At 36.5% G+C, this 288358-nt stretch overlaps 5 protein-coding genes across 6 annotated transcripts; 2 read left to right on the top strand and 3 right to left on the bottom strand.

Moving 5' to 3' along the window:
• Positions 1-67719: 67719 nt before the first annotated feature.
• On the top strand, positions 67720-182718 carry col27a1b (collagen, type XXVII, alpha 1b). 2 transcript variants are annotated; one of them, XM_030143547.1, is made up of 61 exons: positions 67720-67985; positions 73091-73155; positions 77890-79199; positions 84294-84347; positions 92156-92209; positions 96535-96588; positions 96674-96727; positions 110550-110594; positions 114164-114217; positions 120065-120109; positions 120947-121000; positions 123903-123947; positions 126425-126478; positions 128222-128266; positions 133899-133952; positions 134142-134186; positions 134387-134440; positions 134586-134639; positions 137364-137417; positions 137577-137630; positions 138501-138554; positions 138676-138720; positions 140818-140871; positions 141100-141144; positions 141311-141364; positions 141594-141647; positions 141893-141946; positions 143516-143569; positions 145429-145482; positions 145922-145966; positions 146964-147008; positions 147204-147257; positions 150103-150156; positions 150246-150299; positions 152532-152585; positions 152811-152864; positions 156768-156875; positions 156974-157027; positions 157293-157400; positions 157492-157545; positions 159493-159546; positions 160533-160589; positions 160685-160738; positions 162079-162132; positions 164015-164068; positions 164199-164252; positions 166075-166182; positions 166272-166379; positions 167802-167909; positions 167986-168039; positions 170931-170993; positions 171148-171201; positions 171303-171338; positions 171882-171899; positions 172043-172078; positions 174351-174377; positions 174471-174536; positions 177930-178101; positions 178179-178288; positions 179473-179691; positions 181204-182718. In XM_030143547.1, the coding sequence occupies exons 1-61, from the start codon at positions 67933-67935 to the stop codon at positions 181351-181353; spliced, it is 5109 nt and encodes a 1702-aa protein (XP_029999407.1). In that variant the 5' UTR covers positions 67720-67932; the 3' UTR covers positions 181354-182718. The 2 variants fall into 2 exon arrangements, with proteins under 2 accessions (XP_029999407.1, XP_029999408.1); XM_030143548.1 differs by having other exon boundaries at positions 177933-178101.
• LOC115425793 (3-oxoacyl-[acyl-carrier-protein] reductase FabG) lies at positions 182455-197607 on the bottom strand. Its single transcript, XM_030143549.1, has 8 exons — positions 197515-197607; positions 197221-197391; positions 194635-194813; positions 187832-187925; positions 186833-186902; positions 186707-186743; positions 186482-186545; positions 182455-183190 (listed from the first exon to the last, which is right to left on the bottom strand). The coding sequence occupies exons 1-8, from the start codon at positions 197536-197538 to the stop codon at positions 183032-183034; spliced, it is 798 nt and encodes a 265-aa protein (XP_029999409.1). The 5' UTR covers positions 197539-197607; the 3' UTR covers positions 182455-183031.
• A 2588-nt stretch (positions 197608-200195) lies between these two features.
• Positions 200196-204768, bottom strand: ppil3 (peptidylprolyl isomerase (cyclophilin)-like 3). Its single transcript, XM_030143550.1, has 6 exons — positions 204669-204768; positions 204351-204425; positions 203813-203906; positions 201629-201696; positions 201421-201539; positions 200196-200605 (listed from the first exon to the last, which is right to left on the bottom strand). Exons 1-6 carry the CDS (start codon positions 204669-204671, stop codon positions 200479-200481), a joined length of 486 nt encoding a protein of 161 aa, XP_029999410.1. The 5' UTR covers positions 204672-204768; the 3' UTR covers positions 200196-200478.
• A 10511-nt stretch (positions 204769-215279) lies between these two features.
• lrrc8ab (leucine rich repeat containing 8 VRAC subunit Ab) lies at positions 215280-222666 on the bottom strand. Its single transcript, XM_030143773.1, has 4 exons — positions 222547-222666; positions 221831-221956; positions 217832-219950; positions 215280-215936 (listed from the first exon to the last, which is right to left on the bottom strand). Exons 3-4 carry the CDS (start codon positions 219941-219943, stop codon positions 215661-215663), a joined length of 2388 nt encoding a protein of 795 aa, XP_029999633.1. The 5' UTR covers positions 219944-219950; positions 221831-221956; positions 222547-222666; the 3' UTR covers positions 215280-215660.
• A 74-nt stretch (positions 222667-222740) lies between these two features.
• Positions 222741-239292, top strand: hscb (HscB mitochondrial iron-sulfur cluster cochaperone). Its single transcript, XM_030143775.1, has 6 exons — positions 222741-223204; positions 223299-223395; positions 229739-229828; positions 230015-230159; positions 238625-238672; positions 238815-239292. Exons 1-6 carry the CDS (start codon positions 222858-222860, stop codon positions 238907-238909), a joined length of 822 nt encoding a protein of 273 aa, XP_029999635.1. The 5' UTR covers positions 222741-222857; the 3' UTR covers positions 238910-239292.
• Positions 239293-288358: the final 49066 nt, after the last annotated feature.

Below are 288358 nucleotides of genomic sequence, written 5' to 3' on the forward strand. Positions count from 1 at the left end.
CATAATTTATTAGGGGTTTTTTTTGCACTAAAACCAAACACCAAAATTTTTCAGTTGTCATTTTATAAGTTATATGTTATTATTTTACTTGGTCCGGCCCACTGGAGATCAAATCGGACTGAATGTGGAACCTGAAGTAAAATGAGTTTGAGACCCCTGCTTTAAGGTTTATATTTATATGTCTACAGTATAAGTATAAAAGCTACATCTATTTGTTTATGGATGACAAAACACATAAAAAGACAATCCATAATGATACTAATTCACAGCAAGATAAAAAAAACAAAAAAACTAACCTAAAACAGACAAGAAAGCATATTAGACTGTAGAGAGAAAATTAAGCTGTCTGCTTCTCTGATTGACTTCAAAAATGATTTGCACACTAGAGCAAAGTAATATTCGTATTTCTGTATTACTTTTATTTATTTGAAGTTATAACGGTTTTTGATAGTCCTCCCATTACTTAATTTCATGTGTGGCTCAGTTTCCTTCAACGGTCTACTTTTATACTTTGAATATATTTCTGAGCCTGCACCCTTTCCTTCTTTACCAGACTACAGAAGATAAATCAATACTTTTGCTTTTTACCCATGGTCTTTTCTTTTCTTCTTCTTATTCTTCCTTTTTTTTTTTTTTTTTTTTACAAGAATCTGTACGCTGCTAGTAGGCAAAAAAAATCAGTGCACTTTCACCCATCCGTACATCTTCCTGCTTTAACCTCAGTGTGTGCATTATCATTGCAGGCACGTTAGCCCTTGGAAGCATTTAGCGCATGGCACTGGTGGAGAATTAGTCTTGTGGCAGCTTTTGTGTCTGACTTTATTCATGGAGCAGCAGAAACACTGTGACCTTACAAGTTCAATAAAAAAGAAAATCAATTTCCGCCTGTATATTCCCATCTCATGCTTTATATCACCATTGTCAGGCTGATTTATATCTCGCATCCTCTACTCACTCTAACCTGTATTTTATCTTCTTCTCATACAAGTTTTTATTTAATTTTCTTTACAATTTCTCTTATAAATTGCTGCATAATAATTAACACAGCAGGTCAGTTAGAGGGTATTAACAGAGAAATAAAAGCCACTTTTATTCCTACTCATCATTAAGATAATGTCATGGTATATTTCATTAACCTATAAAGACCCAAAACAGCCCAAAGCATCCATGATCCAAAGTTTTAACATCTGTTGATCCTTTAATTCTATCAATACATGTAACTAACGGTGTCAATGCAGGTCAAAAAGTCACTTTTTCTCATTTTTTCTCTGTTTGATATAATTAACCTTTGAATTTAACTCTGGAGTTTTCATGTATGTCTACATGATATGTGAATTAAATACAGGAAAATACATGATTTACACCAAAAAATGCAAAATACAGAGGATAAAATTATTAAAAAAAAAAAAAAAGGTAATAAATTATAAGACCCAAACAACCAAAGCATCCTCTGATCTAAAGTTTTAAATCTGTTGATCCTTTAATCCTAGCAATACATGTAAATAACTGGTGTTAAATGCAGTTCAAAAAGTCCCCTTTTTTCTTCATTTTTTTTCTGTTTTGATATAATTAACCTTTTGAATATACTCTGAGTTTTCATGTAGTCTACATGATGTGAATTAACTACAGGAAAATACATGATTTACACCAAAAAATGCAAAATACAGAGGATATTAAAATTATTTAAAATAAAAAAAAAAAGGTAAATAAATCATAAAGACCCAAACATCCACTCAGCCACAGAATTATCTACTGATTTAAATGTTTAACACGATACTACTCCTATCAATACATGTACAACTAATTGGTGTAAAATACAGTTCGTCATCTTTCATGGGTCATCAGATATGACCCCATTTCAGAGGCTCTGTAGTTTACCGTGGAACACAGTCATCTTCTACAACACTGCTCACCCAGTAAAACCCATGGCGTTGGATCAATGACAGTGATGGAGACACTTAGTTTATATTCAGTTATGAGAGATTTTGTTGAAAAACGACACTTTTCTTCTTTTTTCTCTGTTTTGATTTAATTAACTTGAATTTCCTGTGAGTTTTTATGGACATCTACATGATCAGTGAATTAAATATAGGAAAATACATGATTTACACCAAAAAATGCAAAATACAGAGGATAATATTATATAAACCAATTATGTGATAAACAATAACAGTGGATGGAGAAACCGTGTTTTTATGATCAGTAAATGATATATTTTACTGAAAAAAGTCATTTTATCTCCATTTTCTCAGTTTTTGATATAATAACCCTGAACTTAATTTGAGCTTTATGGCCATCAATCGTGATCAGTCAATTAAATTGTAGGAAAATACCAGATTTTCACTTAAGAATGCCAAATACTGAGCATAATTTTAGAATAAATGATGATACATCAAACATAGAAAAAAAAATGTTGAGGGGGTGGGGGGGACTGACACAAATGTAGCACCGGGTCTTTATGGGTTAACTCATAAAGTGGAGGATCATTAATGATGTTTTACGTTAAACAAATAGCTAAAAAGAAATGAACTGTACATTGACACCATTGATTCACCAGTAAAACCCATGAAGTTTGATCAATGACAGTGGATGGAGACACTTGGTTTATATTCAGTTAATGTGAGATTTTTCCTTGATAAGTTACTTTTTTCTTAAGCTTTCTCTGTTTTTTATATAAAAACCCTCAATCAGCAAAGTACATAATTAATAAATTAACCCATAAAGACCCAAACATCCATCACAGACCAAACCATCTACTGATCTAAACTGTTTACCTGTAGACCCATTAATCCTATTAATGTAAGTAAATAATTGGTGTGTAAAATGCAGTTTGTTATCTTTTCATGGTCATCAGATATGACCCATTTGGACGTTCAGAGGCTCTGTAGTTACTACGGAAACACTGTCATCTTCTAGGACCATTGATTCACCAGTAAAACCATGGAGTTGGTATCAATGACCGTGGATGGAATTGCTTGGTTTGTGTTCAGTTAGTGATATATTTTGTTGAAAAAGTCAGTTTTTATATAATAACCCTCACTTTAATCTGAGCTTTTATGCACATCTACAGGGGTTGGCCAAAATAATGGAAACACCTTTCACCTCAAGATGATAATGCCCCAATCCATACAGCTAGAATTGTTAAAGAATGGCATGAGGAACATTCTAATGAAGTTGAGCATCTCGTTATGGCCGGCACAGTCCCCAGACCTCAACATTATGAGCATTTATGGTCAGTTTTAGAGATTCAAGTAAGACGTCGATTTCCCACCGCCATCGTCTCTAAAAGAGTTGGAGGGTATTCTAACTGAAGAATGGCTTAAAATTCCTTTGGAAACAATTCACAAAGTTGTATGAATCAATAACTCGGAGAATAGGCTGTAATTGCCGCAAAAGGCGGACCGACACCATATTAAATTATATTTTGTTGATTTTTTAAGGTGTTTCCATTATTTTGTCCAACCCTGTACATGATCAGTTAATTAATATCAGAAAATACCTGATTATACTGATAAAATACAAAATACAGAGGATAGTATTATAACTAGAAGCATTCAGAGAGAGCAGACCTCGTCAAGGCAGATCAGTGGGCCCCCACCCGTGCCCCCCCCCATCACCACCAAAATTTAATCATTTGTTCCTTGTGCCAGTATCAACATTTCCTGAAATTTTCATCCAAATCCTTCCATAACTTTTTGAGTTATCTTACACACGGACAGACAGGACAGATAAACAAAACCAACACCGGCAAAAAATATAACTCCTTGGTAGAGTATAAATGGTGATAAATCACCTAAGATTTAGATATAGAGAAAATGTAATTTGGAAAATGATATAAAAGTAGCGCTGGGTCTTTATGGGTTAAATATACGAAAATACCTGATTTTTGCTGATAAAATGCTAAACTACAGAGGATAATATATGATAAATGGTGATAAATCACTTAGGAAAGGTTAACTCATGAGAAAAATTAAGTTGGGAACTGCCACAAAAGTAGCACTGGTCTTTATGATTCATTATTGGAAAATACCAGATTTTCACTTCAAAAATTGCAAAATACAGAAGACAATATTATGATAAATGGTGATAAGTCACTTTGGAAAGGTTAAATAGAGAGAAAAATTAAGTTGGGAACTGCTACAAAAGTAGCACTGGGTCTTTATGGGTTAAGATGTTGTAAACTGAGACTGTTGCCCTGTAATACTTTTCATTGTTCATACAGTACAAATATATGTCTGTTGTTGTTCGGTTTGTTCTGACAGACAGATCACAAGGGCTTCAGACTAGATGAGATGGAGTCGAATCAGAAGGAATCGATAAAAAAAATCAGGAGAAATAGCAAAACTCTCCTTCAGGATCTCATCTACAGGGGAGTTCACGGAGGAGACAGAGATACTCCTGTAAGTGCTTTGATCCATAACAGTTACTTTTCCACAGTAAAAATCATTTAAAAAAGCAGCTCTGTTGTGTTCTGGATATTATTGGGTGTGCTTTTAACCACTATCATCCTCTGTGCTATTTTTTATTTTATTTTTTTTTATCAGGTTCCTGCTCAGACCGGCAGAGATGCGAAAATGATTCATTCCATTGCAAGTCTGATCAGAGCGAAGAGTAGACTACTCCTGTTAGAGAGTCCTGACACTGTGGAGATCTTACAAGGTCTGCAACGTCCTTGCCCAACATTACTGCTAATGTGACACTTCAGAAATAGACTAGGTTTATGATTAAATAAGACCTGCACAATTTTAAGATAATATTTTAAAATACTATGTCCTATTGTGAGAAATCATTGTTTGAGAAGCAAAGTCATATTTTGAAAAAATAACTCATTATTGTTCACACCCTGTTCTGAAACTGATGATATTATTTTTGAGAAATTGAGTCTTATTTGAGAATTTTTTTTTTATTATGACAATATTTTGTGAAACTAAGTCATTGTTTATAGAAGCACATTCGCTGATTTGAAACTATGATTTTATTTTTGAGACACTACAGAGAAGCTCAATTCATATATTTTGAAATTATGGATTTGTTTTAAGAATTTTTTTTTTTTTTTTGAGAAACTACATCACTGTTTTGAACAAATGAGTCATTATTTTTGAGAAATTAAGCCATCTTGTTTTAACAATAATTATTTTGAACAATACATTATTTACAGGAAATTAAGTCAAGTTTTAAGAAACTAATTCATTATTTAGAAAAACAATGGGATTATTTAACACTAAGGCATTATTTAAGAAACTATTTCATTGTTTTGAAACTATGACTTTATTTTGAAGAAACCAGACATAACTTTCTTGGAGAAACAAAGTTCCGATTTTGACAAACATCATTGTTTTGAGATGCTATTCATATTTTGAAAACTATGGATTGTTTTAAGAAACTTTTTTTTTTCCTTTGAGAAGCTACAAAACATGAAAAAGTTAAATTTTGAGAAACTAATTCCTTATTTTGATAAATTAAGCCATTATCTTGAAAAATAATGACATTTTTTGAGGAAACTAAGTTATCTGTTTTGAGAACTATTAAGTTATTTGAGAGATTATGAAACTGCGCAAAACTGAGTTATTATTTTGAAATACTAAGTCTTCTATGTTTTCATCCCACTGGCAGAATGGGCCTCCATACAACAAACACATTAAGTATTCCAGTAGCTAACTGGAAGAAGTTAAATTAGTTCGTCCTTTTAACTCTTTGCTTCTGTCACAGTTGGACGAACCGACAGCCCGTTCTATCCGAACCGGTAAAAGATGACATGTACCTGCCTCCATCCCGACCAAGGCCTCTAGTCTGAACTCAATCAAACGGGCTCGAGTCAGTCCTGCCCTTACCTGTAATGACAAACGGAGAGGATCCTGTCTTCAGTCGCATCTCAGAGATCGGAAATCAAACTAAAAAACAAGTAACGTCTACTTAACTGTCACAATGCGCTTTCCAGTGGACATCTGCGCAAAACTTTACCGATATTTACTAAATGTCGAAAAACAGGAGTGATGTCAATTTTTTCCATTAAATCACAAATGCGATGATTTGTTTTTATATTATTGCGAGATGACATGAGAAGTCATTTCCATAAACATGGCGACGAATGTAAATATCGTGTTGATTTGCAGATACACTACAAACAAAAAGTTAAGGATATTTATAATTTTGGGCTATTTTTTTCAGTTGGAATTCTTGCACAGCACTTTTTTACTTTTTTGGTGTGTGAATTGAATTGAAACACATTTTTTAATGACCACACATAGTTTATTTACAATGGCAAAAATGACCAAAAAAAAAAAAAAAAAAAAAAAAAAAAAAAAAAAGAAATACACTTAACTTTTGGTTTGTAGTGTATATTCATTATTATTATTATATATTACCCCTCTATCCTGTTCTAAATTTTAAAAAGATTCGGTTTCCTGGGGTTTCTCTTCTTCTCTTCGCTTGTTGTAGCATACATCAACATCCTTTTTTTTTCATTCACATTTTATTTCACTTTATTTCACTTTTCCCATACACCAGAACATTTTGGACAGCATTTCAAGACTGGACATCTGAGAAGGACACTCAATCGCCCAAACTGAAGTATAAAGACATTAAATTCGGAGTTCTAATGAAAAACAAAAAACGAGAAATTATGTATAACATTTTAATTATTATGTCTAAACAATTCATACACACATGTAGATTATGAAACCCCCCCAAGCACGCACACTGTTCTTAATTTACATAAATGAAATAACAAACTTCAAAAAAACACTGAAACATGTAAAAACCAATTAAGCCTTGATTGTGAAAATTGAATGTATGATTGCTGATTAGACTTCTGCCTTTATTTGTTCTTTGTTTGTTTTATTTTTTAATTTGTATAATGTTCTCTACAAATACTGTTCAGAGAAGTTTGATGTTGTTGCTCAGTCTGAAAAAAAAACTATTTTTTCCATGGAAATTTGTTTGAATCTATCGACCAGGAGTTTGATTAATAAAGTTTGGGGGGAAAAAAAACTTTATTTCACTTAAAAAAATTTTTTTTTTAATTGACTCTACTTGCAGAAAAAGGTCTTCTATTGCAGTTTTGCGTGATATACCAATTGTGCTACACCAAAAAACCCCCCTCTTGCCAGCGTAAAAACTTTTAATCGAAAAAACGAGTTTTGGCGAATTGTCATTTTTTTCCATTTGGTAAAGTTTTATAACGTAAGTTTATTATTCACGCCATTTGAGGGTCAGTGGAAAAGCGACTACTATAAATGACATTCCACCTCATTCTATCTACCATCTCCTCACCTTTCTTCTCTTCTTCTTCATGTCAGAGTAACCTCCAAGGCACAAAGAGAGGCAAAGAAAATCCAACGTCGCTGTGACAATGACCTACTTAGGACAAGGTCACCGAGGGTCACGTTTGGAGTCGACTCAGGACGAGCTCAAAGTGCGTCAACAAGTCAACGGAGGGGAAAATATCTGTGTCTTTAAGGGCTTAGTTTCTCCAGGAGGTAGGAGCTGTGAAATTGATGCTTTGCGCTAGAAATGTGCACAAGACAAAAAAAAGAAAAAAAAAAGCACTCAGCTCTTTAGAAGCAATATCTTTAATATTCAGTCTCTGTCGTAAATATAATTTAAAATTGCCTATAGGGAAATTAGGCTTTGACATAGTGTGTTGTCCCCACATTAGAGCTATTAAAGGTATTGCAACTTCTCCCTGTTTTCACGCTTAATTACTCATCTGCCCTCAAAGCAGCATTATAATGAGGATGAGGAGGACTTTAGCCTGATGCGGTCTCAAACCAGAATCAAAGCGTCTGTGTGTCCTGACAGACTCGCATCACATAGAAAAGTCCAGTAGACGCGTTGTTGATTTGTGCAGCCAGTTCATGTTTATACACACTGTACACGCTTTCACTCCAGGGATGGAAATCACACAGTCAGACAGATGTACAAGAAAGAGGTATGGATTTTTGATGTGTGGTGATCTGTTATAAATCCTATGCAGCACATAAGTCGACAGAATAAAGCAAAGAACACACCACACACAGAAGCAAATTTCAGAAAAAGATTCAGGACTTTTATGTATGTGTTTTTGTAATAAAGCTTTATGTAAAACCACTGCATTATGTAACTAGAACGTGCACAGAGAGCGCATACGCTCTACCGAGACCAGAACTTGGGCTTTCTTCTCTTCCTCGCTCCACAATATTAATATACCAACAGACAAACCACAAATTACAACCAATGTTTTCCTCTTTTCTTCATTGGTGCCTCTGGTTAGCGTCTGTGTCCGACATCACTCGCTACTTCTATGTCAATGGTTTCCCAAACTTTTTTTTTTTTTTTCCAGGGACCCACTTCTGAAAATATCAAACTGTCCCGAGGCAAATCACAAAACAAACTGATAAATTCTGAATCATTCTGTTTGTGAATGACCATTCCTGATTCTTCAGAGACATTTCCACATCACCTAAAATATTATGTTTTTTATTATATTATTAAGTAAAACAGCTACTTGAACATCTTTACTCTCTAGACTGAAATGGAAGAGGGGTGTGCGTGTTTTGTTTTGTTTTTACCATTTATCGTAGCTCTTTTAAACCCTTTCATGCATGACGTCCACATTTGTGGACACATACTTTAATTCACTTTCCAAAGGGTTCTAAAGGCAATATTCTCCAAACCACATGGGGGCAGTCTGTACCAGACCCTCAGACATACAATGAACAAAATGGATCATCTTAATTTTAGAATCTGGACTGATCTGTGATCTCATAAAGTTAACCTCTTAAGAACCAGCTGGTGGGTTTCTGTCCATGTTTGCGGACAAGAGTTTCACAGCTTTATAAAAGAAAAAAAAAAAACAAAAACGGTCCACCGCAAAGGACATTCCATAAAATAATAGTTTAAAAAAGCATCTGAAAAACTGTTTGCATCATGATGTTTCCAATATAGGCATATTTAATTTAAAAAAGCCCAACTGGTACTTCCCTGGGTCTCAGGAGGTTAATGTTTTAATAAAAACCAGATTAAAAAAAAAAAAAAAATCAAAAAGCATTTTAACTTAGCCTAATTTGAGTAATGAAATCAATCTAAAAAAAAATGTAATACTTTTTCATAATTCATGCATGAAGTTAATTTTGTATAAATATTTAGTATTTTTACATTGAGTTTTTTTTTTTTTTACCCAAGCACCATCTTCATAAGCACATCCAGATTCCCGTTGTGTATGCTCTGTGTATACAATGACAATAAATGAATCTTTAATCTTATAAATTATAGCTTTGGTTTACGCATATATTATTGAAAATGTAAACATGTTAAATATTTCATAAATGAGGCCAAATAAATGCAATTAAGGAGAGTTAAAAGGACTGTGTTGTGTTCTCTCCCATCATAAATATAAACATGATGTAAAAAAAAAAAAAAAAAAAAAAAGTTATTATATCAAATTGCAAAGATGATGTAGGTACAGACAGTATAATCAAAGAATACATCTTTTTGGAGCTTTTGTGAAATGTATTGATGATCTAAATAAAATTGTCTCCAATTGCCTTGGAGCCTTATCCATTATCTTTGCGAATGGATGCAGTATAAAGAGAATGTCCCTTTCTTTCCCTGCCAGCCTCCACCCCTTCTCATGGATCTGTTCCAAACTTAAAGGGCTTCATCCTTGACCTGTGGCCTACTCCTCAACTCAGTTTCATGAAAATTGGATGCCACTTTCCAATAGGCAGGTAGTAAATCAAACAAATTTTCAGCTCATAATTAAAAAACAAAACAAAACAAAAAAAGCAAATTTATTTTTTATCACATATATCCCTGTATAGACTATAAACTACAAAGGGAAGAGGAGAAGTTGTGGACACACTCACTATTACCCAGCCCCTCACAGATTATATCACTCACAGACTAAAATGTAAAGCTTATTGTTCATACACATCTTCTTCAAACAACAAAGCTTGGTTGGTAAAATAACACTGTCCTCTCAATATCTTTGTAGGCTGTGTCAGCTGATAGTTTACATTATAGTTCTGTTAGCTTTTAGACTGAAAGCAGCCACAGTAAAAAAAAAAAAAAAAAAAAAAAAAAAGGTCAGGATTGTCCACAGTTTAGTCTGAACCATGGATCAGTAACTGGTAAACTAAACATGATAACATCGGACACTACATTTCAAGCATCAAAATCAAGTCCACGGTGAAAACAACGTTTTGCTTCCATTTTTGTTTTTTAAATAATTGTTTTATCAATTTCTTTAACTCTGAAAGTTGTTTCTTACCTGTTCTCACCCTTACTTGGACTTGGTGCTAGTTTGCACCACTATGGAAGACCCAGCCTGAGTGACCCACTACTTCCCTCTAACGGTCACTGACATTCCAGTAATGGCTCCTGTCTGTGAATTCCACCTCATATCACTGCAATAAATTAACATATTAAAATTATGTCAGAACTTTCTTCTAAACACTTCAATCATACTTTCAGGTCATTTTGGGAAAATTTAAAAGCATAAATAGTATATTAATTAAACTTTCTGGATTTTAAAGTAGAATGGCACTGTTTGACTCTGATCTTAGTCTTAAAGGGTGGGGTCTGAGATCTTGGAAAAACGGTCTGAGCTAGCTACATTTTGAAAATACTCAATTCAAAAGTCCAAACCCCTTTCTTCAGACGTCCCTTCGAAGCCATGCCTCCATAGCAGTGGCACGCGCAATGCTTGTTCCTGAGGGTTCACAAGCGCTGCACAGCAACAATTCGCCGGCTGAGGCTCTGCTCCGGCCCCGGCCCCCGGCCCCGGCCCCGGCCCCGGCTTTACTCCGACACAGGCTACGGTCCGGCCTGGCCCCGGCCACAGCTCCATCTCCTACACGGGCTGAAGCTCCCTCGCGCCGGCTACAGCCCCGGGCTGAGCCTCCGTCTCGCGTATCCATGCATACCTCATTCAGTTTCCTCTAACACCCCCCACTCTTCCAGAACAGCCCCAGTGTCAGACCTATGTGACTAACTTACATTTCCTAGTGATTATGTTGTGACAACAGTTTGCCTGTGAACTTTCCATCTTAATATAATTAATATAGCCAGGTTCTGGCTTCACTTCCTATACAGTGTTTCAGCCTCTGGGAACGCGCGATTCATGCTCGACGAGGGGTATCCGCAGAGAGGGGAGGGGGGCGGGGGGGAGGGGTGAATGGCAGTTAAGTTTGATAGACATATCACCGTTCAATCATTTGCCGTGGGGCGCTCAAATGATTGGATGGTGTTTTTTCAGTCCTGTCCATTCCACAGGTGACTATTTTTTTAAAATTTTTGTGTTAGAGCATTTAATAATGAGTTGTAATTGGGTGTGAAGGGAATTTTAAGCAATATAGTAACAAATGCTCCAGAAAAACATCTCAGACCCGACCTTTAAAAACAGCACATAAAGCAGTAACAAAACTTTCATTTTTCAATCTTACAAATACGGCCAGACTCAAAGATTTCAAAAGTTACCTCTCATAATTTAAATAACACCACATGTGATCACTTACCATATGATATGAGAACATTATCATTCAGACTGATTTTCATTATTAAAATGTGAGCGTTATAATCCATGCTATAGTGAAACTACATGATATGTTGTTGAGTATTACAGACATGTGTTATTCCATACTGTCTAGATGTATCGGAAAACACTGGTTGATTTATTCAGATACTTCTTTTATTTTTGGCCCTTTTGGTTGAACTGAATTGTCCAAGAGGCTTACTTGTATCCAAGGGTCAAAGGTCTAAAAGGTGGAGAAACTTGCTGTACGATATTTGCTTCCCCACGTTGTTGAAGCACGATGAGAATAGATCTCAATGAAAATCCACTTCTGGCCCAGTGAAAACTTCTGAGACTAATTTGTAATTCAGGGCTGTATCCTGTAAATAACACTGACTTGACTTGACCTTTTGTTGAACGAAAATTCACACAACCATCAGAACGCTCAACACTTTGCAACCTTCATAGTATTTCACGTTGTGTCTTGCAGAGCAGTTCCAGTTTGTTTCCAGAGACACAGAGGGTACCCCTTCAGCGCTACCATGTACGTTACAGGTATGATGGCGGCCAGAATCAGCTCCTGCTGTGAATATCGCTACGCTCCCGGCTTCCAACAGGGCAGGAAAAGTTGCTTTAGATTGACGTGGCTGGCTGGTGGTGTACCCTGTTACAGGTCAGGTTTCATCCTCGGGGGAAGGAACATCAAGTCATTGGCAGAAAATTAGATATTAGTTCTAGTCAAAAACAGATTCATGACAGCGGTGGGAGGGTAAAGCATTGCCTTTGCAGATATGTTGTTGGGGAAAAAAGCTGCATATTGTATGACATGGGGGAATGATTGTTGGTGGTGTAAGCTGTCTGGTGGATGGAATATGATTCACAATGAAAGCACATTTTTCATCTTTTTCAGATGTACGAGTCTTCGAAACAAATACAGCTCCTGCCAGCAACTGAACAACGGCACAAAGGAGGACTTCATTTTCCTCTAGAGCAGAGCCCTGGCCGTGGTACAAAGCCTGGCAATGAGTGTTTCAATTTTCCATTACTTCCGAAAGCTTATTCATCATCTTTTGGACGTTAGGCACATTAATTTCAGTGGATTAATTTAGAGACAAAATTCCCCACAAGGTTTTTTAATTCTTTTTTTTTTTTTTTGTAATTTTGCCTCTCATGTCTCCACCACAGGCACCACTGAGTCATGTCCATCATCCCCTCTGTTTTTCCCAGCAAAACCAGAAAATAAATCAGTCAGAAGGACACGAAAAACAAATACAAACCGGGGCAGTGTTGGAGGTGCATCTACAGACAGTGGACGAACCCAACGTAGCTGAGATTAAAGACACCGCAAAGAAGAAGAAGCGACGCAAAGGTCAATCTAATCAGAGAGAGAGTAAAAGCAAGACAACTGGAAGTAATAAAGGAGAACAGGGGCCAGACAGCAAAGGCTCGGAGGTGTCGCAGAGGTCAGATAAATGTGACGACCAAGAGATGTCTACCAGGCATGAGACGAAACCTTCAGCAGACAACCGGCAATGTTCCAGTTCCACAGGTGGAGCAGCAACACCAGCAGCAACTACAACAGCAACAGCCACAACAGCAGCAACAGCATCAGCAACCCCAGCAACAACGACAACACCCACCAACAGCAGCAGGAACAACAGCAACAGGAACAACAGCAGCAAGGACAACAGCAGCAACAGCATCAGCACGCCAGCAACAACAACAACAACACCCACAACAGCAGCAGCAACAACACCAACACAGCATCAGCAACACCAGCCGCAGCAACAACAGCAGCAGCAGCAACGACAACACCAGCAACAACAACAACAACAGGAGAACGCCGCATCAACCGCAAAAGCCAACAAAGCAAAAGCACAACAGCAGCAACTAAACAAGACAAGAAAGTCCTGGTACAGTTCTACAGTTCATTTTCACTGTCCCTGATGTTCTAGTTTGTTCATTCCTGCAAGAGACAATGGATAAAAGAGGAGAATACATTCTTTCCACCTTTTAAAGTGGCGATACGAGGACCTTCAATCCATCTGCATGTGGGTTTTCCATTAGTATTTCTGGTTTTAAAAAAAATAATAAAAGGGAAAGAACAAGAGTGTTTCTCTTTAAAGATTCATTGCAGGATGAGGAAGCACTGACTAAGCAGAATGGAGGAGAAACAGAAGGGACCTGGGATCAAATGGGAAAATCAGAGATGGGGAAAGACCTGAAAGCCTTCCATAAAGAATGTGGGAAATGGAGCACGGTGTTGGAGCAGAGCCCAAACAAACACAAGTGGTTCAAGGCAACCAGTGAGTAAAGAAACCGCAGAACAGTAGGAACGGCCTGTTAACTGATTTACATAATACACTTTAGCAGAAAAAGGTTGAATCTACAAGAAAGTGATATATTGAATAATGTCTGCTTGAAGGAAGATGGATTACACAGGCATTATTCACACAGATACTGCAAGAGATCTGCATTCTATATGGAGCATGAATACTAAAACCAAGTATAATCCAAAAGACCTGAACCTCCACTGGTGACCAAGAGCATCTGCTGATCTACAATGATTAATACCTGTTGATCCATTAATCCTATCAATGCATGTAAATAATTGGTGTCAAATACAGTTAGTCATATTTTCATGGTCATCAGATATGACCCATTTAGACGTTTCAGAGGCTCTGTAGTTACCATGGAAACACTGTCATCTTCTGCAACACAGGTATCAAACATGCAGCCCGGGGGCCAAATCTGGCCCGCCAAACAATCCAATCTGGTCCGCGGGATGAAAGTGCAAAAATTAACCTGAACAGTCCAGGTTATCCAAATCCTTTTGGTTCAGGTTCCACATACAGATCAATGTGATCTACAGTAAAAACAACACACTATAAACACATAAATAATGACAACCACAAATTTTATTTGTGAAAAATTATGTGGAAAAAATTTCAGTGAAAAAAATAGATTACACTGTGAAAATATTTACATTTACAAAACTATTCTTTCACAAAAATGCAAAAAAACATAAATAAAACAAAGGTGAACAACCTGAAATGTGCAATTTGAACAATATTCTGCCTGTTACTAAATGTTTTGTGCATTTATGGATCCGCTGTGATCTGGAGTTGTGTTAATAATAAGAGATGGAATATTGTAGAAATTCTTCACATTTTAGTTCCAAACTCCAAAATTTTTAACAATATTCTGCCTGTTACCGAATGTTTATGTAACACTGTGTGTAATGTACATGTATAACATAATAAGTTGAGGCATAATATTGTTAAAAGTGCACAAATTTTCAACATGAAATTTCTGTTTTTTTCAGGTTATTCACATCTTTTTGTAAAATGTAATATTTTCATAATTTAATTAGGGGGGGTTTGTACTAAAACGAAAAGAAAAAAACTTGGATTTGTCATTTTAGTTATAGGTTATTAAGCCATTACTTTACTGGTCTGGCCTGCTTGACATCAAATTGGGCTAAATATGGCCCCTGAACCAAAATGAGTTTGACACCCCTGTTCTACAACATTGATTCAACAGTAAAACCCATGGAGTTGGGTCAATGACAGTGGATGGACACACTTGTTCTATTTTCAGTCATTGATATATTTTGCTGAAAAACTCACTTTTTTTTGTTTCCCTCTGTTTTGATATAGTATCCTTGAATTAACACTGAGTTTTCATCAGTATCTAAATTAAATGGCATAGCTGCTGCCACAGTGGCACGAAATATGGGTTTGTCTATTGCCACAGAGCCAATCAAATGTTAGCATTTGCACTAGAGCCAGTCATGGATACTGTTCCATGAACTCATTATCCTCTTTTTGCCACAGTATTGTGCTGTTATATGGCGTACACTTCAGTGCATTCTCTTGTGCATTTAGTTCCCACAGTACTGTGGCAACTGATGGAAGAAATGTCAAATTAGTGATAGTATATAGTATAGAATAGGGATTAGTGTTGTGAATACTCTATGTGTTGTTTTATGGTGTTCTTTGCTCTGTGCAGAGTCAGTGACATAGAGGCTGGACAAGGTGGGCGGAGCTACAATGTTAGATGTGGCAGTGTGCCGTGTGACTTCTCAGTTCAGTGTCATCTCAGTGTATTGAGTGCTGTGGTCCGAATTCTGCACTCTGAACGTTGTCCCAGTGGCTGATTTATATCCATGTTGGATTTACCTACCAGCACCCTTGCACTGTTGCCCCTACTTTGACCAGGAATTGAACCGAAGTCTTCCACATTGCAGTCCAAAACATTACCAACTGAGCTAAATATCCACTGTATGTGAAACTGACCTATTTGCTATCTGATTGCCTTGGTACTTTTTGGGATGTAACAAGTTACCAATCTACACATGCTATAAGGAGGGCGCTGATTGGCTTCGTGGTAATAGACAAACCAATACTTCGTGCCAAAGTACCGTATCAGTAGCCACTTTGAAATTAAAGTAGAAGCCCTAGGAGAGCGCAGACCTCCGCCAAGGCAGATCAGTCCCCCAGATTTGGATGAAAATTTCAGGAAATGTTGATACTGGCACAAGGAACAAATGATTGGCACGGAGGCCCACTGATCTGCCTTGGTGGAGGTCTGCGCTCTCCGAGTGCTTTCTAGAAAGCCAGCCCAGACCTCCGCCAAGGCGGATCAAGTTATCAGATTATCTTGAACACAAACAGACAACCAATGCCGACAAAACATAACCTCCTTGGCAGAGGTAATAAAGGAAATCAAACATATGAAAATACATGATTTACAGTAAAAAATGCTAAATATAGAGGATAAAGATTAGAAGATTAAATAGAGAGAAAAAAAATCGTAACTGCCATAAAGTAGCACTGGGTGCTTATGGGTCAAACTTTATTGTTTACATCCTCATAACAGTGTGTATCAGCGGTATTGTATGCTTGGCTTTTGTAGAGAGTTGTATTACACCATATTTTTTTCTTGCCAAGTGTTGGAGAGGTACCGACTCCAAAAGACATTGTCATCATGCCCCAAAACCCCAGGCTCAGATGTGGAGCTCAGTACAGAAAGTGACACCGTTGTGCAGCCTGATGAAGAACCAGAGAAAGAAGAGGACACAGCCAGTGAGGATCCTGGCAAAGAGGAGCCTGACAAAGAACAAGACCTGCAGGCGCAGGTGTGTGTACAACACAAATTACTCTGGAGAATCTGTATCCTGGCATTAATTCACTGGCAAAAAGCACTGGAATAACACTCCTACTGCAGTGCGCATTCATTAGTGTTAAACTGGTCATTACTGTCAGGAACAAAATAATTGAATGTGACACATTTATGGTATATAACTACCCTCTTAAAGTTATTATTTCATTTATAATTCCAATATTAACCCATAAACCCAAACATCCACTAGCACCAAAACCATTTACTGAACAAAAGTCTATTGCCTATTGATCCACTAATCCTATTAATCCATGTGAATAATTTGTAAAAGCAGTTTGTCATCTTTTCATGGTCATCAGATATGACCCATTTGGACATCCAGAGGCTTCGTAGTTACCATGGAAACACTGCCATCTTCTACAACATGGATTCACCAGTAAAACCCATGGAGTTGGATCAATGACAGTGGATGGACACACTTGTTTTTATATTCAGTTTACTGAAAAAGTCATTTTTATCTCCATTTTCTCAGTTTTTGATATAATTACCTTCAACTTTAATTTGAGCTTTATGGACATCAGTCATGATCAGTAAATTAAATGTAGGACAAGTGGTGCCAGGCACAACAAACCCCGCTCCTCACATGTATTGTAGCTTATTTTAGCATGGATTCAGCTGATGTCACCATGTCTATCTGTGTGGTGATGTCAGCATATTAATTGCCCCTATATATGTGCCAAATTTGAAGTAAATTGAAACAAAAATCAATGTTTTTATAGATATTTGAACTGTCACCCGGGAGAAGAAAAAGATTTAAAGAATTTCTAAAAAATTTGAATTTTGACCTACTTTTCCCAAATGTAACCTCATCTATTCTGGGTCACTGGCAATCGATAAACCAAATTTGGTATGAATTCAACCAATAGTTTGCATCTACAGACATGTGAATTTTGCCCATTATAAGTGAATGGGACAAAAAAGATTAATAAAAATTCAAAAAAATCTAAACTTTGACCTACATTTCCAAAATATAAGGACATCTTTTCTGGGTCATTGTCAATCTATAAACCCAATTTGGTATGAATTCAACCAATAGTTTTGCTGCTACAGACATGTGAAATTTCGCCCATTATAAGTGAATAGAAAAAAAAAAAAAAAAAAAATTTTAATTCCTAAACAATTTTATCTTTGACCTACTTTTCCCAAAATGTAATCAGATCTTTTCTGTGTTACTGGCAATCTATAAACCCAATTGGTATGAATTCAATCAAAACAGTTTTGTTGCTAGTGTTAACAAACAAACAAACCAAACCAAAAACGATACCCCTTGCTTCGCCTTCAGGGGTGGGGTAAAAATATCTGATTTTCACTTACGAATGCTAAAATACTGAGCATAATATTAGAATAAATGGTGATAAATCACTTAAGAAAAGTTAAAAATGGAAAAAAAAACTAACAAAAAATTATATATATATATATATATATATATATATATATACATATATATATATATATATATATATATATATATATATAATATATATATATATATATATACATATATATATAATATATAATATATATATATATATATATATATATCTATATTGGGAACTGACACAAAAGTGGCACTGGGTCTTTATGGGTTAACTCATAAAGTGGATAATCATGATGTTTTAAGCTTTAGAAATAGCTAAAAAGAAAAGAATGCACATTCTAAACTCATTTAGCTTCATAATGGACCTCTGTAAGAACAAGGGAATCATAAATATTAGGTTCATAACAAGGAGGTAATAAACTATGCAGGAGTTGTGTCTGCTGGTGTGTTAGATGAGTTTAAGCTGTAGTCTGTTTAGTGTTTGGAGCTCTTTGTTCTGTTTCTGTTGATGTTCTCGTTGCCCACATCCATGACGACAGACAGAATGCAGGCTAATGAGGTCTATGTAAAGGATTTGAGTTGGATTTTCCTCAAAAAATCCTAATGTTTGCTCTCAAGTTCTTCACTGTCTCTTCTGCTTCTTAATGACTGGAAACGAATGCAACATTAGCTGCCAAGAACCTAGAAAAGATGGCAGGCTCCCAGCACAACACAGATACCCGCATCACATAAACAAATGAGTATGTGTGACTTGCTGAGAATGTTTAGGTAATACCCTGTAAATAACAAAGTAACCAAGTAAGAGCTTGGGTATACTAACAATGGGTATATCTGTGTAGTAATATGGATATTTTTCTAAAAGGGTATCCACATAACCAACAGTAAAACAACTACAAACCTACAAGCACTTGAATAAACTGCTGTTTCTGCTATATTTGAAACTGTGGACGTCACAGAGGATTTGGCAGATGTAGAAGCTTTAATCTGTCCTGAAGTTGAGCAGTAATGATAAAGTACAAACTCCAGTTACCTAAATAGTGTTGCAGTGTATTCTTTATATCCTCCTGAGACCCAGTAAGTCAACATGTTTGCCATTCTCATTAAATAATTGCCTTAATTGGAAACCGCACGATGCAACATTTTTTTCAGATGCATTTTTTATTTAGTTTTTATATAATATCCTTTTCAGTGAACTTTTTTTTTTCAGTAAAGCTGTGAGACTCTTGTCCACTACAGAAGACAAAGATACATTTTTTATTAAATTAGTTTTTTATATAATATCCTTTTCAGTGGACTTTTTTTTTTTTTTTTTTTTTTAAGTAAAGCTGTGAAACTCTTGTCCACTACAGAGGACAAAAATGCATTGCTGGGTCTCAGGAGGATATGATGTAGATTTTACCACCACACCAGGACACGTTTGGCCCAATCCGTCTTAAATGTGTCTGGGCTGAACATGATCTACTGTAGATAATTCCCAGGCTTATACACCTATATGACCAATATCACTGGTGTACAATTTCTTTTTTTTGAAATTCTGCTTCAGAGATTAAATGTGCTAAAGTTACATATTTTAATAAGAGTAATTTGAAAACAGATGACGAAAGTGCTTGTTTGCTGGTTTTAACGTAGATGATAAAGTGTTTTACACATATATATGGTTTATGTACATTTATACAATAGATTTATACATCTTCCACTAGATAGAACCTGTAAAGTGAATGTATTGTAATGTGCAGCCAATGTTTTGAAGTAGATCTGGTAGCTCTGAGACAAATATTCTGAGTAAAACAAATTCTCTCATTAAATTCTCAAATTTCACATTTTGACCGAAGACTGTATCTTGGAAACTTCAGCCAACCAGCATTTATGACTTGATTTTCTTTATCAGTGACTCACACATGGTAAAAATGTCACAACTTTTATTCTGGAAGCATTTCACTTGTAGATTTCAGATTCATGTGATGACACAAAGCAACAATATTATATATTATATATATTTATATATATATATATATATATATATATATATATATAGATATATATATATATATATACAATTCAGGTGTTATACCATTGTTTTCTAGTCTCTTTATTTTACATGTCTCCATGGATACACATAGCCTGTGTTTGATGTTTATGTGAGGAATAGAATAGAATAGAATAGAATAGAATAGAATAGAATAGGATAGAATAGAATAGAATAAGCTTTATTTTCATTGGAAAATACTACTGTACAGTGTGCAATTTTGTTTTTATGCTCCATAAAGTGCTCAGAATAAATAAAGAAAGCAATTATAAAAATGACAAGAATACAAATACAAAATCAGTTAAGTTAAAAAACACACAAAAAAGAGTCCAATAAAGTAGAAAATGTGCAGGATGTACAGGTGTTCAGATTCAGAGGCCCAAACTCAAAGAAAAAAATACCCATTTTGCAATAAATTCCATTTGTGTGAATGTAGCATTGGATTTATATAGATTTTATGCTTGGGTTTGGTCATTTCTTGAGGATATCTAATTCTGTTTCTTAGCTAATACATCTTAGGTGCCTCCATCAATGATCACAGCCTGTAATCTGATGTCTACATGGAGGACAGGGGTTGCTTTTTCAGCAAAAGGGCTACACTTGCTTCTTTTCTACAGTAGAAAACTAGCTATTGTTAGGTTAGAGCACATGTCACCCAACAGCTGTCTCACATCACAACACGGACGCGTTCACAGGTGCAAATCTTTTATATTAAATTTTTGGTACAAACAAGTAGTTTAGTTTATCATTTATCATTTTGTAGCCCTGACGTTGGGCACTTAGAACAGACAGCACCGCAGCTGTATCCAGGTAACATGTAACAGCATTAGTTTCATGGTTATAGTAGCCTTCAATACTGTGAAAACATTAGCCTATATTACATTTAGTACGGTTTTATCTGTCCAGTAACGTCACTGTTTTACCATTCTAAAACCTCATTTGTCACACTGCTGTATTTGTAACAAACATTACAACTAAATAGTTTATGTTCAATTATTATCTTTAAATTAATTAATTAATTCATCTTCAGAACTGCTTTATCCTCAAGAGGGTTGTGGGGGTAGAGCCTATCCCAACTACCTATGGGCGAGGGTGGGGTACACCCTGGACAAGTAGCCAGTTCATCTCTGACATACAGAGACGAACAACCAATCACTCACATTCACACCTATGGGCAATTTAGATGAACTTACCCTACTAAACTTACCCAACTACTAATTTAGATGAACTTACCCTACTAGTGCATGTCTTTGGATGGTGGGAGGAAGTTGGAGTATCCGGAGAGAACCTACGCAAACGGGGAGAACATGCAAACTCCACACAGAAAGGTCGGGGGGTCAAAACCAGGACATTCTTGCTGTGAGGTGACAGTGCTTTCCACTGCACCACCATGTCACCTATCTTTAAATTAGTTTTTCTTATTATTACCCTTTGTTTTTTTTGCTCTATAATTGCCCTATAAATTTAAGTGTAACTCAAATACAGCCACTGATAATACCATTAACATGGATAACAATAATATACTGCATAAATTGTCATTATCGCCTAATTATTTCTTTTTTATCATCAAACCTTTACTGCAGTGTTACCATGTTATCAAGCTGTAATATGAAGTGCTACCAAATTACAATTCAAAATCTATTACAATGCAAGGAAAAGGGCACAATGCCATTGGTTTGTAACATTAATTGCCTTGATAAAAAATTAATTCCCTACAAAATCAATTTAAGCCAAAAGATGATTCCATTATCTTGAGGTTAATACGCGAACGGTGGTAACAAATGGTCACTGAGTGTTATCTAGGACAGGCAGCCGTTTGGCTGGGCTGTACTCATCATGATGAAAAAGCTTCCCGGTGCCTGAAAAATTCCTCAAGGTCTAGCAAAGTGGCACAGTGGACGTGGCTGGCAGCCAGACCATATGTCTCCCTGGACTCTCACGCCCGTCTCTGTGTTTAGAAAACCTCCAGCACCTGTCCCACTCAGATCTCATTTTTGGCCAACATTCAGGAGTCATGCTGCCGTTGCACACAAAGAGTAAATCTGTACATTTTGCAGTAGGCTATTTTCTCAGTTCGGATGCAAATGTATTTCTGAATGAAGGAGGGAAATAATCTGTCAGTGCAACAAATGGCATTGCTGTATTTGACGACAGCATGATGGAAAAGCTGCAGTCTGGTGATTGAGGTGAACTAAAAGTTAGATGAGATATTTTGGGTTTTATCACTTTTACGCAGTCTTTCATCCTCATGTGAAAGACTATTTTCTACACAGAACATGGCATTAAAAAACATTAAAAATAGACCAAATAATTGGTGATGGTAATGGACAGTATCTGTCTTCAGTGACAATTCTCCATATTTTTCACTTCTCCGACCTTATGAAATCCTTCTGAGGCCCGGAGGATAAACTCTAAAATGCACAGCCATCATTTTTGCAGTCACCAGACGTCCTTTTGGAGATATGTCTTGTACTTCTTCCAAGTGAAAAAAATTTCTGAAGTCTTTCTCTGATCTAAACCACATCCAAAAATAACATCAGCACACAAACTCCTCTGTGATATTCTTTTGGTTTTTGCTGTAGTTGGATGCGATGATAATGGTGCTGAAGACATGATGAGGTGGAGCAACTAGTTCTGAGGAACACAGACCTTACAGATGACCATCTGCTGAACCTGGCCAAGCCCTGAAGAGCAGCCCCTCTGAAGTCACAATGCTCAACCTCAATCTGAACCTCATCGGTCCATATGGGTCTCACATATTGCTGGATGTTCTCAAAGTGAAGCCTCAGGTCAAAGCTTACAGTAAGTGCAAGCGTCTGTAATGTCCGTATGTAAGCATCTGACTCAGAATAACAGCAACGCATCGACTGCAAAGTTTGTAGATAACATATAAAACAACAGAAAAGACAGTAAAAAGACAGACTCAATCCAAGGACAAGACATTATCACAGTGTAAAATCTTCACATTCCGCTGTTGAATTACAGAATCCATCTTATTTATGTGAAGGCGAAAGCCCTCTAGTGCCTTACGTCTCAGAGTTATTTCCTTTTCCCCCCATCAAATACAATAAATGTGTGAGAGTTTGTCTCTGTGACATTGGTTCATAGACATAATGACAGACTTAGTCATTTATAGGAGGATATATAAGAAATAGAATGAAGCAACCTCATGTGGGTGTCATATAGAAGACAGATGACTTGTGCACAGTACACTCAGATATTCCACTTAACAACAACACCCGCATGTATAGATCCCACCAATACAATTTTAGTACTCAACTTAACTAAATTATTGAAAAAAGGTATTAAAATCATCTAATAGAGTGAGGATTTTTTGTATTATATGAGCTCTGCTGTAACATTGTAACACACTGTGGAAAAAGTACACTCACGTCAATGAAAACTTTGAGACCATATTTTTTGACATAATTTTATTTTGAAACCCTAAACCCCCTGGACGTGGTCTATGGTCAACAGAGCCTGTGGTGTTGTGGCATTCAACCAGGTTTTGATTGTGGGTTGGGAACAGCCCGTACGCCTGGCTATACCACTGTAGCTCAAACCGGCCTCCACCATACCCAGTGCCCGGAGACGCTATTCACATGATAGACATGGCATGATGCCGTTCACTGGCCTAACAATGGTGGCCTTTTTTGGGCTTTTATATAGGCCTTCAAAACCAATCCTCAAATTGTGCAGATACTTACTGAGTATTGCTCAATGTGTATTTGGTCCACTTTTGCAAAGAGACCAATCCCTGTGCAATGAACCGTGACAACATGACAACTCATCATTATCTCAACTACCCAAGCACTAAGTCATCAATAAACCCACAGTGAATAATTACAACCCCCCTACAAGTCGAAATATGCAGACTTTCTACCTCAAAGTTTCTATTGACTGTCAGTATATTAGCTGCATGAAGGGAAATATCAGTGCGCATGTGGTTTTATGGTGGATCCAAAATAAATCTCTATGGTTACCACATTTTTTTCATTGATTTGTTTTTTCTTCAGCTTGTTCGGAAACAAACTGCGTGACCATGGACTGGTGACGCTGCTCAATGGAATAGCTGAGCTGCAAGAGCAAACAGCAACAACTGCTGCCGCCATCCAGCAGGCGATGCTTTTCCCGTCTGAGCAGAACATGTTCCTGCAGCAAGCACTGGCCAACCTCCCCTGTGGTGGAGCTCTTTCAGGGTGTTTGCACTAGTGGAACTGGATATAGGAGGAAATGGCCTGGGTAGTGAAGGGGTGAAGTTATTAGCGTCATACATGAGGCATCACTCGTACCTGCAGTACTTAGGGCTGGCTCAGACTAGTGGCGCAGATCTACCAGCGTGGAAGGAACTTTTTGAGAGCCTCAAAGAAAATAGGTCACTGAATCAAATAATTCTAGATGAGAATAACCTGGGAGACCCTGGAGTCAGACTGCTGGCTGATGTGCTGAATGTGAACATGATGTTGCAGCAGGTGGATTTGGACAGGAATGACATCAGTGATGTAGGGGGAAATGACATTATGGGTGCGTTGCTCTGCAGAACACAGTTTCCACTAAGACATCTGAGCCTCAAGGAGAACAACATCAGCACAGGCCGAACAGGATACAGGAGGAGGTCAAACCTAACTGAATTGTGCTGAAGCGGAAAATGAGACACACAGCTAAAGTGACGTGATGATGAGCATTTGTACTGTCGCTATTTTGTATTTTAAGCCACAAACAACCATATTTTGGGTAGTGCTTGTGAAGAGTAATGAGTGATATTTGCCAAGCTAAAGCTACTAACTAACTTATTGAAAAGAGAACATTATTAATATGAATATTAATGTTATTAATGTTGAATGCCACTATGTACAATGTATACTGTTGCCCATAAAATTGGAATAACTGTGTTTTCCGACACACAACTGCATTAACGCACAATCAGCATGCTACGCCAAGTACATAAACAAATTTCAGAATGCTAACACTAGCTGAAGTAGATGCTAAATTATTGTAACGAGCTGCACTAATAGTGTTATGGGGACAGTTTGTGCTGAGTCACATGACTTGTTTTGTTTAAAGTGTCACTGAGTCATGTCACTGAGTCATGTGACTGTGTGCTACCTTGCAAGTTGTAAATATGCATTAAAAGCAAGTTGTTGTTATGTAGCTGAGTTAACTGGGTGGAGGGAATATTTCAGCTTGACACCATGACTGAAGGGTCTGTGTTGCTGCCATAGAGTCTGTGCTGTTTTACACGTATCTGATAAAGACAGTAAATAAATCTGCCTTCTCATAGTTGTGTGGTGTGTTTGGGCCTGAGAAGTTCAACCAAAGTTACCTCTCCTGAGACCTTACTTTACCAAATGTCACATGATGCTATATTATGCTAACTGCCTTTATTTATAACTCCAGAGGTGATTCTCATAGCCTGCAAGGGAAGCTCAGCTTCCCCATAAAATTACGAAAATTAAATGGTTAAATATGTTCGGTTGTGTTGACATTTCATGACAACAAATGTATTAGAACACGTTCATCTCACAGACGAGTTCGTCAGAATCGCTTTATTTCACACAAATCATCAGACTCGATGTTGTTCACTTCTCATACATTTCCCATTGCACTGTTTTCTCATTCGATCTTCTGCTCAGTGCATTTGCCCGGTAGACACTCAGCATCCATGCACTTCAATGGACTGAGTGGAACAGTTTTTTTCATTGCCTCAAACCTGGACGGTAAATTGGATAAATGCCATGATGTTGTCCCGCCCCCGAACGCTCAGCGTCTCTGGGGGTGAATGGAGCTGTGGGCGGAGCTCGGCTGGGCTGGACACTGAGCTTCCACGTGCTGATTGGAGGATCAGTCGAAAGGCTGAATCCCATTTGATTGACAGCTATTTTGAGATCTACTCCTTCACTTGACAGACTTCAGTTTAGTACTGTCGCGCATTCTGCTGTGAAACTGAGAGAGAAACCACTACAAAATTACTTGTCATGTTCTTACACTGTAAATACACAGGTCACAAGGAACGGAGGGTCGAATGAATTATGTTTAAATAACTTGACAATTTTTTTGATGTAAGCCGACAGTGAGCTTCCCCTCTCTGAAAGATGAGCAGCTGCCACTGTATAACTCAATCCAAATTTTATGAAACATTTGCATGACAACATCCTTTGGCAACTGTGTGAATGTAACCTCTTAATCACTACACTAGATCTGTCAGGAGAAAAAAAAAAAGGTTTTGTTCAATAAACAGAAGTCCAACTTAACATAGGCTACATATTCACATCAGACATCCCTCCTTACCAACCCACCTGTCATTAGCATGTGGCTACATCGTTATTTAAATCTTAAAAGATGGAGAAAAAAAAAAAAAAAAATCACCCCCTGTACAGTTGTCATAATAAGGAATTTTGCTATAGAGCCCGAAACTATGATTTGAACCAGGCTGTAAACATTTATTCTGAGGGAACTGACTTGGTTTTAAGAGCCAGCCATTAATGTGGATATTGGAAAGAACGGCAAGTTTTGGCACTAATATCTTGGCTTGGCTTAATTTTCAGCCTCAAAGGTTGCTGCTTAGGAAAAAGCACTTGCAACCCATCCAAACCTACATAATAAAAAAAACTGTGAGACAGAACTCATAAGATCTTCTATTTACATTTTGAGGTCAGAGAGGAAAACAACATGACTCTTTGATGTTTGACCCTCAAACATACACACACAACGATCTCTCCTTCCATAACTGGGTGGCCCTGGGTAACAAATGCTGCATCTTAGTTTAGCCCAGGCAGGTAGTGTAGGAGTCATGTTTGCTTTAGTGCTGTGCTGTGGTCTGGATGCATTTTCAAAGAGATTGTGGATGAATTGAGCTTTCTTCTTTGTGGCAGGGTTACATCTTTCACCTGACTCTTTTTGTTTTTCTCCTTCCCCCCAGTGTTACCTCTCTTGATTCCCACACCCTCTACCTTTGCTAAAAACTAACTCAGTGAGAACTACTCACCAATCCTTCATTTTATTGAGTAATTTGCTGCCTCATGACAAAAAAGAAACCAGTGTGATCATTCCACCCACAGTATTTACAGGTCCCAACGACTTACCCGTGGCTTTTCTCCCCCTCAGTAGCCATCATCACATCTCCTTCACTTCTACAATCAAAGAGATTTATGGACAGCTAAACCATGCAGTGTCAATTACCCTCATTTTGTCAGCCTGTCTCAATGTGCAAAGACAGTGCATCTATTCAGATTTAAGCAAAATGGAAAGAAAGGGAAAAACTAGAGTATATTTATCAGAATTTCAGGGCCGTCATCTCATTGTTCTATCAACACCAACATTCTGAAAATAACTGTTACCTGTGATCAAAGCTTGTCAAGTGGTAATTATCTCCCCCCTCTCAGAGCTGCCCAGTAGTGATTCTGCTGAACCAATCTGTCCATATTTCATCTGCAGACTTTCGAATTCCTTTCTGTAGAACACTGATAAAGACGTTCTCCAAAGCCCGGGGAGAATGACAGATAAATGAGTCTGGCGCACCTGAAGATTACATCTGCAGAAGTTATCCCACTCCACTGTATCACACTCAATAAGCTTATGTTTGTAGTATTGTGTGGGTCTGCAGTACGCAAATAATTTGCACAGGAAAGTAAAGATATCTTGTCTAGAGTGCCTGTACGGTCAGTTCTGATTTATCTTGCAGCTGTGAGAGGACGTTTTTAGATATCAGCAATTTTTTTTCCCCCTCTTTTTTTGCTGTTCATCTTTTTAAGATTTCAACAGCCAAATTTGTGGTAGATTGAATACAGAGCTAAGTGGTACACCATCATGCTTGGCTGAACATAAGCTGGCAAACAAGAGCTGCACTGTAGTTCACTGGGTCTTTTGATAAGGCCTCCGTGCTTCTCTGTTACAAGTAAACTCAGATCAGTGACCCATTGTCCATCTGTTAATGTTATCTTTATCTGGACCGAAACAAATCCTACAGTGTTACAAGCCTCTTTCAACTGCTTTTCTAAAAACAAGGCCTTCAATCATAGAAGCTCAATCTGTAAGGAATTTAAAGGTTCGCTCCAGGAACAGTTTCCTCTTTCAGATGTTTCCAGGTAACTGTATCATGTCTTTGTCACTTGATGCTGAGGTGGAACATTTACTATTGTACAGTATCCAGGTTCAAGACATAATTTATTAACAATGCTGTGATAAGAGCGGATGTTTATATATACCTGAATCTGTGTAAATCAAAGAATTATTCCTTTAGACAGTCGTTTAGCAATTACACAATCGAGTCAATGACATTTGGGGGTTAAATTTCAGACAACTGATGGTGCACTGTAGGGAAAATGGAAACCAGAAAATCTTGGGAATTGAGTTTCTTGACTCTGACCTCGAGCAAAAACAAATGAAAGCGAACAATGGTTACTTACCCTCTAAGGGAGTTCAATGATTCAGACTTCCTTTAAGTTTCCTGGGCAGGGTGATGCAATTTATTTCCACTTACAACGTTCTGTATAAAGTGTCAGTGTCTGTGTGCAGGGCTATTAACTTTTGATGTTTGGTCTGGTTACTCATAGATAGGTTTTCAACTTTCACCTGTGCATTCAGTTGGAGAGACCGAATTCTTGCATCTGTACAACAGTGGAAGAAGAATTCAGACTGTTTACTTATTTTCAGTGCACTAAAAATCTAAAAAACGTGCATGCATCCAAACACTTAAAGGGGTCATATTTTGCCAAACCCACTTTATTAGTCTTTGGTACATTTATTTGTGTATTTGGACCCTAATAGTTCAAAAAGTTTGAATTTGAACCCTCCAGGTGCTGCAAAGCTATCTTTATATTCATTTTGGCAAAAATCGAGTGGATTTCTACAACCTGTTTTAATTCCTGCTTAATTTGTTACATCTATAACTAGTTACGTCACGACTTTTACACATATAAGGTCAAGACTTCCGACAATATTTTCTCCAAGTACGTCATAATTGTTTATCAGCAGCAGCGGTTGTTGTCCCATACTGAAAATATGTCCAAACTTCGAGCCGGACCAGCACTCAAAATGACCTTTCTGGTGTCATTACTCAGAAATAGGGCTGAAGATGGACCTGTGGAGTTGAATTAATGAAGAATTCAGACCCAAGGATTTACAGTTTATGTAGACGACAGGGAAATGTTTTAAAATGCATGATTCCATTTAAATAAAGTTAAATATCACTCCTTTAAGTAGAGGCATGCAAGCATTTATTTATTAGTTGTAACCCCTTAACATTCAACAGGTCACCAGAGACACATTTTACAGTTAGCATAAAGGTCACATCAGACCAAGATGTTCCCTTCAGAGATGCAAGTTGGACTGAGAGTTTTAGATTGGAGTTTGCAGACAATGGTGGATATTACATGGTTAAAATAACTGTTGAACCTCAAATTAATGTGTGTTGTAAAGTCAGTTAGAGTGGAGTTTATCTTCTGTATCTTCAGACACTCCATAGTGGATGTGTTTAATTTATCAACATAGATTTTTGTCAGTGTTTGCATTTGTTCAGTTGATAATATGAATCTTTTGGGGCATGTACGCATGGTCGGTTAATGAATATAAATAAACACCCAGAAAAACAACTGCAATATGAGAATAAAAGGTTTTAAATTGCTTATATGGACAATTTGGAAGCTGACTACATTAACTTTCTGAATAAAAAACACAGACTTCTCGAGGCTCTGTCAGAGTTCACAATGACAACATCTTAGTTTGTTTAGAAATGTCCCTTAAACTATCCAATCTCAGACAGAAAATTATGCAAAATTATAGAAAAACTAAATAAATATATGAGAGGCAGAGGTCCAGAATGCTGCAGCAGACCTTTGAGGGTTAATATACAGCAGTAGTCATCGTATGTGTGCAGTGTGGCTGTCCTGGCAGATTATTTGCCAAGCGTCGGGTTCAGGTTGGGTTGTGACAATTTGGGAGTGTCGATTTTTCCAAAGAATCCAATCAACCTGGTAATGAAGACTTCTTTTATTTTATCAAAATCATTTAAAATCATTTGGAAATGCATGGTTGGGGCTGAAAAGTAACTGCAAGCTGGTTGTCAACATGGTGGAGTATGTCATTTAGTCATTTATATGAGATGTTTTTCTTAATTTTATTATTTATTTATTTATCAATCCTTTTTTATGTTAGCAGAACCAATAGGGTCTTTAGTCTGCATTGGTATTTATTGATTATTTATTGTTGACTATTTAAATGCATTAATTGTAGTTGCTTTTATTGACCTTGTATTTATTTATGGTTGTCACATTGCACTTTGGATGTGGGCTGATGTCTGTGGTAAGCTGCAAATGAATTGTCCGTATGGGATAAATAAAGTTTTTCTGAATCTGTATATACTTCAAAACATGCCACTGTGTGTGTAAAAATACTCAAAGTATCTAAAGTACCTGCACTTGAGTTCATCTTAGAAGATACATTTGTTAGTTACAATTCAATAAAATAAAAGTTACAATTGCGTCTTTATGAAATACGAAATATACGAAAGGCAACAGAAGTGTGTCTCTGACAAATCTATTCTGGAGACTCAACTGGACGTGTTTGTTGTTTTAAATGCCGTTCCAATCTTAACACCAGTTAACCGAGGCCCCGTAATGCGTCATTCTCACTTCCAACGAAACGAACAGCTAAGCATTCTGGGACAACTGCATCCACTTGAGAAGCTGTGGCGTGAGGAACACTCTGAGTCAGTGTATGACATGCAGAAAACGGATTGGCAGGGGTGTATGTTTGTGTACAGAGGAGCTGCTGTCAGCCCACATTAGGAACCAAGGTGGTGTGTTGTGTTTATGTAAACCTGGGGGTGGTGGACCTCTTGAAAAAAACAGCAAATCTTACGCTGCGTCTGTAAAGTTCCGCTGCGTACTGACCACCAGATACACTCATTTGTTTTTGTTTTTCCCTAGATTTTGAAAGCTTGAGTAATAAAGCCTTTGCGGTTTTTATTCAAAAATACTGTTTCACTTGCAGACTTGAGTGGCAAGGAAGAGCTAATCAGTCCATGAGCTTTGGGTCACATCAGCACTAACATCCACTGCCCTCATCTTTTGAGAGTTGCAGTAAACAGAACAAGCAGGAGTTGATGTTGGCTCCTATTTGTTGCATGAAGCGTAGAAGAGGATGAATGTGGAAAAACCTGGATCAGGATCAGAGTGAAGGTATCTTGGTTTGTGAGATATCTTTGTGGGCCTCTCTAAGGCAGATCCTCTTGTTTTGTCCAAAATAGGAGAGCAATTTCTGGACAGGATACAGCTGAGATGATGCATGTGAAGCTACAATTCTGGGAAGGCAAACAGCTCTGATTGCTGAGTGAGTAGTTCATAAAATGACTTAGGAGTGATGTTTTGCTTTTTAAATGGAATTATGCATTATAAAACATTTCCCTGTGGTCTTCATGAACTGTAAATGCTGTGCTTGGGTCTGAATTCTTCATTAATTCAACTCCACGGGTCCATCTTCAACCCTTTTTCTGAGTAATGACACCAGAAAGGTCATTTTGAGTGTTGGCCCTTTAAATGCACATGAGCCACTTAACACCCCACCTCCTTCAGGTTGCTTCTCTGTCCCGTTCAGCCACTTGTGTTCGTTAATACAACCAACAACTGAACATTTGAGGTAGTTGGCTCAAAGTTTGGACATATTTTCAGTCAGTCAGTCAGGCATCTGTTACGGGTCCCAGGTATGGTACCGTAGTAACAAAGTACAAGTCTGTAAAATACAGATAAAGTTCAGCAGCAATGAAGACAAGGAGCTTTTGGTTCTTCACTCAGATTGCATCTCTATTCAAAATCACAATAAAACATACAATACAAAATCTATCTTTCAATGTCAGTCTCTGCCTCAGTCCATAACAACTGTTAAATAAGTGCAATAAATGTCCGTGAGTCCTTTCAGTCCATCTCTTTCCACAGAACACATTCACATTTATAACCATCACATTTTCACTATACTGTGCATGGTATCTAGGGATGTAACGATATGAAAATTTCATAAGAAGGTTATTGTGACCGAATTTATCATGGTTATCATTATTATCACAGTATTGTTGAAATTGTGCTCAAAATGTTCAAAAATACTAATACACACACTGAAATAATTTAACCAACTGAAAACAACAAAAACAAATAAAACAATAGGCACAATGTACCTTCTGTTGCAGAAACATTCAAATATTAACCCTTAGTGGTCTGAGTCTATTTTGGGCGTTTTTCAGTGCTTTTGATTTTGCCTTTATATACTATATGAACAAATGTTTACTATACCCATGTTCGGGATCTTTTTTTTTTTCAGCACAACTTCATTTCTATCATCTGTCTATTATTTTTTCACTTTAACCTACTATAAAAACATAAAAGGACAGAAAACACAAAAAAAATATATATAAATCATATTTGAAAAATGTATATACTTTATTGCATAAATAACACAAAAATGCTTAACAAACCTTTTCAAAGACTTTAAAAGTGAATATTGGTTCCAAATATTAGGTAAATAAAATTAAAATTGTAATAAATTAAAACTATACTCAAATATTTGACACAAAAGCATAGCTTTACATAGGCGGTTTTTCCCCTAAAAGTGCGGTAATCAAACACGTTTATCATGATAATTAGAATTTAAACGGTAATACTAACCATCTGCAACTTTACCGTGGTTTATCGTAATACCAGTAATCATTACATCCCTAATGGTATCACATTTTTACCTCCGCCAAGGAGGTTATGTTTTTGCCAGGGTTTGTTTGTTTGTTTGTCTGTCCGTTAGTGTGCAACATAACTCAAAAAGTTATAGACAGATTTGGATGAAATTTTCAGGGTTTGTTGGAAATGGGATAAGGAAGAAATGATTAAATTTTGGTGGTGATCGGGGGGGGGGCACTGATCGTTAGTGTGCAACATAACTCAAAAAGTTATGGACAGATTTGGATGAAATTTTCAGGGTTTGTTGGAAATGGGATAAGGAAGAAATGATTAAATTTTGGTGGTGATCGGGGGTGGGGGGGCCCACGGGGGGGGCCACTGATCAGCCTTGGCGGAGGTCTGCGCTCTCCGAGTGCTTCTAGTTTTATTATCTGTAACACACTTAACCACTTACCTGTCTGCTGTAAGATGTATTACACATGAGAAATAATAATAAGTACAACGTACATAAACATTAGCGACATGCCTGCGAGGCCTGATGGAGGGAAAAATAGGAAAAATAGCCCACACACCTGCGATGCAGTGTGTTCCCGGCGCTACTTTTAAGTTTTTAAAGTTCACAGACATACTTAAATCAACACCGAAACACCTTCACAACTTTTGTCCACATGCAGTAAGGCTTTAAGAGGTCACGACTGATTATTTTTACCAAGTACTAACCTGTAAAATACAGATAAAGCTAAGCAGCAATGAAGGCACGGAACTTCCGGTTCTTCATCCAGATTGCGTCCGATGCGTGGGCGGAAGTTCCCACCTGAAACCACCTGGAGTGCAGCCGCTCCCGTAACAAAGGTTCCACCTGGATGCTGCTTACATTTATCATGTTTTTTCATAATATACATGAAATATAAAATAACGTGGCTGTCAATTAATTTTTCAGAGCAAAATTAAACCCTGTCAAACAAAGAAAATTATTTTCCAGCTGCCTAAATTAAATACTATACAAAAATGGTCACACTATTTTTGGCATGTCACACATCGTCAGCGACTTGTTGCCTGTTTTCCAGCACCGGTAGTGACGCCGACCCATTGGTTTGTCCGATTAACTGGGCTACGATGAACTGGTCACTGACACCGTGCAGCAGACACCAGTCTAAGATGACACATTAGGGGTCAGTGCTGGGTCGCGTCTCTAGGACAACGGCGGAGTGCAAAGCTTACAGCTGCACAAACAACAAGCGCAAGCATGTGCTATCCACTCAGTCTCACTCACTGACTGCTGCTTGTTTACTCACACTTGATCACAATGAAACAACGATGATACGTCACTTCTGGCCGGCAATGGCTGCTCCCCATAGGTTCTGCCTCCACCACATAATTCACGTAATAAAAAGGTCCAGTGTGGTGCATTTATGACGATTATTACCTCCGCCAAAGATGGTTATGTTTTTGCCAGCATTGGTTTGTTTGTCTGTCCGTCTGTTCGTGTGCAAGATAACTCAAAATGTTATGGACGGATTTGGATGAAAATTTCAGGAAATGTTGATACTGGCACAAGGAACAAATGATTAAATTTTGGTGGTGATGGGGGGGGCAACGACACTGATCTAACTTGGCGGAGGTCTGCGCTCTCAGAGTGCTTTTCTAGTTTTTATACTGAATTTGCTTATAAGTAGAATTGAAGAATAGACTTTATTTGCCATTTGCACAGATACATCGCAGTATAGGTACCTTGGAATTCTTGTGCGTTTCCCTGAGTTACAGAATCCAAAGAAAAAAAAAAGACATGAACAAAAACAGAAACGAAACAGAAACACAGCATAGCAGAGTACTGTATCAAAAAATAATAATACTAATAAAAGTACTGGAAGGTAAAAACAAGTTCTTGCACATTTGAATTAAAGTACTGGGAGGTAGAACAGGTAATACACAAAGCACAATTAATATCATAGGCATGACCAGCACAGGTCCATATTAAAGTAGAAGTAAAAGTTTGCAGCCTCATATTTGGCTTCATATAAACTACCCCACATTTGAAAATCAGTGAATAAATGTCACTAAATCTTGAAGACCACTCCCCGTCCAGTGGGGTTTATCTGTTATTGCACGGAATACTAAAAGTAATAAATGGAAATGTATCTCTAAAGCTGACTTTTAGTATTCAACATTCCCTCTGGGTATTCAGTCAGCATAAGTTAAATCATATCATGCCAAAAAGTTCACCTAATACAGGATGATGAAAATTTAATTTTAAAAAGAGCAAAAAACAATTAAATTATTTAAAACCCCAAGTGATTCATTCTGGAAATCCATGAAAGTGGATTCACAGAGTTGAATTAGCGGAATGAATGCACTTCTAATATTTATAGTCTACACCAGAGTCAAAAGGTGTGTTTTTCTCTGCTTTCCTCTTGATAGATTTATTTTGTGTCATATTCAATGATGCATTTTGTTGTAGAGTTTGTGCTTTCCAGAAAACTGAAAATAGAAAATATATAGCCTCCTCCAGTACTAAAGAGTGTATACAAATGTTATGTCCAATGGAGGCCTTTAATGTTCCCTGTGGAGTACCTTCATACTAGCTGGTAGTCATGGGTCATCACAGGGTCGTTTTAGGTTGTTACACCGCAGATGGACTTGACCAGTGGGAGCACATTGGGAGGGGTCTACTTAGATTTCTGTTTTTACACTGTAAAAAAGAATTTTCACTGTTTATTTTACAGATTTTTCCTGTATTTTAAAGATACAGGAAAATATCAACGAAATGACAAAAATAGACTGTGATTATACACGTCAAATGTAAAATAGCACGAAAAAACTGTAACTGTAAGTAACCCAAAATGTTTTTTTCTTTTTTCACAGAATAATACAGTTAAAATATGTTTGCAAATGTATCATAATTTCACAAATATTTCTTTTCTATTTATGAGATTAAACTGTTAATTTAAAGTTTAATACTGTAATATATATATATATATATATATATATATATATATATATATATATATATATATATATATATACATATATATAATAAAACCAGATAAAATTACTGACAACTGTAAAATAAGTATTTGTTCTGTAAGTTTAACAAGACTTGTTTGTTAATTGACAAATATCTTGTGTAATTATGGGAGGTTTCACAACAAAAATGTTGAATAAATGTATTTTTGTGAATGTATAACATGTATAAGCACTGACTGAACTGTCAAAACACAGATTTTATCAGTGGATTGTACAACTTAGTCTCATTGAAAATTATAGATATATATAGATATATAGATATATATGTAATTTGATTGTTTTAATACATGTATATATTCTTTATTAAACATTTAGAAGTAAAAAAAAATATGTAAAATCTCGTGTGAAGTTAGGGCAAAAAATTATATTTTAATTTTGGAAAATTACCGTATTTTTATGAGATGGTTATTTTCCGTTATTTAACTGTATTTTTTCGGGACCCCTGCTGCCAGAATAATAGTGTTTTTTCACTTTTTTTTTTTTTTTTTTTACAGTGTAGAGAAAACACATAAATATGTAAAAAAAAATCAAGCACTCTACTCCCTGTGTTCATGGGGACTGGATTACGTATCTGACACATTTTGACGACGAAGGACCTAAATTGGTTTAATTTGATGTAACAGTCCCTAAACTGTGTCAGATTATGCACAGCTTTATGTTCCGAGCTTCCTGCTGTGCTACATTTACTACAGCATGTGACACAGCATTGTGATGATGGTGAATAAAAACTTTTGAGAGTTTGCTCCTTGAACAATAGCTCCTGCTGCTGTTTGACATTTGGCAGAAAGAGCAGCTTTTCAATATGGATTATTCATCAGTGGTTTGATCCTCCGCTCAAATGTCACCACAACAATGCCTCGGAGTTGGCAGCAGCGTCTGTCTTTCTGCAACTCTGCGGGGTAAGGAATTGGCAATAATTACCACATCTAATGTGGCCTTCAGAAAGATTCAGACTTTGTTTTCGTCCAATTTGCCTCTCATATTATTATTATTACCATTTTATTGACTTTGCAAAGAAAGACACAGGAATCTCGGATTACCACATCACAGCAGCAGTATGTGCCCTGAGTTGCGATACCTTCTAAATAGGTTCAAACAGGCGTAATTCAGGAAGCATATAAACCTCTGCAGCATAACTCAAGGCCGCAGATGACTGATGGATGTAATGGACCTGCAGCCACAAAATAAATATTACATATATTTACTTAACATCAGCTGAACCCCCAGCGTGTCGGTATGCAACAACATCACAGACTTGCCATTCACTAAAAAGCCAGGGTCTCTTAAAATGTTATCATTCATTATTTGTTTTGGCAATTTATGCGGTCAAGATACCCCAAAATGGATATTTAGGTAGTATTTCTTTTTCAGCAAATTATACATAATCACTGGATCAACAGTTTATAGAAACTTATCAACTAAAGTGGCATTAAACTACATTGAGGTTGTTATTTTTAAATTCATTATGTTATGGAAAGAGCTGACATGTAGCGTGCTTATATGATTACATTGAATTTGAATCATTTAATGCTGCAGTACTTGTTAACTGTTGGGTAAAAAAGTCCATAAGCATAAAAAGTCCATTACATTTGAGCATATTGTAATTCTGCATCTGGGCACTTCTACAAAACTGGGTTCATTTTGGTACCTGGCACTTTGCCAGCTTTTTAAACCCAATAATAAAAGAGAAATTTAGACATATTTCCCCCCAGGATGTACCTAATGATAACCTCAGATAAATGCAAAAAAAATTATTCTCCTGCTCTGAGCCATCCCAAAATTAATGACTTTTTCATAAAATATTGGGGCCAAAAATAGGACCAAACTAGGGACAGGAAAAACTACCTAGGTGTCAGTGTATTTTATCTTGAAAACATCACTTAAAATGGTCTTATATACCACTGTAAAAAAGACGCTGTGTTAAATTTGTCAATCCTAATTGTTTTTCTAATCCAGACGTGAGTTTTTCATGAATCTCAGTCTCATTCCAGGTTTCCTATCATGTCCACTTGTGTTACATGTGGAACCTGCCCATTTAAACACAAATAAATTGCGAGTGATTTTGCAGCAGTGGTCATTTTTGTGAAACACTCTGCCTTGCATATTTACTTTGATTACCAAAATGTACCTGTGAGAGAATAAAAAGATATTCGAAAAAAATCATGGCACATAATTTTCGTGTCCATTTTACCGTGTTATGTGCGGAATCTTGTATATAAATAATATAAAAATAGTATAAAAACGCGTTTTATCTGAAAAATGCTTTCTCTTTTATCCCAGTAAATGTTTATTTTTAAAATAGACCCAAACTTGCTTCATAACATTAGTCTACATCTGGTTTGAATTTTTAGCCCCCATGTCCTGTTTTTGGGGACCACTTTCATAGAAGCACCCAACTACCTTCTACCTGTGTTTTCAGGTTGTAGAAAATCTGTTCGCATGTCACAATCACATGTGTTTTCAGACAGGTAGACTGGTTGAATATATGACTGACAGCTGTACTTGCTCATCAGATTCCATCAGATTTTAACCTGGACATGACACCACTGCTTTGCTCCTTTTAAAGTGGACCAAACAGCTCTGGTATGAAAATGACCTTACTACCAACTTCTAACTCACCTTGTGTAGATGCCTGCACTTTGCCCTTGATCGTTTTGCCCAGTAGAACATTTATGCTAATCACTTGATTTGAATTAAAACAATTTATCCCCTTCTGAACCCTAATTCAATAAATACAAAAAGTTGTTGTAAACAAGTTTAGAGTTTGGCCCCAGAGGTGACTTTCAGAACATGATGATAGCAGACTTTCAGAGAGAAAATCAGGAAATTATCTCTTTTTTTCTTTTTAATCTTTATGCTATGCTGCTTGTTCTCTCCATTCAGCAGAGAGGAGGGGCCAAACCTTCTGTTCACAAACACAAGCCAGAGATCTTACATAATTTTCCTACAAATGTTAATTAACTATTAGTGGACACTTATTGCTACATTTACTAATGCTAACTAATGCAACCCTCCCTAAGCAAAGAGGTCAAACTAGTTTCTTATTAATTACTGTGGTGGAATTATTTTAACCCTGTAAAGCCTGAACCATTAGATCATTGAAAGAAAATTCCAGTTCTTTGAAACTGGAGCCTTTATTGGTCCTTCTGAACAAACCCCATTTTTTTAAATTTTTTATTTTTTTTTTTTCAAATATCAATTTTCATCTATAACTTTCAATTTTGTATCATATTTGATACATCAAGTCTCAGTGCTCAAATATTATTTTTAAACAAACAAAAACATAATATAACACAAACATGTCTAACAAATTGGTAATCCATCCATCCATCCATCCATCCATTATCTTCCGCTTATCCGGGACCGGGTCGCGGGGGTAACAGTCTAAGCAGGGATGCCCAGACTTCCCTCTCCCCAGACACCTCCTCCAGCTCTTCCAGGGGGACCCCGAGGCGTTCCCAGGCCAGCCGAGAGACATAGTCTCTCCAACGTGTCCTGGGTCTTCCCCGAGGTCTCCTCCCGGTGGGACATGCCCGGAACACCTCCCCAGGGAAGCGTCCAGGAGGCATCCGAAACAGATGCCCGAGCCACCTCAGCTGGCCCCTCTCGACGCGGAGGAGCAGCGGCTCTACTCCGAGCTCCTCCCTGGTGACTGAGCTCCTCACCCTATCCCTAAGGGTGCGCCCAGCCACCCTGCGGAGGAAACTCATTTCGACTGCTTGTATCCGGGATCTTGTCCTTTTGGTCATGACCCAAACCTCATGACCATAGGTGAGGGTAGGAACGTAGATTGAAACGTAAATTGGTAATTCCTTTTCAAAATTGGCAAAGTTCTGCCTCCTTCCTCATTAATGACAATCAAGTAGTGTCGCTGGAAAGGCCTCTGGTGAATGAATTCCTCCCCCCTGGTGGATTATCTGTGTATTGCATGTAACTAATTGTATACATCGGGTTTTTTAAGAACAAAAAATATCACACTGATCATGTAGAGGGCTTCAAAACTCATGTATCAAATATGATACATGTGGCATTAAAGGGTTAAAAACAAGATTGATAAATTCATTCTAATATGTCTGTTTTCCATTAATCATAACCTGGTTATGCAGCAGCTCTCAGTTACTATCAGTTATGGCCAAAAATGTGTTTTGTGAGGTTACTCTGACCTTGGCCTTTGACCACCAAAATCTGTTTAGCTCATCCATGCACACAGTTGAATATTAGAGCCAAGTTTTACAACATTCTGCCAAACCTTCCCAGATGTATCTTGACAGGCAACATCTTCTTCTTGGATGCAACTAAACACAGAAACAAGAACTGAAAGTTTAGTCAAATCAAAATCAGCCCACTGTCCTTGCATAAAACAGAAGACATTAGACACAAAAATGTTCTCTCTCTCTTCTGCCCAGTTTACTCAGTTCTGGTTGTAGTTCTTGTTACCATTACAATTATCACCATGGTTGTTACTGTTTGTATTGTTGGTACTTTCTTGTGAGGGTCTTCACAACCTTCTTCTTTTTTGCCCCCCCCCCCCTCCCCCATGTCAGATCCGGCATCAAAATGTGATTCAACAAAACTCATAATAAACACAATAGAATATCAAGGGGAGCTTCATATACTTTATGAAGTTTCCCTTGGCAAAGCAAATTTGTTCAGCACCAAAAGGCAGCCAGACTACCATTCTGCTGTTAGGATGCTGGACAAGACAACTTAAAAAAAAAAAAAAAAGACACAAAAATTCCATATTATCATTATGCAGACATATAATGAAATTTTAGTTGGTGACGCATAAAGCACAATGTAACAAACTATCAAAAAATAAAAAAACAAAACAAAACAAAAAACAAATAATAAAACAAACAAATAACAAAATAACAAATAATAAGAACAAAAATAAGATCTTAAAAACACAAACAAAACAATTAAAACAGCCCAATAAATATATGCAATATAAAATTTTAAAGCCCCATTGCATCTCTTGAGTTATGGCCCAAAATGTGTTTTGTAAGATCCTAGTAACCATGACATTTATGAAACCACCTTATAAAGCCTTCATCTAACCAAGTGGAATTTGGTGCCAAATTAGCTGAAATTCTGTCAAACTTGAGATCTTACCTTTAAACCGCATTAGGACACATTTAAAAAGTGCCCTGCAATAGTCTAACTTTCAGAGCATGCGAACAATCCTTTCCAATCATCAGAGCCCCCGCAGTATTTAACAAGTGTTCAGAGAACGCAAACCTCCACCAAGCACCCCGAACAGTGTGCATGTGTGGATCGACTATTTCTTTTTAAATTAAACAGTTTCAAGGTTGTTCTAAAGAACAGAAAAATTTGAAGCTTGGTACCAGTCATGTGTATGTCAAATTATATTAAATTCCAATCAATATTTGCTGAGATATAATTAAAAATGTGTCGTAAATGGGATTTTCAATGTTAAATTGAAATGTCCACAGAGTCCACATTCCACAGTGGATGTGAACAATTTTGTGCCAGATACAAGATATTGTTATAAGCTACGGGTGGATCAAATTGGAGGCTAATCGGAGTCGTTTTGAATTTTTTTTTATGAATTTTCAAAAATTGCTCAAAGATAAGAGATAAGAAAATTTGAGATTTTGTGACCTTGCTGTGACCTTGAACTTTGGCCTACTTGGCCCAAAATTTAATGGGATAGTCCCAGGGCCCAGGCCTATCTGTGGGTACAATTTGGTAAAGATGGTTGTAATAGTTTTCACATAAAGTTGCTAACAAACAAACGAATATGCAAACAAACAAGAAAAGCACTCAGAGAGCGCAGACCTCCACCAAGACAGATCTGCACCCCCCCTCTGATCACCACCAAAATTTAATCATTTGTTCCTTGTGCCAGTATCAACATTTCCTGAAAATTTCATGAAAATCCGTCCATAACTTTTTGAGTTCTTTTGCTAACAAACAAACACTCACACATGCACGCAAACACACAAAGCAAAGTGATCACAATACCTCCTGGTGGAGGTAATAATTATAAAGGACAGAAACGGCAGAAAAGCAGCAAACCTTCCACTCTGCACCGTATCAGTGTTTAACACCACTCTTTATCAGAATACAACAGACATTTAAACTACTGATTGTTTTAGTCTACCAAATTGTGTGTTTACTTATTCGTTCATTCAACTCAGTTTAGCTGTTATGTAATTATTCCAAACATTCTTCCCATTAGAAACAATGCAGTTCGACCCAGAGGCAGCAAACAAAATCAAAAGCAGAGATACTATTACATCACTTTAAATTGGGACTAACATGAATGAATAGACTTTTCTCTTTTCTCTAAATTTCCGATTGTAATGTATGGAATGGGTAAACAGAGCACCGGGGCACGCTCTTATTAAATCCAGCTGTGCCTGGACAGAGACTACCACATTCAGCTGGGCCCAATTCCCCAAGACAAGGGAGGAAAACAAAAGACCCTGTGTTTATCAGACAAGAGTTTCCATCACCAGATCATGACAAGAAAGGATACGTGCACTGTTTTCAGTTCATTCTAGTTCATATTTTTGAGATCTGTTGTAAAAATAGAGAAGGAGTTCAACCTAAATCGATCACAACGCCCCCAGGGCCGTTGATGGTTTTAATACGTTTAGAAATCACAGCTGGAGGGAGTGGAGTAAAATCCCTATAATCTTTGGACTAAAAATGACTGATGAAGATTCATTCATGTGGTATAGGCATGCTAGTTATACTGACACCGTCTGCAGGAAAAGCCCCCAATTTCCTGCAGACACTGGACTTCTAATACCCATCGTAATGTCAGGGTATTCAGGCCAGCTGACTTCGATTACCCACCGCTGGTCTGGAGTGAAAACAGTCACACTGTCGCTCCACACCTGTCAATAGTTATAGGAAAGGGGCTAAAGGTAGCAGTCATATGTGATGAGTGAGAGAAAATAATAAGATCATGCAACACTAATAGACAGACTTCGAACCACATTTTAAAAACATCTACTCTGTATAATTTCTCTTTCCATCAACCTCATACCTCATTTCCATGAAACAGACTCTTGGCCTTCATAGTGGACCAAATGAAGAGTGTTTGCTTGAGTTGGACCAAGTCTTGTTGAACCGCTGTCAGGTAGGAAATCGGTGATAAAACTGAGCTGCTTTTTCCTTCAGGCGCAGCTCCCGACATGAAAAGGGTGCTCAAGTCTTATTCATGTTAAAGGACCACCACGATGATAATATGCATCAGACCACAAAAGGAACCTGTATCTTACATAACAATTACATAACTGCCTACAGCGCAGGTGTCAAACATGCGGCCCGGGGGCTAAATCCAGCCCGCCAAAGGGTCCAGTCTGGCCCCTGGGATGAATATGTGAAATGCAAAAATTACACTTAAGATATGAATCATTTTAGTTCAGGTTCCACATACACACCAATTTAATCTCAAGTGGGTCGGATCAGTAAAATACAATCATAATAACCCATAAATACTCACAACTCCAAATTTTTCTCTTTGTAAATGTAAACATTTTCATGTCATTTTACTGGATTTACAGGAAAACAAACTAAACTGTAAAAAAAAAAATCTGTAATTTAACAGAATTTTCACTGTTTATTTTACCAGATTTTTCCTGTGTTTTTAAGATACAGGAAAATATCAATGAAATGACAAAAATAGACTGTGATTTTTTTTTTTTTTTTTGTAAAATAACACGAAAAAACTTTACCTGTGAATAACCATAAAATTTCCATTTTTTAAAAGAATTATTTTCTTTTTTCACAGAAAAATACAGTTAAAATACATTTGCAAATGTATCATAATTTCACAAACATTTCTTGTCTATTTATGAGATTAAACTGTTAATTTAAAGTTTAATACTGTAAAAAAAAAAAAAAATTAAAAATTAAAACCAGATAAAATTACTTACAGTTAACCATTAAAGAAGCATTTGTTCTGTAAATTTAACAAGACTTGTTTGTTAATTGACAAATTTCTTGTGTAATTACAGGAGGTTTCACAACAAAAATGTTGAATACATGTATTTTTGTGAATGTATAACATGTATAAGCACTGATAAACTGTGCAAATACAGTTTTTATCAGTGGATTGTACAACTTAGTCTCGTTGAAAATTATTTATATATTTATATTTATAGGTAATTTGATTGTTTTAATACATGAAAATATTCTTTATTAAACATTAAAAAGTTTTTTAAAAAAAAGTTAAAAAAAAAAAAGCAAAATCTCATGTAAAGCTAGGGCAAAAAACTACGTTTTAATTATGGAAAATTAACATATTTTTATGAGATGGTTATGTTATGTTATTTTACTGTATTTTTTCGGCACCCCTGCTGCCGGCATAACAGTTTTTTTTACTGTTTTTTTTTATACAGTGTAACATTTCACAACAACACGAATAACCTTAACAAATATAAACATTTTTGAAATGTCTGAAGTGTAATTTTAACAATATTCTGCCTGTTATTAAATGTTTTGTGTATTTGTTGATCCACTGTGATCTGTAAGTTGTAATTTACATGTTTAAATGATAAACTGAGAAATAATATTGTTAAAATTGTTCTTAGTTTTCTGAAGAAATTTCAGTTTGTTCATGTTATTCACATTGTTTTAAAGGATAGTTGGTTGATGTAAACATTTTCATCACATAGTTCTACTTTTTTTTTTTTTGCTCTAAAACATAAAAGAAAGTTTGGAGTTGACATTATTTATATATTATTATGTTATTATTTTACTGGTCCGGCCCACTTCAGATCAAATTTGGCCTAATGTGGCCCCTGAACGAAAATGAGTTTGACACCAACAGGAATTATCTGACGTCTTTTTTTTGGGGGGTTGTCCGCAGCACACTTGGTCTTTTGTTGTCCTTTAAAGCGACGTCAGCAGGGCTAAGAATGTTGCATTTTCATTGACATACTACAAGCTGCCAGCGAGGCTAAAAGTGAACCTTCTCTTCTTACTGTGGCCACTTTGGAATCTCTTCAAGACCACTTGACAGTCCCTGTGCCACAGTTGGAGGCCAGTTTCTTTACACTCCTCCACCACTCTACCAGTTTAGAATAATACTGCACAGTGAAAGGATTTAGAAGTGACATACTTAGAACCAAAAAAAAACCCAACCCATAACTTCAGTAAATTGGATGATGAAAAGATTCAAACTAACCATGACCAGAGAAAACACTTGATTTAACAACAGAAGAAAAAACTACTGTGGAGAAACAAAAGAGTAGCTTCCACAGTAGAAATTTAACTGCCAAATTTCTGCTAGGGGAAACATTTGCACCATTTCACATGTTGTCATTTTGCCCAACACTAGTCCAAGCAGTAAAAACATATTGCAGTAAAATCTGATTTGTGATACAACTGACAATGCACAATATGAAACCAAAGACATTCATCATCTATTATCACATGAAATTTATTGTCATATTGCAGCCTAAAATTATGGCAGCATTACCTTAAAGCTGCAGGAGCCGAAATCAGAGGGAAAAACAAAAGATCTTTCTTCTGCGGCTGTCGTCCCCTAGTCTAAATCATAAGAAAAATGCATAAAAACAATAGAATATGATTCTGTTTAACTGTGGAAAACAGGCATTTGATTTTCTACAACAGGCAATTTTGGAACTTTTGCCCAGTGATGCTAAAAACCAAACCAAAAAAAAAAAAAAAACAAAAAACAAAAACAAAACATAAAACAAAAAGATGCCATACTTTATATATATATATATATATATATATTTATATATATATATATATATATATATATATTTAAAGTATGGGATCTTTTTCAGCATTTTCATTTTCATCATACTGGGTCATTCCATATAATTTCATTAAGTGGTCCCCACTTAATCATATATATTGTTCTATAAGTATGTAAAAAATTTGAAAAATCTGAGAAGGTCAGGTGGGAAATTTTCTTAAAATCTGTTGATTTCAGATGGAATGACCCTACTATTAGCCACTGTATTCATTTTTATTGTTAGGTTATGTTTCCATTGGGGTTTGTCTGTTAGTTAGTTAGTTAGTTAGTTAGTTAGTTAGTCTGTTAGCAAGATAACTCAAAAAGTTATGGACAGACTTTTATCAAATTTTCAGGAAACATTGATACTGGTACAAGGAACGAATGATTAAATTTTAGTGGTGATTGGGGGGGGGGGGGGATCTGCCTTGGAGGAGGTCTGTGCCCTCCGAGTTGTATTTTCTGAGATTTTTTTGTCAAGCTGGACATGACAGTGGTATGTCCTGACACTTGTTGGCTGATATCGTATATGTTTGTTACTCATTAGTAGGTGGTGATATATTTTACAATGTGTTTTCCTTTTGCCAGTTCCAATTCGTGGCATTGCACTTGACAATAAATAATAATGATAATAATAATAATAGCTTTACTTATATAGCACCTTTTAAAAACAAATTTTACAAAGTGCTTTTGACAGACAAAGCAGAAGGCACAACAGCAGGATACAAAATAATAATAAAGTGGCCCTTTTCTGGTAATAAATGCTATTAACCCATACAGACTCAAACATCCAGGGGCGACCAAAACCATATACTGATCTAAAATGATTAATAATGTCTGATCCACTAATCCTATCCATACATGTAAATAACTGATGTAAATGCAGTTTGTCATCTTTTCATGGTCATCAGATATGACTCATTTGGACGTTCAGTGGCTCCATAGTTACCATGGAAACAAAACACCTAAACTTCTTTAACATTGATTCACCAGTAAAGCCCATGGAGTTGGATCAATGACAGTGGATGGACACACTTGATTTTATGTTCAGTTATTGATATCTTAGCAGAAAAAGTTACTTTTTCTTGAGTTTTCTCTGTTTTTGATATAATAACCATCAACTTTACCATGATCTTTAACGAACATCTACATGATCAGTAAGTTAAATATCAGAAAATACATGATTTACACTGAAGAAATGCAAAATAAGGAAGATAATATTACAATCAATGATAGTAAATCACTTAAGAAAGGCTAAATATATTGAAAAATTCATTTAAGAACTGCCACAAAAGTAGCACTGGGTCTTTATGGGTTAATTAATAAATTATGTAACACACTGACTGAAGCAAATGGCAAGATTTAGAGGTCCAGTGTGTAATATTTAGTGACATCTAGTGGTGAAGGTGCAGATTACTAATAAGTGAAGTCTCCTATTGGCCTGCAAAATATACTGCATAATATTCACTTATGAAATGGAACGAAGAGAAAGTTTGTTGCAGTAGAAACACACTCAAGTTTGCATGTTCTTTTTGTATCATGTGTGCTTCCTCCAGGTCCTTTATGCTAGGTTAACTCTCCTTTCGGTGCCCTTGACCAAGTACTGGTGTGGATCTGGATTTGGTCCTGGGGCGCTTACAGTGGCAGCCCTCTGCTTCTTCTGTGAGTACTAGGAGGGCTGAAATGCAGAGTTCGAATTTTCCCTTTGGGGATAATAAAAGTGAACTTTACCAACACGTCAGACTCTATGAACAGCGCTCCACTCACTGCACATTCAAGGTAACAAAAACACAATGATCCTCATTTTCAGGTGATAATAAAGTAATAAAAACATAACTATGACTATTATGTTCCAGTATTATATTCCAGAAGTATTGTATCATGTTAAACACTGGGTTTTATTTCTAATTTCCTCACTTTAAAATGCAGAAAGGGTCAGAATTAATGTGAAACTGCACTTTGGTCTGCTCCAATTTATGATGCTAAAAAGCAACAACACATCCTTAACCCATAAAGACCCATTGCTATTTTGGTGTCAGTTCCCATTTAACCTTTCCTAAGTGATTTATCACCGTTCATTACAATATTATCATCTGTAATTTGAATTTTTTTTTCAATGAACATCAGGTATTTTCCTCATTTTAATTTACTGATCATGTAGATGTTCATAAAAGCTCTGATTAAAGCAGAGAAAACTGAAGAAAAAGTGAGTTTTCAGTCAAATATATCATAAACTGAACATAAACCAAGCATCTCCATCCACTGCCAGTAATTAAACTCCATGGGTTTTACTGGTGAATCAATGTTGTAGAAGATGGCAGTGTTTACACATTCAATACGGAGCCTCTGAACGTCCAAATGGGTCATATCTGATGACCATGAAAAGATGACAAACTGCATTTTACACCAATTATTTACATGTATTGATAGGATTAGTTGATCAACAGTTTAGATCAGTAGATGGTTTTGGTCAACAGTAGATGTTTGAGTCTTTATGGGTTAAACTTGGATTGCATTGCTCTTCATACAGCTATACGAAATAACACTTGGACACTGTGAGATGGTAAAGAAAAGTCAACATTTGTCTTAAATGTGCAAAAACTCTGCCCAAAGTTACATTTTGGCAGTGTGAGGTTCATAGGAATATTAAAGAGAAATTGTTAATCATAAATCAGGGTTCCTACAGGTTTCTACAGGTTAAATTTCGGACTTTTTCAGACAACTTAGAACAAAATTTAATGCCCATTTCACTGCCTATTTCACAGCCATACCGGCAAAAAATTTTGACTCCTAGAATTTAGGAAAATGTATTTATTTACTCTGTCTTAATTCCCATCGTTCCAAGTCATTTGCAAATTTAGCGATGACTGGTTCCTAATTTCAATATAAATTGTCAGATTGGAATTGGAGTAGACTAACATTACTTCCTTTGATGACAAACTGCATTTCACACCAATTATTTACACGTTTTGATAGAAACCGCTATTAAACACATTAGATCAGTAGATGGTTTTGTTTGCCAGTGGATGTTTGGGTCTTTATGGGTTAACTGTTTCAAAATTAATACTAGCGTTTCCGTGAACAGACTCCAACTCTTGCTTAACAGAGCTTTTGATATGCAAATATCAGTCATCCTATCCAGGTTTGTGATTTTCTAAAAATGGGAGACACACACCTGCAGTGACTGAAACTGGTCAATGACACTTCACATGAAATCCTAAATTATATTTCCGTCTGCATTTGCATCAACCTACCGTATATCCTCTGAATCATGCACATTCTGCCTTTAAATGTTTGAAATTAATTGATAAACAGTCTGGCATTTTACACTGTACAATGAGGCTCCATCTTCCATTTCATTATATAAATGATTGTTACTCATCATTTAGTTGTCTAATGTGCTCGTGACTGATAAAATGGTAGAAAAATAAGCCTAGCAGCTGTCACATTCAACAGAATGATGCAAAGTGCAGCAGTAATAGCAGTTATAGGGCATGAAGAGATGAAGGAAAACTATTTTAACCCATCAAGACCCAAGCATCCACCATCAACCAAAAACATCTACTGATGTAAACTGTTTAATCCCTGTTGATCCATTAGTCCTATCAATACATGTAAATACTTGCTGTAAAAAGCAGTTTGTTATTTTTCCATGGTCATCAGATATGACCCATTTGGACGTTCAGAGGCTCAGTAGCAAACGAGGAAACACTGTCATCTCCTACAACATTGATTCACCAGTAAAACTCAAATGACAAATGACAGTGGATGGACACACTTGGTTCATATTCAGTTATTGATATCTTTGCTGAAAAAGTCACTTTTTCTTCAGTTTTCTCTGTTTTTTATATAATAACCATTAGCTTTACTCTGAGCTTTTATGAACATCAGTACGTGAAATATAGGAAAATACCTGATTTTCACTGAAAAACCGCAAAATACAGAGGAGAATATTACAATACGTTATGATAAATCACGTAAGGAATGTTAAATACACTGTAAAAAAAATCTGTAATTTAACAGAATTTTTACTGTTTATTTTACAGATTTTTTTTTGTATTTTTAAGATACAAAAAATATCAATGAAATTACAAAAATAGACTGTGATTTTACATGTCAAATGGAAAATAACATGAAAAAACTGTAACTGTGAATAACCATAAAATTTCCAATTTTTTTATAGAAATTTTTTCTTTTTTTACAGAAAAATACAGTTAAAACACATTTGCAAATGTATCATAATTTCACAAATATTTCTTTTCTATTTATGAGATTAAACTGTTAATTTAAAGTTTAATACTGTAAAAAATAATAATAATAATAATAATAAAACAAGATAAAATTACTGACAGTTAACCGTTAAATTTGTTTAACAAGACTTCTTTGTTAATTGACAAATATCTTGTGTAATTACGGGAGGTTTCACAACAAAAATGTTGAATAAATGTATTTTTGTGAATGTATAACATGTATAAGCACTAATAAACTGTCCAAATACAGTTTTTATCAATGGATTGTACAACTTAGTCTCAATGACAATTATTTATTATGTATTTTTATAGGTAATTTGATTGTTTTATTACATGAAAATATTCTTTATTAAACATTAAAAAGTCCAAACAGAAGAAGCAAAATCTCCTGTAAAGTTAGGGCAAAAACTGTATTTTAATTATGGAAAATTACCGTATTTTTATGAGATGGTTATTTATGTTATTTTACAGTATCTTTTGGCACCCCTGCTGCTGGAATAATACCATGTTCTTTACAGGTTTTTTTTTTTTTTTTTAGAGTGTATAGAGAAAAATCAACTGGGAACTGCCATAAAAGTAACACTGGGTCCTTATGGGTTAACTTCTTTGTAACTCTTTATTAATGACTTACACAGCATTAGCCACCTGATTAGAAATCTAATTTTATTCACGTAATCTTATTATGAATTGGTTTCGGCTGAAATAATGATTATGTTGTGCATGAAGTTGAAACCTAACATTCCGCAGAGATCATTGAGGACATTGGCCTTCTTGTCCATGAACTAACAGTTGCAGTAACAAAAGCTCACATCCGACGTCGCTCGGACAGGTACATGGGAAGTGCTCTTTCAAGGTGGTGAGCTGCCTTCCTTCCTGGCCCTGAGAGGACGGACTGTGAGGGGGCTCTGTGTGAGGAGGAGGGATCCAGTTGCAGGCAGCTGAATCACTGCTCTGTTGGGTCTCCCCTGGACACTGTCATAGCGTGTTTGCTGAAGGCGGGTCAATGAGGACTTTCTTTGGCAGAGGAATTTCACAGCACACGACAGCACGTACACACACATACTCACACTAGAACCGGTGCAGTCCTGAAACCCAGATTCCTGCTACTCTGGTGAGAACGGAAGTGGATGTTGTGTTGGTGAAGCAGGAGGTGAAGGAGCGCTGCCACTAAAAGCTGCACTATTGGTTTGAGTTTCACTGGATTTAATGAATTGGCCACTTGTTACATGCTTTATCATATTGTTCAATGGACCCAGACAGAGCAGCTACAAACAGTAGGAGTGTTTACACTGCAAATTTTCATCTGTCAAACAGATTTTACTCTAAATGTTAACTCTTTCAAGCATGAATTATGAGAACCTTAGCTGAGATTTTTTTCCTGAGTGTTTTTATTCCTCTTTAGGCAAAAAAAAAAAAAAGCCAATTAGATTGTTTTTATTAACCTATTTTTCATGGAATTATAAAAATGAGCTGGACACAATGCGTTTAATTTTTGAAGCAAAGAAATATGTATTTAAAACCTATCATCAGAAAATGATATACTGTGTGAAAACAACAACAACAACAATAATGATAATAATAATAATAATAATAATAATAATAATAATAATAATACAGTTTATTTGTATAGCGCTTTTCATAGAACTCAGACACTTTACATGCAGCAGATAAAAACAGAAACCAGACAAATTAAAAACAGATTAAAGGAGGTGCAAAAGGCAGGTATACAAATATAAAACAGTTAAACACTAAACATTAAGATTAACCCTTTCATGCATCCTGGTCACTACAAGGGACAGCTATTCTATAGCTGTTCTCTTGTATATTCATGGGTTTGGTTGTTTTAGTTGCATATCAGCCAACACAGTGGACACTCATGCACCATCCCATACATTGACATTCATACCGTTACTGTAACTTTATGTTCATGATAAACCTGATCTGCAGTAACAGGATTGAGTGTAAATCAATTGCTAATTTAAATTAGACTGTAATTACCAGTTTTCTTCAACAAAAAGGTGTTTTTTTTTATATTATCTCCATGAAGTGAGTAAGAACTAGTATAAGAGTATGATAAAAGGTAAGGAAAACATCAGATTAGCTGCATCAAAAATGCTTTTTTTCTCATAGCTTTCAGTATATCACTTTCTGATGAGTTTTAAATACATGTTTCTTTGCTTCAAAAATTAAACACATGGTGTCCAAATGAGCGGACATTTTTGTAACTCCATGAAAAATAGGTTAATTTAAAATAATAATAATAATAATAATAATAATAATAATAATAATAATAATAATAATAATAATAATAATAATCAATGTCATTGTTTTTTCATGCCAAAAGAAATTCAAGAAACTCAAGGGAAAAAAATCTTGACTAAGGTTCTCATAATTCATGCGTCAAAGGGTTAAACATTAAAAGCAATCTTAAATAAATGAGTTTTCAAAAGGGATTTAAAGGTGTCGGGGTCGGAGCAGTGTCGGATGAAAGGTGGAAGGGAGTTCCAGAGGGTTGGAGCTGCAATGGAGAAAGCTCTGTCCCCCCAGGTTTTTCATGCTGCTAATCTGATGTTTTGTTTTGTTTTGTTTTGTTTTTCACATTTTCCTTTTCAAATGGTTTACTTTCTTTTTTACATAATTATTTTGTTGTTTGATTTTATTGCAATATTCGAAATAAACAAACAAACAAACAAACAAACATTTTAACATGTTTATGTTTATGTTTACGCATTTGGCAGACGCTTTTTTCCAAAGCGACTTACAGGGGAAAACCAATTAAATCACTCAATCAATCAAATTTTATTTATATAGCGCCAGATCACAAAAAAGTTATCTCTTGACATTTTATATATAGAGTTGGTCAAAACCAGACTCTGAGTCAATTTACAGAAACCCAACAGAATCCTCCAGGAGCAAACACTCCTAACATACTCTAATACTAGTTATTACTCAAATTATGGAGATAAAACGCCAAAAAAAAAAACTTTTTGAATAAGAAAACTGTTAATTACAGTCTAATAACAACTAGCAATTGATTTACACTCAAACATGTCACTGCAGATCAGCTTTAACAGTAAAGTTACAGTAATGGTATGATTGCCAGTGTATGTGATGATGCATAAGTTTCCACTGTGTTGGCTGATATGGAACTAGAACAACCAAACCCATGAATATACAAGAGAACAGTTGGAGAATAACTGTCCACTGGAGTGACCAGTATGCATGAAAGGGTTAATCTACATCTCTTGGTGGGCTGATTATACAAAGGTACTTTTATGTCTTTGGGTTTCATTTATGAGACAAAATGCTGCTGAAAATCTATTACGAAGGATCTTGTTTGACTTTTGCTTTTAAGTAAATTGGCATAGAGTGATTAAGCACTTAAATTCTGATCTAAATTGACATCTAGTTCAATAAAGCAGTTTTTTTTTTTTTTTTTTCTTGTTTGTTTGTTTGTTTTTTTCTAACTGCCGAAATGATTTTGGATCTCGATGGGACGTGTCTTGTTAAATAAAAGATAAAACAGAGAGATTTCATTAAAATGTGAGGCTGTTCTTTTCCAAATAATTTACTTTGTCATAGTCTTTTGAGGCCTGATAATCCAAACTTTGTAGATTAATAATTAAAATGTTAGTGTTTTGAGTCCAAGAGAAATGAATGAGTAAATTCCAACCCACCATCCTGTCCCTTCCCTATAGTTTTATAGTTTCCTTCACTGGTTAGTGGAGGTGGTTGCAGTCTTTACTTACACTACATGTGGGATATCACTCATTAAAATATTACAACTTGATTATAACATTGTAGTTCTTTTAGTTCTGAGTACTGCTGGACATTAATTAATTGTGTGGAATCCTGAATGTTGTCCAGAGTATATGATGATGTTTTATGTGTCTTTTACACTTCTAGTAACACTTTTTTATGCTTTTTTTTTTTTTTTTAGATATTTATACCGTTTATGGGTTTTTCTTTTCTATTTTAATTTTTATACTCTTTTATATACATTATATATACTTTTTTATGGCACCTAGGACAATTGCACGTTTTTAATTTCATTGTAACTGTACAATGACAATAAAGACATTCTATTCTATTCTATTCTATTCTATTCTATTCTATTCTATTCTATTCTATTCTATTCTTTTAAAGAATGAATGAATGAATGAATGAATTTATTTTGGTTTGTACATTAATCATTGCACTTTGTATCAAATTAAATGTGTACAGCATCGAGCATTCACACCATAAACAGAAAAAAAAAATCAACAACAACAAAAACATAACGACCACCTCAATTCAATATTCCTAAATAATTTTAAACTTAAGGTTTTGTTTTTTTGTTTTTTGTTTTTTTTTTTTTACTTTGTCAAAGGGGTGAATAACTTAAATTCATCATCAGGTCCTTTCCATACCTTCACACCTACAACCTCAGTCCATCTAGACTTCACATTTGTCCTCACTTTAGTCCATTCACAAATATAAAGATCTCTGAAATTATAATTACTATTATAATACAATATAATATAATTACAACTATAATTATAATTTGTCTCTTAATTCCAAGAAACTATGAATGGTATGGTTCTTTTACATTAAATTACTTAGTGTACTACATCACAGTTACACTTGGGATTTTACCATTATTATGTCCAGGTTTGCAAGACAGAACCAGACTGATTAATCTCTCAACAATATCCAAAAAACACACATATACATGGACTTTTTCAGTCACATCCTGCTTACAGAAACTGAGGGGGAAAAAAATCTTAATACACTAATGACTAATATCTCATACAAATTGTCATTTACAATTTTTTTTTAAAATAATCTCCCATCCTATTTAATAATGGGTTTTTTATACTTATTTTAACAATCCAAATGCAAAACCCTTTCTGTCTACATTAAACTAAAATATTCAATGCATCTTAAAATGTTTGCATGATTATTTACAAAGATATGGGCTTCATTCCCTAAACTGCCAGCCATATTCCAAGTTGCCTTTCTGTGTTTCACCACAGAGCCTGTGAATTTTCTATTTTATCTTCAAATGTTCTATTTGGAGGGCCATTTTGAGCACAAGATCCAAAAGAAACAAGCCATCCTACACTATGTGAAAGGGTGAAATACACCTCAGGAGTTTGATAAAAATGTGGGAACATACTAAGGGTTGAAAAGATGCTTTAGTATTACATTGTTGAGCTTTGTTTATGTACATAAATCATGATCTAACCACAACTGAAAAAGAAAAGAAAATATGATGTACAAACATTTTTCAGAGGGGCCCAATAAAAGCTGCACACTGTTAAAAACAAACAAACAAACAAACAAACATAAAAAAACAGTTTTATTCTGGCAGCAGGGGTGCCGAAAAAATACTGTTAAATAACGGAAAATAACCATCTCATAAAAATATGGTAATTTTCCATAATTAAAATATAGTTTTTTGCCCTAACTTTGCAGGAGATTTTGCATATTTTTTGCCTTTTTAATGTGTAATAAAGAATATTTACATGTATTAAAACAATCAAATTACCTAAAAATATATATAGAAATAATTTTCAATCAGACTAAGTCGTACAGTCCACTGATAAAAACTGTATTTGGACAGTTTATCAGTGCTTATACATGTTATACATTCACAAAAATACATTTATTCAACATTTTTGTTGTGAAACCTCCCGTAATTACACAAGATATTTGTCAATTAACAAACAAGTCTTGTTAAACTTACAAAACAAATACTTCTTTTACGGTTAATTGTCAGTAATTTTATCTCATTTTATTATTTTTTTACAGTATGAAACTTTAAATTAACAGTTTAAACTCATAAATAGAAAAAAAATATTTACGAAATTATGATACACTTGCAAATGTATTTTAACTGTATTTTTCTGTGAAAAAAAGAAAAAATTTCATTTAAAAAATTGAAATTTTTTGGTTATTCAGAGTTATAATTTTTTCGTGTTATTTTACATTTGACGTGTAAAATCACAGTCTATTTTTGTAATTTCACTGATATTTTCCTGTATCTTGAAAATACAGGAAAAATCTGTAAAATAAACAGTGAAAATTCTGTTAAATTACAGATTTTTATTTTTTTTTACAGTGTAGACCTAACCCTCAGGGCCTTAAGAAAGAAGTAAAAACACTATTACTGTTAAATGGGTTGAATGTGTTATTAATACTTCAAAATATCAATAGCAGGAGGATGTTATGTACCAGAATGCACTCAAATCCACCAAACCCACCAACATGTTAATCCTATGTCACCACAGGTTGTAGAGGGTTTGAAAAACAAGGTCAGAATTGTCACAGTTTAGTCTGAACTATGAATCAAGAAACTATAAACTTAGCAAAGATAATGACATAACAGTGAATTTCCTAGTGGGGATTTATAAAGGTCATGTGTATCTGTAACTTTTTACATAAACTTCATAATCAAACTCACCAGTACTGCGATTTCAGCTCAAAACATTCATGCTTGTACTGTAGAGCTGTTCCCAGTGGTGAAAATAATGTCAACGCTTCTATTTTCACATGAATTCACAGTGTCCATGAATGTTATTTTTCCTCAATTAGAGCCTGGCCTTTATCTCTTTCAGCTGCAGGAGGTACCAGACCTCTATTTGAAGTACTGTATTGTATCAAACACAGGTCTTTATTTCTAATTTACTCAGTTTAACCCATAAAGACCCAAACATCCATCACCGACTAAAAGCATCTACTGATCTAAACTGTTTAATACCTTTTGATCCACTAATCCTATCAATCCATGTAAATAAGGGGTGTAAAAAGCAGTTTGTCATCTTTTCATGGTCATCAGATTTGACCCATTTGGACGTTCAGAGGCTCTGTAGTGAACGTGGAAACACCGTCATCTTCTACAACATTGATTCATCAGTAAAACCTATGGAGTTGGATCAATGACCGTGGATGGAGACACTTAGTTTATATTCAGTTAATGAGTGATTTACCTGAAAAAGTCACATTTTCTTTCAGTTTTCTCTGTTTTTTATGCCATAACCTTCAACTTTAATCTGAGCTTTTATGAACATCTACATGATCAGTAAATTAAATATAGGAAAATACCTGATTTATATTGATAAAATGCAAAATACAAAAAGGATAATATTATAATAAATGGTGATAAATCACTTAAGAAAGTTTAGATATAGAGAAAATTTCATTTGGGAATTGATATAAAAGTGGCGCCCTTTGTCACTGGTTCTCTTTATATTTTTTATGGACAGAATTTCTAGGTGCAGCCAGGGGCCGGAGGGGGTCTGGTTTGAGGACCACAGGATTTCATCTCTGCTTTTTGCAGATGATGTTGTCCTGTTGGCCTCCTTGAACCTGGACCTTCAGTGTGCCCTGGGGCGGTTTGCAGCCGAGCGTGAAGCAAGTGGGTTGAGGATCAGCACCTCCAAATCCGAGGCCATGGTTCTTGACCGGAAAAAGGTGGTTTGCCCTCTCCGGGTCGGTGGAGAGTCTTTGCCTCCAGTGGAGGAGGTCAAGTATCTTAGGGTCTTGTTCACAAGTGAGGGAAGGATGGAGCATGAGATTGACAGATGGATCGGTGCAGCGTCTGCAGTGATGCAGTCGCTGTATCGGTCAGTTGTGGTAAAGAAGGATCCATTTACCGGTCAACCTACCTTCCTACCCTTACCTATGGTCATGAGCTTTGGGTCATGACCAAAAGGATAAGATCCCGAATACAAATGGTCGAAATGAGTTTCCTCCGCAGGGTGGCTGGGTGCACCTTTAGGGATAGGGTGAGGAGCTCAGTCACCAGGGAGGAGCTCGGAGTAGAGCCGCTGCTCCTCCACATCGAGAGGTGTTCCGGGCATGTCCCACCGGGAGGAGACCTCGGGGAAGACCTGGGACATGTTGGAGAGACTATGTCTCTCGGCTGGCCTGGGAACGCCTCTGGGTCCCCCTGGAAGAGCTGGAGGAGGTGTCTGGGGAGTGGGAAGTCTGGGCGTCCCCGCGACCTGGCTCCGGATGAAGCGGAAGATAATGGATGGATGAATGGATGGATAGATGGATGGATGGATGGATAAAAGTGGCACTGGGTCTTCATGGGTTAAAATGTAAAAATGGTCATAATTAATGTGAAACCTCACTTCGATCTGCGCCAGTTTGTGATGCTAAAAATCAGCAACACTTCCTTAACTGTTTCAAAATAAATACTAGCGTTTCAATGAAGAGAATCTAACTCTTGCTTTACAGAGCTTTTAATATGTAAATATTTCTCATCTTGTTAGGTTTGTGATTCTTTAAAAATGGGAGACACACACCTGCAGTGACTGAAACTGGACGACAATACTTCATATGAAATCCTAAAATCCTTGTATTATATTGTTTAATGTATTAAATGAAACCTGTTGTGTTTAACTGGCAGCACATTAAGTATGTGCGCATATGTATATACATATATACGTATTATTGTATTATGTGTTTATGTAAATTATATTATATTCATAATAATATAAAGCCGGAAACAAAATTATTTAACAGTAAGTATCAGGCATTAGAGTATAGATCTGTTTAGGTTAGGAAGCTTATTTTTGTTATTAATTATTTAAGAAGAAGGGATTGGAGTTTATAAGTTATACTTCTTCTCACTCCTTTTTGAATATGCATTGTATGTCTTATGTTTAAATGGTGTGTTTGTTTGTTGATTTTTCTTGTTTTTTTTTAAATTCCTATTCAAAATCCATTCATCCGTCTGTCCATCCATGCATCCATCCATCCATCCATCCATCATTCAAAGTAAAGTCCACTTTTCTTTTCCCCATTGGAAAATTCAGCCTTTTCATCTCACCCATCCAACTACACCCAAAAGGAGTATAATGCTGCCACTGTAAGCACCTCAGGATCAACTCCAGATATAGTCCAATACCCTGGTCAAGTAGACTGACAGGAGAGTTCGAGTGGCATACATGTTTTTGTTTTGATGGAACCTGGAGGACCCAAAGGAAAGGAAACCAGCATAACACAAGGAGAACATACTGTCACTGACAACATTATCTGCCCCATTGGCTCAGTCTGGGAGAATTTTTACAAGATACTAAGTGGACCTGGGTTCAAGTCTCATCCTCCACAAAGTATTTTAAGATGTACTTTATTGTCCCCGGGGGGAAATTCGTTGTAGGCAATAGTGCACGGGGGCTGTAACGCCATACATAGTACAAACAAGAAGACATCTCAGAGCAGACACATAATAATAAATAACACTGCAGACACGTGACAGCAATACTATGACGTGGCAAACTGAAACATGGGACAGGATACAGCACCAGTAGATAAATAAATAAAACTATTGTACAACCCTAAATCCATACCAAAATATATAACAACATCACAAGAATTAAAGCCGAAGTGATAAAAAATATTACCAATAAAGGATGAGACATCACCATTAATAAAAAGAGATAAAATGTGATAGATAAATAAATAAATAGTAACCAACCATTTTCCTCAATTTCCTGAGGACTCTGCCCAAAGGATCAATAAATTCCTATATAATCTAGCAGACTATTTAGATCAGGAGTCTCAAATATGCGTCCATGCAGCCTGCCAAAGGTTCCAATCCGGATGAATTAGTAAAAATTCCACAGTCAAGGCTGTGGAACTCATTTTAGTTCAGGTTCCACATACAGACCAATATGATCTAAAGTAAAATAATAATAGCGTAATAACCTACAAAAAATGACTCCATATTTTCTTCTCACTTTGATGTGAGAAAAATAATCTTACATTATGCCTATAAATAATACAAACTTTAATTTTTTTTTTTGTTTTTGTGGAAAAAATAACATTAAATTATGGAAGTGTTTACATTTACAAACTATCCTGTAACAATAAAATGCAAATAACCTGAACAAATATGAACAACCTGAAATGTCTAAAGAAAATTAAGCACAATCTTAACAATTTTTCTGCCTGTCACTAAGTGTTAAGTGTCTTTGTAGATCCGATCCATAATGCACATGTAGAAATAATACGTTGAGGCATAATATTGTTAAAATTGCACAAAATTTTCTTAAGTTTTGTTTTCATTTAAATTTCATTTTTTTCAGATTATTCACTTTTTTTTTGATAGTTTATAAAAGTAAGTATTTTCATAATTTAATTGGGGCTTTTTGCACTAAAACAAAGACAACAATTTGGAGTTGTCATTATTTATAGCTTATTATGCTATTATTTGACTCGTTCGGCCCACTGCAGATGAAATTGGGCTGAATGTGGCCCCTGAAAGAAAATGAGTTTGAGAGCCCTGATTTCGATGTCGGTAAACAGTGATGACATATTTTGTGGGCGGGGCCTAACTGGTGGCAGAAAGTGACAGTTGTGGTGTCAACAGTACATGGAGGCCGATGTCAGGAGTGCAAAAATCCGGACAGAGTAATGGAAGATAAAGAGGCCTTCTCCGATTATTTTAATGGTCTGTCAACGAGAGACAAGCTGTCTTACAAAGATAAGTTGACCATTAGCAGTGGGGTGAAGTTCCCTGACCCATACTCACTGTCGGCTCAGTGGGTCACGGAGCTGACGAAATAGCAGAAGCTACAGCGGCCCGAAATCTGTTTATATCTTGTTGAAAAACCCAGCGTTTACACAAAAGAAAAGCTCAAGGCAGACAAACCCCTCCATTCCTATAACGTTGTACTTTGCGGTCATGTATAAGATTTAATATAGAGTTAAAGCAATGTCCAAGCATAAAAGAATTTAAAAAGAGGTACAAAGACACAATTTTTCAGAGGTACAGGGATGAGGGAGGGCTTGGGGATCACTGGGTGTGATAAAGATGTACAAGTATGTGGTAAGTGTGTGTAAATGTATGTATAAGTGTGTATGTGTGTGTGTATACAAGGTGGGGAAGCAAAATTTACAACGAACATTTAGTTGTTTTTTCTCAGCAGGCACTACGTCAACTGTTTTGAAACCAAACATATATTGATGTCATAATCATACCTAACACTATTATCCATACCTTTTCAGAAACTTTTGCCCATATGAGTAATCAGGAAAGCAAACGTCAAAGCGTGTGTGATTTGCTGAATGCACTCGTCACACCAAAGGAGATTTCAAAAATAGTTGGAGTGTCCATAAAGACTGTTTATAATGGAAAGAAGAGAATGACTATGAGCAAAACTATTACCAGAAAGTCTGGAAGATACTATTAAGGAAGAATGGGAGAAGTTGTCACCCGAATATTTGAGGAACACTTGCGCAAGTTTCAGGAAGCGTGTGAAGGCAGTTATTGAGAAAGAAGGAGGACACATAGAATAAAAACATTTTCTATTATGTCAATTTTCTTGTGGCAAATAAATTCTCATGACTTTCAATAAACTAATTGGTCGTACACTGTCTTTCAATCCCTGTCTCAAAATATTGTAAATTTTGCTTCTCCACCCTGTATATGTAAGTGTATATGTGTGTACAGATCTGTGTATGAATATGTATTTACATATATGTGTTATTGTATTATGTGTTTATGTAAATCATATTATATTTGTTCATAATAATATAAAGCCAGAAACCTAATTATTTACTAGTAAGTATCAGTCATATTATGGCATAGTGTATAGATATGATTAGACTAGGAAGGTTATTATTGTTATTAATTATATAAGGAGAAGGGGTGGGAGTTTATAAGTTGTACTTCTTCTCACTCCTTTTCGAATATGTATTATATGTCTTATGTTTAAGTGTTTTGTTTATTTATTTTCTTCTGTTTGACATTCATGTTCAAATAAATACATCAATCAATCAATCAATCAATCAAAGATTTTGAATACCGTGTGTTGCACTGGACATTTTAATGGTATGAATACTTTGGTAACTTGCACAATTCACGGGAGAAAAATCACATACGCAGCCATCAGTAACGTTGAGCCTGTGTCACTTTTTTTTAGTCAACATCCTGTTTGAATCTTCAGTTTAACCCTTTCATGCATGAATTATGAGAACCTTAATCCATTTTTTTTTCCTGAGTGTTTTTATTCCTCTTTAGGCATGACAAAACCAATGTGACTAAAAATTTTCTTATGAACCTTTTTTTCTTGGAGTTGCAAAATTATCCACTCAGCTGGACACCATGCGTTTAATTTTTGAAGCAAAGAAACATATATTTAATGATATATTGTGTGAAAACTATGAAATAAAAACATTTTGAATGCTGCTAATCTGATGTTTTCTCACATTTTTAACATACTCTAATAGTAGTCATTACTCACTTTATGGAGACAGTGTGCAAAAATAATATCAATAATAAGCAATTAATTTACACTCAAACATGTTAGTGCAGATCAGGTTTATCAAGAACAGCAAAGTTACAGTAATGGTGTGAATTGTAGTGTTTGTGATGATGCATAAGTGGCCACTGTGTTGGCTGATATGGAACTAAAACAACAAAATCCATGAATATATAATAGCTGTCCACTGTAGTGACCACTATGCATGAAAGGGTTAAGAGCACAAAGAAAACATACAATTGCGGAAAAAATTATACGAACATCAAAAGTCATCAGAAACAGTGGTTATGCAATTGAGTACTATCTCCTGTGTGTATCATGTAACTAAAACGGACAGAGAAGGAAACATGGAATGCCTAAAAGCACTGTTTTTGTCAGTACAATTCCATAGCTATTGATGTAAGAACTGAAGTGATTTTGGTTATTATCAATAAAAAATGGAAAATAGCTAGATATCAGCTCTGAAATTAAAATCTTATGAGCTATTTTTGTTATCATTATATTTGTCCAAACAAATGTACCTTTAGTTGTACCAGGCATTAAAATGAACAAGAAATTGAAGAAAACAAGGGGTGGTCTAATAATTTTTTCCGCAACTCTAACAGGTTGTAATACATATCACCCAGATTTGTGTGATGGTTTTTGTGTGTTGACGACTGATGTGCTGCCTAGTCAGCGACAAGGACATAAACGCAGTTTTACAAGACGTGGGCGATCATCGACAAGTGGACCAACTCTATACTGACAGCCAACTGCACTTGCATGGCTGAGTACGTGTTGTTTAATGTACATTAGAACAATGTAAATCACTGCTGATTCAGTCAGTTCCATCAGTCCAGACTGTCCGTTTAATGGCTTCAACCATAAGTGTCTACAGTTTGGCTCAAAGGGTGTCTTCAACAACGGTATTCGGTAAAAGTGAAGGGTGTTTTTTTAGCATTTCTATTCTGACAACCTACAGCACGACAAGACGTTTTTCCTCCTCTTTTCTCTCTATTCTCTCTGATCTCTCAATTTACCTCCGTTGATATACACTGAAAAAAAAAATCTGTAATTTAACAGAATTTTTACTGTTTATTTTACAGATTTTTCCTGTATTTTTAAGATACAGGAAAATATCAATGAAATTACAACAATAAACTGTGATTTTACACATCAAATGTAAAATAACATGAAAAAATTAACTGTGAATAACCATAAAATTTCCACTTTTTAAAAGAAAATTTTTCTTTTTCCACAGAAAAATACAGTTATAATATATTTGCAAATGTATCGTAATTTCACAAATATTTCTTGTCTATTTATGAGATTAAACTGTTAATTTAAATTTTAATACTGTAAAAAAAAATAGTAAAACCAGATAAAATTACTGACAATTAACCATAAAAAAAGTATTTTTTCTGCAAGTTAACAAGACTTATTTCTTAATTGACAAGTATCTTGTGTAATTATGGGAGGTTTCACAACAAAAATGTTGAATAAATGTATTTTTTTGGATGTATAACATGTATAAGCACTGATAAACTGTCAAAATACAGTTTTTATCAGTGGATTGTACTACTTAGTCTCACTGAAAATTATATATATATAAATATATATATATATATATATATATATATATATATATATATATATATATATATACATATATGTATATGAAAGTAATTTGATTGTTTTAATACATGTAAATATTCTTTATTAAACATTAAAAAGTCAAAAAAAAGAGCAAAATTTTATGTAAAGTTAGGGCAAAAAACTGTATTTTAATTATGGAAAATTACTGTATTTTTATGAGATGGTTATTTTCCGTTATTTTACAGTATTTTTTCGGCACCCCTGCTGCCGGAATAATACTGTTGTTTTTTTTTAAAGGTTTTTTTTTTGTTTTTTTACAGTGTATAGTGTTCTTCTGCCACCAGATTGCATCCACAACTGTGGTGATGTAGACCGTGACATCGACTCCGAAGTGGTCTATTGAATAGAATAGAACAGAATGGAACATATTGTTGCATATTTGAAATAAACTGACCTGAACATAAAAACTCCACATATATGACACATACATGACAGGCACCAGAACTTCATCCACACGTTCATGTTTTTTTTTTTTTACCTGGCCTATATTTGAGACCAGCTTTTATTTGTTCATGGTAACCCTGACCCCTGCCATTATTAGAGGTTTCAGGAAGTAGGCCAAATTTAGTGCACATCTCTGCAATACAATACAACAACAGTGTTTATTTTGTATTTTGTTGGACATGTTTGAATACTTTTGTGTAATGCTTAATGTACATAACAGGTGGTGGTGTTGTCACAGTAAAAGAGCCTTGTCTACACTGATGCAGATATTTTGCAAAATTTATATTTTTTTTCTTCTTTAGTCCTACTTAACACACTTGACTGGTGTTTTAGCAAAAATGGAGATTTTTAAAAATGCTTTTGAGAGTGAAGATTTGTAAAATAGCCAGTTTGTTTTTATCTGCGTTGACGGGGGAAACTGAGAGAAAACGATGGCATCACACCCTCATGTCTATTATTGCTTTGTGTACTCAAGCTGCACATGAAACGTCAAATCCAACCGTATATATCAGTGTATGACCTAAAGGAGATTGAGGTCAGATCAATTCATATGGGAGATGGACGGGACTGGTGTTATGGTCAAATCCACATCATGCAAAGAATATATTTTGAGCAACAAAAGAAAAACTAAGAAAAAAGAAGAAATATACATGGACAGAGTGTGACTCAAGTGAATTATTAAGTGAAATATGCTTGCAAGTAATAATGTGTATTGCTACAACACGACATGAAATCTGCATGTGTAAGTAAATTTAAGTCTGTGTCGTTTGTATGGACAGGATACATGACCAATCAAACTTTAGCTATATTGGTCATCTGCCTCAGTAATGTGGAGTTTAATGTTGGAATAGGGAAAGTCATGATAGTCATCTTTGGCATAACATCAGTTCAAGGGATGCACCGAATGCAAAAGTCTTGGCTGATATGATACTTAAAATGACATTTTGACTGATATCGGATGCCGATACTGATATTATGTTCGGTTTCTTTATTTTTTGTTGCCATTCATGTCCCCCTCAATCCTTTTTTTGGGTTTTTATCAGGTTCTATTTTAAGAAATCTTCATTATAAACAAAAAAGGATACTACTTTATCATCTTTCAGTCCTTCATCACATTACCTTTGAATGAACACAGACTCAAACATACAAATTTAGGGGAAAATCTTTAATCTGACATGATGTGCTAAGGTACGTATCCCCTGCCTAATTTAGACTTTTTTATTTCAGAATAATGACTTTCTTTATCTCATAACTATGACTTTTTATCTCATAATTTCAACTTTTTATCTCATAATTTTGACTTCCTTATCTCATAATAATAACTTTCTATCTCATAATTATGACTTTTTATCTCACAATTTTGGCTTTGTATCTCATAATTTCGACTTTCTATCTCATAATTATGACATCCGAATTATGAACACCGTCATCTTCTACAACATTGATTCACCGGTAAAACACATGGAGTTTAATAAATGACAGTGGATGGACACACTTGTTTAATGTTCAAGTAAATGGTATCTTTGCTGGAAAAAGTCACTTTTTCTTCAGTTTTCTCTGTTTCTGATATAACAATCAGTGAATCAGCGAATTAAATATAGTAAAATGCATGATTTTCCCTGAAAAAAACCCCCCAACAAAATACAGAGGAAAATATTTTAGTAAATGGAGATAAATCACTTAAAAAAGGCTAAATAGAGAGAATAATTAACCCTTTCATGCATGAATTATGAGAACCTTAGTCAATATTTTTTTCTTGAGTGTTTTTGCTCCTCTTTAGGCATGAAAAAAACAATGCAATTGATTTTTTAAATTATTTTTTTATGAACGTATTTTTCGTGGAGTTACAAAAATGTCCACTCAGCTGGACACCATGCATTTAACTTTTGAAGCAAAGAAACATTTATTATAAAATCATCACCAGAAAGTGATATACTGTGTGAAAACTATGAAATAAATACATTTTTAACGCCGCTAATTACTAAATTGCTACTGTTTTCTCACATTTTATCATTCTCTAATATTAGTTATTGCTCATTTCATGGAGATAATATCTTCCTGAGACCCAGGAAATTGACAGTTTTAGCTTTTTTACATAAGAAAAATTGGAAACTGCATAATGCAACAGTTTTTTCAGATGCATTTTTAAAATTATTTTAATTTATTTATTAATTTTTTTTTTCATGGAATGTCCTTTGCAATGGACAGCATTTAAGTTTAACTGTCAAACTTTTGTCCCCTATAGAGGACAAAATGCATTGCTGGGTTTCAGGAGGATATGCACAAAAAAAAAAAAAAAAAAAAAAACTGTTCCAGAAAACTCTTAACCCTTTCATGCATAGTGGTCACTACAGTGGACAGCTATTCTCCAGCTGTTCTCTTGTATATTCGTGGGTTTTGTTGTTTTAGTTCCATATCAGCCAACACAGTGGACACTTATGCATCATCCCATACACTGTAATTCATACCATTACTGTAACTTTGCTGCTCTTGATAAACTTGATCTGCACTAACATGTTTGAGTGTAAATCAACTCTTATTTGTTAGGGGGAAAAAAAGCTGTTTATTTATTTATTTTTTTGCATATTATCTCCATGAAAAGAGTAATAATTAGCATTAGAATATGTTAAAATGTGAGATTAAAATGTGAGATGTCAGATTTTATTTCATTGTTTTAATATCAATTTCTGATATTGGGTTTTAAACACGTTTCTTTACTTCAAAAATTAAATGCATGGACATTTTTGTAACTCCATGAAAAAAAAAAACCAACTTGATCGCACTATTTTTTTCATGCCTATGGAGGAATAAAAACACTTGAGAAAAATCTTAACTAAGGTTCTCATGATTAGTGCATGAAAGGGTTAATTACAGTCTGATAAAAATTAGCAACTGATTTACACTAAACATGTTACTGCAGATCAGGTTTATCAAGAGCAGAAAAGTTAAAAGTAATTGTATGAATTGCAGTGTATGGGATGATGCATAAGAGTCCACTGTGTTGGCTGATATGGAACTAAAACAACAAAACCCATGAATATACAATAGAACAGCTGTAGAATAGCTGTCCACTGTATTGACCACTATGCATGAAAGGGTTAATTTGGGAACTAACACAAACTTAGCACTGGGTCTTTATGGGTTAAATCAGTTGATGCAAAAACTTTTTTTTGTTTTTCCTGTGGCTATGATAGACTCCCACACAATCTAGCACATGCACATTTAAGTCTTCCATTATCTCATTCATTTACATAAACCAAAATGAACACAGTCTGTCTGCCACCCACTGACTGTCCAAAAGCTGAAACTGTTTTTTTTTCCTTTTTTTTTTATTTTTTTTTTTAACATTAAAGCTGCATGGTTTTCCTTACGGATTTTTCTGGATGTCAGCTGAGGGCGACAGAGGGAGGTGTTCCCCATTCCCGCTTCTTAAGATTTCCCTCAGTCCACAATAAACTTTCATTTTGGGAAGTCGACACACATACACACATCCACATTCACACACACACACATCCACACACACACACAGCGTCATGTCGTCCTGCAGCGGTTCCCGGGGAAAGCCATACTATTCGACTTGACGTTTATTGCAGCGTACTTTACAAGAAGAGGTGGAAATACAGGAAGCGCACAGGTGGAGCTCTCCGGAGCGTCTTTTTTTTTTTTTTTTTTTTTTTTTTTTAAATAATTTGCTGTCATCCTCGTGGAAGGAGAGGAGATGTCAGAGGGAGACCTTTTCACCGGTTTATCCCGCGGTTAATTCTGTTTTTGCTTCCGGCTTGGACAGTGTTTACTCCTCGCGCGACCCTCAAAGGAACACCTGGGAATGGAAAAAGTTTGCACGCGGATCTGCCTCGTCTGGACTGTAGTAAAAACTCCCAAGAAAGAATGAAGTAACCGCTATGGAGCCGGACAATGCCCCGTACTCCAAACTCAAGAGCACTGGAGTCGGGGGGTGAGTCAGTTTAATCCAAATCCAGGATAAAACAGATTTATTTCCTCCTTTTTTTTTTTTTTTTTTTTTGTTTCATTACTTAACTAGTTCGCTCGCGCTCGTCAGCATCACCTGTGTTTGTATTAGTGCGCGTGGGGCTAGCATTTTTTTTTTTCATTTTTTATTATTATTACCATTGTTAATAATATGTGTAAGAAGTCTAAAATGCTTGTAGTACACACTGAATTGGTTACAAATATTTAAAGGCCAGTTTATAAAAATTAGGCAGCTACAATTGTGAACAGGTGGGACGCTTTAATAGGCTGCAGGGAAGGACTTATGGAAACAATTTTCCCTGCTCTTCAGACAGTTCAGGGAAAGCCTGAGTAGTCAGCTGTACTGCTCTTGAAGTTGTGTCTTTGCAGCTTGTATCAGAAAGCTGCCAATTGATCTGGGACTGATTTGAAGGGTATGTATGAGAGGAGGAGACATCCTCATACTCATCCTCCCTCTCCTCCCACTCTTTTTTTTTTGTTGTCTTTTCCTCCTCCCTGCTGTGCATCTCACTCAGCTGGTTGGCCGGATGTCCCATTGGGAGGGGGGAATAAAAGTCACAAATGTTGCATCATATGACCCTGCTGTATATCCGAAAGACAAATTGAACCCCCCTCTCAGTCATCTTCAAAGTACTAAAACTAAAACTATGCAAAATAATCTACCACAAGTAATAGTTCTGCTTCCAAAACTATGTAAACAGTGTCACAGTTGTACACAAAGTAGTCATTTTGCAGTAAAGTGGTCCCTGCCAGTGTTTTACTGTCATATGTAATGTTTTTGGATTCTTATTAATACTGTGTTTATGTGTGTGTCACGTTTTACTGCTCTATATGTATATACTGTCAGATAATTTCTGCATTGTATCATTATATGCATCTTGTGTCACTGTCCCATGAGGACCTTGTATCAACTTTTAACAAGCTCAGAAAAACAGTTGTGGTTTTGCATGTAGTAGTTTAGGGGTGTCATTTTAGTTCAGGAGCCACATTCATCACAATCTCATATAAAGCGGGCCAGACTGGTAAAATAATAACATTATAACCTTTAAATAATGTCAACTCCAAAAATTTCTCTATGTTTTAGTGTGGAAAAAAAGTCAAATTACATGATGAAAATGTTTACATCTACAAACTATCTTTTAAAAACATTTGGAATAACAGCAACAACCCTTAACAACTTGAAAATTCTTAAGAAGAATAAGTGCAATTTTAACAGTGTGTTTAACATGTCTCAACTTCTCTTTTACACATGTTCAATACAATTAACAGATCACAGTGGATGTACAAATACACAAAACATCTTGTAACAGGCATAGTATTGTTAAAATTCCACTTATCTTTCTTAAGAAATTTCAGTTTGTTCATGGTTGTTCATAGTTCAATTCAACTTTATTTATGAAATGCATTTCATGCACAAGGCAGACTCAATGTGCTTCTCAGGTATGTAACATAAAAAACAATCATAAAAAAGAGAGTGCAAGTGCAAGTAAACAATCATATGTACGCACTTAATCTCGCACATTCACACCCACACAACCACCCATGCACACACACAACTCAACAGAACGCTGTCGAAAAAAGATAAGTTTTTAAACTGTTTTTAAAAATGGCTACCGATGTGGCATTTCTGACAGTATCAGGCAGGGTGTTCCATTTGTGTAGGGCACATACACTAAAAGCTGCCTCCCCTTTCTTGGATCTGGTGTGAGGGACGAGTAAGTTGGCACTGCCTGTTGACTGGAGTGATCTGGCTGGGGTGTAAATGATGAGCATATCTGTGATGTACTCAGGTGCAAGGCCATGTAGTGCTTTGTAAACCAGGAGCAGGATTTTGAAATAGGTTAACTAGTGTTACCAGTGGTTGTTTTGATCACTCACATTGTTTATGAAAGGATAGTTTATAAATGTAATTATTTTCATCATAATTTTTTCACTCTTAAACAAACAAACAAACAAAAAAACTGTCAAAAATTTGGAGTTGTCCTCGTTTATATGTTATCACTTTGGGCTTTTTGTGGCTCCGGAACTAAAATGAATTTTACATCCTTGACTGTTAATGTTATCAGTATGTTGGCATTTCACAAATCCATCCTGTCTGCTGGATTGGACCCTCTGGCGGGCCGGTTTTGGCCCACAGGCCATGTGTTTTACACCCCTGTTCTAGCTAATCCACAAGGATTTATCTATTTTAAGAAAGAACCATCCACCACTCATAATTGAATACTTAATCTAGCATCTTATCCGATAGAAATATGTAGTTTTGACTCTAAATGGTATGAAAAATCATGAACTGGAAGGAAACTAAAGCTGTCAGACAAATGGAGTGGAGAAGAAGGTAGAATATTCTACCTCTGGGATGTTGTGGGGTTCCACTCAAGTAAAGAGCAAATACCCTTAGATTTATACTTGTGCTTGAGTAGTTACATTCCACTGCTACCGCTTTCTTTTCTATGTTAATGTTAGTATTGTGGGAGAGCTTTGAATGTGGCGTAACGAGTGGGGAAGAAAAGTTTAATAGCTTCAGCTTTCAGACACTGTGCCAGTGGTTGACCAGTACTTTTCACCAGCTCTCTGGAAAACCACACATTTAAAAGGTTTCCTGAAACTGCCCTGAGTATGGAAGTTGTAACCAAACCCATGCCAATGAAAAAATTCTTGAACAGGCATCCGGTTTCAGCAACTGTGTATACATAATCAGCACTGAGATTGTGACAACTAACATTAACATGGAAATGATGATTTAATCCTTTTCTGAGAAAATTCTTCACATTTAGAGACATGCCTGTCTACATTACTACTGCTAATATTTGTCTTGAGATATAAAACACCCAGACATCAGTAGTGCAAAATTTACTGCACATCACTTGAAGTTAAATTATTGTCACCATTATTATATGTACAGTGACTTTGTAAGTTTACAGTCTTTCATAGAGATTTCTGCCCCTTTTCAAAGCCTACTGTCAGAACATTGATAGATAGTACAATGTGTAGTATGTTGTTTATCCACTCTAATCCAACCCAAATCCTGATATCATCATAGCATTGGTCTAGAAGTATTATTTCCACTGTTATATATCATGATGTTTTTCTTCTGAAGTGGTAGGATGTATATTTTGATAAGACGAGGGACTGTTTTGTGGGATTGTCAAAGGTGGCCCAGTGGGAGCAGTCGCCTCAGTCCTGCTGAATGCTTGCTTATCTGGTCTTCAGTGAGATAAGACAAAGCTTGTTGTCTAGAAACAGATGTTAGACTTTTTAAGCCAAGCAGAGCTGTTGCAGATTCTCTCCTGCCGCAGGTCTGATCATTGTGGTGGGTTGAAAAGCAGGAAGTTCGACATTTATGCCAAATGAGTGGAAAGTGTGTGCTTTGGTTTTACGTGGTTTTGCCTAGAGCCTGCACATTCTGTTCTTTTTCAGTGTTGTTTGCAACTTTTCATTGATACCAGGGATTTATTGTGGTTAGACCACAAGTTCAGTAATGAGATAATCAAACAGTTAATCTGCATGTGCTGGATTAATAGACTGCTTTGATCTTTGTTCACGCAATCATGGAGGTTTAAATTGAAGACTAAGGTGCTTATTTCTTTTTTAATTTTTTTGGGTGCATTTTATTAGACATAAAATGTGAGATTCTGGATGGTTATAAACACACAGTGCACCATCTGTTCCTTTCTGGTGAAACAAGCTAGAGTAAAGAAAATCCGCAAGAACAAAGCTATGACAAGGAAAAAAATAAGATGTTAATTTTTGATTGTTTTGCAGGTTATAGTCTAAAGCAGTGGTTTTCAACCTTTTCAAGCCTGAAATTTCTAGTAATTGATAAAAAAAAAAAACTACTAACAAGAATATTTTTTTATGATTTCATATATATTTCATTATAATTAGAACACCACACAGTTTTGCTAATAAAAATCAAGTTCTAATAAATTGCAGGATATAATATCTGAGAGGGCATATCTTGATTGACCTGATCATATGACCGCATGTGTTACTACGCTTCAACCTGCCCGCACACTGAAAACCAGACCAAACGAGAATGGAAAGATTTCTTCACCTGCCTGGCCCCGCTAAGACATCTCCAAGAGAAAAATGTCTCGGTTTTGAATGTCTGGGGTCACCAGAAATTTGAGATGTTAAAATGGGGTCACGAGTCAAATAAGGTTGGGAACCACTGGTCGAAAACATAGATGCACCCACGTTTGCACAACTATATGAGAAGGTTCTGAGTGAATGTAGGTGGAGCCTACACTCCAGTTCTGTAGCTCAGCTTTGTGCTTCGTCTTAACCCTTTCATGCATGAATTATGGAAAAAAGTATCTAGATTATTTTAAATGTTATTTTGTTACTCAAAATTAGGCTAAAGTTAAAACACATTTTGAATTTTTTTTTTCCTTAAATATGGTTTTATTAAGAAGATATTTAACTGACAGCCAGGAAAGTACAGGTTTTGGCTTTTTTAAATTAAATAATTGCCTGCACTGGAAACTTCATGATGCAACAGTTTTTTCAGATGCATGTTTTTTTTTTTTTTTTTTTTTTTATGGAATGTGCTTTGTGGTGGACTTTTTTTTCTTTTTAAATAAAGCTGTGAAACTCTTGTCCACAAACATGGACAGAAAACCCATAGGTGGGTCTTAGGAGGTTAACTTTATGAGATCATAGAGCAGCCCATATTCTAAAACTAAGATGATACTTTTTTCATTGTATACCTTAGGGTCTATAGAGACTGCCCCCATGTGGTTTGGAGAATATTGCCTTTATAACCCTTTGGAAAGTGAGCTTTAACTATGTGTCCACAAATGTGGACATCATGTATGAAAGGGTTAAAGACGCACACCTGCAGTAGACAAGCAGCACAGTAGAAAAAAATCAGTTCTACCCACATATCCTGTGCAACACTGTTATTGGCTGAAGGTATACAGAACATAGAAAAGATGAAAATATGGGCAGAGAACAGTCAGTCCTACATATTATACTTTTAAAAACTATTATCAATAAGAAAGAGTAGTCCATTAGTTCAGAATTACTCCTGCTTCAATTGCTATGTTAACCTTTTCTCTTTCTCTTTAGGAAAGTTCTGATTCTTCGGACTATACTCTGTTGTGTCTGCTCTCTAAGACTGGCACAAGCACAAGGTGAGTAACTTCAGGGCAAGAATCAGTGGTTTTTCTTATTTAATTATTTACTGTGTGTAAACTCATTTCAAATGGGCTTTGTCACAAACTGGAACGAGAAAGTTAGCAGTGTTTTTCTCTGAAGACACAATGATGCTTTCAGTTGCACCACAGATCAGTATTGATAGTCTGGGTGTCTGTTATCCTTGATTAAAAACTGCTGTCGGGGTTGGTAAGTGCAGTTGGCTGAATGGAGTGATCAGCTGTCCTTCCTTCAACTGAACATCTGTCTCCATTATAGGCTGATCAATCAGAGCCAGAACCTTACTTTAAATAAGTCCAGTATTTTTTGGGAATATTTTTTGAGATGGGCTGCTCTTTCAGTATTCTGTCTTTGAAGATGTATGAGAATAACCAGAAAGGAGAATATTTTAGCAATTTTCCTTGAAGCTGTGCAGCTGAATATTCAGTACACACCCCAAAAATTTGCAACATAAGAGGAGCTTTCACAAATTCAGGAGGTGTGTTTCCACATTTTTTTGTCACAATTAGACTTGAATGGAAATTACCTAATGACCCATTAAGTATTTTCCTTTTTGACTTCTTTGAGTTCTTTAGTCTCTTTGGCCCTAACAAGCCTTATATTCCTGTCTGATGTCTTAATACCAGGCCTGAGGTATTTCACCACCTGTCAGCACTGACTCCCTCAGGTCTTTACTTCATAGTTCAGATTTGCTCATTCTTATAGTGTTTCATATTTAGCTGTGCCTTGATAACACGTGCAGGCAGCATACTGTCACATAAAGTAAAAACCTTAATGAGTGTGTGGTCTGATTTTACTGTTAAACCGGGTTTTTCCCTAGATGCCTTTTTAAAAGTAGAAGCCACAGATCTCAATGATGTCCGTGTCTGTTTCTCTGAAATTCTGCTTTTGTCTGTTTATGTTTTCCTTTCATGATGATGCTTTTTATCTTGGAGTGTTTCAGATTTTTATATGTTAATTAGCAAGAAGTCAGATCCTAATTGAACTAAAAATATTTCCCCTACCGAAGTTGAAAAAACTGCAGAACACACAGACAGCATCTCATATCCTTTCTGCACCAAATATGAGAGGAGACAGTTTTTAAGATAATTATAGAAGATGATTGCTCCGTCACAATTATATTAATTAGGTTGTCTGATAAAGGACAGTCTTTCACCATTACGCATTATGTTATGATACACTGCAGTCTTTTCTCTGTTTGCGTCACAGTTTGCTTCATTAGACACTTCCACCAGAACTTCACCTGTGACAGATAAAGAAAATTTGAGCATAGGCTGTCTGATTTATTTTTTTCATTAATTACACATCCTGTACAAACATAACATACTGCTTTAGAAGGGGCAGAGCACAACATAAGCCTGCATTTTTGGAAGATCACTGTGAAAGTATTTATGTGTTGCTATCTTCCAGATGGTGGCTCACCCGTCAGTGTTGGGAATCAAACCGTCAACACTGTATTACTACTTGGACCTATTTTCTACTAACTTCAGATCCATCCCCTCTTATCTTGCACATAGAAAGCACAAATAAAAACATGAGGATAGATTTACCTTATGGATGTCAGGGATGGTGAAATCCCCCACTGCTTACTTAGAGCTTTTAAAGATGTCATCCATTTTAGTGTGGCATTGGCTGTATCTGAGTCATCTTTTGACTGAGTTTCAGGCCTTGGTAACATTTGCTCACCAGTCAGACATATTCATGCGCTGAGTAAGAGGCCAACAATTCACTCCCTATTCCTGTAAAACTTCAAAAAACATTTTTAAATGCACAGTCCCTGGAAGAGCTCCTTCATTTTCCTGTGAGCACAGCTGGTTGGGTTTATCTTCTTATATTAGGTGTTAAAAGAGGTCATGTAATCTCATGATGAAACTTTTTCTTGGTGTATGAAGAGATTCATATTTCCTCTAAATTGAACACTTTGCTGGTGGACTTGAACTTTAAAGCAGCTGCAGGAAGTGCGGAGTTTACCATGACTGCATACTAATAATTGTAAACGCTGGAGTCGGTAAGGATGAAAAAAAACCCCCAACATTCTATTGTCTTTTACTGCTGTTCATTAGCAGTGCTTTGACTCCTAAAGTGTGTTATTCTCAGTTCACTCTTTTTTTTGGCTCATCAGCAGGTCAGAGAACGCCGTAGGCATCCTGCCTACCGGCTTGGATTTGCAAAGGATAACAGTGCCGAGCAGATAACAATTTACAAAATGAGAGAACAATTTTGCTTTCCTTATACCATATTAACAATTCAAATCTGTGATATATGGGCAATTCAGCTGAAGAAGACTTTGTTCTTTGTTTGCTTTCTTTTTGATGTTTCTTTCATTATGTGTATTTTTTCACTTGAGCTGACCTCCCTCTGTCTGCGCGCACTGAGCAGGCTTTCCCTCCTTTGAAAAAGGCTAGTGTCTATACTTTTTTTCTGCTTGACTAAACTTTAATTCATCATTCAGTCATTTAGTTCAGTGTTGCAATCATTTGTTTTGTATTAGTCTAGGAGAGCACAGATATTTGAGACGTGTATTTAAGTCTTCAGCTTCCACACTGCACAAACTGAGAGGATTATTATATAGTATTCACAATATGTTGATTAGCCTAAGATAATCAATTCCTCTCAGCTTATTTTCCAACTAAACAAAAAGCCTTTTGTTTGACATTACTCATGACTTGCACCGGTGCCTAACAATAGACAATAGTACGATAATGGGAACGTTTCCAGTTTGTTTTGATGCTTGAATCGAAAGCACATTTGATTTTCAAAGTGCGGAATGCTGTGTTTGTGAAAATAATATCCTAGGATTATAGTAACCTGGGTGTTGTTCAATCTGCATGTGGGTGAGATTTATTTTTTCTTGTTAGAGGCTTAATCGTATCTTACTTAACATTTAACTCATCATCCTCTATACATGCTCTAATGAGTGACCAACTGGCATTAACATGTTTTATGAGGGTCGCACTAGAGCACTGCCTAAGAATGTGAATTTATGGCAAAGAGTGCACAAGATGGGCTGTTTCTTGCTACGCAGCAATGTGGATTTAATTAAAGTCATACACAAAAGTGTGGATCCAATTAGGAGCAATATACCAAGCACTGTAATGTGTGAAAATTACCCACATTTTCCTCCCATGAGATGCAAGTAGCAATTAAAACTTGGAGACAACCCTCTGCAGTTTATTTTCATGAGTGCAGGTCCCTTACTGTCAAGCCTATCATCTTTAATCAGCAGATATTGCAAGATAAAGTGAGATGGCTTTTCTGTCCCTGTACTAATACACTTCTTTAAAAAAAAACAAAAAAAAAAAAACACCATTGTCCTCTCCAGAGACCGGTTCAGCCTCCACTTCCTAAGATTGCTCTGATTAAGACTGATGTAACAATTACACAATTTGCGGCAATCACCTAACTGGATGTTGATGTGTGGCCCTATTGGAAAGGACTTTTTACCCTATTAGTCTAGCTTTAAACTTGTGAACTCCCACAGCAGCTTGGCATCAGATATTTTAACACCACACACATTACAGCAGTTATGTTTTCTGTAGTTTATGCTTATTATGCAGATAAGTGTTGCTGTGTGGAGAATATAGACAGTAAAATTTGTGATCCTATTCACATTTTTCTTTTCAAGTTTGAATCATATGTTGTATTAAGTCGTGGGGCTTTTTCACAGGTTAACATCCAAACCAAAGTGTGAACCTAGTGTAGTGTTTGTCGTACATGATATTCATGGGCAGGTGGGGGTATAAAATATAGCAATACCAGGATTCTGTCTAACCGATTTCTCGAAGACTGTTATTCGGAAGACGACCGATTCTTTTCAAATTTGGTACACATTTTCTTTAGTGCAGTGCACAGTTTAATGGCTGAATTAAAAATATTTTTTTTATGAATATTTGAAAATCTGATCTCAGAAAATTTGTCCAACCAATTTCTCGAAAACCATTCACCCAATTTAGCAAAGTGCGATCAGTTTGAGCTGAGCTGCACTTGTCATTCTCATCAGAACCTTGCATTACATAAGTACATCCTGGTATCACTCGCTTCATGGGCTTTTTTTCTCTATACTTGACAGTGATTAGATTGTTTATAGCCAGACATACATATGACATGGTCTGTTCATTTCAGCAGGTAGGTTTTTCCATTTAAATGGAGAAATATTAATGACCAGATTGATTTTGCTGCCAATAAATTCTTGTCAAGAGTTTACTACTTGCAGCAATAATAGATATGCTGTGATATTTTTTGTAGAATGAATGTTGCAGCTGCATTGAATTGTTAACTTTTTATTACTTCATCAGGGCATATTATCTCTAGTAAAAACTTCCTCTTCTCCCCTTGGACTGTCATGGCTCATTTTTCCTTCTTCCTCTTCCTTTTCTTCTTTTGTTTAGTCCTGTGGTAGCCTCCTGTAATTGTATATCTGAACCATACAAAAAATGTTTTCGTACTAGAAATGAACTGGACCTTGGTCCAGTTTGGTGTGGACTGAGACAACCTCTTTGTACTGGACCAAGGTTCAATTGTTTGGTTTGGCCATGTTTCACACCTGTGATTTTGGTTTGGATAGAAGTGAAATATGAGAAAGTCAAGACCAAATGAGTTTTGTGTTAAAACTGCCTGAAGCTGATTAATAGACCCTTTTCTACTCATAGTTTACACAATAATGGAAATATAGAAATCTGTTACTCATTTCTTTCTCTTTTGTTTCTTTGAAGATGTGGATGTTCTTCAGCAGCTAGGGCTTTCTGGCCGAAGGACAGAAGGGTCGTCATTGTCAGGCACCCGATCCGTCCCTAATGGCATCATCCCCTTCAAGTCTGGAGTTATCCTCACCCCGAGGGCACGTATCCAGGTGCCGCTGCACACTGTTATCCCTGCTTCCTTAAGATCCAACAATCTCTCCCTGATCCTCAGCCTGTCTGTTCATCGAATCAACAGTGCCTTTCTTTTCTCAGTTCTGTCTAAGAAAAGGAAAGTACAACTTGGAGTTCAGTTCATACCTGGGAAGGTTCTGGTTCATGTGGGGCAAAGGAGCTCTGTGAGTTTTGACTATGATGTCCATGATGGACAGTGGCACAATCTGGCTCTGGATATCCAGGGTCAGCAGGTGTCCTTACACACTTCTTGTGGAAAGAGAAGCGTACATGCAGACTTACCTTCTAAAAAGGAGGAGGCCCTGGATCCAGAGGGCTCTTTCCTACTGGGCAAAATGAACCACAACTCGGTGCCGTTTGAAGGTGCCATTTGCCAGCTTGACATCTATCCCTCTGCTGAGGCAGCTCATAACTATTGTGATTACATTAAGAAACATTGCAGAGAAGCTGATACATATCGGCCTGTGTTTCCAGCCCTGCTACCTCTATTTTCCACAGATCCAAACATTACTGTCACTCATATAACTCCATTGTCTTTGACAGAGCTTTCCAAAAAGGCCCAGAGACTAACTTTGGCTTTCACAGAGGAAAACACCAGGACTACGGTTCATGTTCCAACTGACCGCTCTGTGATGCTGAACAAAACATCTGTGTATCAGACTTTAAGCCCTCTAAAACCTGGTGCTGTGTCTGTTTCTCCACCAGTTCATCAAGGGTTGGAAAGCCCGCTTAAATTTCCAACTCAGACTGTTACGTCGTCTCTAAGGATCAGCATGACGCAAGAAAACCTGAAACTGACTTCACAAGGCAGTCCCGGAAAGGACACAAATCAAGGATATAGTTCTTATCAAAATATGGATTTACCCGCATCCAGAGTATCATCAGCGATAAAGTCAAACCTCCAGACTGTAGCAGCTTTAGCACAGGGGTCATCCTCTCCAAACACCTATCCTCCTCATAAAATACAGTTGACCACACCAGCTCCAAAGAAACCTGAGCCAAAAGTGACCAGTGTGCAGGATGCCAGACCCACCTCTCTAATTCTAGTCACTCCAGCTGCAGCAGATGACTTCCAAACATTTGACCTGGAACCAACCCGGTTTTCATTGCTAGCTGGACCACCTGGACTAAAGGGAGAACCAGGACCGCCGGTGAGTGTGTGCACAACAAATGCCTGATTTTTATGTATCCTCTTCACTTTGATTGTGAATAATTGCATCTGCAGCTATTTTGTTTTATTTCATTGGCATACACACGACATAAATAAGTTAATTTGATTATGATAAATAGACTACATATTTTACCCCTGGCTGTCATATTTCAATGCTTTTGGCCAGTGTCTTAATGTCGGTTTGCTCATCTTTGATGTGTGGAACTGTTACTGATTTGGACGCTGACGTGTCTTTTGTTGGTGTCCACATCAGCATTTTGTCAATCTGGAAGTCACCAAGCACTGAAGTCTCCAAAAACATTTGTGTATTTGACAGATGTGTTACTGGCAAACAGGGATTTCATGTTGCTCCATCCCCCCTCGCTAACATGAAATGTTTGCATGTGGTGTTAAAGCTTTCCTAGCCTGTTCAAATTAGTGATGATGAATGTGTGATTTCCTCCATAGCAGTGGGTTAGCCTTTGCCAGCCAGAGTATGTCTGAATGAATGGGCTGGCAGTGAGGTGTTAGATTCCTCTAAGAGGGAGTGTGGCTGATCAGAGAACTGATACTTTTAAAGTGGAGTCAAAGGTTGACAAGGAAAAGGCACATGTACACAGTTAACCATTCAAACTAAAAATACAGAGCTGCATACAGTATAGATTTAGTGTGTTATTGCTTTTATTGAGAGCAGTTGCTGTTCATTTTTTATTGCCGTCGTGTACATCTTGAATTAAGAAAGCTGTGGTTCTGGTAAAACCTCCAATTATAGACAGTGATTCACAGTAAAATCTAATTACATGTTGATTCATTAAAAGTATAAATGCCTGGTAACATGCTCATTTGGTATTGCAGGCCTGCCATTTACCATCAGACTTTACCATATTGATGTCTTTTTCACATTTTTCATCGCATTTTTTATAGATTAAATTCAAACTGTGTCTTGTGTAAAAATGCTGAAACTGAAAAATAACTTAAAGTAGCAGGTGTGTGAAAATCTATCTGTGATAAAGTTAAATATATGGCTGAATACAGTGGTTAGAGCGCAGGTGTCAAACATGTGGCCCAGGGGCCAAATTTGGCCCGCCAAAGGATACAATCCGGCCCGTGGGATGAATTTGTGAAAAAATTGCAAAAATTACACTGAAGATATTAACAATCAAAGGTGTCAAAATCATTTTAATTCAGGTTACAGACACATACAGTCTAATTAGATTTCACGTGGGTCAGACCAGTAAAATACTATCATAATAACCTATAAATAATGACAACCCCAAATTCTCTCTGTTTGTTTGGTGTAAAAAAGTAAAATTACATGAAAATGTTTACATTACCAAACTATACTTTTACAAAAAACGTGAATAACCGGAACAAATATGATCAAACGGAAATGTCCTAAGAAAAGTAAATGCAATTTTACCAATATTCTGCCTTTTACTAAATGTTTTGTGTGATTGTAATGCACATGTGTAAATGATAAACTGATAAAATGAGGCAGAATATTGTTAAAATTGCACTTGTTTTTCTTAAGACAATTCAAGTTGTTCATGTTATTCAGATTTTAAAGGAAACTTTGTAGATGTAAACCTGTTCATAATATAATTTTACTTTTTTCACTGTTATTATTTTACTGGTCCGGTCCACTGGAGATCAAATTGGGCTGAATGTGGCCCCTGAACTAAAATGAGTTTGACACCCCTGGGTTCGAGGTTAATCAAGTATTTGACATTCCTCAACCAGTGCTGATGTAGATTTGTGTTGACCATGTGGTTCTGCCAAGCTGTGTCCCTCAACTGAGGAACAAAGTGGTTACTCACATTTTCCATTGTTAAAGCCTGTGTTGGTCTTGTATTAGCTCATACTGGACAAAAAAGAATGTTTTAAGTAAAACTTTCCTGCTTTGGCAGTGAGTGAAACCGCAGCTCAATTTCTCAGAACATTTGTATGAGAATGCACAAAATTATGATGACCATTCGCATTGTTGCTGATGTTTGATGTTATCTAAAATTAACATCAGACAATTTCAAACATGTGGTTGAGTTATTTTATTGATGACTGGACTTGAGTTTGAGTCAAGCACGACTTTGAGCTTGCTCACAAGATTGGAAATGTCAGAAAATACTATGACAGACTGCTACAGCTTTTAAAAACATACTATTAAAGCTGTGACAGATTAAAAGAATACTTACAAATTCTTAATCAAGCTTGAACCCTGAGGGAGGAGTGATTTCTCAAATATTGCATTTTTACTCCACCGCCTAACATTGTCTGGAGCCAAAGCATATTAAGACACTAATTATATGCAGATGTATCTGATAAACATATATTTAATTACTGTGTGTTGAAATATAAATGATAAACCCTGGGGTTCCTGGAAGAAACACTATGGTATGGTCATTATTAGTTTGGACTTTATTGAAGTGCCATAAATGTAGTAAAGTTTATTTGAACTGTTTTGGAGTTACTATGTTGAAAACAATGCTCTGGATCAGCAGTAAAACAAACAAACCTGCTTATTACTAAAGAGATGATCAGCAATTGAGTGTTTAAACAAACCAACCAAAGCAAACATGTTCATCGTTTGTTCTTAATGACTAAAGCAGGTAATAAAAGCCTGCCATTGTACAAGGGGTGTTTATTCACTTCCAAATAGTAAATAGTTTTGTGGATATGCTAACATTTCTAAACGTGTAGTAGGTGGATGCTAAATACCCATGGTCTGATTTGCCTTTTTACCCCTCGGCCAGCTTCAGGCCAGAGGGGCAGCTAGATGGCCTGAGAGATAGCTGGAGAGTCAGCTTGTGACTGAGGGGTTTGATTCCCTGGACTGGTGGAGAGTTATTTCCTGATGTGCCCTTGAGCAAGGCACTTAACCCTCCCATTTGCTCCCCAGGTGCCTGACATGGCGAGGCCACTGCTCCTAGCATGCAGTGTGTGTGATACATGATCTAGTAATGGCAGAAGGCAAATTTCAGTGTGTGATGCATGTTTATGTGTATGACAAACTACTACTGGCAAAATAAACATTCTATTCTGATTGTTTTGTTATCTGTCCATCTGTGTGTTCGTTCATCTGTCCATCCATCTGTCTGTCCATTCAACAATGTAATCGCATTATCTGAAGAATGCATTGAGATATCGGCACCAAATTTATACTGTCAATGCATCTTGGCTTGGAGCAGAAGCCTATTGAACATAGATCACCATAACCTACTTTTTCAAGGTCAAATGTCTTTGTGTAGTTATAATATCTGAGTACTTTCAAATATAAATATGTATGTAATAAGTTTTATGCAAAGACAATCTAATCTAAATTATACAGCAGTAACTTTCAAACGAATCTTACACTATATTTGGCCGAGGGGTATTAAACGTGTGCAGCAAGTTATGTTATTATAGGCAATATGCCGTTTCCTGAGGAAAGCTTCATCTTTAACCCTGTTGGTCACCTTTGCCTTTAAAAATACCCTTGTTGCCACTTGTCTGGATTCATTTCTTCGTATGAACATTAATCCTTTTCTTAATCCACTAGGTTAAAGTTGTCCTTGCACAACTCAGATCATCATTTTGCTGAGAATTTGTATCTAAGTAAAATTAGCATTGCAGCTAAAATATCTGCAAATGTGATTGTATTGGAAATTGAATCAACTTTAAACCTTGTAGATTGATTCAGAAATTCAGCAGGAATACCAAACCACACTATATACTAATGAAAACATAATTATTATATTCCACTTCTGTCAGTGCATCCTTCGCATTGGATCTTTTAAGTAATGCCCTTATAAATTCAATAAAGCTGTATGTGTGCTGAGTTTAAGCACGGACTTGGCTCCCACCCAAGTGTAGTATGTAACTTGGAATATATATCATGTGTTGACAGCCTGATTTTTGCAGTCTAAAGAATCCCAATGTTGCTTAAAACGCCTTTGGCTTTTTATATTGTATAGTGGCTGAAAGAGTATAATTGCAGCTATTGGTCCTGACCGAGTCAGACAAAAGTGCTCTATACATCAGAGATTATTACAGTAGTCCAGTTTCAGCTGGCCTCCCTGAGTGGTTTGTAGGCCCATTTTCCTTTTCTTCTTAATTTAAACTTTGAGGCATGGGAAAATCAAGTAATCCCAACATCTCAACCAAACCCAGGTTCCTCAGATTGACCCCTCATTAGATTTGACCTTTCAGAGCTTTGCTAACCCATGTATGAAATTGTTTTAAAGCTTGCCGATGCTCATAATTAATGTGATTGGCTGAGGCTGGATCCAGTGCTGACCTCCCTGCCAGTGCTGTGAGTCAGACTTACATGTGCTGTAGCGGTTTTAGGCTGAAATAATACTGGCTGCAGAGGGACAGAGCTGCGCTAACCTCTAACAAGACATTCTCATGTCTGCCAGCGGCTTACTGACTGACTGGGTGCTTTGCAACTTTGCTTGTGAGAAAAAGTGCCACAAATTAGGATTTGCTGTTGAAATATCTAAGGCCTTGTTCAGACTGCCAGCTCAAATCTGTTTTTTGGCTTCAAATTGCTCAAATCAGATTTCAGTGTGTCTTTTCTGTCACTTGCAACACAGCATATCCAGTGAGGAAAGTGCTGAGAAGAATCTAAGCTGCTGCTAGAGGAGAATTGAAGGCAACCTAGTGGACAATGTCTGTGGACAGACACTGAAATTAATCGTCTGGAAGCACTTTGACAAGCTTCTGCACAGGCAAACCAGAAAGGAAGGCGAAGCTGAAAATCTGTGAATCTGTGTCACCAGCATTGCCATGTAGTTAGTGACATGTGTATTAATTACCACAGAAACCCAAGCAGACGAGTTGGTCTTGTCTGGATCACAAATGTAATTGAATCTCTCAGCAACAACAGTATGGACTCTGTCTCAAAGAGCTAATGTGAGAAAGAATCCGATTTGCCTCTAGTCTGAACATTGTCTTAGAAAAGTGACTTTCCTGTCTCACATTTGAAATTTGATCTAACTTTCAGTATTCAGTGTTGCTGTCTCTTATAATGTACACAAACTGCATCTGCTCATGTTACTGTTCTTGTAGACTTTCTTCACTTCCCTGACGTTCTTCATGTTTTACACATTTTTACTTTTAGGGCCTTCAGGGACTTCCAGGATTGCCAGGAAAACCAGGAAAAAGGGGCCCACGGGTGAGTGTGTCCCCCTCAGCACCAACAATTAAAAGTTGCTTGTTTTTTCCATTTCCACATTATAGGTTTCCTCCAGATCCATCACAAGGATTATACTCTAATGATGCCTTCATCCTGTAACTCCATTAAATGCACTCTGATAGGGAAGACTTTGAGGTTTTTGATCAAGTACTCGGTGACATCTTTGGCTTATGGAGCTTTATTCAAGCTGACTTTCGTTTTCTTTGGCTCTGGGTTTGATCAAGCTGTGCTTCTCTGCTGCCAAGGTCCATTTGTAAAGCTGGAGAGCAAACAACCATAAGTTATACATTTGTGGGTTGCCAGTGTAAAATTAACTGAACACATAAGGTAGGTATTAGATGAACCTGAAAAAATAAGGTGACTTTGTGTGTATATATGTGTGTATTTCCAGAGTAAGTCCCTTTATCCATACATAAACAAAAGCAGAACTTAAAATAGGCACAGGTCCTAAGTTAACATTAGTCAATGCTCCTAGTGTATTGGAAGGAGCCCTCCGGTGCCATGTCTTTCATTTTTGGGCTCAGTGTCAGTCTACAACTGTGCGCTCCTGATGGTCTCAATAGAGTGCAGATGTTATTATAAGCTTATATTTTCAGAAGAGAGAAGAGAGAAAACACTGGGAGATGATTTGTCTCAGGGGGACAGTTTGCTGGTTTCAGTTCTTTCTAAGACCTTTTGCTGAAGGTTTTGTGTGTACTCGCTAACTTTTTTTGATGAATGAATGAAGCAAAAGAGCTGGAATTGGACTGAAATTGGAAGAAAAATGAATAAATGTAGCAGAGCATGAACTGAAGACTCTGGAAAATGATGAGCTACTTGTTGTTGGTTGTTCCTTCATGGAGCTGCTGGGGAAGTACTCGTGCGTCTGGCGGTTGTACGTATGAGCTACCTGCCGCGGCTCGTGAGACTCTGCCCTGTGGTCAGGCCCCTGAGGGGTGGGCTGTGGGAACCCAATCTCTTTAAACAAGGAAGAAAGAGGGCTTTGTCCCCTTCTTATTAAAGGCATTTAAGACCCTGTCTGGAGCTCAGCTGCTCTATCCAGTAGTGCACCAACCTCTATAGAGTTCATTCATCAACAAGCTCTTGAGACCCTACTGCAGGCCGCTATGACTCAGAGGGGAAAAAAGAGGTTACATTGGGTTTTACTGATTGTTTTTGTGAAACATCTGAATTTTTCCTGGATGGTTCAAGTGATTAGAAATTCCCCACAACACACACGTGACCAACTGAAAGCTCCTAAGTGGACTAGTTAGCCACAAGTTGTATTCATTCTTCAAAGAAATTGTCTGTAAGTAGCAGCACATAAATCTAGGTTTGTTTTAAAGGGGATTTACTGGCTAGAAGATTAAAGGGCTGAATATTGGTTTATGCTTGTGTCATAACTCAGAAGCAACTAAAATTTTATCATCCCCACGAGTTTAGAATAATACAAAAAAGAAAGTAATAAAGTGTGTGTGTTTGCTTCAGGAAATTTTGTTGCAGCTTCAAGTAGATACTCCAACTCTGGTGTAGAGAAAGTAACACCAGCAAATGCATATTTTTATGTTCATTCCATTATACTTACTTGAAGTGTTTTTTATGCTAACAGTAAAAGTTAATGTGTTTAATGTGAAAAAGGCACCTTTTCCAAATACGTTCTGATGTAGCTAGCTCTTAACTCACTGATCAGATTTTTTCCTTGTGTCTTCTTGGATAGTCCCTAAACGCACAAAAGTAGATGGTAATAACCAGGTAGTGTGGACCATAGGTACATGCGTAGATGCTGCATAAACAACTGAAACGTACGTCAGTGTCACTTACATTTTACCTGTAGACATACAAAATAGGGGAACTTAAAAAAGCACTATGTTTACATTACTTTAGAGTATTTTTACATGTAGTTTTTAAATTAATGCATTTTTGTACATTTTTTTCAATGTGATTTATACAGTTTATGAATGTGATTTATATTGTATTAATGCTAGTGTATCCTGTTTTTAGGGTGACTCTGACATCTGTCCAGGCACAACAGATGAAAAATAGACTTTAGGCTAACACTGGTACATTTACAGTAATGTTGATGAATGTACATTATCCCTGTCAAATAAACTAATGCATTAAATTAAATTAAATGTTGAAGTGTTAAATATACCCCTTAAAACAAGTTCCATTTCAGAGACATTTATTCATAATTGGATAATTCAGTGTATGAGTGCAGCACAACAGCTAGAGTATATGCAGTGTATAACTATTGTGTGCACTAATGAAGAGGCCAAATTAGTATTCCATGAGTAAAAAACATCCCACATTTTCAATGCAATGTAGAAAGATAATGCTCCACTTACCCCGTTTATTTCTGCCATGCATGTCACATGCTTAAATCTCTTTCTAGCCACATTTTGGAGCCCATTTTATTCACTCCAAACTAGCTCATGCAAATGCATCTAATTTCCTTTTTTTTTTGCAACAATTCAAAATCACCTGATACTAAAACTAGTGTTGTCTGAGCAGTGTCATTGGTCTGTGACATGTAGACATTCTTACTCATCACAAATCTTTCCTGAAGCCTTAATGACACAGCAGTATTAAGGCTTTACCTCTCTGGCAGTAAAGTGTCATGTCTGACTGAGCAGACAGTCTCACCACTGCTGCCACCGAACAGCATCGCTTACACGTGAGAGCGTCCACGTTCCTTGATCCAGCCATAAGCCCGGCAGAACGCTGCAGAACTGAGAGTTCACCCGGGCCTGAAGGGGAGGCTTGAGAGCAGATCAAAGAGGGCTTTGTGCAGAGAAACTGACCTGCCAGTGTGCAGTCAGTATGTGACACTGGGCTGCTGTGAAATTGGAAACATTTGCATAATTGCTAAAAGAATAGTTTATGCGATCATGACATGAAATAAGGAGTTTATGCAGAGTCATGCAGAGGAAGCTGAGTCAGTGTAGAAAACTGAATTAATGTGTGCTGTAAAATTTGGATTATTTTGAAATCAATTATATGTGGAGTGACGAATGAATACTCTCAGTGGCTTGATTAGGTTTTTTTCTTGTCATTATTTGTTACACAGACATTTTCCAATGTGCTGGACTTAATAGGGAACACATTTAGGGTTGAAGGGGTTCAAGTGCGTTCACAGAAGATGTGAGAAACAGCCAGTTTACTCAGATGAGTGAGTTTTCTTTCAGTATGACAAAGAATCCAGAGAAATATATGTAAGTTATTGCAGTTAATGTCCAGTTGTTTAACCAATTCAGACTGGGGTTATCATGATATTGAAAATTATCGTACAGATAATTTTGGTTTGCCATTTTTGGTTTGGTTTGTCTATTCTAATAACTTTGTCACCACTGTAGTTTAAGCCTAATGCGTTCAAGTGCCATTTATTACACTGAATAGGAGTTCTAAAATATATTACATTTATGTTTCAAGTGCTTGTTGAAGAATGTGTCGCAACAAGATAACGTCATTAAAAGTGTTCCAGTTGAACAATGTGGAAATAATGATAAATCAAGTTATTTCTAATGCTTTTAGACAGCTGTTTTTCCAGTTGTAGACCTAGCAGCTGATCACAATCCCAGGCCTGAAAACATCTTTATCCACTGATGACATGACAAATACATTCATTCTGTATCTGCTTAGTCCTTGAGGGGTTGTTGGGGTGTCAGAATCTATCATGGCCACCAGTGGTTGAAGGCGGGGTACACCCTTGATGTATCACCAGTTCATCACAGGGCTGACACATACAGATGAACAGCCAATCATGCTCGCATTCACTTATGAGCAATTTAGATCGACCAGTTAACAAACAGGGAGAACATCCAAACTCCACGCAGAACCTTCTTGCTGTGAGGTGACAGCGCTAACCACTGCACCACCGTGCCACCTAACATGACAAATAAGATACAAGAATGTCAAATACTTTGCTGTGACTATTTCACATTCATGTCAGCAGTGATGCACATTTGTGTCAGTTGCAACACATGCTCATTCATCAGTCTCCAGAAAAACAAGGATTCAACAGCACATTTGGCACTTGAATAAAGTCTGTGTGTGTTTCCATATGTACTGTGTTCTCAAATGTATTGTGTTACTTTGGCACTGCTCATACACCAGCCAATATAAACAGGATGTGCACAATGTACCCCTCATATTTGATTGACGTAAACATTACATAAGGTACTCACTGATAACTCACTTGTTTGGCGATGGTACTCCACGTCCTTCAGTTTATTATCTTTCTAATTCCGTGTCCTGTCTTGTCACATAAAACAGGGCAGATTGAAACACAATTAACCAACATGTCTGACACTGTTGTTGTGATACAGCTTCTGTTCCGCACTATTTAATTGGTTCATGGCTTTATTTGCAGTGTGAAAATGTTGCCTTTTTAACATTCATTCTGAAACACTTGTATGAAAAATACATACTGGTATGCAATTAAAAAAACTGTCCTTGTGTGCAGACCTTATTTTATTCTCCCTGTAACAACAGTTTTAATAATTCAGTATAATTAAAATCCCATTACCTTTAAATCTGAACCACCAGAAAAAGGGGGAGTAAGTTAGAAAATAAACACATTAATAGGACTGGAACATGTACTGACAATTATCTATATCTGTGACATTAGGTAGGCAAAGATAATCAACATAAAGTGGCTGCAGATTCTCAGATGTGTGGGATTTTTTTTGTCCTTTTTGTTTATCATTATAGTATGTTCATTACAGTATATATCACTGTTTTGCTTTGCTTATTCAATTAATCCAAAACTGCAGATGCAAAAATTACACACTGGCTTTTAGGGCAGCACAATATTGTTAAAAACTGACTTTGCAATTTTTTTTTTTTAACCCTCCGATATATATTGCGATATGAAAAAATACTCAGGAGGATATAGTAGCTGTGTGGTGTCGCCGTAAATGGTCAAAGAAATTAGTTGTGTTTCCTCTTCCTGTGGCAACAGGTGCAAGACACTATTAACACAGAACATGTGTTTAAATATCATCTTTCTTGTAGCTGAAATAGTTCCAGATAACTGACGTTGCTTTTCTTTTTGGCATCTTGTCTTCGTTTTCAGTGATTTTTCTCTTGTTCGTTGCTAATTTTTCAAATTTGTTACCAGCGACTCACTCCATGTGCAGGGGCGTGGTCTGCTTCGGCAAACTGATAAAGAACAATTATGATTGGTGGATCGCTGTACGCAATGTGTGTCAAGTACTGAGGTTGAAATTAGATGAGAACACGTTGAGTTCATTTGCCTCGTACATTGCAGGACCTGCGATGTGACTACAGCGCACATGAACATTGCGATGATGATGCTCAAATGATATATTGTGCAGCTCTACTGGCTTTACTGTGTGACTATATATAACAGGGGTCTCAAACTCATTTTCTTTCAGGGGCCACATTCAGCCCAATTTGATCTCCAGTGGGCCAGACCAGTAAAATAATAGCATTATAACCTATAAATAATGACAACTCCAACTTGTTGTCTTTGTTTTAGTGCAAAAAAACCCCATTAAATTATGAAAATACTTACTTTTATAAACTATCCAAACAAAAAAGATGTGAATAACCTGAAAAAACTAAAATTTATTAAGAAAACTAAGTGCAATTTTCACCATATTAAGCCTCAACTTATGATTTCTACATGTGCATTATGGACCGGATCTACAAAGACACTAAATACTAAGTAACAGGCAGAAAACATTTCAGGTTGTTCATATTTGTTCAGGTTAGTCACATTTTATTGTCACAGGATAGTTTGTAAATGTCAGTATTTTCATAATTTAATGTTATTTTTTCCACTAAAACAAATTAAAAAAAATTTAAGTTGTCATTATTTAACTATAGGCATAATGTAAGATGATTTTTTTCACATCAAACCGAGAAGAAAATATGGAGTCATTATATTCTGTATGTTATTATGCTATTATTTTACTGGAGATCATATTGGTCTGTATGTGGAACCTGAACTAACATAAATTCCACAGCCTTGACTGTGGAATTTACTAATTCATCCCACGGGCCGCATTGGAACCTTAGGCGGGCCGCATTTGGCCCCTGGGCTGCATGTTTGAGACCCCTGATATATGATGTCGGGAAGGCAAAGCATCCAAGCGTTTTTAATTTGGATTGTGATGAACACTCACACAACACTATTTTTCCTTTTGTACTTTCTAGAGGAGGTGTCAGCAGGTCTGTTGCAGGTTAATGGTCTGTAAAAACAGTAGCCCCCCACGCGTCACTCCTGTAAAAGTTATTGGCCCACATCGTAAACCCGGTCACAGCTCTGGCATACAGGTGCCCTTCACTTACTTCATGTGCAGGCCGTAGGTGTGTCTGCCACGCACTTGTGTTTGTACAGACCTGGCATTTCATCGGCACTTGTGAGCTTTGTTGTGTTTGTGTACCATTGGCCTCTAAGCGCTCAGAAGCTCATTTCTGTAATGATGCTGCGAGGGTCTTCATTCCTCTTCTCACCCACTCAAAGATAGATGGACAAAGTGACTCATCCTTCCCATTATCCTTCATCTCCACTGGGGAAAACACCCACCCACCTTGTCATTAACGTCGTGCCTCCTCACCTTATGTACTTGGAAAGTGTAATTTGTAATATTTTGTCTCAACCTCCTTTTTTTTTTTTTTTTTTTTTTTTTTTTTTAACCCGTCTCCTCCTCCCTTTCTTCCTATCTGGAGATAATGGCTTCCATACGTTTTAATATCGAGCTAGTGAAAGGGGGAATGCTCCGAATGGCTGAATAGAGGAGGAGAAGGAAATCTGTAGATGAGCTTCTGTTAAGTGTCTCCATATGTCCAGCAGCAAGCGCCTGCAAGCAAGAGAGGTCTGGCCAGTTTGAGGGGAAGGAGCTGCCTGGGCTGTTTGACTCCTCTCCACAGTCTGATAATAGAGCGGAGATGAATAACAGGCTGGATCACCCAACTGTACACTTGCACCTCCTGGCCTCCTCTGCCTTAAAGTAATCCTATCCCTCACTTTCACCTCCAGCTCAGGGGAAAAGGTCTCTCTCCTCGAAACCCATGGAAAGTCTGAGCAGCTCAAAGAACGGACAGAAGACACAGTAGCTTCCTGTCCGGGCCATCTGAACATGTTTCAGTGCTTTCAATTTTGCTGCGGAACATTTTCCATGCTCGGCATTTTAACCCCACTCTGCACCGCTGAACTGAAGGCTTCTCACTTGGATGCTTCAGGAAGTTGCGGCTTCATTTTTCCAAACAATCTCCCTTTGCAGCTTGCTTAAATTTATGGATCCGTCAACCAATAAAAAAACTATTTGTCTCCTCATTCTGTGCTTCTCTGCATCTAACCACCTGGCCTGAGTTGCAGGGGATGGTCCATTTTGATAAAAGATTTAGGACGGGTAGCACAATAAATCACACCTAAGCACATTATAAATCACAGATACCCAGAGTGTGTGGCACAAAGCTATTGAGGGGGGTGTGTGTGTCATGATAGATGAGTGGCCTTCACTTTGTGGGACCCCAGAAACTAGTGGAAAAGTGAAGGGATGAGGAAAATCACATCCATATGTCATAACTTGGACAGACAGGCAGACGATGGGGGCAGGAGACACAGTATGTCTCACAAAGCACCTACACACAAACACAGGGGGGACCTCAGGGCACCGTTGACCTGTCCCATAACACAGAAAGGCAGTGGAAAGGAAACAATATGGGAATACATGTGGGAATACCTCACATTTAGCACAAACTCCCCCATTAGCTGCTCAGTGACCCTGATGCTCACCTTTAGTCTGTGTCTTCCTTCATCATGTGTGTGTCTGTTTCAGGGTCCTCCTGGACCACATGGAAACCCTGGTCGTCCTGGATCTCCTGGACTGAAGGTACAGTACTAATAAATCATGAACTTGATGTCAAATTATATGTATATCTGATATAAGGAATAGGTAAATGTTAGGAAAACCTATTTTTATTAAACGAAGACTTAATTTGATGAAACGTTTTAAATGTTGCATGACAATTCAGAGTCAATCAGAAACAACAAATTATTATGATCCCATGTTATCACTGTAGGGCAGGGGTGTCAAACTCATTTAAGTTCAGGGGCCACATACAGCCTGATATGATCTAAAGTGGGCCGGACCAGTAAAATAATCCAAATAATAGGATAAGAACTCATAAATAATGTCAATGTCAGTTTTCTGTATGTTTTTGAGTGAAAAAAGTAAAATTCTGTAATGAAAATGTTTACATCTACAAACTGTACTTGAACATAAGATGAACAAATATGAACAATCTTAAAATTCTTATGAAAATAAGGGCAGTGTTAACAATATTACGCCTTAATTTATCATTTACACATGTGCATCACAACTTACAGATCACAGTGGATCTACAAATACACAAAACATTTAGTAACAGGCAGAATATTGTTAAAATTCCACATTTCAGACATCTTTTTAAAAGGCCAGTCTGTAAATGTAACCATTTTTGTGTAATTTTTTTTTTTTTTACACTAAAACAAAGAGGAATATTTGCAGTTTTCATTATTTATAGGTTATTATGATAATATTTTACTAGTCTGATCCACTTTAGATTGAATTGACTTAAAATGAGTTTAACACCATTGATTGTTAATATCTTCAGTGTAATTTTGCATTTTACAAATTCATCCCATGGGCTGGATTGGACTCTTTGGCGGGTTGGTTTTGGCCCCCGGGCCGCATGTTTGACACCTGTGCTGTAGGGAATGCTTTGTCATGTATTTGATGTAATTATTTCAGGATGTTTTGACACATGCAGTCTTCAGATGTATCTGATTTAACATCAAGAAAAATATTTGAGTAATGGTTGTTTAAAGCAATAAAAGAAAGAATATCCCTTAGAGAGATGCCCTGGCAAGATAAAAGTACGATAAAAGTTTCCACATTAAAACATCTCAATTTTGAGTTACATGTTTTGTTGCCTTGCCTTGTTTTCAAAACTATAAAATCAGACAAATCTGTTATTTTAATCACCGTAACAGCCTGTTTCATTTGGTCTGTCAATGGCATCACATCATGTACCATTAGATAAGTTGATACGTCTAATCTTAAGTTAGCATTTAACATCTCGTTAAGTAACAAAAATGATGTAATGCGAATGAAACTGAGTGGTTGAGCATAATCAGAATAAAGGTGAAATATATCTCCATCTGTAAACATAATTTCTGCCTTAGTCATGTCAGAAAAGTTTCATTGGCAACAGTTGTGAAAACAACTCCCATGACCCCATGCTGCTTCAAATTGTCGTCAAACTGGTCTACAGCTATTGTTTGGATTGACAGACTTAATGTAGATAAAATACTTAAAAACATATGGGATGATAGACATTACTGCTGCACCCATTCAGTATTTGTTTGTAATCCATATCATATAACAGTAGAAATGGTAAGAGTCAATATATTTTGTGGCTTTCATTTACCATCACAGTTTTATTGTTGCTGAATTTGTATATTTGAGATTCCATCCTCTTGACTTGACAGTACAACTCCTCTCAACTCTCAAAACTGTTCCCTTCTAAAGGACAACAAAAGCCTTTTAAAATTTAACTGAGTCACTAATTTGTAAGTACTAGACATCAGTCCGTGCTCCAGCTAATTTCATTTTTCAATTTAGGATTTCATATTTCATAAGTGTGTGTATTAAAGTGCTTGAATAAAATGGAAAATGGCTTTTATTTCAGTGTGTACCTAAATCCATTCAAATTTGTACAATTTCAGCAGTTTCCACCCTGTTTTAAACCTTTAAATAAAACATAATTGATGCCATTTTTTGGCCTTCTTTAACTAAGGAAAGACCACAATTCTCATATTGTACATACATATGAGCTGAAGTCTGCCCAAACCTGCACAGTTTGACCCAGTTTCACACAAACCTCCAACAGCTGACACAGACAACTGTAATAAAAATGAAGCCAGATGAAAACATACTGTGGGCTAACAGAATTTCATTTTGAGTGTGTCACTTTACCTGCCTGCAATGATGATAAATTGAGACAAGATGAAGTTAAAGGAGTGATGTTTTGCATTTTTAAATGGAATTATGCATTTTAAAACATTTCCCTGTGGTCTACATAAACTGTAAATGCTATGCTTGGGTCTAAATCAGTGTTTTTCAACCTTGGGGTCAGGATCCTACGTGGGGTCGCCTGGAATTCAAATGGGGTCACCTGAAATTTCTAGTAATTGCTAAAAAAAATAAAAATAAAATAAAATAAAACTTACTCATATAAAATATATGGTGAGTTGAGAGAAACAATCACAGTAAAAAACATGAGAAATTGTGAAGCTGAAGCTGCAGCTCTTTCATAATTCATAGTTTGAGTTCTTGTTTGTTCAGTATTAATTGTCAGCCTTGTAAATACAAGCTGGACTGACTGTACATATCCTGACCAAGGAAAATAAAATTCTCACTTTGTGCAGTAATCTACACCTGGCTTTTCTGTCTCCGTCCATAATAATATACATTATATACACTAAAATTAACGTTTATTTACAACATAGTATAGCAAACTATTACATGATCAAAAACAAATGAATTTTAGCAAGAAAAAAGTCTCCATTTTGAATGTCTGGGGTCACCAGAAATTTGTGATTTTGAAATGGGGTCACGAGCCAAAAAGGGTTGGGAACTACTGGTCTAAATTTTTCATTAATTCAACTCCACAGGCCCATTTTCAACCCTGTTTCTGAGTACTGACACGAGAAAGGTTATTTTGAGCGCTGGCCCTTTAAATACACATGAGCCACTTCATGCCCCGCTCCCTCCAGGTTGTTGACCTTGCTGCTCTGTCCCATTCATCCAACAACCGAACATTTTAGGTAATCGGCTCGAAGTTTGGACATATTGTCAGTATTGACTACAACAATTATGTCGTACTCGGAGAAATGTTCATCGGAAGTCTAGACCTTACATGTGCAAATGTCATGATGTAACTAGTTATAAAACGTAACAAATTAAGAAGGAATTAAAACGGGTTGTAGAAATCCACTTGATTTTTGCCGGAATGAATATAAAGATAGCTTTGTAGCACCTGGAGGGTTCAAATTCAAACTTTTGGAACTATCAGGGTCCAAATACACAAATAAAAGAACCAAAGACTAAAAAATAAAAGTGGGTTTAGTAAAATATGACCCCTTTAAGTTACTTACTAGACTGAAAAATGAATTGATTGAAGGCATAAAATACAGGCATAATCAGTGCAAGTGCTTATTAATATCCTGAGCTTTCAACTAAAATTACTTCATTTAGCTTTCTTTTGAATATAAACCCTCCAGATCGGATCTAGTTGAGATGAAAACCCTTCAGCAATTGAAAAGACACAATATGTATGTAGCTCTTGGCTGAAGAAAGACTCCTGGCTCAGTTATGAAATCAATCTGGAGAAAATTTCCACTAAGATGTTTAATGCCAAGCTGTGGCAGACACGAACATGGAGTTTTCACTGGTACCCTGGAGGTGGGAATGGGAACTCTTATCTAAAACTGCTTGAGGGGCTGGTGAATTTTGTCCAAACAGTGCTAGATAAATCATCCCAATAGTCCTTGAAAATGCTAATTGCAGAACTGCCCCAAAATGCCTCATACAATGGACATTTGTCTCTCCCAAACATCACTTTGTTACTGCAAATATCACACAGCGGATGTAATCAAGTGATAACTGCTCTTTGATTGCTGTCCAAACAACACACTGCTTTATTAATTCTTATCCATGTCTACGTTTCCTTAAACGATAAGCCCTGAAAGTGGAAATTATCTGTTTCTCTGCAGACCTTCTAATTGCGTCGATTTGTGGACTGCTCTTTCACCAGTGTGATTAAATGTTGAATGCTGACCCAGATTGCACAGACAGAATTCCCACTGCCCGAAAAGGGAGAAGAATGTATGCGGTTACTCCCCATCACTTCTCACTGGCTTGGTGTAAACCGAGTCACTGGAGGGCATAAATGGACTGCACGTTCGTGTAAATACAACTGCTTGTCTCACCGACGACTGGGATGAACTCATTACTCTTTGATGCAGTAAATGCAAACAGTACGCTCTGCCACAGTTTGTGAGGTGGAATGCTGCGTCACTCTGAAAGATATGCTCACGCTAAGGGTGCAAAGCAGGATGCACACAGAGGAATGAGGGTATCTAAATGAAATATTCTGTGTTGTTATATTCTAGGGAGAGAAAGGAGATCCTGGACTGTCCCCTGGTCAAGCCCCAAAAGGACAAAAAGTATGTAAGAATATCATCATCATTATCAGTTCTTTGGCAGGAACAAATATGCAGTTATTAAATATGGCCTAATTTTTGCTTTCAGGGAGAGCCTGGTGTCATGGGCCCCCCTGGACTGCATGGCCAAGCTGGACGAAAGGTAGAAATTAGTTTCAAACTGTGTATTTGTGTCTGGTTGAAAGTCTGCTTTAAAAGTACTCAATCATTGGCTTCATTTAGAGCTACATGATTAATCACAATCAAATATCAGCCTGAGCAAAATAATCACAAAAGGCTTCAGTTAGTTTTCTTTCTTCTTATACTAGTTGAACCTATAAAGACCCAAACAGCCACTGGCAACACAAACCATCTACTGATATAAACTGTTGAAAACCTGTTGATCCACTAGTCCTGTCAATACATGTAAATAATTGGTGTAAACTACAGTTTTTCATTTCATGGTCTTCAGATAATGACCCATTTGGATGTTCAGAGGTTCCGTAGTTACCGTGGAGACACCGTCATCTACAACATTGATTCACCATGGAGTTGGATCAATGACAGTGGATGGAGACACTTGTTTTTATGTTCAGTTATTAATATTTTTGCTGAAAAAGTCACTTTTTCTTTCAGTTTTCTCTGTTTTCATATAATTAACTTGGACTTTACTCTGAGTTTTCATGAACATCTAAGTGATTTGTGAATTAAATATAGGAAATTACGTGATTTACACCAAAAAATGCATGTTTTATGTTCAGTTATTAATATTTTTGCTGAAAAAGTTACTTTTTCTTTCAGTTTTCTCTGTTTTCATATAATTAACTTGGACTTTACTCTGAGTTTTCGTGAGCATCTATGTGATTTGTGAATTAAATGTAGGAAATTACATGATTTACACCAAAAAATGCAAAATCAGAGGAGAATATTATTTAAAAATTGGTGATAAATCAGTTAAGAAAGGTAGAAATAGAGAAAAATTCATTTGGGAACTGACAAAAAAGTCGCACTTGGCCTTTATGGGTTAAGTTTTGATTTTTGAGCTGGTTCTCAATACATATTTAAAAGAGGTCAGCAGGGTTCCCGCAGGGTCTCAAAAAGTCTTAGAAGTCTTGAATTTACAAATCTGCATTTAATACCTTAAAAAGTCTTTAATAATAATGTATTATGCTTGATATGGTAGGTTTTCAGTTATGTTGCCATAAACTTGTTTACTGTATTGTGTTTAAATGTGTCTATTAAATGTCCAAGCTGCAAAGAAAGTAATGTTAGTCGACTCAGTTCCACCTGTTCCAACCCGACAATTTATATTGAAACTAGAAAAGCTCTTGAGAGCACAGACCTCCACCAAGGCAGATCAGTGGCCCCCCCACCCCCCCTCACCCCTGATCACCACCAAAATTTAATCATTTGTTCCTTGTGCCAGTATCAACATTTCCTGAAATTTTCATCCAAATCCGTCCATAACTTTTTGAGTTATCTTGCACACAGACAGACAAACCAACACTGGCAAAAACATAGCCTCCTTGGCGGAGGTAATTAGTAGCTAATTATCATTAACTTTGCAGCCCCCGGTGAGAAATGACTCAGAACAGTGGGAATTAAGGCACTGAAATAAATAAATAAATTTTTCTAAATTCTAGGAGTCACAAATTTTTACCAGTATGGTCGTGAAATGGGCATTAACCCTTTCATGCACTGTCCACTTCAGTGGACAGTTCTTCTCCAGCTGTTCTCTTGTATATTAATGGGTTTTGTTGTTTTAGTTCCATATCAGCCAACACAGTGGATGCTTATGCACCATCCCATACACTGTAATTCAAATCATTACTGTAACTTTACTGTTCTTGATAAACCTGATCTGCAGTAACATATTTAAGTGTAAATCAATTGTTATTTGTTAGACAAGAAGGGTTTTTTTTTGCATATTATCTCCATGAAGTGAGTAATTACTAGCATTAGAATATGTTAAAATGTGAGAAGACATCAGATTAGCAGCATTAAAAATGTTTTTATTTCATTGTTTTCATATCACTTTCTGATATTGGGTTTTAAACACGTTTCTTTACTTCAAAAATTAAATGCATGGATATTTTTGTAACTACATAGAAAAAAAAACTCGATCGCATTGTGTTTTTTCATGGCTAAACACTGAAGAAAAAATCTTGACTAAGGTTCTCATAATTCGTGCATGAAAGGGTTAAATTAAGTTCTAAGTGGTCTTAAAAAGGTCTTAAATTTAACTTGTAGAAACCCGTAGGAACCCTGGTCAGTAATCCCCTTGATAACCAACCAGTAGACTCAAATCACAATTGCAGTATTTCTCACATTAATTTGCACTATGACCTTTTCAACAAATGTTGCAGTCTGCCTGTTCCACATGTGCTATACTTCACAATGTGTGTGGTTCTATGTCTGTTCATTTTCCACTCTCACAACGGTTTCTGACATAAATCAGAAGCAGAGTGACTGAGTGATCGGAATGAAGGCTGTAGTTTTGTATACCATTGATCATTGAATCAAACGTACATGGTGAAGCGCCCTCAAAGGCAGCGCAGACTGAGGTTTCAGGTTATAGTGTTCAGAGGATTGAGCCAAACATGGATGTTTGAGCTCTTGTTTGGAAAGCAGCCTAACACAATGCAGGTGTCAAGGAGCACACCTGTGTTCTGTCTCTCCTGTGGGTTCAAGTCCTGCAGATTGGAGTATCTGAGCTGTTACATCATCTGCACTGTTGGCCTCTGAAGTGACGGAGGCAGGAAGCGCAGTTAAAGTTGTTAAAGATCATGTTTGAAACACTTTGTTCAAAGGCATGGTATGTCGAATGCTTTACTAAAATGTGGTTCTGCCATTTAACCAGGTTCTGTTTCTCCATGTTTTATAAGTTATTAACGTACTGATGGCCAATCTTATTATGACTGAGTGATGTTTCGCAGCAGTGGTTTCTTCCTTGGCCTTGTGTGTTTCGTCCTTGGCCTTTTCCTCACGTCTGGTTTCCGGCTCACAGTGATTACACATCTAAACTTGGCCAGATCCTGTTGAATTTCCTGCTACGTATGGTGTGCAAATAACATAGTACTAGTGTGTAGTAAGTGAGACTGTGTTTATATGGTGTTTGCATTTTTTTTTAGACGTTAAATATTTTAGAAGTCATATATCTGCAAAAATGACGAAGGAAAAGTATTTTTCAACATACTCATTTTCTTGCCAAGATTTAGACGAGACTTGAACATCTGTGCATTTAATTACATTCTAAAACTGGGAGAGAATGGCTTTCTATGAAAATGAAAAATGGGAGTAAATACAGAATATGACTAATATTTAATATAAGGAGCCAGAGGGTGTATTTTTAACTAGGGACACACTGTTGTTAGTCATTTTCCCCTGTTTACCGTTCATGCATAGATATGCTAGTTTCATCCTCTGGCTCTAGTTCCATATTTTATGCCTCAGATTGAGAATAATATTTCATTTTATTTTATTTTAATTTTCACATAGTAAAAAACATACACATAATACATGTTGGTTAAAGTTGTGATGGATGGTTACCAAAAACTCTCAAGGGGCTTAACAAGTGGCAACCTCCAAATTTCAAAGGTTATTTACAACTGCAATAAAAAATATTTGCAAGCTGCACAAAAGTACATTTTCAACAAATAGAATTCCATAACATACCAAGCTTAGAAATGTATCCCATGTGGAAAATTGCAATCACTCAGGAGCAGAGTTTTCACAGCTTTTTTAAACTGAATTTGAAGAAGCTCTGAGGCAAAGCAAGAAAACCGGTCAGTATTCCTTATTCCTATGCAGAACACTGACTATATAAGAGAAGACTGAAATACAAGAGGTTTTATATTACCTTTTTCTGATCAGGGATTCAGATAAGACGTCAATATTAACTTGACGACAGCGTTTTTCGACACATTTAACTGTCTTTATGCATTACCCAATGTTTTATTTACAGTGATATGAGACCTGAAAAAGGGAAATCTGCACTGTGTTTATCTGACAGTTTGTTTATGGCATCTGTTAAGAAAAACACATTTAGAAAAGCATTGGGGAAAACAAAAATCCTCAGACAGAGCGTCTTTTGAATTACACTTGACAGCGTATAATCACACTTCATTTTTTTTATTTTTTTTTGTAGTCTACTGTGAGAATTATACCGCAGTGAAAATAGTGAGGAGCAAAAACTGCATCTGTACAGTAAAAGGTCACCACCGAGGTAGAGATTTTACACAGAAGAAGAATGCTAATTAGAAAACCACTGTCACCTACAATGAAAAAACCTTTGTAAGCAAGTTTCCCTTTTAGACACACACCCCGTTCTCTTTTTGGACACAATTGGATGAGTGTGATATTGCCTTGGCGGGAGCTACAACAGTGTGTTATGCAATCGGACAGCGCTGACTGTGAAAAACCATCTGGTGCACTCAAGGCTCCCTCCATTCAGTCAGTGCAGTCGAAAGGGAGGGCCTGACATGAAAAAGGAAGAACTCTTTTTGGCCTTGTGAGTCATGGAACGTGGAGTCATGGGAACACGCTCATATTCTTCCTGCTCATTTATAGTAATTGAGGATCTTTGCAGGGTATTGAACAGTATCCTGTCCAGTTAAGTCTCCTTTTCCTGTTCTGATGCTCAGTTCAGGTGAGATTTTGGTCAGATTGCACTAACTTATAGGACACTTCTCTCTCTACAAGTAACTGCTGACAGCCGTACAATGTATGAAAATGAACACCGCATCCAGTTAATAAAAGCAAGGCAATCAGCTTGGCTCTGCTGAAAGCCACCAGACACCTCATTGCTTGCAGCTGTTCTTAACTCATTTAAATTTCGTGATCATAGCACGGCACTAGAAGCCAAAAACTCCTAACAGCGCACTTTTGGACTCAAATTACGCTGAAATTCCATCATCTGCTACAGATGAAGCTTGAGGTTTGTTCTGTTGTCTGCTCTTGTCAAAACAACCAGTAAAACTATGACCTGAGCAGTTTTTTTTTTTTTCTCCGAGTTTTGCGCTCATACTTTGGCTCGGGGCCAGAAAAAGCCTCTCTCACTGTGGGAAATGTGTAAAGATGTAATGGGAAGGGTTGCCTGGGAGTCATTCAGCGGTCTGCACTGTAAAATAAGAAGAGACTGCGTGTATATGTGTGTCAAACTGAAACACAGCGGAGAGAATTACCAGCGCTGGACCTGGCTGCTCTTTACACAGCCAGCTCTGATCATGGCACACTGGAATAGCGCTTAACTTTTTATTAACTGTGCAGCCCTCAAGATTTTTCCCCTTCCTCCTCCTAAGTATTGTATAAAAACATTTATTTGCCGAGTCTCATTTGTCCATTTAGCCCTTCCATGCATGAATTATGAGAACCTTAGTCAAGATTTTTTTCCTGATTGTTTTTATTCCCCTTTGGGCATGAAAATAACAATGCAACTGAAATTTTTTAAATGAACCTATTTTTCATGGAGTTACAAAAACCATGTGTTTAATTTTTGAATCAAAGAAACGTGTATTTAAAACCCATTATCAGAAAGTGATATACTGTGTGAAAACTAGAAAATAAACATTTTTAATGTAGCTAATTGGATGTTTTCTTATATTTTAACATACTCTAATATACAGGTGTCAAACATGCGGCCCAGGGGCCAAATCCGGCCCGCCGAAGGATCCGATCCGGCCCGCGGGATGAATTTGTGAAAAATTGCAAAAATTACACTGAAGATATTAACAATCAAAGGTGTCAAAATCATTTTAATTCAGGTTCCACATACAGTCTAATTTGATTTCACGTGGGTCAGAACCAGAAAAATATTATCATAAAAACCTATAAATAATGACAACCCCAAATTCTCTCTTTGTTTGGTGTAAAAAAGTAAAATTACATGAAAATGTTTACATTACCAAACTGCACTTTTACCAAAAACGTGAATAACCTGAACAAATATGAACAAACGGAAATGTCTTACAAAAAGTAAATGCAATTTTACCAATATTCTGCCTGTTACTAAATGTTTTGTGCGATTTTAATGCACATGTGTAAATGATAAACTGATAAAACGAGGCAGAATATTGTTAAAATTGCACTTGTTTTTCTTAAGACAATTCAAGTTGTTCATGTTATTCAGATTTTAAAGGAAACTTTGTAGATGTAAACCTGATCATAATGTAATTTTACTTTTTTCACTGTTATTATTTTATTGGTCGGGTCCACTGGAGATCAAATTGGGCTGAATGTGGCCCCTGAACTAAAATGAGTTTGACACCCCTGCTCTAATACTAGTTGTTACTTCATGGAGATGATAGGCCAAAAAAAAAAAAAGAAAACTGTTAATTACAGTCTTATAACAATTAGCTACTGATTTACACTAAAACATGTTACTACAGATCAGATTTATCAAGAACAGCAAAATTATAATAATGGTATGAATGTCAGTGTATGGGATAATGTATGAGCGTCCACTGTGTTGGCTGATATTGAACTAAAACAACAAAACCTGTGAATATACAAGAGAACAGCTGGAGAATAGCTGTCCACTGTAGTGACCAATATGCATGAAAGGGTTAAGAATAGGTTTTTTGTGAAATAATAATGATAATAATAATAATAAAAAAAAATCTATGGAAAGAACAACCTATTTTACCTCTGCCAAGTCAAGTCTGTTACTTATTGTGTGAGTGGGTGAGACGGTGCTGCTGCTGCTGCTGCATTTTGCATTTTGCCTTTTGGCTGCAGCCTTGATCTGGTGTGAGTTACACTAATTAAAAGTGTTTGCTCTTAAGAGAGGGAGAACTAATGGAGAATGTGATCCTTTGCCATGTTTTTGTCACACCAGGAATTAACAGTACTGTCAAAGGTGCCGAGTTTTTTTTCTTTTTTTTTTTTTGTATGGACAGACGTCTTATCCCTGCGTTTACTGTACTCAGCTGTACGGGCTTTACTGGAAGACTCAAACATTCTTTTCATGGCTACAGTACTTTGGCTCCTTTTCCCCTTAAAATCCTGTCAAATATTTCCACCATCACAGTTCAGCCTGTCTGCAGATAAACAGACAAATAATCCCAAGGTTGACAAAATCGGAGTATATCAGTGTCTATAGAGTTACCGTTGCCAGCATCTGGCTTCACTCAGAGTCCCAAAGCTGCAGGAGATTGGACTGTAAATGAGAAAGTTAAAGAACACTTGCCTTTCAAAGTCTTTCTTTCTTTCTTTCTTTCTGTCTGACTTTTTTCTTTCTTTCTTTCTTTCTTTCTTTCTTTCTTTCTTTCTTCTTTCTCTGTTTCTCTGTTTCTCCTTTTTCTTTCTTTCTTTTTCTTTCTTTCTTTCTTTCTTTCTTTCTTTCTTCTTTCTTTCTTCTTTCTCTGTTTCTCTGTTTCTCCTTTTTCTTTCTTTCTTTTTCTCTTTCTTTCTTTCTTTCTTTCTTTCTCTCTCCTTTTTCTGTCTTACTGTCTTTCTTTCTTTCTCCTTTTTCTTTCTTTCTTTCTTTCTTTCTATCTTTCTTTCTTCCTTTCTTTCTTTCTCTTACTGTCTTTCTTTCTTTCTGACTTTTTCTTTCTTTGACTTTTTCTTTCTTTCTTTCTTTCTCTCTCCTTTTTCTGTCTTACTGTCTTTCTTTCTCCTTTTTCTTTCTATCTTTCTTTCTTTCTTTCTTTCTTCTGTTTCTTTCTCCTTTTTCTTTTTCCTTTTTCTTCTTTTTTCTTTCTTTTTTTCTCTCTTTCTCTATTCTGTCTGTTTCTTTCTCCTTTTTCTTTCTTTCTTTCTTTCTTTCTTTTGCATTCCGGATCACAGTCTGTGTTTGTATGACAGATCTTTCTTTCTTTTTTTCTTTCTTTTGCATTCTGGATCACAGTCTGTGTTTGTATAACAGATCTTTCTTTCTTTCTTTCTTTCTTTCTTTCTTTCTTTCTTTCTTTCTTTCTTTCTTTCTGTCTTTCTTTCTTTCTTTCTTTCTTTCTTTTTCTGTCTTACTGTCTTTCTTTCTTTCTTTCTTTTTCATTCAGGGTCACAGTCTGTGTTTGTATAACAGATCTGCTCTGGGGCGTTGGTCTCTCCAGTACCATACCTCTGTGGACTCATAAAATCAGCTTCTCTGTAATGGTTGGTGATTAGCTCCCATATTAACATCACAGGACTGAGTCGGTGCATTGGTTTGATAAAACATCTGTTGTGTTGAAGGTTCATCAGTTACATCAGTTTAGTAGAAGGCAGAAGGAGCAGGTGGTTTATTGTGGACCTTTTGATCAACATGGTGCCATTAGCTTTTCAGCATGATTTAGTAAAGAGCTCTAGAAAACAGTCTCACTCAGACCAGGTCAATCCATTGGTGAGTTCATTATCATCAGCTTAAGATGTGTCATCCAAATCTATGAAACCTTGATTTTAGAAACAAAGAGATTTACAAGGATTTACAAAAGCAATAAAAATACTGTTCAGTCATTCACAAGTATGAACCAACTATAACATGGGACCTAATATGCATGGTTTTATCATCACATTGACAAAAGAAATCATTTATTTCAATAGAATTACTAGCAGAGGTCTCATTATATGAATTATGAATTCATTTATTCATTTCATTTATTTATTTATTCGTTCACATATCTATTAAAAGAACCAAGTGTAAAAACATTACATTTTGCATTTACATTATGTGAAGTGGGACACCCTGGGAAGCTGAAGAGCTTTTTGAGAGGGGCCCAGGCACAAAAGAAAAAATAACACATGTAGCAATAATAACAATAATGAATAATAAATTAGAACCAGTAATTTGATATTTACCAGGGGATTGTTACCTTATGTTTCTCACGCACATTGCCAAATCCCATATATGTAAACAATGGTTTAGGCTGAGGTGTTTTATAAAAGTGAAACTGGAAAGAAGCGGGTTATATTATTGTACTGTCATACAGTACTGTGGTCCAGTATGATGCATGATACATGATTATTTGATGTCGCCTTAAGAAGAACAGGGGAAATAAGCCATCTATTGAATTGCATGATATCGAATGCATTTGAAATGGACCTCATTGTAGTACAGGGTGGGGAAGCAAAATTTACAATGAACATTTAGTTGTTTTTTCTCAGCAGGCACTACGTCATTTCTTTTGAAACCAAACATATATTGATGTCATAATCATACCTAACACTATTATCCATACCTTTTCAGAAACTTTTGCCCATATGAGTAATCAGGAAAGCAAATGTCAAAGAGTGTGTGATTTGTTGAATGCACTCGTCACACCAAAGGAGATTTCAAAAATAGTTGGAGTGTCCATAAAGACTGTTTATAATGTAAAGAAAAGAATGACTATGAGCAAAACTATTACGAGACAGTCTGGAAGATACTATTAAAGAAGAATGGGAGAAGTTGTCACCCGAATATTTGAGGAACACTTGCGCAAGTTTCAGGAAGCGTGTGAAGGCAGATATTGAGAAAGAAGGAGGACACATAGAATAAAAACATTTTCTATTATGTCAATTTTCTTGTGGCAAATAAATTCTCATGACTTTCAATAAACTAAGTGGTCATACACTGTCTTTCAATCCCTGCCTCAAAATATTGTAAATTTTGCTTCCCCACCCTGTAAGTGTATACATTATATTTTAAATAGTGCCTTGACCGGTGCTTCCCCACGGGTCATTTTAATCCCGATATCTAGGGACTGAAGTTAGTAAATGCATCGTTCCTGTTTTTAACTTCATTTCCCATCATGCAGTGTGGTACTGGTCTTCCGGTCATCTGAGCAACGTGATTGTAAAGCTATTGTATTCCAAAATGACTAATATCTCCCAAAATATTGGTCCTATCAACTTGCTGAGATATTTAATGTCGAGATGGGACTATTCCCCAACTGTAGGTACCAAACTGGCCACTTAAAAACGTCATAATTTCTCAGAACTGCACACACACACACACACATATACACACACACACACACACACACACACACACACACACATACACACACACACCCCCCCTCTGAGACCTTCCAGTATAATGATATAGATATATATCAATCAATCATTGGCAATGCATTGAAATGCATGTTGCATCTGTCTCATTGATGGAGAGCATATCCCTATACACAAAGTATATCAAGTATGCAAACTATACCATGACTTTCAAGTAAGTTTAATGTTTTATGCAGGCACTTTGAATTGTCTTGTACATGAAATATGCTATATAAATAAACCTGCCTACGCATACTTTTTTTTTTTACTTTGTTTTATTCAGGAACCACAGATACAGTTCTATACATTGCATTACTTGATTTTAGCTTTTATTCATCATTAATCCCAAGAACACTAGTTTAAAGAATATGAAAGGATGAAAAGCACTGCAGCCGGCTGCTTTATGTCTTTCAGCACCACTGAAGTGATGGGGCCAATGTTTATTTGAGTAATAAAAGTAGGACATATTATTGCTTATAGAAAATATGTCCAAGAAATATATTCTCTTCTATGAAGGTCGGAAGCAAAATCAAGTACTTAATAAGTGTTTTCAGCATTTCTCTCTAGGAAAAAGGCCACAGTTTCAAATCACTTTTGGTCTTGCTGTCACAGCTCTTCTTTTGTTTTATTTTACAGCTGTTAGCGTCAGTACAGGTTGTTTTTTCTGATCGTTGACTTAAATAGAGTGAAGTTAATGATATTGAAAGCACTACTCAGATGTAATTTCATTATATTTCTAATAAAAAGAATTAGCGTTGTGTCGCCTGTGTGCAGGATCTGTTCTCAGGGAAGAACAGTCTTCATAGGAGGAGTGAAGTCTCCCCTGACCCCTAAGTGGACCAGTCTTATATTGTGTATTCTCTCTAGTAAACTGCTCTGATTTTTTTGTAATCTAAATCATCATTTTGAATGAGGTAGATTATTAAACCTTATAAGGCATTTAATATCAGAGTGTTGGTCTTTGGTGTCATTTGTCAATATCATCCAGTATCAGCTATTGGTGTAAGTTGTCATTTCAGCCATACCAGCAGCAGATATTTATTCACTGTGTTATATTTACAATGATTGCATGAATTATTTTACACTAAAAGAAAGAGTCAAAGAAACAGATTGCCAGTGACCCAGAATAGATGTGATTACATTTTGGGAAAAGCAGGTCAAAGTTCAAATTTTTTATGAATTCTTTAAATCTTTTCTCTTCTCCCATTTACATATATGGGCGAAACTTCAAATGTCTATAAAAACATATATTTTGTTTCAGTTTACGTCAAACTTGGCACATACATGGAGGCAGTTGATATGCTGACATCAGCACACACATAGACATAATGACATCAGCTGGATCAATGCCAAAATAAGCTACAATACATGCAAGGGGTGGAGTTTGTTGTGCCTGGCACCACTTATTTTATTCTTGTGTTGTTGCAATAACATGTTTTGCACGTTTTCCATCAGTCTCATTCTCTGGAACACAATATGTCCAACTGCTTTGAAAGAATTTCTAAAATTTGGCACCAGCTTTCACTTAGACTCGAGGATGAACTGAATGGATTCTGGTGGTTAAAGGTTATGATCATCCACTAAGCGTACTGTGGACTGGATGACATGAGGTTTGATAGTTAAAGGCTGTTTATGCAATGAGATTGTGACATTATAATGACATTTTATTTTATTGACTTTGAAGGTCAACTTTACTCATAATATTCTGCAGAAACACCATTTTTTTAAACCTCTAAAATAGTCTGTGGGTGAATACATGTTTCTCACTGCAGATAATCCACTGTAATCACACAAGTCAATAATGGGAGTACTTTCTTTTCATTGTAAAGTACACTTGGTACTTTTATTAAACTCATTTCACTGCATGTATTATGAGACTGGACAGACAAGGAATATGAAATGCAACTTGGTTGGTTGGCGGGAAAATAACCGTGAAATAACAGTTCCAGTTTTACGTTGAACTTGTCAAATATTTATGTAATAAATGTCAGCGCGTAAAGGATCCACTCAGAGTATTTAAATCGGTTAAATCCAGTCAAACATTTCCTTATATTACTCTGAGTTTATGGAGGCCTGAGTGTGTTAAAACAGTCAGGCAGCCTCTAAAGCGTAGCGCTGGCTAATGTTAGTACTACCAAATGTCTCACAAGAGGTTTGCAGAAGGAGATTTTAATCCTGCTGTATACTCTATGGCTGCAGGCTTCACAGTGCTTTGTATGGCTCTCCTGATGGTAACTTGTTTGTTTACACTGACACTAATTTTTTTTTCCATCATCCTCTGGCTGCCTGTGGTTTACTTGTTCTGCTGCTGACAGGCTAACACAGCTGGTGGCAAACTATACACTTGAGATAGACTTGCTCTCCACTCAGAGATGACTCCACATGCCTCTGTCAGCACTGGCTCTGGTACTGTAATGTAAGCCCAGACTGTGGAAAGATGAATCTATTTTGTAAGCAGCTGGTACGCTCATTTGAGACCACAGGCCATGAAGGTGACCATTAATTACCCTTTTAGTTTTTACTTGTTACAGTCTAATTGGTTTCCAGGTTTAATTAATGCCATATTGTTCTGAATAGTTTTGTCACAGTACAGTGGTGGCGGTGATTAGAAAAACTTACAGCCAAGCAGCTGTGCTCTGTTCCTGTGCTCGAATCGTAACACATTTTTGTTACAGCCTTGATTTCTTTTCTTGTTTTTTTTGTTTTTTTTTTTTCTTACAGCCGTGATTTCACAACCATTAAAATGTTGGATCCTTGTGGAATTTCTGAATCAGATTATGTCAGAATGTCTTTTACTGCATTGTGAACTTTTGCTCCACATATGTAAATAATGTCAATAAATATTTTTCTCTTAGTTATAGTAGTTTATATTTTTTATACTTTTATGCTCTTTTTCTTTTGCGTGCCATTTTTAAATGCCGCTTTGTTTTGGTTTTAGTTTTCTAGTTAAATTATTCTATTTCAATTTTCATACTTTTTGTAAATGCTTTTTTATACACTTATCTTAAGCTTTTCATGCATGATGACCACATTTGAGGACACATAGTTTCAGATCACTTTCCAAAGAGTTTTAAAGACAATATTCTCCAGACCACATGGGGGCAGTCTTTATAGACCCTAAGCAATACGATGAAAAAAAGTATCTTAGTTTTAGAATTTTGACTGCTCTGTGATCTCATAAAATTTACCTCCTAAAACCAAGCTATTGGTTTCACAGCTTTATACAAAAAAAGCAACAAAAAAAACGTGTTCACTGCAAAGGACGTTCCATAAACTTTTTTTAAAATGCATCTGAAAAAACTGTTGCATCATGATGTTTCCAATAGAGGCAACTATTTAATAAATTAAAAAAAAATAAAAAAAAAGCCAAAACTTGTATATTCCTCGGTCTCAGGAGGTTAAATATCTTCTTAATAAAACCATATTTTTTAAAACATTCTAAATGCATTTAAACTTCAGCCTAATTTTGAGTAATAAAATCAATTAAAAACAAATCTATATATGAAAGGGTTAAATTCTCAGTGTGGATGGCAAAGTAAGATTTTCATTGTCGGTATGAAACCTATTTCTTTACTTTACACATGACAATAAAATGCTTTGAGTCCAAATCATATCTAATAATCTACAAATTCTGAAATTGTTGTTGGGGCTATAGTGGTTCTGTGTAACTCTAACTAATGTGATGTGGGAACTTGAGAGGAGGAGTCAAATTGCATCCAGCAGTTTTAGCTTTACATTTAACAAGTGTGTTTTCAGGGTTTATTTAAATCACGGGGGTCAAACATACGGCACATTGGCCAAAACCAGCCCACCAAACGGTCCAATCCGGCCCGTGGGATGAATTTGTGAAATGCAAAAATTGCACTCAAGATATTAATCATTTTGGTTCAGTTTCCACATTCAGCCCAATTTGATCTCAGCTGGTTCGGATCAGTAAAATACTATCATAATAACCTAGAAATAATGACAGTTTTGCAATTGTAATTTAGCCTTTTGTAGGATAAAATGATAACTCACTGTATGTCCGTCCACAGGGACAAAGGGGTCATCCTGGTCCTGCTGGTCTGCCTGGTGAACCTGTAAGTACTCTTTTTATATTTTTGAAATCAGTGGAAATTGTACATACAATTATTGATATCTAATTAGTGTTATCTTCACCAACTCGCACCTTGCTTGTAATGTTACTTATCTTTCGAATTTTGAGTATTTCACTCGGTAGCGCCCCCCTTTGGCCATCTGTAGTTTGAAATGGTAGACAGTGAATTCTGATGTGAAACACTGCATCACCATTTCTATTTATTTTATTAGTAGACTGTGAGGTATACTATGCGTAATTTTTACCCTGTCTCTCGAAAGGGAGGCAAAGGGTATTGTTTTTGGTTCAGTTTGTTTGTTTTTTCTTTGTTTCTTTGTTTGTTAACACTCTAGGAGCAAAACTATTGGTTGAATTCATACATTCATTCAGGCACAACAAACCCCGCCCCTCGCACGTATTGTAGCTTATTTTGGCATCGATCCAGCCGATGTCATCATGTCTATGTGTGTGCCGATGTCAGCATGTCATTTGTCTCTACATATGTGCCAAGTCTGAAGTAAATTGAAACAAAATTGATGTTTTATAGACATTTCTATCAAGTGTTTAACCATGTCTTTCTCCTGTAAATGTTTTTTTTTTTTTACTGCCTTTTTAAAACTTGGTCAGGGGACTACAGATGAAAACTAGCCTTCTGGCTAATTCTGGCTTTTTTTAACCATGTGTAACCATGTGTTTTATGACATTGCACTGTCTCATTTCAAATAAACTTAACTAGATTTGAAATGTCGCCTATTATGAGTAAATGGGTGAAGAAAAAAGATTTTAAAAATTCAGAAAAAAATTTGAACTTTGACTTACTTTCCCCAAAATGTAATGACATCTATTCTTGGTCACTGGCAATCTATAAACCCAGTTTGGTATGAATTCAACCAATAGTTTCACTGCTACAGACATTTGAAATTTCTCCCATTATAAGATTTTAAAAATTCATATAAAATTCGAACTTTGACCTACTGTTCCCAAAATGTAATCAGATCTATTCTGGGTCACTGGCAATCTATAAAGCCAATTTGGTATGAATTGAACCAATAGTTTTGCAGCTATAACAAAGAAACAAACAAACCAAACCAACAACAATACCTCTTGTCTCCCCTTTGAAGGGCAGGGTAAAAATCCCACACAAATGCGAACTCCAAATCCCCACTGTCACTTACAAAAAAAAAAAAAAAGAAAAGGACACAAATATATAGGCTTTCAGGAAGCAAATCAGCCAGAATACTATGTAGAGATTCCTTTTTGTACCTTTGTCGATGATTGGTGAAAGAAAGTCAAAAAAGGCCTCCACACCTGATTGAACTTCTATTCAGAACCCTTCATCACAAATCTAATTTTCTCCAGTTTCAGATGAAATAGAATGTCTTTTATCCAGTGTGATACCGTAGGTGGGGCAGCATCCTTCCATTTCAGAAGGTTCAGGCGGCGTGCTAGCAAAGCTGAAAAAAGCAATGAGTTTCCGACCCCTGACAGATAGTCCTAACCCTTCAACAGTGACCTCAAAAAGTAGCAAAAGTGAATCATTAATGAAAAAAGTCATGCAACAGGATGCTCTTCTTCTTCTGTTTTGTTTATTAGAGCCATGTGTATCATAGCATAAAGCACCACATATTGATAACCGAACACACCCTGGACTATTCACTATAAACCAATCAATCAGTTAATCAATTTTTATTTCCGAAGTGCTTTACAACGACCAAAGTGCTGCATGATAAATGAAAAAGGATAAAAGCATCATTAATAAATAATAATAACAACAATATAGTGCATTCTCCTATTAAAACAAACAGTCCAATAAAATAATAAAGACCACCAGTTGGAAACACACAACACTGTAGTTTTTGCAGCTCAAGTTTGTGTCACCTTTGCTTGACATTTTATGGAAACAGCTACTGTCTCTGTCATGCTAACTAAATGCACAGTTAGCTGTTTGTCACACTGATTGTTACTCTGTGTGTTAGCTTTATGTCAATGTGCATACCATTGAAGAAAAGATCCAAGAGTCCACTGAAATACCTCCCATAAGACTCAAGCTTGTATTTCCGTTTATAGTTACAAAACAGGGTAAGGGAACAGAATGACAGTGAATATTAACACAGACATAGTGAAGTTGTGAAAACAGGGGGCGACTCAGGAGTAAAACAAGGGTAAAAGCACAGGGTATTACAGTCAGAGGAGAAGAGACTTTAGACATTCATCGGGAATCTTGGCGGGAAAAGACAGGGAGAGATTTTTGGCAGTTGTACAAGTGTGCTAAATAGTTTGGACATGCTAGGTCATTCCTCCTCCTCCTTGAGTCCAGATCCTCTGTACTATCTTTGGGAAGAATGTGCTGTGTCACAACACCCCCCACCCCCTAAAAAAAAAGCCTAAAACAAACCTTCCTGTCTTTTGCACTTGCAAGAGTCAAAGTTGTTTTTGTAGAAAAGATTCAAAGAACACATATTTTGTATGCACATTAGTTCCAGGTCCTTAACACAGCTTTTCTGGTTGTTTTTCTTACATGCATTATATTTTTTGTGTTACTGCTACAAATTGTCAAATTAATAGCACAACATATTTCAATGAAGATAATCATTCTGCATGTGTGTGTTTGCATATTTGCAGCCTTATGGCGCTGTGTAGTGGTAGAATAAGGTAAAAAAAAAAAAAGAAAACAAGACATGCTCCAAGGAATCTAAAAGTTCCCACAGATTTTCAAGTACCAAGATTGAAAATGCCTGGTCAGCAGCTGTATAATTAACATAATCTGTTTACTAGGTTATTTTAGTCCTTTCTCTGTGACTACTTTATAGTAAGGACATGCTCACAATGCAATCAGTCTTAGTTTTACTGCTGCGATAATTTCTGCATGCTTTCTATTATTATTACTACCACAAATATTAAAACTACTGCTGTGACTACTGTTTCTGTCCCTCCACAGTCATTGCAGGAATTTAATATACATTTTATACATCATTATATATTAACATTTTAGCCTCTTGCATGACAATAACTTGCCAGTATTTAATGAATGTGGCTAGCTTTATGAATGAACGGCCTGTAATTATTTCCTGCATGGCTTTCCAATCCAATACTGTTTCACTTACATGCAGAATCAAAAATTCCACTTTGGTGTGGTTTCACTACAAAGAAGAAATGACTCATGAATTTCGCTGTCTGTTGATGAGGATAAACATATTAAGGCTGAACTGTGCTGACAGTAGTCTTAACAGCACGCAGCTTAACCGCATTATAATAGTACTTACTGTTGGGTTAATTGAGTGGCTAATGTGGCAATGTCTGCAGTGGCGCCTCTTTCCTTAGGCAACAGTTACTCGACGAAACAAAAGGTCTTTATTGAAAAGCCCCGAGACTTAAGTTCCTCTGTAGGAGAAAATTATGTGTTGTTTATTACTTCACGAATGCTGTGTTTGCTTTCGATTTAATATTTGCTCTTTTTCTTCTTTTTTGCGCCCTGAAGTGCACCATTTTTCTGAAGAATACAGTTTCCTTGGCTCCATTTTTTGTCTCTTGCCTCCTTTAGTCCTGGTTTCTCTCCTGTCTTTCTTTCCACAGGGTGAACGGGGAGATGATGGAAGCTCTGGGGCCAAAGGCTATCCTGGCAGGCAGGTGCAGTAAATCTAGTGTTGCGGTGCTGGTTGAGAAGGGCCACACACACACACACACACACACACTACACAGACAAAGAAGGATATAAAACAATAAACAGGAACGATGATAGTATCTCTATTGGGAATTTAGTTTTTTTTTTTTTAAATATGAGGCTGATTTTGGGCCTTTAGATAAATGAAATTTACTCCAGTAGTTCTTGCTCACTGTCAGAATGATGAATAAAATGGGAATTATGGGGAGAACTTGTATGATTTGTATAGATAGAAAGTAATTAGATTTTGAGATATTGGATACCTGCAAAACATTAAAGCCATAGGCAAGTGCAGCACAAAAATAAATAATAATGATAATATATATTTCTTGAAAAACCTAATTTTTGAAAATCCAAATAAAAAGTTTCTATCAAGGGATTGAAAGGAAAACGGGGCTTCAGAAAACGGCAACAAAACAGCCTCGAAGCCAGGCGTGAAGCACCTGTGGTGGAATTTCTGCGATGGATGCCCCTGGACTAGTGAGGAAATAAAATGTCAGAAGGTTTCCATAGTAAACACAACCCCGAAGAAAGAAAAGGTAATAAAAGTGTGACTAATGCCTCAGCTCTCCAAGGCACAAATAAGCATCCTCTGTTCTTCCAAACAGCCATGCCTTGCCCTACTTCTAGGTTTTTAACTTATATATCCTCTCCAGACATAATAAAAATACTCTCCATTGAATAATTTATGTCTGATATGGTTTTTCCACCAAAAAAAATGCAATGATCCCATTAAAACCTTGTGACTTCCAGTCCACCTGTTCGGATATTTGAAAAAAGTCAGTTTTATGATGTTATAGTGATAGTTTCAATTCCCACCTCCAAATGGTAAAAGTCCTTCAGTAGGTCCTATTGGCTGCAAAGTCATAGAGGCTGTTCAACACCTTAAATTCAGCTTTCATGAGTGCAGAGATGCTTATCCTCAGTACATCAATGTAGACCACAGGTGTCAAACATACAGCCCGTGGGCCAAAACCGGCCCGCCAAAGTGTCCAATCCAGCACATGGGAGGAATTGTGAAATCCAAAAATTACACTGAAGATATTAACATGTAAGAATGTGAAAATCATTTTAGTTCAGGTTCCACATACAGACCAATTTGATCTCAAGAGGGTCGGACCAGTAAGTTATTATAATAATAACCTATAAATAATTGCAGCTACAATTTTTGTCTCTTTATTTTAGTGTAAAAAAAAAAAAAAAGTTTACAAACTATACCTTCACAAAGAATTTGAATAACCTGAAAAATAAAAACAACCTGAAATATCTTAAAAGAAGCCAGTGCAATTTTAACAATATTCTACCTGTTATTAAATATTTTGTGTATTTCTAGATCCACTGTGATCTGTAAGTTGTAATGCATATGTGTAAATGATAAACAGAAGTATAACATTGTTAAAATTGCACTTACTTTTCTTTAGAAATATCAGGTTGTAAAAAGGGGGTGAGAGTCAATAAGTTATACTTCTTTCCACTCCTTTTTGAGTGCAGAAAAATTGTATTGATTTATTTTTTTAACCATGTTGTATGATTCTTTGTTATCTGATGATTCTATGTGCTCGAAACAAACTACTACTATTACTACTACTACAGGTTGTTTATGTTGTTCAAAGCAAGGCAATGCAAGGCAGGTTTATTGATGTAGCACATTTCATGTACAAGACAATTCAAAGTGCTTTACATAAAACATTGAAATTGTTACAGCAGCGTGCAGGGGAAGCAATAAAAGTGTGGGCATAAAAAAAAAAAAATAATGATAAGAATAAAATTAAATTAAATTTAAAAAGATAGACAAAACAAATAAACAGATAAAAACTTTAGATTTAAAAGAAACAGGGCAGATCTGAACTTCTGAATAAAAACTCTATTCAAATGCACCTGAGAACACATTTTTAAGGAAACTTAGCAGATGTAAACACTTTCATAATGTAATTTAACTTTTTTCACTGTTATTATTTTACTGGTCCGGCCAATTTTAGATCATATTGGGCTGAACATGGCCCCTGAACTAAAATGAGTTTGACACCCCTGATGTAGACAGTGCTGACATCTGCACAAATATGAGAACACAATGTACAAGACAAAATTTAAAGTTCTGGAGGTCATAAGATAGAAGAGTCTGCACACTGTTAGCTCCAAATAAATAATTCAATGCATTCTCTTCGATGGCAACAATGTTGAGGAAAAATGCCTGAAGAAGATCCATTTGGACTGAAATGTTTCAGACTGCTGTGTCTTTTGTGAATTATATACACATACAGTATCATTCTGCTCAGAGAAAGTGAGTGAAAGACCATGAGGAGAAAACACTTGAGTGTGAGTGGAAGGCCATTTTAACACGTCAAAGCTGGGAAGTAGGTATTTCTGCTTTAACGATCTGTATGCAAGGACGACCCATTTACTCCATTATTGTTTACGAGTACTAATGGTTCAGATTTTGGTCTCGGAGTTTACCTCTAAGTTTTTAGCAGCACTCACTATGTCAGTACCCTGATCCCTATAGACCATGTGTGTCAAACATACGGCTCACAGGCCAAAACCGGCCCGCCAAAGGGTCCAAATCGGCACTTTGGATGAATTCATGAAATGCAAAAATTACACCAAAGATATTAATAATCATTTTAGTTCAGGTTCCACATTCAGAGTTCTACATATACTAAAATTACATTAGGACAATGTTTGCATTTATCTAATCCAACTTTATTTGTAACGCACTTTAAAACAACCGCAGTGGGCCAAAAAATAAATAAAACCTAAATAAAAGAATAAAGTAGAAGAATAGATTAAAAGACAATAGAACTGTACAAAATAAGAAAACAGTGCTGTACAGAAGAATATATTAAACCTAAATAAAAGGAGAAGAGACATTATCAACTATCCTTTCACAAGATATGTGAATCACTTGAACAAATATGAACAACCTGAAATGTCTTAAAAGAAGTCAGTATTTTTTTTTTTTTTTTTTATTCATCTTTTTATGAGCAATGTAACAGCACATACAAAGGAGCAGAATTACAGTGCATTCATTATACATTGCCTTTTATATCATTTTCCCCCATGCCCAATCCAACCCCAAGGCCCTCTGAGAAGGGGCAACAGCAGAAACAAGAACATCATAACAGTCTCTGAGCAGTAGAAAATCAAATAAGTACAAGCAGTATCAAATGTGTGATGTACAAGAATATTAACTGAGCTAATGGAAATAGAAAAAAAAAAAAAAATACAAATAAATATAAAATAAAAATAAATAAATAAATAAAAGTCATAGCTTGTAGATACCTATGCTTACTTTTAAATATTAGACATTACCTAGATGTATCAAATGTGACAATAATTGGTAGACAGAATAAATTACGACAAAAAACAACAATACCTAAACAATAATAAAATAGAGTAGGGTGGAGGTGTGCGAGATCAATCTGAAGGCAGTGTTTGTAAAGATTGGAAGTAATCTAAAAAAGATTGCCATTTCTTAAAGAATTTAGTTGAGGAGCCTTGTAGTGAGAGGCGAATCTTTTCTAATTTAAGAAAAAACGTAACATCCTTAAGCCAAAATGAAATAGACGGGGGTTTAGGAGACTTCAGAAGTATGTAATTTTACCAATATTCTGCCTGTCACTAAATGTTTTGTGTATTTGTGGATCAACTGTCATCTGTAAGTTATAATGAACATGTGTAAATGAGAACCTGAGGTGTATTATTGTTAAAATTGCACTTATTTTTCCTCAATGAATCTCAGTTTTTTCATGGTTGTTCATGTTATTCACATTTTTTTTAAAGGATTGGTTGTAGATGTAAATGTTTTTATCATGTAATTTAACCTTTTTCACTCCTAAACATAGAGAAAAGTTTGGAGTTGACATTATTTATGTGATTCTTTTATTGGTCCCGCCCACTTCAGATCATAATGGGAGGATGTGGCCCCTGAACTAAAATGAGTTTGACACCCCTGCTGTAGACGCTTAGTAATGTGTGATGGATTAGGTTTTAGCACCCCCTACCATCTGCAGGCTGTGAATCACTGAGGCTGCAGGGTTGCTGTGGGGGGTTTCTCCTCAGCTACGCAGTGATCTTTAGAATCACACGGAGGGAATTTTCTGCACTGATGAACTTTCTGCAGTATCTCAGAAATGGATCTGAATACTTCTTAAATGTTAACTCTGCAAATATCATCTTAAAGGCCAATTAGTATTTCATATAAAGAAAAAAAAAAAAAACAAGCTGCAAAGTCCAGATGCAGCTCTGGGGGGAAAAAAAGGTCCACTCCAAATTCCAAGACCTGAATCCCATTGACAACCTCTGGAATGTGATCAAGGAGAAGACGGATGATCATCAAACAAAAGGCAAGCTGCTGCATTTTTGCACCAGGAGTGACATAACGCTCATGACAACAATGTAGAAGACTGGAGGCGAGCATGATGAGACATATTACCCCTGTGACTGGATGTTATTGCACCAAATGTTGATGTCTACACTCTTATGAACTTAAAACATTAGGATTGTGTTGTTTAAAAATGAATATAACCTTAAGCATATTTCAGATCTTTTTCAGTGTAATAGAGATTTTATTTTCTTTAACTCCTTTTTTTTACCAATACAATAAATACACACATTTACATTTACATTTATGCATTTGGCAGACGCTTTTTTCCGAAGCGACTTACAGGGGTAAACCAATCAAATCAATCAATCAAATTTTATTTATATAGCACCAAATCATAACAAAAGTTATCTCATGACACTTGATATATAGAGTTGGTCAAAACCAGACTCTAAGCCAATTTACAGAAACCCAACAGAATCCTCCAGGAGCAAACACTAGTGACTGGTGACAGTGGAAGGAAAAACTTCCCTTTAACAGGCAGAAACCTGGAGCAGACCCAGACTCCTGGAGGATGGCCGTCTGCCTTGACCAGTTGGGGTTAAAGAGAGAGAGTAAAAGAGAGAGAGATAGAGTCTGGGGGAGAGAAGGGGGAAGTAGGGGAGACACATGCATATACAGGGTGGGGAAGCAAAATTTACAATGGACATTTAGTTGTTTTTTCTCAGCAGGCACTACGTCAATTGTTTTGAAACCAAACATATATTGATGTCATAATCATACCTAACACTATTATCCATACCTTTTCAGAAACTTTTGCCCATATGAGTAATCAGGAAAGCAAACGTCAAAGAGTGTGTGATTTGCTGAATGCACTCGTCACACCAAAGGAGATTTCAAAAATAGTTGGAGTGTCCATAAAGACTGTTTATAATGGAAAGAAGAGAATGACTATGAGCAAAACTGTTACGAGAAAGTCTGGAAGATACTATTAAAGAAGAATGGGAGAAGTTGTCACCCGAATAGTTGAGGAACACTTGCGCAAGTTTCAGGAAGTGTGTGAAGGCAGTTATTGAGAAAGAAGGAGGACACATAGAATAAAAACATTTTCTATTATGTCAATTTTCTTGTGGCAAATAAATTCTCATGACTTTCAATAAACTGATTGGTCATACACTGTCTTTCAATCCCTGCCTCAAAATATTGTAAATTTTGCTTCCCCACCCTGTACATATACATGCATATTAGTACATAAATGCATGGGAAAGATCAGACATTATTCAAGGCTTGAAAACACTGAAATAAATACTTAAATGACAATGTTTTTATGCAGAATTTGGGAAAAAATGTTGTCAGGAGTTTCATTTTACACCAACACATGCCTATAAATTTTAAAAGAAGAGTAGTTGCAGTAGCTGTAGCATTCTATTTATGTTAAGTTTTAAATATTTTAACAGATGTATCCTTAGATTTTGTCTTCTGCTACATGCAGGGTTTCCCCGGGCCTGTAGGAAGAATGGGGCCAAAAGGCGTCCGGGTAAGTACCAGATTTGTGCAAGTCCTTAAGATACTGTGTGTGATCTTAAACAAAAAGGTGCTTCAGAAATAAACTACTCACTACTGCAGCCCAAAGTGTTTAAAACTATCTGTTTGTCTGCACTTTTGTCATGTTCTTGTTGGTTTGTGGCTCAATAAAGAGTATGTGTCATCTCAGCACAGCAAAGGTTTTCCTAACCCACTGTAAAATGCATGTTAAATGAATTACGTAACCAGTGTGGGTACATTAAAAGGCCAGTGTCATAAATGCCACTTGTCGGCCCTCGTTAACGATAATGACTGATGGTTTTGTTAGTATGTTTAATGTAATGTAGTTGTGATTAACTCTGGTCGTCGTTGAATCTTTTCCATGCTTGACATTTTCTTAATGTTAGCCAAATATAATAAAAGCGCATTGCTCTGCTGGTGAACTTAGTTGTAAGGCACTGAGGCATTGGTTTCTCTATTAATGTCAATGTGATTTCTGTCTCGGCTCCATCTGCCAACTCTCCCTCTGAGCAAGATCTGCACAGAGAGATCATTGGAGATCCCTGATGTGAGGGTATGTGCCCTTGGACTACATCGTGGAAGCCAGCACCATGCAGTCCATGGGCATATACACTTGCCTCAAGGCTTACCCCTTCAAGACCACTCCACCGTGAACGTCTGCAGCGCTGTAACCGATCAAAGCATCACCGCTGAAGCCTTTGTACAAACATTTTTAGACACTTCCTTGTCCATCATGTCTGCTCAGTCTGACTGCGCTTGTCCTGTCTTTTCCTCTTCCGTCTGTCTATGCCTCCTCTTTCTTCTTTCAATCTTTTATTCACTCCTGTAGGGTCACATTGGCATCCCGGGGCTTTTTGGTCTTCCTGGTCCTGATGGCGAGAGAGTGAGTATTAGTGGCTGTGACAGTAAATACCCGTAGGGCGTATTATATGACTGTCCATAAGGTACAATGAGGAAATCAAAGTAGCTTTCCTTCATGAAATACTGCAGGCATAGTTCACCAGTGTAGAATAGACCCAAAGTAGCATCAGGTCCCTCATGCAGGACTAGATCAGGACTTGGGAGGGGTAATTCCACATACCATCTCCTAGCCTAGGGGTGTCAAACTCATTTTAGTTCAGTGGCCACATTCACCCCAATATGAAGCCAAGTGAGCTGTACCAGTAAAATAATACTAGTGAAAAAAGTAAAATTGCGTCATGATAATGTTTACATCTACAACGTTTCCTTAAAAATGTGAATAACGTGAACAGCTTGAAATGTCATAAGAAAAACAAGTGCAGTTTTAACAATGTTCTGCCTCAGTTTATCATTTACACGTGTGCGTTATAACTTACTTTACAATTACAAATACACAAAACATTTAATAACAGGTATAATATTGATAAAATTGCATTTACTTTTCTCAAGACATTTCACATTGTTCATATTTGTTCAGGTTATTCACATTTTTTTGTTAAAGGAGAGATTGTTTAAAATGTAGTAAATTACATTTTCATGTAATTTTACTTTTTTACACTAAAACAAAGATAAAATCTGCAGTTTTCATTATTTATAGGTTATTATGATAGTATTTTTCTGGTCTGACCCAACTGAGATCTAATTTGGTCTGTATGTGTATGTATGGAACCTGAAATAAAATGATTTTGACACCATCGATTGTTAATATCTTCAGTTTAATTTTTGTATTTCACAAATTCATCCTGCGGGCCGGATTGGACCCTTTGGCGGGCCAGATTTGGCCCCCGGGCCGCATGTTTGACATCTGTGGACTAGCCTATCAACCGTGCTTAGCAATGGGGAAAAAAACTGTGTAGATATGTGATTTTTTTTTAAGTCAGTTATGATTCACACTCCTTTGGGACTGTGGAGAAGAGACACAGCACAGTGATGCCAAAACTCTGAAAAATATCATGTGATGTGGCATGTGTTCGGTGGTTTTAGCCACACTAGCCTTATAGCTGGTTCATCTGTCAGTCAGACCAAAACCTTGATTTAAAATGGAAGGCTTCTGTTTTTTTCTTTGTTGTACACACCCCAAAAAGAATGAGTCATCCCCCATCTGCTGTCAACTGTTAATTAATATTTTAACTTGAAACTTTTGAACTGATTTTCTTTCCTTGCTTGCTTGTATAATTCACACCCTGTTTAATTATATTTGTAGAAATGTATATCCGTATGAATGTCTGTGTGCATGTAAAAATTTGTTTGCATATACAGATGTGGAAAAAAATATTAGACTATCAAAAGTCATCAAAAACAATGGTTATACAATCAAGTACTAACTCCTGTGTGTATCATGTGACTAAAACAGACAGAAAAGAAAACATGGAATGCCTAAAAGCACTGTTTTTGTCAGTAGAATGTCATAGATATTGATGTAAGAACTTAAATGATTTGGTTATTATCAAGAAAACATGGAAAATGGATAGATATCAGCTCTGAAATTAAATTCTTATGAGCTATTTTTGTTCTTATCGTTATATTTGTCCTAACAAATTTATCTTTAGTTGTACCAGGCATTAAAATGAGCAAGAAATTGAAGAAAATAAGGGTGGTCTAATAACTTTTTCCGCAACTGTATGTCTTAAGCTTCCCCCCTGTTAGTGTCACCACATGTCCATGCAAAACATTAACATTTGTATAACAGGCAAACATATTTGATGTAAAATTTGAAGCTCGTCTGTATAATAGTACAGTGGTCAACTAAGCACTCTGTTATTTTTAAGTCATTTTGAGCTTAACATTATTAATAACTAGCGGCATTGTACCCATGGTGCCATTGTGTGTGAAAAGTGCCTATACATTATTGTAAATGCAGCCTTCACATTGTAGCATGGTCTGCTAGCAGTAGAAATTTCATGAACGGCAGCATAACCACTTCCGAAAATGGAGTATGGCGGCAGGGATGACGAATTCAAAGTAGAGAGAGGCTAAAATCGCCCAGCATACCTCACAACATTTGAATACAGACATAAAATTGTGCCTAGTAGACAGTCAAGTAATGTTTCTACTCATTTGGCGAGTTTGGTGGCGATCAGGCCTGTGAAGGCTGAGGAAAATCCGTACCCCTTCTGTGCTGCAACATCGATGGGACACAGAACGTGTATTATATAGTAGAATAGGATAGGATGCCTGTTGCTAAATGTTTTGTGTCTGTAGATCCGATCTGCACATGTATATATGATACGTTGAGGCATAATATTGTTAAAATTGTGCTTAATTTTCTTTAGACTTTTCAGGTTGTTCATATTTGTTCAGGTTATTCACATTTTACTGTTAAAGGATAGTTTGTAAATGTCAATATTTTCATTATTTAATGTTGTTTTTTGCACTAAAACAAAGAGAAAAGTTTGGACTTGTCATTATTTATGGCTATTATGCTATTATTTTACTGGTCTGGCCCTCCTGAGATCAAATTGGGCTGAATGTGGCCCCTGGAAGACAGTGAGATTTATGTCCATGTATTAAATACAGTGTATCACATTAATTACTGATGACTTTTTTGTGGTAGCAGTTTTAGCTGTGCTTTGAGATTAGTAAAATGAAAAATTAAAGGTACATACTTCATCATTTGTACAGCATGAAAAAAAAAATGGAATGCATTAAAACAGTTATACAATAGAAACTACATTATTTAAAATCCAAAACCCATTCAAACAAATGTGTTAAAAATAAGTAAATTATGGCAATAATAGGATTTACTGCTTGGCTGTGTAGGGAAATGTAAATGTATGAAAATTAATACCGCTCTCTCTCTCCTACTGTGTCTGCTTTGTCCCCAGGGAATTCCCGGCATCCATGGGCAGAAGGGCAAGATGGGTAGGCCGGTAAAGTTTTCTCTCAACATACTTTTCAGACAACATTTTTACTGTAACCTCTTTGAAAGTGGGGGGTGTTTTGTCTTGATCTATGGCCTCTTACTGTAGTGCAGACTCACTTTAAAGTGTATTAAGTTACCATTACTCTTACAGAGAGGTTCCTTTTCAGTGCGATGCCCCTCCTGGGAATAAAAGCTGTAAATCTTCTAACTTTTGCACTGACTTCACCATGATACAAGGAGAGAAAAATCTGGAAAACAAATGAATAATGAATAACTTTTACACTTTTAATCAGAATTTTACACTAATATGTGCTCTAAATAGTCTCCAGATTCATTAAACATCTCTGATTTATTTCATCTTGATGAGGAAACATTGTACTTTACAGAATATGCTTGTTACTGTTCTTGTTTTGCATTAGACTGATATGATAATGTAGTCTGTCAGTTGTGGCTTTGGCTCTCCAGTTGTTACCACAGACCAGGGAAGTTTATCGTCATTGGCGCCTGGAAGAAGGTTTCCCAATTCCCATCCTTCCAGTCTTACATGGAAAATACTAATACTGCTCTTAACCACTCATGTACATCTGATATTTTCCCAGCACTTGTCTGGTTGTACATGTTTTTTTTTTTTTTTTTATGTTATGTGGTAATGGACAATGAAAACGACTACGACCCAACATTATGTCTGTAATAGCTAAGTCATGCATCAGCTATTTCTTTTTTCTGTGGTTAAAAAAAAAGAAGTCGGTCGCTTGACGTAATTCATTTTTTCCCTCCATCCTGAATCAGCACAAAAGCAATTGAAAAGTCATGAGGCGAGATGATTTAAGCCATTAGATGTGATTACCAGAAGTTACAGACAAAAACAACCACTGGTTTAAAAAAAAAAAAAATCATACGGGGAGACTTTGTTGCATTTAGAAACTTTCCAATTCGTTGTCAACTTTACAGATGTGATGCATTTTTAGATTGTTCCGGGCAGATCATTTAATAAAATAATGTCTCGCCAACCTTGATGAAAATTGTCGTCAATGTGAGACAAAAGACTGGAGGATGCATGTGTTTCTGATCAAACCAAGTAAGTTATTGGCAATTTTGGAAAGAGGCAATTTTTTCCACATTTCCTGCGGGCTTCATGTTGCACCAATTACTTCTTATTACTTTATGTGCATTACACTTAATGTTCTGAATCAGCAGTCTGCCACACAACAATGCTATCTTTGTCATCTGTTGAGGTCTTCTTTTTCCTTCCAGTCCGCAGACAGAGACGAGAGTGTCTTGCTTTCTGCCGTTTATCATTTATCTTTAACCGTAGAGCTCTCCTCCTGTAGGCGAGTGCTCAGCCATGATGCACTGTGGGTTGCGTGTTGACCTTGGCACGCTGTCAAGCACACGTTGAGCGTGTGGCCTCGCGGCTGCATCACGCCTCTTGTTCTGCCTTTATAATGGAATTATGAGCACCAAGCAAAAAAAACGACCCAGTCAGCAGTTCCTGGGCCAAGCAGCTTTATTCGGCCATTTAGGCGAGTCCTGGGGGTTTGGTTTGCGGGCTGCTGAGTGCTCCCTGCCAGCGTGTGCACACATAGACACTTAGTCGCTCACAAACGCTCAGTGGAGGAATTTCCTGCTGGTCTTCCAGGAATGAAATGTTCAGAGAGCATTTGATGGGATTTATTTGGCTTTACTCTGTAGACTTCTGTTTTGGGAAGGACTTTGTTAATCCTGTTGTGTGTGATAGCCTCACTGGCAAACCATGTAATATCTAAATAAATCAAAAATCAAAACATCCAAATGGGAATATGTGAAGGTGATAGCCACACTGTTTCCCTTCTAGTTACATGACCACTAAGGGTGTGTATTGGCACGAATCTGGCAATACGATACAAATCACAATACTAGGATCACGATACGATATATCACGGTATATCATAATACTGTTAAAAAGGCATTCTTCTGTTTGTTTCTTTTTTAAAAGGATTATTTCGTGGAAGAATTGAATTACACCAGAAATATGCACAAATACTAAACACATTTTTATTTGATCACAACATGATCTAATGCTATATCACAAAATTTTCTTGTGTTAAAACTTAAATTATATTTTACAGACATTACAGATTAAGATCCTGCTCAAATGTTCATTTTCTATTAGTTCATAACTAAAATCGTAACATTATTTTTGTGCAATCCCACAAGGAACTAACATCTGCCTCTCAGACAGTAAAAAGTGCTTTGAGGACACTTCAAATAACTATTAGTTAATAAAACTGTGTTAAATAATAATAAATAAAATATAAACAATCAAGAAAAACAAAAAACAAAAATGAACTTCCGCCATATCTGCATTTGAATAAACACCTAAAAACATCAATACAGCACTTCTTAATATCGATACAGTATTGTGAAATGAAATATCGCGATATATTGCAGAACCGATATTTTGTAACACCCCTAATGACCACCCCATTTGTTTTGTGTGCTCAGGGGTTTCCCGGTGACTTTGGAGAGAGGGGACCTCCTGGCCCTGATGGGAACCCAGTAAGTGAAACGATGTCAAATCTCACGTCGTAACTCTTGAACTATCATCAGTGTCTACTTTTAATTTTGCATCACAATTAGCTGAGGTTTCTCCAGACTCAAACAGAAGAAATGAAAAGGAAGTTGAATACCTCCTGATAAGTCAGAAGCAGCTGATGCACTTTGAGCAAATGATTTACTCTTAATTAATTCAATAAGTTAACTGTCGCCTACATCCATTACAGCTAGCTTATGTACTGATTTCTATATGGAGAGTTGTGTTTTTTTTCTGGTTTTACAGCAACAGTGTACACCACTTACCACCATTAGTTTAGAAATGTCATCAGTTAATTTCAACAAGTGACTAGTTCCCAGTACAACACAGACTCACACACATTTCCTGTAAGCAATTAAGCACGTGGAAATCTTATATTTTAAACCTTTAAATTATGATAAGCACATCTAAATGCCTCCTTATAGATAAAGTTATATATATTTTAGTTGTAGTTGTTTTTAACTGAATATATCTTTTGCTGTTTTAGTCATTGTCTTTGTTAACTTGTAGCATAAGATTATATAGTTGTACATAATATGTTGCAGTAACTACCCTTAAAAAACAATAATAATAATAATAATAATAATAATAAAAAATACTCAATTGAGTTTCTTTCATGTAAATGATACAATGTGTTTCATAAAAGAAATAAAGTCATACATGAAGACGACATGCAAAAAAAATCAAATAAGTCAAGTCAAAGTCAACTTTATTATCAGTTTTGCCATATGTACATCACATTCAGAAAACTGTAATTACAAAACTCTGATGCCCCATGGTGCAAAATGAACAGAGTAAAAAAAAATACAAAGAATAGAATATAACTATAAACAGAATATAACTATAATGTAGAATATAACTGTAAACAGCAGGGGTTTGGGGAGACAATAAATAAACAATAAAGGTGCAAAGTTAATCAGATGAGTTTTTGAGTTAAAGTGACATATGCTATATGTGCAATAAAGTAAAATATAAAGTTATTTTCAATAAAACGGAAAATAAGTCTTTATTGAATTGCATTTTCTTCTTTATAGGTCTGTATTAAGTTATCCCAGTGCTCTATTTCATAATGTTTTACAGTAATACTTCTCTTCCTTCTGACTGTGAGTGACTGTGATAAATGTGCACAGACTTTCAGTAACTCACTCAGCTATCATAATCCAACTAATCTGAGCATCAGCACTTTCACTTCTTCCTGTAGCTTGACCTTTACTCTTTGTGACTGACGGGGTCACTGTGAGATTGTGATTGGCTGACCTCCGAGCTCCTTCTCCGGGCCTTATTTCCTCTGCCCGCGGAGGGAAGAGGGGATGTTCCATTTGGCTGAATTCATCTCCTTTCATTCATAGAGAAATAGAGGAGGCGACAGGAAGGCCACACTGGGCTGGGTCATGCATCTCTCCGTTGGATGTGTAACTTGGAGAGGATGTAGGCATGGCATGTGGCTGTGGGCTAGATCATTTGGACAACAAGCATCTCTGTGTGCAAAGTGCCAAGCGCTCACTCACTATACTGAACTGAATGGAGAAATGCATCAGTCAGGATATCAGTGGAAGAATAAAGTAGTAATCAAAGAAAATGGAAAAGAACATGCTGTACACTTACATGTGTGTCTGATTCCTCCCGCTCTTCACCTCTGCCTGACTGTGATTATGTTGCATTTACTCATCATCAGTCTTTTGTGAAAAACTGTTCTTCCTTTGTTTCAGGGTGAACTGGGAGCTCCTGGTCCATGTGGAGTCCCTGGTCTTATTGTGAGTGTCGTAACTTCTTCCTAATTGTATGGCTTTAACCCTTTGATGCATGAATTGAGAACCTCAGTCAAGTGTTTTTATTCCTCTTTAGGCATGAAAAAAACCAGTGTGACTGAAATTTTTTTAATGAACCTATTTTTTATGGAGTTACGGAAATGTCCACTCAGCTGGACACCATGTGTTTAATTTTTGAAGCAAAGAAACATGTATTTAAAATGCAATAACAGAAAGTGATATACTATGTAAAAACATTTTTATTGCCGCTAATCTGATGTTTTCTTACATTTTAGCATACTCTAATACTAGTTATTACTCACTTCAGGGAGATAATATGCAAAAAAAAAAACTTTTTGTTTAAGAAAACTGTTAATTACAGTCTAAAAACAACTAGCAATTGATTTACACTCAAACGTGTTACTATAGATCAGGTTTATGAAGAACAGCAAAGTTACAGTAATGGTATGAATTACAGTGTATGAGATGGTCCAAATATTTGCAATATGAGATATGCACATAAAACAACAAAACCCATGAATATACAAGATAACAGCTGTAGAATAACTGTCGTCTATAGTGACCACTATGCATGAAAGGGTTAATGTTCACACATTTCACATTTTGAAGGTTTTTCTTTTTTTTTTAATATGTCGCATATTCTGTCCATTTTACTCCCCTTTCTTACCACGTATAAAAGACTTTATTACCAAGGCTTTAAAGATCAATCAATTATTCTACGAGTTTCAAAAGTCAGAACAGAACTGGGAAAGAAAGAAAGCCTTTAAAGGTTCTGCTCCCACTGCCTGGAACAACCTACAAAAGGAGAGTAAACTAAAGGAACTGGTCTCTTTAAAGACATTCAAAGTCATTTTAAATTAATGGGAAAATGATAAATCTTGATGTAGATGTTTTTCTAATTGATTGAATCAGGTTCGGCTTTGAGATGCTTTTAAGGAACATTGTTGTTATACTTTTACTACCTTTTAAATTTTTGATGGTGTTTAATATGTATGTTCTTAGTTTAATGTTTTATGTATGGTTTTAGAACTGACTTTTATTGTGTTTTATGTATATTTTTAGTGTGGATGTATGGCTGTGATTTCTATTTGGTGTATCTTCTGCTGCTGTTGCTGTTTTGGTCAGGACACTCTTGAAAAAGAGATTTTTAATCTCAATGAGCTTCCTGGTTAAATAAAGGCTAAGTGAAAACATTATGACATTATCAAGTAAATACAGAAACATATTGGATTCACTAAAGAAAAACAGATGACATCATCGACATCCTGATCTCGTCATTTCAACAAAAGATCTCGAAGTTTTGAGAAAAGTTCAAACCCTCTTATAAATCAATCAAATCAATCAATCAAATATTATTCATATAGCACCACAACATAACAAAAGTTATCTCATGATACTTTACATTTAGAGCTGGTCTAAACCAGTTTCTTAAAGTAGTGATATTTTACTTTTTTAAATGGAATTATGCATTTTAAAACATTTCCCTGTGGTCTGCATAAACTGTAAATGCTATGCTTGGGTCTGAATTCTTCATTTATTAAACTCCACAGGTCCATCTTCAACCCTATTTTTGAGTAATGACACCAGAAAGGTCATTTTGAGCGCTGGCCCTTTAAATACACTTGACCCCACCCCCTCCAGGTTGTTGGCTGTGCGCTCTGTCCTGTTCAGCCACTTGTATTCGTTAATACAACCAACAACTGAACATTTTAAGTAATCGGCTCAAAGTTTGGACATATTTTTAGTTTTTACTACAGCCACTACTGCCGATACACAACTATGGCGTACTTGGAGAAATGTTCGTCGGAAGTCTTGACCTTATATGTGCAAATGTTGTGACGTAGCTAGTTATAGACGTACCAAATTAAGCAGGAATTAAAACAGGTTGTAGAAATCCACTCGATTTTTGCCAAAATGAATATAAAGATAGCTTTGCAGCACCGGGAGGGTTCAAATTCAACCTTTATGAACTATTAGGGTCCAAATACACAAATAAATGAACCAAAGACTAATAAAAGTGGGTTTAGTTAAATGTGACCCCTTTAAGTGAATTCACAGACACCAGCAGAATCCTCCAGGAGCAAACACTTGGTGACAGTGGTGAAGAAAAACTTCCTTTGAACAGGCAGAAACCTGGAGCAGACCCTGACTCCTGGAGGATGGATGTCAGCCCTGAACAGTTGGGGTAAAAGAGAGAGAGATAAAGGCAGAAAAGGAGAGAGAGAGAGAGATTGGGGGGGGATAGGGGCGGACATGGATGCACAGTAAACTGAACTATAACTGTTAAAAACTAGAATTGCTGTTATTAATATAACTACCAATAACTAGTACAAATACCCATAACTGTTAATACTACTACTTCAAATACAAGTACTGACAGTGGATATACTACTACTGCAGCTGTTGGTACCAATAATAGAAACCACTACCATTCATGCAACTACACTACAAACAAAAAGTTAAGGATATTTTTAATTTTTGGGCTATTTTTTATTTTTTTTTTCAGTTGGGATTCTTGCACAGCACTTTTACTTTTTTTTGTGTGAATTGAATTTAAACACATTTTTTTAATGAACAGACATACAGGGTGGGGAAGCAAAATTTACAATATTTTGAGGCAGGGATTGAAAGACAGTGTATGACCAATTAGTTTATTGAAAGTCATGAGAATTTATTTGCCACAAGAAAATTTACATCATAGAAAATGTTTTTATTCCATGTGTCCTTCTTCTTTCTCTGTAACTGCCTTCACACGCTTCCTGAAACTTGCGTAAGTGTTCCTCAAATATTGGGGTGACAACTTCTCCCATTCTTCTTTAATAGTATCTTCCAGACTTTCTCGTAATAGTTTTGCTCATAGTCATTCTCTTCTTTCCATTATAAACAGTCTTTATGGACACTCCAACTATTTTTGAAATCTCCTTTGGTGTGACGAGTGCATTCAGCAAATCACACACTCTTTGACGTTTGCTTTCCTGATTACTCATATGGGCAAAAGTTTTTGAAAAGGTATGGATAATAGTGTTAGGTATGATTATGACATCAATATATGTTTGGTTTCAAAACAACTGACGTAGTGCCTGCTGAGAAAAAACAACTAAATGTCCATTGTAAATTTTGCTTCCCCGCCCTGTAGTTTTATTTACAAATGGCAAAAATGATCAAAAAAGAGAGAGAAAAAAAAGAAATATCCTTAACTTTTTGTTTGTAGTGTATATGATAAACACTATCACAACTATATGAACTAAAGATGCATGACAATACTGTGAAAACTACACTCCGTTAGTACTTGTACTTTATTTTATGTCAGTGTTCTGCTTATTTTTGTCCACATTATTGTTTTGTTGGTTTTTATTTGTCGTATAGTTTTTATGTCTCCACACTGTGATAGCTCTGACACAGACTTTTCTGTTTTGTTTCTGTCCGTCCTAATTTTGTGGTTATGATGTATGAAGAATGCCCTCAGGGAATATTTGCAGATTTGAGCCAGATATTCATTTGAACTCATGGATGAATTGATTAGAGTTTGGAGGTAAAGGTCAAGTTCACATAGACCTCACAAAAACGATTTTGGCCATAAATCAAAAAATTTCCACACTAATTAGGAGGAACTTTGACCTGAATATGTAATAGGATAAAGTGATGAGGTTATATGTTTGACAGTTCCCATTTTTCTCCCCGTCTGTGGTCTCCTCTACCTCCAGGGACTACTGCACCTTCACCAGTAGTCTACCCGAAACACATAGAACTAAAATAAAAATGTTTTGATTATATGTAAGTAAAGCAGTGCAATGTGAGGAAGGCCGATAGAGCTAACATTAAAATGAGAATGAAAATTGGAAAATATTTTGTTGGAAAAACATAATAAGATTTTTTTATAACACCAAAGATCAAAAAGGCTTCACTATCATTACCTCAGCCCTGTTGAAGGTTTTGTGGTGAGCAGGATGAGGGACATGCATATGTTTTTTGGCAGTGCACAAAATTACCTCAATATTGGAATAATATCAGTGAAGAATTTGGAAAAATATTGCAATACGAAGTACCAAGGACATGTTCTGTGCTACATTTGGGTCATTTAACTGGAAAAGACATACCAAGTAAGGATAGATATTTGATTAAAATCTTCTTGGTAGTGTCAAAAAAAAAAAAAAAAAAAGCCATCACATGAAAATGGTGTAAACAGGAACCCGCCCTACCCTAAATAATTAGACATTGTGGAAGAAATTCACAACACAGAGAGACTTATATCATACGACTACAGCAAGCAACATGCGAAGATTGATGGAAAAAGTGGACAATATACAGGACGACAACTGACACTATGTTCTAAGTCAGGGGTCTCAAACATGTGGCCCGGGGCCCAAATGTGGCCCACCAAAGGTTCCAATCCGGCCCCTGGGATGTTTTTGCCAAGTGCAAAAATTCCACAGTCTTGAATTGAATGAAGCAAAAAAATTTTTTAGCTTGAATTAAGGAAAAAATCTTGAATTTAGCAAAAAAAAAAAAAAAAATTAATTAAGTAAACAAATGTTAAATTAAGCCAAAAAAATCTCAAATTTAGCAAAACATCTTAAATTAAGCAAAAAATCTTGAATTAACAACTTCAATTTTTTTCTTTGTTTTATTGCAAAAAATAAATTATGAAAATATTTACATTTACAACCTATCCTGTAACAATAAAACGTGAATAACCTGAACAAATATGAACAACCTGAAGTGTCTAAAGAAAATTAAGCACAATTTTAACTATTTTCTGCCTGTTACTAAGTGTTTAGTGTCTTTATAGATCTGATCCATGATGCACATGTAGAAATGATAAGTTGAGGCAGAATATTGTTAAAATTGCACTTATTTTTCTTAAGAAATTTCAATTTTTTCAGGTTATTCACATTCTTTATAAAAGTAAGTATTTTCATAATTTAATGGTGTGTTTTTTTGCACTAAAACAAAGACAAAAATTTGGAGTTGTCATTATTTATAGGTTATAATGCTATTATTTTACTGGTTCGGCCCGCTGGAGATCAAATCGGGCTGAATGTGGCCCCTGAAAGAAAATGAGTTTGAGAGCGCTGTTCTAAGTGTTTGTGTTGTATAATCTCAAAAATGAAATGATAAAATATAAGTTAAAAAAAAAAAAAAAAGAGAATGAATATTTCACTGGCGACATCTGTGTTACAATAGAGATGACACTGCCTCAACGAGCTGTGATAATCCTGGTTCCACTGGCTTTGATTCATGCTCGGCTTCTCAGAAATTCACCGAGCACTCGTAGAATTTATAAGAGTCTGGACAGATGGTGATAAATGTGGGAGCTGCATGCCAAACGCTGGTACTGAATACACCAAAGTCACCTTGTTTATTACTCTCTGGTCCTTGATTTTAGTGAAATAATCTTATAATAGCATTATGTTTCTGTTCTGAAGTCAGATTTTAATTAAGTATATGCACTTTTTTGGTCGCTTGTACTGACATTAGAGTATAACATAAAACACCCAGTCCTAGTAGTGGTAGCAGCTGATAAAATAATGACAAAGAATCTGTACTATTTAGGGTTTTTATGAGCTTATATACACATTTAGCTCTAAATAGATTATTCATTTGTTGTCAATGACAGGGAGACATGGGTCCCGTTGGTATGATGGGCTTACCAGGACTGCCAGGACTCAAGGTAAATTACATGGTTTTGCTGTGTAGTTCAATTACTGTTGTTATATTTCTGGCTATTATTGTTTGTTTGTCTTTAAATACTCATTCAGATGCTGTCAGTCAACCAGAGACATGACTGCTGTTGGGATGCGATTAGTTTACTTTGTATTAATAGCTGTTTTTTGTTGTTTTTGTTGTTGTTGCTTCCAAGGGAGTACCAGGAAACCCAGGAGAACCAGGACTGAAAGGTGATAAGGTGATCTGCTTATGTCTTTCTTAGTCCTAACTTTCCTAAATCCAAACGCATTACGCTCATATCTGTGACTCTGGACAAAGCTGACACATACAACAAAGCTATAATTTATGACTTGTGTTATATCTTTGCTGTGGGGTGTTTTGAGTGAATAGCTCTGGTTATTTTTATCTGATCATTCATCCAGTTTTGTGTTTTCCCAGGGGGATGTGGGCATACCAGGAGAACCAGGGGAGAGTGGATTCCAAGGGGACAAGGTATTTTTTACTCCGAAACTCCCTAAAATAATAGTTGTTCTTTTAGTATCTTGTATTTTGTTTGTTTGGATTCATTTCTGTTTTGTGATTAACCTACTTTTTTATACTCTTTGGTCTTTAAACTTTGTTGGCTGTTCTGGTACAGGGTATCCGTGGCTCACCTGGGTTGCCAGGTCCGTGTGGAAAACCTGGACCACAGGTACTTTCTATCCTTAATAAGTTGAAAACTAGCACCAACATTGTTGATTAGCATAGTCTGTGGTATGCAAAGTCAGTACAAGGATGCATTAGATCAGGGATGTCAAACTCATTTTAGTTCAGTTCTACATTCAGCTAAATTTGATCTGAAGTGGGCCGAACCAGTAAAATAATAATATAATAATATATAATATATATATTTAATGTGAACTCCAAACTTGTCTCTATGTTTTAGAGCGAAAAAAGTTAATTTACATTATGAAACGGTTTACATCTACAAAGTATCCTTTCAAAAGATGTGAATAACATGAACAAACTCAAAAAAATATGTGTAATTTAAACAATTTCATGCCTCAGTTTATCATTTACACATGTACATTATAACTTACAGATCACAGTGGATCTACAGATACACAAAACATTTAATAACAGACAGAAGATTGGTAAAATTACACTTACTTCTCTTAAGAAATTTCAGGTTGTTCATATTTGTTCAGGTGATTCACATTTTTTGCAAAATTATACTTTGTTTTAGTGTAAATACATGAAAATATTTACATTTACTAAGAGAAAAATTTGGAGTTGTCATTATTTATATGTTATTATGATAGTATTTCACTGGTCCTGCCCACTTGAGATTGAATTGGTCTGATGTGGAACCTGAACTAAAAGGATTGTTAATATCTTTGTATAGTTTTTGCATTTTACAAATTCATCCCAATGGCCGGACTGGACCCTTTGGCCGGCCAGATTTGGCCCCCGGGCCGCATGTTTGACACCTGTGCATTATATCTTGCATTTAAGTGTAAAAGCACAGTGGTTGGTTTATAGAGTACCTGGTCCTGGATGTACCAGGATAAAACACTAGTATTTGAAAGAAACAGGTCTGAAATATTCAACTGTTCCAAAGCAAACTGGCATAAACAAACCCTAAAAGATCATTTAAAGGCAAATTCCAAGTGTGAATTTAGTTCAAACTTTAGAGGGGTCAATATATAATTGAGGAACTTTTTGAGTTACTTTTACAGGGTAAAATAGTTGACAAGTGTAGTTGACATTTTTCCAGTTTTATGGTCCAAAATCAACATAACCATAACACCACATGGCATTTTTACAGAAAGACCCTTTTAAATATCATATATACAACAGAGTAAAATTGAATTTATTAATAGATATTGTAGTAACACTAGTAACATAAGAGTGCGATAAATACACACTTGACTCACACGCTACTTTATATTAAATAACTAAGAAAGAGGAGAAAGAACATACCTTGGAGTCTTGCCAGTATTTTCTTCTGGAGGAAATGACATCATGTGGAGCAGGTCATGTGATTTGGAATTAACACACTTCCTTGAGATGTGTTTTTGTAATGGATAACGTAGATGAAAGTGATTTATCGGACACAGATACAATTTGTTATTTTCCGTATAAAATTTGATATATTGCCAAAAAATAAATATCTGTCATGATTATCTCAACTTTATTAAAAGAACACAATCAAAACAATGTTTGAATAAGCTCACTTTATTATTGTTCAGCTAATAAGAAGGTGGTTGTTATTAAATTTGGACAGTTGTTTAGTTGACATTTTAGTATATCTAGTCATTTATTAATTATTTATTAATTATTTGTTAATAAGTGATTGTTTCTGGAATTAAATAATTATGGAATTTTTAAAGACATGATCATAATGAACATAAAATACATTAGTTTTTTTTTTTTTTTTTTACTTTTAATAAAGATATATACAAGATATATCCCATGGACTTCAACAGTCCCTCCTCAATTATACATTGACCCAGAGGTAAATCGGCAAAGTTGGCAGTGTTGTGTTCTGAAGTGCTCTTAATATTTTCAGTGTCCTATGATCTCATTGGAAATCCTAGTTTGAGAAACAAGTGGCTGTCCCTGACTCGTCAAAACCTTTTCTACTGTGATTCCCACATACACATTTCTCGGAGGCACATGAAACAGTTGTTTTGTTTTATTTACGTTTTATCTTTATTGTCCAGTTTTACAGCACATGATGCTGACGAATATCAGGGGAAAAATCCCTACCCCCTCACAGCAGCTCTGTCCTTTTGTACTAATCACACACTATGCGTAATGACAGACATTTTTATGCCATGTCACGTCACTAGAAACAAACATATCACAGTTCACTGAATATCCGCACTGCTTTTGTGATGCAGTGTGTGCAGTAGTTTTGCTTCTGATTGAGTCTTTACAATAGTTTCATTATAGCTGTTAAATGTCTGTTTTTATCTCCTTCCTCTCTCTGATTAGTCAAAATCCTCTGTTACAGACTACATTTTTTAAAGTCTGAACACAGAATTGACAAGAGTTACAGTCTAGTTTACTCCCACAAATTTGGTATCCACGTCCAATAGTCCAAAAGCATTCTCTTCTCCCCTTCAGTAATTTTGACCCTGAATACAACTTATGCACTTAATTAGAAACCTGATGAATTCAAAGTAATAAATACATAATAAATCTGAATCACTGAACATTAAACCCAAAGCAATTAATCAAAATATACAGAACTGACTATGAAACTGTCATAAATACAGTATTTACCATTTTAAAGGTATTATTTCCCTTAAAATCAGTTTTTCCAGTCTAGAAGTGTAACTGCCTAAACAGACTGGAAAATATCAGTGTTTAATTGGTTAAACCAGTCTATCTCTGCCATTAATATTAATGTGTTTTGTAACATCCTCAGGGTATTGTTGGTGAGAAGGGCCCTGATGGTTTACCCGGTCCTCCTGGACCAGAGGTAGGATGTGTTTTATTAAATAAGTCTTGTGTATTTTACTGAGTAAGTGCTGCATGTTAAACACAACATAAATGCATTCATTTGACTGGGTCTTATACTGTGTAATAACACACAGCTGTACTGGAGGTGACGTTGCAATTCAATGTGTCCTTTTCACAGGGCTTTCCAGGTGACATTGGCCCACCAGGACAAAACGGCCCTGAGGGACCCAAGGTCAGTAGAGCGATATTAACTGTTAAAGGCAAACGTAGAGCAAAATGTGTTTTTTTGTGGCTTCAGAGGGAGCTGTGGGAACACCGTAAACACCTTATGTGATGCTGTTTGAGACAAAGTCACTGGGGCTGAAAACTACATGAAAAGTAATGACTCGTATCTGGGTTTGGAAGTTGATTTGTACCTCAATTTTCATCTTGAAGCTACAACCTTGAGGCTATTTATATATTTAAATTACAATTATTTTAAAAAATATAAAAATTAATCCACGGTAACCATAGTTGGTTATAATGAAATAAGTGCTACATCAAAAAAGGGGGGCAGCCATGACCTAGAAGGCTGGTGTCAGCTTGTGACTCAATAGCTGCCAGTTCGATTCCCTGGAGGAGAGTTGTTGGCTGATGTGCCTTTGAGCAAGGCACTTGACCCCCCAACCCATTTGCTCCCTGGGCGCCTGATGTGGCGAGCCAGTTGGTTCTAGTGTGCAGTGTGTGATGCATGATGTAGTGATGGGCTAAAAAGCAAAGGGCCAGTTTTGGTGTGTGGTGCATGTGCACGACCACATGTGTGAACTCTACTGACAAAGATTCCTAATTTTACTTTAATATGTGTGTGTTTTTATATCTTTGGGTTTTATGTGTTGTTTTCTTACTTGCTGTTTTTAATCACCTTTTACATGTTTCTTTTGTAATGTTTTAAATGTGTTTCTTTTTCCTTGTCCTGTGTGAAGCACCTTGACTTGCCTTGTTGCTGAAATATGCTATACAAATAAACTTGCCTTGCCTTGCCTTAATTCTTAAATCAATCTTTCCACAAATAAGTAATCGAACACAAGAGGTGAAAGTTGACTGTCAATACTGTTATCCACAGGGGAAGCAAGGGACAAGAGGTCTCCCAGGTCCAAGAGGAACACCTGGACTTCAGGTAGGGCTACGTTCGGTGTACTGATATTGTTGTTTTCTGTATTTGTGAGAACAACCAAAAACTAAATTAAAAAAAAAACTATTGTTCTTCCCCTGACATTTTGTGACAATTTTCCTGTCAGGGTGATGAAGGACCTGTTGGGCCAGCTGGACCGGCTGGGCTCGAGGTGAGTGCTGATTGGAGAAGCCCTGCCTATCAAAACCTGTAAGAAACATAATAGCACTGTTATCATATAGGATCCACACACCACATTTCAGCACAGAACACACAGCGGAGCGCCACTCGTCTTTACAAGGGTAACTATGGCCTGTTTTTGACCAGTAAGCACTTTGGCTCACAGTTGTCCCCATTGTTCTAAAGCGGTTTTGAAAGACTTCCTATTGGACATTGTGTTTTCATATTACCAGATTGGTCACGAAATTGGTATGTTCTTATTTTTTTGGCCTGAAATGTCACACACAAACACTCACTGAGAAAAGGAGTGATCTTTAAAGGTCAAACTGAAAGATGCTTGTCATATATCAAGATGACAATACAAGACCAAGACTGACAATGATGCATCATATTTATATGTGTAAGAGACGTATGAGGACAAAAATAAAGGGACACTTGATCACTGTCACTTAGATAATGTCATAAAAATACCTTGTAACTAGACATTATGTAAAAACATTATATACACATTATATAATAACTTGTAGTTCACTTCATTATGTAACAACACCTACATTTTGTAATAATACACAGCCTAAATGAAATATGTAGTTTTTCAGGTTGTAAAACACAGTTCAGTGGTTATCACAAATTACTGTAGTAAGATTTATAGCAACTGCAACAAAAACATTTTGATGCTGTCAAAAAGACCATGACTTAAGTGCACCATGTTAAAAATAAAAATAGGACCAATGACCCTGTATCTCACTGGCATGTTCTCTCAATAATCAGTTGAATTTGTAAGGTTGTCAGGTTTTGTTGCTATGTTAGAGTCCTTGAGTCTTGATGCAAGAGATCAATCTCCCAATAGAGGTGGGTGGTAATTTCACTGGAGGATGATTCAACTAATTAAATGAAAGTCTATGTATGACTTGCTATCTTTACTCAGTCGTAACTATATTGATATCTACAACCATTTACATGTTATAAGCCATCAAAATATGGCTCATTATAAGTAAAGGCACATTTTAAATATTTCAAAAAACTTCTCAAAACTGTGAGCAAACTTTGTAGAGGTTGTCTCCAAGAAGCCATATGTAAACTTTGAAATTAGTGAGAGAAGATGTTTGAAGAAATTGATAAACAACAAAGATGAAGATGTCCACGGACATAACACCTTCACAATCAGCCGATGAGCTAAAAATGAGTTTTATAAGGATTTGTAAGATAATGTGTCAATTTAAATTAAGATAAGGTTCAACTGTAGTGGTGTTCTAATTTAATGTTTAGGGCAAATAATTTAGCTTAAATATTAACATACAGATGATGACTAGTTGCTTTTTTACATAATGCACTGTAGTGTTAGGTTTTCACCATAAAAAATGCAACTCTGACTCATTTTATAATAACCACAGCAATAGTTGATAATGTTTAACAAAATACAAGGAAACATATTGCCTTGAATCTGTGTATTAGAAAATGCAGTTTGTTACATAAGGAAGTGAAGTGACATTTTCGTGACATATATATATATATATATATATATATATATATATTTTTTTTTTTTTTTTTTTAACACATAAGGTGATGTTATGTTGCTTCACAATCTAACTATAGGATATAAGGGTGAAGAGGCAGGCGAACCAAACATGGATTTTATAAGAGACAAACAGATGGGTGCGATTGTTACCCATTATAGGTAGAATCCACAGTGACTAGTGTGATCCAAAAGGAGTGTTTGTCTGGAGTCATCCCAGGCTAAATAACAGAGAAGACAGAACTTAAACTTCCTGTTTTTGCTGTGGCTGAATCCAGCCTCCCCAAAGTGCAACCCACAAGTGATTACTGAAAACAAACAAAAATGAGCCCATGACTTTTGTGACTAATAAGCAGGCTTTGATGCTGCAAACGGCTCTTTGTTTTATGGATCATTAGATTTCTTAAAGGGAGGTTTTTGTTTTGGCATCAGTTGTTGGTTTGTTCGCTTCCTCGGCCTCTCGAGGGACAGCACACTCACAGACTGCACCTTTTGCATCAGATATACAGAGAGTCGTGTTTGTTCTGTGGAGCCGCAGTATACTTCTCTGTGTCATTCTTGCTTTCTGTTCAGGGCAGACCTGGGAGGCAGGGATTCCCTGGACTGACAGGCCCAGATGGACTCAAGGTCAGACCTAAAAGGCACACCTCCACCCCTAAACCACTGTCATCCTTAACGGAACATTCTCTCTCTGGCACTCATTTATGATAATGTATCATCAGAATATGTGTAAATTAGATGTTAATTCTCTGTTACAACAGGGGAATGGCCCTCCAAGCACATTTAGACTAATTTGAACTTAAAACGAAAGGCATGAATAAGTTTGTGATATGCTAATTGGCTGCTTTGCTGTAGGGTGAGACCGGGATAACTGGCGAGGTCGGAAAGCTTGGCGAGAGGGTAAAGGCTTTTTTCTTGTCTTTCTACTGATTTCTGTTTTATGCTCAGTGTGTCTGTTTTCCTCATGTCCCAGAGCTGTGCAGCCTATTGTGAGAAATGTAACATCAATTAAACTATATTCATTAAAGGCAGTTAGGACAGCATATTGTCTTGACTTTTACCCCAGGGACTGCCTGGTTTCATCGGGCCGATTGGAGAGATGGGCATCGCTGGAGAAAAGGTTAGCACATTCCCAAACTTAGTAGATATGACAGTTTGTTTTTCTCCAGCAACATTTGTTTAAATGTGGTGGGACAGTTAGACAGCTAATCAATTTAATTTAATCAGTTTATCTGTGCTAAACACTGACTGTCACCACTTAAGATGAGAGAATCTGCTGCTCTTCATAAATTAAAAAGCCCTTCTTGTTCTGAACTGATGAATAGACTAAACTGTTTTGTTTTTTTCAGGGGGATCGAGGGAAAACAGGTGCCCCGGGGCCACCAGGGGAACCGGGGCCGATGGTAAGGAGTAAGTTTGGACTCTGTCTCGTACCGGGGGCCCATTCAGTCCTACATATTCTATGTAAGGGATGCGGGTGTTATGTGGTTGATAAAGCAATTTTTTTTTTTTTCGAATGAGTAGTTGATGCAAGACCATTTTAGCAAAGTTAGACTGTATATCCAGCTGGTGAACAACATGAGAACTGACCTATAATCTCTTTAATATCTCATAAATATTTATCATATGAGTGCTGTCTGTTTATCAGGGACACACTGGAATACCTGGAGACAGGGGTCCACCTGGACTGCAAGGGATTCCAGTAAGTTTGCTGTTGCCATTTTCATAATTTGACATTTAAAGGGTACCTGTAGTGAATTTTCATTGCTAACTATTTCAAAAGATCACATATAATACTAGCGGTTCCATTCAGTCACTTGCATCATAGCCCATTGTCAACTACACATGAGTACTAAGTCACTGCTCCATCAGTCAGATATGGTCAGCGACATGTTGCCTCCTTAACGGGCTGTTCCAGCACCGGTAGTGACGCAGACTTGATGTATTATCTGATTACCTGGATGCGGACATGTGCTTTCCACTCAGTCTCGCTCACTGACTGCTGCTTGTTTACTCGCACTTGATCACCCAGAATCAAAGATGGTACATCACTTCTGGCTGGCAATGGCTGCTCCCCATAGATTCTACCCCCACACGTGATTCACATAATAAAAGGTCCAGCGTGGTGCATTTATGACGATTTTTTTTTTTTTTTATCTGAATTTGTGCCTTTCTTGCTTATAAGTAATACACAAAGCACAATTAATGTCGTAAGCATGACCAGTACAGGTACACTTTAAAGTGTGGCAAAACATGATGGACCGCAGAACCAGTGGAGCTATTAGGGTCTGGAACCTACTTTTGACACATCAAACATCCTACTATAATGGACGTTCTGTGTCCGGCGCGTCTTTGTCTGACACGTGTCCTGATGTTGCAGCACGGGAGGGCGTACGTGTGCAATGTCACTGTTGCACCACGGGAGGGCGCTATCATACAATGGCACCATGGGTACAATGCCGCTAGTGTAATAAATGTATGATTCATCAGTGACCCCATCTGTCACACACGAAAACAGAAAGTAACAGCTATGGAAAGATATATTAACTAATATTTATGTGATATGGATTAAATGTTCACACCACGACACTGTTCCCTTCATACTTCATATTAAACAGCCATTTCAGCATTTAGTGGACCTGCTCCAAACTTCACTTTATTATTCATTAGTCTATTTTGTTAAAGGGGTCATATTTTGCTAAATCCACGTTTATTAGTCTTTGGTATATTTATTTGTGTATTTGGACCCTAATAGTTCAAAAAGTTTAAATTTGGATCCTCCAGGTGCTACAAAGCTATCTTTATATTCATTTTGGCAAAAATCAAGTGGATTTCTACAACCTGTTTTAATTCCTGCTTAATTTGTTACGTCTATAACTAGTTACGTCACAACATTTGCACATATAAGGTCAAAACCTCCGACGAACATTTCTCTGAGTACGCCATAATTGTTTGTCAGCAGCAGCGGTTGTAGTCCATACTGAAAATATGTCCAAACTTTGATCCAATTACTTAAAATGTTCAGTTGTTGGTTGAAGGGGACAGAGCAGCACAGCCAACAACCTGGAAGGGGTGGGGCATGAAGTGGCTCATGTGCATTTAAAGGGCCGGCGCTCAAAATGATCTTTCTAGTGTCATTAATTAGAAATAGGGTTGAAGATGGACCTGTGGAGTTGAATTAATGAGGAATTTTTAAAATGCATAATTCCATTTTTTAAAAAAAAAAGCAAAATATCACTCCTTTAAGGACATCTATAACTTTCACATTCAGGGACCCCCTGGTTCGCGTGGATCCATCGGCATCAGAGGACCCAAAGGCAGAAGGGTGAGTAATTCGAATCTGTTTTAAGGTTTTATTACTGTATGTGTTACATTATGTAATCTGTGCTAACATTCTGGCTTTTTAAATGTTTTTGCTGAACTTTGTCCAGTAAAAAGGCCCACCATATGATTGAGATATACATTTTGAGCAGAAGCAAAAAAAATGTGTTAAAAAAAAAAAAGCTATAATTTTGGCTTTACTGAACTGCTTATAAATTTGCACCGAGCAAAAAACAACTGCAACAACTGGTAGGCCAACGTTTTGCAATTAAATATGACCAAGCATGAAATCTGTGGATAAATTTGTTAAGTATCATTAATATGCTGAACAGCTTGACTAAACATGTTGCTAAAAAAATATTTCTGTGCACGCAAACATGAATAAATTGATCTGTCCTCGAGGTCGACATGTTTCCTGCATTTGCTGGCTTTTCCATAATTGCGTTTTGTACTAATAAAAAATAGCCCATAGTTGCACAGCAGGATCATTGGACTGAATGAATAATTGATCAAAGATGAATAAGTAGTATAATTAAGGCATTTTATTCTGTAGATTGGTTTTACATGGCTCCCCTGATATCACAAGCAGTCACAAATGTAATTTTTAATAACTTTAATTGCTGGAAATTATATCAAGGCTTCGGAAAATAGAATTAAGGCCAGTGGAATTAAACACCAGTTTCCTTATTATACTGTCTGAAGAAACTTCTAACCAGCATGAATAGAGGGAATTAGTAACAATCATTTCTTGTGAGTTTTTTTTTATTTAAAACTTCGAAAACTCATTTATGAAATGCAGTCAGTTCTTAATGTGAAGCATATTAAAATGATTATCCACAGAAAGGACTATTTTTCTAGACCACATTCAATCTGAGGTAAAGTGTCTTTTTAACCTTCAAATGATCCTTTCTCAGAAGAATGCATTACTCTCATTTTATTTTGGGTGTATCCACTGTGCTGTTATATAAACTAGTAGAAAATTGATGGGTTTTGAAGAAGGGCAGTGTCAGGATTTATAATAAATCTGTACTCATATAAATATCAATACCATTAGGTTAAACAGAAGAGGGTTTGTTTCCTGATTTGAAAACAGCAAAAACTTTGAGATCAGTCTTTCTGGGTCTTTGTTACTGAGATTCAAATCACTTCTGTAATGCCATAAAAAGCCATTCCTACAATTGAGTTGTTGAGTTATTAACATCACTTATTAAAATTAGAGAAATAATAATTATTCCCATCATTGCATTGGGGAAACCTCAGTATTATTTCACCACTATGATTTAGTCTGTTAATTATATCAAAGCCACACTGGAAGCTGGAACAGGCCTCATGAGGCTGAATAAGTTATGCACAAAGTCTATATAGAACAGCTTTATATAGGCTGCTTACATGAAAAAGCCACAAAAGACAAACTAGCTTTTTTTTAATGTGTCTTATAAATGAGACATCAGTGAATATTTTTGGTACAATTACAGAGGCGAGGATGAATCAACTGCAGGATTTGTGACCTTTTCAATGCTTTTCTACAATAATCCCAGTGTGCAGCTGATGAATACCACAGTCCCGCTGTGTAATCGTGGAAAGATGCGGACAAAGTCCACACAGTGTGGATATGGGCATGCTGTGGAGCTAATTTGCAGATGCCAAATAGTTGCATAACAGCCACAATCTTTGATGGTGTCTCTGCAATTTAGCCTAAACCAGAGTACACAATAAAACCAAGAGAAGTGCCCCCCAGACTTCAGTATTTGGAAATGACAACATGGAGATTATGAGCCCAAGTTCATTGACTTAATATGCTGCGCTTCAGGATGAAAGTTTTCCAAAGATATTCATCAATCATGACCTTAATTTTTTCTGTAGGGTCCAAGGGGTCCTGACGGTCCAGTGGGGGAGAAAGGGTCCACTGGAATAAAGGTGAGCATATGGTCAATAAGTAAAAATTGACAAAAAAAACAAAAAACAAATCCTTACAGTCTTATAGTGAGCATGGGTTTGTGGGTCTTTGTTGATTACTTTAATTCCAATGCTGACCTGCCTTATAGCAACGTCTGGCCTTCCGCTCCCTAATTATACGCTTCAAATCTGTCTAATGGAAAGCAAAGATAAACAACATGGCAATGAAATAATGGCCCAAGTTTCAGTAGGGAGGAAAAACATGAGAACTTTTCTCAGTATACTGGAATCGATAACAATTTTTAGCATCTAAAGAATCTTTAGAGGATACGCTGTTAACTGAAAATCAAAGGGCCCAAAATATTGATGGTGCTGGAGGTGTTTGGCAGTCAGGAACATTTTAACTCTGTGGAATTGTAGAAAGCTGAATTAAATGAGGTGGATGTTGTTTTCTTTCCAGGGTCCTGATGGCCCACCAGGAAGATTGGGTATCACTGGGGAAATGGTAAGGATAATTAATCCCCTCCATCACAACAATTCTAACATTTTTAACAGTATTAGCAATAATATATGTCAGAGTCGTCTTGATAAGATGGCTTTTCAAACTTTCAAGGTACAGAAATACTGTCTCAGATAACACATTATAGATTAAAACATTTCTCTCAGTGTTTACTGGGTTGACGAAGACTGAACAAACTGTTTTCCTCCACTTTCCTGTCCTGCTCTTTCCACCACTCATCCACACTAAACTCACCCACTAAATCAAAACTCACAACATTTTAAAACAATGTGTATGGCCTAGTAATACTAATGTAGTACTGTCCCAAGTGTGTTTATAGAGTATTTTACCTCAGTGTCAAACACAATGCAGCGAATCAGGATCAACAACCACAACTACCATTTAAAAACTAGAAAAGCACTCGGAGAGCGCAGACCTCCGCCAAGCGCAAAAATTCCCCACATAATCGGTGATACAAATCCTACATTTATTTTTTAAAATAAAATCCGCCTTCTGGATCAGATCTGGATCAGCCTTTGAAATGTGATAGAGGACCCCATTGTCAATTCCTGAGTTAAATTTCATGAGTTTTGGTCAATAATTAAGCGAGATATTGGGAAACGAAAATTTTGGCCCCATTTACCACAATGTTAACGAAAATTTCAAAGTGATCCAGAATCCAGGATTTCTTCCGGATCACCCCCAAAAGTTAATCATTTCTTCCTTATCCCATTTCCAACAAACCCTGAAAATTTCATCAAAATCTGTCCATAACTTTTTGAGTTATGTTGCACACTAACGGACAGACAAACAAACAGACAGACAAACAAACCCTGGCAAAAACATAACCTCCTTGGCGGAGGTAATTACCCATCACATTTGACTAAGTGAAACATTAAACAGTAGTGTTTTAGTTGACAGTTTAGACCAACACTTATTTTGTTATTTCTAAGATTATTTTTACATTGTTTTTTTTATATATTCATATCATTTTTTGCTGCAGGGCAAGCTTGGTGAGCCAGGTGAAGATGGGCCTAAAGGATTTCTGGTAAGTTACTGGAACTAAGAAAGGTCTCTTGTTGGTAAAGCTGGATTTTTTGGGGGGACACAGTTAGGGAACAGTAGTGGATTGGAAAGGCTTATGCGGTTTACTGTTACTTCACCGGGTATTCTAGCATTTCAACATCTGTGTACCACCAGTGTGTGTATGTGTTTTTTTTTTAAATTAATGTTTTCTTTTTAGGGTATTCAAGGACCCTCAGGACCACCTGGAGCCAAAGGAATAGCAGGAGAGCCAGTGAGTCATATTATTTCCCATGAATGTCAACCATTCTGTTTGACCAACCTTGAATTAACAAAGAGCAATTGTACAACAATGTTCTATATTCCCTCTGTCTCGTTTCCTTAACCCTTGATTAGGGATGTAACGATTACCGGTATAACAATAAACCGCTGTAAAATTGCAGACGGTTAGTTTTACCGTTTAAATTCTAATTGTCATGATAACCGTGTTTGATTACCGCACTTTTAGGGGAAAAAACACCTATGTAAAGATCTGTTTTTATGTTAAGATATGCTTTTATTATGTTATTTGGAACCAATATTCACTTTTAAAGTCTTTGAAAAGGTTCGTTAAGCATCTTTGTGTTATTTATGCAATAAAGTATATATATTTTTCAAATCGGATTTTAGATTTTTTTGTGTGTTTTCTGGCCTTTTATGTTTTTATAGTAGGTTAAAGTGAAAAAAATAATAGGCAGATGAGATAGATGAAGTTGTACTCAAAAAAAAAGATACCCAACATGGGTATAGTAAACATTTCTTTATATAGTATATAAAGGCAAAATCAAAAGTACTGAAAAACAGCCAAAATAGGCTCAGACCACCAAGGGTTAATATTTGAATGTTTCTGCCAAAAGAAAGTGCATTGTGCCAATTATTTTATTTTATTTTTTTTTTAAATACAACTTGGTTAAATCAGTTCAGCGTCTGTATTAGTACTTTATGAACATTTTGAGCACAATTTCAATAATACCGCGATAATAATGATAACCGTGATAATTTTGGTCACAATAACCGTGATATGAAATTTTCATATCGTTATATCCCTAATTGAGTTTTAATCATTTTGATATATTTCAGTCACTTCTACAAATTGCTAAATAAACTGACTTTCTGTATCATGTCTCTTTCATCTAATGAACAAAATTAGCCCATAAAAACCCAAACAGCCACTGGAGACCAAAAGCATCTACTGATTTACAATGTGTTATAACTTCTGATCCACTAATCCTATCAATACATGTAAATAATTGGTGTAAAATACAGTTTGTCATCTTTTCATAGTCATTAGATTTGACGTTTGGATGTTCAGAGGCTCCGTAGTGAACGTGGAAACACCATCATCTTCTACAACATTGATTCACCAGTAAAACCCATGGAGTTGGATCAATGACAGTGGATGGACACACTTTTTTTTATGTTCAGTTATTGATATATTTTACTGAAAAAGCCACTTCTTCCATTTTCTCGGTTTCTGATATAACAACCCTCAACTTTAATCTGAGCTTTTATGAACATCTTCATGATCAGTGAATTAAATACAGGAAATTACCTGATTTTCACCAAAAAAAAGCAAAATAAAAAGGATAATATTATAATAAATGGTGATAAATCACTTAAGAAAAGTTAAATATACAGAGTGGGGAAGCAAAATTTACAATATTTTGAGGCAGGGGTTGAAAGACAGTGTATGACCAATTAGTTTATTGAAAGTCATGAGAATTTATTTGCCACAAGAAAATTTACATAATAGAAAATGTTTTTATTCTATGTGTCCTCCTTCGTACTCAATAACTGCCTTCACACGCTTCCTGAAACTTGCGCAAGTGTTCCTCAAATATTCGGGTGACAACTTCTCCCATTCTTCTTTAATAGTATCTTCCAGACTTTCTTGTAATAGTTTTGCTCATAGTCATTCTCTTCTTTACATTATAAACAGTCTTTATGGACACTCCAACTATTTTTGAAATCTCCTTTGGTGTGACGAGTGCATTCAGCAAATCACACACTCTTTGACGTTTGCTTTCCTGATTACTCATATGGGCAAAAGTTTCCGAAAAGGTATGGATAATAGTGTTAGGTATGATTATGACATCAATATATGTTTGGTTTCAAAACAATTGACGTAGTGCCTGCTGAGAAAAAACAACTAAATGTTCATTGTAAATTTTGCTTCCCCACCCTGTAGAGAAAAAATATATTGCAACTGCCACAAAAGTAGCACTGGGTCTTTATGGGTTAAGACAAGTAATGGTTTGAAACCTGCAGCACTAAAATAGGCTCAGACCACCAAGGGTTAATATTTGAATGTTTCTGCCAGAAGGAAGTGCACTGTGCCAATTATTTTATTTTATTTTATTTTTTTAAATGTAACTTGGCTAAGTCAGTTTAGTGCGTGTATTAGTACTTTTTGAACATTTTGAGGACAATTTCAAAAATACCGCGATAATAATGATAACCGTGATAATTTTGGTCACAATAACCGTGATATGAAATTTTCATATCGTTACATCCCTACCCTTGATCCATGCGGTGCAATTACAAATGATTTTAGTGAATGCAGAATCTATTAAGCAGGATACACACAGACATCTTACTATCTATAACATCTCCTGTCACCTACAATGCACCCATTTCATGCTGTTGCATAAAAACTCTCAATTTCCACTCCAACACCTTTTAGTCAGTGCCTCCCGAAGCCCATATCCAGGTCAAAAAGCCTTGAACAACCTAATCTTCTTTCTCACATTCTGCCCAAGTCTTGCAGACAAAAGGCAGATAAAAACTGAGTCTGAGACAATTTGATTTACACCATCTCCTTCCTGGAGAGGCAGCTTTATTGTAGCCTGAATGTGTCTCTATAACAGTAGAGCTGCCTCGATCACTTAGAGAAGTTTTGGCTTGGTGTTTTGAAAGCTCTTAGGCCTGCAGATTAACTTATCTCCACAAATCCACACATTCTGTCTGGTTCTTATTTCTTTTCACATTTGTCCTCCTCCACTGTCACTTTCAGGGGTGTATGTCCAAGACTAGAGACTACACTTAACCTTTTTATTGATGCCTCTGCTTTGTCGCCTCAGGGACCACCAGGGCCAACAGGAACAATTGGGCCTCTAGGGGAGATGGGATTGAGGGTGAGTTTGATCACACGGTTGGTTTAAGAAATCCCTACTGACTTTTTTTATTACCGTTGAAAACTGAAAGCTGTCACTGTTTCTGACAGGGGCCACCAGGGAAAGCTGGAGAGAGAGGACTGCCTGGTGAACCTGGAGAGAAGGTGACGATGACGATTTGGCGGGAGATTTGAAAAACACATAAATGCAGGCTTTAGAAAAACTTGATCAGCTTGACACCCAAGAGACAGATAATGGACCCAAATGGTCACAACATAAAACACATCATGACATAACCACATTTATTCATACTGTATTTTTAAACTAATAAAGATGAAACTTAAATAGATTTTATTAAATACATCAGCACCAATTTGACCACATCAGCTGCATGTGTTAGGTCAGGGGTGTCAGACTCATTTTGTTCAGGGGCCACATTCAGGCAAGTTTAACCCCAAGTGGGCTGGACCAGTAAAATACTAACAAATGATATATAAACTAGAAGCACTCGGAAAGCGCAGACCTCCGCCAAGGCTGATCAGTGCCCCCCCCCCCGTGGGCCCCCCCACGCCAAGGAGGTTATGTTTTTGCCAGGGTTTGTTTGTCTGTCTGTCTGTCTGTTTGTCTGTCCGTTAGTGTGCAACATAACTCAAAAAGTTATGGACAGATTTTGATGAAATTTTCTGGTCTGCACCCCCCCCGTGGGCCCCCCCACCCCCGATCACCACCAAAATTTAATCATTTCTTCCTTATCCCATTTCCAACAAACCCTGAAAATTTCATCAAAATCTGTCCATAACTTTTGAGTTATGTTGCACACTAATGGACAGACAAACAGACAAACAAACAAACCCTGGCAAAAACATAACCTCCTTGGCGGAGGTAAAAGTAAGAACTCCAAACTTTCTTCTATATTTTAGGGTGAAAAAGGCAAAAAATTAAATTAGGAAAATGTTTACATCTACGAACAATCCTTTAAAACAATATGAACTAGAAGCACTCGGAGAGCGCAGACCTCCGCCAAGGCTGATCAGTGGCCCCCCCTGTGGGCCCCCCCACCCCCGATCACCACCAAAATTTAATCATTTCTTCCTTATCCCATTTCCAACAAACCCTGAAAATTTCATCCAAATCTGTCCATAACTTTTTGAGTTATGTTGCACACTAACGGACAGACAAACAAACAGACACAGACAGACAGACAAACAAACCCTGGCAAAAACATAATCTCCTTGGCGGAGGTAATAATATAAACAACCTGAAATTTCTTCGGAAAAATAGGTGCAATTTTAACAATATTATGCCTCAGTTTATCATTTACACATGTGCATTACGACTTACAGATCGCAGTGGATCTACAAATACACAAAACGTTTAATAACAGACAATGTTGTAAAATTGCACTTCTTAAGACATTTCACGTTGTTCATACTGTATTTCTTCAGGTTATTCATGTTTTTAGAGAAATTATAGTGTGTTTTAGTGTAAATACAGTAAAATTACAAGAAAATGTGTACATTTACAAGGAGAAAAATTGGGAGTTGTCATTATTTACAGGTTATTATGATTGTATTTTACAGGTCTGAGCCACTTGAGATTGGTCTGAATGTAAAACCTGAAATAAAATGATTGTTAATATGTCAGTTTTGGATTTCACAAATTCCACCCATGGGCCAGACTAGATCCTTTGGCGGGCCGGATTTGGCCCCCGGGCCGCATGTTTGACTCCCCTGTGTTAGGTGTTGTGTTATGTTTCACACCACTTCATATCACATTTAGCCTGAAACAAGAGAAACAAATAACTTCTTGATTCACCAGTGAAGAAGAAAGGTAGATGAAAAAATCAAGTGGCTAAAATATGCACATTAGTTGTAATTTTGACATTAAATTATTATGCAGGAAAATACATTGAAAGCAATCAAAGACGTACTTAAGGATATATTGCACTTGAATATCATGGAGTGTGCTGGTAGCAATCTGATAAGATATTTCAAATAAGAATTTTAAATTCTCTTGTTGGATTTTAACTGGAATTGTAAGGAATGAATGAAAAATGTAGATTTATCTGATTTAGCAAAGAAAAATTCGAAAAATAAACCTCTTTTAAAACTTCAAGTATAGATTAAGTTTATGAGATGCACTTGAATGTACCATGAAGTTCCTGTTGCAGAGGTGAAAAGATAGAGTTAAACCTAAAGACCGAAACACAGCAGATACTCTGGCTATTTTCTTAGAAACGTATACTTTTCCAGTTGGGGAAGGAGTAAAATCAGGTCCTAAGTTTGGAGAGGCAGCATTACAGGATGTTCTTAACATCACAACACCGTATCAGAAACAAATTTGTAAATCAAAAGATGCAACTCATCCTCTATTGTATGTTTTTTTTTCTCTGAAAGGGTGATATTGGTCCACCTGGATACAATGGCGAGCAGGGTTTCATTGGCCAAAGAGTAAGTAGTTGACGTCTTTGTCGTCTTTGTAAAGTCTAATTGAGTTAAAATGGCTTTTTTTATCACTTGCAGCCCAGAGCAAATCAAGTGGTAAATTACTTTTCACACTGTATTCTCTGCGTGACTTTGCCAATGTTTTGCTTGCTGTGCATCTGTTTTTACCTCCTGTGATTACTGTCTTTGTAAATGCATAAAACATGACATTGTTTGTGATCGGTTTATCAGGGTGAGCCAGGCATTGATGGGGAGGCAGGGCCAAGTGGACCTGACGGAGCAAAGGTAAGTATGAAAAATAGAGATTGTCACCATATTAAGAACAGAGGGTTTTATATTATCCAGGCCCACAGCAAATGGAAAAAATGTTAATCCGAGACTTTGGCCAGTATGTAAATGCTGTCAACAAGTTTAGCAATAATTTATTCTAACCTGAAGTGGTTTGTCTGTGAACCCCGTGAACTCTTGCAATTCACTGTAGCAGCTTATTGTAATTAGAGCAAAGGGAATATTGTTTGTGAAATATTGGCCTTTGTGCCTGTTGGAGCTGCATTATGTTGATGCTTAGTGAAAACAGATAGGCAGGCTATTTTAAGAGCTCTACTGTCTGGCAAGTATTGTGACAGGAAAAAAAAATAAATGGAAAGCACAAAAAGCCTGCCTATTCAGCAAAGCCAAACTGCTGTAAATATGGCTGACAGATCCACAAACTGCCTTTGGCTTAGAGAAAGGAGACAAAATCTGAGGAGGATTAGAACAGAGTGGACCTGAGAGTCTGTAGAGCTCTGCGATGTACATGACACGCTGTAAACAGGAGAGTGAACTACTCTGAAGGTTTCTTGGCCACCGTGAAACACTTGGATAGAAAACAGCAGCCCGGTGGGATTTGCAACTTGTGCTATTAGCTTTTTTAGGGATAAAAATGTGTTAGATTTTATGTGTTTGTCACTGTCCATTTTCCTGAGACATGATATTTAGAAAATGATCAGAGGATGCATTACAAAGTACTTCTGTTTAAATATACTGAATAATGTATCAGCGAGGGGATGCAAACCCTGGATGCAGCCCATCTGTCATCAATGGCACAGTCACAAAGGCACATGAACAAAAATGTGCAAAAAATTCCCAGAGATAGACCCAGATAAACCATTAGCTATCACCATTTTCCTACTGTTTATCTGGGTCTGGTCAGGAGCCTAAACAGGGATGCTGAGACCTCATTGTCACCATGGGAACGCCTCCAGCTCCAGGCAATCTGAAAGATATAATCCAATCTCTAGTCTCAGTTGGATATGCTTCAAACACCTCAGCATGGATGTATCCAGGAAGTATCCTGACCAAATGCCCAAACTGCCTCATTTGACTCCTCTTGATGTAGAGGAGCTTTACTCCGAGCTCCTCCTGGATGACCAACCTCAGCGCATTGTCTCTATGTCAGACCGAGTAACACCAAACTGTAGACACATTAAACCTAAAGAACTTTAACCTCCTAAGACCAGGCTATGAGTTTTCTGTCCATATTTGTGGACAAGAGTTTCACAACGTTATACCCAAAAAAAAAGAAAAGAAAACTGTCCACCACAAAGGACATGCCATGAAAATTTTAAAAACTGCATCTGAAAAAACTGTTGCATCATGATGTTTCCAATACAGGGTTGGGAAGCAAAATTTACAATGAACATTTAGTTGTTTTTTCTCAGCAGGCACTACATCAATTGCTTTGAAACCACACATATATTGATGTCAGAATCAAACCTAACACTATTATCCATACCTTTTCAGAAACTTTTGCCCATATGAGTAATCAGGAAAGCAAACGTCAAAGAGTGTGTGATTTGCTGAATGCACTCGTCACACCAAAGGAGATTTCAAAAATAGTTGGAGTGTCCATAAAGACTGTTTATAATGGAAAGAAGAGAATGACTATGAGCAAAACTATTACGAGACAGTCTGGAAGATACTATTAAAGAAGAATGGGAGAAGTTGTCACCCGAATATTTGAGGAACACTTGCGCAAGTTTCAGGAAGCGTGTGAAGGCAGTTATTGAGAAAGGAGGACCCATAGAATAAAAACATTTTCTATTATGTCAATTTTCTTGTGGCAAATAAATTCTCATGACTTTCAATAAACTAATTGGTCATACACTGTCTTTCAACCCCTGCCTCAAAATATTGTAAATTTTGCTTCCCCACCCTGTATAGGCACTTATTTCATAAAAAACAAAAAAGCTTGTACTTTGCTGACATTTCCTGGGTCTCCGGAGGATAAAAGGAGTTTGATGACTTTGACAAAACAACAGTACTCATTGAGTTTTCCACAGCCCATTTCTGTGTAGTTCCTCTTTCACAATAAAAGCCTAGTTAACAAAGTAGTGAAATGACTTTTAATTTGAATGTTAGTTGTTTTAACAGTATAGCTTTATGAAACACTGGCTCTTCAGATGCCATTTTCATTCATATTTAAGATTGATGCGTGACAAAAAAAACAGGGTTCCAGACATTACCTCAGTCAATGTGCGCACCAGGTTTTAAAAAAGGCTGATGTGAGTTACAATGATCTGTTAAACATACACATGGGCCCGAACAAAAACAATAATCTGTTGACTCTCGGTGCTCAAGGGAAGCATTTAAATGATGACTTATGGTCTTAACATATTTATAATAAAAGAAAAAACATGTAAAGGTGGAATGAGTGACCCCTGTAAATAATGCTCCTTGTTGCTGATACATGGTTATATATCATCGCTGTCATTCAGAAACCTCGTAAGTCCATTTTGGTCTTTTTTTTTTGGTCCTTAAAATGATTCTACTGGTCAGTGTTCACATTGGCCTGACGGCTTTAGAATTACATAACCAATGAGAAGTGTTGAAAATGGCTTGTGACTACCGAATATACATTGTTTCTCCAGTTTCTTGAAAAATAACTGTTTTAGAGATAAGAGGTTTCCACAGCAATAATATAATGTATGATTGATATATGATATATTATTGTAGCTCTCGGTGTGTTTTTTTTCCAATTTACAGTAACAGGATTGTGTACGAATATCATTTTTTTCAGTGTACAGAAAAAAGCGAGAGAAATTTGCCAATAACTGTGGTTAGGATTGGAGCGGTTCTCTCCATTTTTAAAGAAATCGTGCCTGTTTATTAGGCGGAATTGTGAGACATAAATCAGGTTGCCTTCTTGCCGTAGTATTTAAGGCTATTTTAAGGTGTCGTGACCGATAATGCGATTAAAATAAACCATTTTCAATTGCAGTTGTACTGTAGAAAGTACCAGGAAATTCTTTATATTTACACATGCTTATTTTACATATATGTACCTTGTAGCGCCTTTTTTTTTGCTCACTAGTTGATTCATTTCTATTTTTTATGTAGCTTACTTGTCTGTCTACAAAGTTTGTTCACAGTTTTGATAAATTTAGATTTTTGACCATTTTTTTTAATATATAAAATTGCCTTTACTTATAATCGGCTGTATTTTAATGGCTCATAGCATGGAAATGGTTGTAGATATCAATATAGTTCCTATTGAGCACTGACAGGAAGTCATATATGGACTTTGATTTAATTAGTTGAGTATTCCTCCAGTGAAAGTACCACCCACTGCTATTGTGAGATTGATCTTCTGCATCAAGACCACAGGACTCTAACATAGCGGCAGAACCTGACAACCTCGCAAATTCACCTTATTGATTCTTGATAGAACATGCCGGTGAGATACAGGGCCATTGGTCGTGTTTTTATTTTAATAAATTGGACTCGAAGATTCCTTGTAGCCTGTAGCTTGCAGTTGGAAATTTTGAGAGAATAATGGGGAAAAGGAACCAAAACAATACAGTCAGGTTACAAAACAACTGGATTGAATTAACATTTAGAAAAGGGTTAGAATGGCTTTCTTTGTAGTGTTCTTAGAATACGAACGTTGGGCAACATTTTAAGGCATTGTAATTTCTCTTTCAACCCAGATATATTTCAGAATTATAGTCTGCCCCATTTCACTGGTTTTTAGAGAACATTTTTATGTTTTTTTTGTGTATTTCTGACTGAACAGTGGAAGTACCTCAGCTGTAAATGTTAAAAGTGTAGTTCAGTGTGTGAGTTAGATAAGACCGAATCATATAATAAAGTCCAGGATTCGAACTGCATGATGGCTTTAGTTTTCATTGGACTTGCTTCTCTTCCCAGGGTGAAAAAGGGGATGCTGGTGCTGAGGGCGCTGAAGGAGACAGGGGTGAAATTGGACTAAAAGGAAAGGAAGGACCCCTCGGGCCTCCTGGACTTGTGGGTGTAAGGGTGAGTGCTTTTGCAGCCAACTCCAAATTTCACTGATTTCCCATGAAAAGACAGCTCTTTTTGTCCAATTACAAATGCTTTCGATTTTCTTTTACAAGGGTCAGGAGGGGAAACCTGGTAAAATCGGTGAGAGAGGAAAAGCAGGAGAAAAGGTTTGTCAGTTCTCTGGCTCGGGGCAAAAATCCACCTGCTATCTTTACGGTTTACTTTCTTTTAGTAGTTGTCAAATAGCTCCACCTTAATGGAAAACAAAGGGAGAAGTCTGCAACCTCCACAATCATAACACTGAGGGGTTTCCAAATAGACTTTCAATATGAGATGTTTAAACAGTGAAACAACCAGTGTTAGTGCAGAGTGGTTGGTTTCTTTACACTTAAAGTGCATGTGAATATCTGAGCATTCTTGGTGTCTCTCCAGGGGAGCAAGGGTCACCAAGGTCACCTGGGGCAGTCTGGATTGCCTGGTGAGAGGGGAGAGCCGGGGTTTGTCGGACAGAAGGGAGCAAGAGGAACGATCGGGCCAGCGGTAAGACGTTCACATAAGGACCAGGGATTGATTTACTGAACCTTGGTAGATGTGGGCTTCAGTAAATAGATATATTTATGTATTTCTGAAGGGCGCTCCAGGGAAAATGGGCCAACAAGGAGATCCAGGCATACCAGGATATGAGGTAACAAACTCCCTCTGTAAGGGCTGTGAAAGAAATCAGTTCACTGGAGGATGTTATGAAAGACAGAACTCTAGATCTGAGAGTTTAGGTTGGTGCTAATGTACCATTCAGGACGCAAACTGCCTTTAAATAACAACATAGAAAAGAAACACAAATGTCACCGGATGTTGATGATGTAAAAGACTATTATTGCCAACTTATGTAGATCACCCTGTCTCTGAATATGGTTTAATGTCAGATCACATTTGTCTCATTTAATCTGATCAGATTCATGTTAGCTAAGGGACTTAATGCTAATGTTACTGCATAACTATCTTCATAATAACTTAAAGTTCGACAGCAGTTCATTAGTGAACGATGACAGATAGCCCCATCTGTTGACACTCAAATTGTTTTTCTTCCTCTTTGGTTTTTAATGCATTTTTAATTGGATCCAAAATATTGCATTACCACCCACCACTGGACTGGGGGAAAAAATTCCTAGGTGTCCTGTCTAAACTAAATTAGTAGTAGTAGTTGTTTATTCGGTTGTTAATTACTTTAAACAACAAATAAAAACAACATATCCATTGCTCCATATACAATGTGACCGACAGGGTTTAGGCTGAAGTAAAGACTTATTTTGCCTAACCCTATTTACAATTAACACAATGTTTCCACAGGAAAACAAACAAACAATTAATTACAGATGTTCTGTTGTGGCTTTTGGATTGTTTTTACCTCCACCAGGAGGTATTGTGATCGCTATGCTTTGTGTGTTTGTTTGTTTGCGTGTTTGTTAGTTTGTTAGCAGGATAACTCAAAAAGTTATGGATGGATTTTCATGAAATTTTCAGGAAATGTTGATACTGGCACAAGGAAGAAATTCTGAAATTTTGGTGGTGATGGGGGGGGGCAGAACTGTCTTGGTAGAGGTCTGCGCTCTGAGTGCTTTTCTTGGTTTTTTTTTTTTGTTGTTTTTGGAGGATTTTGCATTTTGTTTGATTGGTTCCGGCTACAGTTTGGTGATTATGAAACCATTCAAATGCCCTTAAACCGTTATTAATTCATAAATATTAAAGTGAATGTATGTATATTTTATCATTTTACATTGACATGTATGTGTTGTATTGTCATTTCCAGTCATTTTCATGTTCTCTGTCATCTCAGTTTATTTACTTGTTGATGTTTTGCTCTTTAGGTGGAAAAAAATCCTAGTGTATTGAGTTCTCTTTTCTCTCCAGTGCATAGTAATTTTTCATTTTCTTGTTTATAAAGGTCAGGCCAAATTACTATCATCTACCTTTTCACTTATCCTCCCTCCTATATAGTTTTGGAGTTCACAGGTTTCTTTGTCGGTCTTTAAATACACCCAGGTGTGTACTAAATATTAACGCACAGGATGGAAATGTGATTGATTTTTCCCCCAGCTCTTAAAGCAGACCACTAGAGGTCAGGAAGTACCTAGACAGTTATTTTTGTTTTGCTACAGAGGCCAAAAAAGCCCAAATCTAGCAAAGCCTTAAAGAAGCAATAGCAGAAAAAGAGGGTAGTCGATCTAACATTGGTGACATGGATGGATAGAGTTAAGTGTTTTTTGCAAACGTTTTTCCTGGTACACAAAAAGTGAAAATGGCAATATTGCTGCCCTGCACCTGTGTATGCATGTCCTATTTTCAGGATCAGACAACAGGTGAAAAATCGACCCCCCACACATTTAAGAATATAATCAAATTCTTGACACATAACCACGACTTGACTGATGAATCTCTAAACTGCTTTTTCCACTTTTAAAGAAGATGAATCGATGGCTGATGACACTTGCAAGTTTTCTCCTCCTCTGTGTTTACTTTGATTTCATGTGTTTTTCGACATTATGGAGGTAATATATCACATAGCAAAGTGGAGTAAAGTGGTGAAATTACAGCTCTGAAATGAGACTCAGCCATAATCCCACTCTTGTCACAGGGTCACACGGGACCACAGGGCCCACTGGGACCTCCTGGGCCAAAAGGTGAAAAGGTATTTTCCCAGAGTTATTTGTTGCGTCTAATAGCTGTCTGCATGTTGATTGTATCTAATGAGCTCTGGGGACATGTCATGCTGCACATAGTCTTTGGTCATTTATTTTTGATGCATTGGGACTTTCACTGTGCTCCTAATTAGTGCCTCATCTTTCTTTCTTGTTGGCCTCACAATTCTGCGAAACTCATTCCTAATTTGATCAATGATATGAACCAAGACACATCCAATTAACTCTGCACTGTCAAATGTATATAATTAGCCAAGCACCTGGACTCTTCTGCTTTGCGCTTTGGAGCCGTATTAGTACAATAATTTGTGTTTATTTGACAGGATCCGTACACAGCACAACACACTGCACCACAGTTAATTTGCATTTTTTTAGTGTTTGGGCAGGAGCCATCTGGATGTGGCTATTTGTTATTTTTGTTTGCCAATATCCTCCAAATAATGGCCGTGCTTCCTCGCTAATTAAATCAATATCATACTATCTCATGGGTCACTGCCAAATGATAAAAAAATGTGTGATTGTAATTTGAGAGGCACAGGTAACCCTGGCACAAAAGCAGGATGCAGATGAAAACAGAACTGATTGCGCGGTAAAATATACTGCATTTTTTTTCATATAAGTGACAGTTTTTTTTTTCTGCCCATAATATGTACCGTTTCATGAGCTGTTCCCTCATTTAATTCAATTGACATATGTAGTGCACATGACTATTAAAATCACGCACACATATCCATGGTTATTGTTTAATGAATCCCATAAACAGCTTGAGACTAACATTGGCTCCACTTCTGTGAAATGGGATCATTGTGGGTAATAGTGCATATAATGATTTACCATTCGTATAAAGAGTGCAGGCAATGTGTGTCTGTTGTTGTGCTCTTTCAAATAAAACATGCATTGATTTCACACAGACCATTGGGTTTGAGGGGAAATCCACCAACTGCATTAGTTTTTGTTTCTTTATTGCTTTGTTTAGGGTGAACAGGGGGAGGACAGCAAAGTAGAGGGTCCATCCGGTCCCCAAGGTGTCCAAGTGAGTTCTTGTTTTTTTGTTTTGTTTTGGGGTTTTTTAAATTAGTGGAGTATTATTATTGATGGTTTAATTTATTTGGTCCCATGTCAACCCAGGGTACTCCTGGAGCTAGAGGAGAGCGAGGAGAACCTGGTGACCCTGGTTACATTGTAAGTGAAATTAACTTCTCATGAACTATAGCAGTGGTTCTCTACATTTTTTAACTGATTTATTCACAGAACTCAATGGCATTAACGCAAGTAACTGTTATTGTGTTGCTAAACTCTGCTCATATGCACTGTTAAAAAAAAAAAAAAAAAAGAAGTAAAAATTATATTATTCCGGCAGCAGGGGTGCCGGAAAAATACTGTTAAATAACAGAAAATAACCATCTCATAAAAATATGGTAATTTTCCGTAATTAAAATAGTTTTTTGCCCTAACTTTACATGAGATTTTGCATATTTTTTGGACTTTTTAATGTTTAATAAAGAATATTTATATGTAGTAAAACAATCAAATTACCAATAAATAAATAAATAAATAAAAATAATTTTCAGTGAGACTAAGTTGTACAATCCACTGATAAAAACTGTATTTGGACAGTGTATCAGTGCTTATACATGTTATACATTCACAAAAATACATTTATTCAACATTTTTGTTGTGAAACCTCCCATAATTACACAAGATATTTGTCAATTAACAAACAAGTCTTGTTAAACTTACAGAACAAATACTTCTTTTACGGTTAATTGTCAATAATTTTACCTCGTTTCATTATTTTATTTTTTTTTACAGTATTAAACTTTAAATCAACAGTTTAATCTTGTAAATAGAAAATAAATATTTGTGAAACTGCGATACATTTGCAAATGTATTTTAACTGTATTTTTCTGTGAAAAAAAAAATCTTTTAAAAAATGGAAATTTTATGGTCATTCATAGTTACAGTTTTTTCATGTTATTTTACATTTGACATGTAAAATCAGTCTATTTTTGTTTTTTCATTGATATTTTCCTGTATCTTAAAAATACAGGAAAAATCTGTAAAATAAATGTTAAAAATTCTGTGAATTACAGATTTTTTTTACAGTGTAGACTGTATTTAACACAAATGACTAAAAATGCTATTATGATTAGCTGTATATCAATTTCAGGATAACCATTTTTGTCATGTATCTCATAAGCATTTAATCTGCTATGCCAACTAGTTTGTATGTACTCTCAAATTCTACATAGTCTAAATATTTCAGTATTTCTGCCATATAACTAGTTGTTGCATGTATACTAAAGAGCTCCCTGACCTCAGTTTGTTATTTAGTTGTTTTCCTTCTATATAAATGGATGCAGATTTACTGTATATTACATTTTTTTTTATCAAGGACCCCCAGGCAACTGTAGAAGTGCCCCCTGGGGTACAAGTACATATAATTAGGAATCACTGAGCTATGATATCAGTCACAGGTTTGATTTTCTGTACATTAATATGCAGACAATGACATTTTTCAGGGTCAAATAGGAGTTGATGGAGAGAGAGGTATGGCAGGTGCCCCAGGGCTTCCTGTAAGTATCTCAGTTTTATACTGAAATTCAGCTGTATAAACACTATTTATTTATTGTATATTTAAGTAGATATATTCACTTTTCACTCGTTGCCTATTAGCATATATATTAGTAGCAGATTAACTCTTTCGTATTCATCATAAAGCACTCCATCATTTGAATGTTCTACCACTAATAGTTTTCCCTCTATACCTCCAAATTACTGCTTATTGATGGCAAGTAGGTAGATTTTTGCACATGAATTATGAGCTTATTTATGGCTCAGTCTACTTTAATAGCACTCCATAAAAATGATCTGCTTTTATGCATCAGAACACAAAAAATAAGTGCAAGTCTTTCAAGTCTTTTCAAGTCAGAATATAGAGTGAGAGATCGGAGAGTAATTTGGACACTATTAACCCAAGTAGTTTTGTATTTTGTTGCTTCACAAACCAAATTTATTGAGTATCATCAAAGGGGAAAGGCTGTTGTTTTAGTTTTATTTATTTGAAAGGGGACAGTGCATATTGACCAGCATATCAATGTAAATATACCAGAATTAGCCATCATTTAGAATAGTAGGTTTTTAATATCATAAAAATGTACAACAACTTTCATATTTTCTATCCATAAGCAGTAATCAGTAGGTTATTGAGACAAATTGCCTTTGTCCTTGTTACTGACTTTGTGGGAAAATATTAGCAAAAAAAAAAGTTTAAAAATCACCTTCAGAATGGCTAATGAAGAGCCAATTCTACTATTAGTGATGGGGATGAGACTGCCTATGTCAAGAACAAGTCTTTGAGGAAACAAGACCGAGTTGAGACCAAGACCATAAAAACAAGTCAGTTTTCATAACCATGATTTAATATCACCCCAGTTAATAACACTGGGTTACAAAAAAAAATGTTTTTTGCAAGTTGTCTAGGTTTTTTCAACTGAATTAGGACCATTTTGCACCGCTAAATCCAAAAATGACATCTGTTTTTCTCAATCAGGTCAGGGTTTTTTTTGCTAATTTGATTTTGAAAAATTTGATCTTCTCACAAAATATAATAATTAATACCAAAATAAGATTGGTAAGCACACTTTATGAAACTTGTGACTTGATTCCTGTTAAGTACAATGGTGTATTCACCGCAGATGTAGCAGAATACGTCAGGCTTATTTTTGCAAGATCTTCTAGTCGAAGCCATTTCATTCACCTGTAATATTAAAAAAAACATTAATCATAAATTGGCAAAAGTCAAATCTTCATAACTCGTTTATTGCAAGAAATATGAAAGAATTTTGTATCATATGATGTGAAAATGCCCATAAATGTAAGCAAAAATGTTAAAAAGCCAATATGTAGCATAGTTCAGAAAGTTGACCTGATTGAGCAAAATTAATGTGATTTTTGGATTCAGCACACCAAAATTATCCTAAATCAGCTCAAAAAACTTAAACAATAAATTTGTTGTTGACCAGTGTAATCAACAGTTAGGCCTACAGACTAAGCTTAGACTGGGAATTGTTTAAAGGAGCAACTGATACACTCTTCTCTACTTAACCTCTTCATATGGACTTTTTACTATCATTCCTTATGTGTTTTTTTTTTTATTTTAATTTATTTGTAATGATGAATAATTGGATTTTTAATTAACATGAACATTAAAAAAATTCTGCTCTGAAATTACGAGTCTTTCTCCTCCCACTGTTGTTCGAGACCAAGTCAAGACCGAGTCCTTGAAGGGTCAAGTCCAAGACGAGACCAAGAAAGCAGAAAATGGTCTCGAGTACTACAACACTATCTACTATTATATTCAAATAAGCAATTAGTGAATGGTGAATATGTGTATCTTAATAAAAGTGTTTTTTACAAGTCTGTATGATTCAAGTCAAACAGTCATGATCATTTCAGGGACACGCCGGGCCAAAAGGTCAACCAGGGCTGAAAGGATCCAAAGGTGATCAAGTAAGGACATAAGTAATAGTGCAATTGGTCTTGTCAAACAATAGGACAAATAATGCAATGCAATACCGGATGGTGTTTTCTGTCATGTAACTGTGTTGGAGCTGTGGAACATGAACTCTTTGTCCTCCAGGGTCAGAAAGGAAAATCAGGGGCGAGAGGTGCATCCGGATCCAAAGGACCAACTGTAAGTCAGAGACATTTTTTCCTCAATATTTGATAAGAATAACATTAGGGATTGCTAGTTTTCACCATATCGTAAAATCATTTTTGTGATCCTGATTGTCAAAAAGGGGATGACATAGTGACGCAGTAGATAGCACTGTCATTCCACCGCGATAAAGTCCTGGGTTTGATCCCAGCGTAGGCCAAAATGGATCATGATTAGCCAGACTTCCTCCCACCATCCAAAAAACATGCACTAGTAGGTTGAATGGTCAGGTTGAATCGCCTGTAGGTGTGAATGTGAGAGTGGATGGTTGTCCTGTGAAGAGCTGATGTATCCCACTGTGAGCCGGTGATATCTGGGACAGGCTTCAGCACCCTGCGACACGCTTGAAAATTAGTTTGGAAAATGAATGAATGAATGATTCTCTTAAAGGAAAATATCATGGCATATTCATGGTTTTACTTTTATTACTCATAAGGTCTGTTTAAGACCCAATGGTTTATTGTTGTGTATGAGACCTGAGTTGTGTCGTTTTTGCTCTTATGGTGTTAGTCTGATCTTAAATTGTTCTTAACTGCTTTTACTGGAATTGTATTTATTTAGAATTGTTTTTATTTATTTTATAGAATTTATATTTACCGTGCTCTTACTCAAGTATTGTTGTGGTGTCATAAAAGCACTTTGATCAAAAGCACTAAATAAATCTGCTGTTGTTGTTGTTGCTCCTCTTCTTTTTTTCCTTCTTCTTTTTCTCCTTCTCCTTCTTCTTCTCCTTCTCCTTCTTCTTCTTCTTCTCCTTCTTCTCCTTCTCCTTCTTCTCCTCCTCCTTCTTCTCCTCCTGCTTCTCCTCCTCCTTCTCCTTCTCCTTCTCCTTCTGCTTCTCCTTCTTCTTCTCCTCTTCCTCCTTCTCCTCCTTCTTCTCCTCCTTCTTCTCCTTCTTCGTCTTCTTTTCCTTCTTCTTCTTCTTCTTCATTATGCAGATCCCACTGTCACACCGTTGCATGAAAGTATATTTATGTTTGGTGGTGGTGAGAAGTTGTTGGCATGGATTGGCATCTGTGTTTCCATCTGTCTGCCCCAGGGCATCTGTGGCTGTAGATGTAGTTGACCACCACCAGTGTGTGACTGGAGAGTGAATAAGTAGTGGATTCAGTGGAAGTACTTTGGGTTTGGACTAAAGAAAAGCCCTGTATAAATCCAGTCTTTTATTATTATTATTATTATTTATTATTTATTATTGCTTATATTATCACAAGACATAACCAGTTAATGACTTGTACTGACCGTACCATAAAATGCGCACTAGAAAAAATCAAAATCTCACCAAGTGTATTTTTCTCATTTCTAGTCAAAATATCTCATCACGCTTAAAATAAGACACAATCACCTAAAGAGTAACTTTTCAGTGAGATGTAAGAACTTATTTTTAGACAATAGATTTTGAAAGTCTTATTTCAAGAAGTCTTACCAAGATAATTTTCACTTGTTTCATTGGCAGATTTTTTTTTGCTTGAATTAAGCAAAAAAAAAAAAAATCTTGAATTAAGCAAAAAAAAAAAATTGCCAATGGAACAAGTGAAAATTATCTTGTTAAGATTTCTTGAAGTAAGATTTTCAAGATCTGTTGTCTAAAAATAAGTTCTTATATCTCACTGAAAAGTTACTCTTTAGGTGATTATGTCTTATTTTAAGTGGGATGAGATATTTTGAATAGAAGTGAGAAAAATACACTTAGTAAGATTTGGATTTTTGCAGTGTACTGTATACACATTCTTGAAAACAAACAGCCCTGGAGTATAATGACAACAAGTACACAAACAAAACATCTTTCTCTTGTAAGGGTCCAGAGGGTCCTCCAGGCCCTCGGGGAGTTGTGGGTAGAGAGGGACTCGAGGGTCCGTCTGGAACTGATGGAGTCGCCGGCAGAGATGGGAGTAAAGGCGTCAAGGTGAGGACTCAATCAGCTGATCATATTTTGTTACACAAATCAAATAGCATCAAGCAGTTTATTGTTCACTGTTGATCCTCTGAGGTCAGGGGGAGCAAGGAGATGATGGGGACGTGGGTCTACCTGGCAAACCTGGGCACTGGGGCAAAACTGGTGTGACTGGACTTCCTGGAAGCCAAGGCTCATTTGGCCCAAAGGTGAGACTGAGGAAAGAATTAGAACTGAAAGGTGTGTGTTTTACAGACAAAAAACTCTATGTTCAAGTATGTTATGAGACTTATCATGCAGTAAATCAAAATGGGAGCAAATTTTACAGCCAGTATAAAGAGAAAAAGCCCAACTCAGCTTTAAAACTAATATGCCACCCTTGGCATTGTCACACTGTTTTTATATTGGAAATAGTTCCTGATCCAAAGTCCTGTACAGTCTTTACCATCTCTCTAAAGACCTCTTATGCACTGCAGTCATTTTTGCATGTTGACGTTGCAAAATATTAATGAGCTGGCACCGTCTTGATTTGGACGGCCTTGTCAGTATTAGAAAGTTTATAGAAAATGTCTGTATGCGTAAGTTTCACAGACATAAAGAGGCTTTATTTTTGGACATGTGCAATTAGATATGGTTGAGAAATAAAGTAGTATTTATATTTTGTTTTATATTGGTGACAGATACTTACTGAACTTCAGAAAGAGTTTTATATGAGATTAACAGTAGCTACATTCTGCTGCAGTTGTCACTTGAATAAAGGTGTATTAAAGAACTGCAAAGGGAAAACAGTCATCTGAAATAGAGGTCATCCAGGTTCAGCTTGTGGCAGTGCACCTCCTGCTCTGAGGTGGACAGTATTAAAAGACAAAATAATGGAAGGGCACTGAGGGACCCTGGCCCGGTTACTGCACAACACGCAGTACTTTTACGTCAGCTTGGTCTGTATTAATGCATTTTTAAGCTTGTAACTTTTGCTGCATTTAGACCTAGCATGTACACTATAATGCTTGAACCTCCTGAAAATGGACAACAGAGGGTTTTAGACACAATAATGCAGACGCCTGCATTCATTGTCTGATCTGTTTTATCAGTTACTGCATAGATTTTCATGCAGTACTTTCTGGAATAATACAAAATGTCACCCACAGATGTAATCAAGACAGCATGTTTCTCTCCATGCATGCACACTGTAACACCTCTAAGACTGAGACTCAGCTTTATTGTCATTCAGTCAATGGACATGATAGAACGAAATATATAACTACCCAGGTCTCTGTGTTTGTATAAAAAAAAAACAGATGAAATATTAAATAAAATGTATAAAAGCTAAAAAGAAGGACCATAAAATATGCTAAAATAATATAAAATAAACCTCTGAATATGAACCATATTGCACAATATACAGCAAAAGTAACAGTTAAAGGTGGCAGTGCTTGTAAGCAGCAACATGAGTAGCAGCAACAGTTTAATCGGTGGAAATAAAGTGACAGTAGTGACTTTAGCAGCGTCATGACCTGTTATTAAGGTGCAATAGTATTGGTAAGTTAGTGTTGGTCAATGGAATATAAGGAAATACACTTAACATGGACTAGTTAGAAGCTAGTGCTACTCATTGTGTGTTTGTTTTTCAGGGTGAACGGGGTCTCCCTGGCCAGTCTGGTCCTACAGGCCACAGAGGCGCCATTGGAGGGACTGGACTGCCAGGAAAACAAGGCGATCAGGGACCCAAAGGACAACCAGTGAGCACAGATCGGTCTAACAACTTAAACTGTAAAATGGCTCTACACGACAGCTTACTTTATTTCTTTACATCAGGGAGATGCTGGTGAACAAGGATTTCCAGGGGTCTTGGGTCTCTTTGGACCACAGGTAGGCCCCGATAACATCTGTCATCCATCAACACCCATGTGATCATAGGACATACAGTCAGACTAGTTTCTATGTCAGGATAGACTTTTTAATTTCAAACTTATGAAAACAGACACTAAAAGCTTTATATGGGTTGAACTCAACTTGAGGTTGTTGAGTTTCTCTGGAGATACATCAGATTATATTGTCTTTTGACAGATTAGGCCTAAAACTCATAGGTATTACTGTAACATGCCCCACAATGTCACCTCTGTGCTTCAAGTCTGCTCTACTTGCAGTACTGCTGCTGTATAGATCATTACCAGCTGAGGAAACAGAGACAGCTTTACTAGACTCTCACCTCTTAATTTAAAACCAGACGTGTTCTACTGTACATTTTCCTACAATGGAAACTGATGACATATGTTATGTAGAGAGTGTACAACTTGATTATAGCCTATTATTCACTAAAGAAGACATTTGAAAACCCTAAAACTGTTTGAATATCTCTATTCCTGAACTTAATATTGAACATATAGTATATTACTGATGTTTGTTACATGACTTTAGAATCAGTTTGAGTAAAGGTTTAACTCTGCATGTAGATCCGGCTTATAGATGTGGTCCATGACCTTGTCTTACTGTGGACCAATCAGTATGGAGTTTTGTCATCAGATCTGATCCGTAGAGGACATTCTGCGTTGTTTACTGGTTAGTGGAATGGTCAGCGTTAAATCAAGTCAACCAGAGTGTCATCAGCTGCCTTCCAGCCAATCAGAGCAGTGTAGAATGAGTGTCTCTGGCTGATTCTAGCCTTGGAGCCAGACACATCTGCCTGAGGCAGATCAGTCTGGCACTGGTCCCGTTCAAACTGATTTCCACTCGGCGTAGATCCAGATGAGGCAATCACAACTGCTTATCTGCTGTGGAGCAGGTCCAGTGTGGTTTGATACAATGACAGGCTGCCACCTGAGATTCTTCTAGTCAAGCACTGGTTTTTGTCTGTTGGAAAACAAGGAGACCATAGGAGGAGTCCTTGAACACAACATGAACCACAGGCAGCCACGCTCCAGTATAAGAGCTGATATTATGTGCCGTCTATAAGTGAAAGACATACATGTAATTTCCTATGACCTCCATGTTCTGAATAGACTTTCTCTCCTAGGTTGTTATACTTTCTTTGGAACACACTAATTAAAAGATAATCTTTGTCAAGATCTGCTCTGCCAGAACTGTATTGACACTCAGTGTATTCCAACTCTAATGTTTGTTTGTTTTTAAATGGCTACATTTAAAGCCTTAATTAGTAAGAAAAGCTTGTTCCTACATTTCCTTTAAATGAATTTATCAACTGGCTCCATGTCTCATGTGTTGTAGGTCTGCGTACGACACTGGTCTGCACCCACTGAAAAACACCCCATGGAGATCAAAAATGATCTGAGGGATCCCAGACTAATGTCATTTGAAAGTGCAGAATCTAGGCTTGTCCATTATATGACCAACCTTTTCACCTGAGACACTGTCTAATGTAATGAGGAACCAAGCTGTATCTAAAGTGATGACAACAAAAACAAACTTCATATGAGTTAAGAACATCTGATCATGAAAAACAGTGATAAAAACTGGTTATCTGAAGGTCATTTAGAGGACTATTATATTAAATTTCATGGGTTGGAAGGTGCAGTTGGTTTAATAATTGTTCCCAGAGCTGTGTCTTGTTGAAGGCCTTTTTTGTGGTTTTATGAGTGAACAGGCTAAGATGTAAAACAAAGAATTGCAGACTTTGTTGTAAAAGGACAGGGTGCTTTAATTCAAATGAATGAAATGTACAATTCTGAACATTATTCTTAATGCAGTCTCCTGCAATGTGCAGCTGAAACCTGTTTCTCATAACAAGAACCACAAGCAACACTGGATCCCACTGATTAATTAACTCTTTGTGGTTGTATGTAGTACAAACTCAAGTTTGGACTCCCTCTGAGAATTTTATGTTTCCTGTTTCTTTCATTTCTCAAAGTTTGATCTAAGGTCTTTTCCCACAACTTGATGGAGACTTACAAGGTGGATCTAATTATACCTTTGCATATATGTTTTCAGATAGCTCCTAGTGGCTGTAAGAGGAATTGCAACAAAGGTTTTTCTACAGTGACTTATGCAACTGATCCATAATGGTTTCCGAATGAATGCGAAGCCATTTTTCAGTGTAGAAAATCCTACTGGTTATCCTAACAAACGTCAAAGAATGCTTAACGCTGCTCCTTGCAAAAGCTGTCCATACTTGTATTAAAGCTATAAATTAAAAGATCTAAGAATAACAAGGTCTATATTATATATTTTGTTGAGATATTTACTTACATTATATCAAATATTTCTGATAATGTTAAAATCAAGGGAAAACACTCATATAGACAGACAACACTCAATGAAAGATGAGTCTTACAGTATAAGTAACACCTTTGTCTCAGTTTTATTATTATTTATATACATTCTATTTTGTACACATTAATCCACTAGTGAGTTATTGATATATCTCATTATCAGCCTTACTAACTGTACTAACCAGTTTCTTATGCAAGCCCAAGCTATGTGCCATGTCACATATTATTAAATACTGACTTACAATTAGATAACGTGACTCATATAACATTAAATATACATTTAACATGAATATTACTTCCTTTTTTTTTTTTTTTTTTTTTTTATAATGAAATGGTATACCGTAAATATAAAACAGTATAGAGAATGTGATAATGTGTTTTTTTTCCTGTAAATATGATTTCTGCCAGTCACATTTAATAGATTTGAAGAAATGACAGAAAATTTGGTGAAAGCTGCAACTCAAACGAGATCATTTGTTGACAGAAATAACATACTGTGTGTTAAAAGAGAACAAACTGCTACTATGTTTCCAGGGACCACCAGGAGACACTGGCCCAACAGGGATACAGGGACCAAAAGGACCACGTGGTTTGATGGTGAGATGAAGATGAATGAGATCGGAGTCTTAGTACAGTATATCATCTAAAGCCGGCGCACTGAACTCGCCCACGCTGCACACTTGAAACAGCGCTTCATGAGATGCTCCATCATATATGTGTCCTCAGTCGCTAGCATGTCTTTGTCTTCCAGGGTATGGAGGGAGCTCTGGGCCCCGTTGGCATCATCGGCCCCAGCGGTCATCCTGTACGTTCCTCATATCTCATCTTGTCTGTCAGGCTTCATGTTAGTTGGTCCTGCTTCCTGGCAGTGATGGAATGATCCTGTGTCTTCTCTCTCTCCATCAGGGACCCCAGGGTGACAAAGGAAGTCGGGGGGAGACGGTGCGTGGTGCTGTTTTGATGAATCCTTTTCTGTCTGTACTGTGAGCACAGAATAGGATACTTAGTATGGAGACAGCACACCACTCAGCCTCCTTTGCCCTCAGCACTTTTCATTTCCTATTGTGCTCCACTGTTTGTTGTTACACTCACAGTGACACTTAGCTGCTGTGGAATTCCTGTCAGGGTGATAAATGTTGGCTGCATGCTCATCTCAAGCTTTTTAAGAGGTTTGTTGGCTTCTCATATACAGCCATAATTCAGATGCTCCCTCCTAAAATGCCAACATTCATGTATGGGCTTGCTGTGTGGAAATAGGATTTTGTGTGTGAAAATGAGATTTGTGCGTATAGGTTTTCAAAGAAGCACAAGGGCAATTCAACATGCAGTAGAAAAAGATTGTCTATTGAATGGCGAGCACAAAGACGGCAGTATACTATACATGATGGAATAATAGCTGCTCTGCTCCCAGAATCATTCTATTATTTTGAGATTGTCCACTTATAAATATTGATTTCCCCTTTTTTTTGGTCTTATCTTCAACAGGGGCTGCAAGGACCGAGGGTAAGTCATTTCTCAACTTTGTAGCTTAATCATTATTTGTTACCCAGATCTGTGGGGAATAAATGAATTAACTGCTTAATCATCCTTTGTAAAGGCCAAATTACAAATGATTTAAAGTCTAATGTGGTGATGCAATTTTTCAGGGATCCCCTGGCCCTCGTGGACCACCTGGACCACCAGTAAGTTCTTCATCCTGAACAGTTGCAGGAAAAAAAATATTTGACCACCCCTTGTTTTCTTCAATGTCTTGTTCATTCTAATGCCTATTACAACTAAAGGTACATTTGTTTGGACAAATATAACGATAACAATAAAAATAGCTCATAAGAGTTTAATTTCAGAGCTGATATCTAGACATTTTCCATGTTTTCTTGATAATAACCAAAATCACTTCAGTTCTTAGATAAATAGCTATGGCATTGTACTGACAAAAACAGTGCTTTTAGGCATTCCATGTTTTCTTTTCTGTCTGTTCTAGTCACATGATACACACAGGAGTTAGTACTTGATTGCATAACCATTGTTCTTGATGACTTTTGATGGTTGTATAATTTTTTCCGCGACTGTATAGTCTCATAAGGTCCTCATTAGTTCTCAAAAGTTTTTAACAAGTAAGAAAAATATTTTATGGCCTAGTAGTACCTTTAGACATCTATTTTCCACAGCTTTTTAAGGAATATACATTGTATTTCATGCACATATAGTCGCACTCATTACCAGGGTTCCACGGGGTCTTACAAAGTCTTGAATTTACAAATTTGCATTTAATACCTTTAAAAAAAGTCTTTAAATGGTATTAAATTTGATATGGTAGGTCTTAAGTTATGTTGGCATAAATTTGCTTGTCGTATTGTGTTTAAATGTGTCTCTTAAATGTCCAAACTGCAAAGAAAGTAACATTAGTCGACTCAGTTCCACCTGTTCCAACCTGACAATTTATATTGAAATTAGGAACATATCTCTAACTTTGCAGCCCCGGGTGAGAAATGACTTGGAATGATGGGAATCAAGACATTGGAGTAAATGCATACATTTTCCTAAATTCTAGGAGTCACAAGTTTTTGCCAGTATGGCCATTAAATAGGCATTAAATACCATTCTAAATAGTTTTAAAAAGGTTTTAAAAAGTCTTGAATTTAACTTGTAGAAACCTGTAGGAACCCTGCATTACATTCTCAGTCGACTGTAGGTTTTGTAACAATACAAGCTGTTGTTTAGATATAGGCTGTGGTGGATTCACTCACATGTGAAGGCCCCAGGGCTGCATGTTTTGGTGAAAAAGTAGTACATTTTTGTGGACCATATCCTCTTGAGATCCAGCAATGCATTTTTGTAGGAGACAAGAGTTTCACAGATTTACTTTTTTTTTTAAAAAGCATTAAAAGGTTGTATCTAAAAAAAGTGTTGCATCATGCTGTTTCCAGTCAAGTCAATTATTAAATGTAAAAAGCCAAAACTTTTACTTCCTCAGGTCTCAGGAGGATATAGCAGTCTCAGTCTATTTGGTTTAGCTATAAAGGAAGATGAACGGATGTCTGTTTTAATATACCCCAATATACAAACATTAACTAATAGAAAAAATACAATTGATTTTCATAGTACCGTTTTTTTACACAGTAACTGTTTTTCCTGTCACTGGATATCAAACACCATTAGATCCATTCTTTAAATGGCAGCTTTTGTGATTATATAATTGAACAGTCTTGCCCTAACAGACTCCTGCTTGCAGAAGATCAATAACCTACTTACCTAGTTGGATCGAGGCAGAATTGTACAGTCTTTGTTATAAAAGGACTGATTACAGCAGTTTTAATACTCAAACAAAAAAACTCAAAGGAAAAGTTATTTATTATATACCTTCTTCTACTAATGTGCAACTGAAAGTTTCTAAACCAGAACCATAAACTTCAGAGGAAACACTGTATCTGATTAATTTTCCATCTTAAGCAGAACAATCTGTAGTTTAACTCCCTCTGAGAATTTATCTTTCATTTCTCAAAGTTTCATCGAAGTTCTTTCCGCCACAGTTTGTGAAGATTTATAAGTTGGATGTAATTACACCTGTGGGCAAATGTGAGTTGCATCAAAACTGTTTTTCCCATTTGAATCCCACAGTCCCATTAAAAATGGAAATGTAAAAAAAAAAAAAAAAAAATCAACTGTGAATGCAGCATCTGGTCTGCTGCAAAAAGAAAAAGAAAAGTTCTAAATATTTCACACTTGAGTTAATCTGAGCACACCATGTGATATTTAGATAATGTAACATGTAGATGATCTACATTTGTTGTTTCCTTTGAATTCATGCCTCATTTGTTTATTCTTGTTTGTGTCTCCTCACATTAACGTCTGCCTCCGACGGTGCAGATCAGAATAAGAAACATGAACATGCTGATTTTCTGTCGTTAGAATGCAGTATAGACTTTAATCCAAGGCTGTTCCTTTACTTTCCAGGGTCTGTCCACTTCTGCCCTTTCACTTGTGAGTATGGTGCTTTCTGTTCTTTCACAAACCAAAGCTAAAGTTACTATTGTGACCATTCTCTGAGTTGCTTTTTGTCATTTTTTACCGTAGAAGAACGAAGCTCTCGGTGCTGCCTTTCAAATCATCATGGACTCCCGTGCTGCACTGAAGCCAGAGGTCAGTTTTACAGCAAATTATGTCTTGAAAAGAATCTCTATGATTGTTGGTTGTCTTCAGAGTTAATACAGATTTGACTCTATTTATTCATTTTTCGAGTGTAACTGAAGGATTTTGAAATTTTTGAACTTGCATGTATTTTGTAAATGCTCGAAATGAATAATAAATTAATAAATGAATGAATAAATTTAACCCATAAAGACCCAAACATCCACCATCAACCAAAACCATCTACTAGTGTAAACTGTTCAATACCTGTTGATCCACTAATCCTATCAATACATGTGAATAATTGGTGTAAAATACAGTTTGTCATCTTTTCATGGTCATCAGATATGACCCATTTGGATGTTCAGAGGCTCCATATTGAACGTGGAAACACCGTCATCTTCTACAACATTGATTCACCAGTAAAACCCATGGAGTTGGATCAATGACAGTGGATGGACACACTGGGTTTATGTTCAATTATTGATAGATTTGACTGAAAAAGGCACTTTTTCTTCAGTTTTCTCTGTTTTTGATGTAATAACCCCCCACTTTACTTTGAGCTTTTATGAACATCTACATGATTAGTAAATTAAATGTAAGAAAATGCATGATTTTAACAGAAAGAAAAACACAAAATACAGAAGATAATATTATAATAAATGGTGATAAATCACTTAAGGAAGGTTAAATAGAGGGAATTGCCACGAAAGTAACACTGAGTCTTTATGGGTTAAATTCATTAATTTCACTTTGGATTTTGATCTCACTGTAGTTGCACTTAGTTTTATTAGTGCACTAGTAGTTCTATTTTTATTTTAAGGAATTGACTAGTTTTAGGGTTTTTTTTGTCAGTTGTAGTTTTTCAGGTACTAGGAAGAGAGTTTGATATACTGAAGCTGACAAAAATAAGATATAAATACCAAAAATAAAAAACATTTTGGTATCAAAATCAATCAAATATTATGTACAGAGCTATATAATATTGTGCAAAGCCATTTTACTGATTGTTCAATATGACATGAATCATTACCATTGGGACAGTCAAAAATCAGCATCTGGTATTCCATTTCTTTTTGTTTTTCAACACATTGGTCATTGTTATTTGTATTTAGTGCCGCAGGTTTCAAACCATTACTTGCCTTAACTCATAAAGACCCAGTGCTACTTTTGTGGCAGTTCCAATATATTTTTTCTCTATATTTAACTTTTCTTAAGTGATTTATCATCATTTATTATAATATTATCCCTTTTATTTTACGTTTTTTTGTGAAAATCAGGTAATTTCCTGTATTTAATTCACTGATCATGAAGATGTTCGTAAAAGCTCAGATTAAAGTTGAGGGTTATTATATCAGAAACGGAGAAAACGGAAGAAGTGGCTTTTTCAGTGAAATATATCAATAACTGAACATAAAAGAAGTGTCTCCATCCACTGTCATTGATCCAACTCCATGGGTTTTACTGGTGAATCAATGTTGTAGAAGATGACGGTGTTTCCACGTTCACTATGGAGCCTCTGAACATCCAAATGGGTCAAATCTGATGACCATGAAAAGATGACAAACTGTATTTTAAACCAGTTATTCACATGTATTGATAAGGCTTAGTGGATCAGAAGTTATAACACATTGTACAGGGTGGGGAAGCAAAATTTACAATGAACATTTAGTTGTTTTTTCTCAGCAGGCACTACGTCAATTGTTTTGAAACCAAACATATATTGATGTCATAATCATACCTAAGACTATTATCCATACCTTTTCAGAAACTTTTGCCCATATGAGTAATCAGGAAAGCAAACGTCAAAGAGTGTGATTTGCTGAATGCACTCGTCACACCAAAGGAGATTTCAAAAATAGTTGGAGTGTCCATAAAGACTGTTTATAATGGAAAGAAGAGAATGACTATGAGTAAAACTATTACGAGAAAGTCTGGAAGTGGAGGAAGCAACAAAAAAATGTACCAAAGCTTTTATTAAAGCTCTCAAATCCAAAATCCTAAAGGATCCAACCAAATCCATGAGAAAAATGGCAATTGAACTTGAGGTAGACAACAAGACCGTTAGAAATGCAGTAAAATATGATTTGAAGTTAAAATCTTACACAAGAACACCAAAACACTTGTTGACAACAGCAACAAATCCAACTTTTGCAATTTTTGGGAATCATGTTTATGGCCGCCTTCTAGCCCAGATCTAAACCCTCTGGATTCTGCTATTTGGGGCGTTTTGGAACATGCTACCAATAGAACATTGCACGGCAATGTCGACTTTCTTAAAGATACTATTGAAGAATGGGAGAAGTTGTCACCCGAATATTTGAGGAACACTTGCGCAAGTTTCAGGAAGCGTGTGAAGGCAGTTATTGAGAAAGGAGGACACATAGAATAAAAACATTTTCTATTATGTACATTTTCTTGTGGCAAATAAATTCTCATGACTTTCAATAAACTAATTGGTCATACACTGTCTTTCAATCCCTGCCTCAAAATATTGTAAATTTTGCTTCCCCACCCTGTAAATCAGTAGATGCTTTTGGTCTCCAGTGGCTGTTTGGGTTTTTATGGGCTAATTTTGTTCATTAGACGAAAGAGACATGATACAGAAAGTCAGTTTATTTAGCAATTTGTAGAAATGACTGAAATATATCAAAATGATTAAAACTCAATTAGGGATATAACAATATGAAAATTTCATATCACGGTTATTGTGACCAAAATTATCACGGTTATCATTATTATCGCGGTATTATTGAAATTGTGCTCAAAATGTTCATAAAGTACTAATACAGACGCTGAACTGATTTAACCAAGTTGTATTTTTAAAAAAATCAAATAAAATAATTGGCACAATGCACTTTCTGTTGGCAGAAACATTCAAATATTAACCCTTAATGGTCTGAGCCTATTTTGGCCGTTTTTCAGTATTTTTGATTTTGCCTTTATATACTATATAAAGAAATGTTTACTATACCCATGTTTGGTATCTTTTTTTCAGCACAACTTCATCTATCTCATCTGCCTATTATTTTTTTCACTTTAACCTACTATAAAAACATAAAAGGCCAGAAAACACCCAAAAAAATATAAAATCCGATTTGAAAAATGTATATACATTATTGCATAAATAACACGAAGATGCTTAACGAACCTTTTTAAAGACTTTAAAAGTGAATATTGGTTCCAAATATTAGGTATATAAAATCAAAATTAAAACTATACTCTAATATTTGACATAAAAGCATATCTTTACATAGGTGTTTTTTCCCCTAAAAGTGCAGTAATCAAACACAGTTATCATAATTAGAATTTAAACGGTAATACTAACCGTCTGCAATTTTACTGCGGTTTATCATTATACCGGTAATCGTTACATCCCTAAACTCAATATAGTATCTATATCAGCAGAACTATCCGAACTTGGACCTGCCCATGTTAGACCAGAGCACAGAAATCTTCAAGACGCTGCAGCACCTCAGCACTCTGATCCAGAGTCTGAAGAACCCGCTGGGAACCCGGGACAATCCTGCCCGGATCTGCCGAGACCTCTACAACTGTGAGCAGAGGTTGTACGATGGTGAGGAAATGAAAACGCACCGTCATTTCCATCTGTGTACTCCTGCCTCTTATGTAAAGGAAAATATTTGCTCTCAGGCACTTATTGGATTGACCCGAACCTGGGCTGTGCTGCAGACACTATCGAGGTGACGTGTAACTTCACTGGTGGAGGACAGACCTGCCTGAAGCCCATCACAGTTTCCAAGGTTAGGATTACGACTATATTTAGACATTTGCTTCAGTGAAATATAAACACAGGCAGGATGGGTTGTGTTAACATGTTGGGCAGACAGTAAATCAGTATTAAACCCGTTGCTCGTCTCCATGTGGAAAATATTCTCTTGTTGTGTTTGAATTTCTGCAGAACAAGACATGTTTATGATTTGTCGTTAACGTGACACATTAAATAAGAAGACTGTTTATCGTCCCTTCTGCTTCTGTACTGTGAAACATTAACTCTTTGTGGAATACAGGACATTAGTCTTGCTTCATTTCACATCTGATAGACATGCTTTAAAAACACAAAAATAGGACCCCGTATCTCACCAGCATGGTTTATCAAGAATCAATAACAAGTTGAATTTGTAAGGTTGTCAGGTTCTGCTGCTATGTTAAGAGTCCTGTGGTCCTGATGCAGGAGATCAATCTCCCAATAGAAGTGGGTGGTAATTTCACTGGAGGAGAACTCAACTAATTAAATTAAAATCCATGTATGACTTCCTATGAGTGCTCAGTAGTAAATATATTGATATCTCCTGTCACATGGTTAATAAATCTCTAACCATTTCCATGTTATAAGCCATCAAAATATGGCCCGTACAAGTCGAGGCGAATTTTTTATATTTCAAAACTTTGTAAAAAGGTCAAAAATCAAAATTTCTCAAAACTGAACAAACTTTGTACACATGGTCCCAAGGAAGCTAAATATAAAATAGAAATGAGTCCGACCAGTAGTTTTGAAGAAGGAGACTGTGGAAATCTACACATTGGTGACCTTGAGTTTGACCCTTCGAGGTCAATCAAGGTCAAAGGTCATGGTCCCAAATGAAAGTCCATATATGACTTCTTATCAGTACTCAATAGTAACTATATTGATATGTTTAACCATTTTTATGTTATAAGCCGTTAAAATATGGACCATTATAAGTAAAGGCAATTTTGTAATATTTAAACAATTTGTCAAAAATCTAAATTTCTGAAAACTGTGAACAAACTTTCGAGACATTGTTCCAAGGCAACTACATATAAAATTACAAATTTCTTCAAACATCTTCTCCAACTAAACTACAAGTCAGATTCATGTCTAACAAAGACTGTGACAAAGCTGACGCCGGACACAGCACCTTTACAATAGCATAGAAATTAATTTAAAAATACTCCTTTTTTACAGTTGGAGGTAGGAGTTGGTCGTATCCAGATGAACTTCATCCACCTTCTGAGCACTGAGGCTGTGCAGCACATCACTATTCATTGCCTCAACATGCCGGTGTGGGCAGCAGGACCCTCTCTGCAGCCTTCAGCTCAGACTGTGAGCTTCAAGGCCTGGACCGGGGAAAAGATTCAGGCCGGAGATCTTCTGGAGCCACTGATACCCAGGGACGACTGCTGGGTACGTGCTGATGTTATTATGTCAACAGTTCACTGTAAAGTTACTGAGAAACTTACTATAAACTTAGTGTCTGTAGAGGAAATAAAAATCCAACACCAACAGTAAAGAGCATCCACACACACACAGATCCTAGTTCTACAAAAACGTATAGAAAATGTTTATGTTTACACATTTGGCAGACGCTTTTTTCCAAAGCGACTTACAGGGGAAAACCAATTAAATCAATCAATCAATCAAATTTTATTTATATAGCACCAGATCACAAAAAAAGTTATCTTATAGTTATAGTTAAAATAAACTAGTGTTTTAAAAAAGACAAAATACATCATACATCGTAACTCATGATTAGTATAAGAAAAGTTACACCTAGCTATTGATCAGTGATTTGTTGTCACATGATATGGAAGTTATTGTAAAAATGCAGATTTTCCCATATGGTAAAAAACAGAAGATGCTCTAAAATCAAATCCAGGGTGGTAGTGCTCTATATGGACAAAAGACATGTTGAATTCAGGTGTTTCTTTTCTAACAGGGGTCTGGGTTACAAAACAATAATAACAAATGTCACAATATAGATTTATTGTGACAAATATTGCATTACATTGGTTAGTTTAGTTTAAATTATCTTTATTTCTAAAATGCCTCAGAGATGGTTTTTAATTAATTTCTCCCAACGTTGATTTTGGTTTTTTTTTTCATTTGTGACATTAATGATTTTTAATGTTCTATCTCTACATTTCTAAAATATTTTTCATGCTCTTACTATAAATAATAATTTTCTACCACAACTGACCATCTACTTTCTTCACATCTCACTGAGAAGGAAAAATCTCCCATTAAAATGTAAGGAAATATTGATGTTTCTAAACTATATGGACAAAAACATTGGGATGCATCATGGCTACAGCTGTAGCTGATGTCCTGTTCATGCTGATTTGAGATAAAAACATCAATATTTCCTCATTATTTTCATCAGTTTTGTAGCCCTGAACCTGAAACACCTGAGTTCAACATGTCTGAATACTTTAGTCCATGTCGTGTATAATAGACTTTGAGTCACTAACTCCAAGCACACAGGTCAACTGATTTTACATATGGAATATACATTTAGAGGCACTTTATCGAATTAATATATATGTGCCATGTTTGCCCAGTGTAATAGTATCAAATTATCATTATCTTTTATTCAATTATTTATAGAAAATAAATTTTAAAAAATCAGTTGTGAAAACATTTCAGATCAAATTTGTAATTAATTTTTTGGATATTAAGACTGAAGAAAAAAGACATAGCTCTTTAAATGTTAGATATGAGACGTTTTCTATTAATTATGAGATAGTATCTTGTAATTAAAGGATGTCCAATGTCCTGTGCAAAGCATCAAAAACCAACTAGGAAACTAAATGGAAACTTTAGAAACAAACCTATTCCTGTGACTGAAAACCACTGGAACCTGATGTTTTCATGTTACACACAGTTGTGAAGTCACACGGTTCAAATCTTGTATTTTAGATCAAAGATGGCCGCTGGCATCAGACCCACTTCATTTTCCAAACGCAGGATCCAAACTTACTCCCCATCGTGGACGTGTTCAACCTGCCGCCCACCGCTGTGCCTGGTGCACGCTATCACCTGGAGGTGGGGCCCGTGTGCTTCTTATAGGGTCTCGCAGAGGCCTTGAATACTTGTCATAGGAGGCTGGTGCTACGGCGGCGTCTACTACAGCAGACTCCCACTTTTCTCTCCACAAAATATGCTCGGACTGCAGACGCTGAATGGAGGGGGCACCAGAGAGGAGGAGCCCGTTGGAAATGCAGAGAAAAAGATTTGTGGCACTAATCAACTTATGGAAAAATGATCAAAATAAGCTTCTTTTTTCAGGGACTTGTGTCTGTAAAACAAGACCTGTTTTATGCGAGTGGAAGGAAGTAATAATAATGTCATCTCTCGGACCACGCTGTATCATATTTCCTTCACGGTCTGATCCCTAAAACATCTTCCAAAAGAAATCTGTACAGAGATATCAAAACAGCTACATTCACAAACACGATACTTCCTGTTTAAGTATTATTTATACATGTATTTTAACTGTGTATTGTAATATAAAGTGCAATAGTTATTGTTCCGTGGCCTTCAGGCGTTCTAACAGTATCAATCTAACTCAGTTCAGGTATACAGTGCAGCGTGCCTCAGACACACAGGCATTCTGTCTCCAGGTTAAGTCCTTCATGAGCCTCAAACAAGTGTCCGGTGCTGAGAGAGACCCTGTGTTTATACAGCTACATGTATCTTCACACAAACAACTGCTGTGTGCTACTCGTCTAAAGTGGATCCAAGTGTGTCAAGACGCTACCTCGTACTGCACCCCTCATCTCACAGCGATTAAGACGTTACCTGATGGGATCTAGGACAATGCGGAGGAGGTGACACCTGGTGCTGCAACCGTCGACACTCTTTTACAGGATAAAACTCTCAAAACAAAACAAAGCTACGTCTGTGCTTCACTTAAAAGGGAAGATGGTAAAACATAGACACAGGCCAAATTCATTAAGTTATATGTTCAGTACAGTAGCATTTTATTGAATTCAATATTCTCTGTACAAGTCTGAGACTATAAGTTAAGTATTTTTATTTGTCAAAGTGTAAATGTCTATAATTATGCAACTTTTATTATCTGCAATGGATGCTATTTAAATTTTATTTAAATTTTGATTAGCTTTCCACTTCAGTCTATTCATTACCTTCATGTTTTCAGCACATTTCTGGTCATTTGGAGCTTTAAAGATTCAATTGTCTGTTTTTTATTATTATTACGATGTCCACATGGAATTGTATTTGAGGACATGACCGTCTTGTATTACTTACTGTCAGTGTATTTGTCAGTGAAATGTGCAGGAATGGTGGTTGTTCCTGCCCATCTGTAAACTCAGAGGATTTGTCACGTTACAACACTAACTACCACGGTACAGGACTGCAGTCGATGAGTCTAAGGACTCAACTGGCAGTTCAATAAATGTCTGAACCCTTTGTTGATCAGTGGCTGTTTTCAATGTAACCTACGCAGCAAAGTGAGAAAATGAGTTGCATTTAAACTGCCTGTTTACAGACGCACATTTCATCTTCCCCTCTTTCATGTCACATCTGGAACTGTCAAGTCCACACAACCATTAGCCGAGAAAAAGTGACAAACTGTGGCCCTGAACACCTTGTTTTGTTTTTTTTTTACAGGTTTTTGTAGTTTGACTGTAACAACTTGCAGCCATACTTGATACAAAAACACAGTCAGACATTGAGATTGAAAGTGCTTTCCTGTATTAAGACATGGATGCATTGTTGAGTCTTATCGTGGACACATGGCGTGTCGCCCTCCGTCTATCGGCAGGTTGACTCCAGTGATGAAGCTGGCGGCGTCGGATGCCAGGAAGGCGATGCTTTGGGCGACTTCCTCCACCTCTCCAGGTCGACCGAGGGCGTGGGTCTGTTTGCACTTTGCTAGAAACTGGTGCAAAAAAAAAAGGGGAACATGGATAGATGTAGGTTTGGCAGTTTCAAAAAAAAGCCCCATCACCAACCAATGATCACCCAGAACTGCAAGCTTGTTCTGGTCATTCACATTTTACAATAAAATGTGAATGACCAGATATTTGTTAACAAGAATAACAAGCATCAAAACGCTGAACAAGCGGTGCTAGGCACAACAAAGCCCACCCCTCAAACATATTTTGCCCATTATAAGTAAATGGGAAGATTTTTAAAATTAAAAAAAAAAAAAAATTTGACCTACTTTTCCCAAAATATGAGATCTATTCTGGGTCACTGGCAATCTATAAAGTCAATTTGTCATGAATTCAACCAATAGTTTTGCTCCTACAGATGTGAAATTTCACCTATTATAAGTAAATGTGTGTGGAGGGGTGTGTGTGTAAAAAATTCATTAAAAAAATTCAAACTAGACCTACTGTTCCCAAAATATAATCAGATCTATTCCGGGTCACTGGCAATCGATAAACCAAATTTGGCACGAATTCAACCAATAGTTTTGCTGCTAGTGTTAACAATCAAACCAAACCAAAAACAATACCCCTCCCCTCCCCTCCCCTTCAGGGGGCGGGGTAAAAACAGAAGTCCATTGGGGACTAACAACTTGATCTGGGAACTCCTTTTTGTAGTCAGGGTAAACCCTGATGACACCACCAAGAACCCTGCAAATGGACTTGTTTGCTTGTTTGTCTCAGCAGTAAAACTACTAGTAACAGTGGATCTGTTCCATCTACATGTCCACCAATGCCATGTCAGTGAGTCTGCAGGTACAAACCAAACCCACATCAAAGGATGCACCTGAGTGGGGTGCAGCCACAGTTGGTTTTCCACCACAATGAATCCCAAAGTCTGCTGTGAATAAAGGTCTGTATGATCTCATGGGGATTTCAAAGGTTTACCTCAGATGTGTTCAGACGTGGGGTGGAATGAGGTACTTGACCATAGTGGCTGAATTACCTACAGTAAAGGGTTACTGATAAGAGTGTTGCATGGAAGCTGGTGTACTGCTGTGAATGGGGGCAGGAGCCATATGTATTTGAGCCACCTAATAAAAACCATCATTTTAAGTGTACCCTACATTCATATCTTTTCACTGCTTACTCTTGCTGTCATGACAACCCTGTCTGTATTTAGATAATGGTCATTTAGTGTCTCTGAATATCTTACTGTGTGCTTTTTTTGTATCTGTTCATGTCTCTGAGGAACCAAAATCTTGAAGGTCGTGTCTTCAAGGAAACTAGACTCCTATGACAAAAATCTGTCCTTTAGATTGTGTGTAGTTTTTATTTACCCTGCCACCTGAAGGGGAGGCAGGGGGTATTGTTTTTGGTTCAGTTTGTTTGTTAACACTCTAGTAGCTAAACTATTGGTTGAATTCATACCAACCTGGGTTTATAGATTGCTAGTGACCCAGAATAGATGTCATTACATTTTGGGAAAAGTAGGTCAAAGTTAAAAATTTTTTGTGAATTTTTAAAATCTTTTTTCTTCTCCTATTTACTTATAATGGGCAAAATTTCAAATGTCTATAAAACATCAATTTTGTTTCAATTTACTTAAAACGTGGCACATATATGGAGGCAGTTGATATGCTGACATCAGCACATGCATAGACATGATGACATCAGCTGGATTCATGCCAAAATAAGATACAATGTGTGTGAGGGGTGGGGTTCTTTGTGCTTTTTACCGTTTTCGTTGAAGGTTACCTGTAGTGAATTTTCACTGCTAACTATTTCAAAAGATCACATTACTAGCGGTTCCATTAGGTAACTTACATTATAGCCTGTCAAGTACTGCGAGTACTAAGTCAGACATGGTCAGCAACATGTTGCCTCTTTCACGGGCTGTTCCAGCACCAGTAGTGACACAAATTTGTTGTATTGTCCAGTTACCTGGGCTGTAATGGACTGGTCACTGACCCCGTGCAGCAGACACCAGTCTAAGATAACATGTTATCAGTCAGTGCTGGGTTGCATCTCTAGGACAATGGCGGAGTGCAAAGCTTTCAGCTGCACAAACAAGTGCTTTCCACTCAATGTCGCTCACTGACTGCTGCTTGTTTACTTGCACTGATCACCCAGAATCAATGCCGGCATGTCACTTCTGGCCAGTAATGGCTGCTCCCCATAGGTTCTGCCCCCGCCAATAATTCACATAAGAAACAGGTCCGGTGTGGTGCATTTATGGTGCTTTTTCCTGAATTTGTGCCTCTCTTATTTATCAGTAATACACAAAGCATAATTAATATCGTATGCCTGACCAGTGCAGGTACATTTTAAAGGAGTCTGGTGGCTTTTATAAGAGCTTCAGGGCTTCCAGTAAAGCAGTGAAAATACTGTAAACACAGCGTACCCTTCAACTAATGGATTTTTTTTTTTTTTTTTTGCTTGGCCAACAAACAGTCTCACATGCAATATTTCATTATATTAACTTTGGCATCTATTATACCACACAATGGTTACGGAGGGTCACAACAAATGTCGCAGTATCAATTTCTTCATTTTCCACCAAGATCTTGTATTGATGGAGAGTCAGACCACTGTGTAAAATCTTCCCCAGCACATCCTAAAGATTCTCAGTAGGGTTCAGGCCTGGACTCTGTGGTGTCCAATCCATGTGTGAAGATGACTCCTCGTTCCCTAAACCACTTTGACAATCCGAGCCTGAGACAGTCCAGTCTTTATGTTCTGTATCAAACTGATGATTGTTTCAGAAATCAGAAGCTATTCACTGCATCAGTTAGGGTTAAAGTACTTACTACATAAAACATTTTCATCATTGTGATAATTACCCTATGGAAAAATGTCAACTATTTGCTGAGTTAAATCCAGGTGGAGACCTTTTTTTGGCCAGGTTGCGATCCTCCACAGCAGTGCATCATTTAGCCTCCATGTCCACTTCCCTGCCTGCTTCTCTAAATTGGGTGCGCTCCAAGTATACAACTATGCTTCACTTTCATATGGGTATAAAGAAGTTTATTTGTTTTTTTTTTAGTAGAATGCATAGTAATCTTCTGTTGGAGCTGTGCTTGTATTGCAAATCCAAAACTGCAGGTCACAAAAACTCCAAATTAACCTTTTACCACTAAGGATGTTTCGCAGGTAAAGATGCATGAAAACTACCGGCTGTAAAACACACAGTAGCAGTGTTACTTTAATTGGTATTTCAGTGTATTTTCATCCTACTACATGACCTGGACACCACCTCAGTGCATGTTTTATTCTTAATAGGAGTGTTGTGGTCTCACCTGGGCGTACTGCTCCTCATCCAGCCCTGCTCTCTTATGAACATCTGTGACGATCACCCCAGGACTGCAGACACACACACACAGGCAGGTAACTTTATACACCCAAATACAACATGTGACAACCGATAAATCTCTATTGTGTATCCTAGAGTAAACGTCAGGTCAGTGTGAAAGGAGGTCGGTTACGTGACGTGAAGCGGTGACGTGATTGTTTAGGACACGTACCAGACAGAGTTCACTCTCACTTGCTTGGATGCCAGCTCTGAAATAAGAGGCAGTTGAATTATTTCCCACGTCGTGATGTGCCAGCTTCGAAAAATGCGGAGCATATGGCAAAGTGGCTGGACTCACCGAGCGCGATGCAACGGGTGAACTGGTCAATGGCAGACTTGGACATGCAGTAGGCCAGGACACCGGGGAACTACAGGAGAAAACAAACCAGTCTGTTAGATAACACAGGGAGGGAGGGAAGGAAGAGAGAAAAGATGGGAGGGATGGAAGGGAGGGAGAAAAGAAGGAAAGGAGGGAGGAAGGATAGGAGGGAGGGAGGGAGGAAGGAAGGAAGGATGCAAGGGAGGGAGGGAGGAAAGAAGGAAGGGAGGGAGGGAGGATGGATGGATGGGAGGAAAGGAGAAAAGAAGGAAGGGATGGAGGGAGGATGGATGGATGGATGGGAGGGAGGGAGGGAAGGATGGGAGGAAGGGAGAAAAGAAGAAAGGGATGGATAGGAGGGAGGGAAGGAGGAAGGGAGAACAGGAGAAAGGAAGGGAGAAAAGAAGGGAGGGAGGGAGAAAGGAAGGAAGGAAAGAAAGAAGGGAGGATGGGAGGGAGGGAGAAAAGAAGGAAGGAAGGAAGGAAAGAAAGAAGGGAGGAATGATGGATGGGAGGGAGGGAGGAAGGAAGGAAGGAAAGGAGAATAGGAGGGAGGGAGGGAGGGAGGGAGAAAGGAAGGAAGGAAAGAAAGAAGGGAGGGAGGGAGGATGGATGGGAGGGAGGGAAGGAGGAAGGATGGGAGGAAGGGAGGGAGGAAAGATGGGAGGGAGGCAGAAAAGAAGGAATGGAGAGAGGAAGGAGGGAGGGAGGGAGGAAAGATGGGAGGGAGAAAAAAAGAAGGAATGGAGGGGGGAAGGATGGAAGGAAGGATGGGAGGGAGTTAGGGAGGGAGGGAGGTAGATGAGACTTTATTGATTCCACAACACAGGTAATTCAATGGTGAAGGCAGCAACAGAACAAGGTGTAAGAAAAACTGCAGCATAAAGATAGTGCAAAAAACTATATACAATCAAAATACTAATAGTACTAAAACTGTACAGACTATATCCATATTTCCAACTTCTACTATATACTGACCGATCTTTGCCCATTGACGCTGGATACGTTGACAATGGAGCCTTTGGTCTTGATCAGGTGAGGGACACAAAGGTGAGTCAAATGGAAAATAGATCTGGAATTAGAAAGGGGGGGGGGGCACAATTAACATCAATCTGACAAATAAGATTCAAGTTTCAAGATCCTTTGTCATTCAACATGTATGATGAAGGAAATTCTGATCCACAGGCTGGTAGATGGTGAACACTTAAAAAAAACCCACACATTTAAAATAGAAAACAACAGAGCAAGTGCAGATAATAATAATAAACACAGAAGAGGAGAAATGACTGAAATGTAAACAGTTAAATGCACGTTATATTGTGGAACAGTGGTTCTCAAACTTTTTACAGTGGAGTACCCCATGAAATATAGATTTTAACCAAGTGCCCCCAACTCACGCTTCAGCATTTTTGATTGAAAAAATTAGGCAAAATTTGCTCTTGTGTCAAAACTTTGTAAACAAACAACATATATATATTAAAAACTAGAAGCACTCGGAGAGCGCAGACCTCCGCCAAGGCTGATCAGTGCCCCCCCCTGTGGGCCCCCCACGCCAAGGAGGTTATGTTTTTGCCAGGGTTTGTTTGTCTGTTTGTCTGTCCGTTAGTGTGCAACATAACTCAAAAAGTTATGGACAGATTTTGATGAAATTTTCTGGTCTGCGCCCCCCCGTGGGCCCCACCCACCCCCGATCACCACCAAAATTTAATCATTTCTTCCTTATCCCATTTCCAACAAACCCTGAAAATTTCATCAAAATCTGTCCATAACTTTTTGAGTTATGTTGCACACTAACGGACAGACAAACAAACAAACCCTGGCAAAAACATAACCTCCTTGGCGGAGGTAATAACAAATCTTTATAAGTAAATTTAAACCCAAACTGAGCAGTGCCCTGTTTTATTGATAAGAAAAATAAATTCAATGGTCATTAATGAATAAATGAACCTTTCATCAATAGCAAATAATGATTTAATTACTCAAATAAACTCATCTTGAACTAGAAGCATTCGGAGAGCGCAGACCTCCGCCAAGGCTGATCAGTGGCGCCCCCCGTGGGCCCCCCCACCCCCGATCGCCACCAAAATTTAATCATTTCTTCCTTATCCCATTTCCAACAAACCCTGAAAATTTCATCCAAATCTGTCCATAACTTTTTGAGTTATGTTGCACACTAACGGACAGACAAACAAACAAACAGACAAACAAACCCTGGCAAAAACATAACCTCCTTGGCGGAGGTAATAAAATAAAATAGAAATGTTCTTAAAATGCTACCAAAGCTTAAACAAGATGACAGACAATAATAATATAAAAGATAAGTGTCAGTTTGATTATATGAGTGTATTCAGAACATGATGACTTGTTTAACGTATTTTTACCTCCGCCAAGGAGGTTATGTTTTTGCCAGGGTTTGTTTGTTTGTTTGTCTGTCCGTTAGTGTGCAACATAACTCAAAAAGTTATGGACTGATTTTGATGAAATTTTCAGGGTTTGTTGGAAATGGGATAAGGAAGAAATGATTAAATTTTGGTGGTGATCGGGGGTGGGGGGCCCCACGGGGGGGGCGCAGACCAGAAAATTTCATCAAAATCTGTCCATAACTTTTTGAGTTATGTTGCACACTAACGGACAGACAGACAGACAAACAAACCCTGGCAAAAACATAACCTCCTTGGCGTGGGGGGGCCCACGGGGGGGGGCCACTGATCAGCCTTGGCGGAGGTCTGCGCTCTCCGAGTGCTTCTAGTTTGTAGTGTTATTATTAAAAGTCTGGTTTAATTTTGTTATGATGTGGCGTTATTACATAAATAAAATTTGATTGATATTATATTTGCACATCTTGAGCTGTATCGGTGTAGTTTATTGTTCACTTGTGGTTTGAGTTGTACATTCTTGTGGCGTTCGGGTAGTAGCTGTTTCTGAGATTAAATGAGTAAGATTTATTAAAGTTGCGAAGAACATCTGCGAAGCATTTCAGTAACGCTCCTCCACTACAGCTACATGTTCGTCTGCTTGTATTTCCATTAATCCCGTGCAGATACACATCAGTGCGTGCAGTTGTGTGCATAGTCGTAGGTCACCTTTAACTGTGTTGTTTACTCAGGGTTTTAATGAGCGCGCATATTTATTTCTCAGTCTCTCCTCAGATACAACAAAACACACAAGAAAATCACGAATAATTGGTTTCAACAGGCAAAAGTCAGTAGTTAGAGTGACCTCTGTTCTCAGGACTTAAAGCAGCTCAAAAATAAGAAACGTTAAAAATACCCAGACTGAAACCTGGTTGAACACGACTGGGAAATCTCAAATTGTTGCCCATGTTCTTTATAAAGCCAGGTCCTTCTAAATAAATACATGTCTCTTTTATGTGTAGAAGGTGTTTTTAAGGCTGGTTATGGATTTCCTGTATATTCTGGCTGTATATTGACACAGAGACTGAGGAATGGAATAAAAATTACACTGAAGATATTAACAATCAAGGATGTTCAATTTAAAATGGGTCAGACCAGTAAAATACTATCATAATAACCTATAAATAATGTAAAAAAGCTATTTTTTTCTTTTTGTTTGTATCAAAAAAGTAAAATTACACAAAAATGTTTACATTTACAGACTGGCTTTTCACAAAAAATATGAACAACCTGAAATGTCTTAAGAGAAGTATGTAGGATTTGAACAATATTCTGCCTACAACAATCAAGGATGTTAAAATAATTTTAGGTCAATTAATTCTAAAGTGGATCAGACCAGTAAAATACTATCATAATAAACTATACATAATGAAAACTGCAAATTTTTCTCTTTGTTTTAGTGTAAAAAATGGAAAATTACACTAAAATGTTTACATTTACAGACTAGTCTTTTACAAAACAAATGTGAATATCTGAAATCTCTTTAGAGAAGTATGTGGAATTTTAATAATATTCTCCCTGTTATTTAATGTTTTGTGTATTTGTAGATCCACTGTGATCTCTAAGTTGTGATTCACATGTATAAATGATAAACTAAGGCGTAATATTGTTAACATTGCCCTTATTTTACTAAAGAATTGTCAGGTTGTTCATATTTGTTCATGTTATGTTCAAGTACAATTTGTAGATGTAAGCATTTTAATTATGGAATTTTAAGTGTATTTTTGCGTGTATTGTAGAATATTTAAGCATATTTAAGTGTATTTTTGCGCGTATTGTAGAATATTTAAGCATATTCAAGTGTATTTTTTATTTTACAGAATTTACTTTTTTCACTCAAAAGTTCTTTTCCTATTGTTTATATAACTTTACTGGTCTGGCCCACTTAATATCATATTAGACTGGATGTGGCCCCTGAACTAAAATGAGTTTGACACCCCTGCTTTACAGTATTTAATATACACTATTATAGTATACTGACTAAAATGATAGTGTATCTTCAGATTCTTCGATTAAGTACACAAGCATCTTCCTTTTTCCCATCCATCCATTTTCACAACTATTTAGTCTGTTGTTGTAGAAAGTTTTAAAGTAAAAATACTGTTGTGCTATTAAGTAAATAACACTAGGTTACAAAAAAATGTTTTTTGGAAGTTGTCTTGGTTTTTTCAACTGAATTAGGACCATTTTGCACCGCTAAATCCAAAAATGACATCTGTTTTTCTCAATCAGGTCAGGTTTTTTTGCTAATTTGATTTTGAAAAATTTGATCTTCTCACAAAATTGATGACATTTTTGTGACTTTATCAGTTGATTTTTTTATATAGTTCTCACCCAAAATAGGTTTTAAGAGAAAAAAAAATCATTTGATCACTTGATTCCTGTTAGGTACAATGGTGTATTCACCGCAGATGTAACAGAATACGTCAGGCTTATTTTTGCAAGATCTTCTAGTCGAAGCCATTTCATTCACCTGTAATATTAAAAAAAAACATTAATCATAAATTGGCAAAAGTCAAATCTTCAGAACTCGTTTATTGCAAGAAATATGAAAGAATTTTGTATCATATGATGTGAAAATGCCCATAAATGTAAGCAAAAATGTTAAAAAGCCAATATGTAGCATAGTTCAGAAAGTTGACCTGATTGAGCAAAATTAATGTGATTTTTGGATTCAGCACACCAAAATTATCCTAGATCAGCTCAAAAAACTTCAACAATAAATTTGTTGTTGACCAGCATAATGTAATACTTTGCTCCGTTTAATTTCGAGCATCAGTTCTCATCTCCTGCTTTGCTCCACACAGAAACTGAAGCAAAGATGGAGCACTGCACAAACAAACAGCACAAACACTGCCCTATACATTAGTTCTGCTTCTAAACATCTCAAATTAAAATAAGATTCCCAGTTGATTAGTTGCAAAAAGATGTTGACTGTGTTTACTGTTTCAGCTGATGGACTAATGGATTATTAAATGCATGTCCTGAGTCACAAAGCAGAGATATTCAGTTTACTGCCACTGGACAAAAGGATCCAACAGCTATTTATACTAAACAATTTTTCTTCTTCGATCTTTTTTTTCTCCTCAGAAATAACTCAAGCTCTTTATAGATTATCAAAATATTTGCACATTAATGCAGTAATTGGCAAGTAATTGATTGCTCTAAGCTTATATAACATAAATGATAGTAAATATGTTTAAGTACCTCAACAAAAAAAAAATACTAATAATAATACATTGGTTTTATATAGCGCTTTTCTAGGTACTCAAAGGTGCTTTACAATAAGCAGCCAAGGAATAAACACACAACAAAAGGGCAAATACAGCTATGGAACAGATAGAGAGCTAATGCAAAAGGGCAAACAAAGACAAATACTCAAGCAAAAAGGCAGAGACATACAGAAAAGAAAACACACGAGAGAGAAGGGTGGATGAAGGTGGAACAGGTCAAGGTTCTAATAGTTTTGGATTTTTCATTATAGTTTAGTTTTATTTAGTTTTGACTTTTTTTTCTGTAATTCAGTTAGTTTTAATTAGTTTTTAGAGCAGGTTTGCTAGTTTTTATTAGTTTGAATATTTTTTCAAAATGCTTAGTTTTAGTCTAGTTTTAGTATTAATTTTAGTTTTGTCGTATCTTTTCTCTTCTTCGCCGTCATATTCAAATAAATCCCAGACAGGACTCTGCTACTTTCTCCCAACTTTAGTCTGCATGTTTCCAGGTAGAGTGGGGACCAGAAGACGACTCTAAACGACATGTGACAAGAAGTGACGGACCGTGAAGTGTCGTATGGTGCCAGCAGCTAAAATTGCTAAAGTGAAATAAATTGCTTTTGTATCAATCCGACGTTGACAAAGACAAAAACGAAGGGAATTTTATCCATAATTTTTATTCGTTTTAGTTAGTTTTGTAAACACACAATACAGTTTCAGTTAGTTATCATTTTTTTCTTTTAATTATAGTTTTTATTTATTTCAGTCGACGAAAATGTTTTTATAATTCTAGTTTTCGTCATTTCGTTAGTTTTCGTTAACGATAATAACCTTGGAACAGGTGGATGAAGGTGGAAGAGGTGGTCAGTTGTTGTAGGTTGATCTGAAGAGGTGAGATTTGACTTGGCTTTTGAATGAGGTGAGTGTGTCAGAGTTCCGGATGTGAAAATATGACCATTAAGTTTAGTTTAAGGTGGACCTCACTGTTACGCACAATAACCAGTCACTGAACATGTGCCTCATGTCTGACACATGTACGTTTTACACCAGGGGTCTCAAACTTATTTTCTTTCAGGGGCCACATTCAGCCTGATTTGATCTCAACTGGGCCAGACCGGTAAACTAATAGCACAATAACCTATAAATAATCACAACTCCAAATTTTTGTCTTTGTCTTAGTATAAAAAAACGCTATTAAATTATGAAAACACTTTTATGAACTATCCGAACAAAAAAGATGTGAATAACCTGAAAAAAATACAATTTATTAAGAAAAATAAGTGCAATTTTTATCAATATTATGTCTCAATTTATCATTTACACATGTGCATTATGGATTAAATCTACAAAGAAACAACACTTTTCTTTAGACGTTTCAGGTTGTTCATATTTGTTCAGCTTATTCACATTTTGTTACAGGATAGTTTGTAAATGTAAATATGTCCGTGATTTAATGTTATTTTTCGCACTAAAACAAAGACGAAAATTTGAAATTGTGATTTTTTTACAGACATAATGTAATTTTTTTTTTTCACATCAAACCGAGAAGAAGTCATTCTTTTTTGTCGGTTATTCTGCTGTTATTATTTGATTGTAGATCGTATTGGTCTGTATGTGGAACCTGAACTAAAATGAGTTCCTGGAACCTTTGGCGGGCCGCATTTGGCCCCCGGGCCGCCTAAGGTTCGACCCCTGTTTTACACTGTTTACCCTGTTATATTTGCACATTTTTATGCTACTTTTATTTTTTTTTTAATTTTACCCTTCCACACAGAATACCTCTAATTTGCACATATTTTCAATTGCACTGTATTTTATATTTTTTAATACGTGTCTGTATCTTTTGTTGTTATTTAGATGTAAGTGAAGTGTCGCTGGCAGAGACCACCTGCAATTTCGTAGCACTACTGGTGTAATAACAATAAAGCCTATTCTCTTCTATTCTATTCTAATGGAAAAGCTGATTTAATTTCTCCCTCACTCACTGATGAATGAATCCAAGCTCCCTGACATTTGGCGACCACCCACCGATGCCAGAGTAACGTTCAGCGTCCATGTCACCGGGTCACTGTCATCCTGGAGGACACCTCTGCCCCCAGGTTTCCCCTTCATTTATCACCCGTCTGTAAGTGAACGTGACTGTGTGAAATCCCACCTGACATTGACGTTCATGACCTTATCGTACTGAGCCAGGTCTGTCGTCTCGATGCTGCCCATGGCTAAGATACCGGCGCTGTTGACCAGGATATCCAACCGGCCGAAGTGAGCGATCGTCTGTTCCACCGTCTTCTTCACCGTGTCCTCATCCGTCAGGTCTCCAGGTACGAGCAGAGGCTGCACAGTGACACCCAGACCAAATATTTACTTCTACATGCATCAGGAACAATGTTTCTACTGGATAAAATGATATCAGATTAGCTGTGGATCTGAATAATCATCTGGTTCCATTTCTAAACAATAACAGGAAACTCGCAGCATACTTTAATATCCTGACTTCCACTCAGTGTTCATGTTTATCTTCATCCACAAAGAAAATACATTTGGACACGGTGTCAACTTCCTTCTACACTACTGGCATGTAGAGCTGGATGACAAGGCCTAAAAACTGAATGTTCATTCTTTTGGGTAATTTAGGATTTTGGCTGAAGACAGAAATTGATTCCAAAACATTATGTCTTTACTAAAACTACAAATCCTAACCAAACAAAGGGTCTCACGCTCTGTTATGTCATTGGGTGCCTTTAGCTTTGATTAGAACACACATTCACTGTGACAAGAGCCCCCATGCACCAACATTCTCTTAAATTTTTCTTATATTTTCCAGAGTTCTTGCCTCCTATTTTTTTGTCTTAACCTTCCGGTATCCCGTCCAGCAAGGCCATTACTAAGCACCAAGTGTGCGTTTTTTGTACATTTGTGGAATAATGTCAAAAAATTTTCATACAGTTTGTTTTTAATTCTTTTACACTTTTTTCTATTTCATCAACTTGAGCTGTAAATAAAAATACCAAATACTCAATAACTGTCACATTTTTTAACCCTTTACATGCTGTTTGTAATGTAAACAAACCATTTTTTAGATTCAAAACACAAAAAATTTTTTTTTTTTCAATATACTACATAAAAAGTGGATTACAATTACAGGCACACTTTGCACTTCGTGTTAAAAAACTTCATATTATTTTTCACAATTTAAATAAGGTTAGAATTCAAAAGTTGTTCATTTGTGCATGATCTTTAAAATTCTGGCCACCAACTAAAATTTGCACATTATAAACAAAAGAAAATTACCAGACTAGCATCTGTCTCCCAAGTGTGCCTAAAACGCACAATTTATTCCATTATAACCACTGTTTTTGATCCCAAAGCCATTAAGGCATTAATCCTGCTTTTACTGATATCTGGGCTTCATTTGAGAGGTGAGGGTCTACATTAATTTATTAACATTGTTAATGTTGCTGTTAATCACTGACATATGCCAGGCTGCAAAAATCAAATAATATGTGACCCAATTTTTATGTAGTATTTTGAAAAAAAACAACAACAACATAGTTTGTGTTTTTTGCATCAAAAAATGTAGTGACATTATGACGAAAAGAGATCGTTTAAAGTGTTAAAAAAAATCTAAAATGAATGATTATTTGATATGTATGATGATTAGGGCTGACCTTGATTTACAAAAATAAAATCATATTAGAGCAGAAAAATAAATCAATATTTAATACTTAATAGTTTGATTTATAGGTGTGCATTTTATGCACACTTGGTGACAGATGCTAGTATTTTTGAACATTTGACCTAGCGCCAAAAATAATAATAATGCAAACTAGAAAAGCACTCGGAGAGCGCAGACCTCCGCCAAGCGCAAAAATTCCCCACATAATCGGTGATACAAATCCTACATTTATTTTTTTTAATAAAATCCGCCTTCTGGATCAGATCCGGATCAGCCTTTGAAATGTGATAGAGGACCCCACTGTCAATTCCTGAGATAAATTTCATGAGTTTTGGTCAATAATTAAGCGAGATATTGGGAAACGAAAATTTTGGCCCCATTTACCACAATGTTAACAAAAATTTCAAAGTGATCCAGAATCCAGGATTTCTTCCAGATCACCCCCAAAAGTTAATCATTTCTTCCTTATCCCATTTCCAACAAACCCTGAAAATTTCATCAAAATCTGTCCATAACTTTTTGAGTTATGTTGCACACTAACGGACAGACAAACAAACAGACAGACAAACAAACCCTGGCAAAAACATAACCTCCTTGGCGGAGGTAATTAACCAATGTTGGAGTTAATCATTGACATATGCCAGGCTGCAAAAATTAAATATGTAATCCACTTTTTATGTAGTATATTGAAAAAAAAATTTTGTGTGTGTTTTTTGCATCCACAAAAATGGTTTGTTTACATTACAAACACAGCATTTAAAGGGTTAAAAAAAAATGTGACAGTTATTGAGTATTTGGTATTTTTATTTACAGCTCAAGCTCATGAAATAGAAAAAAGTGTAAAAGAATTAAAAACAAACTGTATGAAATTTTTTTTTTACATCATTCCACAAGCGTGCGAAAAAGGCACACTTGGTGCTCAGTAAGGGCCTTGTTGGACAGGATACCGGAGGGTTAAATAGAAAACACACAAACAATAAAAACAGATACTGCTGAAAACTACACCACCCTGGGCTGGGGATGCAGTTTTCGGCAGGGAGCAGAATTCGGCACTACACTGTTTACCTCGGCGCCTCCACAGTCCGTGCACTCTTTGGCTATTCTGCTGAGGTTTTCCACGTCGCGGCCATTAAGAGCCAACAGAGCCCCTAGTTTGGCGAACAGGACACTGGTACCTGCTCCGATCCCAGAACTGGCCCCCGTTATCAGAGTCACTTTGCCTTTCAGAGAAGACACCTGACAAACACCAAACACAGCTTTATAGAGGCGCATTTATGAGCCCAATAAACGGACAGTTAGTCACACAAAACTGAACATACTTTAAAGTAACAATGAACAACATGCTAACGAAAAACTTACTTTAAAAGCGTCACCTGAAGCCATGAGTGATGTGCTTTTTGTTTTCGTTACTTGAGTGAACTTGTGGTCAGTGAAACGCGTCTACTAGTGATGACGTCATCACACATGGACTTCACAGAAAACAGGGAGGACAACTAATTGAAATGAAAACTGAATTGAATTGAAAACATTGAACAGTAAATATACATAATAGTATACAACAACAAGGGTAGAAAGTTCTATAATTCACGAAATCTTTTACATTATATAGAGAAATACATGTAAGTAAAATCGTGGAAAGAAAAAATAAATAAATAAATACAAATAATAAACTAAATAAATAAAAATAAGGAAAAAAATATGTAAAAAAAAAAAAAATTAAAAAATTGCTCAAAGAATAAATAGAAATTATACAAATTGAATAAGATTATACATTTGACATATTTTTTTTTTTTGTTTTATTTGCTTTAGAACTTATACTGTTTCTCAACTTGTCTACGAAATTGGAAAAAAGGGCTTTGAAAACAGTGATGTTCGGATGTTGATGTGCAAATTTGGAGCAATGAATGTGAAATTTGGCAAAAATAATCAAAAGGTTGATAATATATCTTTTTTCTGGAGTTATTTTATCAATGTGTGATAGGCCAAATAAAATGTGTTGAAAGTTCAATTTACACGAAGAGTCAATTTTTGTGTTTATAAAATTATTTAAATCAATCCAAAATATAGGTGCGTAGGTGCAATCCCAAAATAAATGACATATTGTTTCCTCTGCGTTGAGGACAACTAAATGTATTTACTTATTTTGAACATGGCATTCGTAATTTAGAATGTATTGTTAATCTGATTGTTTTATTTGGAAAATTTCATATATACAAAAATAAATATGCCAAAACACGCCCAAATTTTAAAGTTTTTCTGATTGAATTTGAATAATTTATTAAATCATTGGAATTTATCTATAACCAAAAAAGCTCTAACACCCTGGTAATCTGTAAAGAATTGTTTAAAATGGACTGAACTTACTCGCTGATGTATTGATTGATTTATTTTTCATAGATCTGTATATTTTCAGCTTTTATTATTACTTGTCTATTCTTTGTATCTCTAAGTCTTTGCATTATTTTAATTTATTTGTTTAGATGCTTTTTCCTTTTGACATCTGGATGTTTGTTCAAAATTTCTCTGTTCTGTATACCTATATATTTTCAGTAAAGTTGAGGGGAAAAAAAAAAAAGCAGAAAACAGGGAGGACTCTCAACTCCATTTATTTCTCTTACTTGCTAAATTCTTCATTCACAAGTGTAAGTTCCGTAACACAAAACCAAATTTTATTTACTTTTTTAAGGATGTTGAGTGTGATTTAAAGTTTTTTAGATAAATCTGGAAACAAAAAGGCTATAAAAACCATCAATATTTGTTCTGATTTACATTTACATGTCCATTTATGCATTTAGCTGACACTTTTTTTCCAAAGCGACCTACAGGGGAATATTAACAATTAAGCTCTCTCTGTCTGCTTTTTTTGTAAAGCACCTTAAAACAACCACAGTGTACCTAAATGCTGTACAGAAGAGTAAATAAAAACCAAAATAAAAGAATAAAATACAAGAATAGATTAAAAACATTAAACAGCTGTACAATTAAAAACAGTACAATAAAACTACCAAATAAAGCAATAGAATAAACATAATACTTTACATTTAGACAAATTATAAGTGTATAACCCTTCCTCCTGGCAAATTTGTTTTTTTTTTCCCTTGTTGTGTATATTGAGTCTATACTATACCTCACTGAATAAAAAAAGGAGTCTCAGCTCCTGCTATTTTCCACTTCCACCTTTCACAACACATATCTTTAATTTTTTTTCCAACCACAGGAAATAAGCTTTTTGGTTTTGTTTGATGAGTCTGAATAATTGAAATTGTTGGGTTTGCTAAAACAAAGTCTATTGTCTAATATACGTCCATAATGTCTGTAATATACTAATGATTGTATAACTGTGATTCAGACTTCTTCCACATGTGGTCCTGGATCAGATGCAGATCTCTTGTTTTTCAATGTGACCTCAGTCTGAACAGTCAGATCAGAACTAAAGTTACTTTTAGGTCACTTTCAACAGTGATTCATCATGACTCTGCAATAGATGGAATCCCTTGAATGCAAAAGAGTGGTTCATATGCAGCATAAACATGAACATATCAGGAAAATGATCTACAACATCAGATATAATAGTAAAACACTGACAGCGACCATTACACTAACATATTTTAGCCTATGAGTAAGGTTTTGATCGCACTTTAACTTCATGTGGTTCAATTCAGGAAAATTCCCCCTGAATGTTGTGTCTGAAATGCCGTTACCAGAAGCACTTCGCTGACATTATTACTGCCAAAGGAGGTTCAACCAGTTATTAAATGTAAAAGTTAACTCCCTTTTTCCAGCAGCAGTGTAATTATTGAAATATTATAATTGTGTGTGGTACGAGGTTGAGAAATTGTGTTTGTATTTGCGGCTTAGATACGGATGAAATCACATTTTATGACCGATTCATGTGGAAAACTAGAAATTTTCAAAGCTTTGACATACTTTTCCTTGCTACTGTACCTATGACTTTCAGTCCTTAAATTCCAAATGTTTTTTCTCCCTCACAAAATAATTTTTTAAATGTTCTGAAATCATGCTAAAACCACGTTATTATTTATTACAAAATGTTTATTTAGAAAAAAAAAAAAAGGCAATTCTTTTACATGGAATATAAGGAATCACTGATCACAATCTGAAAGCCTTGGTGTATACCATCAGGAACATGTTCTTTAATCAAACAGAACCCTTAGTCGTCACTGTGCATCATCCAGTTTGTTATATAAGACAGAACCAGCCTCTTGTCCATCATCAGTGTACTCTGGAAAGGTACTGTGAAGAAACAAATCATTATTGTTGGTATTATTGGTAAAAACACGATCCCCTGGGGATGGTAGAGGTCTAGCCGGCAAAGGGGTTAGCATGAATGGTCACATCTTTAATCCGGGTGTCTGTCAGTGGTCGGAACGTCTTCTCGTTGACTGGCAGCTTCTCCAGTTCGTCCAGTGTTTCGAGGCCGTCGATGATCCTACGTGTTGAAGACAGACACTAAATAAAATGACTGAGACCACAAGCTAATATCCTGTAAACCTAATCTACCCAGCCTTATGATGCCCCAGATTACTGGGCACACTTAAAGGGGTCATATTTTGCAAAATCCACTTTTATTAAATCTTTGGTTCATTTATTTGTGTATTTGGGGACCGTAATAGTTCATAAAGTTTGAATTTGAACCCTCCAGGTGCTGCAAAGCTACGTTTATATTCATTCTGGCAAAAATCGAGTGGATTTCTACGGCCCGTTTTAATTCCTGCTTAATTTGTTACGTTTTATAATTAGTTATGTCACAATATTTGCACATATAAGGTCAAGACTTCTGACGAACATTTCTCCGAGTACGACATAATTGTTTATCAGCGGCAGCGGTTGTAGTAAAAACTGAAAATATGTCCAAACTTCGAGCCGATTGCCTAAAATGTTCAGTTGCTGGTTGTATTAACGAACACAAGTGGCTGAACAGGACAGAGAAGCAGTCAACAACTTGGAGGGGGCAGGGCGTGAAGTTGCTCACTTGCATTTAAAGGGCCAGCGCTCAAAACAACCTGTCTCATGTCATTAGTCAGAAATAGGGTTGAAGATGAACCTGTGGAGTTGAATTAATGAAGAATTCAGACCCAAGCAGAGCATTTACAGTCCATGTAGACCACAGGGAAATGTTTTAAAATGCATAATTCCTTCTAAAAAGAGCAAAATATCACTCTTTTAAGATGAATATAAATTAAACACTACTACCCTTGAATTTCTCCTTCTAATGTTTAGTCTTACAAAGCAGGAGTTACATACTTTCCGAACGCTGTGTACTTCATGTCCAGATGAGGCTGTTTGGCATATGTGAAGAAAAACTGTGAGCCGTTTGTGTTGGGGCCATTGTTTGCCATAGACACTACTCCTCTGACATTGTGCTGAAAAAAAAAAGAATGCAAAAGTTAAACACCACTGAAAAGAAACTATACAACAGAAAACATGCTAAGTGAACAGCATAAGCACTCACTTTTAAATGTTCGCTGAACTCATCTTCAAATTTGCGTCCCCATATACTTGTTCCTCCTTTACCTGTGCCTGAATTTTCCAAAAAAAAAAAAAAAAAAAAAAACGAGGAAAGATGAGAGTCTCACTTTTGAAGTACTGATGTACACACTGATCAGCCTTAATACACTCACCACTGACAGGAGAAGTGGTGATAATATGGATTATTTCATTACAATGGGACCTTTCACTGGGTTGGATATATTGGGTAAGTGAACAAGTGACATGTTTTGACTGTGAAACATGTCACCAAGGTAAAACACTCACCTTTACTAATTTTGTCGCAAAGAAGAATTGCTAATCTAATATAAGGAAACGACAAAATGAATATAATCTAAGTGAATATTTAGTTGTCAAAGCTGATGTGTTAGAAGCAGCAAAATAAACAACACAAGGAACTGAGTGGCTTTGACCAGGTCCATATTGTAACGGTGATGACTGGGTCAGAGCATCTCCACAACGGCAGGTGTTGTTGGGTGTTCCTGGTCTGCAGTGGTTAGTACCGACCAAAAATGAACAAAGGAAGGACATCGCAATATCAGGACAGTTGATTATGTGTCGGAGGTGTTGGACAATTAAATCTGGCCCATGTAGGTCCGTGTCTCTACTTCTAAGACTTCAGGGATCTGCTAATGTCTTGGTCCAGATACAACAGCACACCTTCAGAGGTCTGGTGGAGTCAAGGCCTCGGGTCAGAGCTGTTATTATTATTACCCCACCTCCCCCAAAGGGGAGGCAAGGGGTATTGTTTTTGGTTTGATTTGTTTCTTTGTTTGTTAACACTCTAGCAGCTAAACTATTGGTTGAATTCATACCAAATTGGGGTTATAGATTGCTAGTGACCCAGAATAGATGTGATTACATTTTGGGAAATGTAATTCAGAGTTCAATTTTTTTATGAATTTTTAAAATCTTTTTTGCCCATTTACTTATAATGGGCAAAATTTCAAATAGCTATAAAAACATCAATTTTAACTCAATTTACTTAAAATGTTGCAGAGGCATAATGAGTAATTTTAAACATCAATCTGCAAAATATCTACATGATAGTTTTTTTTTTTAATTTACTGTTAAATTTGTAATCTTTTTCTTTTCTGTTTACTTATAATAATAATAATAATAATAATAATAATAATAATAATAATAATAATAATAATAATAGCTTTATTTGTATAGCACCTTTTAAAAACAAAGTTTACAAAGTGCTTTTGACAGACAAGTAAAGGACACAACAGCAGGATACAAGATGTAAGTAAAAACACAAACAGAAGCAACACAATAGGAGAGATGTGTACAACAATGCAGAAACATGACACTTCGAATAAATTAAATGAATCGGAATAAAGAGGGCAGGGATAACGTAACATGATGCTGTCAAATCAATGCAAAAATAAAGGAGTGAGATAAAACAACATCATGTATGAGAATATAAACCAACAATCAGACAGGATAAGATTCAAATTTTTTAAAAAATTAAAAAATTAAAATTAAAAGGGACAGACATCACATAAAAGCAAGTCTATAAAAGTGTGTTTTAAGAAGTGACTTAAAAGATGCCACTGATTCCGCAAGCCTTATCTCCTCAGGCAGGCCGTTCCAAAGTCGAGGGGCCCTGATGAAATTATACCAGGCAAAATTTCAAATGTCTATGAAAACACATATTTTGTTTCAATTTACTTCAAACTTGGCGCACATATATACTTTTTTATACTTAACAAATATTGAATATGAATGAAAGAATGGATTGATGTCAAAAAAGCTACAATATGTGCAAGGGGGCGGGGTTTGTTGTGCATGGCACCACTTGTTACAATATTAGACAGGTGGTCATAATGTACTCCTCCACAGATGCTGGGTTGGTTGAGATCCGGTTGTTCTTTAGATACTTTTGCTCGGTACTAAACACTTGACTTTGGGAATAAACAACATGATGTGAAGATGCTCTGACCCAGTGATTTGACCATCACAATTTCTCCCTACTCTTGCTTATTTTGCCGTTTCTAACACATCAACTTCAAGGTCTAAATATTCACTTACTACATATGTCCTCCCACTGCCAGGACCCATTATAATGAGATAATCCAAATGAATACCTCAGTGGTCATACTGTTATGACTGATCAGTGTATGGTATAACGGCGGTCTCATACCTGTAGGATCCCCCGTTTGAACCATGAAGCCTTTAATATTTCGGTGGAAGATGGAGCCATTGTAAAACCCACTGGCACACAAGGCAAGAAAGTTCTGTGTAATGGAAAAACATAATGATTAAACATATGAACATTTCAGAATCTCAGTTAAAGGCTTTAAATGTAACAACAGCATTACTAACACATTAGGTGTTCCATATTCTGTACACACAATTTAGAATACATAGACTCAAATTGATTTGTGTGTACTTTTGGGAATAAAAGAATGTAGAAATAAACAGCAGAATAGTTTTATTTTATTTAGGTATCAGAAGCATGAGGTTTTATCTCCATTTTATTTGTTTTCTACCACGACTAGCTTTATCACATAAGTTAAATATATTACATTCACATATGTTATTATCTAGAGCAGATCCAGATCATATTTGTTGTCATAACATCCAAAAAGAGAACAAATGGATGTAAAGATGAAAGATACTACGCACAGAAAAGTAGTCCCCATTAATGTCAGGTGAAAAGGGTTTCAGTAATAACTTACCTCACTTGTTTTTGGCGTGCGCTCACAGAACAATTCAATTTTGATGTCTCCTAGATCGGTGTGTAGAGTAACAGCCTTAGAAAAGAAAGAAAAATAACATGGCTAAACTTTTCCAAACACAACTGTCCATTCATTCTTCTTATATTAGCTTAGCCTTTAGCGAATATAAATGAACACATTACAAAAACACGGTAGCTAACTGGTTTCTTTAGCTTTAAATAGATGAAGTATACATTTAATTTAGGAAATGCTAAGTATTTTTCCCTTAATTTTCAAGGTGATATCTACCAAAAAGCATTGTAAAATAATGAGATTCACCATGGTTTATGTAGCTGTTGCGTTACCGAAGGAGTGCATCTGGAAAATATGTCCGTGTGGGTAAAAGTGCCTCAGGTAGAATGGTTCCGCTAGCAAAGTGCCGTCGATATGAATACGAGTCACATCAGCAGATTTTAACATTTGAAAAGGAAAACGGGAAATAAAAAATAAAAAAAAATAAATTTGATATTTTTTTTGTATCATACTATTAAAGCAGATCATTGGAGGACATGTGAGAGGAAATAGTTACTGCTGACAACAACACACTGAGATCTAAAAGCTTACCTACTTCTAAATTACCCATACACTGTATCTATGGTTTTATTAAAATGATCTTAAAGCATGAAAAATCAAGCAGTCTTTGTACAGTAAAATCAGTATTTTATATTTATATATGCTGTATGATAAAAGCTGGAGGAGTTCTTTAACCCTTTCATGCATGAATTATGAGAACCTTAGCCAAGATTTTTTTTTTCCTGAGTGTTTTTATTCCTCTTTAGGCATTTAGGAACCTATTTTTCATGGAGTTACAAAAATGTCCACTCAGCTGGACACCATGTGTTTAATTTTTGAAGCAAAGAAACATGTATTTAAAACCCAGCATCAGAAAGTGATATATATATATGTGAAAACTATGAAATAAAAACAGTTTTCATGCAGCTAATCTGATGTTTTCTCACATTTTAACAGACTCTATTGCTAGTTATTACTCACTTCATGGAGACAGTATGCAAAAAAAACAACAACTTTTGTTTAAGAAAACTGTTAATTACAGTCTAATAACAATTAGCAATTGATTTACACTCAAACATGTTACTGCAGATCAGGTTTATCTAGAACAGGGGTGTCAAACTCATTTTAGTTCAGGGGCCACATCCTCCCAATATGATCTGAAGTGGGCCGGACCACTGAATTAATACCATAATAATATATAAATAATGCCAACTCCAAACATTTCAATGTGTTTTATAGTGAAAAATGTAAAATTACATTATGGAAACATTTCCATCTATAAACTGTCCTTCTAAAAATGTGAATAACATGAACAACCATGAAAAAAATGAAATTTATGAAGAAAAATAAGTGGAATTTTAACTGTATTATGCCTCTGCTTGTCATTTGTAAATGTGCATTACAACTTACAGATCACAATGTATCTGCAAATTCATAAAATGTTTTAGTAACTGGCAGAATATTAGTAAAATTGCACTTACTTCTCTAAACACATTTCTAGTTTTTCATATTTTTTGTGAAAGGCTAGTTTGTAGATTTACACATTTTCATGTAGTTTCACTTTTTTACACTAAAACAGGAAAAATTTGGAATTTATTTGTAGGTTTTTATGGTCGTATTTTACTGATCTGACCCACTTAAAACTAAAGTAGGGCTTTTAATGGCCCCTAAAGTAAAAAGTTTGATTGTTAATATTTTCAGTGTAATTTTTGCATTTCACAAATTAATCCCTACAGATCAGGTTTATCAAGAACAGCAAAGTTACAGTAATGGTACGAATGTCAGTGTATGGGATGGTGCCTAAGGGTCAAAACACGGTGTTCGAAATCTCTCTGACGGGACATTTTAGTGACAATTTGACAGATTAGTGTTGCTAAATGACCCACATTTTAACTTACATTTATTTTTGCTTTAGTTGGACCATAAGGGATTATCCAAAACAAGGAGCTACTTTATATTGAAATAAATGTTTGAATGGAAATCAATTAAATTTCGCTCTCTGATGGGACATTACTGTGTTTTGACCCATAAGTGTCCACTGTGTTGGCTGATATGAAACTAAAACAAGAAAACCCATGAATATATAGGAGGACAGCTGTAGAATAACTGTCCACAGTTGTGACCACTGTGCATGAAAGGGTTCAAATAATGATGCTGTGATACAGTCTGTATTCGCTGCATAACACCTTTAAGTGTCGTACTGGCATGATGTGTTTTTATCTGTATACTATCTGGTCTCAAAGTATTTATAAACTAGAAGCACTCGGAGAGCGCAGACCTCCGCCAAGGCTGATCAGTGGCCCCCCCTGTGTCCATAACTCAAAAAGTTATGGACAGATTTTGATGAAATTTTCAGGGTTTGTTGGAAATGGGCCCCCCCGTGGGCCCCCCCACCCCCGATCACCACCAAAATTTAATCATTTCTTCCTTATCCCATTTCCAACAAACCCTGAAAATTTCATCAAAATCTGTCCATAACTTTTTGAGTTATGTTACACACTAACGGACAGACAAACAAACAAACAAACAAACTAACTAACTAACTAACTAACTAACAAACAAACCCTGGCAAAAACATAACCTGCTTGGCGGAGGTAATTATTTTTACTTTTATTCTGTACTTTTATACATTTATTTATTCTGTTCTCTCGTATGTGTCCTTGTGTGCACAAACTTGGTCAATAAAGCTGGTTCTGATTCTGATTACTGGATTCAAACATTACTGATTTTTGCTGCAGAGTTTAAAGGTTGAACTTATTTGAACTACTTTTTTAGAATGCAGGTAGTTTAACCTACAGAAAGTCAATGTTTATGTGTCACTGCCCTGTGAAAACCATCCACCTCAAACAGGTGAATTTTTATCAGATGCTGTGGATATAGTTTTGTATTTTGTGGTCATTTCCAACCAGATATTGAAGGAGTTTATTTATCTTAAGGAGAATTTTCGTAACCCTTCATCCTTTAACTTATCAAGCTGTGCAATTCTGTGGTGGAATGTTGTTTTGGTTGGGGTTTTTTTGCTTATTCCAGTGTGCAATATTTGTTTTCTTGCTGCTGGTAATTTAGTTTTCTTTAGTAGGGGTGGCTGTGGCTCAGCTGTTAGAGCACGTCATCCACTGCCTGAAGGGTCAGCAGTTCAAATCTTGGCTCTGACACTGAACCCTAAATTGATTCCAGTAAGGCATGGTGGCAGCTGCCCATTGGTGTGAATGTGAGGCTTTATAAAGCACTTTGGGCACCATGAAGATGTATAAAATAGACTATATGAGTGCAGTACATTTACCATTGTTTATTATATATTGTTAGGATTATTACTGTTATCACCTTATTATAATTTTTATGCTGCGATTATTAAAAAAAAAAAAAAAAATACAGGATGGGGAAGCAAAATTTACAATGAACATTTAATTGTTTTTTCTCAGCAGGCACTACGTCAATTGTTTTGAAACCAAACATATATTGATGTCATAATCATACCTAACACTATTATCCATACCTTTTCAGAAACTTTTGCCCATATGAGTAATCAGGAAAGCAAACGTCAAAGAGTGTGTGATTTGCTGAATGCACTCGTCACACCAAAGGAGATTTCAAAAATAGTTGGAGTGTCCATAAAGACTGTTTATAATGGAAAGAAGAGAATGACTATGAGCAAAACTATTACGAGAAAGTCTGGAAGATACTATTAAAGAAGAATGGGAGAAGTTGTCACCCGAATATTTGAGGAACACTTGCGCAAGTTTCAGGAAGCGTGTGAAGGCAGTTATTGAGAAAGAAGGAGGACACATAGAATAAAAACATTTTCTATTATGGAAATTTTCTTGTGGCAAATAAATTCTCATGACTTTCAATAAACTAATTGGTCATACACTGTCTTTCAATCCCTGCCTCAAAATATTGTAAATTTTGCTTCCCCACCCTGTACATATATATATATATATATATATATATATATATATATGTATATATATATATATATATATATATATATATATATATATATATATATATATATATATATATATATATATATATATATATATACACACATATATATATATATATATATGGAGAGAGAGATACATATAGATATACATATAGATATACATATATATATATATATATATATATATATATATATATATATATATGTACATGCATGCAACATAATTAGCTATTTATTATTACTACCACCTTGCTACTTTTTGTTTCTACTAGTACTTTGTGAAATTGCCTGTTTTTGTTTTTGTTTTTTTTAACCTCCGCCAAGGAAGTTATGTTTTTGCCAGTGTTGGTTTGTTTGTTTGTCTGTCCGTGTTCAAAATAACTTGAAAAGTTATGGATGGATTTTCATGAAATTATCAGGAAATGTTGATTCTGGCACAAGGAACAAATGATTAAATTTTGGTGGTGTTTGGGGGGGGGGGCAGATCTGCCTTGGCGAAAGTCTGCGCTCTCCAAGTGCTTTTCTAGTTGTTTTTTTTTTTAGTTTTTTGTGTTGTGGTGCTTTTGGAACCTCAATTTCCTCAGGGTTTTGCCCAAAGGATCAATAAAGTTCTATCTAATCTAATCTAATTACAGTCATTGGCAATTCTGGAGGTACACTGTACTGAATAGAACAGGATAGGACAACTAAAAGGATCAGACAAATATAAACTACAGTAAATGTGTGAAGCTGCATGAAAAGGAAACACTCAAGTTGAAGGTCAAGTACCACAAATTTCTACTTGAGGACAGCACTTGAGTAGAGGTATTAAGTTATATTCTACCAGTGCATTGTGTGCAGACGTGTAGTGTGCACTCTAACTCCATTCTTTGAACTGAAGTAATGCTCTAACATGGTCCATAACTGAGCATCAGAACAGTAACAAGACAGAGAGGACAAATGTTGGTCAACATTTTATTGAACCTCTAGTGGGGAGTGTACAACAGAGGATGAGACACACGTTCAAACAGAGTACTCACTGTTACATCATTCATGTCAATACTGTTGCACTGATGATTCTGTTTTTAATGGAGAATGTCTGGTAAACAATGCATAAAACTAAATTGTACATTGAATGTGTCTGGGAATGGGCCGCAAACTTTGAAAAACAAATTGTACCAAAGTCATACTTTTGAAGGAGACACAAAACAAAGATCTATCGTGATAGGTGTGGGGGTGCAGACACACACATTTACACACATTTCATCCACGCACATCACAACGATGCCAATACTGTTTTGGAAATGACATGGATCAATTAATACATGGTTCTTGACAAAAAAAAAAAAAAAAACACAGAATAGAGATTAAAACCGAGTGGTTTCTTCAAAAAACACAACATACATTGTTTTTGACCAGTAGTCAATAATATTAAATTCACAGATCTATAAAAGAATGTATAGAAATGTATATAAAAATGTTATCACAACTGTTTAAATTAATAAAAAAAAATATCCGGGGTAATTAAAAAAAAAATAGGCAATCAACACAATAAAGTGGTGAATACTAGCTGGTTTCCTGAGAAATGTAGCTATACTGTACAAATACTAATAGCTGTCAAAATTAAAACATAAAATTACACAAAATTACTAAAAAAAAAAAAAAATTATACCAACTTGGAGAACACACACACAAACGGCCCATTGGCTAATGCCCACAAGCAACCTACATAATGGATTTTTTTTTTTTTTGTACTGACCTTTGACTTGCAGTGCTTACCCACAATGCATTACATGTGACAGCTGATTGTCTTTGGTGGTGTATTGCTGATGTGTTGAGGACGTTTTATTAAATGCTCCGGTGAGAACCTTTTGTTAACTCAGAGCAAATTTACTTCACCTTCCCTCCAAAAAAATGGAAATATTAATGTATTCACCGATGAAGTTTAATCTCATGGCTGGCTGTCGTTCAACTAAACCTTCCCATACTAGAAAAATGACAAAAAAACAAACAAAAAAAACACAAAACGGCTACACTTGTTAAAATACATTACATCCTCTAACTACATGGAACTCATGGGACAGGTGCTTTAGTGCAAAAGCATTTTCTAGGACCTAAATATCCCCCATTAGTCTACTTAAATGTGTGAAATGCCCATGCACAACAGAAAACTACAACACTACTATTTTACAGAATTTAAATAAAGGCAATATTGCACAATTTAGCATAGTTAAACATGTTACTGAAATCAATGTATATAGCTTCAACTCACTATTCTATGCTCTCTCTCTCTTCAACCCCAGGATTTTTTTTTTTTTTTTTTTTGTATATTGCTACTGTCCAACTTTTCCTTGCACAATATGGTTTATTAAAACATAAACTGGTATTTTTTCTCGGGGTAAACACAAGAACCCCTATTGTGTATTGTGCTGTGTCAGAGCTGTGCACTGATCTTAAATTCATCCACATTTTTAGCATCATACTGCTTACTGTGGCAAAAAAAAAAAAAGTGCAGAAAAGTCACTCCCAGGTAAAAAGTTGTAGACTTTGCTCTAAAAATAAACACATGAATCTTGATGAAGTCTTTTACAACTAGGTGACCTGACGAGAGGGAAGTACGGAAGCCCATTTCTGAACGTAAACATGTGAACGTTGGAGAAAACCAAAACAAACCAAAAAAAAAAAAAAAAACTAAAAACAGTTCAAGATTCTCAAACATGTTGAGATCTAATCTATTTTTTCTGCCTGTTGAATCTGAATCCAGGTCACGTTTTCTTTTAGCTTTTCACTTATCTTGTAAACTCCTATTTATAGAATCACCATTCTCATTTTTTTTTCTGACAGGAATAGCTTTTCATACAAGGTGAGAGTTTGTGGCACAAAATACATGTACAAACAAACAATAGACGCATGCTTTGAGCTTAAATGACAAAAAAAAAAAAAAAACTTAAAATAAAACAAAACAAAAAAAAAAAAAACAGCTTCTAGGAAAAAAAAAGTGTGGACAATTAACTGTAAGCTTATAACACACATGCGCACCCACACTGTTGCTCCTCTCCTATTTCAGACCGTCAGCAGCAGAAACACTGAAACAGAACCCGACAGTTAAAGCAGCACTAGGTGGAGAAGACTCAGCCGCTGTCACATGAGGCCACATCCGAACACAGATGTTTTCAAATCACATCCAGGACACGAAATGTTCTCTTTGTTTGTGTAATTTGACAAATGGGGTCGAGTCGTTTCAGATTTGAGGGGAGGAAAAAAAACAAAAACAATGATGTCATGTTAGAGCATGTGTTATCTGGGGCTGAGTCGTCTAGTGCGGCTTTAATGACAACTGCCTGCATCGATACACAATCAAAGTAATCGATATTTGTTCTTAACTCTACACAAGAAACTGTGAGAATTAAAGTTAAGGCAACTGACCTGTAAATCATGGCTCTTCTCAAAAATACCTCCTAAACTTTCTTACCACTGGCAATACATTATTTTTTTTAAAGGAATTATAGTTTTCTTATGTTAAAGTGGAATGTAGTTCTATAAACTAATGAGGGGTTAAGGATTTCAATTTTAATTTCTCAACTGATCATTGGTCTAATATTTACTGGTTAGGATCTTTAGATTAAACATGGCTGTAAAATCATTTAAGCTGAAAACTAAAGTGCTTCAGCAACATAAAAGCCCACATAAGGTTACATAATCACACTCATAATAGACTTAAAATGAAACGGGTTATTGTAAAACTACATTTCCAGACCCCACCCCCTTTTTGTTGTTGTTGTTGTTTTGTTTTTTCTGTGTTTTCTGCACAGACAATAACACTCATCAATCAGGTTATCCCTGTAGACCAGCGGTTCTTCATCCTCTCCACCGCAAAGGTAACAAACACACCTAGTGTTTCAAGTAATCGTGGGTTTGTTCAAAGACTTTTTAGATCACCAAGTATTTGTAGGCTTCATTTCACCGTTAATACTGTGTTGTTATGTATGTTCTATGATGCAAACACGAGTGCTGTCATAAAAAAAATATTTTTAAAAAAATCCACATTTTCTGACAGTTTCTTCATTTTGTGCAGTTGTTTGCGTACATAAATGTAAATGCAGCATGGTCAGTTCGCTTAATTCCTACTGATGAGTACACTGGCACTAAGGGTTGGGTGTCTACCACTGCTTTCATTATTCTACTCCTACACTGCAAAAATCTAAATCTTACCAAGTGTATTTTTCTTATTTCTAGTCAAAATATCTTATCACACTTAAAATAAGACATAATCACCTAAAGAGTAACTTTTCAATGAGATATAAGAACTTATTTTTTGGACAATAGAGCAGGGGTCTCAAACTCATTTTCTTTCAGGGGCCACATTCAGCCTGATTTGATCTCAAGTGGGCCAGACCAGAAAAATAATAACAGCATAACCTATAAATAATTGCGACTCCAAATTTTTGTATTTGTTTTAGTGCAAAAAACCCCATTCAATTATGAAAATACTTTTATAAACTATCCGAACAAAAAAGATGTGAATAACCTGAAAAAAATGAAATTTCTAAAGAAAAATAAGTGCAATTTTAACAATATTATGCCTCAACTTATTATTTTTAGATGTTCATTAAGGATCAGATCTACAAAGACACTAAACACTTAGTGAAAGTAAGAAAATAGTTAAAATTGCGCTTAATTTTCTTTAGACATTTCAGGTTCTTCATATTTGTTCAGATTATTCACATTTTATTGTTACAGGATAGTTTGTAAATGTAAATATTTTCATAATTTAATGCTATTTTTTGCACTAAAACAAAGACAAAAATGTGAAGTTGTCATTATTAATAGGCATAATGTAATATTTTTTTCACATCAGACCGAGAAGAAAATACAGAGTCATTATTTTTTGTAGGTAATTCTGCTGTTATTATTTAACTGTAGATCATATTGGTCTGTATGTGGAACCTGAACTAAAATGAGTTCCATAGCCTTGACTGTGGAATTTTTGCACTTTGCAAATTCATCCCACAGGCCGCGTTGGAACCTTTGCCGGGCCGCATGTTTGAGACCCCTGCAATAGATCTTGAAAATCTTATTTCAAGAAATCTTACCAAGATAATTTTCACTTGTTCCATTGGCAGATTTTTTTTTGCTTAATTCAAGCCAGTGGAACAAGTGAAAATTATCTTGGTAAGATTTCTTGAAATAAGATTCTCAAGATCTATTGTCTAAAAATAAGCTCCTATATCTCACTGAGGAGTTACTCTTTGGGTGACTATGTCTTATTTTAACTGTGATGAGATATTTTGACTAGAAATGTGAAAAATACACTTGGTAAGCTTTGGATTTTTGCAGGGTGCTCGTGACTAGCATTCAGTAGAGTAACTGCTTTTCCACAAACACTGCACCAAAATCACTATCGATCTAGCTTCACCCCAGAGAGACTTTGATTTGGTCAAATGGGCTCCTCTGGTCAGTATCACACACTCTGGTCTAATATCACATGTTGTCCTGCTTCAAGTGCCACAGCACAAACCAGCAATTCCACCTCTTCAGAACTTGCACTTCTAACACTACGCACATTCATCCAATTTCACAGTCTGCACAATACCCTCTTTCAAACACACTCATACGGGGGTCTCAGTATCTTCATCCTTGAAATCCCTCGTCACAAATAAACTTTTCCAGATGATTTTCAATCAACTCTATTCAAACCCAGCGAATACAAAAATAGATGATTTGTCGTTTTATGATTCATTCTTATTGTTTTGTGATTTGGAGCTCAATCCAACTTAAAACAACTAATACAAATGACGGTTCAACCACACTGATGAGGAGGTTTAAGGTCTCTCACCCCACAGGACTCACCTTCTTATAAACTACCAAAAATCAATATACTGACAATCCATGGAAGCAACTTTGTACAGAACAAAATAAGCCTCTGTTTGTTCCTTTTAACCTATAAAGACCAAAACCAACTACTGATGTAAACTGTTTAATACCTGTTGATCCACTAATCCAATAAATACATGTAAATAAATAATTGGTGTAAAATGCAGTTCGTCATCTTTTCACTTTCTCAAAAACTAGACTGATTTATGTTCAGTTAATGATATATTTTATTGAAAAAGTCACTTTTTCTTCTGTTTTCTGTTTCTGATATACTAACCTTTGAATTTATGCTGAGCTTTTATGAATATCTACATGTTCAGTGGATTACATATACAAAAATGCATAATTTACACTGAAAAAAATTCACACTAAAGAGGATAATATTGTATGATGGCGCATTAGGACCACATAAGAAAAGGGCTTGTCACTATGAGAAAAAAGTTGTAATATTTTGAGAACAGTCATAATATAATGAGAATAAAATTGCAATTTAAAAAAAAAACTCATTATTTAATGAGATTAAAGTTGCAATATTTTGAAAATTCGACAGAGTTTTCTGGTTTTACAGCGAACGTAACAAGCAAAGCGGCAATTTTCACTTTTGTTGGACTCCAAAACTCGGAGAATCCTGACAGTTTCTTGAGAAACAACAAACCCTCTCTGTATAGCTCTCGGGTGTAAACACCGATAGCCCTACAGACGACCACTTCGTCAGTTTCCTCTCCAGAAAAGAGGCCATTTGCTCCAAATCAGTTCAGTTCTTACAACGAAACAAACCCAAACATGTGCAAACTCGCTTCAAAGTCCTTAAACTAATGATAATGTATTGATGGGGGGATATGCTCAGTATTTGGCTGTGCGTAAACCCCAAATGAACTTCACAAAATGTTCCAAGTTCTCCATTATTCGATGACTGGGTACAACTTTATTCTCATTATTTTATGACTTTATTCTCGAAATATTACGACTTTATTCTCATAGTGACAAACGTTCTTATTTTCTTATGTGGCCCTAATACGCCGTTGCAATAAATGGTGATAAATCACTTAAAAAAGGTTAAATATAGAGAAAAAATAATTTGGGAACTGCCACAAAAGTAGCACTGGGTCTTTATGGGTTAAACAAAGCTGGCTCTCCCCATTATATCTGAGACACAATATGTAAACATGCTTCTGATCAGTTTCTCTGCTACATAACTGCTAAAAAGCATCGTTACTGAGCTGTAGTGAGAAAGGCCTGAGAAGTTGTTTTTTTTTTTTTAAGGAACAAAAAATCAACTAGACTGATCATTATTCCTGTTCTGCCAATCTGGCACCGGTGTTGATACCCAACCCTTCTGGCTGTGCACTGCATCAGGACAACTGTCGGTTTTAACAAGCCCTGTGGGACTGTATGGGCGTCCCTCCTGTGTTGGAGAGCGGTCGGTGAGTAGCAGTATTTACTCCCATCCACAGACCTGTTTATGCCTGTTCTTTGTCTACTTTCCATAACTGTTCTTTAACCTCTGTGGGCAGGGTATTGAAGAGGTCCTCCTCCACCACCAGTCCGGTTCTCTTTAGCTGTCGGCACTCGCCCAGCTCCACGGGCAGACACTCCAGACGGTTGCCTCTCAGCTCGAGCTGTGTCAGTCCGGTCAGTTCTCCAAACCGTGACGGCAGGGACTGCAGGCAATTGTTTCCCAAGTTCAAAGTGCGGAGCTTTTTGCACTGGAACAGCTCGTTAGGCAGGCTCTCAATCTTTGGTGAAACATGGAGAGGAAAAAAAGACCAGAGACATTAGGGTTTGTAGTAAAAAAAAAAAACCCAGACACAACACACAACCAACAGCACAGATCAAAATGCTTGAATCCACTAGAAACCAAATCCACCACAGCCTTCAAATAATGTCATTTAACAACGTTAGGAAATAATTTCAGTCTATAATTTACCTGATTTTTTTTACACATTACATTACTGGGGCTGAACTGCATGTAGCCACAGACTCAGCATATGTAATGGTCTTATTAGATTAGATTACATTACATTAGATTAGATAAACTTTATTGATCCTGTGGGCAGAGTCCTCAGGAAATTGAGGTTCCAACAGCAGCGTAATACCGGATATACACACAAGAAATACTCCAAGAAAATAGCAAAACAGTGAGCCCGTTTACATGGGCACCAATACTCCAATCATTATCTGATTTCTGAAGTTATCAAATAATTTAAGTGACCATGAAAACAGGATAATCTGATTGGCTTTATCCAATAACATCAGTAATCTGATTATGAGAAATCAGATTAACGCGCCTAGATTTTTCCTCAATACTCCGATGTTTTCACGCATGTATACAGGTTAATCTGATTTATTTTATTCTTTTACGTCTGTGCATGAGTAAACACAATTAAAAATAGTAGAGGATGGAAGTTATGTAGTCAAATGTGAGCGGAAGACGACAGGAAGTTTAAGTCTATCATCACTATGTGCGTAAGTACTCGGAAAGAAATCCAATAATGCACTGGAGCGTCAAAACCAGGGTTTTTCGGTTATCACATTTCTTAAGACATAAAAAAAAAAAACTACTTCATGATGTGTCAATGAGACTTGCACTCTCCCTCTGAAATGTTCATCACTCATTAAACTTTTCATCAAGGGTTCAATTTTCTGCATTTTTTGGCACCCGTCAGACCTGTCTGACCTGTGAGACTACAGCCTCCCAGTATCATTTCTTACACACTGTACTTTCAACAGGTCAGATAATAATATTCATGTGGATGATGAAATGAAGGATGAGGCTCACACATAGAGAGAGGGAGGACAGCTCGGCAGGAGGCAGTGATGTCAAATGTAAGACGGGGGCAGAGTGTTGACAGTCTGGGCAGGTAAGTACAATGTAGTCTCACATACACGGACCTGTCCCCACACTGTGTTTTAGAACTGTTCTGGCTTTAGTCAAAAGGACAGGAGGAAATGAAGAAAACCATTCTTGCTGCTTGACAAATCCATTTGTCTCGTATTGTGAGTTTTTGCAACTCATTGAATAATTAATGTATCGGACTCAAAAATTTTTTGTCAGTGTCCTTGTCTAAATCTGATGGGTTTGCCTTCCTGTTTTGTGAATTTCATTACAGGCAAAATTCAAGGATACAAACTCATCAGGTGTGAAAAAAGGAAGCAGAGATGCAAACCCCCCAGGGGAGTCTGGAGGCATACCTCCCTGTGTGGAAAAGTTTTTAAATTTCAAATTCAGAAAGTGAATTTACAGTCAGGATGGAGAAAACCCACCCAAAGAACTAAAGCCTATTTTACTTTCAGATTCAACACTTGTTTTAAAACTTAGTTTTACTTTTAAAATTTGGAGATTTCTAGCTCAGCTTGTATTCTACTCATGCAATTAAATAGTTAACTTTTCACTTTTAATTGTCAATTGTTTTCATTTGAATTAAGATAAATGAAGGGGTTAAAGACTTTATCCAGGACCAATATTTATATTTACAGGTTTCTCCATAATAACCTCTTCTTCCCTGACACAAAAAGGAGAATAAATAACAAAAACTAAATCAAACAACATCACTCTGGCTTGTGGATGCTTAATTCAACATTCAACCCATTATCATGAACCCGTTTTTCTACTTCTTATTGCAGTACTCACTCTGTTGGCGGTTACTGCCAGGTACTGAAGGTTCTGGAGGAAGCCGATGTCAGTTGGAATATATGTTAGGTTGTTATGGCTCAGGTCCAGAAAGCGCAGCTTGCGACAGTAAAACAACTGGCTAGGGATCTTCTCAATCTTGTTTCTGTTCAGGTACAATTTCTCCAGGTTGGTCAGTGTGCCCATCTGGATGGGAATGTAGGCGATCTGGTTGTACCAGAGCTTAAGGCAGACCAGCCGATGAAGGTGCTGGAAACTGATGATCTCTTCAATGGTCTTCAGGTTGTTGTCTTTCAGATCAATTTCCTGCAAGTTGTGCAAGCTGAAGATCGAATGTGGTATGCGTTCGAGATCACAACGTATTAGCTCCAACTCTGTCAGGTTCACCATCTTCTTGAAGCTGTTGAGCACCATCAGCTTGGTGCCTTCATTATTGATGGAGAGCTTCTGGAGGTGCATGCCCACATCAGTCACCACCTGAGGTAGCTTGGTGAGATTGCTCTTCAAACGTAGAACTTTGAGCCTTTTGAGCTCCCGGAGCCCATCGATAACAATGTAACGGTTGTTCTCGGCACTGAGATTCCCAGTCAGATGAAGCTCGCTCAGATTCTTCAGACTGTAGATCCATAAGGGAATTTCTTTGATGTCAGTGAACTTGATGTGCAGAGACTTTAAGTTCTCTCGTAAAAAAGCTAATGCAGGAGCCTCGATTTTGGCTGGTGTGTGGTAAAGCCACATCTCTCGCAAGTTAACCAGCTGTGCGATGATTGGGGGGATAGTTACATCAGGGATAAGCTCTAGTTTAAGGACCTCCAGCTCCATTAAGTCAAATACTGTGTCAGGAATGCCGCTGAGCATGAAAAGGTGCAACTCCAACTTATCCTGAGAGTTCTTGGTAATCCGCTGCCTGAGCTTGTCCAGCGTCCACTCATTGTTGAGGTTGAGCTGCCTCAGTTTATTTTCACTTACTTCTGACAGAAACACAGCAAAGCGTTTGGAGTAAAGAGGGTCATACTGATCTATCATGTGCAACATGAATGCAAAGTCATTCTTCACATCGGGTATGTCACTGTAGCTGCTCTCCTCCCGTATTGACTCAAAGGAGTACTTCTTCAGAGAACGCCGAAGCATCCAGCAAAGGGTGTACATGCAAATCAAACCGTACACCACTACTAAGCTAATGTAGAAACAGGCTAATATCTTAAACAGTGTAGCCAGTGGATGAGCACAGCGGTACATTCTGTACCCTGTCAGACTCTCTATGTCCACCAAACAGTCAACACTGAATTTAATATCGTGCACATAATACCCTGTATAGCAGATGATCAAAATGAATTTGATGACTTTGATGATAGTCTGACGGATATACAGTCTGTACACAATATCTCCTTCTTCCACATGTATACGGAACTTCTTCACTTTTTCAAAGAGGGCTTTTGCCTGTTCCCCCTCTTTCTTGTCTAAAACCCCCGTCTCAGTTCGATCCACAATGCCCTGTTCAAAGCGTGACTTTGTCCTCTGAAGCATAGGAACACTAGCTTCAACATCCTCACTGATGACAGACTCCTTGTGGTCCACTGAGCCGTTCATTTTCATTGGCTTTGGGTCACTCTCTTCAACCACTGTCTCAGACAGTGCCCTTGTAGTCCATGGAGAATCAAAGCATTTGAGCAAAATAGATACAAAGTGCTCTAGTTTTGAGCTAGTCCGAGGGAATTTAAACCAAAAGTTGCTGCAAGCAAGAAAAATAAGGGTGTGGAGTAATACTAAATAAGGAAAGTATTTAGCAAACCAGTGCAATCTGTTCTCATAGCACACAGCATCCACATAGTTGTATTGGTGGCGATCCAGATCGTACTGGATCCCCTTGGGTTCCAGAAGCACTGATGTGGAAAAGGTGGAATTGAAGGTCCTCCTGCAGGTCTGATTGACCACCCACTTGCAGGGCAGGCAGATCATTTTGTCCTGGGTGACCTGTAGCGTCCCTCCAAAAACAGAAATCATAAGCATAACGATGGAGATGTAGTCGGTGAACACATCCCACCATGGCTTCAGGATGCGGTACGCTGGTTGTGTGTCTACAAAGTACCGTAACTCAGTGATCGGGATCATGGTTTATCTGTGGAAAAGACAGATAGAGATTTGAAGATACCATCGCAATTGAGCAGAGACACTCAAACACTGCAGTAATTCAACAAAACAAAAAGGGGAAAAGTCCTAAAAGTCAGAAAAGCCTTTCCCTGAATCACAACTAAATACCAAATTGACAGATCAATACTACACTGCAAACTAACAAGGTCATACATCACAACATTTAACATGGTTAATGTGAAAGCTGCCGATAATAATGAAAAAGGAATTCCAGCCTGCTGTGACAAAGGACTGTCTGATTGACTAACATTTTATTGACTTAACCACTGTTAAACTGGCACAATTAATCTTGCTTCAAATGGGTGTCATACTGGAGACAGCATTTTTAATGTGGTGGCTAAATGGCATGCCATCAATCGATACAATATAAAGTCAATTTGCCTGCCATTTAATGTAGTCCAAGATAAGATTTAGGTGAAGTATTAATAGGCTGTCTTTACAACTAACAGGAAGAAAAATTTCACAAGCTGCTGACAGCTGTCTTATACTAATACTAAACATAATTAACAAGCCAAAAAACCTAAAAATAAATAAATAAATAAATAAATAAAAAGACAACGCTGGCTTGATAATAAATAAGCATATACGCTGGATTTTCACTAAGCCTAATATGCAGGCATCAGTGAATCCTATGTTGGTCTTTTGACATTATTCACGTGTTTCCCATTTTATGCATTATGATAGTTTACTAAAGTTTTCTGCATTTGGAAAGTAAGTCACAGAATGGCATTATTTTACAAAAAAGGAACAGTAAAATTTTGAAAAATGACACAGCTCTCTCTTACGCTTTGATTAAAAATAACATTATCAGTAAAATAGCTACTTATTTGTGATTAACTATTACCTGATTTGTAAAAAGTGAGAAAACAGTTCAATAATCCCCATGTGATAATGACATTTTTCTTCAGTGCAACCAACAGTTCACTTTAAAATCACAAAAAACTGAGAAAAATCATTAAATTTTCACATTTTGAAGGCTGCAATTACACAATGTGTGATATTTCTATTTTTAAAAGTAACTTAAAATGTAGTAAGAACAAAACATTTAACCCTAACATAACACCTGATACACATGCAAAAAGGAGTCAAAGAACTTCAAATTTTCTAACATATAAGAGATCTGAAAGGAGAGAGTGCAATGTAAAATTAGATCAAATGTTATTATTGTGGTATAAAATTGTTATACATACATGTCCACACAAGGCAAAATAAATCCATATATTAATACTCAGGACCGATCCACAACCTATTCGCTGTTGCTGTACATCAGTGCTAGATGAATCTCTTCAAGTCAACCTCTAGCCTTGTGTGACTGCGACACACCCAGCATGTGAGCTGGAGGAGTCACTCTTCTAAAGATGATGTTCCGTTTTGGCTTGTTTAACCCAAACAACAGGACCGCCAGAGGAGCCACCTTGCTCCCCTCCTCTCTATTCTTAGCCATTTCCGTTAATAATACCCAGAGTATTGTCTGTGGGGGCCTTGAGAAGCACCCCCCTCGACCTTCAGGAGGAGATCCTGTTTACCTTATAGAAACTGCTGTCTCCAACTAGTGTCTCTCTGGAATATTCAAGCGTCACCTTTTGCACCCCACTGCAACCAAAAGCACACACCTACACATACACAACAGGAGTTGGGACTTGGCATTCATTACAGCCTGTTCTTTGTAAGGAAACTGTAAAGGCGAGGAGACAAGACGCCTAGTCTGTTCCTAAGTAAAACAAGCTTATTTACTGGCCCCACTTCAGAGTAGCTTTTGTTCACATTAAAACTGTTCCAAAAGCAATGTCCTGAACAAAATTATATGGTAGAACAGGAGCAAATACACTCATTGGACAAATTACCCACCAGTTTGGAGGTGTTATCTGTGCTGTGGTGTCTGATGCTGTCTCTGGTGGACCAGCCACTCTCTGTGTATCCAAAACTCTTCATGGACCATTAGCTCCCTTATCGCCATGAGGTTGATTTAGCAATCTAAAAAACACATTGAAATATAGAAACATTGTTACAGCCATTATTGAGAGTGTTTCAAGGATAAATGTAGCAGAAAATTGATAGGTTAACATACAATTAAAGTTATTATGACCCAAATTATGTTTAGACAACGCTTTACATTAGACAGTATGTGAATTTAAAAGCTACAGCTCTTGTCCCAACAGTATTTACAGTATCGCTGTACATTAGGATGGCTTTGCTGACTGTGCATCCTTCGCCTCTGTACTGTTAGCATGGGATGCCTTTGTCATCTGGCTAGGAAACAAATACAGCTTCTAACAGAAAGTTAACACATAGTGTTTTTCTTCTGGATAGCGTTAAATTATTACACCTTCTGCCTTTTAGGAACCGTGTGAGTATTTTAAAATGACACACTTAGTAGGACCGACCAAAACAACTAGTACAGTAACATGTTAGCAAAGTAAGCTAGGATGCTCTTCGCGTGTAGCTAACGCTATATGTCAACCACCGGTTCTTTCTTTTGTCTAGAGTTTATAGCCTTATAAATGCTACCGGTAACATGTCCGTGGCATATTGCTGCTCTGAATAAAACTTGCTGTTGGACTTACTACGTCTTGTTTGTTGCGGCCAATTCCAACGGTACTTTAATGTCAATAGTTGCTAACAAGTAGTGTTTGGTGTTGCTAGCAGCTCAGCTAGCTGTTGTTTTTCCAGTCCACACGAGAGCGTTCTTTCACCGCCACGCCGACCGGGGGCAGTGTGACTTTTTTAACAAACGTAGAAGAAGAACACTCTTCTTCGCCTTCCTTTTTCATTAGCTGTATGCTACAGTGCTGGTTGTATTTTGACAGACAGAAGGTCTTAGTTGTCGATTTAATAACTGCATAGGAACTTTAATGGTGGTGTTTTAAAACTGAAAATGTTATCTGTACGGGTTGTCGGTACAGCCCGGACTTTACTGAACCCAACCCGGCTGTTGACGAGCCGACAGTGTGTTTCTAGAGGTGTTATATGTGCATTAGAGTGTCAGTCTAGGAGTTTGTCAGGGAAGGGCACAGGGCACAGCATCCTAAAGCTCACACCATTGGAGAAGGATCCAGAACTGTTACACAACGGGAATATCAAGAATTACTGTACAGCTCAAGTCAAAGTGAGCTGCTGGAACTGCAAACATGCCCTGGACCAAACACCTGCATTTTTCTGCATGTTATGTAAAGTAGTTCAACCCCCTGCAGAAGGTGTATCCTACTTTCAGATCATGGATTGGTAAGTACAATATACTTTTAATGATCTACTTTATTGTGACTCAGTTTTACTTTGAGCTAAGAATCTTATATGTCCTTGTGTGGCCTCTTTTCAGTGACTACACATTCGCACTGGACACACAAAAGCTACAGAAAAGATACTTGCAGCTCCAGCGGTTTCTACATCCAGACAACTTCAGTCAGAAATCTGGGGTAGGCAGGGGGGGTGTAAAGGGAATGGTTGAGTAACATGGCCTCTGAGTCATCTCAGCCTTATTTAATGAATGAATGGATGTTTTTATTATTGTGTCTTGCATAAAAACATGCCCAGCCCTTACCTGGGCTTATAAGACACTAAAAATACAAACCAAAAATCAAATACCATTTACATTTACATTGTACTTTTTTTTTTTTTTTTATGGGCTCAGCTGGCTGACAGGCAGCTGTCTGTACCGATAAGGCAGCAGCCGACACCAACTGTACTCCCAGTCATCATTGCCCATTTTTCTGACACCTTTGCTTGTGTTTCCTCTTTTATTTGGACATTTTACCAGGGAGTATCTCACACTACTTTTTTTTTTTTTTTTCTATTTGTCTTGTCCAGCATCCTAACAGCAGAATGGTAGTCTGGTTCCTTCCAGTGCTGAAAAAAATTGCTTTGCCAAGGGTAACTTCATAAAGTATAAGAAGCACCCTTTGATATTCTACTGTGTTTATTATGAGTTTTGTTGAACCACGTTTCGATGCCGGACCTGACATGGGGGGTGGGGGGGTAGAAGAAGGGGAGAGAACAAGAGAGAAGAAGGTGGCGAAGACCCTCACAAGAAAGTATCAACAATACAAACAGTAACAACCATGGAGACAATTATAATGGTAACAATAACTACAACCAGAACTGAGTAAACTGGGCAGAAGAGAGAGAAAAAAAAAACAAACAAAACTAAAAAAAAAACCAAAACACAACAATGAAATACATAAGACCTATGAAATGATGAATATAAGAAAGCATGAACAAAATATTGTATACCACGTACATTTTACATTTATGCATTTGGCAGATGCTTTTTTCCAAAGCGACTTACAGGGGAAAACCAATCAAATCAATCAATCAAATTTTATTTATATAGCGCCAGATCACAACAAAAGTTATCTCATGACACTTTATTTATAGAGTTGGTCAAAACCAGACTCTAAGCCAATTTACAGAAACCCAACAGAATCCTCCAGGAGCAAACACTTGTGACTCGTGACAGTGGCGAGGAAAAACTTCCCTTTAACAGGCAGAAACCTCGAGCAGACCCAGAGTCCTGGAAGACGGCTGTCTGCCTTGACCAATTGGGGTTAAAGAGAGAGGGTAAAGGAAGAGAAAAAGAGAGAGCAAATACCAGACAATAGGCACAATAGATTTGAACAAAACAATGTACTGACCTATTTAAACAAACACATCTGCCGCTTTTTCCAGGCTTTACAAACAAATAATGCTAATTTATACACATTTGAACTAAACAACCATTTCATCTTGTCATCATCAGTGCTCCAGAACATATCAGGATTTCAGATAAACATGTCATCACACAAAGAGGCTCTCAGTTCATCATATACAGGAAAATACAAAAGAAAATGTGATTCATTGTCCACTTCCCCCAAATCACACAGTCCACAAAGTCTGTTTTCTTCTGGGATTTGGGTAAATCTCCCAGTTTATAAGGCCAAGGGAAGGATTCTTGTACGCAACTGAGCAATTAGGGACCTTTGGTTCCTGGTCAAATTGGCGCTGACATAAATCTCTGTTTTATATGTGTTTTTTAGTTGAATGTATGTCTGCAGCTTCGGTTTAGTCAAGAAGTAATGTGACACAGTGACTTAAGGCTGACTCTTTGTCCCCATTAACCCATAAAGACCCAGTGCTACTTTTGTGGCAGTTCTCAAATGAATTTTTCTGTCTTTTTAACCTTTCATAAGTGATTTATCTCTAGTCATTATCATATTATCCTCTGCATTTTGCATTTCTCCCTGAAAATCATGCATTTTCCTCTATTTAATTTAGATGCCAATGAAAAATCAGAGTAAATTCAAAGATTATTGTATCAAAACTAGAACTACAACCAATTAATCGACTCAAAGTGATCCAAAAAAATCATTCAACCACAATTCTCCTGAATCAAAGCTTTGTTTCCTTAATTTCTCTGTTGTTAAACATTGGTTCCACTGTTGTGTTTCACACGAACGCTTATTGTGACGCTCAAAGAAGCTTCAATTCAGGAAAACTGCAATAGAATATTTCCCTTCAATCAATTCGAATCGATTAATCAAATTGTGAATTTTTGCATTCGCTTCAAGCACCTAATCGATTAATCGGTTGCAGCTCTAATCAAAACAGAGAAAACTGAAGAAAAAGTCACTGTTCCAACAGAATATATCATTAACTGAACATAAACCCAGTGTGTCCATCCACTGTCATTTATCAAACTCCATGGGTTTTACTGATGAATCAATGTTGTAGAAGATGACGGTGTTTTTATGTTCACTACAGCGCCTCTGAACGTCTAAATGGGTCATATCTGATGACTATGAGAAGATGACAAACTGAATTTTACGCCAAGTGTTTACATGGATTGGTAGGATTAGTGGTTCAATAGTTTATTATTTGGTTGCCGGTGGATGTTTGGGTCTTTATGGGTTAAGCCAAGTGACTGTGTCTTTATTTTGTTAATATGATTCATTGTGATTACACAACAGAAAAATGCTGGACAAAAGCAAAGTGGAAAAATGGAAATGGTTGCCAAATTCAAGAAAAAAAACAATTGAAAGTGTCTTAGTAAGATGTTGAACCACCACATGCATTGATTCTATGAACTGTAGTGGAGCGATGAACACAACTAAGAGCACTGATTTACTTGTCAGTCCAAAATCTGTCACAGCATTTCAGTTTGGTCGGGATATGGTGACTGTAATGTTATACCTTTAATTTGTAGTTCTGCAGGTTTGACACTGGCATAAAGAGGCTATTAGTATCAAATGGTACACTGACTTTTTAACTGACAAGGTAAGGCAAATCAAGCTCAGTGGAAATATAAAAAAGTATATACAATGAATTAAGTGCAGTATAAATGATGAGGTGGAACACTTATAGTTATAATACATTTTATAGAGTTTGTATTAATGTGCAGACTGTAAAACTAGTCTGTATTATAAAAGCCAAGTGGCCTATGTGTGCATGTGTTTGTTTATGTATGTGTGTCTGAGGATTCACACAAAATCCAGAAAGAGCTGACTGCTGCAGTTTGGCCTCCATATGTATGTTTGGTCAAGGAACAAACTAGCGAAAACGGCAAGTTGATAGGACCAATATTTTGGGAGGTATTAGTAATTTTGGAAAACAAAACCTAGGGCTGCACGATTCTGACAAAAATGTGAATCACAATTTTTTTGCTTAGAATTGAGATCACAATTCTTTGGCATTACTTTTTTCACAAAATGTTTATTGCACTGCTGACAAGGAAAATGGGTTCTTTTGCCTCCGATTCGTGTCTTTCATATCACTCTGCAAGTAGTCTGGTCACTTATGGTCCAGGTTGCTAAGCAACGTCAGCTGACCTGTGGAAGTTTGTAGTGCACAAAGAAACTTCTCAGCTGGCACAATGGAATTTTTTTTATATAAAATTTTTGTAGAGGGCGAGACTTTTGATTCTTGGTTAAAGGCCGAGTTATCCTCCTCAGCAAAGAAAAGAAAAGGAGAAGAACAGCACATAAGTCAGAGAAGTGAAAAGACACTTGGATCTGGATGACAGAAAAGAAGACCAACATGAGATTAACACTGCCGAATGCGAACCTGTATTGGGCATGAGTTCAAGTTGGTGACTCTCACCACTGCCACTGGAGTTTTCATCCATTTCACTCTCTTTACCGCAGACGTTTCTCCGCTGTAATTCACTCTTTTCTCACTCAACTGCCGCCGACAGCAGCAGGCTCACATATTGTAAAGACACTTTACCGTTGGTTGAAGGAGGAGGCGGCAGCAGTTCAGCATTTGTGGGCATTTGTTTGTAATGCAGCCTGTGAAATAAAATACGTAAGAACTGTCCGTGCCTAGAAATGAGATTGCGATCTTTAACGATTAATCGTGCAGCCCTACAATAGCCTTGCAATCACATTGTTATACCCAAAATGCTTTGGCGGTGACTGCTGGACAAATGTGGTACAGCATGCACAAATACACAACAGCATAAAAGTGGCCACATCTAGAACGCGCTAGTATATTATAAGTAGTTACTTTTAATGTCTGTCTTTTTTAATGTTAATATCAACACTTGTCCTTTGAAATGACCTCTGTGGGAAAAGTCTAGCATGTAATAAATTGTTACACTGTTCTGTAAGTTGTCAAAGGTAGAATAAGAGTTAAGAATGAGTTATCTTATTTCAGAGTTTTAATGGGTTCTTAAAAAGTCTGAATATCCTGTACCCTGAATTTTAGTCATAAAATGTCTTCAATTAGATTTAAGGCTTCATTTGAGCAAGAAAACAGTCAAATTATGAACTTTTATATAATAGCTTTAGAGTGGGAGGTCAGAAAAAACATGAAGTCAAACTGATTGCCTATCATTATCTGACACTGACCCAGTTACATTAATAGTAGTTTTAATAAGGACTTTTAAGTGTTGAATTGGAACTTGATATTTTCAGATGTGAAAAATAATTAAAGTATGGTTAGAGGCTGAGATACTGAACACACTGGTGCACAAAGTGTGTGGTAGATAAGCTTTGCATCACTGAGGGTTGATTATACATTCAATGTACAATCAGTCATTTCAAGTTAAGGAAGTAAAAGTTCAAAGTCAAGTTTTCTGACATGAAACCCTTCTGTCCTTCCTTCATTTTCTGCTACAGCGAGTCTGTGCAGTTAACAGCTCAGTTAACTTACCAGAAGCAACTGGAGTTTAAAGCAGAAACTTTGGATGACAGATAGATGGTGACATGTTGGAGATATGAAGGGAAACAAGGCAGTGGAAAGAGTAATGACATGTAACAAAGGACCGTCGACATAGCAGCAATATGCCATGTACTGCAACCATTAGACTCTTGAGCGCTCTGCTGCAGTTTGGTTTGGAATTGAAAGGTGTGTGTTGAAAGAAGAGAAAAGTTTAAGAAGAAGTCAAATCAGATGCAAAAACGAAATGGAGGTCCATGAATCGCATTGATCTCAGTGTGTTACCTCATGCATAATACATAATACATAACACTCCAACACTGCAGGCTGATGACTCCAACTGACAGAAAAAGGTTAATTGAAGTAATTATTCTGCATGATATGAATAAAATATACACACTAAATCCTGGTTAAACTTTATGTATAACAGATAGTGGAGGGAAAAGAGAGCAGGCATTATATGAAGTACTCAGTCATTGCTGCTTAAGAAGTAAACGAGCTTTTCTCTTCTTTCTCCATCTTTATTTTTGTCCTTACAAGCAGACGTGTAGTGTTTTGTTTGTTTTTTTGACACCAGAATTGGGTGTGAAATAACAGGCTTGATGTAAAACACACTTAGCACAAACAAAAAGAGAGTTCTGTTTTTATACAATAACATTGACTTTGCCAGATTTACAAGTGTCACATAAAGAAATAGGATTCATCCCACTGCATCCGAGCACTTTAAAGATGAATGTGATTGTGGGTGATTTTGCACAGTGGTAAATAGTTAACAAAATTCCACCCTCCATCCTCCACCCTCCTGTGGATCATTAAATGAAATTGCACAGCATTTTATATGAATAAGCATTATGAGTACAAGGAGGAGCGGAGGTGTGTTGCTTCGCTCGTAGTTTATTTTGTACACTCAAGTGGAAAATCACAATGCAGAATGTTGTTGTGACATGATATGAAAGCTAAACTTGTATTCAGCAAAATGCGTGAGAGGAAAGAAAGCCTAAATGGTTTCCGCACACGCGTCCTGTCCAATATTATACTGACTCTGTTTTATTTATCAGCACCTCTGGCCATTTTCTCTTAATTAGACATCTTCTAGCCTCAGGGGTCCTCATCATATATAGAAAACTCATTACTTATACAAGGCTACAAGGCAGCCACCTACTGCATTGGTTGTTATTACAGAAACAGCATCACACGACGGGCCCGTGGGCTTGAGACTATTGATTTTCACAAGAGCTGACAGACCTGATAGCTGCAAAATGTACTCGGATCTGCCAACCATTTCCAAGATATTTTCCTCCCTGTCTTGTTTCCACACATCTGTCGTGTCAGACTTGCACCTGCATTTCTTCAAAGGTCCCAAACTGCTCAGCTACAAAGAAATATCTGTATGTCATCCACCTAATTGTCAGAATCACCATGGATTTGGTGTTTTTACAAATTGACAGTAGTATAGATTGGGATGGCAAGTTGTAAAATACTTCCCTTTCATGACAGTTTGATGTGTAACTCTGACTATTTATTGTTTCAAATGCGTAAGTAGTACGTTGGTGTAAAATCGCGATGAAACTAATTTACTCTCCCATCTGAATGATTAGACGCAAACTTGACAGAAGTCTCTTTTTACAGACGGAGCAGGAGTATTCAGAAAGCCAGTCAGCTCTGGTGAACAAAGCATACAAGACTCTGCTTAAGCCTTTGAGTCGAGGTTTGTATATGGTGAGTCTGAACTCTCCGACTGAACTTGTGATAAATAGTTTATTTTCATAACCCAAAGTTCAAAATGTGCCCGCCTGATTGCTTGATCTCCAGAAAACTCTTCGCCATCTGACATTCAAGAGCGGTGACATGCATTTAAAGGAGCGGTTTAAACTTGATGAACTCCTGTGGTTGTGTGTGTTTTAGCTGGAGCTACAGGGACTGCGTATAGAAGAAGGTACAGACTCTGGGGCTGATTCAGAATTTCTAATGGAGCTGATGGAGATCAATGAAGCCCTTGATGCTGCACCGACGCCAAAAGAAGCCAATAAGATCGGCCAAGAGACTAAGGGTATAAATATGTTAGTTTAACATACTCAGTGAAAGTCTAGAGGAGGAATTTGATCAGATTTGTAATGATCGTGAAATTAGCCCAGGTAGAGAGGCACGTGGTTGTATAGCACCCACACATTAAATACGTATGTAGTTATGTAAAGATGACTGACACAATGAGTGCAGGACAAAACGTGCCAGGAACTCCTATAGAGCAGCAGTAAATAAATAGTGTATGTCGGTAAACATCCAGATGTAGCTGTAGAATGTGTTTCTTCTTATTCTGCTACTTCTTCTTCTTATGTCAGTTAAAGCCTAGGAAATATAAGAAATTTTTTTGCAGAACTCTTACTACCCGCAGATGTATGCAACTGTAGATAAGATGCTTTTGTTTTAAAGCCACAGGAGGTGAAAATCAGGGGAAAATAAATGCACACTCCACTTTTGTCCAAATCAAAAGACAAATCAGAAGGGCCAGATTTACTAACAGGTTGTGAAAGTGCAAAGTTAGCACTAGAAACGTGTGAACACAATTTCCCTTACAGAGCAAACGTTTTGGATTGGAGAGTATGTACATAAGTGGACCAAGGTGATTTACAAGGATTAGCAGCTGTCGGTTTACTGCGGAGGTGTCAAGTAACAAAGCAGAAATTTTGGTTATCTATACTTCACTGGAGTAATTATTTTTCAGCCGACTTTTTGCTTCTACTTACATTTTCATGCAATTATCTGTACTTTCTACTCCTTACATTTTAAAAATAGTTTTGTTACTCCTATTTTATTTCAGCTTGTTTTCATTCCGGCTCGTCATTGTTCAAATTAAAAAAAAAAAAAAAACTATCCAGATAAATCTCACCATCTGGATAGAGTGAATTTGATTGTGGTTGGATGAGAAGTATAAACATATACTGTTCCGACACCCTATCACATCACACTCCAGCAAGGACATAGCTGACGTATGTAGGCTAGTATGAAGATGTCCGTGGCAGAAACTCAAGAGAACTTGAGCGCAATGTCCTAACCAAGCACCAGCGAGGAGGTTGGTAGCAGCTAGGAAGACCATTTTCAATGGGCATATATGCGGCTGAAACAGGTAGCCTAGTGCATCCCAAAATTTTCAACATTAGCATTTTAATATAACATTATAGTCATTATGGTCTTTAGAAAAATTTACGTGGGGGGGGGGGGGGCACTATAGGCCCTTGTGGCACTGCCTAAGCTTTTGTCCTAATGGCATTTTTTTCCCCTTACATTTATTTTTATACTTTAAGTAGTTTTGAAACCAGTACTTTTACACTTTTACTTGAGCAAAAAGCTTGAGTTGATACTTCAACTTCTACAGAAGTGTTTTCAAACCCTAGTGTCTATACTTCTGCCTGAGCAATGAATGGGAATGCTTTTGACACCTCTGGCCATTATTTAACAGCAAAAAAAACATGTCTTAAAGGAATGATACTTTGCTTTTTTAAATGGAATTGTGCATTTTAAAACTTTTCCCTGTGGTCTACAGGGTGGGGAAGCAAAATTTACAACATTTTGAGGCAGGGATTGAAAGACAGTGTATGACCAATTAGTTTATTGAAAGTCATGAGAATTTATTTGCCACAAGAAAATTGACATCATAGAAAATGTTTTTATTCTATGTGTCCTCCTTCTTTCTCAATAACTGCCTTCACACGCTTCCTGAAACTTGCGCAAGTGTTCCTCAAATATTCGGGTGACAACTTCTCCCATTCTTCTTTAATAGTATCTTCCAGACTTTCTCATAATAGTTTTGCTCGTAGTCATTCTCTTCTTTCCATTATAAACAGTCTTTATGGACACTCCAACTATTTTTGAAATCTCCTTTGGTGTGACGAGTGCATTCAGCAAATCACACACTCTTTGACGTTTGCTTTCCTGATTACTCATATGGACGAAAGTTTCTGAAAAGGTATGGATAATAGTGTTAGGTATGATTATGACATCAATATATGTTTGGTTTCAAAACAATTGACGTAGTGCCTGCTGAGAAAAAACAACTAAATGTTCATTGTAAATTTTGCTTCCCCACCCTGTACATAAACTGTAAATGCTATGCTTGGGTCTGAGTTCTTCATTAATTCAATTCCACAGGTCCATCTTCAACCCTTTTTCTGAGTAATGACTCAAGAAAGTTTGTTTTGAGCGCTGGCCCTTTAAATGCAAATGACTCCACCCCCTCCAGGTTGTTGGCTGTGCTGCTCTGTCCCATTCAGCCAGTTGAATTTGTTTATACAACCAAAAACTGAACATTTTAGGTAATCAGCTCAAAGTTTGGACATATTTCCAGCATGGACTACAACCACTGCTGCTGACAAACAGTTATGTCGTACTCGGAGAAATGTTCATCGGAAGTCTTGACCTTGTATGTGCAAATGTCGTGATGTAACTAGTTATAAAAAGTAACAAATCAAGAAGGAATTGAAACAGGTTGTAGAAATCCACTGGATTTTTGCCAGAATGAATATAAAGATAGCTTTGCAGCACCTGGAGGGTTCAAATTCAAACTTTATGAACTATTAGGGTCCAAATACACAAATAAATGAACCAAAGACTAATAAAAGTGGGTTTAGTCATTTGTGCCTGGAATGACTGACAGTTCTGTACAGAGGAGGCGCTGCTGAGAACAGAGAACAAGTGTGTGAAGAAGGGAGTTTTTTCCACTTGTTTTAATTGATTTCAGTTTTCAAGGGTGTTATCAGAGTAGGTTGGCTACAAACAGTCCACATTTTCACCTCCACTGTACCTGGTCCTCAAATCATCATCAGAAAGATCCACTGACATAATGTTACCGTTTCTCCAGGAGCCTCAACAAGGCATTAGACAGAGGTTTGACTTTCTCATGAAGTCATAAGGCTTTGTGTCAAAAACTCCTTTCAAATACAAGACATCTTCAGCTCAAGGACATTCAAATTCACAAGTGTTTTTCCTACTTCACTAGCTGACACAGATGGTGCATAGTGTTTCCTCTATGTTATTTAAAGTAAAAAACAATGACCTTCCTACAGATGGAGTAAATGTGTAAATACAGAGTGTAGTGAGTTATTGAAGTCAGAATTCAGTGCTATAGCAGTCTATAAATATGACTTCTCTGGGTGCCCCCTTTTGTACCATGCACCATGTCATCTTTAATTTCCAAATTTGTGGAATTACCCTCTTCACTCTTACATTTACCTCAAACAAAATAGTAGGGATGTCCTGATCTGATCTAAAGATCGGTATCTGCTGCCGATCTGGTATTCTTTAGAAATTTGGGATTGGATTTAGTCACAAGATTGGCCCAGTTTTTGGGGGGTTCTGGGGTAAACAAACGTCCTGCCCCTCAAAGTTTCTGAAGGTAGGGAAAAGCTGCACGACAGCGGGAGGCTTAAAGGAATTAGTAAAGCGTCTGTAACTTTCACTTTAAGGTCTGTGCGTACTTATTATGAGGTATGTACGGTAGTGATGCGCGAGGTCAGGTTTTTTTCAACGCATGGGGCTTTTGTGGAATTATTTGACCCGACCCGACCCAACCCGCCCCCCAAATAAACTGACATTCTTTTGACCTGTCCTTGCCCAACCTGCGAGTAACCCTTTAATCCACACATCAGTAACGCATGGCAGGGAACACACCCCCATATCATACCTGGATGGACCTATCCATAGACGTGCTACAGCAGTGGCAAACATATGGTCCACGGGCCAAAACCGGCTCACCAAAGGTTCTAATTTGTCCCACAGTTTGAATTTGGAAAGTGCAAAAATTATACTAAAGTTATTAAGGAGTCAAAGGTGTCATAGTTGTTTTAGTTCAGGTTCCACATTCAGTGGAGCTTGTGATCTCAAGCAAAATAATAGCTTAATAACCTATAAATAATGACTCCAAATTTAAATCAAAATTTCATTGTAAAAAGTTGGTATCCGATCGGTACTGGATTGGTATCGGCAAAACTAATCCCCAAAAACATCGGATCGGAAGCAAAAAAAATCCAGATCAGGACATCACTACAAATTAGTGATCTAGACATGCCTTTGCAAGCACGTTGGCAATGACAACACTGGTCAACAACAAATTTATTGTTTAAGTTTTTTGAGCTGATTTAGGATAATTTTGGTGTGCTGAATCCAAAAATCACATTAATTTTGCTCAATCAGGTCAACTTTCTGAACTATGCTACATATTGGCTTTTTAACATTTTTGCTTACATTTATGGGCATTTTCACATCATATGATACAAAATTCTTTCATATTTCTTGCAATAAAAGAGTTCTGAAGATTTTACTTTTGCCAATTTATGATTAATGGTTTTTTTAATATTACAGGTGAATGAAATGGCTTTGACCAGAAGATCTTGCAAAAATAAGCCTGACGTATTCTGCTACATCTGCGCTGAATACACCATTGTACCTAACAGGAATCAAGTCACAAGTTTCATAAAGTGTGCTTACCAATCTTATTTTGGTATTAATTATTATATTTTGTGAGAAGATCAAATTTTTCAAAATCAAATTAGCAAAAAAACCTGACCTGATTGAGAAAAACAGATGTCATTTTTGGAATTAGCGGTGCAAAATGGTCCTAATTCAGTTGAAAAAACGTAGACAACTTGCAAAAAACATTTTTTTGTAACCCAGTGCAATATTAAAGTATTTTATAATAATAATAATAATAATAATAATAATAATAATAATAATAATGATAATAATAACTTTATTTATATAGCACCTTTTAAAACAAAGTTTACAAAGTGCTTTGACAAACAAATAAAATAAAAGGGCACAACAGCAGGATACAAGATGTAAATAAAAACACTAAAAACACTAAAATAGAAGCAACATAATAGGAGAGATGTGTACAACAATGCAGAAACAAGACACTTCAAATAGATTAAATGAATCAGAATAAAGAGGGCAGGGGTAATGTAACATGATGCTGTTAAATCAATGCAGAAGTAGAGGCGTGAGATAAAACAACATCATGTATGAGAATATAAACCAACAATCAAACAGGATAAGATTCAAATTAAAAAATTAAAAAATTAAAAGGGACAAATTTTGGTCGCTATGTTAGACAACGCTACATGTATTCACCTATTCGTCCAGTTCTAGTACAGAAAACTCCTCCTTCTGATGCCCCTCCTTGGTCTGTGTTGGTATTTCCAGACAGAAACACATTCATAAAAACCAACACTTGTGTTCATCACATTACTGCAACGAGTTGTATTTATGTTGTTAGTAAAATCCACACGCCCTCATATTGCATATTGTTAGCCTCATAGCATAAATTCCTAAGTCATGTTTTTGGCCAAATTGTGATATATGCATAACTTTTCTCTCCAAACACTGAAGCTTCATTTTATGCAGACACCACAATTTGGCAAAAAAAAATGTGACTTTTTAGCAATTATGCTAATGAGGCTAATGATACGTTTTTGTGTTGTCCGGCTCTGCACTGCTTTGCTCTGGTTTTGGTACAACAGCACAAGTCATTTTTTTAAAGACCTAACTGCATCTGTGTGAATCATTTTGCATTTTATTAGTAAATCACTTCCAAAAACTGGTCGTTCCCTTTGGTGCTTCTTCTAGATTTCGACTTCACTAATATACTCTGCCTTAGTAAATTTGGCTGAAATATATAAATACATAACATGAGGTTTTTTTCACACCACTGTGGAAAAGTGAAGGCAAAATATTTTTTGTGAGCCACTATGTTGCTTCTGTGATAAGCCACTAGAGCGGTAGAATCGAGTCTGATGGAATATTAACAACGCTGCGTAATTGAAACTGTCACTCACATATTTTATAGCTTTGCTGAAAATGTGATGAGCCATGTCCCTCTCCCGACTCTGTTTACAGCTTATAACCCAGTCTAGAGAAGGTTGAGGAGTCTAGTTTCATCTCAGACCACTTTAATTATAATATACTTGAAGGTAATTATGGATCTTTTGCCCAATGACACCAAAACTTCCCATGATTAAAGGTTTCTGTGTTAATCGGCCCAACATATTGATAGGCACTAATTTACTGAAAAGGCTTAAATTGAAATGTCCTTTTATTTTTGTAAGTATACACAGTGTGCTCTTATCTTGAGAGAGCAAATTGATGTCTGGGACTCGCCATTGTTTACCCTCTTTTTTTTTTTTTTTTTTTTTGCTCCTCACTTTGTTTCAAAGAGTAGGAATTGTAACAAAGGGTTAAATGGCTGAGACCACTTAAGTGAAGATAAGAAAATTGTGTGTGCAAAGGAAGAAAACATAAGATTTCTTATCTTGAAAATTGCCACATGGTAGATATCAGGGTATTTACTCCCACAAGAACACAAAAATGTGTAATGTAATGTCTGAATGCTTTGCTCTTGTATCATTAAATAGTAAAAAAAAAAAACAAATACTTAGGTGTAGGTAGCATAGTTTGCTAAGGACACACAGGCACTAATAATGTTAATAAAACTGCAGCACGTGGTAGTTTCTTTTTTAGCGTCAATGGGGGAAAAAAACAGAATTCCCTTTCTGCATATACAGGAGTCGCGGAAAAAATTATTAGACCACCCTTGTTTCCGTCAAGTTCCTGTTCATTTTAACACCTAGTACGACTAAAGGTACATTTGTTTGGACAAATATAATGATAAAGACAAAAATAGCTCATAAAAATTAAATTTCAGAGCTGATATCTAAACATTTTCCATGGTTTTCTTGATAATAACCAAAATCACTTCAGTTCTTACATCAATAGCTATGGCATTGTACTGACAAAAACAGTGCTTTTACACATTCCATATTTTCTTTTCTGTCTGTTTTAGTCACATGATACACACAGGCGTTAGCGCTTTATTGCATAACCGTTGTTTTTGATGACTTTTGATGGTCTAGTCATTTTTTCTGCGACTGTATAGTAATTCAGGTGGCCTAAAGAGACAGGAGACACATCATCTACCCATTCTTTTAGGCTGTAGAATTCAGATTTTATCTAATCCCAGGCGTTTTCAGACAGGTAGGGGGGTTCAATATGTGATTGACATGTTCAGTAATTACAGAACACTAATCAGATTTTTTCAGATGCCGCCTGGATCTCTGAAGTTTGGACAAAGCGTCTTCACTCCTCCATAACAGCATGAAATGTTGACAGGTTCATGTATTTTTCTGTTTATTCATTTAATCTAGACTGCCAGGGGAGGGATCCTGGATAGCCAATCACAAATTCCTAAGTCGCCCAAACTGGGAAGAATATAGCTGGAAGCTGAGAATGAGATGTTTTTAGAACACCTATGGTAATAGCATGTTTTGATAATAAGGTTAGCCCTCTTTGCTGGAGAAGATGTGGTCTAATCGGGGATTTCTCACAAATTTTTTGGGACTGTCCTAATCTAAGAGTTTATTGGGACAAAATTCAGAAGGAAATACTATACATTTTGGACTTGAATACACCATGTGAACCACACCAGATAATTATAGGGAATGTATTTTTAGAGGGATTGAGTAAAAAAAAACAACATATATAGGCTATGCGTAGAGTTCTTGTATTACTAGCTCATAAAATTATCACTGAAAACTGGCTTAAACCCCACCCACTGTGGACCAGTGGATTTAAAGACTGAAAGCTGTGGACTGTATGGAATACAAGCTTGCAACTCCAGGTGGACACTTGGAAAGATGGTCACCTGTTAAGTCATATCTGGCAAAGACGATATGTTGTTGACCTGTGGAGGGGTGTTTTTTTGTTTGTTTGTAAAAAAAAAAAAAAAAAAAAAATTGTACAATAAGTATGAGATTGAGCTGCATGTCACAGAATTTGTTTTTAATAAATGTAAATAATAAAATAAAATAATCTGAACTGAGAGGACATAGCTGCAGTAGGAAAGTATGCATCTTCATATCAGTGTTTTTCCCCTTGATTTCATCTCCTGTAGCTTTAAAAATCATGGCAGTTCCAACAGTACAATTTTTTTTTGCCTTGGCAGAGTTTTGATTTTCCTCCAACGCCACTTTACTTGAACTTGATAATGCCACTCTTGCATTTCTAGAACCTTTTCTTTCTCTGAGATGCCACCAAAAAAAAAAAAACAGATCCTTGACTCTCATATCTTTTTTTGTGGCATTGCTGAAATTCTTGCTCATGTACCTGAGAATTTGCACAATGTTTTAGAGAGCATTACCTAATACTAAGACTCAGCCATGCATCTCCAGTGGCACATTTGGAAGGTTAGAACAGGTATGGTGGTTCAAACATTTGAGATATAACTCTTATTATGCTTTCTCTCAACAGAACATTAAAGGGAACTAAGAAAATCCTGCATGAGGCGTTGAATTTTTTATCCTTTTTTTTTTTTTTTTTTTATCCATTTCAGTGTAGTTTTTTCCACTTGCTTTGTATTCTAAGACAAGCAATTATTATCTTCCTGGAGTTTTCCAGAAAATATAAAAGGCACCATATGTGTTTCTTCTTTTTAACACAATCCAAATGGGAACTTCTCCTCTGTACTTGCAGGGAAATTGGCAGACCTGACGGAGCAGATAGACGCTGCCCTTCGTAAAGGTATTATCCACTAAGAAAAATGTTCTGTACCTCCTCCTACTCAGTTTTCTATATTTTCTATGCTACAGCTTTCTTTTAAGTCACTGAGTGAGTCATTGATTGAACTTCCTTTTTTCATTCTTCTCTTTTTTTTTCTTTACAGGAGAGCTTCAAGCTGCCAAAGCGTTGCTCGCACAAATGAAGTACTTTGCAAACATTGAAGAGAAAGTGAAGGAAAAACTTTCTCAGTTTATGTAAATCAACCCCTATTTTATGTCACCTAATATATTTGTAACCACTTTTGAGAGTTTTGTAAGGTTTTTTTTTGGTTTGTTTGTTTTACAGAGTAAGCATTCTGCATCGTTTAATAATTATGTAAATGTATTACTCAACATGAATAATAAAGATTTAATTGAAGCGTATGACGCACTGAGCGCCTGGTACATACTTCTTTTTACACTCAAACTCCTATATTAAAAGCTACAATTTGCAGATATTATGAAAGTGTAAATGGATGCAGTAGTATCTCTGCTAAATTGTACAAATTTCACAAGCCTAATCATATCTATTTGTACCTATTGTATCATTAAATGTGACAGAGATGTGTAATTGCGTCTCATTAAAATGCTGCTCTGAGTGTTTATGTGATTATCCTGCCTATCAGTTCAGCATTTGTCATTTGGGGTTTACGTGCAGTGGCGTTCAGTTCCTTGGGTTACCTTTAGGTGGAGACATAACACCTTGACAATCCTGATGCGGTAGAGTGGTACACATTGTACAAACTGGATGTGAGAACAGAAGGAAGTCATTTATTGAGCTAGACAACCTGTTGAATTATTTATGGCGGCTTCATGTGTAGCATTAATGCTGTGATAATAAGGGGGACCCCACTGAATGATGATTACTTGATGAGCCAAAGATCTGTGATCTGTTTAATTTTTAGCCCCTAAACCTATGTACCCTGACCCTGTAGACCTGAACCTACAGCACCATGATGGACGCATCAGAATGTAAATGTATCTATATAGTCCCCCTCCTCTAAAATGGTCATAATCTGTAATTACATAGAAAACTGAATTGGAAATCACATAAAGGCTTTAGATTCGGGTAACTGATACAGGTATGATCATGAAATATACAGACTGTGGAGTAATCTGATGAAGGGAGGCAATGAATTATATCACATATCACATGAAATATGTTATTTATGACACACTAATGATGGAAACCTAAACCAGATTGTGTGTATTATTTTTACACTGACATATTTTACACGGCATAGTCCCCTGTAACTCATTCGGACTGAATGTTTATTAAGTCTGGAATATCAGTGCCATATGTCTGAGGCTGTTTTTTTTAATTCTATACAAGCGGTTCCCTTAATTCATGAAGCTGGACAGTGAATTAAACGGGGTTTCTTTGAGCACAAGGATACTAACAGGTCCTATTTATTATTCATGTAAGTAATCGGAAAGGCATCTACGGCGCCTTTGAATGAATGGGAAAATGTGATCGACCACGACTGAGACCACTGCTGTCTTTCAGAGCTCTTTGAAATTGAGTTTGAAGGAAAGGAAAGGGGAAGAAAACTTGCTATTGCTAGGCTGTAAAATTGACTTGGATAGAAAATCTTGGTAAAATGAAGTAGATACATGCAACCACCATACAGTTTCTGCTGTGAGTTATAGGTCAGCGTCAGGTGCGTGACATATTTTATCGGTCTTGTTTAGAGTGTCTTCACAGTCGGTGAACGTTGCGCTGTAGGTTAAACAGGGATATGTGTATTTACAACATTTATGTTTGTTACATTCTTTAAATTAGCAATTACGTTATAAAGTATATTGTATTCAATGCATAAGAATGGGTGTGATTATAGTAAACATTATAAGACGTGAACAGAGCCACTGTTATGTCTCCCATTGGGTGGAAAACTGTTTTGATACCAGGAATTAGATTTTGGCTGTTGCCATTTTGGATTTTCAGATCCTTAAGTGATCAGATTTGGACAAAAGGGTGGAATAAGGGGATGGGTGACCTAATGCTTAAAGGTGGCTCATTAATTTACTGTAAATTTTATCAAACATTTGTATATTATAGTCATTTGAGTGTCCTTTTAGTGCAACACATATAGATAGATAGATAGATAGATAGATAGATAGATAGATAGATAGATAGATAGATAGATAGATAGATAGATAGATAGATAGATAGATAGATAGATAGATAGATAGATAGACACTGCAATGACTGTTAAGACCTCTGAGAAAAAGAGTTTTATTTCAAAAATAGAAGCTCCAAAAGTCCAATTACACTGAAGACATTAATATTTTGCTTTAAAATATATATATATATATATATATTTTAAATCCACACACTGAACACTTCATTCCCGAAAAATCTGAAAGAAGACACAAGACCCTTTTTTTGGTTAAATTATGAACTTTACTATGATGTATGATGCAGATTTCTCCTTTTCTATATGTACATTTGCAAGTCACCTACAGTATGTCAACATTTTTTGCAAATTTTTGTGAAGGTACAGTAGCCTATGTGCTAAATTCTCTGGAACTACAGTCGTGGAAAAAATTATTAGACCCCCCTTGCTTTCTTCAATTTCTTGTTCATTTTATTGCCTGGTACCACTAAAGATACATGTGTTTGGACAAATATAATGATAAAAACAAAAATAGCTCATAAGAGTTTTATTTCAGAGCTGATATCTGGACATTTTCCATGTTTTCTTGATAATAATCAAAACCACCTTAGTTCTTATATCAATATCTATGGCATTGTACTGACAAAAACAGTGCTTTTAGGCATCCCATCTTTTCTTTTCTGTCTGTTTTAGTCACATGATCCACACAGGAGTTAGTACTCGATTGCATAACTATTGTTTTTGATGACTTTTGATGGTCTAATAATTTTTTCCACGACTGTATAGTCTCATAAGGTCCTCATTAGTACTCTAAAGTTTTTAACAATTAAGAAAATATTTTATGGCCTAGTAGGACCTTTAGACATCTATTTTCCACAGCCTTTTGTGGAATATATGTTGTATTTCATGTTGCAGCCTTTCCTTATATGACTTGTCTCTTTTTGGTCTGGCATAATAGTAGGCCTCATTACAGAGACGCTCTAAATATTTTATATTTATTACAGCTTTGTTTTCTGATTCCCCTCTAAATATTGGGTCTATCCTCTTTTTTGGGTACATTTGAACTGTTTTATGCTAGGGCTTTGTTTCCTCAAAAGAAAAGCTGCTCATACATTGTGTAAATACTCATTACTTTATTCTTTAAATTATTCCCCTTGTAAAATAGACATGGGCTTGAAAGATGATTGATTGCAAAGCTGGTAACACTAGGGGATTTGGGGGATTTTAGATGGTTTCTCTGTATAGAAGAGAGGAGCAATGGTGCTTGAAACATCACAACTGAAATAATGCATAATATGGGAACTACACTGGGGTGCAGATTTGTTCTTGTTTTTTTCCTGTCAGACACGCTTGTCAATCAAAGCCCAGCATGTAAACGTCAAAGCTGACTGTCGGCCCTTACATCTGTTAATGAAGGAATCACCTGTATGAGATGGTCCAACTGAAAGAAATGACCCCTAAAAAGCAGACTGAATTATTATTAGTATTAGTAGAATCCATCAGTGGTTCAACATCTAAGATCAAGAGTCACTTTATTGTAGACAGATGTAGGAAGAGCTGATAATCCTACCGCTTCCAGTTCTGCCCCATGAGACCTTATTTAACCCATAAAGACCCAAACAACCACTGATGACATAAACCTTTTACTCATGTAACTGTTTAATACCTGTTGACCCACTAATCCTTTTAATACATGTAAATAATTGGTGTAAAATGCAGTTTATTGTCTTTTCATGGTCATCAGATATGACCCATTTGGACGTTCAGAGGCTCCGTAGCGAACGTGGAAACACTGTCATCTTCTACAACATTGATTCATCAGTAAAATCTGTGGATTTGGATCAATGACAGTGATTAGAGACACTTGATTTATGTTCAGTTAATGATAGATTTTATTGAAAAAGCCACCTTTTCTTCAGTTCTGCATGATCACTGAATTAAATATAGGAAAATACATGATTTACACTGATAAAACTCAAACTAAAGAGTATAATAGTACAATAAATGGCGATAAATCACTTAAGAAAGGTTAAATATAGAGAAAAAATAATAATTTGAGAACTGCCACAAAAGTACCACAAAGTCTTTATGAGTTCAGAAAAAAGATGCATTACAGTCATTGGTGAGTGACACGTAATATTTTAATCCTGACTGAAGATAATTCTACAATTCAAGTCATAGTTTGTTTCAAAAATGTTGACATAGCAGACTATGAAAGTCAAAGTCAGCGTTATTGTCAGTTTTACCATATGTACATCACATATAGAAAACCGAAACTACAAGACTCTAAGGTCCCATGGTGCAAAATGAACATAGTAGAAAAAATATTTTTAAAAAAGGAAAAAAAAAAAAAGTGGTGCCAGGCACAATAAACTCTGCCCCTCACACGGATTGTAGCTTATTTTAGCATTGATCCAACCGATGTCATCTTGTCTATGCATTTGCTGATGTCAGCATATCAATCGCCTCTATATATGTGCCAAGTTTGAAGTAAATTAAAACAAAATGGATGTTTTTATAGACGTGAAATTTCACCCATTATAGGAAATTTAAAATTTTTTAAAAAATCATAAAAATTTGAAGTTTGACCTATTGTTCCCAAAATATAATGAGATCTATTCTGGGTCACTGGCAATCTATAAAACCCAATTTGGTATGAATTCAACCAATAGTTTTGCTGCTTGAGTGTTAACAAACAAACTATCAGCAATACAACTATAAACACAGAATATAACAATAAACAGCAGGGGGTTGAGAAGACAATAAATAAATGATAAAGGTGCATGAAAGTATGTAAATAAAAATACTAAAATTTGTGGAGGATACACTATCATAACTTCTTCTCTTTACAGTCACAGATGATGCCTTTGTAGCTTTAACATGACCAGACTGAAAGGATTTTCACTTCTTTTAAGGTACTGGTCATTTTAGTGAGATAATAATAATAATAATAATAATAATAATAATAATAATAATAATAATAATAACAACCACAAAAATAATGCTGCTTATTATTATTATTATTATTATTATTATTATTATTATTATTATTACTTTTGCCATTGACCACCATTCATATGTTTTGCCTAAGTTAGATCCCAGGAGGACACACAGTGGAAGACACTGGACTTCAGCGCTCTATAAAATTCTAAGATCGTTGGCCCTGGCTTTACTTTGTAGTTCCAGTCGTTGCCCCTAACTCCATTTGACAGCTGCCCACATCCATAATAACAATCTATACATTGTTTGTGACTTGAGCTGGTGTTTCCACAAAAAAAATAAATCCTTCACACTCACTCACAGGTTCCTAAATGTCTTTCCACTTATCTACAGGAGCACATTACCTTCTTTAGCTGAGAAACAGAGTCTGCAAATGACCGACTTCCAATGCCACAAAAGACAGGAGTTACAAAGCACTTTGATAGCCACGTGACACAACCTCTTCTATATGGAACTGTACAATCCGTGTTCCATTTTCTTCTCTGTTTACTGGTTTTCAGTCCAAGTTTAATGCTATAGAAAGTAAAAGGTCAAGGAAAATTTTCAATATTAATCCTTTATTTTCCAACAAAACATCACTTTGCTTTTGTGTTTCCATATAGTCTGTATAGCTCACATCTCTACAGTAAGTAGATAATTACATGAGTACTTACAGGGTGGCACCTGGCTTATGTGTACTTAAAGTACAATATCAGTATTGTGAATCCCACATCTAGTCACATTGTCAAGTGTAATAATGTAACATGACTTTTATGTAAACCCAAGAGTATTTAAAACACATCAATCACGGTGTGTTATTGAACAGAATATGTATTAAACGGCATATAAGGGTGTGTATTTTGTAGTGAAATGCAACAGTCTTTCATAAAGTTAACCTTTTATGGGGCAAGTGACTATTTTTGGTAATTTCCACATACATTACATGACAGTGACAGCAACAGTTACAGTGAGGACAGTGAGTCAACAATCCCAGGTCCAGTGTGGTCTACAGGGTCTGTAAGGTCCACCTCTGCATGAACAGTGAGTAGACCTGCTTTGTTAGGTACCATGAAGTAATGGTACTAATGTAAGGAATGATGTTCAAAGGGAGAATGTGGATGTGGACAGGGGTCTGGATCAGCACTTATGTTGGTCTAATGTTCTAAAAGTGATGTTCATGTGCTTTTCTTGTATTTTTTATGTATATTTCTTGTTTTATTTTTTTGGCCACTTACAGGTAAGGAACTAAATATGGTAATTTCATTGACGCTGATTTTCTACATAACAAATTTTTTTCAAAAATTTCACAAAAATATTCAAGTCTTCTATGTAAGTATGCACATTTTCATTTTCATTAGTATTTTTGTGTTTTAATTTGTGACATTTGAAAGGCCCTATGTATTATTTTGTTCATCTGTTCATTTATGTTTATATTTTTTTAAAAAAAAGGACACCATTTCTATTTTATATATTACATTGGTTTATAAGTTTGAAGGAAACTCGATTAAAAAAAACATGGAGAAAAAAAAGTACTAAAGTCTTGTTATGCCCTCCAATAACACACTTTAGAGTACTTCTATGAGGGCCCTATAAAGGGTTAAAGACTAAATAAAATGGTACTTTTACGCAGCCAGTTTCTGGTACTAATGATTTTCAAAATGATAACGTGTATGTTGACCGGTGTGTGGATCCACACTTATGTTGGTCTAATGTTCTAAAAGTGATGTTTTAATGTTCTAAAATACATGTTCTTAGCACCTTACATGTGTTTTTCTTGTATTTTTTTTAGAAATACTTCTTGGTTGTTTTTTGGCCACTTATGGTAATTTCATTGACCTTGATCTTCTACATAACAATAATTAAAAAAAAAAAAAAAAAATTCACAAAATTAATAAAGTGTTGTTATGTCTTCCAATAACACACTAAGGCTGAAAATTTGAATTTCAGAGTATTTCTACAAGTGCCCTATAAAAGGCTAAAGACTAAATAATAATACTTTTACGCAGTGAATTTCTGATACTAATGATGTTCAAAGGGATAATGTGGATGTTGACAGGTGTGTGTATCAGCACTTATGTTGTTGTAATGTTCTAAAAATGATGTTCTAAAATATATGTACCTTTCACCTTGCACGTGTTTTTCTTGTATTTTTATATATACATCTTGGATTTTTTTTTTTTTTTTTTTTTTCCACTTATGGGTCTATTTTTTATATATATTGGTTGGATTTTTTTTTTTTTTTTTTTTTTTTTTTGCCACTTATGGGTAAGGAACCAAATATGGTAACTTCCTTGACCTTGAATTTCTACATAATAATAAAAAAATTTGAAAAATTTCTCTAAAGTAATAAAGTCTTGTTATGTCCTCCAATAACACTCTGAGGTTGAAAATTTGAATTTCAGAGTATTTCTTCTTGTATTGTAATGTTTGAAAAGTGATGCTCTATTGTTGTAAAATATATATTCTTTCACTTACATGTCTTTTTTTTTGTATTTTTGATATTTATTTCTTAGATTTTTTATTTTTTTGCCACTTATGGGTAAGGAACCAAATATGGTAACTTCCTTGACCTTGAATTTCTACATAATAATTAAAAATTTGAAATATTTCTCTAAAGTAATAAAATCTTGGTATGTTCTCCAATAACACACTAAGGTTGAAAATTTGAATTTCAGAGTATTTCTTCTTACATTGTAATGTTTTAAAAGTGATGTTCTAGTGTTCTAAAATACATGTTCTTAGCACTACCTTACATGTGTTTTTCTTGAATTTTTGATATATACTTCTTGGATGTTTTTTTTTTTTTTTTTTTCGCCACTTACAGGCAAGGAACCAAATACGGTAACTTCATTGACCTTGATTTTCTAGCTAATAATAAAACATTTTGAAAAATTTCACAAAAGTAATAAAGTCTTGTTATGTCCTCCAATAACACTCCGAGGTTGAAAATTTGAATTTCAGAGTATTTCTTCTTGTATTGTAATGTTTGAAAAGTGATGCTCTATTGTTGTAAAATATATATTCTTTCACTTACATGTCTTTTTTTTTTTGTATTTTTGATATTTATTTCTTAGATTTTTTTTTTTTTTTTTTTGCCACTTATGGGTAAGGAACCAAATATGGTAACTTCCTTGACCTTGAATTTCTACATAATAATTAAAAATTTGAAATATTTCTCTAAAGTAATAAAATCTTGGTATGTTCTCCAATAACACACTAAGGTTGAAAATTTGAATTTCAGAGTATTTCTTCTTACATTGTAATGTTTTAAAAGTGATGTTCTAGTGTTCTAAAATACATGTTCTTAGCACTACCTTACATGTGTTTTTCTTGAATTTTTGATATATACTTCTTGGATGTTTTTTTTTTTCGCCACTTACAGGCAAGGAACCAAATACGGTAACTTCATTGACCTTGATTTTCTAGCTAATAATAAAACATTTTGAAAAATTTCACAAAAGTAATAAAGTCTTGTTATGTCCTCCAATAACACTCTGAGGTTGAAAATTTGAATTTCAGAGTATTTCTTCTTGTATTGTAATGTTTGAAAAGTGATGCTCTATTGTTGTAAAATATATATTCTTTCACTTACATGTCTTTTTTTTGTATTTTTGATATTTATTTCTTAGATTTTTTTTTTTTTTTGCCACTTATGGGTAAGAAACCAAATATGGTACCTTCAATAACCTTGATTTTCTACATAATAATAACAACACATTTTGAAAAATTTCACAAAATAAAATCCTGCTAAATCCTCTAATAACACACTAATGTGTATTTCTATGAGTGCTTTATAAAGGGTTAACATGACCTTTTAAATAAGTAGTGGGGGTGATAATCAAATTGTAGCTGCACATCCATTAACAGTCTGAGGAGAAAGTCTATTTACAGCGTAGTGTCATTAATGCTGCACCTTTCCATGTTATTTTAGATGCTTAGTTCTTTCAACCAAAATTTCCAATTAGTTTCCGATGCTTTGAAATTACCTGCAATAGTGCCTGTGAAAAATTAAATTTGCAAGCTATCCTGAGATTGTTTAAACTCGAAAATTACTGCGGAACAATTTTACCTGGATTAAGTTGTCTACATAAACCTGCGTCAACGTGACTAATAGTGCATGTGGTAATTGCTGTATTAATAATCTCCATAAGGCCTTAACATAAATAGGCCTATCGTTATGAGATTAATGCGTTCTTGTGACCCACGTGTTAATCATAATGTTGTCATAATCACATTAAGACTGAAATGTAGGGAGGTAACTGAAACGCAACCGCAGTGCTCCTGAGAGACACGAACCCACCAACCAAGTCCTCATTATGGACTATTTGGCTTATAATGAGGGTGCAGAAACACATATGCATATACACACACACAGTATCCAGTGAAAGAATTGATCGACAAAGGTCAAAACCAGTAGAGGATGACTCACTGGAACTGAGCCCCGTTCTCCTCAGAGCTCAGTCGTTATGATCCTCGCCCCTCTGCTCAGCCTCTGTGTGACTCAGACGCCGAGTGTCAGTCCCATCATCCCACAGTCACCTCCAGCCCGTGTGCACTTGCGCTTCACCAGGTAGTAAAACCATTAGAATCTATCACTATTAGGTTTTCTCCCTCTCCCTTTATCCGTGCTTTTATTTGCCTCATCTCTTTTTACCAAGCTGTGTCTTCACTTCCCCATAAAACTCATGAACTATCGCCTGCCTTAAAACATTTACTCCCCAAACTCGGAATTTTTGACTCCTGCCTTTTATTCGCCTCGTTTTCACTGTATATGTTTTCAGTCTGAACCAATTTATTCCCTGTCAAATGTTAAGCTTTAAACAAAACTTACTGACAGTCTGAGAGCTCAACACATTCTTCTACACAGGAAAGTGCCAATTTTTTAACCCTAAAGCAGTGATGTGGTTTTTGTACTCATGGTGAACACCTGTTCTGCCCTGTATGATAGTTAACTTGACGTAAAGGGAAAAACAGATCAGGAAATAGAAATCGGCTGCATAAAAGTATAATTTTTATTTATTTTTCATTTCATAATTTGGGAGGCTTTGGAGATTTCACATTACCCAAATTTTGAACCACTCATAAACTTTGGAACAGTCTGGACATCCAACACAAGCAATGCCAAAATATCCACCGATTTAAACTGTTATACAAAAATATGATCTGGTCCCAGTATAAAGATACTGATGTTCCATCAATATTCTGTCTTAAATGTTAATGTGTGCTTGTTGTTCCTCATCCAGTTGGTCTTTGTTGTCCATTACCATCTGGTATTGCTCTTACCATCGCTGGTATGTGCTGCCCTTTACCATTAGTGCTGTTGTAGTTTTGGTTTTTTTTTTTGTTTTTTTCTTACCATTGTTGGTATATAATTATTGCTGTTCTTTACCACTTTTAGTTTTGAAGTTTTTTGTTTTTACCATTGTTGGTATTTAATCCTTTCATGCACGAATTATGAGAACCTTAATCAAATTTTTTTCCTGAGTGTTTTTATTCCTCTTTAGGCATGAAAAAAAACAATGCGATTGAAAATTTTCTTCTGAAAAATGAATTTAAAATAAATAAATAAATAAATAAATAAATAAATAAAAAAAACCCAAAAAATACATACAAAAAATAATCATGAAAAAAAAAAAAAAAATTCTTATGAACCTATTTTTCATGAGGCTGCAAAAATGTCCACTCAGCTGGACACCACACGTTTAATTTTTGACACACGGAAACATGTATTTACTGATAAATTGTGTGAAAACTATGGAGAGGGTTTGTGATTCTGGGGGTTTATGCTCAGGAGAGATCTACATAATTTTACCAATTCATGTCAGAAAAGACATGTAGTGTCTTAAAACTTTAATAAGGATATGTGTAAAAAACAAACAAACAAAAAAAAACAAAACAATGAAAAGAACAACAAAACCCATGAATACACAAGAGAACAGCTGTAGAAGAGCTGTCCACTGGAGTGACCACTGTGCATGAAAGGGTTAATTGTTATCATGTAAGTTGACTGTTACCTGTGGTAGCACCACCAGGAATGTACTTTGGTTCTATTTTTTACACACATTTTGGTTAAATAATGTAAATGCTGTCAAATGAGTTCATTCTAATTTGGTATAGGCCTGTTTTGTTCATTGTTCTGGCTTGAAGTCAAAGGACAGGAGTGAGTATTTACAATGTTATTATATTAAGTTAATTGATGATGAGAATGGGGGTGGGATTAAATAAGTTTTTGTTCTTCCCACTCCTTTTCGAGTATTGATGAATGATTTTTTTTTTTTTTTTTTTGAATTTGCATGTATTCTGTAAATGCTCGAAATAAACAAACAAATGAATGAATGAATTTTTACCCTGCCCCCTAAAAAGGGGTATTGTTTTTATTTCGGTTTGTTTGTTTGTTTGTTTGTTTGTTTGTTTGTTAACACTGTGGCAGCAAAACTATTGGTTGAATTCATACCAAACTAGGTTTATAGATTGCCAGTGACCCAGAACAGATCTGATTAAATTTGGGAAAAGTAGGTCAAAGCTACATTGTTTTATGAATTAAAAAAAAAAAAATCCCCTATTTACTTATTCAATTCATATTAAATATATATATGAATCAATAAATAATAAGGTTGAAATTCAAAATTTCAACCTTAGTGTGTTATTGGAGGACATAACAAGACTTTATTGCTTTTGTGAAATTTTCAACATGTTTTTATTGTTATGTAGGAAAATCAAGGTCAATGAAATTACCAAACAGGGTTTCTTACTCGTGAGTGGCAAGAAAATAAATAAATTAAAAATCCAAGAAGTATATATAAAAGATACAAGAAAAACACAAGTAATGTAAAAGGAACATGTATTTTAGAACATTAGAACATCACTTTTAGAACATTCCAACAACATTAGTGCAGATCCAGACCCCTGTCCACATCCACATTCTCCCTTTGAACATCATTCCTTACATTAGTACCATTACTTCATGGTACCTAACAAAGCAGGTCCACTCACTGTTCATGCAGAGGTGGACCTTACAGACCCTGTAGACCACATTGGACCTGAGATTGTTGCCTCACTATCCTCACTGGAACTGTTGCTGTCACTGTCATGTAATGTACAGGGCAGGGAAGCAAAATTTACAATATTTTGAGGCAGGGATTGAAAGACAGTGTATGACTAATTAGTTCACTGAAAGTCATGAGAATTTATTTGCCACAAGAAAATTTACATCATAGAAAATGTTTTTATTCTATGTGTCCTCCTTCTTTCTCAATAACTGCCTTCACACGCTTCCTGAAACTTGCGCAAGTGTTCCTCAAATATTCGGGTGACAACTTCTCCCATTCTTCTTTAATAGTATCTTCCAGACTTTCTCGTAATAGTTTTGCTCATAGTCATTCTCTTCTTTCCATTATAAACAGTCTTTATGGACACTCCAACTATTTTTGAAATCTCCTTTGGTGTGACAAGTGCATTCAGCAAATCACACACTCTTTGACGTTTGCTTTCCTGATTACTCATATGGGCAAAAGTTTCTGAAAAGGTATGGATAATAGTGTTAGGTATGATTATGACATCAATATATGTTTGGTTTCAAAACAATTGACGTAGTGCCTGCTGAGAAAAAACAACTAAATGTTCATTGTAGATTTTGCTTCCCCACCCTGTATGCGGAAATAACCAAAAATAGTCACCTGCCAAATAAAGGGTTAACACACCAAAAACAACACGAATCACCACTCTTGATGATTGTCTGCATCTTCAGATTATCTTTTGCATCTCATTTTCAACTTTGATGGTGAGTTAGGCGATTAAACTTTTGATGTTAAGTACATTAGATTGCTTTGTTGTTTCTCATTAAATGTAATTATAAGTTAAACTGAAACACTCTTTGACAGTGAGCCCCCTTTTTTCTCGCTGGCATGCGTGCAGGGAGAATTCCCAGAGGTGTCAGCCTCATTGCGGCAGACAAGTCATTTCTCTAAGCTTCTGATAAAGGCTCTGCTCAGAGATTTCTCGGGGAATCTCTGCATTCGTCAGCAACATAAGGCAAAGACTTGTGCATTGAGACAGTGTGTTTTTGTGGTTGTGAACTCATGGTAGTAGATGTCGAGTCGAGATCCATGTCATATGTATCTGCAAAATCACTTTGAACTCTCCCAAACAAATAACAGCTGTCAAGATTTCCCCTTATCAATTTGCTTTCCTTGAACCTTTTGTCATGTGAAGCAAATCTGATAGATTTGAGAAGATGATTAAAGACGAATTGGGATGACACAGAAAAGATTGGAGAGAGAAATTGGAGTGGGGAATGGATAAAAAGGCAAAGATTTCATGATCACAGTGGTTGAGGAGAACACAAGACACAACACAAGAGGGACAGAAATGTAATCATGGGCAAGGTCGTGAAGTGTCTGATGTGCACTCAACAGGATCTTGTGGGTTTACTCTAAGTTTTACTGGAATGCAGGGTCTAGGGTAATGTGAGGCTAACAGGTATAGTCTTAGTTAATAGACTGGCAGTTCCATTTTGAAGCTGTAAGTGATTTAGAGCGGCTTATCTAAAGCAAGTACAGAGGGAATTACAATCATTTAGATGGGAGAGAATGTAGGTATGAATTAATAATGGGTGATCCCTAGAAGACAAGATACACCTGATTTTATCCATATATCTTAGATGAAGAAAAAGGACTCAGGACAAGCTGACAGTAAAACACCATATGCCGATCACTGCTGTTACCTCAGTGCATTAACCAATAAACTGTGTTTTAAAGTTACCGGTTATCACTTTCTTCTTTTGGTGGAAGAAATTTGGAGGCACCAAATCTTTGTTTGCATAAAACCATCCCGAGTCAGGTTTCAGTTTTAGCAGAGAGATACATTAGAACAGTAATATTGGACATTTAGAAAATGGCTGAATGACTGACCTGGAAGAAACATGTGGAATGTGAAGATGAGTGGTCCAAGGGCTGATCCCTGAGGCACTCCAAACAGCTGCTGTCCATAAAGATGATCAGCCTAAATAAAGAGGATCAGTCTGAATATCTACCCAGTTATGCAGCCTATTGCCGTGTTTCCAACACATGGAACCGGCTCGACTCGGCTCGGCTTGATTCGAGTACCAGGTCCTATTCCTGGAGACCGTTTCCATTACAGGATACTACCGACTTCACAGTACCTGGACGTCATAGTGGTGCAGCCCATTACTTCTGTGTCGTCTGCTCAGAGAGTTGCTGATAAAGTCGCTCGTTGCATGTTGTCTCGTCAAGCTCATGCTGAATTTTTACATCTGAATCTCCTCAACAAACCAGGGTGTAGTTTTGCGGGCTGTCATTACAGGGTGGGGAAGCAAAATTTACAATGAACATTTAGTGTTTTTTTCTCAGCAGGCACTACGTCAATTGTTATGAAACCAAACATATATTGATGTCATAATCATACCTAACACTATTATCCATACCTTTTCAGAAACTTTTGCCCATATGAGTAATCAGGAAAGCAAACGTCAAAGAGTGTGTGATTTGCTGAATGCACTTGTCACACCAAAGGAGATTTCAAAAATAGTTGGAGTGTCCATAAAGACTGTTTATAATGGAAAGAAGAGAATGACTATGAGCAAAACTATTACGAGAAAGTCTGGAAGATACTATTAAAGAAGAATGGGAGAAGTTGTCACCCGAATATTTGAGGAACACTTCAGGAAGCATGTGAAGGCAGTTATTGAGAAAGAAGGAGGACCCATAGAATAAAAACATTTTCTATGATGTAAATTTTCTTGTGGCAAATAAATTCTCATGACTTTCAATAAACTAATTGGTCATACACTGTCTTTCAATCCCTGCCTCAAAATATTGTAAATTTTGCTTCCCCACCCTGTATATGGACTAATCTACCACTATATTTACTGTCAACTTCCACATCTGTTTTTTGTAAAATGGCAGGTCACAGAGACAACTGTCTGACCAATCAGCGGTCTGCAATGTTTACACGTCACATTTTAGTGTCTGGTCCCCAGTCCTGGAACCTCAGTGGAGGTGACACCAAAAAATAAGTACCGGGTACCAGATTCCAGGTCCTTTTTCGTAATGGAAACGCAAAAAGGCCGAGTTGAGTCGAGTCGAGTCGAGCCAATACCACGTAGCAGAAACGCAGCATATGTCTGTTTGGTCATATCACAGTATTGTACTCTTACATTTTGCAGAGGGTGACGTCAGAGCGATGTGTTTAATACTAGCTAGTTGGAAAAATGTGATGCAATGTAATGGCTAAGAAATAACTGTTTTTGGCTTTTTAAATAACCCAGTACAAGTACTTTTAATTTCAGTTGAGACTTATAACAGAGCATCAAGCAACTGTTTACAATCATTCTCAAAACAACTTCTAAGTACAACATTTGCAGAAACAATTCTGTTGATAGCAATAAAAAATACTCCATAACTGTTATTATGACAAGGTTAGCTAATGTTTGGTTAGCATTTATCTTTGGTTTAGGAGGAGACACAACACACTTCTATATGTAAGTACATAAAGTGCTTTATCATACTAAGTCCATCCTAAAATATCTCTTTTTAAAGATCATCCCTATTTAAAGATGACACCTGGTTGATGCCACTTTTCATTTACCTCTGCAGTGATTCAAACAACTGCAAAAGGCTGCTAAATAATGTGAACATGGAGCATTATGGTCTCCTTTATGTATTTACTACCTCTAGAGTTGAAGCTATTCGAAAATGACCAGATGACAGGAGAAAATGCTGGTTCCATCTATCCTCCAAAGGTAAAATTAATCCAGTACATCAAGATATCAGATTTCTGAAATGTTTACAACACTTCTACAAGTCTGCAGTAGATAACCCATGTAGAAACAGGGGTCCAGACCAGTTTAATTAAACATCTGTGAAGCAGCAAGCTGTGGGTGGATCTGGAAGTTAAGAGGGATTTTTGGTGTTCATCTGTCCCATTGAAACACCAGGAGATATTGCTTCAAACAGCTCCTTTGTGGTTCTTGGGTTTGGAAAGCCTTTGAAGGGAAAAAAAACTTGGGGTTTTAAACAAGGTGTATGTGTGTGGAAACACAGATCAGCCATTCACTTTCAGCTGAGCTGAGTGCAAACCACTTGCCTCCAGTGAGATTGCTCTTCTCACCTTATCTCCTCTGCTATGCTGCAGCTACTCACCACTGCCTATCTCACAGCAATCACATTGTCCACGGTTCAGATCTGGCCTATTTGTTTCTCATCTAAATATCTCTTTGAGCGTTATGTTTCAGTCAGACTGATCTGACATCATACTGTAGCTCTGCCATCACGGCTTACGGTAAAAACTTTTACAAAGCTCTGAAAACTCGTGTAAGTTCTCCCTGCTGTTCTAATGTTTCCTCTTGTCTCTGTTAGAGCAGTAATCTGTCAGCCTTCAGCACCAAATACCAACTGTGGGAAACAAATGTTGAGTCATTCAGCCTTATACATGTTGCAGTGTTTCGCTGTTTTATATCTTTACAGATGTCATTCTGTATATGACTCATGTCCATGTGGAATAATACTTAACTATTAAAAGTTTACAGTAACTCAAGTCCATTGATTATCAGTGACATTTCATTGTTCAATAGAAAAAAAATAGATTCCTGTCCTATGTTACTGAAATTTGGGGATGATTACTTTATGATCATGACTAATATTCTGGGGAAAAATATCAATATGTGCCCTTTTATAACAATATTTGGGCTCTCTGTTGACACCTGTTTCAACCAAATAGAGTCTGATATAATAGCTTTTACATCCCTCGTTGCAAGATGACGCATCTTATTTTTGTGGAAGTCTCCTAAACCCCCGTCTATTTCACCTAGGCTTAAGGATGTTATGTTTTTTCTTAAATTAGAAAAGATTAGACTCTCATTACAAGGTTCCTCAACTACATTTTTTAATAAATGGCAATCTTTTTTAGATTACTTTCAATCTTTACAAACACTGCCTTCAGATTGTTCTCTCACACCTCCACCCTACTCTATTTTGTTCTTGTTTAGGTGTTGTTGTTTTTTGTCATAATTCATTCTGTCTACCAATTATTGTCACATTTGATACATCTATGTAATGTCTAATTTTAAAAAAAAAAGTCAGCACAGGACTTTTATTATTATTATTATTATTGTTATTATTATGTATTTATTTTTATTTTCTTCTATTTCCATTAGCTCAGTTAATATTCTTGTACATTACAGATTTGATACTGCTTGTACTTATTTGATTTTCTACTGCTCCGAGACTATGTTATAATGTTCTTATTTCTGCTGTTGCCCCTTCTCAGAGGGCCTTGGGGTTGGTTTGGGCATGGGGGAAAATGATAAAAAAAGGCAATGTATAATGAATGCACTGTAATTCTGTTCCTTTGTATGTACTTTTACATTGCTCAAAAAAGAAAAAAAAAATCCCTTCAAACAATAGAAATAAATAGTTTTCTTTTTATTTTATTTGTTCACTCTTTCCTTTTTAAATTCACCTTTAAATGTGATTAAAGTCACTGTTTTTTCCACATATTTATCAACATATAACTCAACTAGGTCAAGAACTCCTTTCTTATAGTATAGAACAACTTTATTAAAGCTCAACCGACACATTTCACTTATAGCTTCCATCAAGGTCATCATAAAATACAGTATATTACCAACTCTTGAGGAGTTTTTCACCTGCTCTCATACAGTTTCCCATATTAGTACAGCTTATACAGTATGTCTGTTTCTTCCTTGTCATCAGTACAGTTTATTCATTTTATTCCACTTTGTCAGTCACATGAGTGCATATATAAAAGAATGTTACAGTGCTACAGATAAATTGAGTGGATTATTGCACTGGCTCAGTTAAACTCCTTTCCTGCCTACACCATATGTCTGAATTAACAACATTTTTCACCGCTCGAGAGAAGCAGACATCACATTCTAGGTTGATAAAAGGATCATGAAAAACAAAACTGAAAGATGATGAAACTTAATATTACACATTTCCAACAAATACGAGTCAGGTTTCCATCTGCAGATCTGGATGTTCTGAAAATCTGCAAGATTATGCTTCATCAGTTACTTTTTTTCCAAATACTGTGAGCTAATTCCAAAGACTGTAGTTCATTTGCAGCCAGAGGAACCATGATGCCCCCAAGTGATTTCTGAACAGCCATTTTGAAGCTAATATTTGTGAGTTGGACATCATCATCTTGGCTTTTTTGGAGCCAGATGTGACTATATTTGGACAAAAGAGGCGAAGCTACAAGGGCATAAGGCATCAAATGTGAAGTAATGCTAAGTGCTAGGCTACTGACTTGGTAAAATGGTAAATTTCATTAAGCACTGTGTGATAAAGTAATGTTACAGTCTTGTTTGTGGAACCTGTTTACCTGATTATTAAATAATCCAAAACTCCAAAAGCCTAGGGCCAAGTTAGCTGTCATACAGACCATGTCAATCAAAACCCAACAAGGCAAATGTCAAAGGCTCTATTTAACCTGAGATCTGATTAACAGAGGAAATATTTAACTATGGACCACTGAATAACTTATAGGTGCGTCCAAATAAGAAAGATGAGACCAAAATAACTCCTCGAAAATGTGTATTTATTTTCAAGAGCAGTTTGATATTGTGCTGCTTTTCCACTACATGGTACCAGCTCGACTCGACTAGACTAGACTCGGCCTTTTTGCATTTCCATTGCGATAAAGCAGTGGTCCCTGTACCGGTACCGGTCCGTGGATCATTTGGTACCGGGCCGCAAAGAAAAAAAAATTGTGGTTAATATTAAAGCAATTTTTTCCATTAGTCTTGCTGAGATTTTATTTTGAAAAGCAATCCTTTCCTCCCTTGCCTCACAACCACTAGACTCTGGTGCCATTTCATGAATCAGTAGAAACACAAGCTAAAGAAATGAGCCAAAACCAAAATTCACTGGAGAACTTTTTCAGAAAGAAACGAGGAAACGATGAAGCTGCAGAAGGGTCACAGACTGCCTGCAAACAGAAAGCTGCATTTAGAAGGAAATATCAGGATTCCTGCTGAAGTTACAGGTTCATCTCAACAGGTAATACACAAGCGCCTCCAAACTGCTCCAACACATCCATCCATGTTTGAGACAACTTCAAACCTCTGTGCATTCTGGATTAAAGTCAAAGCAGAATATGCGGATATCGCCACAAAAGCCCTGAAAGTCCGTCTTCTGTTTCCAACCTCATATCGTTGTGTGTCTGGGTTTTCTGTGATGACAGTTACCAAGTAGACTGGATATACAGAACACAATCAGTGTGTCTCCCATCAGCCCCAGATGGGACCGTCTTGTTGCAGGGAAACAAGTCCAGGGTTCCACTGATTCTGCATTAGGGTGAGTTGATATTCTACTGTAGAATCATTGTAATGGCCTGATATACAGTGTAAGTGTTTCAGATCACATGCTCTGAACTGACAAAGTTTTTTGTTATTGGAACACCTGCACCTCTACCGGTCCACGGAAAATTTTCATGCGTGAAACCAGTCCGTAGTACAAAAAAGGTTGGGGACCACTGCGATAAAGGACCTGGAATCTGGTACCCGGTACTAGTTTTTTGGTATCACCTCCACCGAGGTTCCAAATCAGGGGAACAGATACTAAAATGTGATGTTTAAACACTGCAGACCACTGATTGGTCAGAGAGTTGTCTTTCATAAATTACACCTGAGCTGAGATTTAACCAAAGGTCTTTGAGCCAGGACTGTGACAAATTAATGGGGCCCAGCATTTGTGGGGGGCCCATAGAGCAGTGGATACATGTTAGAAGTTGTGAAAATTTCATGTAAGATTCGCTGTATAATAGAAGCATGGAAGCTGAGAGCTGGACGTTGAAAGTATGTTAAGTTTCATTTTCATTTCATGCCAGCATTAGTTACGTTAGTTATGGACCGCACTGCCACGTATATAACTGCCACCTAGGGAAAGGAATCGATAAGACTTTAACGATTCCGATTCCATTATCAATTTTGCTTATCGATCCAATTCTCTGATCGATTGTCATTGGGTGAGAGAATAAAAGAGTACAAACAGGTGTGTTTGCGTTAACTGTCTTTTATATTTCCATCTTTGCACAGAAAATATAACACATACAGTATGTACAAATAATAATAACAGATGATGCCGGGCCCGGTTTGGGGGGGGGGGGGGGGGGGGGGGGGGGGCACGTACAGTGAAAGTGAAATTAAAGACGCTTTACTAATTCCTCTATTGCTGCATTTCTACTACATGGAACCAGTTCGACTCTGCCCATCTCCTGTTCCTGTGCACCTCATTTCCTTTCCCCTACCTTCGGAAACTTGTTTTTGAGGGGGTACGACGTTTGTTGCCCACACCGGAACCAGAACCGGATGATGGCCTAGTGTTCACTCTGCCACTAGATTAACAAGCGCCGCAAAGTAGCGTATCAAATTAATCACATGATGTGGACAAATGTTTGAGCATACTGGAGGGATTCCACCCTTTTGAAGAAATGGAAGCTTTGACAGTGTTCCAGCAGACCTGGTGTCATCTATTTGGAGCATTTCTGCCTCAATGCCATGTTGGCTACGTTCTGACCAAAACAATGCAGCGTACGTGTGACGTCATCATGCATGCGCAACGAAGGCGGAATTGATAAGCAGAATCGTTAAGCAGGCAGGCAAATGATTCCAACGAATCGAGCTACTGGGATCCGGTTCTCAAAAAGAAACAGTTCTCGATTCCCATCTCTACTGCCACCCCTACCCCACATACAGGGTGGGGAAGCAAAATTTACAATATTTTGAGGCAGGGATTGAAAGACAGTGTATGACCAGTTAGTTTATTGAAAGTCATGAGAATTTATTTGCCACAAGAAAATTGACATCATAGAAAATGTTTTTATTCTATGTGTCCTCCTTCTTTCTCAATAACTGCCTTCACACGCTTCCTGAAACTTGCGCAAGTGTTCCTCAAATATTCGGGTGACAACTTCTCCCATTCTTCTTTAATAGTATCTTCCAGACTTTCTCGTAATAGTTTTGCTCATAGTCATTCTCTTCTTTCCATTATAAACAGTCTTTATGGACACTCCAACTATTTTTGAAATCTCCTTTGGTGTGACGAGTGCATTCAGTAAATCACACACTCTTTGACGTTCGCTTTCCTGATTACTCATATGGGCAAAAGTTTCTGAAAAGGTATGGATAATAGTGTTAGGTACGATTATGACATCAATATATGTTTGGTCTCAAAACAACTGATGTAGTGCCTGCTTAGAAAAAACAATTAAATGTTCATTGTAAATTTTGCTTCCCCACCCTGTATACCCCCCCCCCACACACACACAGACACACTGTTTTTTTTAACAAATCACACCCTGCATCTAAACCCATAAACAGTCACTTTCCCACATAGATGCATTATGGGTGTAAAAGCAGCAGGTGATTCTGATTATGTATCAGTGACATAAAGCAGTGGTTTACCTGGATAAAGGATTTGGTGACAGTGTTGTTTGTGCAAGAAAATAACTCTTCGCAACACACATCTCCTGCTCATATCTTTGTTAAAAATAATAACTTGTTACTTGTTACAAATGGTCAAATGTCTTAGAGATTGTAAGTATTGTGGCTGCTCGATAAGCTCCGCAGCTGATGTTGAATGCTCATGTGCGCTTCTCGAATAAAAAGGCATCACACTGTGTCTCAGCTTTACTGCAGGTACAACAGACAAGATTCATTTCAGAAGGGAGCGAAGACAAGATGATTGCATTGTGGTTCAGGTACAAACCAATTCAGAGCTTGGAAAACAAAATTCTATCAATAAGTTTTATTACTATGCACAAATTCGGCCAAATCCCTGCACCTGTGGCACTATATTGCCTTAGCTCAATATTGTCTGCGAGCCTCACCATATTCTCCTGCATTTTCATCTATGGGGGGGAGGACAATTCACAGTCATCGGTGTGGATTCATTTGTGAGGCTCTTCTTTTAAAGCAAACAAAAGAAACAAAAATCGCCCCCCACCCTCCCACCCCCCTCTCTCTCTGCTTGTGCTGCTGATGCCTCACATATAATGATGACTCTCGTTACTCCATGCATCCTACCAAGTTCAACAACAATCTAACCTTTTTTCTACTGCGGCTGTTTCTATGACAACGCGAACCCCTGCTGCAACTTTAAAGCGTGATAAACACAAAAGCCAGATAATGGATTTGATTGATCTAACTTCTCTCCGTGGGACTGATATCAAGGCTGATAGGGGTGTTTGGCTAACAGACACAGATCAAAAGGTGATAATATTTTAGCTCTGCTTACAAATTTGCCACAGTTGAATATTTCTCAATAGCGTCTGTCAGATTTGTGGTTGGATTCTTTTTTCAAGGCTGTCATGTGGATTTGCTTTCAAATGTGGACTTGTGCTGGGAGATTACACATCGATACCACGCGATAGGTGAATGTATCCCAACAAAACGGATGCAAACCTGGCTTTCCGTGTTATTAAACCGTTGCTGTATTATTGCCTGCAGGAGGTATTGGATCTTAGTGTTATATGAGGCTTGGGTCGAAAAGAAGAAAATCCTGGGCTTTTCTCTGCCGCGCTTTCCTTATTGCATTTGACAGGACAGCGACCACATAACTCAATTCTGTCACCAGCTCAAATTGAGGCCTCCGAGAAAGTGCTGTGCCATTGACCCCTGGGCTTCACTCAGTGCCTCTTCAGCTAAAATCAGCCCAGATTATGTTTTGTATTTCTCTGCTTGGCCCCTACCTCACATAGTAAGAGGGATTGGCACTGTAATCCAGATTCTGAAAAATACTCTGAGTAACATGTGATGATGCGTGGCACAATAATGATGCACCATCCTCAGTTTGAGTCTCTTGCCAATCACTGGAGTGGAGTGAAATTAATCACTCTTGGGGGCTGTCAGTTGGCGTCAGCTAGGAGACATTTATCTTTGAACCCATGTCAGTAATTTGGCAATAACGGTTCCTTTGATTAATTCACTGCCTGAATCTCTGCCAGGAGAGCAGGAGTTCAGAGACAGTGACAGATTGGTGATGCTTGTATACTGTAATTCCACGGCCCTCAAACTTTATAGTGATTAGAGTTGCGTAAAAAAAGACAATACAGATGAAAGACACGCTTCTAACTGTGATGATATATAAGTGAATCGTTGTTTTATGGGAGTCCCGCATCTCATGTTGCTTTGTCAGCGGCGAGCAGCAGATGTTTGCCGCATCCAAGAAGTTGACTTCAGACTTGTAACTGCATAGGTCTGACTAGGGATGTAACGATTACCGGTATAATGATAAACCGCGGTAAATTCCCCGACGGTTAGTATTACCGTTTAAATTCTAATTATCATGATAATCGTGTTTGATTACCGCACATTCAACACAAACTTGATATGGAAAATGGTCAATGTCCACAAGGTGCCATCTTTAATAGACATTTGTACGTTTGATGTTTACATGTTAATATTTGAATTTTATTTGAGGGGGGGGGTTGTTTCTTTTTTTTTTTTTTTTTTCCAAAATACAACTTGGTTAAATTATTTCAGGTTGTGTATAAGACAAGAATTTTTCTGAACATTTCGAGCACATTTCAACAATACCGTGATAATAATGATAACCGTGATAATTTTGGTCACAATAACCATGATATGAAATTTTCACATCGTTACATCCCTAGCTCTTACTATTGTTTCTCACCGCGTCCTCGGAACATCTTCATTTATGCTGCTTAAGCAAAAGTGTCGACACAAATCCAGCTAACCACGTTAATTCCAGAATACCTCCAAAAAAGTTCAGGCATGAAGAAGAAGACATTGCAATAATTTACCAGACCTGCAATGAGTTAAAAAAAAAAAAAAGCTTATATTCAGCAGGTGTTGTTTCACATCTTACCATCACCAGTTGATTTGTTTTTTGGACATTCACTTCAAGGCCTTTCATGGGGCTTGTCTAAGAGGCAACACTCTTAGGATATCTTATTCTTTTTCATTTGACAGCCCCAGATGCAATCTAGCTTTCCAGGGTATTGTCCTTTGTACACATTTCCACACAACACCTTTTCACCAAGCTAAAATGGAAATTAATGACTGTTATCTTCTACACAATTGAATCTATTAGGCGGAAACATTGGACTCTTCATTTTGGCAGACTGCCGTTATTATTTTAATATGGCAATATGTCAAGATGAAACATGAGCATGATTCTTATATTTAATTGGTTTATTTTGTGTTTTTTGGCCCCCAGTGTTATTCACAATTCGTGGACAAAATAAAAATGACTAATTATTAAAAACACCAAAAAAAAAAAAAAATCTCCTTTTCTCTTTGGGCCACTTGTTAAAATTCATTGTCTAATAATGTTTGCAAACTGTCTCATATAATTGGTCTCAAAGAGTAATGTTTTAAACTGGACATGCATCCAGAGAAGGAAAGTGTTCACATATGTATACAGCTATATCTGAGTTGTTTGTCAGCAGATTTCCTTTGGGTCCTAGCTGCATTTTAGCAACAATTTTTGACAGCGAGGGTCATGATAAATATAATTTCTCCAAGCAGATGGTCTCATCTGGCTTATCAGAGTTTCCCACCTCCTTGTGGATGTTTTCCCCAGCTCTCTCATTCTCCTCCTGCAGCTCTCTCTTCACCGGAACACCTCAATAAAATATGTGCTTATTTCTTTTATCTTACCATTCGTTTACTGCCTTCCTGTACAGACAAATAACATCTCCTACTTATCCATCAGTTATATGAACTTAGACTGTAGGCCCGGCTCAATCTGTTTTCTCTGCCTGACAAATAATTTCCAGTTGATGAGGGGAAAAAAATGTGACATCTAGAAGCTGTGAGGTATGCGTGGGTGTTACATTCCACTCTATATTTCATTTAGCTGTGGGTTTTCCGACTGTAGCCATGGAAACCATGCCACACTGTGACCCCTCCCATGGTAATACCTTATTAAAGAGAAATTTTGTAATTTAATGTAATGGAATAGCTGTAATTGGATTAGTATACTATTACAGCCATTATCCTTATCTTCACAGCTCTGCCTGAAATCTCTTAAATGCTCCACTCACTGATGTACTTTCTAACACTGGTTTGTCCCCTGGCAGAGCAAATGTAATAGCTCATTTAAAAACAAAGCTATGCAATGGCCGTTTAAATCACTGATAGTTGTTGTGTATTACTTTTCTGCACAGATGACCTATTCTAAATATGCAACGGTTTGATTTCCAGATTGGCTTTCTGCAAATGTCTAAAGAGCTATGGATGGCTGCAAGGCTGCCACCTGCCTCGCTTTCTCTGGCACGTCCACTCGGCTGCCTCCAGCTGCCTGCTGGAGGAATTAAGGAGGAGATTTGGACAGCCTGGGCAGATGTTACAGCTGAGTTGACATTAGCCTGCATGGAACAACATGCTGCTCTGATGGAGAGAAATGCTCTGCACTGCAAGGCTTAAAGGATGTTTGCCTACTTCATTATGTCACAGACAAACTCTGCTAGCCAAAGTATATTTTTCTGCCCACTGCCCACGGTTATTTTAAAGGATGGACATGGACATCCGGCCGTGCAAAACTGCTAGACCTGCAAAATTTGACTACATGTGTTGACCTCATGAAAAACTAGCTGTCACCTCAGTGGTATCTAACAGGAACTTCAATAGGATGAGGTTTTGGTAAGTTGGATAGTAAAGAAAAACTTCCCTCAAGTGTGGGACAATGGGATGGCTTGTCAAAATATGAAAACGAATAATGCAATGTGATACCCAGCTGTGAAATGAGCGACAAAATCAACATGGTGACATTTAATCAACTATTTAGTACTCGCTGGCAGGTCTCAGGGACATGCTTAATGCCGAGGGTATGACTGACACATACTGTCTACTAGGATGAGGATTTGCTGTCCAAATACATTGGTTGTTCCGTCTTTATTCATTCCAGCAGCAAAGACCCAGTTCTGTATTACTATGAGCAGGTCTCAGAGTGCCCTCATACAATTCACAACTTATATGACTTAATTCCATTTAATAAAAGATTCATTTCCTATGTGTATGAAATGCCAGGGTATGTTTTTCAGACCACCTGCAAGTTTAGAGAATAAAAACGCTGAGAGAAAATAACACTTTCTGTCTATATTTTCCAAATCCATAACGTAAACTTTGCCAGTATATCTGAATCGGAAAATTAAATATTCATGAAGGTTAAGGGTCCATACTGTTTGACTTTATGTGAGAGTACAGGAAAATCTGAATTTGTTCCAGGATATGCATTCAACAATATTTGCTCTCTGCTCTTTTAGTTCTTTCAAGATTTATGAGGAAAATTATTCAAGTGCCCATGATGCTCTATTAAAATGATCAAGCACAGCCTTATTAAGTTAATCCCAAGGGACTTAACATGTGAAAATCACACGAATTAACAATTTATGGGCAGAGATGCCTGGGTTTATTGCTCATTTACACACATTTAATAAAACCAAATAATCTCTTTTATTGAGGTTTTGCATTGAGAAACAACTACCATAACAAAGTGCATATGTAGATGCAAACCATAGACTGTAGATTATGATTGGACGCACTGTTACCTCTCAGTGCGTATGAATGAAACCAAAATCTGGAGCTTCCATGTTGCCTGTGTGAAGCAATTTCAAGAACTGATTTCAGCCACCAGGGGGAGATTAAATGTTGTCATGGTGAACATATTTACAGGTTATGATCCATGCATATTTTTATGGCTTGACTAACTATGGCCTTAAAAATGCAAATTGACTTAAAAAATTAAGATGTGCTTATTTATAGTTTGTGTTGAAATCTGGGTTGTGTGCTAGCTAGGTCCATCTGTAAGCTAATGACTGTCTGAATTCCCTCCATCCATTAGAGCAGGGGTCACCAACCCTTGTCCTCAAGATCTACTATCCTGCATATTTTAAATGTTTCCCTGTTCCAACACACCTGATTCAAATGATAAGCCTGTCATCAAGGTCTGCAGAAGCCTGATAACAACCGTCAGGTGTGCTGGAAGAGGGAAACATCTAAAACATACAGAATAGTAGATGTCAAAGACCAGGGTTGGTGACCCTTGCATCAGAGTAATGATTTCTATGTAGTGGACAAGACTCAATTTTTCCTTTATTTATTTATTTATTTATTTATTTATTAATTATCTTTATTGAGTTTTTTCACATAGTAACAAAAACGTGTTCATGTACATTCATTGTGCTCAATGCCACAAAAAAGAAAACACGCAGTAAAACAAAAAGCAAACAAACAACAGCAAACACTGAACATCAAAAACCAAACTGAGGACATCATATATCGCCAATCCTAAGTTGTTTACACATTTGCATTATTAAAATAATCAACGAAAGGTTGCCATGCTAAGTGGAATGCATTTAATTTCCCTTTTAATGAAAATTTAATTTTTTCCAATTGTAAGTGTTTCATTACTTCTCTCATTAAGGCTGAATGGGCGGGGGGAGTTAGATTATCTTTATTTTTTTTACCTTGAATTCTTCACTGCTGCTTTTATGCGTGCAAAGGAAGCTATTGTTAGCTTACACTTGTACTGTGCTATGGGCTGTGTCACTACCCAATCAGTTCCGTAAGTACCAAAATGGTTCCACGGCTTCCACATGTGTTTTCCTTTTTACGACAATTAAGAAATATTTAAAATGGATGGTTTGAGAAGCGCGATACTTGAATGCATGTCGCTACCAGATCAGTTCCAAAAACCAGATGGGTAATAATAATAACAATAAATTAAAAAACAATAATTATACTATTCATACTTTATTTATACTACTCTACGAGAAGTATTTAGTATTACACACTCATAATCATCAATCTGCTGAAATTACTGTGCAATATATGTTGGTAATTTTAGATTGCATTTATTTTTAAGATGTATTTTTGTGTTCTTATTGTATTTTTTTTCCATCTGATGACAAGTAAGATCCAATGAAATTTCATTTGCAGTTTACAGTACATAAACAGATGTATGTTGTGAATGACAATAATAAAGCTATTTATAACTATTATAGAAAAACATCTCTGGCACTTTTTGTCCAAATGGACTTGCTGTATCCAAGATGGCGGACTATCGTGTGCATGCCAAATCTAACTCTGGCAGAATTTGACTAGTTTTCGTCTAAACTGTAGACGTATAATAATTTCTTGATATATTGTTTACTATCATTGATATATATTTTCTTAATAAAATGACGTTATTTCTAAGCTCAGAACACTTTTTGAAGATCAGTTTAATGTGCTGTAAATTGAAACGTTGGAATGCAAGTCGTGACGTATTTTCGCGCATGTGGGTGACCTAGCTGGAACCGATCGTGTAGCGACAGGCCGGTTCTTTGCTGACATTAGCTGACTCCATTTCCAAGCTAACAATTACATGTCAGAATCAGTCAGAATCAGAACACTTTATTAATCCCAAAGGGAAATTACTGAGTTGGAAGTTACTGTGTTGCACAGTTTGTCACTGTAGAGGAGCAGAGGATGTTGACAGTGAGTGTCTGGAGTTTTTAGAAAAATAAACCCAAGTATCCTACATGGACTTAGTGCAGGCTGTTATCATGGATAGGAGAAACAGAAAAATGTTAGCATGGAAATGGGGTTAGCTGATGTTAACAAGTGATGACCTCTTAACACAAGCTTCACATAAAACACACAAGGACATGCAAACCTTATATATGGACTGAACTAACAGTGACACAATTCTGCATAATATCTGTGTTTTTGGCTGGTTTCCTCATTGTTCCTAACATACAGTTTAGTAGACCTGCTGCTTTAAATCCAGCTCTGGAAACTAGAATTTAGAAATGCAGTATAATGGAAGGCTCTCCTAGAGACTTCATCCACACTCTGAGACTCGTCTTACTCCCTATTGGGACATTTGCCTGGAATAGAAACAAACAATTATGCTTCATTTTCTCATTAGAGACACATTTGATAAGATAATTAAGGTCCCACAGAAACATCACATGAAGAATTAATATATCCTAATGAAAATGTGATTAATATAAATAGTGCTCTGCCATTAACAGTTATGTCTGAAAATAAACCTCTGGGTGCTGGTGTCTTACTGTGCTGCTGAAGATTTGAGACTTAGAGTATGAGAAAGAAAATGAGTTTTTAACACATAACCCTATCAACCCACTGCAGATATATTGTGGTCTTTTTGTGCTATGGGGCACTAAAAACCATACTTATTGCCCTCTTAAAGGGATAGTTGGCTTCAGTTTGTTTTGTTGGGTGCTAGGAGTTTACTTTGTTCATGCCAGAATCTCAACATCAGTGGCTGAGATTGTATTTGTTCTGGGTTTGGATAAAACTGCTTCAATGACGATGAACAGATTCTTTTTTTTTTTTTTTAAATATGTTTCAAGGACTTGTGTGTGATTGATCAGATTGCTCCCTAAAAATATTCTCAGTCTCCTTTTATGTACCAAATAGCACAAACAAATCTCCAAGTGTTAATTGAAAGATCAAATGCTGCGTTATGAAATGAGACCTTGTAAGCTGACGTGAAGGCAGAAATCAGAAACCGCAGTTGCAGATCATGTTTGCTGGCGCTGCACTCAAAAACGTTTAATCACATAAACAACACCACATCTTTTTTTTCCCTCCATACTCTTCTAGCTTTTTTCCTTCACAGTAATTACATGAGACTAAAAATTGAAAGTCATATTGTTTTTCTTCTGCCTCATAGCGGTGGTGATTATGGCTGTTATGTGCTGCTGTCCATGGCTGTGCCTCCTGACATTAACTTCATTGTTTGGCAGATTAATCTGCCAGCAGGTCATATCTCTGCCTTCCCTTTTGCTCCAGCTACATGGTGTTAACGATGCGTCAGCCCGGTCAACACTGTCACCATTTCTTTAGGCTATATTGCGATGATTCACATGAGTGAGCCATTAGGAAATGGATGTTTTCATGACCCTGTGAGGAGGAGAGCGAGTGGGTTGAAAGTGCAGGCTTTCTGAAAGGCAGACGCCCTAATAGCCCATATACACTCCCCGTGTGTGCATGTGAGGCGGCCACTGTGGCCACTTGATAGATCCGTCTTCATAACTATCTTTAGTCTCATCTTTGTGACTGACTCATTAAAAACTTCTCATCGTGAGTGCAACTCGGTATAATGGAACCCATTTAATAAAAAATAAGACATCAAAAGGAGGATGTAGATGCTTTCCTTTGCATGGATAAGTATTGGGTTCTCTATGTTTTGTTTGGACGTGCTTAAGCATTCACCCTGTTAAGAGCTCTGCGAAAACATGAGAAACACTTAGTCCTTGTGAGGAAGGATTTGTTGTTTACAGAATGCCTGGGCTTTTATAGATGCAGTGGTTTGTTTTCATCTTTCTTTGACTCGGAAGAGCTTTTTGGTGGTGGTGGTGGGGGGTGGGGGTGGAGTCCAAGGAGCTAAGAGTCTGAATTCATAGTCAGGGCCACATCTCTGGTCTAGGAGCCCTCCCACTGAGAGCTGAGGTTTTCCATGAGGCTGACCCATTGCACACTAGAGGAGAGGCGATGGGGCAAAAGAGTTTATAGAGGTCCTCATGGGAGATGCCTGTGGGTATATTACCCCTCCTACTGCTCCACAGTGCTTTTGTACATGCTGCCTATCTTCCCTTCCCTGTGCGCTGTCCTGCACTGTAAAGGCGTGGCCGAGGCTCCCTCAGGGACCCATTTGCCATCTATAAAGCCTATTGCTATGGAAATTGTGTGTAATTTCAGGGGCTGTTAACAGTCAGAGTGCAGGCATGCATATAGACCGCTGCTATCATCACACTTGAGTAGAAAAGCACCCAGGGCTGATTCTCATATTCGTGGCTCTTTTGCCAGCCTTTGCCCCTACAACATGACATGCATCACCTGATGCTTGCAGAATAAGGAATGGACAGACTGGGAAGCGGGAAGCTGAGGTAAGAAGATGGGAGGTAGATGGACTGGAGGGAAAATGAGGAGGAGGCAGCAACACTAAATGTGTGTGTGTGAAGAAAGAGAAGGATAAGAGACTGGAATACTATATGAGAAAGATGGAAGCGGTGAAAAAAGCAAAAGGGGATGGTGTAAGGGAATCCAGGGAGAGAGAAGCCTGAATCAATATTTATACTGTGAGGCGAGACAATTCTGAAGCAGTAATTAAATTGGTGTGTCATATTTCATTCCATTACTGGGCCGAGCTTGCATGCAAATGATCCAAAAGGCCTCCTTTTCAAGTGGATTTCATTTCTTTTATGACAGTGAATAGAATAGAGCCAGGCAGAGAAAAATAAAATACTACTTCAGTATTCATGAGCTTATTGTTAGGAACTTGGGGACCATTCAACTGCAGTTCTGCAGGAAGGGTGTGGGGGGTGTGGGGTAGGGGGGGGTACAAATCCCTCTTGGAGGCAGTCAGCTCAGCTGTAAACTGTTTTACACTCAAACTAGGCGCAGGGGTGGGAAAGCAAATCAATCTCATTTGAATAATGATTAGTAAAATGAGGCAACACTGTCACTGATTGGAAACATGGTCTGATTCCCAACATTGCCTCCCGTCCTCCCTTCTCTGGAGTCAAAGAGCATGAATAAAACATACCAAAAGTAAATGTTACATAGACAGATATTTTGGGTCAGACGCATCCTCTGTCAAACATCCAGCAGTTACGTATGTCCTGACATTTTCAGAAATATGACCATTTCAATGCATGCTGTGCCACTGTTCGTTAACACTGGAAACAGGAAATTGGATGGATGACTCTGGAAGGTGACTGCTGTCCTGTAAATCCTGCAGCCAGTGTTTACTGTAAGTATTAGTTTCAGGTACTGCCTCCCTATTACAGTGCTGTGCACTTCTGACAAATGGAATTTGTGGTGGAACAACAAAACACAGCAGTGCTCTGTGTAGCCAATTAAAAGTTTCCCTTCCACCTTTTTGCCTCTGAGTATTGGTTATCCTTTCTTCAGTTTCATCTTTTCCTTGTAAGAAAAGGATAAAAAGATAGAAAGGAATATCCAAAGCACAGCAGTAATTTTTTAACACAGTCAAATTGTGTTGCTATACACCCTGATAACGGAGAACGGACCCTGACCTGTGAGAGCGACCGCAGACGGTAAATGGCCATAGATGGAGAGCCTCTGGAGCGGTGCCATGTCCAGCACACAGGTCCTGCCAATGGCATCTGAACAGCAGCCAGTGGGAAATCTGACATTAACGTCTGTGGCGGAAAGAACAACAGCTGCTTATGTTGTGTGTTGCTCTGCCAGTGCCCATAGGGGAAAAGGTTGTCAAAAATGATGTGTATCTCTAGAAATGTTCTGAATTGTTTGTGATCACGGCTGCTCCTTCATACTGTTTTTCACTCATAGTAGCAGAGTCAAGTACTTGAAGCAGATACTGGTGATCTGTTTTTTATATACAAGATGATAAATAAGGATATACAAATACCTTCGTAGTAGCAAGAGTATTATTTTTAATTTAAAGTTTCTTTATGTAAGATTGTGTGTGCTTAGGTGTGAAGTGCACATTGGAGTCTTGTGTTTTTTTTTTTACGTTGGCTGACTGCATTTCTAAGCCAACAGTAATTAATTTGGGACACTGTTGTAGCTGTAAACAAGATGAATGGAAGCATTGGAGAACTCAGGCCCAAGCAGAAGGATTTTCACTGAAAAGCCAAATTGAGTCCTCTACATTGATTTCAGTGTCCAGCTTCTTATCATGGATGTAGGCAACCGTGACGATTGTTACTTTAGAAATGAAGTTAGCTAATGTTAACAAACGACTGGCTTTCAACACTCTGAACAAACTTCACAGAAGCAAAATCCTCAGTGCAACAAGTTGGAAAAACACAGTTGTACTTTTTTTTTAAGGTACAAATATTCACCATTAAACAGTCACTTATTGTGATACATATTAGTCACATACTAGCTTTATTAATAATTACAATAACATATCTATCTATCTATCTATCTATCTGTCTATCTGTCTGTCTGTCTGTCTGTCTGTCTGTCTGTCTATCTATCTATCTATCTATCTATCTATCTATCTATCTATCTATCTATCTATCTATCTATCCATCCATCCATCCATCCATCCATCCATCCATCCATCCATCCATCCATCCATCCATCCATCCATCCATCCATCCATCCATCCATCCATCCATCCATCCATCCATCCATCCATCCCAGTGATCACCGTGTCTGCGTGGGTTCTCTCCAGGTCCTCCGCTTTCCTCCCACCATCCAAAGACATGCACTGATAGGTTAATTAATTAATCTAAATTGCCCATAGGTGTGAATGTGACAGTGACTGGTTGTTTGTCTCTATATGTCATCCCCGTGATGAACTGCCGACATGTCCAGGGTGTACCCCGCCTTTTCCCGTAAGTTGCTGGGATAGGCTCCAGCGACCCCCGAGATCCTAGTGAGGAGAAAGCGGGTTCAGATGATGGATGAATGAATGAATTACGAATCTTAATATAACACCTATTGTCATGGCAGCTAATATAAAGCAGATAAGGAAGCATATTATAACCCATAAGTGGGTGGGAAAACTCGATGTAGTTGCAAAGTCATTAAGAACAAAGCATTGAGGTACTTAAAAGCACTTTATTCACCTTAGTCCTATGTTATTATTCCGTGTTGCTTTGTAACTTATTGGTTCAAATTCTGATGCTTAACCAGAAACCACATTTCCCACAATGACAAATGGGAAATAAAACATGCAAGCACCACATATCACAATTCAAACATGATAATACAATCCTTCTTTAATTTCTATGAGTGTTCAGTTATACTCCGTTGATGTTCTGTGTGTTATTTTGTATTTATTCTCTTGCATGGGCGGCTGTGGCTCACTTGGTAGAGCGGGTCATCCAATGACTGGCGGTTCAAATCTTTGCTCAGACTGTCCACATGTCGAAGTGTCCTTGGGCAAGACACTGAACCCTAAATTGCTCCCAGTAGGGCAGGGGTGTCAAACTCATTTTAGTTCAGGGGCTAGATTCAGCTAAATTTGATCTGCAGTGGGCCGAACCAGTAAAATAATACTATAATAATAAATAAATAATGTCAACTCCAAACTTTTCTCTATGTTTTAGAGCAGTGGTGTCAAACTCATTTTAGTTCAGGGGCCACATTAAGCCCAAATTGATCACCAGTGGGCCGAACCAGTGAAATAATAGCATAATAACTTGTAAATAATGACGACTCCAAATTTTTCTCTTTGTTTTCAGTGCAATCAAAGTTAAATTATGAAAATATGTACATTTACAAACTATCCAAACAAAAACGATGTGAATAACATGAAAAACCGGAGATTTCTTGATAAAAAAAAAAAGTGCAATGTTAACAATATTACACCTCAACTTACCATTTATACATGCATATTATGGATTGGATCTACAAAGGCACAAAATATTTAATAACAGAAAGTATAATGTTCAAATATTACTTACAAAATTTCAGGTTTTTCACATTTTATTGTTAAAGGGTAGTTCGTAAATGTTAATATTTTCATAATTGAATGTAAGTTTTTACACTAAACAAAGAGAAAAATATTGGAGTTGACATTATTTATAGGTGTAATGTAACATGTTTTTCACATTAAACTTAGAAAATTTGGAGTCATTATTTATAGGTTATTATGCTATTATTTTAGTTGAGATCACATTGTCCTGTATGTGGAACCTGAACTAAAATGAGTTCGACATCCATGATTGTTAATATCTGAAGTATAATTTTTGCAAATTCATCCTGCGGGCCGGACTGGACCCTTTGGCAGGCCGGATTTGTCCCCCGGGCCGCATGTTTGACACTTGTGTTTTAGAGCAAAAAAAAAAAGTTGATTTACATTATGAACAGGTTTGCATCTACAAACGATCCTTTCAAAAGATGTGAATGACATGAACAAACTGAAAAAAATAAGTGTAATTTTAACAATATTCTGCCTAAGTTTATCATTTACACATGAACATTATAACTTACAGATCATAGTGGATCTACAAACACCAAAAACATTTAATAACAGACAGAATATTGTTAAAATAGTACAGTCTACTCTCGTTATACCGCCAACTTCCGTTCATGGCCAAATTGGCGGTATAGCGAAAATGGCGTTACAACAGATTGCGTCCATAATGTGCATGTCTTTACTATATGATGTCTATGCTGCCTCCGTTAACCCGTTCTAATTGCGTTTCTAAATAAATCTTGATTCTGTTATGTTGTAAGGGATCATTTACAGTGGGGAAACATTTTAAGCATTATTATACCGTGTCGGGAAATGACACCCCATCATGTTGAGGCTTTGGCTTAATCCCACGTCCTCTTCCCGACATCCTGACCTACTGAGTGTTCTGCGATAAATGAACGGTGGCCGTTCCGTAGACCTACTCGTAGCTTGTCGCGATCAGCGTCTGGCGCGTTTGTTTCAGTGCATTGTTAAAATTTATGTGTACTCGATGGCAATCACGCTGGCGGTATAACGGTCGGGAAATCAATGGTATAAGTGTTGTTTGTGCATGGAACTGGGCTGGCGGATGGCGATAGGCGGAAATGGCGGTAGCTAATGGAATAATGCATTGGGGATTTTTGTGCAATGGTTTTGGTCGGTGGTGAGCGAAAATGGCGGTATAACGGCGGGCGGTGTAACGAGAGTAGACTGTACTTGCTTCTCTTAACACATTTCTTCAGTTTTAGTGTAAATATCTGAAAATATTTACATTTACAAAGAGAAACAATTGGTGTTATATGTTATTATGATAGTATTTTACTGGTCTGACCCACTTGAGATTGAATTGGTCTGAATGTGGAACCTGAACTAAAAGGATTCTTAATATTTTAGTTTAATTTTTGCATTTCACAAATTCATCCCAAGGGCCGGACTGGAGCCTTTGGTGGGCCGGATTTGGCCCCCGGGCCGCATGTTTGACACCTGTGCAGTAGGGTCTGGCACCTGCAAAGTGTGTAGGAAAATACTGTGGTGAATGAGCATCAATCTGAGGTAGTTAGTCACCACTGTGCAGATGCAGAATAAACATTTATGATAATGCAAAAACAGTTGAAGACTCAAATGGTGTCTATATGTGTGTGTTTCTAGCTGTGTTTATAGGGGCTGTGTCACTCAGGGTGAGGCTGAAGACACTGAAAACAGACCTGAGTGGTTGTGTCTGTGTTTGGAAGATAGAAGAGATGGAATGGGCTCTGCTGGTGCTGTTGGTCTGTGTTTGGACTTACTGTTATGTATCACTCCATACTGTCAGAAGTAACTAATACCACAACAGAGGTGTTCAAGCTCTGCCACACTCCTGTCCAACATGTCGTGAATTAAGTCAATAAAGTTACTATTGCTTATAAAGCCTTACATCAGGGGTCTCAAACTCATGTTCTTTCAGGGGCCACATTCAGCCCAATTTGATCTCCAGTGAGCCAGACCAGTAAAATAATAACAGAATAACCTATAAATAATGACAACTCCAAATTTTTTTATCTTTGTTTTACTGCAAAAAAACCCACTAAATTATGAAAATACTTACTTTTATAAACTATTCAAACAAAAAAGATGTGAATAACCTGAAAAAAACTGAAATTTCTTCAGAAAAATACATGGAATTTTAACAATATTATGCCTCAACTTATCATTTCTACATGTGCATTATGAATCAGACCAACAAAGACACTAAACACTTATATTAAACAGGCAGAAAATTGTTAAAATTGGACTTAATTTTCTTTACACAGGTTGTTCATATTTGTTCAGACTATTCACATTTTATTGTTTCAGGATAGTTTGTAAATGTTAATATTTTCATAATTTAATGTTATTTTTTGCACTAAAACAAAGACACAAATTTGAAGTTGTCATTATTTATAGACATAATGTGAGATTTTTTCACATCAAAACCGAGAAGAGTCATTTTTTTGGAGGTTATTCTGCTGTTATTATTTTACTTGATTTCATATTGGTCTGTATGTGGAACCTGAAACTAAATGAGTTCCACAGCCTTTACTGTGAATTTTTGCACTTTGGTAAACTCATCCCACGGGCCGAATTGAAACCTTTGGCGGGCCACGGGTCACATGTTTGACACCCCTGCCTTACATAGTGAATGGTTTTCTGGTCTCTGGACACTGGACAGACCTTATAACCAAAGGTAGAGTCCGCATTACAAGGCACTGAAACACTAAAAACATTAATAATCTTGTCATATTAGCATTTTAATACAGTTCCAGGGCTGGGAAAGTTTTTACAGCTGCAAACAGTGTAACAGGCAGCCTCGAGAACATTTTAGAAAATGTTCTTTTAATCTGTTTAAAATACCTCTGCTCCAAAAAAAGATGCCATGTGGAAGTATGTTAAAGTTGTAATACCACTGATGGCTGCTGGGTTTGGGTCCAACAGCCCCATATGGCTCCCATAGATAGTCTGCCATGAGTTGGGACTTTCATAGTTCTATTTATTTAAGAAACTTGACTGTAGCTGCAGTAACACTAACTGGCCTGTAAAATAATTCCTTAAATAACATTTTAATAATGTTTTACCTGTCAGTAACTGGATGCTTCTATGAAACCTGGGTGCATTTTGGTACCTGTCACTTTTCCAGCTTTTTAGACCCCACAATAAAAGAGAAATGTAGACATGTTTCCCCCCAGGATGTACCTAATGATGACCTCTGATAAATGCAAAAAAAATTATACTCTTGCTCTGAGCCATCCCAAAATTAATGAATTTTTTTATCAAATATTTGGGCCAAAAATAGGACTAAAATTGGGACAGCAAAAGCTACCTTGGTGTCAGTGCATTTTATCCTGAAAACATGACTGTAATGGTCTTATATGCCACTATAAATAAAGACCCTGTTGAATTTGATGATCTTAGTGGGTTTTTTCAAATCCAGAAATGTGGGTTTTTCATGAATCTCAGTCTCATTCCAGGTTTTGTGTGTAACCCATTGTGTCCACTTAAGTTACATGCAAAACCTGGCCAGTTAAACGCATATAAATCGCAAATGATTTTGTGAAACACTCTGCCCTTGCATTATTAGTTCGTTCCCAAAATGTGACTGTGAGAGAATAAAGAGATATCAGAAAAATATTGTAGTGTGTAATTTTGTGTCCTTTGCACTGTGTTACATACAGATTTTGTGTTAAATATAATGTAAAATAATATAAAAAATGTGTTTTATCTGAAAATAGTCCATCTTTATCTCAGTAAGTATTTACTTTAAAATAAACCCAAGTGCTTTCAAACTTGTTCATAACATTGGTCTACATCTGGTTTGAATTTTTAGCCCCTCTGTCCCAGTTTTTAGGGACCACTTTCATAGAAGCACCAACTAGCATTTAGCATTAGCACAACATACCCCTTGCAAACAGCTCTGACCCCTAGCACTCCTGCAGCTAAGCCCCTTTTGTCCAAATATGATCACCTCTGGGTCCAAAAACATAGCAACAGCCAAATTGCAGACTACTGGCTTTCAGATCTGCAGTTCAGTACTAATGCGTGACATTGCGGTTCCTCTCATTATACGTGCTCTTATATATAATCTATGTTTTAAAATTGCAAAAGCACTTTAGATTTATTTTTCCAAACTGAAGGCAAAATTATTTTGAACAGAGCTGCTTTTAATGCCCAGTCGTGGCTATCCTCTGATTGAAGTGACCACAGTGAACTGACGAACTCACTGCTATTTCCACTAGCTCACAGGAAATTGGAGTCATCACCGTTTGTGCAGTCATGTCTCTGAGGATAGGGTGAATAGTGATTAACAAAGAACCAATTTGATAATATAAATAGTAGTGGCTTTTCCATTGACCCCAATTGCGCGAATATAACTTGAACATAAAATTTACCTAATGGAAAAATGACAATTTCGCCAAACTCTTGTTTTTTTATGAAATTTATTGCGTTGGCAAGAGGTGTTTTTTCGGGTGTAGCACAAATGGTATATCATGCAAAACTGCAATGGAAAGACCTATTTTCCACAACTAGAGTCACGTGATTAAAAAAAAAAAACAGATGCTGATGGATGTTACAACAAGCGAAGAAGAAGAGTTTTAAAAGAAACGTGGCGTGGTATGTGTGGACACACAAGGAAACTGAATAATTTTTTAAATTTAGTACGGGATAGAAGGTTAATAAATAATAATAATAATAATGAATATATCTGTAAATCAACACGATATTTACATTTGTCGCCATGTTTATGGAATGACTTCTCGTGTCAACTCGCGATAATAAATAAATAAATCATCGCATTTGTGATTTAATGAAAAAAACCGACATTATGCACTTCTGTTTTTAGTAAATATCGGTAAAGATCTGCACATACAGGGTGGGGAAGCAAAATTTACAATGAACCATTTAGTTGTTTTTTCTCAGTAGGCACTACGTCAGTTGTTTTGAAACCAAACATATATTGATGTCATAATCATACCTAACACTATTATCCATACCTTTTCAGAAACTTTTGCCCATATGAGTAATCAGGAAAGCAAACATCAAAGAGTGTGTGATTTGCTGAATGCACTCGTCACACCAAAGGAGATTTCAAAAATAGTTGGAGTGTCCATAAAGACTGTTTATAATGGAAAGAAGAGAATGACTATGAGCAAAACTATTACGAGAAAGTCTGGAAGATACTATTAAAGAAGAATGGGAGGAGTTGACACCCGAATATTTGAGGAACACTTGCGCAAGTTTCAGGAAGCGTGTGAAGGCAGTTATTGAGAAAGAAGGAGGACACATAGAATAAAAATATTTTCTATGATGTACATTTTCTTGTGGCAAATAAATTCTCATGACTTTCAATAAACTAATTGGTCATACACTGTCTTTCAATCCCTGCCTCAAAATATTGTAAATTTTGCTTCCCCACCCTGTATGTCCAATGGAAAAGCGACTACTGACAACTACTAGTTAATGGTGATGGTACCATACATACCTTGCTTTGCTATTTTTTTTTTTTTTTTTTAAATCTGAGAGTATTTCTACACATAACTGATAATGGAAAAATGTGAATACAAAAGAAGTATGCATTATTCAGAAGGAGCCTTTCAGAGTTTTTATATTTTATAATATTTGATAAATATTACTGAAGCATTAACATTAATGGCATTTTCATGTTTTAGTATAATATGATGGAAATGTGGTCATTATCCCATGAAAGTCGACTCCATCGGACACATTCAGAAGACAGAGATTTTCTTTTCTCTTAGGAGTTTAAGCGCAAGAGTGATGGAAATGTTGACATCTTAAAAATGTCAGTATATGTTACAACATTATCCTCTGGGTGCACTGAGGGATAATCACTCTGCTGGTGTCAACAAGCTGGAGAAAAAAAAAAAAAAGGGAAAAAGAAAACATCATGCATGGCTTCTCAGTTTGTCAGGAGCGGCCAACCAGAAGGATGACACAGCGACTCATTAAACTGGAGACCATATGGGAAACCTCACAGCTGCTGGAGACAGGGGGCCGCCGGTGGCCCTGGGCAAACCCTCTGTCAGAGCCGAGGTTGAGCACAGAGCGTACTGTGACACCGAGGAAAACACAGAATCCACATCTCATCAGAAAAAAAAAAAACACAGAATCAAAAGTATTTATCAGATCACATCCCTGTACATGCTTCTTCCTTGTCGGGGGCTGCAGCTCCACTGAGTGTTCACAACCGCATGCATTTAAAATGTTATAATAAAAATTTCATGTCTTTGAGCTGCAAAACCCACATGCACATTAAATCATTCAAACTACCTCCTTCTATCTTTCTTTCTTTTTTTGCATTGATAACAAATCTTCTGAAATCTTAATCTTACTATTACCATTTTAATGCAATGCACATTTCTACAAGATAACTCTAGATGGCACTGGAGACCCGGTGGACTCTTTTCTTGTGTGTGTGTGTGTGTGTGAAGCATATGTGTGCATGTAAATGTGTGCGCATGCAAGCACGTCTGTGTGTGCATCTGTGTGTATGCCTCCCAGATTCAATTATTCATCATTTCCAGTGCAAATATGGTTTGGCTTTTCTATGTCTCTCCTTTTTTTCCCCTCAGTTTTGTTTATTATTTATTATGCTGAGGCTCACAATGTTTGGGTAGAATAGAAAGCTGGGTAGCAATAATGTCACTGTGTGGGTGTCATAATTATGTTCTGATACAAACACACAGAAAAGGTATTGGCCGTGTGTTGTAGTACCCAGTGCTGCCGAGTCAGACACATTTGTTTGCCTTGTGTCTTGGCACTGATAGCCAGCGTCTGCAGACTGCATTATTTCACCAATAACCCACAGACATAATTTTCAAATACTATATCTGTCTCTGGCCTGGAATGGATATCTGACAATATATCATCCAGTGTCTTCCACAGTCCACCCTGGTAACGATTCATTCTTGCTTTTCTCCATTCATGTTTTTTTTTTTTTTTTTCTATATCGGAGATTTCACATGCAAAGAATTATTCATAATGACATATTGACTTTGGAAAGAGACTTTCTATGTTAAATTCATGAGTCACTCAGCACCCATGGTAAATACATTATCGATCATCATGGCCTGCCATAGTTCCTCAGGGCACACACAGCGATTAATGATGCTCTCCTAACACGACTTGAAGAATGTTTCTGTTACGGATGTGATTTTTGGGCCAATATTCATAAATATCATGAAAGTATTTACAAAGATTATGCATATTTGTCTAAGAAGTAACATCTAATGCAGGGGTGTCAAACTCATTTTAGTTCAGGGCCACATACAGCCTAATATGATATAAAGTGGGCTGGACCAGTAAAATAATAAATATAATAGTATAAGAACTTTGAGTGAAAAAAGTAAATTCTGGAATGAAAATGTTTAAATTAGGGGTGGACAATTAAGTTTCCTATGGGGCCACATGAGAAACTTTGACAGTTGTTAAGGGCCGCATCAATACACTTGCAGCTCTCCTTACTATCTCTCTCTCTCTCTCTCTCTCTCTCTCTCTGTCTGTCTCTGTCTCTGTCTCTCTCTCTCTCTCTCTATATATATATATATATATATGTATATGTATATATATACTTTACAGTGGCGGCTGCTCGTCTTTTATAGAGGGGAAGCTCATTGTCGGCTTACATCAAAAAAAAAAAGTCAAGTTATTTAAACATAAATTCGGCCCTCCGTTCCTTTTTCAGAAAATGGTCGTATCGTACCAACTAAACAAGAAAACGTTGAAATTATGTTAAATTGAAACAAGGAAGTACAATGAGTGTGTTTTATTTACAGTGCAAGAAATGAACAAGTAATTTCGTAGTGGTTTCTCTCTTGATTTCACAGCAGAATGTGCGACGGTATTAAACTGAACTGTGTCAGTGAAGGAGTAGATCTCAAACTAGCTATCCTTCAAACAGGATTCAGCCTTTCGACCGATCCTCCAATCAGCATGTGAAATCCTGGCATCCAGCCCAGCCGAGCTCCGCCCACAGCTCCATTCACCCCCAGAGACACCGGGCGTCCGGGGGCAGGACAACATCGTGGCATTTATCCAATTACCGTCCAGTTTTGAGGCAATGAAAAAAACTGTTCCACTCAGTCCCGTTGAAGTGCATGGACACTGAGCGTCTACGGACAAATGCACTGAGCAGACATCGTATGAGAAAACAGCGCAACGGGAACGTATGAGAAGTGAACAACATCGAATCTGTTGATTTGTGATAAAGCTGATTCTGAACGAACTCGTCTGTGAGATGAACGTGTTCTAACACATTTGTAGTCAATGAAATGTCAACACAACCGAACATATTTAACCATTTAATTTTCATAATTTTAGGGGAAGCCAGGCTTCACTTGCAGTCTGTGAGAAATCGCCACGGATACTTTACTATAATACAAAAACAATAAATGCAACAATACAAAAATAAAATGAAAATGTGGAGCACAGAATACAACTATTTAAGGAATACTCACAAAAAGACTTTTGAAAATGTGCAAAACCAGCTCCACATTAACTTTACATGAAAAAGTATAAATGCATCCAGCTTTGTTTGTTTGCAGATCGATCACAGTTCCTTTTCTTGTTCTTTACCTCTGACTTCAGTAAAGAAATACTTACAAGTCCATGTCTTGTTAAAACTCTGCATTCGGAATCAGTCTTTCTTTTTTTGGCGTTAGCTGACATCTTCATGGGCTGAAAACTGACCAACAAACCAATCAGTGCATAACCTTGTGCAAGTACAGAAAGTATGTGTGAAAAAACAGTAAATTAGCAGATCCTTCAAAATAAAAGCAGTGGTGTTGTATTGGTTATGTCTATTATGATGATATATATTTGCATTGACTTTTAATTTGCCACTGACCTCGTGTGGGCCAGTCAGGGTCAGCATGTGGCCCCCGGGCCTTACAATGCCCAGGTCTGGTTTAAATCTACGAACTGTACTTGAACGTAACATGAACAAATGTGACCAACCTGAAAATTCAAAGTGCAATGTTAACAATATTACGCCTTGGTTTATCATTTATACATGTGCATCACAACATACAGATCACACACACACAACATTTAATAACAGGGAGAATATTTTTAAAATTCCACATACGTCTATATTAGGACATTTCAGGTCATTCACATTTTTTGTAAAAGGCTAATCTGTGAATGTAAACATTTTGTGAAATATGACTTTTTTTTTTTTACACTAAAACCATGAGAAAAATTAGCAATTTTCATTATTTGTAGGTTATTATGATAGTATTTTACTGGTCTGATCCACTTTAGGTTGAATGGACCTAAAATGATTCTTACATCTTTGATCGTTAATATCTTGAGTTTAATTTTTGCATTTCACAAATTCATTCCATGGGCCAGTTTGAAGCCTCTTGTGGGCCGGATTTGGCCCCCGGGCCACATGTTTGACACCTGTGATCTAATGCATAATGAATCATTTTGTCAAGGTGTCTTGTAACCTTATAACCTTAATTTCAACACAACACTCACCCAAGTGCATTATAAAACAATTGAGTTAGCATTTAATTTAGTGATTCTCAGAAAAAAATAATTAAATCCTTGCATGGAAAATATGATTCACCTCTTCTAAAAAGGCTTCAAAAACAGGGTTGTTGATTAAAAGCCGCGACTTTAATATCATAACAGAGCAAGCACCATGTATCCATTTGTATTACTTTATTTTCTTTTCCATTTTTATGTAAGAGGTGAAAGAGAGGGTGAAATAACATTAAATACATGTGGGCTTAGTAGCTGCCAAAACATCTCTACCAACATCTTTTCAACTCTATTGAGTTTTGAAGACTGTGTCTGCTTCCAGTGGGTGTTTGATTTAGCTAAAAACTTAAGCTACACAAGTTCTTCACCTCAGGAGCCGGTATTAGAGTTAAGAGGCTTTGTAGTAGTGTTGAGTCTTGCTAGGTTTAATCTTTTTTGAAAGTTATCTTATTAATGTGAGGTTCTTCGAGGCTTAAAGTAGTTTCTGACTAGCTAATTTAGCAGAAAATCTTACAGTTTGGTTATTAATCAGTTTATCAAGTCACAAAACAGCTGCATAGAATGTACGCACAACCTGGTTCTGCAAAAAAAAACGCATCAGAATGAAGGACCACACATACAACTTCATATATATATGTGTACAGATATATAAGTACAAAAGAAAAAAAGTCATTGAAATTCAAAGTCTCAACCATAGTATGTTATTGGAGGACGTACCAAGACTTTATTACTTTTGTGAAATTTTTTAAACATTTTTTTATTGTTTTGTAGAAAATCAAGATCAAGGAAGTTACCATATTTGGTTCCTTACTCATAAATGGCAAAAAAAAAATAGTGCAGTCAAATGATTAAAATATTTTATCAGATTAATCACAGGGTTGCTGTGGATTAATTTTGATTAATCACAGTTAAATATCATTCATTTTTAATCGATATGAATCGTGTTTCATTTTGAACGAGCAAACAGACTCAAGAAAGAAGGGAATATATGTGTAATTAACATGTTTATTAACCCTTTCATGTATGAATTATGAGAACTTTAATCAAGATTTTTTTCCCTGAGTGTTTTTAGTCAACTTTAGGCATGAAAAAAACAATGTGATTGAAATTTTTTTATGAACCTATTTTTCATGGAGTTACAAAAATGTCCACTTAGCTGGACACCATTTAATTAATTTAATTTTTGAAGTGAAGAAACATGTATTTACTGATATACTGTGTGAAAACTTTGAATTAAAAAACATTTTTAATGCCACTGATCTGATGTTTTCCCACATTTTATGCTAGTTATTTATTCACTCAAAATAATATGAACCCCCCCCCCCTTTTTTTTTTTTTTTAAACCCTGTTAACTGCAGTCTAATAACAATTAGCAACTGATTTACACCCAAATATGATAGTGCAGATCAGGTTTATCAAGAACAGGAAAGTTACAGTAATGGATCTGAATATCAGTGTATGGGATGGCGCATAAGCGTCCACTGTGTTGGCTGACATGGAACTAAAACAACAAAACCTGTGAATATACAAGAGAACAGCTGGAGAATAATTGTCCACTATAGTGACCAGTATGCATGAAAGGGTTAAACATCTTCAACAGTTTCAACAAAACAACTTGAAACAACTGTTCCATCTTGGTTTTTTTGTCCTCATACTTCCATCCAGAGGACCAATGTACTTACTTAACATCTTGGATCTTTATGGGTTGGTTCTGCTGCCTGTCACTACCAGGTCAACGGCCCATGTGCACGAGCACAACGTTAACTCTACTTGGACAAACTGCTTAAAATGCATTGCCAGAGACGTTCAGACTTTTAATCAGATTAATCATGATGAATTAATCCGCATTAACGCGTTAATTTTCATCGGACTTCTTCCAACTTGCGTGCATTATTTGTGATTTAAAACATAACCACTGTGAAATAAAGCAATGTTATGCAATGTCATGCTCTATTTCACAGGTTATTTCAGCGCTTGCTCATGTCTATCTCATGTCTTATTCATATCTAAGTGCTGTCTTAAACATCCTGTGCAGAAGAGGCGTTGAAGTTTTAAAACAATGATTATAAACATAAGGGACAAATTTATATAGTAGAATAAAAGTGCAATATTAATGTAACGTAGTCATTGCTTTACAATTATATGCAATTTTAGTGTATTCATTTGTTGCTGAATGTGTATGTTGTGTTTTACTGCTGTAGATATGTATGGTTAAGCACATGTGAATGAACTAATATCCCACTGACTAGTTTGATTTACAAAAATACTCGGCCTGATCACAATCAAAGTGTACAAGAATATTTGCATCAGTTGTTAATCAGTATTGCAAAACCATTCCCAAAATGTTTCTTTGGCCATCTTATTACTAGATCTTGCAATCCTCCAAATTTGAAAAAAAATCAGATAAAACTGATAAAATGGCGACCCAATGAGCGTGAAAACATGTGCACAATTTTATTGTTATAAGAGAGCAAAATTATTGTACATAATGTTTTGTAACACAATAAATAATTACTGCTCAACTCCTGTGTCTTTTTTATTACAAAATACACACCTCACATTGTTTTTCATTTATTGATCATTTTTGTTGAACAGCTGTTTGATTATCAATTCTTATTTTCAGTCTTAAGACAATCAACCATTTTGTTCTGAAAACCCTTCTTTTACAGCCCTTTAATTGTAATAATAGAATGGGAACCTGTTATTTAAGTATTATTAGGACTAAATATGCACTAGACAGATTTTGGTATGCTCCCTGGCTGCAGAAAATTTGGTAACAATGTGGCAAATGGATGTTTACGTCGAACCGCATGTTTCAATGATGTACACCAATATACTTCCACCAATAATATGTCGTATATGCCTTATAGATATATTGTTATAACTTGTTCACAAATGTTTATTTACTCGTGTACCAGGAAGACTTAGTTACAGATCTAACAGATGCGACCATGTGGTAAGCCAGATTTCCATTCCAATCTTGTAGAGTCCGTACACCATATTCAAAATATGTGGGTCTGATTTTATTGTTTCTGTCAATATATGGAATTTTTCAGCACGCATGCTTTGGACACGACATCTACGCAATAAACAATGCATGATTCTCCTGAGTGCTGAAACATTTGTATATCTTTGTAGGCATTAAATATGGAGGCTATTAGGCTGGAGTGTCCATACACCCAGTAATGTCTGATTTGACAGGGGTACGAGCCTGCGAAATTTTGAGTAGACACCATAATACAAAAATATTTTGGACTTTAAAAGAGAAATATCAGACAAATAAAATGGCCTGTCTGATTTTTTGATAGAGCATTATTATTTTTTAGCTATATGTCATGTTTTTTTTTTAGGATCGCTATCATGTGAGAACCAGGAATTTGAGTCAGTCACTTTTTTATTGTATGTTACAGACAAAAGAAAACACTGCAAAGCAAGCCTCAGCACACCCACTGCTGGGAAGAGAGGGAGGATGATTTCCCCAGCTTATGGCTCAGGACTCTGCACAGGTGTCGACCATCAGGTGGTGGATTTTGTGTCTCTCTTCTATAAAAAGGCTGATTCCCATCGACACAGGACGGCCCAAACAGAAAAGTTTTAGGAGCTGTCCCATGAGCATGTCACAATTTTGTTTTAGACAATCATTCTTGTGCGCCAAATCCATTTCTTACCTAAAATTAATAACTGATATTGCTATTAAAGAGTCATACATTCAGTATTTTCACCATTTGAGATATTTTTTTCATGATAGACTAACATACCTTAACCCTTTATAGTGCAGTCGTAAAAATACTCTGAAATTCAAAATTTCCACCATAGTGTGTTATTGGAGAACCTAACAAGAGTTTATTACTTTCGTGAAATTTTTCAACATTTTTTATTGTTATGTAGAAAATCAAGGTCAAGGAAGTTACCATATTTGGTTCCTTACCCATAAGTGGCAAAATTTTTTTAAAAATTAGCGCTGTCAAACGATTACAATTTTTAACCAGATTAATCTCAGGGTTGCTGTGGGTTAATATTGATTAATCATGATTAAATATCATCCATTTTTAATCTATATTAAATGTGTTTCATTTTGCATGTGCAAACAGGCTCAAGAAAGAAGAGAAGTATGTATATGTATATATATATATATATATATATATATATATATATATATATATATATATATATATATATATATATATATGCACTTCACATGTTTGTCACAAGCTATGCAATGCTTCGCGTTAATGTGGTTTTTTTACCTCCACCAAAGGAGGTAATGGTTTTGCCGGCGTTGGTTTGTCTGTTTGTGTGCAAGATAACTCAAAAAGTTATGGATGGATTTGGATTAAAATTTCAGGAAATGTTGATACTGGCACAAGGAACAAATGATTAAATTTTGGTGGTGATTGGGGGTGGGGGCCCACTGATCTGCCTTGGTGGAGGTCTGCGATTTCCAAGTGCTTTTCTAGTTTTAGCTGAAATGCTTCAGTCAAAAGAAAACTCCTTCCTGCAGAGTGTGCATTATACTTTATGTCGGTTGACTGTGCCATCTTGGTTTTTGTTTGTCTTCATATTTCCATCCAGAAGGCCAATGTTTAGCATTTCCATCTTTATGGGTTAGTTCTGCTGCCTGTCACTACCGGATCAGCTGCCCATTTGTTGATACGTGATGCTAACTCTATTTGACAAGTGCTTGAAATGCATTGGCAGAGATGTTCAAAGCCATTCTGTTGCAGATGGGTTAATTGCGTTAAAATTTTTAATCAGTTTAACCATGATGATGGATTAATCTGCATTAATTTTGACAGCCCTAAAAAAAAAAAAAAAAAAATCCAAGAAGTAAATATAAAAAGTACAAGAAAAAACACATGTAAGGTGAAAAGAACATCACTTTTAGAAACATTACAACATAAGTGCTGATACAGACATATACAACATATACATAGAAAAGGACTAATCATTCTGTGGGCTCTTTGTAAATAGAAACACCTAATTATGAAGGAACACAGCTACTACCATTTTCTTGCAGGATGATACACTAATAAAACACTGTTTGGAATATCATACAGTATTTCATCTCTGACTAAAATCCCCCTGAATACACCTGTATCACACACATCGAACCTGCCAGACTTCCAAAAAAAACACACAAACCTCCTCACATGAGTGTAATGCAATACCTCAAATGTGCAAGAAATACACTGATGCAAACATGGCCATAATGATGGCCTCGTGACAGGGAAAGATATACAATGGAAAACGAAAATCGAAAAACAATTGAGCGATATTAAAATGGAAGTTTCTGTGTCGCTGTGTTCATTCACAGTTTAAGCACAATCTATTTCATGTTTGTTTGTATTTTTAAATAACTTCACTGTAAATATTCATCCATTCCTCACAGTCATGGTACAAAACATACAGAGACGGTGGTAAGTTGGGCTAAAATGGGTTAACTCTTTATCAGGCAAGTGACTATTTTTGGTCATTTCCATATGCAGTACAAGACAGTGGCAGCAACAGTTACAATGAGGACAGTGAGTCAACAATCTCAGGTCCAATGTGGTCTACAGGGTCTGTAAGGTCCACCTCTGCATGAACAGTGATATTCTTGTCACCTTACATGTGTTTTTCTTGTATTTTTTATATTTA

Source organism: Sphaeramia orbicularis, chromosome 9 (genome assembly GCF_902148855.1).
Source record: "Sphaeramia orbicularis chromosome 9, fSphaOr1.1, whole genome shotgun sequence".
In the NCBI taxonomy this organism is placed as follows: domain Eukaryota; kingdom Metazoa; phylum Chordata; class Actinopteri; order Kurtiformes; family Apogonidae; genus Sphaeramia; species Sphaeramia orbicularis.

What these genes read in the sequence shown, in the direction of transcription:
- lrrc8ab (XM_030143773.1), bottom strand. Translation starts at nt 219,943, where the DNA reads ATGATCCCGATCACTGAGTTACGGTACTTTGTAGACACACAACCAGCG. An exon ending in TGGCAGTAACCGCCAACAGA is followed by an intron (nt 215,937 to 217,831) that starts GTGAGTACTGCA and finishes GTTTCACCAAAG; the next exon opens with ATTGAGAGCCTGCCTAACGA.
- hscb (XM_030143775.1), top strand. Translation starts at nt 222,858, where the DNA reads ATGTTATCTGTACGGGTTGTCGGTACAGCCCGGACTTTACTGAACCCA. An exon ending in TACTTTCAGATCATGGATTG is followed by an intron (nt 223,205 to 223,298) that starts GTAAGTACAATA and finishes GCCTCTTTTCAG; the next exon opens with TGACTACACATTCGCACTGG. An exon ending in GATCGGCCAAGAGACTAAGG is followed by an intron (nt 230,160 to 238,624) that starts GTATAAATATGT and finishes CTGTACTTGCAG; the next exon opens with GGAAATTGGCAGACCTGACG.
- ppil3 (XM_030143550.1), bottom strand. An exon ending in GCACGCCAAAAACAAGTGAG is followed by an intron (nt 203,907 to 204,350) that starts GTAAGTTATTAC and finishes TCCATTACACAG; the next exon opens with AACTTTCTTGCCTTGTGTGC. An exon ending in TCAAACGGGGGATCCTACAG is followed by an intron (nt 201,697 to 203,812) that starts GTATGAGACCGC and finishes TGGAAAATTCAG; the next exon opens with GCACAGGTAAAGGAGGAACA.
- col27a1b (XM_030143547.1), top strand. Translation starts at nt 67,933, where the DNA reads ATGGAGCCGGACAATGCCCCGTACTCCAAACTCAAGAGCACTGGAGTC. An exon ending in CAGGGGAACCGGGGCCGATG is followed by an intron (nt 141,648 to 141,892) that starts GTAAGGAGTAAG and finishes TCTGTTTATCAG; the next exon opens with GGACACACTGGAATACCTGG. An exon ending in CTGGTGAACCTGGAGAGAAG is followed by an intron (nt 150,300 to 152,531) that starts GTGACGATGACG and finishes TTTCTCTGAAAG; the next exon opens with GGTGATATTGGTCCACCTGG.
- LOC115425793 (XM_030143549.1), bottom strand. Translation starts at nt 197,538, where the DNA reads ATGGCTTCAGGTGACGCTTTTAAA. An exon ending in CGGACTGTGGAGGCGCCGAG is followed by an intron (nt 194,814 to 197,220) that starts GTAAACAGTGTA and finishes GTCACTGTGCAG; the next exon opens with CCTCTGCTCGTACCTGGAGA. An exon ending in GCGTCAATGGGCAAAGATCG is followed by an intron (nt 186,903 to 187,831) that starts GTCAGTATATAG and finishes TTTCTCCTGTAG; the next exon opens with TTCCCCGGTGTCCTGGCCTA.